The sequence below is a fragment of the Schistocerca piceifrons genome, chromosome 8, assembly GCF_021461385.2.
Source record: "Schistocerca piceifrons isolate TAMUIC-IGC-003096 chromosome 8, iqSchPice1.1, whole genome shotgun sequence".
NCBI classification, from domain to species: Eukaryota; Metazoa; Arthropoda; class Insecta; order Orthoptera; family Acrididae; genus Schistocerca; species Schistocerca piceifrons.
In genome coordinates this window covers 377,641,712-377,910,659 of record NC_060145.1, presented here as the reverse complement: position 1 = coordinate 377,910,659, position 268,948 = coordinate 377,641,712, and the positions used below count along the sequence as shown (strand labels likewise).

The window sequence follows — 268,948 nt, the reverse complement described above, 5'->3', positions numbered from 1 at the left end:
GCTGTACTCCAGACGTACATCCTCAGAAATTTCTTCCTCAAATTAAGGTCGGTATTTGATATTAGCAGACTTCTCTTGGCCAGAAATGCCTTTTTTGCCATAGCGAGTCTGCTTTTGATGTCCTCCTTGCTCCGTCCGTCATTGGTTATTTTACTGCCAAGGTAGCAGAATTCCTTAACTTCATTGACTTCGTGACCATCAATCATGATGTTAAGTTTCTCGCTGTTCTCATTTCTGCTACTTCTCATTACCTTCGTCTCTCTCCGGTTTACTCTCAGGCCATACTGTGTACTCATTAGACTGTTCATTCCGTTCAGCAGATCATTTAATTCTTCTTCACTTTCACTCAGGATAGCGATGTCATCAGCGAATCGTATCATTGATATCCTTTCACCTTTTATTTTAATTCCACTCCTGAACCTTTCTTTTATTTCCATCATTGCTTCCTCGATGTACAGATTAAAGAGTAGGGGCGAAAGGCTACAGCCTTGTCTTACACCATTCTTAATACGAGCACTTTGTTCTTGATCGTCCACTCTTATTATTCCCTCTTGGTTGTTGTACATATTGTATATGACCCGTCTCTCCCTATAGCTTACCCCTACTTTTTTCAGAATCTCGAACAACTTGCACCATTTTATATTGTCGAACGCTTTTTCCAGGTCGGCAAATCCTATGAAAGTGTCTTGATTTTTCTTTAGCCTTGCTTCCATTATTAGCCGTAACGTCAGAATTGCCTCTCTCGTCCCTTTACTTTTCCTAAAGCCAAACTGATCGTCACCTAGCGCATTCTCAATTTTCTTTTCCATTCTTCTGTATATTATTCTTGTAAGCAGCTTCGATGCATGAGCTGTTAAGCTGATTGTGCGATAATTCTCGCACTTGTCAGCTCTTGCCCTCTTCGGAATTGTGTGGATGATGCTTTTCCGAAAGTCAGAGGGTATATCGCCAGACTCATATATTCTACACACCAACGTGAATAGTCGTTTTGTTGCCACTTCCCCCAATGATTTTAGAAATTCTGATGGAATGTTATCTATCCCTTCTGCCTTATTTGACCGTAAGTCCTCCAAAGCTCTTTTAAATTCCGATTCTAATACTGGATCCCCTATCTCTTCTAAATCGACTCCTGTTTCTTCTTCTATCACATCAGACAAATCTTCACCCTCATAGAGGCTTTCAATGTATTCCTTCCACCTATCTCCTCTCTCCTCTGCATTTAACAGTGGAATTCCCGTTGCACTCTTAATGTTACCACCGTTGCTTTTAATGTCACCAAAGGTTGTTTTGACTTTCCTGTATGCTGAGTCTGTCCTTCCGACAATCATATCTCTTTCGATGTCTTCACATTTTTCCTGCAGCCATTTTGTCTTAGCTTCCCTGCACTTCCTATTTATTTCATTCCTCAGCGACTTGTATTTCTGTATTCCTGATCTTCCCAGAACATGTTTGTACTTCCTCCTTTCATCAATCAACTGAAGTATTTCTTCTGTTACCCATGGTTTCTTCACAGCTACCTTCTTTGTACCTATGTTTTCCTTCCCAACTTCTGTGATGGCCCTGTTTAGAGACGTCCATTCCTCTTCAACTGTACTGCCTACTGCGCTATTCCTTATTGCTGTATCTATAGCGTTAGAAAACTTCAAACGTATCTCGTCATTCCTTAGTACTTCCGTATCCCACTTCTTTGCGTATTGATTCTTCCTGACTAATGTCTTGAACTTCAGCCTACTCTTTATCACTGCTACATTGTGATCTGATTCTATATCTGCTCCTGGGTACGCCTTACAATCCAGTATCTGATTTCGGAATCTATGTCTGACCATGATGTAATCTAATTGAAATCTTCCCGTATCTCCCGGCCTTTTCCAAGTATACCTCCTCCTCTTGTGATTCTTGAACAGGGTATTCGCTATTACTAGCTGAAACCTGTTACAGAACTCAATTAGTCTTTCTCCTCTTTCATTCCTTGTCCCAAGCCCATATTCTCCTGTAACCTTTTCTTCTACTCCTTCCCCTACAAGGATTCCAGTCGCCCATGACTATTAGAGATTTTCGTCCCCCTTTACATACTGCATTACCCTTTCAATATCCTCATACACTTTCTCTATCTGTTCATCTTCAGCTTGCGATGTCGGCATGTATACCTGAACTTACGTTGTCGGTGTTGGTCTGCTGTTGATTCTGATTAGAACAACCCTGTCACTGAACTATTCACAATAACACACCCTCTGCCCTACCTTCCTATTCATAACGAATCCTACACCTGTTATACCATTTTCTGCTGCTGTTGATATTACCCGATACTCATCCGACCAGAAATCCTTGTCTTCCTTCCACTTCACTTCGCTGACCCCTACTATATCTAGATTGAGCCTTTGCATTTCCCTTTTCAGATTTTCTAGTTTCCCTACCACGTTCAAGCTTCTGACATTCCACGCCTCAACTCGTAGAACGTTATCCTTTCTTTGATTATTCAATCTTTTTCTCATGGTAACTTCCCCCTTGGCAGTCCCCTCCCAGAGATCCGAATGGGGGACTATTCCGGAATCTTTTGCCAATGGAGAGATCATCATGACACTTCTTCAATTACAGGCCACATGTTCTGTGGATACACGTTACGTGTCTTTAATGCAGTGGTTTCTATTGCCTTCTGCATCCTCGTGCTGATTCTTCCGCCTTTAGGGGCAATTTCCCACCCCTAGGACAAGAGAGTGCCCTGAACCTCTATCCGCTCCTCCGCCCTCTTTGACAAGGCCGTTGGCTGAATGAGGCTGACTTCTTATGCCGGAAGTCTTCGGCCGCCAGTGCTGATTATTTATCGAAATTTAGGTGGCGGGGATCGAACCCGGGACCGAAGACGGTTTGATTATGAATCAAAGACGCTACCCCTAGACCACGGGTTAGTCCAAGGTTTCAGTATTACAGAGCCATTTAGATGAGTATGTCTGGAGCAAGAATGTTCCACAAAGAGTTAAGTTTCTGTTTCGGAATGCTGGTGCATTTTCGTTTTTTTATTTTAATTTTTGCAGTTACCTTTGTTTCGTTAATTTTTTTTATGTTTCGTGTTGAAGTGTTGGCACGTTTTCTTTAATAGTTCATAGATAGCCTTGACTTCTTGGACGTCAACCTACTGGGGATACTAATCTGCTATCGGTTAGTAGTGGTGCTTGCCCTATTACCGTAATTTTAATTTCTATACTAGTTTTATCTGACAGTGACTTGCTGTGTGGTGGTCCTTGCACTGTGCTGATGTTGGTAATTGTGTGACGTTGGCGTTATCGACTTCGTTGATAGCAATTGAATACACGTGGAGGTGGAGGTGGAGTGAATAAGGAGATGTACTTTTAGGAATTACTAAAGAAGTTCCGAATTTCGGAGAGAGTGGTTCCTCGTGAGTCAATAGGACAGCTTGAAGTCACTACAATGAGTTAGTTTAGCCGGAGGTGTAAGTAAGGATGGAATGTGACGATTCGGACGCGAGTTGGCAAAGCCAACCAGTCTTACAGTGGTAAAGGTGCCTGTAGTGACAACACTGGTCTGCAGCGTAACCTGCGGTCTAGGTTAGGTTAGAATGCAACTGTTCGGTTTTGAGTCGGCGCAGCCAACGAATCTGTTAGCAGAAAAAGCTGTGCATTGATCGGTGACAGACTGGTAGGTAGCTTAGCCCGACGTCTAGGTTAGGGTGGACTGCAACAGTTGGGTTGTGAGTTGGTGAAGCCAACGAATGTGAGAGCGAAAAAGTTTCCTGTGATGAAATGATAGTTTCCATTTTTATCAGAATCATTTCTTTCCACTTCATATTTTACGTTCTGACGTCCATTATAAGCGGTAGAATGTGTTTTTGCGACAGGGCCTATTCGATTCTTTTTGATTTTAAAAACTATTTCATGCATTACGATATTCGTAATCCGATGTGTTTGTTTTGCGACTTTTTCAATATTTTTTTACTCTCTGTTTCTGTCACTTACGTTGAGGACATCCGCACTGATATGACGTGTCGCATGTTTGTGACATCACTGCGCCAAAGCCAACGACTTGTATCGAAGATTCCTCTTTATCCGGACATTCAAAGCATAGAACGTTATAGAACAAAGACATTTCGAGTTCCTAACAATCTAGTAAACGCCTCCAGATCCAATGGCAGCCTGGGATGCTTGCAGGAACGGGAAATCCCGAAAAGTAACCAGATTTACAACAGCTGTTGTTGAGACCATGTGTGGTATGGGTGACGTGCAAAATTAAGGTAGGTAATCAATCAGATTACCAAAGACACAAGATAGTGGCCGATTTTCTTGGCGTTATGACTTGAACCACTCTTACATGACACCGAAGCAAGTTGCTACGAGGGCGCACTGAAAAGTAATTCATGCGAACTTTTTATGTGAAAATTCTAAACACTTTTTGAATAAAACAAACATCACTAACATTTGCGTCCTTATTTTTCAGGATTTCACATTCGCGGTCCTCTGCCGCTAGAGGGCTCCGACCTGTAGCGTGTAACATGGCGGTGTGTTACTTAACTATGTCAGTGCGTCAGAAACGGCTTACTGTAATCGAGTTTCTAATTCGAAGAGTTCATCCCACATGAAGCACCTTCTCGTTCAGTATGACAGTGATAGACCCCACTCGAGCGCCGCGACATCTGCAACAATTCGACCCTTGGTTTCGCTGTCATCGACCATCCTTCATACGCTCCGGACTTTGCCCCATCCGATTTTCATCGGTTTCCAGAAAGTAAAGAACACCTTCGAGGACTTCGCTTTGGAAGTGACGAAGCGGTGCAAGCAAATGTGAGGCTGTGGTTCTGTCAACAACATCAAACGTTCTACAATGACGGTATCAACAAGCTGGCCTATCGTTGGGAGGAATGTCTTCGTCGCCTGGGTGACTATGTTGAGAAATAAATATGTAGACATGTACAATAAAGATGTAGAATATTAATAAGGTTTGTTTTCTTTTGAAAACTTTAGGAGTTTTCACATAATAATTTCTGTGGCAATTCTTTTCAGCACCTCCTCATAATCAGACGTATCACTGCACTTGAAGATCATCTACTGGTAGTTTTAAGTGGATCCTTTATATTCTGACTGGCGAACAAATCATTCAGTTTGTTGCGTAAAGTGATTTGAAAAATGAATTGATGGCGGTAGTCCAGAACTCTACCTACATAATCATGAAAGGCAATTTGTTATTGACCTTGACAGTTCTGAACCGCAGGAGACATCTAGATGTGAAACGTAGTTGACGTCAGCATATTTAAAAACATACTTCGTGTACAAAATTGCAAACATTTTCCTTGACACATTCAGTCTACCCTTGTAGACATTTATGGGTACTCGTAGATCCCTACTCAGTAGATTGTTCCCGAGTGCAGAGGGTTGAAAGAAGCTTCAGATCCACGTCAGTTAGGTCACTAAGGCTCGATTCACACGGTGGGCAACGTCACGTCAACGTCAACGCGGGTCACGTGACCTCAAAATATTCGTCCAATGCTTTCAAATGGCGACGTTCACACGGTGGGCAACGTCACGTCAACGTCACGTCAACGTCAGTTTGCCTGTCGGCCGGCATACTTCGAAGGAATAGTTTGACGTTGACGGTGGGGATCACGTGGTTGGCGAACTGCTTACGATTGGCTGTTACTTTTCTGTCTGTTCTGCGGCTGCTCGCATGGCACTGTTCTCCACATCGAAAATATCTACTGAGTTTTTAGTTATAAAATGTTTTTATACAAACATGAACGACAAGAAGTTAATCGAACTTGTTCGCCAAAATGTGGAGTTGTATGACATGAACTACAACAAATACAGCGACACTTTGTTTAAAGAAGAAATATGGACGAAAATTGGATTGGTTATCGGTCGCCCAGGTAAATAACTGTATGAATATTGTAGGCCTACTGCAGATTATATTTATTTTGTATATAATGTATTTAGATGTATAACATCGCACCTGCATCTATTTATGTATGTGTGTACTCACGATTAGGAGGTGAAAACGCTTAGCAATGGTCAGAGCCTTCCTGGTTTCCAATTTCACAATTATTCGCGAGTCGTGAAAGTTTATTTCGACCATGTTTATATGTAATACTTATCATTCCCAAGCAAATATACGCCACATAGTCATTTTGGCTAGTAGTTTACTTATGTATAGTATTTGTTTACATACTTTCTGGTACTGGGTGTCACTCTACATTTCGTATGGATACAGCTTATTTAAGTGCAACTGCAGTGAAAAGTTCGATGTTCCACATTCATATACAGTGTGCAGTTGGTTCTCTGCAGTGCCACAGTTTATGCAGGACGAACTGTAGCAGATTTAGATCTACATAACGAGGGGCCATAAATTGTGAATATTTAGCCTATAGATCACTTTGTTGATAGTGTGCAGTATTACAATAAATATGCTGTTCTACAAAATACGTAAAGGTACAGAACAGGAACCCTCAAAGGAATTGGTAAAGCTGAAGCATCAGACTCACCTCAAACAAACCATTAGATTTTCTCGTGGATAAATTACACGGAGCATGTTTGTGTCTGCTATCTTGATGCTGCTGCTTATCAAAGACAGAAAATTAAAAAATTGCTGTCTCGACATTTGTAAATATTTATAAAGTGACGTCTCCTCTTCTTCCAGCTCTCTATACAATGTGTGATATTCGCCTTCACACATTCTCTTCAAAATCATTTTCTTCACCCACGCTCGTTTTGACTGCCTTGCCAATTGCCGCTCTCTTTCCTCATCATCTAAAGCAATTGCAATCGTAGCAAGTTCATCAAGACTAAATATAATGTCCGTCATCCTCTCTCGTGAACACTTCTGCGAGTTTCCACTAAAGCGCCAAAACATGGTTGAAGTTTTGCCGTCGCTTGACGTTCCCTCCAGTGTGAATGCAAGTGGATATTTGACGATGTGTGACGTCACTGCCGTTTACGTGACGTTGCCCACCGTGTGAATCGAGCCTAAGGATATTCCTCACAGATATTACACGAGGGCGCAATTCCAGAGATATTATATGCACTTAAATACGTTTATGGTGGAGCGTGTTTCAAATATACAACGTGCAGCTATGACTCAGATACAGGACAAGTAATATCGTTAGACGCTGTCATTGCACCGAACTACAATACACCAAATACAGCAACGCGTAATACTGTTAATTGTGGTGTCTTTCTGCTCCATAAGAAACGAACATAATTATTTTCTTGTAAAGCTGCTATCGCTGCCAGAGGAGGTAAAGGAGTATTGTATTGTATGTTAACCAGGGACCTAGAAACGACGGAGTGGCTCCATCCCTGCCGCACCCGCAGTGGTCCACAACCACACGACGACTCCCGAGTCCACTTCACCCCTTCGCCGCCCTACACCGAACCCTGGGTTATTGTACGGTTCGGCCCCCGGTGGACCCCCCCCCCCCCCCCCAGAGAACGTCTCAGACCAGACGAGTGTAACCCCTATCTTTGCGTGGTAGAGTAATGGCGGTGTACGCGTACGTGGAGAACTTGTTTGCGCAGCAATCGCCGACATGGTGTAACTGAGGCGGAATAAGGGGAACCAGCCCGCATTCGCCAAGGCAGATGGAAAACCGCCTAAAAACCATCCACAGACTGGCCGGTTCACCATCCGCCGGGCGGATTCGTGCCAGGGACCAGGCGCTCCTTCCCGCCCGGAAAGCCGTGCGCTAGACCGCACGGACAACCAGGCGGGCTAGGTAAGGGAGTACTGCGAGCAGAATCAAACTTGACTTCGAGAGACTGGAGGAGAACATCCCACACTAGACATCATGATGCGAATAATCGCCATTTGTTGCAGTGTAATCTCTTTAGAATCACTACATAGTTTACACACACGGAATTTCTCCACTCCTTTGACCGTCAGTTGCTTTCCTGACAAGCAACAATGGATATAGCGCTCCGAATTCACCGAGGACACTTTGTACGACGAATCCGTTGCAAAAAGCTTCCTGTTTGTCCCATATATTTCTATTACACTATTCTTGAAAGGTAAGCAATAAGCAGATTAGGAAGTTTCTATACTCTTTCGTTCATTCAGTCTTTTACAGACAGCCGACCACTGTGGCCGAGCGGTTCTAGGAGCTTCAGTCCGGAACCGCGCTGCTGCTACGGTCGCAGGTTCGAATCCTGCCTCGGGCATGGATGTTTGTGATGTCCTTAGGTTAGTTAGGTTTAACTAGTTCTAAGTTCTAGGGGACTAATGACCTCAGCAGTTGAGTCCCATAGTGCTCAGAGCCATTTGAACCATTTTGAACCTCGGGCATGAATGTGTGTGATGTCCTTAGGTTAGTTAGGATTAAGAAGTTCTGAGTCTAGGGGACTGATGACCTCAGATGTTAAGTCCCTTAGCGCTTAGAACCATTTGAACCATTTACAGATCATGTTCCATAAATTCCATCGTTAAGGACACAATGTAACTGGCTGTTTCACAAATTGAGTATCTAATCTAGCCAAATTCATATACGCCGGCTTAATCGTGATAACTAGTATGGACAGTGCACAGCATAAACGCTCGCATGACTCACTGAAGTCTGTAGGCGTTGCTTTTAAGATCAATTTTAACAGAAGTATAAACCAAATCATTTAATAGGAGAACAACAATTTAATCAATTAAATTATGAAACAAATAAACAAAAGAAAAGTGCAGCTACTAAATAAAGTCCATTACGATAGTAACATGCCGGCCGGTGTGGCCGAGCGGTTCTAGGCGCTACAGTCTCGCACCGCGCAAGTTCGAATCCTGCCTCGGGCATAGATGTATGTGATGTCCTTAGGTTAGTTAGGTTTCAGTAGTTCTAAGCTCTAGAAGACTGATGACCTCAGATGTTAAGTCTCATAGTGCTCAGAGCCATTTGAACCATTGTGATAGTAACATGCGCGACAGCGGATGATTTAAAAATTCAGCTAAATGTTTATTTCAGTTATGTTGCTGGTGACCTTGCAATGACCAAATTTATAAATCATTTGCATAATATTCAAATCAGTAACATACGTTGTTAAGTATTGCAGGGAGAGCATTTACAGGCAGTAGCATATGTAGAACAAGAGCATAGAGCCGCGCATTAATTTACGTAGAATCAGTAGCAAAATTTAAAAGTTTGTTGACACAACATCGCCATGTTATTTGACCTTCATAATCACTAAGACGTTCGCGATTAATGCGCAACAAGTTCTTCACCCAATCTGAAATCATAAATTGTGGTAAAATTATTACAGATCACAGCTGCCGATAAACGGTTACATAACGATAAAGTTCGCATGGAGGCGAAACTTAGTCACTCAAAGCAACTTGTAAATCCCAACTGAATTCAAAGTCCACAGCTCACTCACAGGAAATTACGCAAAGATCGGAACACTTCCACGTCTTTAACTCACGACCAAAATTTCTAAATCCAGGGATTGCTATTTGAAATCCTGCAGCGCTCTGGGAGATCAAATCTCACCAATCCCACCACCTTCATGAATACTGACGAAAGGACTTCGAGTTCTGCTGTGTTTGCTGCTTTAAAGATTAGGTCGCCTGACCACTGCTCTATTCAAGATGAATATTAAAAAAAAAATGATCTCCATTCATTTATCAACGCTGATTTCAAACAGAGGAAATTTGCACGGTCCGTTTGTTACATTTTAATAAAACAATGGTACATTACTTTAATCATTATCATTAAACACAAATGCCTCGCCACATCTGGCACTTCGACATGTTCCTAGTCAATTCACGAACTTTAAATATAATAAACACCGTATTATATCAACTCAACATAGGATTTGTTAAATCGTGCTGGTATTAAGTAGTGTTTACGTGGTGGAATACGCAATGACGGCAGTATAAGCGTACAAATAAGTAGAGTGTTTACAACTTATAAATTTTTTGCGGTAAAGGAAACGTGTTGTAATTTCTGGCCTCATCAGCCTTACTTTGACGTATTTTAAGTGTTAACTGCAAGATGGGTTCAAATGTTACTTATTAAATAACATATTCACAGATAACGTTTTATAAGCACTGGCTCATCTTATCGCCGACTTTCATAGTCGTGTACGTATTTCCCTTGTAGCAAGTCTGTAAGGTATTTTATGTATTTTTCACTGGATATTACAATTTGCCTCCGTACTGCATGCACCTGAAGCCTTCATTTTTCCGTGTGCTCAGCAAACACGCTGCTCATTTCTCGTACGTCATTCTACCACCTGGGATATTTCCTGGCCAACTGCGTACTCCCTGTCCGTGGCGCCTGCGCTAATTCACTCGATCAGCCAGTCCTCCACGTCGTGTTACTCACTGCTAAATTTTTTTTGCTGCCTGGCTGTCAGCTCATCAAATGTACTCAGCATTACTATAAATTTTGACGAGCGGTCCGCTCATATTGTCACAACCAACCATTTCATACTGCACTTGCCGCGCGGGGTAGCCGCGCGGTCTTAAGCGTCTTGTCACGGTCCGTGCGGCTCACCCCGTCGGAGGTTCGAGCCCTCCCTCGGGCATGGGTGTGTGTTTTGTCGTTAGCGTAAGTTATCTTAAGTTAGATTAAGAAGTGCGTAAGCTTAGGGACCGATGACCTCAGCAGTTTGATCTCATAAGACCAGACCACAAATTTCCATACTACACTTACCTCACTAATTGCAAGATGAAGTAGCATCAGATATCATCCTTTTAAATAATGCCGACATGTTTATATGTGCCAAAATTTGTCTAAAGGATTTGGTGGTAATCATATAGTAAGAATCCTATCAGGAAAACACAAATTCATATAAACATAAACATAATCTAATCTACATATTCTGTGAAGCAAAAGTTTTTTTCTGGGCTAGTTAAATAAAGTTTTAAAGTAGACGAATATACCTATGTCAGATTTCATAAACGTTGCACATTAATTTACGGCACATTAACAATTGCTATATATAGTGCTTCTGAACGTTTTTGTAGTGCATGTGACTGTACCTCACGCAAGCTAGAAATTTTTAGGATCCAGCCCTCATTTACTCCTTCCCCCTTTCGTCTATGTGTATAGCAGGCAGTGCAGTGCAACCTCTCGCCAGCCAAGCTAATTTTCTATTTTCCAATGCATTATATAACATAACATAAATAAGACATACTATTTACACACAGAAATATAACGAAAGCCCTAAAATACTTATAACTACAGCCAAACAAATAATATAAATTTGCTCAACAAAATTTTTAGACTTGTTTTCACTCACTTTTCAGTACATCACTGCAACTCAGTTACACTCCACACGCCACTACGGCTAAATACTGGGTAGAGAAGTCTGGACATTGGACCATGCGCACTCATCTATCACACATGGCCCATAATACAACCAGACGGAAAATACTCCTGCCAGAGCACAAAAAAGGCAAATATGCTTCTCTTTAAAAGACTGACAGAAAACCTGTATAGTTAAGCCTTCATACGTAACAGCACACACTCACTGTAGCTGTCTGTATATGTCTCCTTTCCACGGTCTCCTGTTTCTTCCGTTGATTAACTGTATATCCCACTGCCACTGTCTCCTCTCACATTTACACTGTCTCCGTTTGTTTTTCCTTCCCGCTGCCACTGTCTCCTCTCACATTTACACTGTCTCCGTTTGTTTTTCCTTCCTGCTGCCACTGTCTCCTCTCACATTTACACTGTCTCCGTTTGTTTTTCCTTCCCGCTGCCACTGTCTCGACCATACTTTGGCAGCTCAAAAATTTTAGGGTGTCCAACTTACTTTTCCCCTACACTCATATGTTTAAAATTTCGGTCCAAAATGTGCCCTCTGCTATACCTACGTGTTAAAGTTTGCTGGTTTGCGAGGGTCTAGACGGCGGAAGCCTATATGTGGTCTGCATTCACCTGTATTTTTTAATTTCCACTGTCTTCTCTCTCTTTTACTCCAATTGTTTCTCTCTCCATCTACCTCTCTTTCTTTATTACTGTCACTGTCTCTCGCTGGCCGTCAGTATCTCCTATCTCTTTGATTCTCACTGATATTCACCTGATAACATCTCCCTTTCTCTTCCACTGCCACTTTCTCGCCTACCACAACTGTGCCCTCGCTCTTTCTCTCACACTGGCACTATCTCCTCGCTCTTCCACTGTCATATACTTAAACAGAGGTAAGGAAAAATGGCTATACCCAGACAAAGATTTACTTGAATTTGTGTACTAAACAGAATCTGACACAGATCAGGCACGGCTTGGAGCTCAAATTGTTCAAATGGTTCTAAGCACTATGGGACTTTATGTCTGAGCTCATCAGTGCCCTATAATTAGAACTACTTAAACCTAACTAACCGAAGGACATCACACACATCCATGCCCGAGGCAAGATTCGAACCTGCGACTGTAGCGGCAGTCCAGTTCGGGCTGAAGCGCCTCGAACTGCTCGGCCACAGCGGCCGGCACGGCTTGGAGCAATGTAGTATAAGTGTATATAAGAGACGACATACTGTCCACCTGAATATAATTATTACGATTCATATCTAGTATTATGCCTAGTATTTCATTTTGACTATTTCATGTGTGTTTCCTTATCAGGGTGTAAGTTTTAGTTACGTAAGATTTTCATTGTATGTTTACAAGCCAGAGAAGCTCAGAAAACATTGCCCTCGCCGAGCGCGAGAAATTATTTAATTTGACTGTACATTTTAACACACCGTAGGCGTGCGATTGAAACACAGTACATGGGAGTTGCGAAGTGGATTGAGGACAGAACTACGAAGGCGCAGTAGCTAGCTTTAAGGTTGACAAAAATGACTCTGAGCACTATGGGACTTCACATCTATGGTCATCAGTCCCCTAGAACTTAGAAGAACTACTTAAACCTAACTAACCGAAGGACATCACACAACACCCAGTCATCACGAGGCAGAGAAAATCCCTGACCCCACCGGGAATCGAACCCGGCAACCCGGGCGTGGGATTTAACGTTGACAACTTGCACGCATGTGCACAGCACGGCGTAAGCCGACGGATAGCTGCCAGGTGACGACCGTAGCTTAGCAAGGAAACGCCAAGCAATTTGCATTTAGAGAAAACTTTGTAAGTTGGCTACTAACGAAATAAAACGTTTACGCTACAGAGCTAAGATTAAGAAATTAGAAGAACTAAGCTAAGGAATATACGTAGAGAGCACAAAGTAAACACAGTCTACAGAAAACTAGCTACACACTATGGTACTACGTACAAGCTATTTACATTTAGACAAATTACCACACGAAAAGGGATATCTGCATGAAGTATGAAGTAATATAAACTAAGTCCTGAATATAGTGCGAGAGATAGGATTGTGCCCCGCCTACAACACTTTTCTTTTCATGCGCAAAAGGGAAGTCAAAACGACAGCCGCAGTACGAACATGTGCCCTCCTACAATTCATAAAAAATTTATAAAGAATGTAATGTGTACTGATAGAAATTAAATTTACGAATATTGAAAGTGTGATGTATTAGTAGCAAGCGAGCAATTCTGCACTTAGTTTTAGGTTAGTATTTAAGTGTCTTTCCAGTGAACGATGCAGAGTCATGCCCTGGATAAAACAAACAGAGAGTAAATAGTTAGGTGTTTGGTGCCAAAGCATAAGGGCCACACCGAAAGTAAATAATTAAACGTTTAACAATAAGTATGAGTGTGATGGTGTGAATGTATGTATGAAAAAGCTGCAGCACGCTAGATGTATAAAATGATTGAACTGAGATCTTGTGCTACCAAATAAAAGGGTTCAGACAAAGCATTAAAAGTCAATGCAAGTGAGAAAAGCCCCAAGGAAGAGTTATTAAATACATTTGCAAACGATCACAGGTTGTCTTAACATTGTTTTATACCTGTTCATTGACACAATTTTCGTAGAGACGTATTCATGCACAACAGAATACTGAAGAGTGATATCATGTATCAACAAGAAGTATAAGTCACCGACACTGAGTCGATGATGACAGTACTATAACACAGCACTGAACTGTCAGAATGTATCAGTAGATAGCAAACGCGAAGTATCTTGGTTAACACGAATAGATAGTCATGAAATGATGTACTCAATCATTCTCTCGTGATGATGGAAGGATTGCAGTAGCAGAGTAAAAATGATTGCTTCTTCCTGTCCATAATATTTCCTGGAGATCAGTAGACACATCGTAGTAAACTTCTCATTGGTGTAGCTAAACGTAGTTTTTAGGCTTAGTGCGATTTCATTTTATGAAGCGATCTTTCCTCAGTGTCTGGAACGATCGATACCCGCGTCAGGTACGATGCATGAATACAAAACTGATGCACCTTATGTGATAATACTGTATGCGAATGTTTTGTCAACACTAGAAAATGAGATTGAAATAATGACGATCAGTGTAATGTTAAAGCAAGATGAGACTATGATTACATACCGTTCGGAAATGAACATTCAAAAGGGTAATGCTCGAGAGCGAATTTTGATAAAAATGATAAAGTAAAAACTGGAAAATGGAACGAGACGCCGGCCGCGGTGGCCGTGCGGTTCTGGCGCTGCAGTCCGGAACCGCGGGACTGCTACGGTTGCAGGTTCGAATCCTGCCTCGGGCATGGGTGTGTGTGATGTCCTTAGGTTAGTTAGGTTTAAGTAGTTCTAAGTTCTAGGGGACTTAATGACCTAAGATGTTGAGTCCCTTAATGCTCAGAGCCATTTTTTTGGAACGAGACGTATAATCACAAGAAATGTTCGTAATATTAACTGTCTTGTACACATAATTTCTATACACGGTTTATGTAAATTTTTATACAATTTTATGTAAAGAAATGTAAATGCCATATGAAAATGTATATGCACGCAGTAAGAAATACGAAAACCTGGGTGTCAATATGTTTTAAAATGTAAATTCTTAGGTTACCGTAACAATGACGAAATGTAAAAACTATTCAATAAGACACACTGTACGGCTGAATATGTTTTCCAGAACTGCATATGTGAACTAATAACTGTAAATGAGCTACGAACATTTTGTGAAGGTTTGAAACCCGTAATTCCGTTTGTTTCCGTAAAAAAACATGTGCCAGTGCTTGGTAGTAACGAACATTTATATCCCCTACGGTCTCGGGTATCGACAAGACATTCTACCACAGAGAGGGCAGGGAAACGAATAAAGGCACTGGAGACCTACCTGGCACCATTCAGTTGTCTTCGGCATGCTGATAGCGTGAGCCTGGTTCAGTGACTGAAACATGTGGATTACGACGGGAACAAATGTCTGGGTCATAAACGATGAACCTCCTCGCCACAGCATTGATGGTTCCACTATGCACAAGCCTCAGCACACGGCGTTGGAGCAGTGGGATGAACATTTTTATTGAGTTTGGGTAAATACTTGAAATCGTAGCACAATCATGGACAGCTTAACTACAGCGTTACCAATCTCATGTGAGCACGCACCATACATCACGTGATGTGCGCGTGCTGGACAATGCTGCAGTAGCAGCGGTTGGATTCCAATAACCAAACTACAAATTCTGAATTCAAATGTGCCTGTTGACACAACCCTTAAAATTTTGTAAAGAGAAGAATAGTAATAACTTATAAAGCGTATGTTACACAAACTGAGATATATGTGTTATGTAATGACACATTCCGGGAGTAAACGAGGTACACTTGGCCCCGAATAAAGTTCTCAGTATCCTGACAGACCAAGGGTTTAAAGTACAAAAAAGCTGCCAATAATGTAATGCACCACCACAGTATACTGACGTCCATTGATATAGATCACGCCAGTAAACAGTGCGTGGCGGGAGGGGGGGGGGCAGTTGTGTAGGTTCTTCAAAAGACCTACACATATAAATAAATATTTGTAATGATTCTTAGACGTGCCGTCCACGTGCGGCAAAGATATCGTTGGGAGGTGTGATAATATCTGAGTAAGATGATAGAATATTGAAAGTCATACTATCAATTTTTCTAACCTCAATTGCTTTTCTCACTGATCTCGGTGCCTGTCGGTCCTTTGAGTTGGTGCGACAAAGACGTATGTACTTTCACTCTCCCAATATTGTGTCAATTGAAAGTTATAATACATGGAAATCACAAGTTCCGTTCTCCTACCTAGCTATGTCCTAATCTCCACACCCGATTCGTCGAGAACTTACATTTTCAAATGGACTTTTTCGGAGAAAAATTCAACACGAAGAGAGAATAGCCGACGAAGCCACGTCGTCATTGTTGTACATCGCTGGGGAGACGAGGTAAATATCAAGCTGTACGCCAAAACCCAAAGAAATTAATCTCCAATCAATGGACTGGAACTGCCACCTCGTTTCTTAACCCGCACGCATCCGTACCTGCTCTGTGTGCGTTCATGGACTAAACAATTTCTGGTGCGGCTAAGCGTGCTTTAGCATAACTAAGGCAGCTCTGTACAATTCACATTAGCTCTCTCCCTAACCACTATACACTGTTAGTTTTTCTAACATAGTGGCAGTTCCCTGTCGGAAGGAACATACACCACACATTCCTACAACTGATTCCTCTCGATGGGCAATGAATTCACCACCTTTAGTGTGGATTCGTAACTACACCTCGACCCCCTGTGGGAATATCAATGGAGTGAGCTTGGAGGACATGGACGGGGACTATGGGTAGGAGACGCTAGGTTGGAATGTGGGTCAGCCAGGGCGGGTGCCGAGATAGTACACACAATAGCGGTAAACACGCTGTATGGGTTGCACAGTGGTTAACCATCTCCCTGGTAAACAATCGATCCCAGGTTCGAATCCCCATGGACACATATTTTCGCTTATTGCCATTGATTCCGCATAAAGTCCCGATGCAGTTAACATCAATAGCTCCCTTCCTTTCCTTTCTCCCCCTCCACTTTCAGTTTACATAATACATACGACAACCGCAATTCCACATATTGGAAATGTCCAAAAAAACAGATACCAGGCATTGATATGATAACTTGATGTCTCAAGTTTCTTTTTGAGCTGACGAAAGCGGATTGCCAACATTTTCTTTACATGGCGCCCACATATAAGCTTTGTAATATGTTCGTCACAGGATTTGCTTTCTAAAACAGTGTTGAAGGATTTACAGTCTCCATCTCCCAGAAATTTCATACATCAAACTCTTCACTCAGATTGTGAGCGATGAAAAATAGTCATAGCTGCCGCCTCCATACTATCACTTGACTCCTCCTACTTCTTTGTTCACGAGAGCAATAGGCACTCTTTTTTTCTTCATTATCACCTACTAAGCTGCATCCTTGGCAATATTTAGTGGGAACTTCAAAGTCCAACACTTTATGTATCAACACTTGTTGCAGTGACAAAGCCGGCCGGAGTGGCCGAGCGGTTCTAGGCGCAACAGTCTGGAACCGCGCGACCGCTACGGACGCAGGTTCGAATCCTGCCTCGGGCATGGATGTGTGTGATGTCCTTAGGTTAGTTAGGTTTAAGAAGTTCTAAGTTCTGGGTGACTGATGACCTCAGAAGTTAAGTCCCATAGTGCTCAGAGCCATTTTAACCATTTTTTGCAGTGACAAATGCATTTGTACAAGTGTGACCCTTTTGTGTCGTGACCCATCAAATACCACACTAATACCTATCTGTTACGCCACCATTCTCACTGGCTGCTTCTACAGTTGCAGTTTCCATGGATTCTACGCAGTTGCCAATAATTTCAGTACACCTCCCACATTGTGTGGGTGAGTTTTGTAGATTCTGGAGAGCATGATGTAGTCTCCCACCACTACCACCTTTCCCAATACACCTAAGTCAATAAAATAACCTCACATTGGCTTCATGTAGTTCATTATCTGAGCATCTGACAGAATTTAGAAATCATCTGTCAGCACCACAATTTGTGCACATAATTTTAAGTTTACAGACTTACCTATTTCTGGCAATCACCTCTTTGGAAAGTACTATGTGTCCACTACATAATTTTCATCTACAGTTTCTTTCAACACTGACGTTAAAATACTCAGATCTATAATTGTATTTCCTCTATTGCCTTCATTGGTACGTAATGTCTCTCCTACACAGTGAGACTGCAGTTTATTTTTGTGCATTGGGAGTAGTGTCAACAGTCTTCTCACCACTACAACTATTATTTTGCACTATTTCAATTCTATCCACAACTGGTGTAGTTCTATAGTATCTGTTTCCTTTGTTCTGGTGTCTCTTGAGGATACCTTCTTGTTTAGTCATTTTAAATAAGAGCAATAACACTCAAAAACTTCACTATAAACACAGAAACTTACCAAATATCGAAATATTTGTTTTGTTTTCAAATATTTACAAGCATATGAGCAAAGAATATTTAATAATCAGTGAAACCAATCTGCAGTAAACAAATCCAAAGAGAACTTAAGTCACAGCCTTCTAGAGCATGTAGAGTCTGAGATTTGCATAGAAATTTGAAAGGATGTATTTTTAAAAAGTACATATTTACATGGATTTTTTACAAAAATTGTGCACCAATTTATTCAGGAAAGTCCAAACGTTTATAAATTGGAAAGTCACCGATCACATAATAAAGTTTGAACTAAAACAGAAAAAAGATGAAACTGAGTGTATTCCTCCAATCTTGATCCTTTAAGTGTTTTTCTTATTTTCATAATAGTTTAGTTAAAAATGTCATATTTTCTATATATTTCGTCAGTGAATAATAACAGGAAAATGGTTTCTCAAAACATTTACATGTTTAAGGAAGAATGTGCCAAATTTTAAGACTTCAGAGCTGTATTATATAGCTAACTGGTATTGTTCTAAAAGTAAAATAAATCACTATTTAATGGCTAATATACTGCAACTTTTTCTCTTGTCCAATTATAAATGAAGCTACTGTGTACATGGAGTGTATAATGACTTAATGTGTCAGCATTGGAATTCTTTGGCCTTAGGAAAGTATTATCTGTGCTCACACTCTAACTTATCCCTTTGTGAGATTTTTAAGCTACTGTTGTAATGTGAATTTGTTTTATTATATTTCTCCCAGAATGTGTGCCACCAACTGTCAGTTTCGATGCAGTTGGCCATAATTAAGTTTATCATCCCTTCTCTATGTAAATTTCTTCCAACAATCAGCAAAGAAAAAGTTCAACTAAAAAAAATCATCCTTTAGGTGTTCATAATTAATTGGTTATGGACATATTTTATTATATTTTGAAAGTATACTAAGTGATATAGTGGCAGCACATGAATCTGGTGTTCTGCCCTGTAGGTCATGTTAATTACTAGATATTTGGAGTAGAAAAGTCAAGTTTCTCCTGCAATATTTTCTAGGTAAAATATTTAAAGAAACTATTTAGAGGCAGACATGTGTATATATTTCAGCAATTAAAACAGAACCAGAAATGGTTTGCTGATAAAGTATTTTATGTACGTCCAAACCAGTTTATTTGTGATGTAATGTAATATTATCTAAATAATGCACACTGTATTATACTTTGCAATAGAGATTTACACTTAAAGAAAGTTTCGTGTTTTCTTTACATCAAAACTTTATAATTTTATTGGCAGAAAAACAGTTCAATTAATTCTAAAATAATTGTTTCAAATACAATGTAAGTTCTGCTTAGTGCATGGAAATCAAATCAGAAAACATGATGTTTAAATTAATTTAAATCTGTAGGGCCCTTCTTCTCTTATATAACTTGGTTGAGTGTGGAAGAAATTTTCCTTCAGCATTCAGAGTTTCAGATCAATGGTTACAAAATTACTCTACAAGTAAGTTTTTGTTCTAAAGTTATTGTTACTCTAAATGTAAGTAGCATTCTGAAGTTACTTTTGTTTAATAAATAAGAATTCTTTATAATTGGACAGGACGGGAGAAAGATGATCAGCAGAGATCTAGAAAAGATGAATTAAGTTTATCCATCTAGAAACCTTTAACATAATGCATGTTGCATTACAAGGACACAAGTGGACATTAAATGTGTTCAGCTAACTAACAACACAACAGTGGATATTTCCTAGAAGAGTGGTACTCTCCATTTACATAAGTGGAGATAAGTATCATCTAATTATCATACTCATTCCATTTCCTCCTGTTTTTGAAGAATTGTTGGAAACTACCATTTGACAAAAGATTGTCTGCAGATAATTTGTAAACCACCTCCTTAATTTGGCTGCTATAAAAGCTTTGCTACAGAAAGTACATGTCTTGCAATTAAAAAGTAGTTCTGACAAGGTAACAAAAATCATCCTGTTATGATTTTCTAAGATATGGTATTGTAGATAAAAAAATTATCTGGGAAACCTCAAAGGTAGTGACAGATCTCTTACACTACTACCCATTTGGGCAATCAGATTTAGTTTTTCTGCAATTTCACTAAATAACAGAAGGAAAATGCCGCAATGGTTCCTTTTGAAAGGGCACAGATGATTTCCTTCTCACTTTGTCCCTAATCTGAACTTGTTCTCCATCTCTAATGACCTCACTGGCGATGGGACATTAAAAATTAATCTTCCTTTCTTCCTTCTAGCAGTACCAGGCGTTTAATCTCTAATCATACTAAGCATGTCTAAGAAAATATTGGAACTGGCACACTGGGAACAGCTCAGCACTTGAATTGACAAAGCTTATTCAAAAATAATGAAGAAGCAGCAATTAGACTTCATTATAGTTTGAAGCTTAGACATTTAAGACACTTTAGGTAATCAACATCAGGTATAAGAGAAATTATACGTTCTTTCCTTCCTGCATATGTACTGAATGTACATGAAGAAGCAAAATTCCTGATAGTTTGATGTTCAGTTCCAAAAGAACAGACAACTGATTGTTGCACACCCCATTTTACTGCTGAGACACAGCAGTATCTGTAGTTTGTGTGGACTCTGTTGAACATAGTCCCTAATGGTGCAGATAAAATTTTGAATGTTTATCAATTTGTTTTCTTTTGGATGGCGAAAGTACTTTGATGGCTCACACCTAGTTACATTTACTTTCAGTGCTAAAAGTGAATGTAGGCTAAATAATTACTTCATAATACTGGAGGATTTTTTGATACTACTGTTGCGTATAAAATTCTGTGAGACATAAAAACAGCATCAGTTGGTAACCTTGTACTGGACAATTTTTTAATATTCTCGTGGAAGAGTCACATCTTCTGAGATGTGGTGAGGTGGGCATTGAAGAGTATTGTAACCACTGGAATGGAGTGCTTTTGACTGTTTCTTATGTCAGCCACATTGAGTCATTTCCCTGAATATAAATCATTTTTACTTTGCAGCCATCAAGCCAAGTGTTTATTGAATATTCTACTATATAGTATGCTTCGTAGTACAGATTACCAAGCCCTGTATAGCTTTTTACAGTGGGTTTTGCGTGAGGTCTGCGCCGTATACAGACTAAATGTTGTCAAGGTGTTGTGTCACAATGTTCTCATTAGTTTGAAAGTGGAAAATTAACGTTCATGATGATGACATAAGTGGCTGTCCATATACATCTACAGCTTCATTTACATCCATACTCTGCAAATCACTGAAACGCATTAGAGATGGTACCTCCCACTGTACCTTGTAATGAATAAGACAGAAACCTAACGAAAACGATTCATGGAAACCTGTCCTTCATGATATCTCAGCTATTAGATAACTTTTCACAGATTTATTAGAGTGTTATGCTTGAGATCATGGCTAAACAACTATAATACCCTAATTTCTGTTCTCAGTGCGTTCCAAAACATCTCCAGCTCCTTGGCCTGTCTTCAATTGCTAGAGGGAAAATTCCTTGTCCTGCACTGTAAACAGGCCAAAGCGTCTTCTGCTGCATTTCTGAGGTTGAATACCAATCTAATAATCATTGCTGAAAGATTAACTTGGAAGATGGCGTTTTTTACAACTTTTTGTAGAGCCCATGGAAGGTCCATGGAATCAGAAATTACAGCATGAAACATAATGTCAGCACCTGGAAGACAAGTGACAATTTCAAGTGGATTAAGATATAGATAGGCAAAATTTATCTAGAAATAATTTTTGTCATACAGAGTGGCGTTCTCTATCCTTAGCCACTACTTCTGAAATATTCTGAATCTCTGATTTCTAGAGTTACAGATACATGTCAAAAATGTTGCAAGGTAGGAAGCAATGTTTATCAGAAAAGCTTCCTTTACAGAGCACATGGAGAGACTCAAATGTTGTGTATTTTTAAGTATCTCTGTTATGTTAATGTTGCAACAAACGTGTTTCTCTCTGGCATGGTCTAAAATTCCCTATAGTACATTAATTATGCAATTTTTACATAAATTTCTTTAACAGGTGGACAGATGTTCTTGTACTCAAGTTGCAGTAAGTTATCCTGAGATTGGCATAGTTATTTAAGGTAAGGGATTTAAGCAACTGATGATATTGCATTCCTACATACGTTCTGGTTCTGAATAATGTACAGCCTAGTTCAGTGTAATGTGTCCCAGTTATCATGAGATAGCATTCTAGTTGTAGAAGAATATAAAGCTCATGAGTACATGTAGTCATCTCAGTTTTATATCCTGGTGACCCCAAACATAAACAGAAAAGCAAAAAACTGTGGAACAAATAAATTCAAGGAAATGACACAGAGAGTTATAGTAAATATATTTGGAAATTTCGAGTAACAAACATTTATTGTTCTGCCTGTCAATATTTCTGACATATTCAAACCACAAATTTCACTATATTTTCTAACAAGTACAGGCCATCACTGTTTCACAGTATTTTAGATTAAGAATTTTCTGCAAAAACTCATTTTGGTAATAGAAGTAACGGACTTAGTAATTTCAATATTGTTCTAAATACCTGTCTCTGCAGTTAAAACAGACTATCTCCAAACCAGGTTAGTGCTCATGAAGAAAAATATTCATCATAAAATGCCTGCAGGAAAAGTGGTGTGAGAAACAAATGATCTGGCAGCAGATAGTCAATGGAAAAAATGCAAGCAATACATACTCAATGGTGTACTTATATCATTAGTAACTGGCATGGTTCTGGATTCATCACTAATGGTTACACAATTAATAGATTTTTCTCTGCTATACTCCTCTTTCTTTAACAGTTTTAATACATCCTGCACCATTACTCAGAAGTATGTCACCAATAAACTGGAACTTCATATTAATACCACATTCCCTTATTAATATCTTCAGACAATTTCCACATACAACAAGTATGAAAAGACATTGGTTTATCAATAAAGATATTAGCAGATGTGTCAGTACATGTTCTACATATGTTGTCATAAAGTGATATGCATGATGAGCACATTGGCGAAGCACTTTGGCAAATGAGTAACTCATGAATCTGTAATTACTTATATAACAATGCAGAATCAGGATAACGTGAGTGAATGATTATGAGGTTAGAATAATTACAGCTGCCATAATAAGTGGAATTCCTGGATACACACATGGGAGTATTAGAGCATGTGTCATTAAGGCTGTTGGCATTATTACAGTGCATTGCAGCAGCTTATGCAATTAAATATGGTTTGGAATGCACCACTAACTGTGACACAATGGAATGGTTTTTCTTTGTTGTACTCATCTTTATTCAACAAGTAAAACACATCATATACTGTTATACAAAATTGTGTCACCAACAATAGAGGAGAATACCAAGAAAAATCCCTTGTCTCATGGGTAGTTATGCTCTCAATCCACCCCAGTTATTGTTCATTTGAGTACACTCCACTGATCATTCGCCAGTGTCTATGTAATTCCGTTTTGATTGCGTCAACTGCAGGAATGCTCTGTGTCTGCTGTGATAACGCCAATCACTTTGGCGACTATGCGCACATCTGGGAATTACATTCTTATGGTGGATGAAACCATTCTGATATTAGTCACTGATGTCAGCCTGTTTCTTAATTGCTATGTACCACAGAGTCATGAATCACTAGCTGAAATGTCTCACTGACGTGTTGACCATGCATATTGCTGGTGGTTTACTTGGTTTACACATGGCATCACTGAAAAATCTTCTGTTTGCCTTCTGTTATATAATGGTTTGGAAAAATGTAAAAATGAAATGTAACTGAGGAGAAAATATTCATCTCTGTTAGAAAGTGAACATACAAATAAATTTTTTTTCTTGTTGTTTTTACCCTTCTCTTTCTTGTTCTGCTCGTCCATTTGCTATCAATGTCCCTAAATACTAGTTTTATGACATAACTGCATTGTTGATTAGTACTACTTTTTTTAAGTATGTTGGTTGTTGTTGTTGCTTTGGCTTTCGTCAGAAGACTGGTTTAATGAAGCTCTCCACAATAGTCGATTTTGTGCAAGGCTCTGAAAGCTACATCAATCTCAAACTCTTTAATGTAATCAAGGATTGACCTCTCTCTACAATTTTTACCCCTGACACTTCTATCTATTACCGAATCAATGATTCCTTTAAGTCTTGGACCACATTCTGTCAACATATCCCTTCTTTTTGTTTTTCTTTAAGCCGATACAGTACCTCCTCCTTATCTACTCTATCTGCCCACGTATTTCCAACATTCTACTGAAGTACCACCTTTCCAAAGGTTCTGTTCTCTCTTTGATTGACCTGTTTATCTATTCATGTTTGACTTCCGTACAAGGCATACACGTTAAGGAAAGACTTCAAAACATTTAAATTCATGTTAAAAATTTCTCTTTTTCATAAATAATTTTCATGCTAGTGCAGAGTGTGTTTTGTATCATCTCTGTTTCAGCCCTGGTTACTATTTTTGTTGCCTAAATAACAACTTTCAACTTTATTTAGTGGCTCATTTCCAAATCTAAGTTCTCAGCATCAATGAGTTAATTCGACTGAGTTCCATTACTCCAGTTTTGCTTTTGCTGATGTTCGTCTTGTACTCTCTTTACAAGACACTCTGCATTCCATTCCACTAAACATCCAAGTCATTTGCCTCCTCTAACAGAATCATGTAGTCATTTGCAAATACCATTTTAATTTCTTTTCCTTAAACTTTAATTCCCTTTTCAAATGTCTCCTTGAGCTCCTTTACTACTTGTTTTATGTACATATTGAATAGCATGGGGTACTGGCTGCCATCCTGGCTCACTCGCATGTCCACCACTGCCTCCCTGTTATATTTTTTGACTGTCAGAGCTGCAGTCTGGTTTCTGTACAAGTTGTAGCTCCCTCTCACTCCCTGTACTTTATCCCTGCTGCCTTCTCAATTAGTGTATTTAAATCAATTTTTTCGAAAGTTTTCTTTAAATCTACAAAAGCAATAAATGGAAGTTTACCTCTATCTCCTAAATAAATAATAAGTTCACTATCATCAGACGCATTCTTTCATGTCTTTGGAACTCAAACCATCTTCCGCAAGATTGGTTTCGACTAGTCTTTCTTTTTTCGTGTGAGCATTTTGCAATAATGACAGCACCTGTCAACTTCGGTATCTGAATTATTACATTCTTCTTGTAGTGTACTTTTTTTTGTCTCATATATCTTGACTGTTATATACAATAGTTTTGTCCTGGCTGGCTCTCACAAATATCTAAATAATTCTGATGGAGTGTCGAAGAGCATACATAGGAGCAGAAATAACCACAGATCACTATGTGTTAACAGCAAATTATGTGGCAACAGCAAACATTAAAGTCAAATGGGTGAAAATAAAGTCAGATAAAAGTAATCACAAAAGCACTATAAAATGTACCTGCTCAAAGAAACATTAATCAGGAATTTATATGAGGATAGACTGAATAAATATAATTACGAAATAAAAGTGAGTAAATACTTGCAACAAGAATAGGAGAACATCAAAATTGTAATAAGAAAAGCCTCCCAAAAAGGTGTACTATACAGAAGTTAAATGTCTGCAAAACAACAGAAATTAAAGGTGAAGACATGAGACCTACAACAGAAATGAAGCAACTCTGTGGGAGAGTTGGACAGACTCAATACAAAAGCTGAAAACGATATTCATGGAAGACCAAATGTGATATAAAATATTGAAACCCTTGACTAAGATAATATCAATGTCAAAGTGATAAGTAATGTACAATAGTTACATTACTATAAGAAACTTTGGTCTAAAGATTATGAATCAAATGGAAACTTACAAGAACAAGTTGTAGTACCCAAAAATAATGAAGTGTAGACAGAACTGAAATGTCAGAATTAGAGGAGATTCCACAAAAAATTGAGAAGAGGAAGACACCAGGCAACAACATCATAAACAACGAAATGATCAAGTATGCGTCTCATATTGTGAAATATAGGTTCCTTCTATTCATTACCAGATGCTGGACAAGAAAAAATTCAGAACATCAGGAAATTAGTCATAGCAACAGCTGTACTTACGAAAGGAACTAGGAAAGATTGAGAATTATAGGCATAACATCATTTTCTAAGAGTAATCCAACAAATGTACCAACACTCCAGGCTTATGACTAATTCAAAGATGCAGTTTGTCTTCAGTACTTTTAGATATCTATGTTGATGATATGTTAAGACAATGGATAAAAGAAATAATTTTATACTCAGTACGTTAACCAACGAAATTATCCAATGACAACAATCTTTACTGATGAATAACTCCTTATAGCTGAAATGAGAAACACTGTTCATTTATAAATTAAGTATTACTGAAAAAATTAGAACTTAACAATCTCGACCTATAGACAAAAATTATGGAATTTAAGATCAGTAACCACTCCTAAGCAAAACTGTAATAAATGACCAGAAAACAGGGAGTGAATACATGTAACTTGGTAAATATTGGCAATGACATCTGAACAGTAAAATGTGGAAATGATATGAGCTACAGAAATGACGTTTTTAAGAAGAGCAGCTGTTATGATAAGGAATATATCGATCAGACAAGAACTAGGACTTAAAAGCATGTATTGCGAGATAAGGATTATATGAATAAATGGAGGGTGATCATGTCACAAGAATGGATGAAAACAGAATGTCTTCTAAACACGCCTGTGTTTGGTAATAAGTAAGTGTTATGTTTGCATTGTGTGCACTATTCCACTTAGCACGCATAGTGCAGTTTGAAACCGACCTGTAAGGAAACGTGCTATTTCTCACCTTCAGAAGAACAGCTGCCATCAATGTTCCTAAAATATTCCAATGAGGCAGGAAGGGGATCTCTATCTTAGAATAGACACGAACTATTCCCTGTAATTGTATTTATTGGAATCACTTTTGCACATGTTGGGTCATTACAATACACAAGAGCAATCAGACCTGTTCAGACAAAGGGAACCCAGTATTAAATTTTTCAAATAACATAAAATATAAAAGATCAATAATACCACAAAATTAAGGATAGTTAATTATTTTATCTGAAAGAAAGACTCTCTGGTGGAAGATTAGCCTAAGGTCGAGCTGAACAATGTTACCGGCTCTAACAAATTTTATTCTTTCCCCACAAATGTTAACGAAACGTGGCTATCGAGCACACTAAGGAAATACTTTAATTTCGGGAAATACTACAAGGAGGACAGGTCTTCCTACTTTGAACTTCGTTATCACTGGCGTAATAAATGGCTTGTGACAAGACATTTACATTTAATGGCGTGCTCCGTTCTTTACCTTGTGTTGTACAGCGTCGTCGGCTTGGCTGCTGCCATGTGTTGTCAGATCTGTAAATCTATCAAAATCCTATATTGAGCCTGGCTAAATCTATATCAGAAAACTTGCCCTACGTTTTAGTGTAGAGAAAAACGTCAGCTTCACCCTAGTCTGCTTTTAATGGCTAAGCACACGTGCAAGGCTGGCGCGCCATGTGTTACTCTGCTGTCGCTGTTCTTCCAATAATTTAACTATATTGACACTTTTCGTTTTCCGCTCAGGAGATTTACGAAAAGAATTCAGCCAGCTCTTGACTGAATTCTGAAGCGGGATGAACAAAGTATTCACACCAATATATCTCCTTTCCCTGTTGTCAAGTCAGAGAGGGATGCCCTCCGACCACACTCGACAACATCTGAAGGGAAAGTGCCTGTTGCCCTGGGCAGTTGCGCATCTCTTCAGCCTAGCTTCGCTTCTCTCTACAGTGGGTTTGGACACTGGGTGGAACAGCCAATGGCAATCTTTCTTTCATTTCTAGTAACCATGGACGCCCAAACAGCAAATGGCTTAGTAAGTATAGTGTCGTATAATTGGCTGGCTTTCAAGTGAACAGCCAGGTCTGTTACCCTCCTTATTAACACTCCCACCATCCACAAGAATGGTAAGTTATGTCCTCACGCGCCGCTCACGTGATATACTGTTCTTCCCCCAGTTCTCTGCTGTGCCCGTCACCTGCACTTGACCTTGACTAGGCTGCAGCTCTGCAGGCCGTTGTGTCACAGCATGACTAACTAAAATTGGCTTCCCTTCCAGTGATGCTTCCACCACGTTTCTACCTAACTTAAACATGCAAATTTATGTAAGGAAGTTATTATCCTCACTCTCGATGCCACGTGTATTAAATCTCAAAACAAATAAAGTGTACACACAGAAACCCGTCCAATGTCGCAAAACCAGTGTCTTGCAACACTATGAACGACACGTAAAACTGAGGCACCAACATGTAAGGTGTCCAAAATCCCGACACCTACCAGTCTAAAATAATAATGAATTATCGGCCAATAGACCAAAAGAGAAAACGTCAGTAAGGTAGTAAGACATGGTCGGAGAGATGAAACAGAAACTAAAAACAGACAATAGAGGCACTGAAAAAGAGGACTTAACAGGAAATTGCTTAACACTTCATGAAAGAACAAGAAGAAGATGGCTCAAATGGCTCTAAGGACTATGGGACCTAACATCTGACGTCATCAGTCCCCTAGACTTAAACGTAACTAACGTAAGGACATCACGCACATCCATGCCCGAGGCAGGATTCGGACCTGCCACCGTAGCGGCAGCGCGGTTCCGAACTGAAGCGTCTAGAACCGCTCGGTCACAACGGCCGCCCAAGAAGAAGATCAAAATTAATTTCCAGTCACCGAAATTTATATAACCGGCTTTATGTGGTGGAATTCCCAGATGTAATCAGCAGTGAAGAAACAGACTGTTTGGTACATCTGTGAGTTTCAACCAACAGTTACAAGTGACTCAACACTTAGAAAAGCAAGAGCGTCTAGCAACAAAGAGTTCATGAGCTCCTCACGACGTATAAAACGTTGATTTAACTTACGGAGAAGCAGCATGGAGATGTCTTCGACCCGCCGATATTTTCAAGGTAAGAGATGTAACGAGAAGGCGCTGAACAAGGAAAAATAGCACCCACACCCACACTGTAAACACTACTGTCTCCGCACAACCAAAGCTTATTTTCACAAAACGCATCTCTGACTTTAGAGCACTTTGAATTATCTTGGCAACAGCACATGTGACTCTTCTGTGGTCATATTGGCGTTCTTTCATGAGGGAAGTACAATTTATCATTCGAACGATCAATTACCTATATTTTCTGGATAACGAGCTTTCAGCGATATTAGAAGAGGTTTCTTTGTCTACAAGGGTGGTTATGTTCTTCCACTACGATGGAGTCCATGAGCATTCCAGTCGTCAGGTGACAGATTACCTATACCTTTCATTCACGAGAAGATGAATCGGCAGAAATGGTCACACTTCGTGATAACCAAGTTTCCTGGACTATACCCACTTCACATTTTTGTCTGTGGGGACGATTGAAAAGGGAAGTGTACAATGAAATGTGAAACACAAGAGACGAACTGATCATGTGGATTATGAGTGTTGCTGCGCTAATGAAAGATCGCCATGACGAGCTCAGATGAGAATTCGGAAGTGCGTTAAAGTCGGAGGTGGAATTTACGATATTCAGCCTTGAACTTAATGATTTGCCTTTCCGTAACATCTTGTGTATTTGTTTCAGTTACATTCTAACAGGTATACCTCTGTAATCAATTAACACTAGACCTCCTAAAATATGTACCATTTCTCCTGAAACGCTCTTGTGGCCTCCAAGGTTATCATCAGGTCAATCGTAACTTACAGATGCAAAACATAAGACATTAATGAGGGCGTATGCACGTTTGAACACTAGGTCAGAATATACGAACTTAGGATCCTGCACAAGGTTTACGAGCCAGTTCATAAAAATAATAATAATAATGGTATATGGAGGCTTGAACCGCTCTGACACTGTAAGATTTATAAAAAGCAGCAGGATAGGCTGCGGTGGACGTATTCTTAGCTGGATGCTGGAAGAAAGACCAAAAAGGTTTTTGGACAGATACCGAATGGAAAACGAGCCACGAAATCAATGAATGGAAAATATGGAGAAGAGTATAAGAAGTTTTAGATGTAAGAGGATGTAAAAGAACAGCACCGGAGAGGCCAGAAAGCAGGACGCTTATTGAAGAGGCTGAAACCCGTACAGGTTTTCATTGCCAAGAGATGAAGAAGGAGGAGGAGTACTTTTAGAAGAATGTGTGATATTTCTTACCATTGTAATCACTCGTAAAATTTGTGATAAGACATAAGAGAGAATACGGCGCAAATAGCGACATAACTGATGGTCATTTTTCCTTCGCTGAATACTCGAATGGAATTAAACAAAACATTGCAAATACGCACACTACATACGCTCTGCCGTGCATTGTGCAATAGCTTGCGATGTAGACAAAAATACTAGCTTTACAGTTTGCTCTATAAATATATAAAATTTATTACCAATGACGACATGTCAGGTCGCACAAGACAGCTAGGAATGTGAGAGTGGGACTTTGTACAATGGGGTGCCAGCTGTCGTTGCACGAACTTTACATTTTGCCCAATAAATATGTAAAATTTGTTACCGATGATGACACGTCACGACGCGACAGTAAATAAGTTAGGGGAGTGGGCCTTTTTACAGACAGTGCCCTAACGTTCGCGTTTGGTGTCAAGGAGCGAGGGCCCGCACATCGCGTCCATGTGCAACAAAACGAAGGACTGATGTGGCGACAGGCCATGCGCGCCCTCGCGAAGGCTCTGCTCCCTCTGCTGCAACAGCCTGCGGGCCGCCGCTATGCGCTTCTCTTGGTTGACGTACGCTGTACGTAGCTTCTCCAGGTCCGCCTTCGCCATCCTTAGTCGCCGGCGCACCTCCTGTAAACAAGTACAGCCGTGCCACAGTATCGTGCATCTGGAGTAGTAAGGGGCTTTTGTACAGTCTGTGTGAGTACTGCAGGCGCGTGGCTGTAGTGTGCCACAAAGAGGGTGAATAAACTTTGTGCAGAATGAAGGCAGCTGCCAAGGATGACACGTACCAAGTAGCCTAATACACAGCCTCATGCCCAGCATGTAGACTATCTCATTAGAAGTATCTGGATGATGTAATCCGGAATTGGCCATTAGATGTCACAAGACGCCGACTCGCAACTATAGAAGGATAGTGGGCGGTTGGGGGTCAGTAGAGAAACATATGCAGGACCTTGAGGATCAAGTGATCAAGAAAAGCTTCGAAAGCGACTTCACAATACAAATCAGAACAGAAAAAACGGGAAGCGAATCCTGAGGTTGCAAAAGCATGGGACTACAGAAGAGAAAGCCCACATTGTCTGGTTCTTGTTCATAACCCCTAATGAATATAAAAATAGAACGGCTTAGCCCCTATAAGAACTGACAGCCTACTGCGTAGGTGGAAAAAAGGATGAAGATTTGAAGTCAGACGTATTGTGTCTCAAGGAACCGTATACTAAGGGGGAAATAGCTCCAGTGAGCCAATAGCCGCCCTAACCATCACCCGAGACCGACGTCATACGAGCCGGCCGAAGTGGCCGTGCGGTTAAAGGCGCTGCAGTCTGGAACCGCAAGACCGCTACGGTCGCAGGTTCGAATCCTGCCTCGGGCATGGATGTTTGTGATGTCCTTAGGTTAGTTAGGTTTAATTAGTTCTAAGTTCTAGGGGACTAATGACCTCAGAAGTTGAGTCCCATAGTGCTCAGAGCCATTTGACCCCATTTTTGACGTCATACGGCAGAAATGGTAGCATTCAACAAGGCCATTACACTGACGTTATCACACAAAATCTGTGAGGATATGTTAACCAGAAAGGAGAGTTACATCCTGTGTTCCATGTTTTTACAAATTAATGATGAGATCGAGAATACCTACTAAGGCTAAAAGATATTAATCACCTTGGATGATGTAAGCCTCTTGTTCAGGCCTTCGATGGAGACGAGACGACAGTGGAAAGTGAGTAGAAGAAACCAGCATGAAACTCAACCTACAGGTATTGAATACATCTCACCGTCCACGACACGGCGAAGGGAGAGTCGGGGAAACTTCAGACACAAACGTCAGCAGCGGCGCTCCGTGTGAAAGGCTGGAATGACGTCGAGTGATCACAACATATGTTGTATCACCACCGGAAGGGAAACCCAAGACACCACAGGAATCGTGTGCCTGTGAGCAAACTACTTGGAGTAACTAAGAACGGTGGGTGGTGGTGTAGACTTTGAAGTGCAAGAATTGACAGAGCCTATTACATAGAGTAGTGAAAGCACCGATGTCTGTTGTGAAAGATTCTAAATGAGGAGTACCTTGCATGTAGACTGAGGTAGAGTAGAAATTAAGATGTGAAACAAGGAGCCAGCAGGTGGGGGTCAGTAGAGAACAGCATAACCCGCGTAGAAAGAATACGATGGCTGCATGAAAAACTTTTTAAGAAACATGCAAACCAAAAATTGAGCTATGGAGATCATTCGTGGAAACTAACTTAGTCTGGCGTGAGGTCGGTCGCTTGACGGCGCGGCCCTGCCCGTTGCCGGCGCGCCGTAAGGCACGGAGGCTCGCACTAGGGCGTATCGCTTCTAGTCGGGCGTGCCGTGGCAGTCCTCACAAGGAGAAGTGACGCGTCTCTCATAGCCTCTCCTTCCCAAGTGGCTCTTTCCACCTTCCCGTGGTGCCAGACGTTAAGCTCGGCATTTCTGCCTTGCGACAAAAGGGAGAGCTGCAACCGAACCCGATGCGAAAGCGAAGGGTGCGTGGCACAGGGGGAGCTGTGTCGAGGGACCGAACATCGGTCCCTTCTGTTCGCAGGGCACAGGCCAGCAGGTGCTCTGCATGCCGGCGACTTCGTTTGTCGGCGTGGGATCGCAGCGCGAGTCGGCAAGGGTGCTTCGCCGCGCCCCTGGGTAACCGGGGCGTGTCCTGCCAAGCCCAGGAGGTGGTGACATCGCCTGGGCCAGGTTAGATGGGTCCAGACCGCCAAACGACTGTGGGACCGGCCCACCACCTGAGTAGGAGTGGGTCCTTGGCCGAGAGGTGGAAACTCGGGCAAGCAGACGGCGAAGGGCGAGAGGTGCATCCGCCTCTCCGGAGCGCGGGGTGCAGTTGCCGAGGAGCGTCGCGTGAAATCGTCGATGACGGAGTCACCGAGGGGGACCAGTGCACTGGCGACAGTGCGTTGAACCCAGGAGCTCAGGAGTGCCCTTGACCTAGGTGTGAGGTCGGTGGGTGAGCTGTAGAAGCCCCCCCCCCCCCTCCGGGGCAAGAGACCGGCTCCCACCTTTTTATCACTCGTTACAATCATGGCGACAAATGAAATGAGTGATTCGAGTGTGCCTCAACGGGCTTGCGCTGCACCTGATCCCTCTCCCCAGGACGAGCTGGGACAGGCAGAAAATGAGACAGTAATGCAAAGACATTCGAGAATCACGTTGCTCATGGAGCATGGGAAAATAAGTCAGGACCACATTCTGAGGCTGTGTACCAGGGAGTCGGCATGCACCAAGTGTGGTGAGACTGGTCATCTGGTCATAATCGTAAAGATTGTAAGGCAGCAGCAATTTGCATACCCTGTAGAAATCGAGGTAAAAAATCTTGCGAAGCCACAGGACGATACTGCCCGACATACCGAATGCTCGAACAGAGATTAATCTCTAGAATCGACTATGGTTGAGCCCGACATACCGAACAAGATGCCAAAGCGAAAGTCTCCGAGCGAAAGGAGGAGGGACGCTATGAGGGCAAATAAATTCAAGAAATTTTTGAGGTCGCTTTCGGGCGCCGCTAAAATGGAAACAATGGACAAAGCTATACAAACTGAGTTCCACATGATGGACATAGGTATACAAACTGACCTTCCCCTCATAGCTGCAGTTCCCTCCCCTGAAAGCCGGGGAACAAAGCCGACAATACACCAACAACGGTAAGGGCATCCTGTGGCTGTGGCAGTTTCTAAAGATGAGTAAATAAATAAACAACAACCGATCCAGGAAAATATAGTGACAAGTTTAAGTAAAAAATCCACCACACAAGGCACTCCAATTGTTAGATTATCACCTGTCGACCCGGTAAGGGTGTACCCCAACTTAGAGTACACCATGCAACCATCAAGACTAGAGCAGCCGACAACAGCCGACAACTGCCTTACGACATGCGGTCCGTGTAGGACATGAAGAGGGTAGGAAGGCAGCCTTCTCGGTTATGGAGGCTGTTGACAGAATTCAGCTAAAATCAGTGAATCTCCCCACTGACTTCGGAGCCTTGCGAGACCTGCTAAAGAAAGTATTCGAAAGACGAGGAGAGAAATTCGATCTTGACGACATTTACCAACAATCAGTACTGGCACACGGACAAATTGCGTTCGACTGGAGCAAGACTTGGCCGAATGACCGAATACGCACGTACTTTCCTTAATGACAAAAATAAATATTGGACAACTTAATACAACAGCCGACTTGTGATGCAGGAGCTCCGAAGGGAGGTGGAAGAGAGGAGACTAGATGTACTCTGTCTACAGGGGCCATACTCCCAAGCTGGGAAAATTGCATTTGCTACCGCTACCTGGCAAATAGTCAGCAGAGGGGATGACCCGAGAGCGGCAATCATAATCACAATCAAACTTTTGAGGGTCACTACACTCCCACAGTTCACAACTAGTCATTGTAACGTCATGGAGCAGCAATCCCCAGTGGGAATTATCACTCTCACAAAAATGTATTTTCAATACGGAGATAATATTGAACAGCATCTAGACCATCAAACGAGAGTAACCACGGCGTTACAGGGAAGAAAGGTAGTGATAACAGCTGACATCAACGCTAAATCCCTCCTGTGGTACACTGGCACAAGAGATGCAAATGGTGAAAAAGTAGAAGAGTTTATTATGGCATCGCAACTTGTGGTGGCCAACAGGCCTGGCAACCCTCCTACCTACGCTGCAGGAGGTGGACAATGAACAAATACTGATGTTACTCTCGTAACACCAAACATACCAAACATCATTCAGCACTGGAGGGTTATAGGAAACGCCACCACAAGCGGCCACAATTTAATAACTTCACTTTGGGCGAAAGAGAGTGCCGCTGGGCCATGGTGTGGGAGGTACAATTAAATTACAAAAGAACTGACTGGGAACGCCTACCGAGGGAGCGCGACATTCCTCCATTACCGGAAGTTGACATACATCAGGACATAGACGTGGACGAGAGAGTGGGGGAACTGCTGAGTGCAGTAACCAGATCGGTGAGGGCTGCTGTACCAACTAGGAGGAAGGTCATGGCGGCCTCTCCGTCACCATGGTCGGCCGAACTAGGAGAACTGTGTCAATCTGTCAGAAGGCTGAGGAGGCACTACCAGCGCAGTGCCGTCTGGCAGCAACGACAAAGGTGGCAGTTGCAATATAGAGAGGAAAAGCAGAGGTTCCAAAAGGAACTGCGAGAGGTGAGGACGCGAAGTTGGGAAAGGTATGTGCTAAACCAGCTAGTCTTGGACCCATGGGAGCTCCCCTATAAGCTGATAAGAGAGAAAATCCGCTCTCCTACCGAGTTATCGAGAGTCAGGCACGGGGACAGGATGACGGAGTCTTGGCGGAAGACTGCAGAGGTCCTCCTCCGGTCCCTGCTGCCAGACGACAGTGCGGATGGGGAGACTGAAGGTTAACGGCAACTGCGAAATGAAGATCAAGATATATACAACAATGAGACGGCTGTCTACCCATTCTCTGAAGAGAAGGCGGCAGCCCATATAAGATCATTAGAAAGAGGGAAAACACCTGGGCCAGACGGCATTGTGGCGGAGGTGGTGCAGTTCCTGGCCCCCCAGCTGACTACGCCACTTACTCATCTCTTCAATGAGTGCCTAAGGCAAAGGAAGTTTCCGAGGAAATGGAAAACAGCAAATGTAGTCATAATAAAGAAAGGACCTGATAAGGACCCTGCAGAAATAAAATCATATAGACCGATTTGCTTGTTATATCTGTTTGTAAAGATACTAGAAAAATTGCTGGCTGACAGATTGGCAGCACACCGGGTGTTGTGCAGGATGAGCAGCAGGCAGTTTGGCTTCAGGCCGGGGCAGTCCATCTGATGCAATCGCCCTGGTGGCCGAGGTCTGTGGCTCGACTCCACACAAGTACGTGGTTGGCATCATGGTGGATATCAGTGGCGCCTTCGACAACCTGTGGTGGCCTTTGCTCTTCTCCTGCTCGCGGGAGAAAGAGTGTCCAGGGCCGCTATACGGTTGCCTGAGGAGCTATTGTGAGGGTCGGGAGGTCTGGCTATCATCCTCTAGCGAGAAATTTGGAAAAGCAATCACTAAAGTATGCCCCCAAGGATCCGTTTTAGGACCCCTCTTCTGGGACATCCACATGGAGTCACTACTAGACAGTTTATAACAAAGCGAAGTAGTGCTAGAGATGATAGCCAATGCAGATGACTTCCTCCTGTCGGTCAGCGGCTGCAGCTGGGTAGAACCGAAAATTGAGAGAGCCATAGAGAAACTCCAACAATGGTGCCACATGACTAAAATGACAATCTCATCCAGAAAATCCACATACCTGCTGTTAAAAGGGCATCTAATTAGAAATCCCACTGTCAGAATTAACGGCTCACCAGTTCTCTGGTGATGTGAGACACGCTACCTAGGAGTCATTATTGATGAGAGGTGGAACTTCGGGAAACACATTGACACTGTAACCCAGAAAGTTCTGCAGATATTAAACAATCTCATCTCGATAGGACACAAAAGATTCCATCTCCCCCCCCCCCCCACACCTTATTAAACTTTACCATAACAGCATCCTAACCTCAATAGTGGATTACGGCTCGGGAGTCTGGGCGCACAGGCACACGAGGGTTGTGTCCACCATGACAGTGAGAAGGGTCCAGAGAAGTATGATATTGAGATCTGTGGGGGCCTACAGAACATCTCCAGGTGGGGGGGGGGGGGGGCTATTAGTCATAATGGGGCTTTGCCCTCTGGACATCAAAATAAGGGAACAGGCGGCTGGTACTGGGCGAAAAAGGGGAATTATGAGAAAATTGTAGACATCATGGGTGTAAGGGTGGAGGACAAAATGGAAATAAGGAAAAGAGGAGAGGAACTTTGGCAGGGGTCTTGGGAGGTAGAAGAAACTGGACGTAGAACTTTCCAGTTCATACCAGAAGTGAGGGAGCGCTTGGACATGAAATACTTTGAGCCAATACGAGGACTGATCCATTTTCTCACTGGCCATAGACCCTACCCGACATGTCGATTTGGGAAGAGGGCTACAGCCGCGTGTGACTGTGGCGTGTCAGAGGGTACTCCGGACCATGTGGTTTACGAGTGCCCCCTCTTCAATGATGGTGCGACTACATTTCGAGACAGACTTCCAAACCACGACACATATCAACTGCTTAGTCGTGAGGACACTTTCCATCTGCTAAATACATTGGCCAAAGAGGTATCATGGAAAGTTTTAACAGAATACTTGAGGGACGTGAACTGAATAACTGAGACAACCAACACTGATTGCGTCCAGAGCCCTATTGCCATACCGCCTGTACGTGAACTGGCCTACTTTCCATCATAGTTGGAATCCGCCACGTGCAGGATTAGGGGAAGTGGGGGTCAGTGCTACCGATAAGGACATGCACCGGATATGACGTAGGATAAGTTAGTTTGTAGGACTTATTATAGGAAAATTATGTTAGGGAACTGCAGCGAATCAACATCGTGGCCTGCCCAGTGCCAGGGGTACGCTCTTCGGGTTTAGCTCGATGAGCAAGGCTATCAAAGTAGGTTTATATCTCACTGGCACACATGTGACGCTGCAGGCTATAGGAACTAGTTATAAGAAATGGATATAAGTCCTAGGTACTAGACAGTAAATGCCCATTGTATGTAATACTAACTGCAGTTCACTTGCAAACTGTAATTAGCTGCAACATAATTACCAGTTATTATTATGACCCACTAATCAGATAAGGGAGGAGGAGGAGATTAGTGTTTAACGTCCCGTTGACAACGAGGTCATTAGAGACGGAGCGCAAGCTCGGATGAGGGAAGGATGGGGAAGGAAGTCGGCCGTGCCCTTTCAAAGGAACCATCCCGGCATTTGCCTGAAGCGATTTAGGGAAATCACGGAAAACCTAAATCAGGATGGCCGGAGACAGGATTGAACCGTCGTCCTCCCGAATGCGAGTCCAGTGTGCTAACAACTGCGCCACCTCGCTCGGTCACTAATCAGATAAGGAAGTGGGTTAATATTGTATAATTATTATGGTTTGTAATAAAGATTTGAAAAAAATAAACTAACTTAGGAACTTTTTAACAATTTACACAAGAAAACAAATTTCACAGCTGAATACAGAAAAACAATAACATTAACCTAGATTTGTGCACAGAAAATTGCAAGAGCCATAATTTCAAAATCTACAGTTAAAAGCTTACAGCACCACAATTCCCGCCTCATTGCGTCACCCGATACACATAAAAAAGCTGCATATAAAACGATGTTACACAAGGCAAACAAAATACGATGGAACAAAGAGGGCATGCAGTTCACAATGTAGTGCCAGGTAGCGGGTTCATCGACGCACTTTCAGGCTGTTTTTCTACCGTTCCACTCATGAACAGCGCCTTGGTGAATTAAAAAGTTAAATTATTCTGTAAGAACTGTGATTTCTCTTATTTCACTACAATGATCCTTTCTCCCTAGGTAGGTTGGCGACAAAATACGTTCGCACTCTGAGGTGAAAGTTGGTGATTGAAATTTTGTGACAATATCTCGCTGTAACGAATCACTTCTTCGTCTTAACCCACATATCAGATTCGTGACACTCTCTCTCCTATTTCGCGAAAATGTAAAGCGAACTGCACATCTTTCGACTATTTCTACGTTCCGTGTTGTCCTATCTGATGTGGATCCCACACTGCGCAGCAATACTCCAGAAGAGGACAGACAAGCATAGCGAAGGCATTCCCTTTAGGAAACACGTTGAATTTTCTAAGTGTTCTGCCAAAAAATCTCAGTCTTTGTTTCACTTTTCCCACAACATTATCTAAGCGATCGTTCAAATATAAGTGATTTGTAATTGTAATTCCTAAGTATTTAGATGAATAGACACCAATAAACGAACAATCGTGGCTAATGACTTTCCCATCTCAATGGTAGGCAAAAATGCAAAAACAAATAGCCAAAAAAAGAAAAATTCTTGGCTCTTTAGAGGGAACAAATAATGTAATCGGATGTATGGCCAACACACCTTATGTAGGTAACATCTGACGGGAAAGAGAAAGCCCACTTAGTTCACATAAAGTAAAAGTACGAGCGAAGTTCAATAAGTTATGCAACATTTTTTTGTCGGGCATTTTCGATTGAAACAATGCGGAATTTGTTGTGGGACATCGTGGAATGTAGTTTCTCGAAGTTCTGGTAGGTGGCGACCCTACATGTAGCCTTCAAAATGGCATCGGTAAGGGAAGTGCGTTCCAAACTGAGAGCTGCCACTGCTTTTCTTTCCGTGGAAAGCTAGAGCATCGCAGATATCCATAGGTCCTTGCAGTATGTCTATCTCCTAGGAGCGAACAAAAGCACGGTGAGTCGTTGTACGAGGCATCTGTCACCACCGTAAGATGGTCGCGCAAACTTGTCCGAGCTCCCGCCGGCCTGCCGGCTGTACAAATCTGCCATTCCTGCAATGTTGGAAGGCGCAGATACTCCCATTTGCTTTGATAGACGGATCACAGTCAGAAACCTTGTGGCTCTATTGAACGTCTCTGTTGGTAGTGTTGCCATACTCTTTCACCAGTTGGAGTATTCAAATGTTTGTCCACTGGGTTCTTCGCCGCCTAACACAAGACCATAAAAAGCAACGAAAGGCCATCTGCGTGGAATTTCTTCCGGGTCACGAGGATGATCGTGACAATTTTTGACGAACATGGCTACAGGCGATGAAACATGGATTCATCTCCACGAGCGGGAAATAAAACTGGAATCCATGGAGGAGGAGGGGATCCAGTGTTTGACTTCCCGTCGACAAAGAGGTCTTTAGAGGCAGAACACAAGCTCAGATTAGGGAAGGATGGAGAAGAAAATACGCCCTGTCCTTTCAAAGGACCCAACCTGGCATTTACCTGAAGCGATTTAGGGAAAACAGGAAAAACTAAAATCAGGTTGATCGGACGCGGGTTTGAACTGACGTCCCTTCTTCTAATGCGAGTCCAGCATGATAACCACTGCAGCACCTGGCTCGGTTGCAATCCAATTGTGTGGCATCACGCCACCTGTCCTCCGAAGATGAAGTTTAAAACCCGACTCTCACCGGTAAAGTCATGGCGACAGTCTTCTGGGACTGTGAAGGGGTTATTCTGTTTGATGTTCCCCCTCATGGTGCAACGGTCAACTCTGAAGGGTATTGTGCTACCCTAAGGGAACTGAACAAACGACTTCAGCGTGTTCGTCGCCACAAAAATGTAAACGAAATACACCCTCACCGTGAGAATACAAGACCCCACATAAGTCTGCGCAACCGAGAGGAGCTCACAAAACACCATTGGACTGTTCTTGCTCATCCACCGAACAGACCAGGTCTCGCACCTCCGGTTAGCATCTGTTTGGCCCAATGAAGGATGCACTCCACGGGAAGCAGTACGTAGATGATGGGGAGGTTCTTGATGCAGCAACACTTTGGGTCGGACGTCGACCAGTACAGCGGCACCATGCGGACATACAGGCCCTCCCAGTAAGGTGGGGTAAGGCTGTCGCACTGAACGGAGATTATGTTCAAAAATAGGGTTTTGTATCCCAAAGAGTGCAGAATAATCTGGTGTACTGGAGTCCTGAATAAGACCAAACAACTTTCAGAAAAAACTATGTTCCTTTACTTATTGAAAACCTCTTGTAGCTTTCTCCACAAACAACAAACAACAACAGGAATTAGTGCACACCTTAAACAATAAAAGAGCTAAATTTTCATAGTCAGGAACATACAAAATTGCACGTAAAATTTGCTGAAGCTAGTACATAGGACAGACTGAATACACGAACTGTTACACACATAACCTATTGATAAAATCAGCGGTAGCAACATAATCAAAAAGGGGGGACAGTCGTTCAAAAACACGGAAGAACACTTTAAGAAACTCTCCCCACTTCCAGGATCGCATACAATGGATTTAATGGAGGAACTGGAGATTTTTGTACCTCACAAAAAATAGGGGAAAAAATTCTCACTGACAGAATACCAATCGGCTGTCTTTTCTTTACCCCGGCGTTGAAAGCATCCGAAAATTGACGGAGAACGCTTGTGAGACTCGTTGGCATTGTTCTTCGGTCCAGCCACATCCTACTCGCATTTTCTTCTCTGCTTTGTCTGTAGTGGTAGCGGTGCATGACTTCCAGTCGATGGCATTAACCCTTTCGAATTATTTTGTTCCGGAAAAAAATCATGGCTTTGCTACCCAGCTCTTCGAATTAAATTATGATTCTTCAGATGTATAAAATATTGCGTGGTGCCTCCCAAGGGCGGATACAATGCGTCCCCAAATGAGGACATTGTGTTCAAGTGGGTGTAGTGTAAGTCTAAAAGTGAGAGTACTTTGATTTTATTTCACCAAAATACATAAATTACACAAAGCTTACTAAATGAATATGTACATAAACGATGGTTTTACACTTGTGAAGAATGATAATCAAAGAAACAATTGTCTTCTATCGACACATAAGTGTGACATTTTACACAATAAAATTTGGTTTTGCCTTTGCAACCCGGTTTCTTCCACCTGTGAAACGATTTTTTGTCACTGATCACTGGAAGATGCCCAACATTGTCCAAACGAACATCAGCTTCTGGACGAACTTCCACATTGGCTCGTTTTGAAGTACTTGGAGTCGTCATTGGACTCACACTAGTGGGACGCCCCCTTTTCCTGACAGCTGGCTTATCTATTTTTCTCAGTACTTTGGTCACACTTGCCCTAAAGCGAAGCAAATCAAGGGTCTTATGTTTAGTAACCCGTAATTCTGACGCGTTTTTCTTGTACTCAACCCATGCTTTTACACATGCAACATCAATTGCAAGAGCAAACATGCGAAGGACACATTTTAGCGATCTGATGATGTGCTACAAATTGCGATCAGAAAATCAATCTTGTCGACCCCTCCCATATGTGTTTGTAAAGTTGAATAACTTCTACCGTTCGATTTCAACACGTTTCTTTACACTTTTATCCCATCGTTTACACACATCTTTGCTTCCAATTCCCACAAAATTCGACGCCATTACCACTGGCTTATTGTCATACGATTTTGTTACTATAAATTATCCATCTTCACCTATCAGTTCCTCAGCAGAGCCTCTACCACTTTCTTTCATCTCTTTGTCACTCGAAAATGGTTGGTTCTTGAAGCGATTTTGGCGCACTGTACATATTGCGTACACATTCTTATTTCTCAAGTGCTGCAGGAGACCAAATTTGAGAAACAATTATCGAAATAAGAAGCACATTTGTTTGACTGAGTGTTTCTGCTAATTTCACCACTACTGATTCACTAAGACCAAAACTATTTGACATTGCTGGATCAAGTTCTGTCGTCGAGCATTGATATATCATAAAATCAAACATCTGACCGCTTGTTACACAGAGTGCTAATATTTTTATTCCCCATGTTTTCGATTTGACCTTCACATACTGTTTTACATTCAATGATCCCTTGAAAGGCACCATTTCCTCATCGACACTCAGATGTTCTTCTATTGGTAAACTCAGCAACCGTTCTCTTATGGAATTTTATATTGGTCTGACTTTCCAAAATCGATCATTTTTATCAGGATCACTTCGTATGTCAACACATTGGAAGTTCTCTCTCAATTTTAGGAAACGGTTAGATGACATAGTATCTGCTATTTGGGAAATAACGTAGTGCGGTTTCCAGTAACGTCTAATCCTGGGGTATTTGAGATTTCCCATCAGAATGTGAATTCCTATAAGTGAAAGTATTTCTTTATCTGTCGAAGGAAAAAAATAACCTATGTTTCTGTGAACTGCATAAATATTTGTGCATTCCACACATTTCTACGCAAGAAAATCAGTGAAATATTGTTTTTAAAAATTGTTACGGGCTCTCAAGGTTATCCACCGGCTCAGTGTAACTTTTGTACTATTCGATAAAAGGTAGATATATAAGTGAGTCCTCTTTTCCTCTACCGTATATTTTTTGTCCCTATTATGATGCCACTCTAGATCAACAACGTCCATCACATCAGTTCCAAGCACAGTATGTGTTTCAGCTTCGTCCTGTTCAATGCTGTTACAAAAAGGAAAACTCATAAAAAACGTACATCTGAGTAGTCGAGATGAAAAAGCCGCTAAATTCATTTTATGTCGATTTTGAGGTGAGCAGACGGCCGCATAGATTTTTTTCAGCGTCAACAGGATGTAATATGTTTCAGGTTGCGAAAGAGATTCTAAACCGTCCAAAATGGCTGTCAAAAATAATGTTCGGTTTCAAAAGTAGCTAACTGCATGTTGTCTTCGGGTGCAAAGCCCGCCAAATGCCCAGTAGACGTGTCTATCGCCCTGCCATGTCCGAATGCAAAGCACGTGAACAGACCTCAGACTTACCAATCTGGACATTCAAAGCTACCTTTCAGTCTGTTACAATTAGAATGGACATTTTTCTTATTCAGCTTTAGGTTGACTGCGCTGTAACAAATTCGTACGCAACAATATCATTCTCGCTCCCAATGAGTTGTCGTTTGGATGGGACAAATGTTTCGAGATTATCTCAGTGTTTCTTATCATGCAGTTAGCGGGCTTTGCGTCTAGGCTACTCAGCTTCAGTATACCGTATGATACAAAATGTCTAACATTACCTCCATCATTACCCTCTTGTTCAAGATTATCGCCAGGATCATCGGCTAGATCGTCAGTGTCAGATGAATTAAGGAGCTCTATAACTTCTTCTTCTGTAACTGGGCTTTGTCTGTCTTGGACTTGGGGCATTGTGAAATCACCGTAAGATGACTAAAAAGACAGCGAAATAATGTCCTAAATTTCTATGCTATAACAACCTTTCAATCACAATGTCCTCATTTGGAGAGATGTATGAAGTTATAAATATGTCACCTACCTTTCGTTCTGAAAAACACCTTTAGTTTTCGCCTTCAAGAATGCACCTTTCAACGAACATATAACTTTTTTAGCTAAATTGAGAAAATGTTAACTTCCTGATGAGCTAAACTGAGAAAATATTAACTTCCTGATGGGAGGTACAAAGATTATTGGAAATCATCCATGTGACTGTGAACATTCAGTTTTGTTTTGTGGTACCACAGATTAACACGAGATGTTGACACTGTTCTCAAATAAACTCTCCCCTTATGACAATATGAAGACAACTATCACAAATGCTAAAATTTAACGAATTTTCATATACTAAGCATTTATTTAGTACGTCCTTATATGAGGACGTTACGACCGAGAGGGTTAAGCTGCTTCTCTAGCACGTTCCTTTAGTGATGTTTTGTGTCTGCTTGTGAACCAAAGTTCTCCTAGAATACTTACAATGCTTATAATCATAGCTAGCATGAATATTTCGTTCGTAAGCTGACCAGCATTTTTCAGTCGCCAAAAGGTTCCAAGTTTAACGACAAACAACCGCCACAGCAATCTTTAGGTTTCGTCAATGTGGAGCTATTGTCTTCCAGTCTGTAACTGCTTCTGAAGGCTGCAAGAGGTCCCCGCTGCTAAAATGACATCTTCTATGGGCTGTGTTCTGTCACTGATAGTTATCTTGCAATACATTTTCCTGTCGGCTGCACGTATTTCCAATTTGCGAGCATCAGCAAAGTCGCTTCCGTATCCTTTAGCTGACGACGATAAACAACCAACATTACGGAAAAGGAACTTCCTGAGTCGATTAACGTCCAGACACGTTGACCATCGGTGATGACATCAATGAGACCCCGGGACATCACAACGACAGTCATCATCAAAGACTTCACCGCCACCGATGGTCGCCTCGGTAAGTTTTCCTGAATTCGGCGGCTACAAGAACGGCTCGTACTCTGCACGGCGAAAAGGAACGGCTACGGCGTGTTTGGGAGGGAACTCGTTTTGTGTACCGCGTTGGGCTTTGTCCCACTGTTCCGCTATAATCGTCCGCACTTGACTGGCGTGAACGGAAACACCATTATGCAAAGAGGTAGGACTTTCAGCAGGTTAACAATCATAGGATTTATTTCCTATTCTCACCAGAGATAGTCGTACTTAATAACAACAGAACATTTCTGATAAAAATAAAACAGTGCAGAGTGGGTTATTGGTCAATGGAACCAAGTGTGACACTGTCAGGATAGAGTTTCACCTTCCAGCTACAATTACTTGTACCATGAGACTGTAGATGAATTAATCATTTCAGAAAAAGAACAAATTTTCGTAGCTGAAACGTTACAGCATGTTTGGCGATATCGACAAAAACGTAGATGGAATATCAGTAATATCAATGATCAACCACCAGTGTTACTGGGATACTACCACTCATTTGTGCAGGTTCCTTTTGTCTAAGATGGAAAATCACTCATGCAAAAGAAGGAACCATTCTTGAGACTCCTACGGAGTGGATACACACTACCAAGTAAGAGATTACGGAGACCATAATACATCGAGAAGTAAACTAGGAAGATAATTTTAATCTATAGTAATATTTCGGTTGTGATTAAAGGAGCCGAAGGTTCAGTGTAAATTTAAATACATAAGACAGTAAACCACAAACAAGGAAAGAGCAAAATTCGGGACGAATTTTGTTAAAGTGGAGGAGACTGTTAGACAGCAAGATAGTAAGGGAACGGAAGAGAAAGTTTTTCTAAGTCCCTACAACTTGGCGCTGCTCAAGCACATGGAATTACCATTAGCCAGCCACTAGGTATAAATATTTCTATGCCGTTAGACGGTCTCCAAGAGTGCAACATCAACACTTTTGTGTGTGAGTGTAAACGACCTCAGCGGAAAAGTGTAAGACAAGTCCAGACCAATCTGCTTTCATTATTCTCGTAACATTCTGTAAGAAGCAATATGTAGGACACAATGACACCTATCAGGGGTTTGATAGGGCAGGTACAATACTGAAACAATTTGACTAAGCTAATACAGCGAAACTGGAGATCGCTGACGAATCGTAAAAAGTGGGGCCAATCCGTTCATTATAAATTACGTCATACAGCAAAGTTTCTCCTCAGCAGCACAAATACTCCAGACCGATAGCCTTAAGTCAGTCGATCAGTAGGGTCGATGGCATTCGTGTTGTTCACACTCCATTCTCTGATTATTACAATATAACATTTTTTGTGAGACTGTGGCAGAATTGGTCATACTCTTGCTGCCTGCTGTGATGACCATCGAACCTTAGCCATCGATAACTATTAACCAGCATCGAGTACTGAAGCCGCCACTGATGGGTAGTCCATGAGTCTGCTAACACCAACAACTGCCCCTGCTCTGAAATCAGCATCTTTTGGGTTAGACAACCTTCTGAACTGGTGCGCGAAGATCAGCATTCAGCACAATATAACAGCCTCTGACATCACGTTCCACCTGAGGGGAGAACGTGGGCAGTGACCTGAGGTGGACAGAGTACTCTCAGGACAGCGTATGAGCCAAAGACACACTTGCCGCAGTCACGGCCTGATCCGTAGCAGACTAGCTGACAGGAAGTGCTTACTGAACCAATGGGCGGGCAACTGCCAGACTCTGAGCCACAGGCCTATGTTTGGGACTGATGCAGTGATCTTTGGCCGCCCTGAGTCTGGCTGTGCATTCAGCAGATTCAACTCTGGCTTACAAAGCCACCATTCAACGCGGAAGACATGGCGACAAGATTTATTCTGAAGAATAAAATAAGCAATATTTAATCTTGTTTTATTACCACACAGGTTCGTCAGCCTACATCCTGATAAAACTGTAGAGCTTTCCAGCCTGGGAGTGGGCGACCCATACGGAATTGTCAAACAAAATGGCAGTTGTCGAGCTGCTTACTCTCTCGAGAGCTTCATGCGTTAGAAGGCAAATTATTTGCAACTTAATGTCCACCCACATCGGTAGTTTAATCTAATGACACTCAGACCTGTTGGCCAACAACGCTAATTCGTATTGTATTGAGCACCCCTTTGTAGCACATGTGTAAATAGTTCTTTCTTAATGTAGGTTCATCTGGAACTGTGTTGTGTGCTTGTCCAAAAACTGTCAGAGGTGTGGTTTCTTCAGCTTCTCCAATGGGATGTTGCAAGACATCATCCTCTCAAACAAGTCCTTAAAAAGTGATCGGACATTTGAAGATGGACCAGTCTACTCAAATAGCAGCGTTTGTGTGCTGTCATTTTCAGCACTTCTCTCCACACAGTGCTGTATTTGGCGGTATGACAGTGTCGTTGCACAGTAGAATGCTAACTTTAACTTCATATAGTTTACAAAAAGTAATATTTTCCTATCATTCCTGAAGAGCTCCTCTTGAAAAACCACGAACGAAACCTTGCAACTTCACATTGTTGAAGCACTTCACTCTCGGCTTGTTGAACCAGACTGAGTTTGTGTTCAAAATGAATATTGTGAACAGTTATGCGATATTTATTACATTCGAAGCCACCTTTGTCGGCTTCATGAGTATTTTGTCGAGCTGCACCACAATCTCTTACTTCAGTGAACCGACTAATGTGTTACTCTCCGTGTGTACTACAGTTATGATAAATAAAGCTTTGCACAAATAGTTGCAGTTTTTGTAACATCACCTGAAACAGTTTTTATTGTTGTGTCCTTAAAGATGTGACAAATATATGCATTTTGGCAAAAGTTGGTCGAAATATGAGTTATTATGGCAAATTCTGACGAAATATGACCCATTACTAACACAGTATAAATATGACTTTATATGAAGGTTTTGTGAACGAAATGCCACTTGTCATCTAACAATTGCTCTGTTTCACCCCCAGTCCAACAGAGATGTAGAATGCTTCGTACGCACTTTCTAGCGACATTTGCAGCTACCCGCTGGTGCCACCAGGGCATCCCAGTAAGAACAGATGGATGATGCACCCTCGCTCCCGCCTTCCCCGGTCGCCGACCCAATGGACCTGGACCCGCCATCCCCATGGCCGTTACTGTCGCCTTCATTGCCCCAGGACATGCCCTCAGGCCTGGACATGTGCCCTGGCAACAGTTTTCTGGAGGATGGTTCTAGTGCCTCGCAAGCCAAATGGCGGGGTATGGTCGAGAGTATGCCATCTTCCACAGTCATGGTTTCTGCCTCATCTCAATGTCCAGCGTCCTGCCTCTCTCCCCACTGTCCTTCACATCTTCCTTACACGACAATGGTGTGGCATTTCAGAGGGAAGGAAGTGCTGGCATAAGCTGTCGCCAGCACACCGGTCGGCCAAGATGTAGCAAGAAGATCGATAGTAGGCGCTGGATCAAGCACACCTTTCAGGAGAGAGGCCAAAGACAGACTCGCAAGCAACACGCCGCCAACGCCCTCCCAACCACAAGTATTAAGATCGCCGCCGCTGATTGGAGTGCCTGTCTCAGTCCCAGTCAGTTAGTCTTAGTGACTAGCTCAGTCTCAGATATTAGCTCAGTCACTATCCTAGTTGCCATCTTTCAATTCACATCACTGGCTACAAAAGTGAATAGCGACTGGAATAGTGTTTAAACCAGGGCTTTTACTTCACCAGCAGTAAGACTAACGTGGACTATTATTTGAAGAGCTTGTACTACAACACATGGACTCTCTTAAAGACACGTAGCCTCCTGTTCATGTGATAAATCACACTGTACCTGTAGCAGTCCTACCGGAGGATTGGGGTATGCCTGCAGAGCATTACATCCCATCGTGTGTGGGAACAAGAGTGAAGAGTGGACGAGGTGAAGTTACAGTATTGGGATGTTTTTCGTGTTTAGTATATGGCATCCGTATTGTGATTGGGAAAACGAATTTTACAGCATTATTTACTGTGTGCAGTAGAGGAACAATTCGGAGACTATGACAGTTTGTATAAACGTGACAATGCACCCAAGTGTAAAGCAGCATCTGTGAGGCAATGAATTGTGTACAATCACATACCTGAAGTGAACTGACCAGCCCACAGTCCCGTCCTGAACCAAATGGAATACGTCTGGGATGAGTTAGAAAGTAGACTTTGCTCCAGACCCCTGCGCGTGCTTCCATTCATCCATAGGCATTCAAGCATCTGTCTGAAAGTGTCCCTAGCAGAGTTCAAGCCGTCATGAAGGCGAATCATAGACGTACTACAAAGTTTCAGTGTATCTTTGGTTAGGCAGTGTAGTTCTCTACGATCTGGGCGTGATCAATACTCGTACCACCATATTTTGCCCTCCAGTGAACAGAGCCTTTCAGATGGACAGAACAATGTGTCATGACACGGCATGTCACATACTCCACCAAAGCACTACATTCGTCGATGAGACAGCAACGCCTACGATATTAAATATAGTAACTAAGCTAACTGTAATGGAAATACTCGTAAACTGACGTAATTGGCACTAATTGTTAACGCCGATTCAAACACAACGGTGAAAGCTGCAATTTTCCACACCCTTACGCTAAATGCTAACAACTATCAAAACACAAATGTGGTGGCAGGTCTCAACCGTGTAGAAGGCCAGCAGCTTGTGAGTTCCATGACTCACCTCGTGGTCATGGAGTAGCTCCGGGTACGCCAGGAGTTCCATCTGCTGCGTGAGTTTGCTGTTCTCCTTGTACAAATCGTCACGCCGCTTCTTCGTGTTCAGCACTTCCTGTCGAGCCTGTGGGCAAAGACATAGTTCCATAATTACTATTTCTAACTTTTCCGTTAATGTCCAAAAGTCAGGAAATATTTAACCTGCCGATTCTACCTGTCTGCTTTCATCGATTATGTTCTCAAATTGGTGGACATAAATCACCATGCGAAATTCAGGATGCTTAAAATACACGCCATAAAAGTAACTGTAATTCTTCTGATAACATCACACTCATTGACATCGCCAACTCAAAACTATACTACCAATTTCTAAAATTAACTTATCTTTGGTTCATGTTATGGTTCAAATTCAAATGGTTCAAATGGCTCTGAGCACTATGGGACTTAACTCCTGAGGTCATCAGTCCCCTAGAATTAAGAAATACGTAAACCTACCATCAGTCCCCTAGAATTAAGAAATACGTAAACCTAACTAACCTAAGGATATCACACACATCCATGCCCGAGGCAGGTTTCGAACCGGCGACCGTAGCGGTCGCGCGGTTCAAGACAGTAGCGCCTAGAACCGCTCGGCCACCTCGGCCGGCCCATGTTATGATCCAGTACATAATCAGAACTGACATTTCGCCTTCACATTCGTTGGCTTCACCAAGTCACTATTGAAGTACACCCTTTTAACACAAGGATTAGTCTGGCATACCCAATACGCAACACACATTCCGGAAAATGAGACAGAAGCTAAATAAATGTGGTCAGTCATCTGATCTCTCGTCTCCCCCCCCCCCCCCCTTGCGCACGTATGTCGACATACACCACAACTACTTTACGTCGAGCGTCAAAGCCAAGTAGGTGCTACACACTTGTAAATAAAGGGACCTTCATTACGGACATGCGTGTAAGTCACTAGGAGATTGTTTAGTGTGCACGTCGTGTGGACTCAGTTCTTGGGTATAGAGGTCCTTAATAACTAATGAGCAGATTAGACGTATTTCTAGTCTAGGCTAGTTCTAGGGAAGCAAAATGCTCAGAAGTCTCGTTTGGGGGACATTATACATGACCAGATTCCTAGAATATACAGGATACTCAAAAAGAAACATTTGGTTCACAAGTCTTAAGTATTCTACATGAATGGAAATTCAAACATGGGACGAATTGTAACTTAATAAAATGTAACTATAGGATTCCAGACACCTTTTCAAGTCTCGAACATCTGCAAAGTGCATGGGAAATTGGACTGAGTAGGGAGGAAAGCTAGACTAGTCTGAGCAGTTGTGCAATACCGCTGTGCGAGGCTGGCGTAGTGATCAGTGCATCTGCCAAGTGAGCAGGAAACAAGTGCTCGAATCCCAGGCTTGATACAAATTTACATTCATCGCTTAAGTGCGCATATATACCACATAGATGTTTGCTGCTGTAGCTCAAGCACTCGAATTGGACTTTTTAGTGTTTTGGACACTTTCAATACGAGCTTTCCTGACCTGTGTTTTCAATCATTACGAGCGTATTTACTAGTCATGTGAGAGAATATTTTTCATTATGTTCAGTTTAATACTGTTCTGCACTTGTGTTTCGGCGAATATTCTGACTGACTCACTTTGCAACACAGTACAGCTCCACAAACTACTCACAGTGAAATGTGAGTCAATGTCCTAACTAAAAGCTTTCTTCTCTACAGCAATTTATGTTGTATGAAGACAGGTCTGGCGATCTCACCATCAAGCAGATTGTTCACAGATAGAAGTGCCATGTATGGACGAACACTGTCCAGCTGAAAAATGGCTCCAACGTACAGTAACATGAGAGGTAATACATGAGGACGCAGGATGTCGGTGGTGTACCAATCTACAATCACAGTGCCCTCAGCCACTAGAGACCTGACCTCAAGTGACACCTATGTCTCCCCACACGGTGACACCAACTGTTACAGCCCTGTGCCTCGCCGGGTCGCCACCGTACTCCCCGACAATGGTCATCTGAGTTGGTGCCGAATGGAGATTCGTCGCTGAATACAATGCAACGTCATCCATCAGCAGTCCATGATTCCGGATTATGGTGACTCTTCATACGCAGCTGTCTGTGTTGTGGAGTTAATGGCAGCCTATGCATGGGACGGTAACTGTCTTGTCTCCTACCAATGGTGTTCAATGACACAAGATGTTCCAGCGGATCCATTACTTGTTCTGGAACGATAGCCTCAGATGTGAAGGGCCTATGACTGGACTGGTGAACAACAAGGTGCGATCCGCCCTTATGGAGGTCAGGAGTGGTCGACCAGAATGTTGACGGGGAGTTTGGCGACATTCGCATTCAGTCCAACACAGGGGCCAATGTCACATCCAAATGGCCCGCAAATCTGAATGTTGCGCAATTCTGACAGTCGACCAAATGGACACCAAAAATGAAGCACCTTTGAAACTCCGTCAACTAACGATAACACTAACTCACTTGGGTATGTGGCATCTCTGTGTCCTTGACAGTGATATAGAAGCATCTGACGCCATTCAAGCACCTTATACACTAAAGCGCAAAAAAAAAAAAAAAAAACTGGTATAGGCGTGCGTATTCAAATACAGAGAAACGTAGACAAGGCAGAATACGGCAGTTGGAGTGATACGGGATACTTGATACATCTAGATAAGAGTCTGACAGGTGACATGTACCTAAGCATCCTATTTGATCATCTGCATCCATTCATGTCCATTGTGCATTCCAACGGACTTGTGAAATTCCAGCAGGACAATGCGACACACCATACGTCCAGAATTGCTACAGAGTGGCTGCAGGAACACTCTTCTGAGTTTAAACACTTCCGATGGCCACCGAACTGCACAGACACGAACATTATTAAGCATATCTAGGATGTGTTGCAACATGCTGTTCAAAAGAGACCTCCACCCCCTAGTACTCTTACGATTCATGGACAGCCCTTCGGGATTCATAGTGTCAGCTCCCTCCAGCACTACTTCACAAATTATTCGAGTCCAATCCATGTCATGTTGTGGCACTTCCGCATGCTCGCGGGGGCCCTACACGATATTAGGCAGGAGGTGTGCCAGTTTCTTTCGCTCTTCAGTGTATATCCTACCAGGACTCGCAACAAAAGTAATGCACTTTGTTGACCATCCTGTCACAGAGAACTGCACCACTAATTATTTGCGTAACAGATGATTGTGTGCGCGTGTATGAAGATACCCTGATATCTGGCCACGTTCTCTGCGTCCTTCACATTTTCGGTAGGCAGCGTATTTTCTAGCCGCTTTAGAGCTTCACAAATACTAGCACATGAAAAGCAGTGGCCTGGAGTTCATTTGTGCCTGTACATAACAGAAAACCGCAAGTTCGAAAAGTAAGATGGCTGAAGGTGACCGGAGAGTGGGGAAAGATAAGTATGCCACGCACCTAGTGCAAGAAACTAGGCTCTCGTAATCTAATGCAATACCACAAGCTATGACGATTAAAATGTATAGTTACTCAGATTAAAGAAAACGAAATATTTGAGGCTAAAAAATAATTTAGAGATTTCAATAATTACAGAATGTTCAAATTGACATAGCAATTTCATGTGAGATGTGATGACGGCACAGAGATGATAAATAGATAATGTGAGGTTTGCACAGCCGGCCGGTGTGGCCAAGCGGCTCTAGGCGCTACAGTCTGGAACCGCGCGACCGCTACGGTCGGAGGTTCGAATCCTGCCTAGGACATGGATGTGTGTGCTGTTCTTAGGTTAGTTAGGTTTAAGTAGTTCTAAGTTCTACGGGACTGATGACCTCAGATATTAAGTCCCATAGTACTCAAAGCCATTTGAACCATTCTGAACACTTTCTTTTCGTGTGACCGCGAGGCCTAAATTTTCTTATACCCAGTCTCAATGTGTTTCTAAATGCCTCTCTGTAATTATAATCAGTGTAAGATTTCACGGAACTTTCATTTTGTTAACATGTGTTCACTATTTGTGTGATTTAATTTTCGCCCACGTGCATGCTTATCTTGTGGTTGGAAACCCGCTGTTTTTATGTTCCTCTCAATATAACTTAATTTGAAATTGTGGTTAATGATTATCCACAAACACTTTATAATGCCATAATACTCGGACTACGTTTTCCTACAGCAAAGATTCCTTTTTCATATTATATTCATCTGCTGGTATGTACATTTGCACACACCGGTTACATCAACGTTCTTCCTTTCAGCATAATACGCAAGTTTGTCACTGCAAGAGATTGCTAGATGCTAAACACGAGTTGATTCACTTCAGAGCTATGATTTCAGGGCTTTGTGATGTTTTGTTAATAATTATAAGTTATGGGCCTCTATCAGTAGAGGACATAACGTTGCTTCCCAGTAAACAAGGAACGTGTAAAAATACGAAATTTTCCTTAGGTGACCCTAACATGATTTGATTTTCTCTGCATGTTCTAATTAGTAGTGAGATTAAGTTAGTGAGACCAGTGAAACAGTTTAGGTAAATGCTCTGAGCCCGTTCTCCATACATTTCAATGTGTGCCTTCTGTGCATTGTTATTTATTTTTGTGTCTTATGTTTATAAGCATTTGTTGGATGATTTAATGAGTCAGGTGCAATTAAAATTTTGTCTTTTGGAAAAGGAACTAATATCCAGAAATTCACATATTGTAACCATATAAGTATTAAATTTGTTACTTATTTTCTTAAAATAGTTTGTCTTATGCTTTTGTCTCTGAGGAAGGATCTGTGAATGATCATGCTTTCCAGTTAGCAGATTGATCTTCCTGTAATAATTCACCATTCCATGTGTCTGGAAAATATTCACTGAACTCTCTATAGTACAGTTAATGCACATTTCTTTTAATAAGTTTTTAGAAATTGCAGAACTTTTTTTTCTTTGTACTTTGTCTTGCAATGTTTTTTCCCAAGTAAGCATAACAACCTCAGGATATTTCTTCTGCATTTCGTGTTAGTATGTAAGCTTCATTTACTAAAAATTAGGCTGCAATTTACTATGCTAATAAACGTGATATTGTGTGTTTTTTCGAGTGATTAGGTGGTAACCAGCTGAAGTATCATCTTGTACTAAGTCCTATTACTTTGGTTATTTTCAGTTCAATATTTGTATTCGCTCTTATGTTGAACTCTTTGTTGAAGTCTTTAAAGTTGCTATTTGTTTATAGGAATGGATGTCTTCGTGTAACTTTTTCACTGAATTATTTTGTAAGATTTATTGAAGAATTTGTGCCGTGTAAAATTTTGAGTGAATGTATGGAAATATGATTCGCCGGCCGAAATGGCCGTGCGGTTAAAGGCGCTGCAGTCTGGAACCGCAAGACCGCTACGGTCGCAGGTTCGAATCCTGCCTCGGGCATGGATGTTTGTGATGTCCTTAGGTTAGTTAGGTTTAACTAGTTCTAAGTTCTAGGGGACTAATGACCTCAGCAGTTGAGTCCCATAGTGCTCAGAGCCATTTGAACCATTTTTTTTAAATATGATTCAGTAGTTGGAAATTTACTGTCAAGCGCCCCTTTTTTTATTTCTTTAACTTATGCATGAGAGACTGTAGGACACTCTCGCTTCTGATTCGGTGTAGGGAATACGATCTACGGTGATTTGACTTTATACATTGTGATGAAATGGTGGGCAGCAGTTTATGCTCTTGTTTGCGTGCTCTAGGGAAAGAAATATGGTAATCTTTACCGGCGTTCAAAGGAACAGGACGCCGACTTAAACGACTGCAGTAAAAGCACGGCATTGGTGGGGCGACAAAGCGCGTTTTTTCTGGAGAACGATGAGGAGACATTCCCCGACGGCCATGTGCCATGGTCGCATTGTGCAGAAACACATTAAGCTTGGCGCCAGACTGGGAGCAGACGTCCAGGTATACGGCCTAGCGCCGAAAAGCCACCGACAGCGCATTGTATGCCTTGTTAGGGAGCAAGCCGCCAAAAGAAATGTAAACGTTCTGCAAATGTCCGTGGGACAGGAAAACTGGCGCCCAGACGTCCAGACTCTGTTTCAAAACATTTTTTGTCAATGCACGAAGCTGTTTTCAAGTTTATGGCCATTCTTTGCAAACTTTGAAATGGATGCAACAGGGGAGATAAAAAGCTGTTTATGGTGGGCTGTGCTTCCACCCTGTACTGTGGTGGCAAAAGACACGGCAAACATGTGGGAAAGAAGTCTCTGATTCGTCAAATCGGTTTGCAGTGCAAAGACCATTCTCCGAGATTAGAATGCCGGGCTCCTGCTCGTGATTGGCTTATGTGAAAGTGGGGGAAGTCAAAAAGAGAAATGTGCATTTGGAACAGAGCTGAAGAGGAAACGGGGAGAAAGGAAGAAAGATCAATCTTGTACAAGTCTCTTGTACTGGCGCTTCACTAGTAAAGAACTGCAGGTCTCTATCTAAATGGTGAGACTTGTCCCCTTTGCTAGTGAGCGACATAGAGCCTGTACCAGCTACCTTCTGAACTGTCAGAGGTACTGCTTATATCATCACAGACACAACGAGTGACACGTGCATTTACTTATTTGTCTTGAGTCGGCCATCTAAACATTTGACGTATTCCGACAAGCACAGTCGTGGCACGGAGCCAAATTGGTTTGGCAGACCAGAAAACGGGTCCATATGCACACTGGAATCCATCAGGGTTTCAGAGGCTCTTAGGGAAGTACCTGTGTTCTGAATTAACTGAACGCGAGACCGCGTACTTGCATTTTTCAGGAACGCGCATTTAATAACTGATTGCCACCGTCCATGACTTCAGTCGCGGAACGGATCGTGGTATCCCGCCTTGACCAGTAGGATGGTAAAGTATTCGCTGCTGCGACGTAGGGCTATAATATCTATTTGTCAGCACCCTGTTCTTTCGAACCATATTTTTCGTTTTTTTTGTTTTTTTTATGGTATAATATAGATGCTTTGTGGTGGCGTAGTTTAATGTCATAACCTGGATTCATGTGTGTGAAGTGAGATAGAGCGTGTAGTGCCCTGGTTAGTGTCGTGTGTCGATCCCCAGCAGATCACTCTGTCCACCATAGATCCCATTTTAGTAAGGCTTTTGTTAAATAAATATTTTTTTTGTGTGATGTTTCTTTAATAATTTTGTTGTCTTGTCATGTTTAACATCAATAAATCGATTGTGAATTAGACTACAACTTCCCCCTGAGTTCTGATTAACAGTTCCTTCGCATTTTTATGGCAGTCTAGATCTGAAACATTAGGAGTAGCTTTTTCACTTGGTGTCCACTGCGTGAAACTTTTACTACATTTACAATAATCATCTTTCATGCTTATTATCCAGTGAAGTTACATTGTGGTGTTCTCTGACCAAAATGGTAATAAATCCATGGAAAGGTTTGTACTCTCTTGTGTGGCTGTGTAATCTGTGTCTGAACCGTTATTAAAATAAGAATGCAATGCATGGAAATGGTGCAAAGGCTTAAGCTGAGAATCAATCGTGTTCGAGACAAACTCGCGATTAAAACCGAAAATATGCCCATGCAAATTAGACTAGAAATACGTGGGGCTTTCGAGCCTGATGTAAGTAAAATAAAGGGCAGGCTTGAAAATATAGAGGCAGAATAATTTAGGCAAAGCCCAGGAGCCATGGATGGAAACAGAAGTTGAGACATAAATAGATATTAGCGAAAATATTGTACTGGCAGTTGCTAACGTCATTCACTTTAAATACCAAGGAGATAAATGTGATTCCCTCGGATGTGAATTAGAATATCGAGGCCTGTTCTGAAAGTCCAGTACTGAATAACAAAGAAAAGTTCAGCAAGTTCGAAGACCTAGCAGCAACATTAACTCTGGAAGTAATCCTGACGCCACGCTAGAGACTGTGACTGGAAGTAGTTCAGTCGTCGCAACGGATTAAAAAAGGCCAACAAACTGTTAATCGCCAACATAAACGAGCTGTCAACGAACTATATGAATACCTTTGCCGTGTGGAGAGTAAATTAGATCACTGAACAGCGCTAACGATCTTTGTGGTTCCATTAGTAGCAACCAATAACGAGCAGCTTGGTTTGGAGTGAAGATGAGCGTACTTGCGGGCATGATCTTCTTGCAGGTCGTGCGTTAACTCGACATGGAGGACAGAGGAAGATTTGTATTCACATGAAGTTAATTGTTTCGATTAGAAGAAATCTTTTTTTCCTTTCGGAAATTTAATGTAGTTCAAAAAGCCGGAAACGATATGCATCTTTTAGCTTAGATTGAACAGTTCAATAATTCACTACCACCAAAATGGCCGTTTTGCCACAAACTTGGGGGAATATGAAGGTATCTTGAAAGGCATCCAGAATGTATCCTCTATCTCGTAAATTTCATACATACAGAGATTTTTGTTACACTTTCCTGTCTGCTTGTTGGTTACAAGTGTCGCAAGGGACAAAAGGCCATGTGAAATACATCAATATATTCTGAAGCACTAAGCGATCTAATCTTCCGGAATCTGCACATTATTTTGAGCACATGGTTCGAAAGAAACAATTTCTGTGTAATGCTTACAGCCCTGCAGAGCTCATTTGGAAACGTGTAACTCAATTATTAGTTGAACTGACACAGATTATATTCAAAGGAATTAGAGACGTTGGCTGTGAGTGGACATTGATTTAAATCAACGGAGAAAGTTGAAAATTTGTGTCAAACTGGGATTTGAACTCGGGACTCCTGCTTACTAGGCAGATGCTGTGGCCACTAAGCCACCTGGGCACAGTAGCTTCCCACCAGACCAAAATTCTCAACTTATCCACATACTCCTAATGTAGTGCCCCTTGACCATTAGCCTCATCACATGTTGCATTTCACCAATTCCCGTAAGAGTTCCAGCCTGGTGTGCATCCTCACTGAAGGTGTCATCTACCACCTTCGACTTAATTATATACAGCGTGTGGTGTCTGTTCATTCGAACCCATCTGGACACCGTGGTCATCGCAACTGTACGGACCTAGTAAGTAGGAGACCCAGGTTCGACTCCCGGTCAGGCACAAATTTTCAACTTTCCCCATTCATTTAAATCAATGCCCACTCGCAGCCGATGTCTGTAATTCTTTCTTAATTCATAGTGGCTGCTGGATCAAAATGGTGTCTGTTCTTTCGGACATTACGTCAGTGGGCTGCTGCAAGGATGACACTGAAGCATTGAAAGGTCCGTTTCTAGATCTCAAATTTGACAATAGTAACCACGCGCCAAAGAATAACAATATTGAGAATAACAAAGAATTCCAACCTAAACCCTACAGGCCACGTCGCTGGCAGTCCAGGAGCTAATTTAACAACCAGGTCCAATTCAGAAACAAGAAACGAGAAGGGGGCCCTTCGGATCTGAGGAGACTCCACCGTAACAATAACTACCACAGTGGTTACAGGAATAGATTCGGGCCAAGCTGCTGAAAATGGTTCAAATGGTTCTGAGCACTATGCGACTTAACTTCTGAGGTCATCAGTCGCCTAGAACTTAGAACTAATTAAACCTAACTAACCTAAGGACATCACACACATCCATGCCCGAGGCAGGATTCGAACCTGCGACCGTAGCGGTCACGCGGTTCCAGACTGAAGCGCCTTTAACCGCACGGGCACACCGACCGGCCAAGCTGCTGAAATCAGGATAGTTTTGTCTCTCAGAGTCGTGGTCAGGTTGTTGACCCACAAAATAATCAGATAGTACGCAGTTCCCGGCAAAATGACATATAACAACTAACTGCCTTCTCTGCGCGATATCAATGGAGATACTATCGAAGATAGTGCTGGCAAAGCAGAGTTACTTAACACAGCCTTCCGAAATACCTTCACAAAGCCTCGTGATGCCAATTGAGGAGCTACTCGAACGAATAGTGGCAGCTCCGGTCAAAGAAAACCATCATAACGACCGGGAGAGCGGTGTGCTGACCACACGCCCCTCCTATCCGCTTCTTCAGCCGAGGATGACACAGCGGCCGGATGGTCCCGATGGGCCACTTGTGGCCTGAAGACGGAGTGCTATTGTGTTTAAACATTATGATTTAGATCGAAGAAAACTGTCTATTGACACACAGTCAGCATAGGGTTAGAAAACATCGTTCCTGTGAAACAAAACTGGCTCTTTATCACATGCAGTGTTGAGTCCTATTGACAAGGGATTTCAGATCGATTCCGTATTTCTGGATTTCCAGAAGGCTTGTGACACTGTACCACACAAGTGGTTTGTAGTGAAATTCCGTGCTCATGGAATATCGTCTTAGTTATGTGACTGGATTTGTGATTTCCTGTCAGAGAGGCCACAATTCGTAGTAATTGACGGAAAAAAATGGCTCTGAGCACTATGGGACTTAACATCTGTGGTCATCAGTCCCCTAGAACTTAGAACTACTTAAACCTAACCAACCTAAGGACATCACACACATCCATGCCCGAGGCAGGATTCGAACCTGCGACCGTAGCAGTCGCGCGGTTCCGGACTGCGCGCCTAGAACCGCTAGACCACCGCGGCCGGCAATTGACGGAAAGTCATCGAGTAAAACAGAAGTGATTTCTTGTGTTCCCCAAGGTAGTGTTATAGGCCCTTTGTTGTTCCTTATCTATATAAACGATTTGGGAGACAATCTGAGCAGCCGTCTAGGATGTTAGCAGATGACGCTGTCGTTTATCGACTAATGAGGTCATTAGAAGATCAAAACAAACGGCAAAACGGTTTAGGAAAGATTTGTGGTGCACAAATTTGCAATTGACCCTAAATACGAAAAGTGTGAGGTCATCCACATGAGTGCTGAAAAGAATTCGTTAAACTTCCTGTTTGGACTCTGCTACTCACTCCAACTGCCATCTAGTGGCAGCTTCAGACTGGCCAGGTCAGACTGTCCATTATAGTCTGCTCCCTGTCGGAAGAATTTGCAACCTATGTGCGGAAGTGGACCTCCCAGGTCCTTTGTGTGCGCAGGTAGGATTAGCCGTTGTAACGGCCGAGCAGGTAGCTGCGAGACCCCGTAGCGGACGGGCGTGTATGTCTTCCAGCTAAGCCAGGAGCCGCAGTTGGCGCGCTGCCTGTGCAAGTTGTAACGGTTAATGTAATAAACAATTATAACAGACAACTTGTTCCGTCTAGTTATTGTGAGTGGAAACAAGGGGAGGACAGTAAGTTCTCTCGCACTATACATTCACACTTCAATGTGCCACACGGGAAGAAGAGCCCGCGCGCACACTTCCGTTACACGATAAATCAGTGTAATCTAAAGGCCGTAAATTTTACTATATACCTAGGAATTACAATTACGAACAACTTAAATTGGAAGGAACACATAGAAAATGTTGTGGGTAAGGCTAACTAAAGACTGTGTTTTATTGGCAGGACACTTAAATAGTGCAACAGTTCTACTAAGGAGACTGCCTACACTACGCTTGTCCGTCCTCTTTTAGAATACTGCTGCGCAGTGGGGGTCCTTACCAGATAGGACTGACGGAGTACATCGAAAAGGTTAAAAGAAGGGCAGCACGTTTCGTATTATCGCAGTATGTGGGAGAGAGTGTCACAGAAATGATACAGGATTTGGGCTGGAAATCGTTAAAAGAAGGGCGCTTTTCGTTGGGACGGAATCTTCTCACGAAATTCCAATCACCAACTTTCTCCTCAGAATGCGAAAACATTTTGTTGATACCGACCTACATAGGGAGGAACGATCACCACGATAAAACAAGGGAAATCAGAACTCGTACTGAAAGATACAGGTGCGCGTTCTTTCCGCGCGCCATACGAAATTGGAATAATAGAGACGTGTGAAGGTGGTTAGATGAACCCTCTGCCAGGCACTTGAATGTGATTTGCACAGTATCCATGTAGATTTAGATGTAGAAAATTAAGCATTTGATAGGATGCAAGAGAATGCAACTAGTATTATTAATATGGTACAACTAGAGGCTGTAACGGATTTACTATTTGACAAGAATGTGGTCTTTCAAAATACTGTGGCTCAGTCTGTTGTTACTATTTCGATTGATCAAGTCAATCTGTCCAATGATCTAGATTCTGGGAGCCGTTGCTCTATCGTCAATAAACAGCATCTGATTAGTGTGAGAAGATAGCAATGTGGCTAGTCTTTCCCTAAAGGCGACAAAAGTTATGGAATAGATTCTGGATACAAGACCGCTACGGTCGCAGGTTCGAATCCTGCCTCGGGCATGGATGTTTGTGATGTCCTTAGGTTAGTTAGGTTTAACTAGTTCTAAGTTCTAGGGGACTAATGACCTCCGCAGTTGAGTCCCATAGTGCTCAGAGCCATTTGAACCATTTGATTCTGGATAAAAGTGTGGAAATTCTAAGGCAAACATGGGGGCACAAATTAGCAGCGCAATTTTTGACAGTGCCATTCCTTATGACAGATGTAGTCCTAAGGGGTAAGTTTTCGCATGAGCACCACACAGTGTTGAATTTTCGTGATGCAATGGCAGAATAATCTTTCGTCAGTCAGGTTGAAGCTTGAGGATCATATATTGAAATGGAAGATTGAAATAAGTTGCCTAAAATTTCTCTCTCCATCCAGGCTCCGAACCAACCTGGTGCTTTTCTAAACCAGTTGGATGGTTGTTTGGGGAAGGAGACCAGACAGCGTGGTCATCAGTCTCATCCGATTAGGGAAGGAAGTCGGCCGTGCCCTTTCAGAGGAACCATCCCGGCATTTGCCTGGAATGATTTAGGGAAATCACGGAAAACCCAAATCAGGATGGCCGGACGCGGGATTGAACTTTCTAAACCAGTATGAGAATCTTTGAAATGTTATACTGTGAGTACAACTGATCTGCCGACGCACCGAAAACATGCCAGGGACGAACTGATGATTAGGTCAACATAGCGCCCAGTCCCTGAGCGGAGAAGATCTCCGACCCAGCCGGGAATCAAACGCGGGCCCTTAGGATCGACATTCCGTCGCGATGACCACTCAGCTACCTGGGGCGGATGGCGTAATGGTTCGGACGATATTTACGTCCCTGCCGCACTTGTGCGCGAGAGGTGTTTACGTTAAGAGTGTAGCGGTGTGCCGCGGTAATACATAGAACGAATCATGGCCCTGTCGTTCCGCAAAATCAACACTGAAAATTAGTATTGTTAACGAATATGCTCGACCGAAGGCTTAAGAGACAGAAAATTATCTACAAGACGAGGTAAAAATCGAACCTGACGTTCTAGTTGGAAAACACTTATCTTTAGTCAGCAGCGTCTTCTATGTCAAGCTCATGAAGCGGCATGTGACGAACTACTACTCCTAAACCGCCAAGGACTTCGTTTCTGTCATTTAGATGGGAATGTTGGAGCGGTTACAGTTGAACGAGCCGGCATGGGACTAAGAACGATCTGCGTATTTGAGCTTCCATTCGAAGTGTCAGAAGAATTGCTGACAGACGCGCTGCGTTGTTACAGAATGGTCCTATCCCATGTGGTTGAAAAATGGACGAGTTTCAAAACGTATCCCGTCTTCAATGGCGTCAGACAACTTTGGATAGAGCTCCGAAAACGTATTCCGTCATACTTGTACATCGCTGGTTGTAGGGCGAGTGTAATCTATGACGGACAACCAAGGACGTGCTCTGAGTGCGGGAAGGAAGAACACATACGTTCTGAGTGTACTAACACCTGCACTTGCACATAAGGACTAACAATTGCACTGTTAGCAACGCGATGTTTTTTCGAACTTTGTTTTAATATCTATCAATACTTTTTTAAAGGGTGCCAGAGGTGGCCCCACTTTGATTTTGTTATTATTTAACGCTGCATGGTAGGATGGCAGTGAGGTTCCTTCCAGGAAAGTTATAATTTATAACGACGTACTATGGTTTTGGGAATAATAAAGGTTTGTATTTGTCCTATCATCCTTAAATAAAAAAAGTTGGTAGAGCAGTTGCCCATGAAAAGCAAAGGTCCTGAGTTCGAATCTCCATGTGGCACACAGTTTTAATCTCCCAGTAACTTTCAGTTATCTCAGTACTGGACCAAGGAATAACTGAATCAGCAAAGAGTTCTTATAAATTCCATTGATAGTAGTTCCAAAGAGCAATGATTCAATAAGGACAGTACTTGATTCAAGACAGATCACGGTTATTATTATGCCAATGATGGATAAACTTCAGAGCTTAGATGACTTATTACTAACGTTTCATGGTGTGAAAGTGTGCCGGCCGGGGTGGTCGAGCGGTTCTAGACGCTACCGTCTGGAACCGAGCGACCGCTATGGTCGCAGGTTCGAATCCTGCCTTGGGCATGGATGTGTGTGATGTACTTAGGTTAGTTAGTTTTAAGTAGTTCTAAGTTCTAGGGGAATGATGACCTCAGAAGTTAAGTCCCATAGTGCTCAGAGCCATTTGAACCATTTTCTTTTTTTGTGAAATTGTATTCTTCGGTGGATTTAGGAGAGAGCTGAGAGAGCTACTGGTAAATGTAGCTCCACTCCATCTGTTGACTGTATACACTTCCCTTTGCGTTACCAGTGATACCAGTTTTGCACTCTCACTTGCACGAAATGTTTCCTCCGCCACCTATTAAGACTATTCTACCTAACAATTTGAAGAAACTAGTCTCACTCTTTGCTCATGATTTATTAATTGCTGAACAGTCATGGTCTACTCACAGTCGATCGTGTGCACTCTGTTGCAGTAGTTTCCTAATTCTGGCTTTATTGGAAACTTAGAAAAATCAGAGTTTGGGAAATCAACTATCAAATTTCTTGGATATAGTATTTCTGCTGAAGGTGTCCAGAAAAGCCAAAATCCACAGAAGAGTTCGTTATTCCTACACGCAAAAGCCAAGTGAGGACATTCTTGAGCCTTACTAATTTCTACTAGCAATTTGTCAATCCTACTGTCATGTCTGCTCCTAGGCTATGTGAGCTGACAGGAGACAATGTAGTATGGAATTGGGATAACAAGACACAAGCCAAATATCAAAGTGTTAAGTATACTCTTGCTGCTGCTCCACTGTTATCAAATCTCAATTGCTCTAATGCTTTCTGTATGTATACTGTCAGTTGAAAAACTGCTTTGGGTAGCTATCTACGCCAATAAGTAGAAGAAAATATTGTAGTATGTCAGAAAATGATGGTGTTTGCCAGTAGAGTGTTGTCAAAGGGTGAACGCACTATTCTGTCAAAGAGCCGTAGATTCTTGCAATAGTTCGTTCCTTCATGGAGCGAGTGCTCATCAGAGACAAGGGTGTCGTCAGGATTGCCCCAGGGAAGTGGGCTAGTGACCTCTGTCAGGTCACTGGTCACCCCCATGCTGCATATCTATGGTTTGCATTTGGTACAGCTCCCACTCTGTAGTCTTGGCCGAAAGCCATTTCCTAAGTGCAATCTGAAGGACCTCTGTTTCGACTCTTCCCATGGTGTCCAGTCCTCTCCTGTAAACGCAGGGCCGGCCGATGTGGCCGAATGCTTCTAGGCGCTTCAGTCCGGAACCGCACTGCAGTTACGGTCGCAGGCTCGAATCCTGCCTCGGGCATGGACGTGTGTGATGTCCTTAGGTTAGTTAGGTTTAAGTAGTTCTAAGTCTAGGGGACTGATGACCTCAGATGTTAAGTCCCATAGTGTTTAGAGCTATATGAACCTTTTTTTGCAAACGCAGGTCATGCGTTTTGGCGTCATACAATAGTCCATCCTGACTGAGAACTCTGCTTGTCTACCCAGCACTTAGTGGTTGTTGCACCGTCCCGATTTAAGAGAATCTTCTTTGATAATTGGCTGACCCATATTCGTAAACTAAAGACTAGCCGCCTGGGGAAACGTAACGCTCGCTGCTTCCTTAACCGCATTTATTGAGGGGTGGATAACGCAACTGTTCTTCCCTGTTTGTCAAATCGTTTATGTGTATAGAGAATAACAGCGATCCTATCAATGGCCCACCGCTGGCAGCCGTTCTCTTGGTCATGTGGACAGATGAGTGAATTACGAAATCCAAACTGGGTACCCAGTGGTAGGAAGGCTCTGAAGCCCCAGTCATGGAGTGTACGTAAAATGTGATGAACAGAAACAGTGTTGTATGTCTTATCGAGGTCGAGAAAGACGGTAATGAGTTCCTGGCGGTTAGAAAAAGCCTGCCTGATTGCCGTTTTCGGCGTACACAGCAGCGGATGCTCATTCTTAACGGCCAGGCAGCCTGGTCACACCTGAAATTTTGTGACATAACTTTATTCTGTGCATTTTTTCAGTATTATATCAAGTAGTTTGAGTATGACATGATTTCGTAAGTGACAGAGACCAGAGGTAATTAGGTCTAGTTTCCAATGATCCATTGCAAGAACCCATGACGTTACTACGAGCTGTTAGTAGTGGGTCGACAGGGTCCAGTCGCCGTCACTCCTCTCTCATTCCCCCTCAGCGCTTCCATGCACGCGAACCTCTTTTCTTTTCCCCAGCCACCTCGAGGGCCAGCGCCAGGTGGCTCCAAATACTGCGGTCATAGTGGCGTGACCAAGGTGCTCCCTTTCTCCACCTCACCCCTCGCCACAGCATAGCTTGAGGTTATCTCGGATGGACCTGGTGAATGGGCCAGTTCACGCAACCTCTCTTTCCCTGCTCCCGGGTTCGATTCTCGGCGGGGTCAGGGATTTTCTCTGCCTCGTGATGGCTGGGTGTTGTGTGCTGTCCTTAGGTTAGTTAGGTTTAAGTAGTTCTAAGTTCTAGGGGACTGATGACCGTAGCTGTTAAGTCCCATAGTGCTCAGAGCCATTTTTTTATCTCTTTCCCTGCAACCCAGCTAACCCTGCCGTCACTGTCACATTACCACTCTCCCATCTGTCCGCTTGTCTACACAATGTTTGGGGCTAACTGACTTGGGCTTCTAGCCAGAATTTTCAGTCTTATAACTTAAACCACTCTCTTGTAGCCGTTGTAACGCGCCTTTCTGCATTCCCCCCCCCCCCCCCCCCCTCTTGCACCATACTACCCCTGCTATTGCAAGCGAGTCAATCTCTCAGTAGTGTGTGGTATCCTGGAACTATGTGGTTGAAACTCCGGTATTCTTGCAGTGATTTTAAATTAATAGACTGTTTGCTAAAAACTTCCATTAATTTACTAATTATGGAAGAGAAGCCTAGAAATCAAGTGGATGGATACATATAAACCAAAAGATTTCTAAATGTCTCAACTCAATGAAGAGAACAACAGAACTTTCAGTAATACATGGTTCTGCATATGTGTTTAACCATGAGCGAAGAGAAACTTTGAGTTGGCTGTAAGGATCTAAAGCATTTAAGTGGTCGAATTAATACACTTCACGAAAGTGGACTACATTTAGAAAATGCTTGTAAATACAAAATGTTTGGTACCATTAACGCTGCTGTTCAGATTGATTCAGTGCATGAAATGTCAATTCACGAACGTTATGCATTAGTTATCAAGAATAGACATATATTAAACAGAATAGTGGAGTGCTGCAAATTTTATGGAACTAATGAGTCAGCACTAAGGACTATCAATAACAAACAGGACTCAGCTAATAGTGGCAGTTTCTTAGAAGGCTGGAAGATTAGGGTTTAACAGTCTATCGACATTAAGGTCATTAGACGTAGAGCACAAGCTCACATTGTTTCAAGGATGGGGAAGAAAATCGGCCTTACCCTTTCGAAGGAACAATCCTGGCATTTGTTGAAGCGATTTAGGGAAAGCATAGGAAACCTAAATCTGAATAGCCAGTGGTGAATTTGAACCATAGTCTTCTCAAATGCGAGTTCAGTGTGGTAACCACTGCACCATATAGCTCAGTGCAATTACTTGGATTTCTTATCTCTTCTAGAAAAACTTGACAGTGTGACACACGACCACTTAAACAGCTCTAGTATTTCCATCTGTAAATATACGTCACACGTCATGCAAAATTAACTTTTAGGCTGTATGTATCAAGTTTACATCGAAGAACTGATAAATGACATTAATGCTGCTATTTTTGTTTCTGTGCTGGTATATGAAACAAGAGATATTACATACAAATGTCAGTCTGACATTATTCTGCGATATATTGCAGAATAGAAACCCATTGAAAGATTCCTTTCCCCTGACATAAATGACAAAAATGAAGGTTGCATAACAACGGTTCTGAACAATTCCGTCTTGCAGTTCATTGAAATTTTGAGCTCCATCGATGAAAATGAACATGAGCTATAACTATTATCCATATGGTTGGATGTGAATCATCCCTCATGTAAGCCACACTGACAAGGATACAAAAATCACCGAGAAATTAGAACCGAGCACAATAAGAGGGCTACCATTCATCTAGGCATTTTGCAGAGAATGTTGACCCTAAGAGGTCTGTAGCTGCCGGTGGATGTTGGGCAATGATTTATATTACCCCTGAGAAGGAAAGACACCTTCAAGCCAAATACAGGTTGAAAACCCTGAATAGAGCTTTGAGTAACATTCAGATGTTGGATCGTCTGATTATTATTTGAGTCGGGGCCTAGGGCCCTAGTGTGAGATGTGGCAACAACGTGAAACAGTTGGCAGTCAGTGAGAGGTCCATTACATGATTCGAGAAGGTGACGGCTGAAGGAGAGGAAGATGTCAACTTCTTACTTTTTGGTAGGCAGCCGGATAAGAAATGACGCCGACGCTGTCGCAAAGTGCGTTGGAATCGATGAGTCATTACAAAGACTAACCCAAAGGAAGAGATGCATACACTTGTTGATTTTTCGGGGCCCAGAAAACTACAGAGCTTGGTCTACACCTGTGACAAAGAGGCATGTGTTTGCAGCAAGGAGACATAGCACTCCCAGGTTTCCTTCTCACTGTGCTTCATTAGATGGTGAGCCTTATAGTAAAGTCATTTAAAAGTGAGGAGAGTGATGTGTGAACAATTTTGTTAGAGTCTCTTCAATGGTCTTTGATGGTCCTTAATGACTGCTGCATTCTCTTTTGTCCATTATGACACCAGCTGATGGCGAAAGAGGTGATTGGAAAGGGATATGGTGATAATAATTAGGATAATCATATTGGAGACATATTCTACAACCTTGCTGATACAGTCTGATGAAGAGGGTGCAAAGCTGACAGGAAATGAATACAGTTTCTAGTTGGCTCTTCAAAGTGGCTAACATGATAATTGGCCCATCAGGTGGTACCAAGGAAGCGACAGGATCACCAGAAAATGGTCTTAGTCACAAAGCTAGCTATCATCTACTTCTACGTCTACATGGTTACTCTGCAATTCACACTTAAGTGCCTGGCAGAGGGTTCATCGAACCATTATCATACTGCTTCTCTACCATTCCACTCTCGAATGGCGCGTGGGAAAAAGGAACACCTAAGTCTTTCCGTTCGGACTCTGATTTCTCTTATTTTATTATGATTATCATTTCTCTCTATGTAGGTGAGTGTCAATAAAATATTTTCGCATTCGAAAGAGAAAGTTGGCGATTGAAATTTCGTAAATAGATCTCGCCGCAAAGAAAACCGCCTTTGTTTCAGTGACTGCCACCCCAACTCGCGTATCATATCAGTGACACTCTCGCCCCTGTTGCGCGATAACACGAAACGGGCTTCCCTTCTTTGCACTTTTTCGATGTCCTCCGTCAATCCTACCTGGTAAGGATCCCACACTGGGCAGCAATATTCCAGCAGAGGACGGACAAGTGTAATGTAGGCTGTCTCTTTAGTGGGTTTGTCGCATCTTCTAAGTGTTCTGCCAACAAAGCACAGACACTGTAGGAGGCCCATGAGACTGGGTGAAGAGATTGTAAGGCCGATAGCTGAAAGATGTTATGTACAACAATAAAGTTTATATAGTGCCATCATAGACGGAAAACAGGTCAAGATCAGAAAGAAACTGGTCACTCAGAGGACTCCTATCGGAAGAAGTCAAACTCCCCCACAGAGACTCGCGTGCATTGAAATCATCAAGCGAGAGAAAAGTGGGGGAAAGTTGTAGGATTAAGATGTTCATCTCAAATTAAACAAGTGGTCTGTCTGCAGATAAATAAACGTTACAAATGGTAATCCGTGGGGCCATTTGCACTCTCACCACTACTGCTTCCAATGAGATGCAGTCGCTGATGATATCTGTGTGAACGAATGTGTAGATAACTTCAGGTGCCTGCTTGGCACCTGTATCACTCTGACAGAATACATGGCAACCTTGGAGCTTTGGTGGATGGCCATCAGTGAAGCATGTCTCTTGGAGAGCAATACAGAGAACAGAAGAGGAGGAAATGAGTCGTTGTAGTTCTGGCACATGACAGAAATATCTATTACAGTTCCACTGGATCACCTTGTAGAGACTGTCCTGGTTAGCTGTGAACAGAATAAGACAATTGGTCATGTTCTAGGATCACTTCTAGTCACCAGTAGGGTTACCTCACAAATCAAAATTGATTCAGAATCTGATGGTGTGCAGGTATCAGGCACCTCTGGGGCTCCAGAGTACCCTTCTCCCAAAATTTCTTTTCTTCTCTTTGACTTTTGGCAGTCGATATTCTTGGGAAGGCTTGTGCTTTGTTGCTGTAGGAACAAACGAAGAGTGGGCAGCCCTCAGATCCACAGGCTGTGATACCTTCAGCCACTGGTTGGTATAACGTTTCTTATCAATAGGTTTCAGCAAAGAGAGCCGTAAGAGGGAGCTCTCTCGGTGGAAAATGGTAGATGGAGCTGCTTCTCCATGTGGGTGTGGGATTTTGTTTCCAAAAATGGTGCTTCAGAGGAGGGAAAGGGCTGTGGTATATTTAGTTTATCCAAGGCAGAACGGGTAACAGCTGTGAATTTTGCATAATTTGTCACCATGTAAACTGGATGCATGTTTTCATATTTTTTTCCTTGCTTCAGTATATGACAGGTGGTCAACTAATTTATATTCTTGCAGTTTCTTTTCTTTTTTTTTTAGCACTGAGCAATCTGGTGAAAGTGGGGGATGGCGATGCATACAATCTACATACAAAGGTGGTTTTTTCCAAGGATGACCTTCATGAAGGAATGTCCTTGTTTCTGCATTTTAGGTCTGTTGCGCAGTAGGATGACATGATGTACCTGTAAAAGCATGAGCACCAGAAATAGCTCATGAACAGTAGGATGAAAGGTTTTGCATTGCATCTCTATGTCACAGCATTAACATTCTCTGGGACAGAGGGAGGAGGGCTGAGCAGATATTTCCTTTAATAATTAAGATAAAAACATCTGTACCTATTTGGATATCTTTTGGACATTTTTGTATTTGATAGACAAAATGTGTACCTTGCTGTTCTAGATTAGCTCATAGCTTTTAGTCTGCTGGAGTGTAAGGTCTCTATGAAAGGTAAATCCTTGTACCACAATCAAAGTTTTATGTGGAGTAATAACCACAAGTAACTAATGAGTCCACTTCAATTTTGTCTTCTATTTCTTCCATGATAAATAATGGTTTCTTCACTGTAAAATTAAATTCATCTGTTCTAGTACACACCAAGTATAGATTTAAGTGTTTCATTACCATTCTTATGGTTTGTTTCTCTTGCCAAGGGGCAGATGGTGTAGGGTTGGTTGGTTAGTTTGGAGATTAAAGGGACTAAACTGCAAGGCAATCGGTCCCACCAGCGTAGGGAAATCAGCTGCATTATGTGCCTACATTGAAATGTCAATACCTGTCTCTTTAGACAGCTGGATCATTAAGGCCATTATGACAGTGTAATCTCATGCATTTCATGTGCGAAACATCCTCTCTGATGCCACACACTCCAATCCATGGCAATCTCCACAGGCACCACCCAGCTGCAGCAACTGTCATTCGGCACGACAGCCATTGCCAGGAGTAGTGATGCTCCAACAGAATGGGCATCTACTTCTTGGCAGTGCAGGAAGTTAGTAGCTCAAGTACCAGAAGTATGATTCCTGTGTTGAGGCTTTTTTGGAAGGGTACCTGACGATCCCACCATGTCAGAGTATCTACAACATGGGCTTTGAAGCATGTAAACAAGCCTTAATTGTTATTGTGTACAGCAGATCTTTACTTCTGTAGACAGGTGGCACGATGGAAGCCGTTCATCCCGAGTCAGATCATACTGTGGATCAAAAGATGTAAATGGATGTTAAACCCCAAAGGGGATGAAAAATTCAACCAAAAAGCTGATGTAAAGAAATGGACGAAGAGGAAAACAAACCACAACATATGAGAGTATTAGCCAGATCAATATCATGTCACCATGGGAAGGAGAGCAAAAGAAGTAAGGATAGTCAGAGATGAGGGATTATAGCACAAGAAAGGAGGTAGGTGCTGCAACAGCATGGGAACCTCTGCTTGACATGCACCTCATGACAAGAGAGTCATGATCTCCTTCACAGGAACATTGAAGCTAACCAACTCATGCTGCAGTCCCTCTTGTTGTATTAATTTATTCATGTCTTCTCAATTATTATTTTATTGTTTACTTTGTTTGCATGATACACTGTGTAGGTTGTGTGATGGTTAGATATTTTCCTTGCAAGTCTTCTGTCACAAGAGACCACAAATTTCTGAAAGTAATATAACTGTCAATAGTTTAAAAACCTCAACATAGAAAGAGCATACACAGTGTGTAGATATGAATGTAAACAAATAAAAATATTTTATGAAAGCTGTTTCAACAATTCAAAAGGCAATTCTGCTGGAAAATAGTTTCAGATATCATTTGGGACTTAGAAAGAAAACAAGTCACAAAGAAGGAACTAAAAATGAGCCTTGTACTGCTTTCTAAATATTGTTTCAAGTGGTTTTTTTAGTTTCTTGTTTCCAGGTAAGTAAGTGATGATCTTTTATAATTTTTGGACGATAGTTTCCCAATCTTTCAGTTTACATCAGTGTGGAAGATTTACCCCACACATTTGTCAAGAATATTTATTGCAAATTTAGCTTTGATTACAAATAAACTATGCTATTTTGTTAATTCCTTAATGATGTTAATGATTTTTTTATAATTTTTGGACGATATTTTTCAAAACTTTTCAGTTTTACTAGTGTGGAACACTTACTGTACACCTTTGTCATGAACATGCATTGTGACTTTGACTTTGATTATAAATAAATTTTGCCGGCCGCGGTGGCCGTGCGGTTCTGGCGCAGCAGTCCGGAACTGCGGGACTGCTAGAGTCACAGGTTCGAATCCTGCCTCGGGCATGGATGTGTGTGATGTCCTTAGGTTAGTTAGGTTTAAGTAGTTCTATGTTCTAGGGGACTTATGACCTAAGATGTTGAGTCCCATAGTGCTCAGAGCCATTTGAACCATTTGAAATAAATTTTGCTACTAATGTTATTACAGAAATAAGGGTGGCATGGCATAAGCCCACGTTCACAGCAATCAGTGACCATAATACATGTAACTTTGGGGGCAACATTCTAAAGAAAATTGACAATTTGTGATAAGAGTGTCTCACTATATGTATAATACCAAGGGCACTGCAGTACTCACTTGCCATTTGCAGTTGATTGAAACGAGAGAGCCACTCACGTAAAATGGACTTGAGTATGTACTCCAGTCATGTGAACGATGAGCAGTATCATTGATTGGTTGGGTGTATGCTCCCCTGGTAAACTGTTTTGGCATGGAGAGATGGGCATAAATGTAGCACCACCTGCTCTGCTACTGATAAGGTATAAGTAAACTCCATGAAGTGCTGGGCACAGATGTAAATGTTCAAATGTGTGTGAAATCTTATGGGACTTAACTGCTAAGATCATCAGTCCCTAAGCTTACACACTACTTAATCTAAATTATCCTAAAGACAAACACACACACCCATGCCTGAGGGAGGACTCGAACCTCTACCGAGACCAGTCGCACAGTCCATGACTGCAGCACCTTAGACCGCTCGGCTAATCCCCTATGGCGGCACAGCTGTAGATCAAGTTGCTGTACTACCGGTGTGGTACACGGAAGATCTTGGCTGACACTTAAACTGGTATAGTGCCAGCTGCTATGCTACTGATGTGTGTGTACGCACCTTCTGCAGGAATATGGAGGCGCGCAAAACGCCGCGGCGCGTGTCGGCAACGTTTTGGTGAGCACCCTGGAGTGACTCACGCAGGTGCGCCGCCTGCTGCAGGTCCCGCTCGGCGTCGTTGCGCAGTGCAGCCAGCTGTTCCGTGCGCTCCTGCACGTGTTCCGCCAGCTTCACGCCATCGGCAGACAGCTGTTCGTAAGCCGCTACTGTGCGATTCCTCCCAAACACCTCCAGTTCGGCCACCTGCTTTCTGGCACTTTCCAACTCTTGTGTGGCACGCGTATGCAATATCCGCTCCTTGCGCAGTCGCAGCAGCTGTGGCCATACGCGGTTCAGCATCTGCTCTGCTTCCTACGACAAAATGAGTTGGGAAAGTTCACAGCCTGCTAGTAACAGTGAGTGAGTGTTAATTACACTTAACTCATTCACTTACTTTTTTACTCTGTTGGTCATAATATTGAAACACCAGAAGATTAAAAACAACGAAATTTTACTTATTGTGCATATACAGTATACTAATTTCGAGGTGCAATAGAACTGCTACTTATTGGCAGCCACAATGACTCCAACATGGCTGAGCATCGAGTCAAACTGATCTCGGCTGACAGATACGTGTATATTACACTCCTGGAAATGGAAAAAAGAACACATTGACACCGGTGTGTCAGACCCACCATACTTGCTCCGGACACTGCGAGAGGGCTGTACAAGCAATGATCACACGCACGGCACAGCGGACACACCAGGAACCGCGGTGTTGGCCGTCAAATGGCGCTAGCTGCGCAGCATTTGTGCACCGCCGCCGTCAGTGTCAGCCAGTTTGCCGTGGCATACGGAGCTCCATTGCAGTCTTTAACACTGGTAGCATGCCGCGACAGCGTGGACGTGAACCGTATGTGCAGTTGACGGACTTTGAGCGAGGGCGTATAGTGGGCATGCGGGAGGCCGGGTGGACGCACCGCCGAATTGCTCAACACGTGGGGCGTGAGGTCTCCACAGTACATCGATGTTGTCGCCAGTGGTCGGCGGAAGGTGCACGTGCCCGTCGACCTGGGACCGGACCGCAGCGACGCACGGATGCACGCCAAGACCGTAGGATCCTACGCAGTGCCGTAGGGGACCGCACCGCCACTTCCCAGCAAATTAGGGACACTGTTGCTCCTGGGGTATCGGCGAGGACCATTCGAAACCGTCTCCATGAAGCTGGGCTACGGTCCCGCACACCGTTAGGCCGTCTTCCGCTCACGCCCCAACATCGTGCAGCCCGCCTCCAGTGGTGTCGCGACAGGCGTGAATGGAGGGACGAATGGAGACGTGTCGTCTTCAGCGATGAGAGTCGCTTCTGCCTTGGTGCCAATGATGGTCGTATGCGTGTTTGGCGCCGTGCAGGTGAGCGCCACAATCAGGACTGCATACGACCGAGGCACACAGGGCCAACACCCGGCATCATGGTGTGGGGAGCGATCTCCTACACTGGCCGTACACCACTGGTGATCGTCGAGGGGACACTGAATAGTGCACGGTACATCCAAACCGTCATCGAACCCACCGTTCTACCATTCCTAGACCGGCAAGGGAACTTGCTGTTCCAACAGGACAATGCACGTCCGCATGTATCCCGTGCCACCCAACGTGCTCTAGAAGGTGTAAGTCAACTACCCTGGCCAGCAAGATCTCCGGATCTGTCCCCCATTGAGCATGTTTGGGACTGGATGAAGCGTCGTCTCACGCGGTCTGCACGTCCAGCACGAACGCTGGTCCAACTGAGGCGCCAGGTGGAAATGGCATGGCAAGCCGTTCCACAGGACTACATCCAGCATCTCTACGATCGTCTCCATGGGAGAATAGCAGCCTGCATTGCTGCGAAAGGTGGATATACACTGTACTAGTGCCGACATTGTGCATGCTCTGTTGCCTGTGTCTATGTGCCTGTGGTTCCGTCAGTGTGATCATGTGATGTATCTGACCCCAGGAATGTGTCAATAAAGTTTCCCCTTCCTGGGACAATGAATTCACGGTGTTCTTATTTCAATTTCCAGGAGTGTATTACATGCTGCTTTATGTTGGAGTATGTGTGTGTTTGCAGTTTACAGGCACTCGACAGCTCATTTATCAGCACCCAAGCGAAGATTAGTGGCAACAAATGTGGTTAAAATGGCTAAAAGTGTCAGAGGAAGAGGCGTAACCCTATAGAATTACACTCACTCACTCCCAACATCTCTAGCGGTCACACCCGCAATTACATTATCTCATATCCCTTACAGTAACATAAAATCACTAAAATGTTCTGAAACTGTAAATAAAACGCAAGTAATACAAGAGAAGAGCTAAGATAACTACCAAGGGAGATGTGACTGGCTCATCACTTACATGAAACGTGGGTGAGCCAGCGACCCTGAATAACACACCCAAAATTTCTGCCCAAAAGTTTAGGCAAAAAGTAGGACAATTCACAAACATTGAAAATCATACCACTTACGTTTAATTGTCAAGTAACTAGTGCCTAAATCTGTCTGCAAACATCTGTTGCCCTATGGTCTGAAAATAAAACAGTCTAATAAAACGTGGCACACTATGATTTGTATGCTACAAGTACCATATAGTGGTGGGTCCTCTAGCTGGGGCAAGACACCATGCGACATAGCACTGTGTTGTATATGAAGACGAATAATAAGGACTACATCCTCCCATTGTGGATGGAAGATTGTACGCCCTGGCCACGTGGATTTTACCAGATGCAGCTTAATGACATCTACACCACATCAATCGTAGTTGCTATCCATGGCTGCTGTGCCTCTTTTTCGGTAACCCATGAACAGATAATTTCTGAAGGTGAGTAATCTTGAGAACGTGTTGCCCAGTGCAACAGGCGAATATCCTCTCTGTCAAGATGCGTCAGTACAACACTGACAGCAGTCCTGGGTTATGTTGTTGTAAGATAACGTCGTGGATACCTTGAAGATATGGCACAAGTACTCGCTTCAAAACATCACAAATATTTGCTACATCCACATAAGTATTATGCAAGTCAGCACACGATGCACGGCGTGTACCTTGTAGTACTACTAATGTTTGCCTTTCTTGTTCCAATCGCAACTGTAGCAAGCGAAAAGTGACTGTCTATATTGTAAGTAGGCTGTTTAGGTTTTCTTACTGGTAACGCCAAGTAGCGCTCTGTATGAAAATCACTGGCTGTGCTGTGTGCAGTCTGTGGCTAGTTTGCATTGTTGTCTGCCATTGTAGTGTTGGACATCTGGATGTGAACAGCGCATAGCGTTGCGCAGTTGGAGGTGAGCCGCCAGCAATGGTGGATGTGGGGAAGTGAGATGGCGGATTTTTGAGAGTGATCTGGACGTGTGTCCATCAGAAACAGTAATTTTGTAAGAAGGGATGTCATGAACTGCTATATATATTATGACTTTTGAACACTATTAAGGTAAATACATTGTTTGTTCTCTATCAAAATCTTTCATTTGCTAACTATGTCTATCAGTAGTTAGTGCCTTCAGTAGTTTGAATCTTTTATTTAGCTAGCAGTATTGGCACTCGCTGTATTGCAGTAGTTTGAGTAATGAAGATTTTTGTGAGGTTAGTGATTTGTGAAACGTATATGTTAATTTAGTCAGGGCCATTCTCTTGTAGGGATTATTGAAAGTCAGATTGCGTTGCGCTAAAAAATATTGTGTCGGTTCAAGCACAGTCATGTATAATTCTTCTAAGGGGACGTTTCATATGGCGACCATGCCAGGATTTGAACCTGGAATCTTCTGATTTTTTCTTGTAGTTTGTATAATTGGTGTAGCTTTTGTTTATTGCTAGCGCGAATTGTAGACAGAATCTCCTTTGTAGATGCAGTCTTTCATTGTTGTACAGTAAAACAGTTGTGGCATGCATGTAGATTTGCACCAAGTATTTCGCAGCTGCACTTGCAATTAACTAGATATTATTTTCAATGCTATGTTAATGTGTTCTCATATTTTTGCTCTTCAAATTGTGCTTTTCTGTGTTATCGTGTGAAATATTGTGACAATAATGGCGTGTGAAAAACGTAACACTAGGCTCCAAAGTAAACTGAGAAATAATAGTGACAATGAGCGTAGCTTATCAGCACCACTGTGTAATGAATTAACAGCCATTTGAAGTAGTAATTTGGTAATTGTGCATAGGGAAACGGAGCGGGCAGCAAATAATGGCGTAGACAGTGAAACAATTAGTGAACAGGGAAGCATTATCGATCGATCGGTCGGCAACAGCTCACCTCAGGAATCCGAAATGACAGGACACTATCTCGCAAATACTGTAGATTCAGGTTTTGGGTCCTCACCGTTTTCCCAAATAAGTCAAGACACATTTTCTGCTTGTCAAAATGTGAATGTTGCCGGTGCAAATTCGCTGCCAAAAAGCACTGAGGCACATGTTTCAGACACCAGTGCACTGTTGTTACAATTAATACAACAAATGGGACAAATGCTTCAAAAGTTAGACACAATCGAACAAAATCTTCAAAAGTTAGACACAATGCAACAAAATCTTCAAAAGTTAGACACGATGGAACAAAATCAGAGACAAACACAGCAACAGCTTCGAAAGTTAGACTCATTGGAACAAACACGAGAAGGTTTAGCTCCTGAGTTGCTTAAAATCGAACCGAAATGTCAAAAAGTCTGTAATGACGCAAAAACACAAATTTGTGAGCATTTTCAACCTATTTTTTCGTGGCATGAAAATGCATTACAGAATCATGAAGCAGCCATAAAAGAACTGCAAACTATTGTTCATCAAAATCATGAGACCTTGCAAGCTAAAATTGACTCAGTTGCATCTACCGATTCGGTTACGCAACTTTCAAAAACTCAGGAAAACTTAAAGGACACAGTAGATACTCAGAAAATTGGTTCAGAAAGACACATGGAGGAAATTAGTTCATTATTAGAGAAAGTAGTTGAACTTTCGGATCAGCTAAATAATTTATCTACAAAGGTAGATGATAATCTGAATGACACAAAACTGGTAGTCTTTAATGACACAGAAGAGTGCGAACAAATTAGGAAATTCAAATAAAATCAGAATCAAATTAATACGCAACACCAAAGAGAAATCCGGGAAGAACAAGATCAGCTGACACAGGTAATACAAGAATTACGTATTTCAGAGGACACTCGCGCTCCAATACGTGAAGAGGGACATAGAAATATGGAGCAGCCACAAAATAATAACACGGGGTACTTCGGAAATTATGAAAAAAATTGGCAAGGTACACCGAATTTTGACCGCCGAAACGAAGTAACAATGACCGATATGCAACTCGCCGACATGATGATTTTGACTATAAGCTGTTTATTACTACACGTATATTCAAAACATTTAAGAATTCCAGCAACGACATTCATCCACAAGCGTGGCTTCATCAATTCTATCATTGTTTTCTGCCCAACTGGTCATTAGAGCACAGATTAGAATTTATGTGTGGCTATTTAGAGAATGAACCAGCTGTAAGAATGCGATCCGTCATTCACGATTGCCACAGCGAAGGAGAATTTTATCATGCCTTCCTCTCAGCATATTGTTCTCAAGCTACACAAGACCGAGTAAAACATAGCATCATAATGATGAAACATTTCGAACAATCTGAATTCTCCAGTCTTGTGAAATATTTTGAAGACATGTTGCACAAGAATTAGTACCTGTCAAACCCATACAGCCCCTCAGAACTCATCCGCAATTGCTTAATCAAATTACTTGAACATTTACGACATATTATTTTGGCAGGACGTTGCAAAGACGACATTGAAACTTTTCATGGACTCTTACGAATATTAGAAACTGACACTGACAATCGCGGAACGCGAAAACAGGAACACAACATTTACAGGTCACACCCATCGCAATTCCGCGATGAAAGAAATAATAACTGGACATGACAAGGCTATTCTCACAACACAAATCGTGACCAAAACAGACACTACCCGTATGAGAACTGTTGGCAGAGTAGTAATAATTACAGGGAAAGATCACCTCTCCATGGTAGTGACTATCACAGAGACAATCAGAGAAACAGACAATATGGGAACCAAAATAATTATTATCAAGGGAGACAGAATAACTTTAGACGCAATGGTCCAGCGCGCAGTTACGATTCAGGGAGAAATTCTCCACCACGTGACCGACAAGAAAGAAACTATGGAATCTACCGACATGACAACAGACTATATAATCGTAACGACAGACCTGAATTGCATCAGAACTGGCGAGATTCAAACAGGGCAGGGCCCTCTTGACAAGGTGAATTTGTAGAAGTTAGGTCTCCAAATCCCAACAACGACGCGCGCCATCAAAGAGACAATAGGCAATGACTCATACCACTGGCAGCCACAAAACGTACTAATGAAACTGACAACGCAGCTGCCGTAGCTAGTAATTACGTAACAATGGAAGACATTAGGGACATCTTACTCCAGAAACACGACGTAAAACATAACAACATTGCATATCCTGTGAGTCACATTACAGTAAATGACGTAAAATTTACGGCAGTACTTGACTCTGGCAGTCCCATTTCAGTAATTAGTGAAACAGCCTTTAGAAAATGCAACAAATCGAACGATTGCTCCACACTTCCTTTACGTAAGATTAAATTACAAGGTGCAATCTTTGGAAAAAGTGTAGATGTACGCCAACAAAACAACTTAGAATTCTTTTGTCAAAGCCGCAGCTTCTCTATGAACTTTCTTATTGTTCCGTTATTGTCGACGGAAATTATATTGGGAGTAGACTTTTTTAGTGAATACAAAGCAATCTTAAACTTTCATGATGCTGAAATAAGTTTAGAGAAAGAAGGTAAGTCAATAGCTTTGAAATTTGAAGATTGGCTCTCAAACCATGACTAAGAAATTAATCGGCTTTACCTCCTGTTAGACAACAGTTCGGAATTTTCAACGGAACTTGACACTAACAATCACTCTGCAAGTACTGACAGGGATGATATCGACAGCGCATTTGATACTAATGAGTTAATTCAGAATAAAATTCAAACAATTGAGAATTGTAATGACACTGATAGGCAAGACCTTTTTGAGATTTTACAAGCACATTCCACAGTTTTTACTCACAAAACAGGAACAATCAAGGGATTTCAATACCAATTTCGTGTTTGTGAGTATACTAAATTTTGTGTTAGACCATACATAAATCCGGCACATTATAGGGACCGTGTTAGAACAGAAATACACTCTATGCTTGACGACGGCATTATTGAGCCGGCAGTAAGCTCATACAACAATCCATTACATGTTGTTGAGAAGAAAAATGGATCGATCAGGCTTGTCTTAGATTCGAGACATATCAATACTATCATAATTCCTGAAACAGACAGGCTGCAAACGTTGGAAGAACTTCTTCAAAATTTTAATGGTGTAAAAGTGTTGTCTTCTATTGATCTCAGATCCATCTTTTATCAGATAGAACTTTATCCAGAATGTAGAAAATACACAGCTTTCCTTTGTTTCGGCGTTTGTTATCAGTTTTGGAAACTTCCTTTTGGTTTGAACATTTCTTCGGCAGCATTCTTCGCGGGCTAAATTCCATATTCCCTGAGTTCTTAAAACGTCACATCACCTTATATGTGGACGATATTCTGATAGCAGAAGCCTCATGGGAACAACATAATCGCATCCTTAACAGCGTGTTCATATTTTTGCAGAATCTGGAATTACAGTTAACTTGGAAAAGTCTGAATTCGGTAGGACAAAGGTGAAGTTTTTGGGACATATTATTTCTTCTGAAGTCATTCAGCCGGATCCTGAAAAGTTAGAAGCAAACAGAGCCATTCCAGTTCCATCTACAAAAAAACGAGTCCGCAGTTTTCTAGGTCTCGTAAATTTTTACCGTCGTTTTCTGAATATGCAAATTCTAGTTACACCAAAACCTTGTTCTCTCACTGGAAAAAATACTATTTGGAACTGGGACGAACAAGCACAGTTGGAATTCAATTCTTTGAAAGAATCGCTACTTAACGCGCCAATACTAGTTCTTCCAGATCTGTCACAAGATTTCTGCCTTAGCACGGATTCTTCTAAAGTCGGTCTTGGTGCCCATTTATTTCAAGTAGCCAAAGAAAATGACACTACTGTTCATAAAACCATTGCTTTTGATAGCCGAGTGCTAATAAAATCTGAAAAAAATTATTCCGTTACTGAATTAGAAGCCTTAGCTATGGTTTGGGCATTTAACAAATTCCGTTTCTTTCTTTCTGGTAAGCACGTAAAAGTATACAGTAATCATCGTGCATTACAATTTCTTATGTCTTCAAAATTAAATCATGCCAGGTTAAAACGTTGGGCATTGTTTCTGCAAGAATTACACTTCACAATAGTCTACATTCCCGGCAAGGAGAACATTGTTGCGGACGCACGGTCACGCGCACCGGCTGGGCTTGGGAAAAGTAACACAGAAGGCAACCTCGAGAAAAATTTCAGTATTCTTTACATTCAGAAAGTCGCCTTTGAAAACTTCATCTTTAAAGGACATTGCTCATGAAAAAGATAAAGATCCGATTTGGAAAGAAATCAAAAGTAAATGGCATGAAAAGACACACACTCAGATTCGGCATACTCTTCAAACGCTGCACTGTTGATGACAAGCTATGGCTACTTTGCATTCCAGATGATTTTGTTAATAAGCTCATTTGGTACATTCATTTCAGCTACGCACATTATGGTCCACGAAAATGTTATAATATTCTTCGAACGACTTGTTATTTTAACAATATGGAAAAGACAATTCGAAGAGTCTTGTCTATTTGTAAACTTTGTCAAAAGGCGAAACCATCTACTATCTCACGTCGTGCTCCGTTGTTTCCTATCATTCCTTCTAAATTAAAAGAATTTGCTGCTGTTGATCTCTTGGGACCCCTTGTCAGAACATCGAATGGGTTTTCGTACGTTCTGGTCGCTGTTGAACTTACTTCAAAATTTGTTTCTTTCACTCCGTTACGTAAAGCCACTGGACAGTCTGTTTCCAAAGCCTTTGTTAAAAATTTCTTGCGTGAAGTTGGACACGTTAGTAAAGTCATTTCAGATAACAGACCGCAATTCCGATCTGCTGTTTGGTCATGCATGCTTTGGAACCATAAAATCAAACCTGTTTTTATTTCATTGTACTCACCACATTGTAACCCGTCTGAACGGATTATGAAAGAAATCAATAAGCTTTGCAGACTTTATTGTCACAGAAAGCATCAGCATTGGGACAGATATTTACACTTATTTCAAAACGTGCTGAATGAAATGCCTCATGACTCGACTGCTTCACCGCCTACTCTTGTACTGAAGAATGAAGAACCACCTAACAGAATCAGAGAGCTTGTACCTTTCCCGAATACACGTAAACTTCGACACAAAGACATAATTGATTTGGCTATTAATAATATAAAATCTGCAGCAGACAAAAGGAGAAAACTACACGGTAAAGCAAATGCAAAGAAATTATATATTGGACAGAAAGTTCTCATTAAAGCTCATTCATTGTCACATAAGAAGAAACACTTGGGTCACAAATTCTTTCTAGTTTGCAATGGACCTTACAGAATCCGACGTATACCACATGATAATTGCGTTGAAGTTGAAACTCTGCGTACTAGGAAGCGTAAAGGTTTACACCCCATTTCACATGTAAAACCGTTTATTGAAAGATAATCTGCTTTTTAACTTTGTCTTTGCCATAAAACTTTTCACTTCACATTTCTAGTATGCTTTGTCAGACTTAAGAAACTGTTAACATGCAACAATGTTTGAAGTTAAATATCCAGTCTAGAACCTAGGGAACATTTTTAAACAAAAATTACGAATGCATTGTTATAGTGAACAGATGACACAGTGTTGTTATTTGTACATTCTTGCTTGTTAGTTGCTCGATTACGTAACGACTATCAGGCTTACATACATAGAACATATACTGCTAATGAGATTTTAATGCAACATTTTGGTACTTGAAAAGATACTCTTTATTTGAAGTACATTCGGTGAGATTAAAGATGACTTAGCATTTGGTTTCTTTGATAGCTACACGATTATATCACGACGTTACTAATATGTGACACAATTTACATTGTTGCTTTTGCGGTGTATCTGTTTTATATCTGCACAGTTTTTCTGTATTATTCTGGAAAGTAAAACACATTTTAGTAGTAACTTTTGTGGTATAGCTACAATGAGACAGCCTTTTTCATAGCACAACAATACGTTACACTATAGTACTTTCTTGATCACGGTAAGGTACGTAATAACTACGATATCTATACACAAAGCATTTCACTTTCGTTTATGATGAGGTAAGTACATCGACTTCAGCAGAACTTTGCTTACAGAGGACGATAACTACGACACTTCCACAGAATTATCTTACAGCAAGACGCACATTTAGCGCTACAGGACACGCATTTGAGTGATTAATTTTGTACTTATTTTTCAAGATTTTTGAATTACAAAGAAAGTTTTCCATGATACATTTCATTCCATTGCTGTAATCTGTAACACCTGAGGGTATAATTACATTAATCCTCAGGGGTACACGCCTACACTGTGTACTACGTTTTGGCAAGCACAAGGAGTCCTAGCTAATATGGCATTTGCTTATACAACTTTACACATCGGTACCATATTTCTCTAACACAGAATTACACAGCTATCTGATTATTTAACAGAGAAACAAAATTTTTTTTACTATGTCAGTGACACATGTTTACGCAATTACACAGTTGGATAATTTCACACTTATGAAATTGTATTTTGTTTGTACTTTGTGAACAGTTTATATTTTTCGGAACCATTGTGATACTATGAGAGCTTTGAATGATGTATTTGGTATGGGATAATGATTTTCCACTACTGAAATGAGCAGAGAATTTTTTTTAGGGTTTGAAATTATTCCAGAACGCTATGGAGGTTTTATGATGCTACTATTACGATGACAATGTGTATAATGCTGTTGAGGTATGTTTATGATCAATAAGCTGATGCTATATGAGGAATTTGATTATGCTATGTATTTATTATGATGAAATATTGAAGAAGTGTCGACGAATATGTATATGTGTAATAAGATAAGGAATAATGTGTAGTAGTTAGGGGCTCTGACTTGTGAAAAAGGATGTTGGAAACCAAGAATCGTACTTTAAAAGTTATGAAATGTGTGTAAATGCGTGAATGCATCACAATGCCGGTGACAATTTTTTTGACACTGTTATATTTATAGGATTTTGTTTCTATATATTTGTAACGCAAATATTTCGACCTGTGAAATTTTATTTGTATCAAACTGTCACTGTAGCGGAAACTGATGTCGTAAATATTTCGGTAAGGAAGGTAGGTCACCTTGACGTAATGCACTGTAAGCACCCAGCTGTGCGAGAGTCGCCTGGAAAAAAGCCATTAGTGTGTGCCTTTCAGAGGCACAGGTGGAGAAAAAAGAGGCCATTAACCTCGCTATTAACATTCCTTTGCAGAAAGCATCGCAAATATGACACGCTCAAACTTGAAAACATGATTACACTGTAGAGTTCTTAATTTATGACATTTACTGAAATGAAATGATGAGAAACACTTCACATCTACTGTCTTGCTACTTGAAAGATTGTTTACTGCATAATGAAATGTCATATGGCTAGTGAATGATGTTTCACGCCTTGCTTTGCCTATTTTGTATAATGATGTTTCACGCCTTGCTTTGCCTATTTTGTATAATATCTAGTTTCTAGCTGCACTGCAGCATTGGTTAAAATAAAATTTTATAGATGTACTAATATAAATATTTTCTGTCTACAGACCCAGTAAATAATAATTTTGTGATATACTTCCAAAAAAATGAGGGAGCACAAAAAGACATTTCCCTTCACAGGAACTGCATACATAATTTTCTTTTCAAGTACTTGGTAATTTATTTCATAGAATAAGTTTTAGTGGTGCACCACTTTAATTACAGAGACACTAAGATGTGACATAGGTATTAGACATGGCCATCTTTACTGTAATATTTTATCTGGTTGAGCTTTGTCATGTTTAGGTATAAGTTAAAGCATTTGCTGCTGCTGTTTGCCAGGCATAGTGCTACTGAATTTCACTTTGTATTCCTCTGTTAAGCCAGTTTTACTACTGATTTATTTTTCTTGTTGCTGCACGTTGGCTCATATTAGTTGTAATGTTGCATTTGCTCTGTTAATTTACATTTACTGCTGCTTGCTTTGCCAATTTGCATTTTTTTGTCATTGCTGTTTGCGTTAATTGTTTTGTGCTGCTGCATTGCCTCGTCCCTTAGTTTAGCATGTGAGCTCAGTAGATTTAAGTTAGCTTCAGAGGGGGTAGACTATATAAGAGAATGAGTTGCGATGAATTGGAAGAAATGCATTGAGAAGTTATACGAAAAAAGTACAGAAAGCAGGTATAGAGAGGACTTTTTGGAAATAATGAAGAATGAAGGGAGAGCTCTGAGAAGTAAAGAAAGTTTTGTTTGCAAATGGCTGCAGTACCAAATGTTACACTGAAAACAAACCCTGTACTTTCCTTGTGTAAACCCACTATGTGTTTGTGTACTCTTGTGTATTTGTCTTTTTCCTGTCATTATGTGTTTAGCTGATATGAGTTATGTTGTGGAATTTTTCTAATAATATGTTATCTACTTTGTAAAGATGCTTAGACATTATTTATCTGTTCTGTTTTGTTGCTCATATTTGAAGTTAATGTTTCAAAAGTTATTCTGATCTTTATCTATGTACTTATGTCATTATTCTTGTAACACTGATGTGCATGTTTATTTCTATTCTTTTGTAAAGCCTGTTTTACTGCAAATGTTATCTGTATTGTTATGATCTTTAATGTTGTATTTTGTACCTTTGTTATTGTATTCTTATGTTATAAAATTGTAATTGACACCAGTTCATCAAATTAAGTAACTTGTAAGTTACATTTCACTGCACACGTTTCTGTTGGTCACAATATATGCACAGTATGTGAGAAGTTGGGACTGTTAGTGCTTGCACGTGTGTTGATAATTCAGCAAGGGACTGGATAACAGCATTGCTGGTTCTAAAGACAATTCCAAAAACTTTGTGAGTGCACAAGTGGTGGTTCATGGACTTGCTATATTATCTACAAGACTCTTCAATGGTGATCGTGCACCCACACAGTCACAACGGATGGCTGCTAGGCGTCTCTACAAGGGCTACAGTGGGTCTGCATCTTTGATGGCCCTCCAATACCATTATTTCTACAAGGACTGCAGTGGGTCTGCACCTCTGGTGGCCCAGCAATACCGTAATTTCTAACAGGACTACAGTGGTCTGCTCTGTGATGATCTACCTACCAATATTCTTCAAAACTTCGACTGACTCTGCTGTGGGCTTGCTCTGTTGTGGCCCATTACCTGCCTGCATGTCAAGAGTCAGCACTGTCTTTCCGTTAGAAGGACAACACTACTTCTTCAAGACTGCATGGAAATCCACTACTTCTGTGTGCATTTTCTTTTACTGCTCAGATTTTGAGAAAAACACTGCTATTTTACTGTGATGAACGATCAGGACTGTCTTTATGGACTGTGAGAAAATTTTAGCTTTTGACCAACATTGTATCAATAAGTGTGTGCATTTGATATCTTTGTCATTGTTATTATGAAATTTTTTTTTTCAAATCTGTACTGGCCACTGCCCAAAACAATTTGTAAACATTTTTGTGGGGACCATGGGGGCTACGTTTAGGTTTTCTTATTCGTAACGCCACGTAGCGCTCTGTACGAAAATCACTGGCTGTGCTGTGTGCAGTTTGTGGCTAGTTTGCATTGTTGTCTGCCATTGTAGTGTTGGGCAGCTGGATGTGAACAGCGCGTAGCGTTGCGCAGTTGGAGATGAGCCGCCAGCAGTGGTGGATGTGGGGAAGTGAGATGGTGGATTTTTGAGAGCGGGTGATCTGGACATGTGTCTACATCTACATCTACATCTACATTGACACTCCGCAAGCCAGTAGTGTTGGGCAGCTGGATGTGAACAGCGCGTAGCGTTGCGCAGTTGGAGATGAGCCGCCAGCAGTGGTGGATGTGGGGAAGTGAGATGGTGGATTTTTGAGAGCGGGTGATCTGGACATGTGTCTACATCTACATCTACATCTACATTGACACTCCGCAAGCCACCCAACGGTGTGTGGCGGAGGGCACTTTACGTGCCACTGTCATTACCTCCCTTTCCTGTTCCAGTCGCGTATGGTTCGCAGGAAGAACGACTGTCTGAAAGCCTCCGTGCGCGCTCTAATCTCTCTAATTTTACATTCGTGATCTCCTCGGGAGGTATAAGTAGGGGGAAGCAATATATTCGATACCTCATCCAGAAACGCACCCTCTCGAAACCTGGCGAGCAAGCTACACCGCGATGCAGAGCGCCTCTCTTGCAGAGTCTGCCACTTGAGTTTATTAAACATCTCCGTAACGCTATCACGGTTACCAAATTACCCTGTGACGAAACGCGCCGCTCTTCTTTGGATCTTCTCTATCTCCTCCGTCAGACCAATCTGGTACGGATCCCACACTGATGAGCAATACTCAAGTATAGGTCGAACGAGTGTTTTGTAAGCCACCTCCTTTGTTGATGGACTACATTTTCTAAGCACTCTCCCAATGAATCTCAACCTGGTACCCGCCTTACCAACAATTAATTTTATATGATCATTCCACTTCAAATCGTTCCGCACGCATACTCCCAGATATTTTACAGAAGTAACTGCTACCAGTGTTTGTTCCGCTATCATATAATCATACAATAAAGGATCCTTCTTTCTATGTATTCGCAATACATTACATTTGTCTATGTTAAGGGTCAGTTGCCACTCCCTGCACCAAGTGCCTATCCGCTGCAGATCTTCCTACATTTCGCTACAATTTTCTAATGCTGTAGCTTCTCTGTATACTACAGCATCATCCGCGAAAAGCCGCATGAAACTTCTGACACTATCTACTAGGTGTCCATCAGAAACAGTACATTTGTAAGAAGGGATGTCATGAACTGCTATATATATTATTAAGGTAAATACATTATTTGTTGTCTATCAAAATATTTCATTTGCTAACTATGTCTATCAGTAGTTAGTGCCTTCAGTAGTTTGAATCTTTTATTTAGCTAGCAGTATTGGCGCTCGCTGTATTGCAGTAGTTTGAGTTACGAAGATTTTTGTGAGGTAAGTGATTTGTGAAACGTATAGGTTAATTTAGTCAGGGCCATTCTCTTGTAGGAATTATTGAAAGTCAGATTGCGTTGCGCTAAAAAATATAGTGTGTCAGTTTAAGCACAGTCATGTATAATTGTTCTAAGGGGACATTTCAATATACCTCCTATCTTGTCTTCAGGAACCTTGCGCAAAAAGTACGTTGGTGGCAACAGAACTGCTCTTCAGCCAGCCGCAACTGCCAGTTCTCTAAATTCTCTCAATAATGTTTCAAAAAAAGGTCGTTGTCTTCACTCCATGTATTCTCATTTGAGTTCAGGAAGCATCTCTGTGATTTTCGTGTGTTGTTGGAAGACATTGGTAACAAATCTAGCAGCATGCCTCTCCATTGCTTCGATGTCTTTCTTTAATGCGGCTTAGTGGTGATCCCAAACACTCGAGAAGTATTCAAGAATGGGTAGCAAAAGTATTTTCCCTTATAGACGAGCCAAAAGTTCTTAGAATTCTCAAAATGACTCAAAGTCGACCATTCAGCTATGTTACAGTGGTACCCTGTGCTATCATGGCAGATACTGAGCCCGAATGCCGATGACAATGAAATCTGGAAATGTCCATTCTCGTGGACCCTCCACTCATGGATATGTCCATTACACTGCTGCACTAGGAACTGGGAGACAGCTGGAAAGAACATGTGGTGCCATTTCTGTGACCAGTGTTGCTGTCAGGTGAAAATTGGGCACACACCACTGTCAATGTTACATTCTGAGTGTAGAGCAAGTATTGGAAGAAAATGAGAACAAATTTAGAAAAGGTATTAAAGATAAGGGAGAAAACTAAAAATTTTAAATTTTTCTTATGACGTAATTATGTCGAGGATAAAAAAATCGCATGGATAATCTCTTAAAAACAGGTCATTCTGAGAGAATTAGATTAGAAAATGAGACGCTGAAAGTAGCAGGAGGCTTTTACAATTTAGGGAGCAACTGATGCTGGCAGAAGAAAAAAAATATGAAATGTACTTTGGCAATAGCAATAAAAGTGTCTCCTAAGGAGAGAAATTTTTTAACATAAAATATCAATTTAAGTTCTTGGAAATCTTCGTTGAAGGCATCTATATGGAGAGTAACATTGCATGGAAGTGAAACGTGGATGATAAACGTTCAAAAGGTTTTGAAGTGTATTGCTTGAGAAGAATAATAACGATTAAATGGCTAGTTTAAGGAAGTAATGGAGAGATACTGAATCAAATTCGGAAAAACAAGTAAAAAGACTACCCACGCTACGTATGTCTGTCCTCTTCTAAAGTACTTACCAGATAGAAGGAAGACTTCAAAAAAGTTCAAAGTAGGTCAGCTCGTTTTGTATAATCCCGTAAAACGGGAGAGAGTATCACGGAAGACGTTTTTCGTTGCAGTGACATCTTGTCACGAAATTTCAGTCGCCAATTTCGCCTCCTGAAGGGAAGATACTTTGTTAATTCGAGCCTATATAAGAAAGGATATTTTGTTAATTCGCGCCTATATAAGGAAGGATACAACTGACAGCCTTGGCAGAGCCAGTCCTGACAAAACTCTACCATCTGGTGAGCAAGATGTATCAGATAGGCGAAATTCCCTTAGACTTCAAGAAGAATATAATAATTCCAATCCCAAAGAAAGCAGGTGTTGACAGATGTGAAAATTACCGAACTATCAGTTTAATAAGTCACAGCTGCAAAATACTAACGCGAATTCTTTACAGACGAATGGAAAAACTGGTAGAAGCCGACCTCGGGGAAGATCAGTTTGGATTCAGTAGAAACGTTGGACCACGTGAGGCAGTACTGACCCTACGACTTATCTTAGAAGAAAGATGTAGACTCAGAGAAAGCTTTTGACAATGTTGACTGGAACACTGCCTTTCAAATACTGAAGGAGGCAAGGGTAAAATAAAGGGAGCGAAAGGCTATTTACAATTTGTACAGAAACCAGATGGCAGTTATAAGAGTCGAGGGGCACGAAAGGGAAGCAGTGGTTGGGAAGGGAGTGAGACAGGGCTGTAGCCTCTCCCCGATGCTATTCAATCTGTATATTGAGCAAGCAGTAAAGGAAACAAAAGAAAAGGTCGGAGTAGGCATTAAAATCCATGGAGAAGAAATAAAAACTTTGAGGTTCGCCGATGACATTGTAATTCTGTCAGAGACAGCAAAGGACTTGGAAGAGCAGTTGAATGGAATGGACACTGTCTTGAAAGGAGGGTAGAAGATGAACATCAACAAAAGCAAAACGAGGATAATGGAATGTAGTCGAATTAAGTCGGGTGATGCTGAGGGAATTAGAGTAGGAAATGAGACACTTAAAGTAGTAAAGGAGTTTTGCTATTTGGGGAGCAAAGTAACTGATGATGGTAGAAGTAGAGAGGATATAAAATGTAGACTGGCAATGGCTAGGAAAGCGTTTCTGAAGAAGAGAAATTTGTTAACATCGAGTATAGATTTAAGTGTCAGGAAGCCGTTTCTAAAAGTATTTGTTTGGAGTGTAGCCATGTATGGAAGTGAAAGATGGACGAAAAATAGTTTAGAGAAAAAGAGAATAGAAGTTTTCGAAATGTGGTGATACAGAAGAATGCTGAAGATTAGATGGGTAGATCACATAACTAATGACGAGGTATTGAATAGAATTGAGGAAAAGAGAAATTTGTGGCACAACTTGACTAGAAGAAGGGATCGGTTGGTAGGAAATGTTCTGAGACCTCAAGGGATCACCAATTTAGTACTGGAGGGTAGCGTGGAGGGTAAAAATCGTAGAGGGAGACCAAGGGATGAATACACTAAGCAGATCCAGAAGGATGTAGGTTGCAGTAAGTACTGGGAGATGAAGAAGCTTGCACAGGATAGAGTAGCATGGAAAGCTGCACCAAACCAGTCTCAGGAATGAAGACCACAACAACAACATAAGGAAGGATGACTGTAGTGATAAAATGAGAGAAATGAGAGCTCACACGAAAGATTTAGGTATTACTTTTAGCCACGTGCTATTCGAGAGTGGAACGATCGATAAACACATGACAGGTATTCGCAGTTGCGAATACGGACAATCATCAGATATATATGACAGAATGACGACAATGAAAAATTATGATGGACCAGGACTCGAACCGGGATTTCCTGCTTATCGCTAGCGGTTGCCTTATCATTTGGCTACCCCAGCACGCCTCACGGCCAGATCTAAGCATCAATATGTCGGCAATCGTGTGTCTACAACCTGCTGTCGTACATCTCTTATGTAATTCACATACAGCACAGATATTTTAATTGAAAGTCACTTGTTCGCTGTCGGGGGATAAACACGATACTGCAGGGCATGAGTCATTCAGAAGTATAATGCAGCGTTCCTTCAGACATACATGAATGTCCGAAGTAACAAATACTGCACCGACAACAGCCCTTATGAAATACATTAAATGTCTTTGCAGCTGCGAGTATGGACAACCATCGGCTGTATAACGCAATGACAACAATGAAAATTTTTGCCGAACAGGGCCTCGAAACGGGATTTTTCGATTATCGCTAGCAGTCGTCTGACCATTTTTTTAGATGCTACCCATTTTTGAACGCTAACCACATTTTTTAAGTTTCTGCATCGTTTTACAACCATTGTACAAAAACAAAATAGTTTAAACAATCAATATACATTCTGTATACTTCTTCTAAATGAAGAATACAAAATTATATTTTAATTGCAACCTATAAAAATAATGTAATAGTAAACCCCTTAAAATAAATGTCAGTCTCATATGAAAAACGTAGAATTGAGAAAATAACCAATAGATCACATTAACTTGTAGAGACAGCAACGTAGCCTTTTTTCTTTTTTTTTTTTTTTTACACAAATTGATAAAGGCCTCTCCGGCTACATAACCAGAATAATAAAAGTCGTCCCGTTACGACTTAAGGCTGCTCCATGCTATAACCCGCTTCGGATTTTTCGATGGTTGTCGTCTCTTCGCTGTGTTGTTTCCGTTGTTTGTTCAGTCTCAATAAAAAGCGAAAACTGGAAAGAGGTTCGTAGGTTACCTTCTCATGTCATGGATAATCCAGCTGCGAGGCGGGTTATGGAATGCGCTCCAAAGAATATTAGAAAAATATTGTCTGTATTTAGGGTTCTTGAAGATCGCGTAACGTCGTTCGTTGAGATAATACCAAAAATCGAGTACTGTCTTTTCGTCATTACCGAATAGGTAGTGAATAGCGTGGCCGCTAGTCCACGTCACAGAGTTCGTTATTGCTCTTGGGAAATACACCCCATCTGGGAAAAGAAGTGAGCGTGTAGTTATCAAGAATATTAGAAAAATATTGTCTGTATTTAGGGTTCTTGAAGATCGCATGTCGTTCGTTGAGATAATACCAAAAATCGAGTACTGTCTTTTCGTCATTACCGAATAGGTAGTGAATAGCGTGGCCGCTAATCCACGTCACAGAGTTCGTTATTGCTCTTGGGAAATACACCCCATCTGGGAAAAGAAGTGAGCGTGTAGTTATCCAGTTGGGAGTCGTGCGTGTGAGAAAAGCCAATATCTGACACACCAAATACCAAACGTCCTTTGCCGACCCGCATTCGAAATGATGTTCATCCGAATCAATCACTTGGCATGTGGCACACAAGAGTGAGCCGGCGAGGTGGTTGTGATGTAGTCGGGACTGGCACAACTGTACCAATTCGTTCCTGCGCATGACAGACACATTCTAACTTTTGTGGTGCTAGCTCACCATAGTGCCTACTATCAACTTTTGATTTTAATGAACTGAAATCACCGATACCAATGAATTTAGTATAGCTATACCCATGTTGTTCTCGACAGCGCTGAAAGATCTTCACAGCTGAAGCACTTACTATTCCTCCACTGAATCCTTCATATTTTTCTGACAGTTGTGTTCTTGCAGTAGTTTCTTTTCACTGTTGATACTCACTTTGGAGCATGAATTGTAATGTTTTGGCAACGTTCAGTATCAAGCATCTACCCAGTATCAATACTTATTGCAGCTGTACAAGAATTTTTATATTGATGGCCGCTTTTCTGCCATGATCCGCCCAATGCAACAGAAGTGTCGTAACTACCGTCATTTTCTTCAACTGCTACCACTGTTGCAAATTTCATTGATTCTTCAGAAGTTACTTTTACTGTTCCCCCCAAAGCATCAGTATATTTCGAAAACCTAGAAGGGGAGCATGACAGATTCATAACAGCACACAAACTTTTTCCAGCCCTGGGGCCTTTACGTATACATCTCAGCCCACATAAATAACTGACGTTCGTCTAAAAAAATGTTATTGTTTCTTCATTTTTCTGATGTTCAGAATTCTTCCATACTCTTACAGCTCGAACAAGAGATTCCAAATCAAGAACTAAACAGTTTCTCTTCAAGACATTCTCAGAAATTCCTATCTCTTCAAGCACACAAATTACAGCATACAGTTTGCTCAAACATTGCACTTAGTACACTTAAACCTAATATTAAGATGATATCACTGGCACTGGTTTCACTGTACATTTCATTACTGTTCTAAGGCTTCTTCCTGGAAGCATTTGATGGGGAAGTACTCTGAGTGTTGCTTGCCCTAACCTCATTTCCTGGATGAAAACGTCAACAAGACATGTTCTGTACAATCTATTTCCCTTCTTTCTTTTCTTCTTAATATTCACTTTGGTGGAGTCAAAAAGAGAAACACAACTCAATGAGCAGCAAGTCCAAATGTACACAACGATAGGTGTAAAGCGCCTAACGAAAGTGTGGATGATACTATGCATTATACCACAAACTGGAAGTGATATCAAAGCAACGAATGAAGCCAGCCTACACAGTAGGATGTTTACTACAAATCAACATACATAACCGCCTTCTACAGCAAACAGCTCCTGAAATATCTTGTAACTGAACATGTGCTCATTGAACCTGTAGAAATTACTTGTACAATAAATTAATTCAAAATAAATTAAAAATATTTAGTTATCCAAAGTCAAAGAAACACATATCAAATGAAAGAGAAAAATTCAAACACAGTTTGATATTTTTAAAAAAAAATCCATATTTTATACCCACAACACTTTTTGTGCTCCCATTAGTATGACAGGACCATGAATAACATAGTTAAAGTGGTAATGCTCACTCTTCTCATTAAGTTTGTTAAAGAATGACACCACTTATATTAAATTGCATGTTTAAAATAGTGAATGACTATTAATAGTCATAGAGTGTGCTGCAATTTTTTGTGTTCAGTCTGTTAATATACATTAGAAAGTCTGCTGATTACAATTTCACTTTAACGTACATTCACTGAGTTCATATCAACTGTTCTAAGCAGTCTTTAACATAGTAAAGAAAATATGTATCTAATATCTTGTATAACACATTTTAGCTTATATCAATGAGGCTCAAAAAAATAAAATTCAATGTAAAAAAATTCTAATTTGTGGGAAACAAACATCGAACTTCATAGAAAAGTTCCAATGATTTTAATACTGCTAACGCTTTATTCTGCAGTTTCATGTTAGACATTATCTTCTAAAATTATAAACGCAATTATTTTGGCTATCTAAAAGTTTTCTATCACTTTTCTGACATTGGTTGTTTTCGTACTGAAAGAGTTTCAGTGACGTTTATCATATTTGTTGTCTTGATGAGATTTATTAAGTATGAAATATGCCTATTTTTGCCGTTTTAGACATCACAACAAAATTAGATACTTCGGTAATTGCACGTTCTGAATGTTCTACATTTCACTCTATATGCCATACTTTAATATGAAGAGAGACAATGTTAGATAATACTGTATTTTACATTATATGAAGTCATTCTCCATATAAAATTATCACTATATTTATTAGTCCATATTAGAGGACGATGAAATAACTCTTACACTCAAATAAAAAGTTTTTCCTCACTCTGTAACTTTATGCATAATCATTTTTATGTAATAAGTACTCTACCCAGTCTAATGGATGGCCTCATAACAGGTTATGATAAAATACTCTACTCGATGGATGTATAAAGTGCATTAACAACTGTTGGCATTTGACCTTTTCTGCAGACAATCATATACATGTTCTAAAAATGGGTTGCAAGTCTTGATTCACCATATGTTTACCTCTTCGTGTTAGATGTCATATCCTGAACACCTTGTGGACTGAAGGAAAGTTTGTAGTACACATTTCCTGTCACTCACAGATGCATCACAATTGTTTTATCTTTAATGAACGAAATGACTCTCCCAAATTGTTTTGTTGTCTATGAATATAACATCGACAAAGATCACTAAAATTAAGAAAATCGTTCTGCTAAAGTTCGACTACATTTATCAGTGGTTTTATAGGAACTAATCTGATCGAATTAGCCAATTCCCTAGATGTATAAAATTTTGCAGATGTATTCCACTTTTTTCAGCTTCATGTATGGAGTCAGTTGACATGTAGTAATGACCAAGTTGAAGGACTTTATGTGTGTAATAACCTAATGCCTACTATTGTACTTTTTTCCCTCATGAAATATATTCATGGGAATGAGTGAAGCTAATATTCCCATTTCATCAACATATTGACTTTGGCTGGTCTAGATGTGAAAAACATGGAAGATCCTTCACCAATGTGTACACTGATTACTGTTGCAAGAAGAGCTCATATGTTTATGATACAACATTAGTTTTCCAGAAGACATGTTCTGTAGTTCCAGTTAAAGTTAGACTTTGATTATTTGTTTTCTTATTTATTTAGTCATCTGTTGTTCCAGTTCCAGTTAGAGTTGGCTATTTATTTATTTATCATGTAGCAATGACAGCAAATATTAAGAAATTAATATACTTAGCAATTACACATTTAAGGATTTAGATACAAAGGCAATAGATTAGAATTTTGAAATTTATAATTTAATAACTATATCAATGAGAACATTTAAAATACAAAATTAAGGTTGTTAATTAATAAAGATGCAATTAATGACAGTTCATTACCTAGTGAATGAAGCCAATTGATAGCAGAGGGAGCAGCATTAATAAAGCCACTGAATGGTCCTGGATATTTTCTCACAGGGCAGTCTCTGAGAATATGTTGTACGGTTTGTTCTTGTGGCCCACAGTCGCAGGCTGAAAATTTCGGAGTTCACACATGTGCACTTGTGCAGCTGTACACCTGGTGTGACCAGTGCTTATCCTGTTCCGTCTTGTCCACCCAGTTCTGTTCAAATCACACCCTGGTAGACTGGCAGATGGAGCTTTAAAACCTTGATGTTTTATTGTTGCATCAATCCATCTCTAGCATCACTCTTCTTTATTGTCAAGCTATTTCTTGTTTCTTCCGTTACACCACAGTAGAGAGCGTGATCTTTAGCAGTGTGGAGGAGGGTAATTTAAGACTGTATGAAATGGAACATCTTTGGTATAGTTGGAGTGAAGCAGCTTCCTCTATTCTTCATTGGTTGCTTCTTGGCGTTGCATTTCAGGTGGTGCAATGTTACCAACGGTGTGCAGATAAGGTATGTGTGTGGATTTTAGTGCATACTTAATAATTCTCATTGATTGATTCAAACGGATGTCTATTTTCATTGTATGAGCTCTGACTTGCCATACCAAGGCACAGTAATCAGCTATTGGGTATACTAGTGTCAAAGTTGCAGCGCCTGGAGTGGATGCATGAGCACATTTGGATGTGCCAAATTGTCTCATTATGATGTTATTTCGGCTGTTTAGCTTTGAGCTACTTTTTTCCAAGTGTATGTTATATATCAAAGACAGATACAGTGAGGCATGAAGGTATTTAGAATGGAAATTATGTCTAATCCTCTGTTGACAAAAGTTTACATTGTGCTATAGGTTTTCAATTCTGTTGTTTAGGTTGAATGTGCAGACTTCTGTCTTGGGTGCATTTGCCTGGAGTCTCCATGCTTTTTAATATGTGTTGAGATTTTCTCAACTCCCTATACAATATATTTTCTACTTCATGATGTGTGCTGGTTTGTATTGCTATGGCTAGGTCATCGGGGTAGCAAAACGTTTTCCAACACGTGTTTAGTATGTCACTGGTATACAGGTTGAAGAATAAGAGTGCTAGAACTGATCCTTGAGGAAGCCCATTTTTACAGTAAATGGCTTACTCTGGTTTTGTTCAAAGTCAACCTTGAAGTAACGATTGGTTAACGTGTTTCCCATAAGTGTCATCAGTTTCTTACTTGAGACATGCCTTTTGGGGTTCAGCAGTAGGTAACATAGCCATATCGTTAGACTTTAGTTCTATTAGACATAACACTATTAAACCTACACAGCTGATTGCCCAATGTACCTAAAATTACATGAAAAATTTAGACTGAAGGTTATTGCGTTAAGCCACAGATAGAATATTTATTTACTTATTTACTTATTTAACCTGATCAGATTAGGGCCATCAGGCCCTCTCTCACGTCGGACCAGTGTTCCACACATGCAGCATTTCACACATCAGAGTTACATCATGACCATAGTTTAAATGAGAAAATTAGCTTACTCTAGTGACAATATGAATAAAGAGTAGTGACTAAGACCTAATAAAGTAAATGCGGAAGTATTTTTACAACATGTGCTATACATACAGATTACGATAAAAGCAATAATAATAACAGTAAAAAAATCAAATAATAATGACAAACATGAGAAGGATTGGCAATAGTAATGAAGGTTTGTGCAGATGTACATAATATCTTGGTGTGTAAAGTAGATGTTTACTAGTATAGTGAGTTTTGGGTAAGGGAGATTTAAGGAGGGGGAAAGAGGGAAGTAATGAGGTGAAGTGCATTCATGTACAGAGGAAGGCATTACTGTTGCTTAAGTAGATACGTCATTAACTGTTTTTTGAAGCCGGACATGTTTTTAAGTTCTCTCACATAACGAGGGAGGTTAATCCAGAGTCGGGTTTCCGCTACTGTAAAGGACTTGGAGAAGGTGACTAAGCGCTGCAGTGGAATGAAGAGGATTTTATTATAATGGGAACGTGTGTTTCTGTCATGTTGTTCTGACATGAACGTTAGGTATGAGGAGAGATACGAGGGACGGTGTACATTTATAAGGCAGTAGATGAGACAGAGTCTATGGAAATCTCTGCGTTTGTCTGCACGCAGCCAGGACAATTTTGCATATGCTGGTGAAATGTGATCAAAAAGTCGAACGTCACAGATATATCGGACGCAGGCATTCATGACCAGTTCTAGATGTCGGGAATTTTCCTGAGAGAGGCCTTGTAGGATAATATCGCTGTAGTCAATGATTGGGAGTATAAGCGTTTGTACGAATATCTTTTTCAGATCGAAAGGGAAGAGTTTTTTATATTTTTGTAGGACATGAAGGGAAGCTGATGCTTTTTTGCACACTGCAGTTACGCGCTCTGTCCAATTTAGATTTTCATCTATTATTACTCCCAAACTCTTTGCCTAGGGAGAGAAGTTAATATTTGTTCCATTTAGGATAAGAGGTGGTACGGATTCCCGATGTTTTGGGCTAATGAGGTTAGAGTGACCAACAACTACTGCTTAGGTTTTAGACGGATTTAGTTTTAGACCTATGTCCTGTGCCCATTTTGACAGTGCATCGAGGTCAGTATTGAAATTTTCAATAGCTTTCTTGCAATTGCTTGGTTTCGCACTTAGATACAACTGAAGGTCATCAGCATACATATGGTATTTGCAATAGGTCAGAACCGATGACACATCATTGACATACAGAGAGAAGAGTATAGGACCTAATACTGAGCCTTGGAGAACGCCTGACACTACCTGCCGCCATTGTGATTTTATATTCCCAGACAGGACGCATTGCTGACGAGACGTCATGTATGAGCGAAACCACTGCACTGCACTTGGTGAGAAATTTAGACCGCTAAGTTTGGCCAGTAAGATGTCGAAGTCGACAGTATCAAATGCTTTGCTGAAATCTAACAAGCAAATGATAGTCGCTTCTTGTCTGTCCATGGCAAGTTTCAGGTCATCTGTCACCTTTATCAGAGCGGATGTTGTGCTTCGATGTTTACGGAAACCTGATTGGTATTCGTTTAGTAGGTTGTTAGTAGTTAGGTATTGGTGAGCTGGTCATGAACTATATATTCTAAGGCCTTTGATAGTGCAGGAAGAAGGCAGATGGGGCGGTAGTCAGAGGGTGCTGTGGCGATGTCCTTTTTAGGCAGTGGCTTGATTTGTCCTGAATATGAAACAATTCTTCCACAGTAGTGGGTTATTGATCCTATAGTGTTTCATAAGTAGTTTCTAGATGAGAAGTGTCCTCATCAACTGCTTCTCATCATGTTCCACAAATAAATAGTTTTGAAAAGCAGCCAACAAGAAACAATTTATGATGATGGCTGCATCTTACAACTACTGTTTTGTGTACTAACATTTGTTAACAATCCCAGCTACAGAACAGCATGATTGGTTTGAGAAATCTTTAGCAGTGTGTTGACTTACAGGTTGGATTGCTATTGTTTCAATACTTTCAATCAATATTGACCTATGGCATAAACATTCTGGGCAAGGCAACTAAGGCCAAAATTATCAATTCTATAGCGCTGCACAGTAACAGTACTGTATACAGTTGTTAACCGAATATCTTCCAGTAGCCTTTTGGAGACTACAGAATCTTATATTTGCGTAGCAATACATATAGTCCCTAATAATATACACTACTGGTCATTAAAATTGCAACACCAAGAAGAAATGCAGATGATAAACGGGTATTCATTGGACAAATATATTATACTAGAACTGACATGTGATTACATTTTCATGCAATTTAGGTGCATATATCCTGAGAAATCAGTACCCAGGACAACCACCTCTGGCCATAGTAACGGCCTTGATACGCTTCGGCATTGAGTCAAACAGAGCTTGGATGGCGTATACAGATACAGCTGCCCATGCAGCTTCAACACGATACCACAGTTCATCAAGAGTAGTGACTGGCGTATTGTGATGAGCCAATTGCCCGGCCACCATTGACCAGACGTTTTCAATTGGTGACAGATCTGGAGAATGTGCTGGTCACGACAGCAGTCGAACATTTTCTGTTTCTAGAAAGGTCCGTACAGGACCTGCAACGTTCGGTCGTGCATTATCCGGCTGAAATGTAGGGTTTCGCAGGGATCGAATGAAGGGTAAAGCCACGGGTTCTAACACATCTGAAATATAGCGTACACTGTTCAACGTGCCGTCAATGGGAGCAAGAGGTGGCCGAGACGTGTAACCAGTGGCACCCCATACCATCACGCCGGGTGATACGATAGTATGGCGATGACGGATACACGCTTCCAATGTGCGTTCACCGCGATGTCGCCAAACATGGATGCGACCATCATGATGCTGTAAACAGAACCTCGATTCATCCGAAAAAATGACGTTTTGCCATTCGTGCATCCAGGTTCGTTGTTGAGTACACCATCGCAGGCGCTGCTGTCTGTGACGCAGCGTCAAGGATAACCGCAGCCATAGTCTCCGAACTGATAGTCCATGCTGCTGCAAACGTCGTCGAACGGTTCGTGCAGATGGTTGTTGTCTTGCAAACGTCCCCATCTGCTGGCTCAGGGATCGAGACGTGGCTGCACGAATCGTTGCAGCCATGCGGATAAGATGCCTGTCATCTCGACTGCTAGTGATACGAGGCCGTTGGAATCCAGCACGGCGTTCCGTATTACCCTCCTGAACCCACCGATTCCATTTTCTGATAACAGTCACTGGATCTCGATACGATAAACCACAATCGCGGTCGGCTACAATCCAACCTTTATCAAAGTCGGAAACGTGATGGTACGCATTTCTCTTCCTTACACTGAGACATCACAACAACGTTTCACCAGGCAACGCCGGTCAACTGCTGTTTGTGTATGAGAAATCGGTTGGAAACTTTCCTCATGTCAGCACGTTGTAGGTGTCGCCACCGGCGCCAACCTTGTGTGAATGCTCTGGGAAGCTACTCATCTGCATATCACAGCATCTTCTTCCTGTCGGTTAAATTTCGCGGCTGTAGCACGTCATCTTCGTGGTGTAGCAATTTTAATGGCTAGTAGTGTATGTTGCTAATAAGAAGAGTGAATTTTTGGATGAATTGTGCAAATCTTAACCACAGTTTTTGGAGCGGAAATAAATTATATACATCTTGTCTAGGGTTTGGTACGCAGTTTTTTTAATCTGGTGAAAAAGTCTATAAGAGATTGCTGATAGACATCAGACAGAAAACTGGAAGTCCTCAGACAAAGTATAACATTACCTTATTTGCCACTCCTTTTATACCTTATCAGAACATCGTGAACCAGTGATTTACATTCCATTCAACTTTAATGGTCACATTGAAAAGGTTTCAAATTTTGCCAGCACATTGTCAGCTGAAAGCGTTCCGTGTAAAGTTTCGACTTTTTTATGTTTTAGATGTAAGCAGTAGTCTATGAGCAGCTACCATAATTGTCAGTGTGACTATCACCAATCATAATTTGTTGTTAGTGTTCTTTACAAAGTAGATTGTAGTGATTGCGTCTGTAATTTCACGAATAACTTATTCCTTTAACAAATCTGGAGGTTCTGTTTCATAACAAGTCTTAAACACTGAATGAATGAATGACTTCAGACGTTAATCACAGTGTTTGCCTCTTCAGGTTGGTAATATCGTTGCGAGAGTCAACAACTTTTTTATTGTGTGGTGTGGTAGACCTACCTGCCGACGCACAAGCGGTGCCCGCAGCTTGGACATGGCCTTTTCCTGCAGCACCTGCAGCTGTGCCTCCTTCTCTGAGACCAGTCGGCGCGCAGTGCTCAGGCGCAGCCGCAGCTCCTCCTCCACTTCGCTACAGTGAAGCTCAGCCTCCAGCTGACACCGCACCTGTGCCCACAGCTTAGTCAGTCTACAGTTGACATAAAAAGCCGTAGATAGCGTATTTTTAAGTTTTCAGTCGAGCTGACGATTCCATCTAGACCTCGGGCAGAGGTAGTAGCCAGTCGTCTGGCGTGTTGTAATTGTACCGGCTCCAGTCAGGTTCTGTCTCTAATGTGGCTGGATTCTAAGGAATGCTCACCAATGAAAATAATGCGTGGCTCTCTGACGTCCCCAAATTATTTCAGCAGTTTAAAATCCTTGAACTTCATGCAGTCTGCCTTGCGTTCCGTATACCATGTCCACACCTATCGGCATCCTGCACCAGCTGGTTAAGTTCCGACTCCTCCTCCAACACCTCCAATATCTTCATCATTCCCATCTCTCATACAACACCAATCCCCAACACACCACTGTATCCCTTAGCCTTAAGAATCCAAATGGCTGTAAGCAATATGGGACTTGACATCTGAGGTCAACAGTCCCCTAGACTTAGAACTACTTAAAGCTAACTAGCCTAAGGACATCACACACATCCATGCCCGAGGCAGGATTCGAACCTGTGACCGTAGCAGCAGCGCGGTTCTGGACTGAAGCGCCTAGAAGCGCTCGGCCACAGCGGCCGGCCCTTAAGAATCTAAGCACCCCATATCCGTTCCCATACTAACTTCCACCACAACCTCTCCTTCTCCACCCCAGTTCATGAAGTCATTGTTAACATCTACCCAACATAGCAGTCAGAACCTGACTGGTGTCACCGCCAGACACCACACTTGCTAGGTGGTAGCCTTTAAATCGGCCGCGGTCCGTTAGTATACGTCGGACCCGCGTGTCGCCACTATCAGTGATTGCAGACCGAGCGCCGCCACATGGCATGTCTAGAGAGACTTCCTAGCACTCGCCCAGTTGTACAACCGACTTTGCTAGCGATGGTTCACTGACAAAATACGCTCTCATTTGCCGAGACGATAGTTAGCATAGCCTTCAGCTACGTCATTTGCTACGACCTAGCAAGGCGCTATTAACAGTTACTATTGATGCTGTAAAACATGTACCGTCAACACCGATGTTCACTATTTGTGGATTAAAGATAAGTATTCCACAGCTACGTCCTTTTTTGCTAGTCTCATTTCCTTGACCTGTTCCAGACCTCACGCCAGCCTGCGTGAGCTAAAACGCGTGCCTTTCGGCTTCCTCTCATAGTGGGTTGGCTCTCTTGCCAATCCACAACATATTCTACTCCAAATGACGACTGACGACTCTGCCCTAATCTTTCCCTCAATAACAGCAACTCCACCCACCTTCTATCACCTACATCCCGTCTCATAACCCTGTACAAAACTTACCATTCTTTCGCAAATCACTTCATCTCCAGAGCCATCCGCATCGAAATCACTCACATAGGTAATGTTACTATTCGCTAAGCGACTATCAGCCTTACAGGTTTTGAAGATATTTGTGCATTTTATTTAAATCAAATACTAAATTTTGGTAATAATATCGCTGTCATTCTCCCCCTTTCTTTCGAAACCCCTGCAGAGGACAAAGCAAAAACAAAATTTAATGAACAAATGCACTTAAAACCACAGCTACATACGGATAACGGTTAGGTCAATCACTGATATCCTGTGCACTAAATGGAATCGCCAACTTGTGCAGAAAGCTGTAAACCTATCATCAGTCAATCACGCTGAGAAAATTTTAGAAATTATTTTTCAGGAATGATATTACAATATGACGTCAGATCTTAACACAACAGATGCTGAAATCACCACAGAGTGTAAGACGTCATTGTTGGAAATTTTATCACATTGAAGAATGAAGGATAACTACAGCTGCCAGGACATTCCACTGCGAAACTCTACTATGAGGTGACAGAAGTCATAGGATAACGAATACATACATTCAGATGGTGGTAGTTTTGCCTACACAAGGTATAAAAAGGCAATGCATTGGCACTCAGGTGATTCCAGTGAAAAGATTTCCGACGTGTTTATCACCGCACGACGTGAATTAATGGAATTTGAACGCGGAGCAGCAGTAGGAGCTAGGCACATGGGACAGTCCATTTCAGAAATCGTTAGGAAATCCAGTAACACCGAGATCCACAGTATCAATACCAAATTTCAGGCAGTGCTGACAGACAAACAAAACTGCGTGAAGTAAGCGCAGAAATTAAACTGAGGCGTACGACGGACATATCCGTTAAGTCAATGCGGCGAAATGGGCTATGGCAGCAGACAAGCGACGCAAGTGTCTTCACTAACAGCACGTCATCGTCTGCAGTGCATCTCCTGGGCTCTCGACCACATGGGTTGGAGCCTAGACGACTGGGAAACCATGGTCTAGTGAGATGAGTCTCTTTTTCAGTTGGTAAGAGCTAATGGTAGGATTCGAGTGTGGGGCAGACAGTATGAAACCATGGGCCCAAGTTATCAATAACGCACTGTGCAAGCCTGTGGTGGCCCCATAATGGTGTGGGCTGTGTTTACATAGAGTTGACTGGATCCCTTTGCCCAACTGAACCGATCATTGATTGGAAATGGTTATGTTCCGCTACGTGGAGACCTTTTGCAGCCAATAATGGACTTCATGTTCCCAAACAACGATGGACGGATTTTTCGTGAATGACAATACGGCATGTCATATGGCCACAATTGTTCACGATTGGTTTGAAGAACGTTCTGGACAGTTCGAGCGAATAACTTGGTACCCCTGACATTAATCCCATTGAACATTTATGCGACATAATCGACAGGCCACTGCAGATGACTCCCAACGACTTGTTGAGTCCATGCCGCATAGACTTGGTGCACTATGCCGGTCAAAAGGAGTTCCGACAAACCATTAGGAGGTATCCTACGACTTTTTGTCACCTCAGTATAGGAGCTGGACAGTCTCTACTCTGTATTATGATACTACTCATATTCCTCTATCCGACTCGTTCCCGAAAATACTACGTACCCGCACACTGCCTTTTGTTAATTTGACAATTGTATTTACTTTATGGTACTCATAAACAGCAATACAATTAAAAAATAATCATACCAATAGGAAAATTAAGGCTATATCAAAAATAGCCCCCCCATGAACCATGGACCTTGCCGTTGGTGGGGAGGCTTGCGTGCCTCAGCGGTACAGATGGCCGTACCGTAGGTGCAACCACAACGGAGGGGTATCTGTTGAGAGGCCAGACAAACATGTGGTTCCTGAAGAGGGGCAGCGGCCTTTTCAGTAGTTGCAGGGGTAACAGTCTGGATGATTGACTGATCTGGCCTTGTAACATTAACCAAAACGACCTTGCTGTGCTGGTACTGCGAACGGCTGAAAGCAAGGGGAAACTACAGCCGTAATTTTTCCCGAGGCCATGCAGCTTTACTGTATGATTAAATGATGATGGCGTCCTCTTGGGTAAAATATTCCGGAGGTAAAATAGTCCCCCATTCGGATCTCCGGGCGGGCACTACTCAAGAGGACGTCGTTATCAGGAGAAAGAAAACTGGCGTTCTACGGATCGGAGCGTGGAATGTCAGATCCCTTAATCGGGCAGGTAGGTTAGAAAATTTAAAAAGGGAAATGGATAGGTTAAAGTTAGATATAGTGGGAATTAGTGAAGTTCGGTGGCAGGAGGAACAAGACTTTTGGTCAGGTGATTACAGGGTTATAAATACAAAATCAAATAGGGGTAATGCAGGAATAGGTTTAATAATGAATAAAAAAATAGGAGTGCGGGTTAGCTACTACAAACAGCATAGTGAACACATTATTGTGGCCAAGATAGACACAAAGCCCATGCCTACTACAGTAGTACAAGTTTATATGCCAACTAGCTCTGCAGATGATGAAGAAATAGATGAAATGTATGACGAGATAAAAGAAATTAGTCAGGTAGTGAAGGGAGACGAAAATTTAATAGTCATGGGTGACTGGAATTCGTCAGTAGGAAAAGGGAAAGAAGGAAACATAGTAGGTGAATATGGATTGGGGGGAAGAAATGAAAGAGGAAACCACCTTGTAGAATTTTGCACAGAGCATAACTTAATCATACCTAACACTTGGTTCAAGAATCATAAAAGAAGGTTGTATATCTGGAAGAATCCTGGAGATACTAAAAGGTATCAGATAGATTATATAATGGTAAGACAGAGATTTAGGAACCAGGTTTTAAATTGCAAGACATTTCCAGGGGCAGATGTGGATTCTGACCACAATCTATTGGTTATGAACTGCAGATTGAAACTGAAGAAACTGCAAAAAGGTGAGAATCTAAGGAGATGGGACCTGGATAAACTGGAAGAACCAGAGGTTGTAGAGAGTTTCAGGGAGAGCATAAGGGAACAATTGACAGGAATGGGGGAAAGAAATACAGTAGAAGAATGGGTAGCTCTGAGAGATGAAGTAGTGAAGGCAGCAGACTATCAAGTAGGTAAAAAGGCGAGGGCTAATAGAAATCCTTGGGTAACAGAAGAAATATTGAATTTAATTGATGAAAGGAGAAAATATAAAAATGCAGTAAATGAAGCAGGCAAAAAGGAATACAAACGTCTCAAAAATGAGATCGACAGGAAGTGCAAAATGGCTAAGCAGGGATGGCTAGAGGACAGATGTAAGGATGTAGAGGCTTGTCTCACTAGGGGTAAGATAGATACTGCCTACAGGAAAATTAAAGAGACCTTTGGAGAGAAGAGAACCACTTGTATGAATATCAAGAGCTCAGATGGCAACCCAGTTCTAAGCAAAGAAGGGAAGGCAGAAAGGTGGAAGGAGTATATAGAGGGTTTATACAAGGGCGATGTACTTGAGGACAATATTATGGAAATGGAAGAGGATGTAGATGAAGACGAAATGGGAGATAAGATACTGCGTGAAGAGTTTGACAGAGCACTCAAAGACCTGAGTCGAAACAAGGCCCCGGGAGTAGACAACATTCCATTAGAACAACTGACGGCCTTGGGAGAGCCAGTCCTGACGAAACTCTACCATCTGGTGAGCAAGATGTATGAGACAGGCGAAATACCCTCAGACTTCAAGAAGAATATAATAATTCCAATCCCAAAGAAAGTAGGTGTTGACAGATGTGAAAATTACCGAACTATCAGTTTAATAAGTCACAACTGCAAAATACTAACGCGAATTCTTTACAGACGAATGGAAAAACTGGTAGATGTCGACCTCGGGGAAGATCAGTTTGGATTCCGTAGAAATGTTGGAACAAGTGAGGCAATACTAACCTTACGACTTATCTTAGAAGAAAGATTAAGAAAAGGCAAACCTACGTTTCTAGCATTTGTAGACTTAGAGAAAGCTTTTGACAATGTTGACTGGAATACTCTCTTTCAAATTCTGAAGGTGGCAGGTATAAAATACAGGGAGCGAAACGCTATTTACAATTTGTACAGAAATCAGATGGCAGTTATAAGAGGCGAGGGGCATGAAAGGGAAGCAGTGGTTGGGAAAGGAGTGAGACAAGGTTGTAGCCTCTCCCCGATGTTATTCAATCTGTATATTGAGCAAGCAGTAAAGGAAACAAAAGAAAAATTCGGAGTAGGTATTAAAATTCATGGAGAAGAAGTAAAAACTTTGAGGTTCGCCGATGACATTGTAATTCTGTCAGAGACAGCAAAGGACTTGGAAGAGCAGTTGAACGGAATGGACAGTATCTTGAAAGGAGGATATAAGATGAACATCAACAAAAGCAAAACGAGGATAATGGAATGTAGTCAAATTAAATCGGGTGATGCTGAGGGAATTAGATTAGCAAATGAGACACTTAAAGTAGTAAAGGAGTTTTGCTATTTAGGGAGTAAAATAACTGATGATGGTCGAAGTAGAGCGGAAATAAAATGTAGACTGGCAATAGCAAGGAAATCGTTTCTGAAGAAGAGAAATTTGTTAACATCGAATATAGATTTAAGTGTCAGGAAGTCGTTTCTGAAAGTATTTGTATGGAGTGTAGCCATGTATGGAAGTGAAACATGGACGATAACTAGTTTGGACAAGAAGAGAATAGAAGCTTTCGAAATGTGGTGCTACAGAAGAATGCTGAAGATAAGGTGGGTAGATCACGTAACTAATGAGGAGGTATTGATTAGGATTGGGGAGAAGAGAAGTTTGTGGCACAGCTTGACTAGAAGAAGGGATCGGTTGGTAGGACATGTTTTGAGGCATCAAGGGATCACAAATTTAGCATTGGAGGGCAGCATGGAGGGTAAAAATCGTAGAGGGAGACCAAGAGATGGATACACTAAGCAGATTCAGAAGGATGTAGGTTACAGTAGGTACTGGGAGATGAAGAGGCTTGCACAGAATAGAGTAGCATGGAGAGCTGCATCAAACCAGTCTCAGGACTGAAGACCACAACAACGACAACAACAACAACATCAAAAATAGACTCGAAAGTACATGCTGCAGACAAACTAACAGAATTATGCCGTTGGCTAGTTTATCGTGTCGTACGTTGGGCCTTGCTATTGTTCCACAGCCCATCACACGCCTTACGTGCACACCACTTCTGATTGCTCTACTATGTTGGCCCATTGACGGTATTGTCAATGGCAGCGTCAGATCGACAAGTATATTGAATTTCTACACAGTTAACCATACCTGAGTTCCAGTTGATGTACCAATAGCTAGCTGAACGAAGGCAGCGGACAGTTTAATATCCAGTCTATAATGGCGTCATTTGAGATACAACATTAGTTCAGAGTGTACTAGGATAAGGGAAGGGAATCGTAGCATGTTGGCATAAATGCTATGACACATGACTTAAGCCATATTCCACAAAAAAAAAAAAATTAAATCGTGCGCGCGCGCGTATTCTTACTACTTCTGTTTGCGTGAGCTACTTACTGGGTATGCTGTATTTTATGAGGATTGTTCAGTACCTAAAACTAAAGCCGAAAATTGTAGTCTCGTACATACATATGAAAAGTCTTTTAGGTGCTTTGATGTTCCTTCAGCACATGTGTCCAGTTTCGAACAATTCCGACAGAGGGCAGAACTGTAGTGAATCATCAAAATGGCGTGTATGCAAGGCACTCTTCGTAACTGAATTCTTGGTTGTGGAAAAAAACCCTGGCGAACATTCATAAGCGTATGTGCAGACTATATGGTAATGATGCCGTTGACAGGAGTAACGTTGGATGATGGTAAACAGATTCAAAACATCAGGAAATGCTCCATGATCCGTCACATACGAGACGTTTTGTCAGAGCCACTGCACGCGACATGGTGAATCCATCTGTCGGTTTCTACTAACAGGAATTACATGCTCTTACACAACACTGGCGTAAGGCCTTAGAACACGCTGGAAGTTATGTAAATAAGTACAACATGTAAATGAAATGTTGGCTGATATTGATACCAAATTCTAACCCTAAAATAAAGGTTCTTAAAAAAACTATAGGCATTGTTTATTGAACGAGCCTTGTAATTTTCATCTAATGCACAGAATATAGATGCAACTCCTTTTCTTCTACTTATCTAACCTAATCTACTTATTTACAAATGGCTAGTCTCAGTTAAACACTTTGCCCAAGCTTCTGCTACTTTCCTAACTGAAACGCTTTTACACCAAATTATATTCCGAGTGAAACACAGAGAAGGCTAATCTTATGAAAAACGGATGCACTACTTTCATAGAGAAGAGTGGAAAGCACACTGTGAAATACACAGTCCCATTTATTACACACTTCTGGAAAAAAATAGTATATCTGGAGAGACGACGTCGATTTCGGCCCGATAATGGCACATGCCACTTACGGACGGCGGTTATCACTGGAACAAACGGTTTTCGGTTTAGTTCAACGCCCATTTAACCTGGCTGTTACAACTTCTCAAAATAATCGCTTTCTGAAATAGCCGATTTTCGGTTAGTTTATTTCTATTATTTCCTGTAATAAACGTAAAAATCGAACAAAGACCGAAACTTTTTGGTTCTCTCAATTTCATGATACATAGAATCAAAATATTAAATTAAATAGTTAATTGGAAGGAACTATAGTCCGTCCACTATTCGCTGTTATTCTCGAAAAGTGATAAGTGGTTGAATACTACAGAAAATCACCAGTATTCTCATATTGATTCTAATTTTTGAAACTACTCTAAAATCATGTAGTAATCGGGAAACATACCACTCTTTGGGCATCATAAATTGTCAATACTAAAGTGTGAAAACTGAGGTTGTAGAACTCTTGCTTTTCGTGTTACTTTGCGCTATTTCACGGCTACAAGCAGATAAGGTGATATTATGTAGACACAGGCAACAGGTCAGGTACTTTTTATTTTTATTGTGTGCTATGAACGCAATTTTGTCAAGATTTTAATTTACTACTGTTACCAAAATTTCCTTTCTCTTTTGTCATTTCATAGAAATGGCAGACAAATCTTTAATCTCTTAAATCAAATGAAGAATTGTACTTCATTGCTGCGTTACTTCATACAAATATTTCCAGACTGGGGTTGATGCCATTCTGCAATACAACACATATCCAGCGCCGACAATCAGAAATTATCATACAAACCTCTTGGGGCAAGTCCTGCAGAGTGCACATACAGGTGTACTTTAATCCACGATAAACGGCACATGTACATTATTGTCTCAGCAATGCTGTACCAATTCTTATGCCATGTGTTTATTGCTCGTTTCTGTCGGCATTGTTGTTAAAAAGGCACTGATCAATTTTCCTATTTCCTATAATAACACAATATTTCAAACCAATGTAAATTTTAGGAATAAAAATTTCTCCTTTTTAAAAATAGCTTTATTTAAAAACAAAAAGAAATTTAGCACTGCTGCTGTGTCTAATACACACACCAAAAAATGTTTTGCATTACCTCAGAAATGAGAGTTCCGGAACCCATACAGAAAATTGGAATAGACATCAACATAAACATCATTTCCACTCTTTTTATTGCTCATCAAAACCACACATTGCATGTTGTAACACCATACAGCGAGACCTTCAGAGGTGGTGGTCCAGACTGCTGTTGACACCGGTACGTCTAATGCCCAGTAGCACATCCTCTTGCATAGATGCGTGCCTGTATTCGACGCAACATACTATCCACAAGATCATCAAGGCACTGTTGGTCCAGATTGTCCAACTCCTCAACTGCGATTTGACGTAGATCCCTCAGAGTCGTTGGTGGGTCACGTCGTCCATGAAGGGCCCTTTTCAATCTATCCGAGGCATTATCAATAGGGTTCATGTCTGGAGAACATGCTGGCCATTCTAGTCGAGCGATGTCGTTATCCTCCAGGAAGTCATTCACAAGACGTTCACGATGGGGGCGCGATTTGTCGTCTATGAAGACGAATACCTCGCCAATATGCTGGCGATATGGTTGCACTATCGGTCGGAGGATGGCATTCACGTATCGTACAGTCTTTACGGCGCCTTCCATGACCACCATCAGTGTATGTCGGCCCCACATAATGCCGCCCCGAAAACAGCAGGGAACCTCCACCTTGTTGCACTCGCTGGACAGTGTGTCTAAGGCGTTCAACCTGACCGGGTTGCCTCCAAACACGTCTGCGACGATTGTCTGGCTGAAGGATTATGCGACACTCATCGGTGAAGAGAACGTGATGCCAATCCTGAGCAGTCCATTCGGCATGTTGTTGGGCTCATCTGTACCGCGCTGCATGGTGTCGTGGTTGCAAAGATTGACCTCGCCATCGACGTCGGGAGTGAAGTTGCGCATCATGGAGCCTATTGCGCACAGTTTGATTCTTAACAAGACGTCCTATGGCTGCACGAAAAGCATTATTCAACATGGTGGCGTTGTTGCCAGGGTTCCTCCGAGCCATAATCCGTAGTTAGCGGCCATCCATTGCAGTAGTATCCCTTGGGCGGCCTGAGCGAGGTATGTCATCGACAGTTCCTGTCACTCTGTATCTCTTCCATGTCCGAACAACATAGCTTTGGTTCACTCCGAGATGCCTGGGCACTTCCGTTGTTGAGAGTTCTTCCTGGCACAAAGTAACAATGCGGAAGCGATTGAACCGCGGTATTGACGGTCTATTCATGGGTGAACTAAAGACAACACGAGCCGTGTACGTCCTTCCTGGTGGACTGACTGGAACTGATCGGCCGATGAAAGCAGATTCTACCTGCAAGCAAGTGATGGTCATCTGCACTTATGACGTAGACTTGGTGAGCACTGTATTGTAGAGTGCATTCGTCAGACACACTGAACCGACCTCAGACCTAAGCTGCGCCATGCTTCTACACAGAAAAGTGCATTTTATCTAAATCTTCGTTACTTTGCACTAGTTCTAGAACAGCAGCACTTATTGTGGCAAATTGCTATCTACAGAACTCCAGGCCAACTTTCCTGTACCTCGTCATACATTAGCATGAGATCCAATACTCAGCATACATGTTTTCATTCACTTGGCGACACCTTCATGATTGGTGTACCTTGCAACATTGCTTCAGTTGCAGCTGCTGTCCCTAGCGGAAATAAAGTTCTGTGAGTTCAGTCGTATCCACAAAAGATCTATTTTAACACGATATTTATCAAGGAACTCTAGTCCGATAACCTTTACCAACATGTGGCAACACTTCCATGTACTCACGAAAACTCTTAGCTCCAGTACTGAAGTCGAGCAGTGTTGTCCCCAGTGATTACACGGCATTTGCACCGTCCCACGTAACCTGTACCGTCAAGACCTAAATCTCTTCCTGCCTATGAGGTTCAGACTAACGACTCACATGTGTGCATCTTTGCATACTAAAAGCTTGCTCTGTAGTACGCCTGACAAACAGCATTCTGTCTCTTCATATGCATGTGTTGTATTTCGCTCTACACAGAATGATTTCCGACAAGCGATGCCTTCCCCTTTGCGTTTGACGGACGCTTTTTATGGTGCTGTTTCCTTTGCTGCTGATTTATGTACTCTCATGCCTTATGACTGACTCGACCACACTCGGAACTCTCTGGTTGGTTACAGTACTTTTGCAGATGATCCTTACATCCACATCTGCAACGTCCTTCCGTAGCAATATCGATTGCTTCCAACTTTGTGGCGACGCTAAGATCGGCGGTCAGGTTGTGGTATCGATAGCAACGATGCCACGGCGTAGGTGCAAGTTCATAAGTTTGCACTACGAGACACCGACTATAGCGCCCTCTAGCCGGCGCTGTGGAGCTCTACGAGCGTCGCTCCGGATTCAGCCCAATTTGATTCCGAGGAGACGACCTAGCAACATTGTTTCCGTTTCACAGTGGGAGAATCACTACTTGTACGCAAAGTTAAATAAAGGTGATTTTAGTTCACAGTGCAATGCCGAGAGTTTCACATCACCTGCTCATACTCGCTTCCTTCATTCGGCCAACCTTTCAGTTTTCAGAAGCAGACCCACGTGCCACCTTCCAGTGGGATACAAAACAGGACACTTGGATTCCCCACCTGACTCGGTATGACCTGTTGGCGGGGATGGCCTAGAGGGAGACACTGAGAGCCCTATTATCAGCTTCACGCAAGGTAGCTGCATCAGCTTCAGCACTTTGTTTCAGTCAATACGTTTATGCACTAACCAACCATATTCCATTTAAGGAGGATTCAGTTGACTCAATGTATTTCCGCGTAAAACTATTTTGTTTTTCTCTTATAAATCCAGCGATATTCTGTTTGTAATAGCGCTGGCGCAAGCCATCAGTTAGTTCCTGGATTATTTCTGCATTACTAAATGCTTTGTGAAACATTACCGTTCACATTTTTAGGTTCGCCCACTAACGATAGGTTACTCATACGTAAGCATGGTTCATCCATCCAATTGCACATTTAATGAACGCAGTTACGTCCTCCATTTTCTTCCTGGAAACAGGTGTTATCTAGATCACTACTGATGGGTTGAGGGGAGGAGAGGGTACACTCAACACTGCCTTAACTTTAACTGATCTCGACTGCAACTGCTGTACCAAAACTTGAAAAGTTTTAATCTGCCTACCTCTGTTTTCATTTTCTTGCTCTTTCGTTTGTACTCACTCTGTTAAAGAAGTTAACAGTTTCACTCGTCGTAGAAACACATGGTTCTAACATTCTGCATATTCTGCAACTTCCGCTTCAGTAACGGAGATACAGGAATAAAAGACACTTGTCTTACACACAACATTGAAATCAATTAATTTCTACGCTGGACCATGGCCTAACATTATTGAGAACAGTCCTGTGCCAAATGACCAGACTGTCTACAAATGTCACACATAACTGGTACTGTCTTAGTGCATGGCGACTGTGATGTCCTTAGGTTAGTTAGGTTTAAGTAGTTCTAAGTTCTAGGGGACTGATGACCATAGCTATTAAGTCCCATAGTGCTCAGAGCCATTTGAACCATTTTTTGCATGGCGACTCATGCCTTGATAAATTACAAAATTTGAGCCTCACTGGCTTTAAACACACTTCCCAGGTATTTCCCCTAAGCAATGACAAGTATGAAGACTTACATTTATTCGATTTAAGTGTTACAGTTGAATCGACTTCTCCAAGGCCATGACAAGGGCAGTTGAAGCACCAAGCAGCTTTGTAATGTACTGAGTTGAGCACCACAGCAGATTCTCTAGACTGTTTCTGTCACATCTGCTAACTTAATAGGATGGCTCCACGCAAGGCAGTGCGTGACAGCGTAGTTCACACACTGGCGTCGACCACGATAAATCGTCGACTGTTTTGTAGTACGTATTCTCATAGACATCGAGACGGTGTGCCATGGTAAACTCCAGCAACTCTGCATGGGATGTAGAAGATAGTGCAGAGTTGCAGCATGGCCTCTTCACCAGCGGCAGGCCATGGACGCCGATGTCGGCGGCAGCAGCCTTTAGTACACCTCCATGGTACACCAAGGTTGATGGTGTGCCAAACACCATCAGTTAAGCCCTCAGAATGCTAGAGGTAGTAGTCCTCAAGACTTCGACATCAGCAGACGAGATATTTATAGCTCACAGTGACCATGTTCAGCAGACCAAGCGTGCAGCAATCTACAAAGCATAAGTTCTCTGGCTAATGGTAGGCAGCATGTCACAGGGTTTGCAACACAGCTGGCTCACTGCAGTTGAATAGCATATGGGCTTGGAAGCCTCAGTATTGACTGCTGTCCATTTGAGGCAATGGCATTATGTCTTGTTAAAGATGATTGCATGTGTCCACACTTTGTGGCTCATCAGCATTCTTCAAAGGACCTCAGTGTCACAACAGTGGCTTTTAATGCTTCGGATTGGTGCTTTTTCTCCATGTCAGTGGCCTCATAGATGTTCTTGTGGAAACATTTACCCATTCTTGTGGCATAGTGCTTTGCTGTATGAATGACACTATGATCCCTCCTTAGCGAAATCATATTGCTGAATTAACAACTCAGACTTCTCGCTCAGGCATAGCGGAGCAATCAGTTCTGGGGTAAGTCAAATTATTTGTAGTATCAGCTCCACGCCTGTTTGTCATTCTGATTGCTACATGGCACGCTGACGTCCGTTGACTTGAATTAGCTCTGGGCGGAGAAAACTATAAGAAAATTTTGATTTACTGATGATGCGCTTCTACAAGGCAACAGTAACCTCAGCAGCTTGTGTCCTAAGGATGGCCACTACATCTTATTACCACTATTAAGGACAATACTTATGGCCAAGAGTTCTGGATTTTCTCCGTCCCCATACATTCATTATTTCTTTAGACAAAGTTGACTGGAATACACTCTATGAAATTCTAAAAGTAGCAGGCGTAAAATACAGTAACCAGACACAATTGACAATCAAAGTCTATTTTACTGATATGGCTTACACCTGCCAATTCTTACCTCTCCGGCCTCCAAGAGTTCCTTCTCGAGAGATTCAGCCATCGCAGCTGTGTCTGCTACAGCCGGAGCTGATGTACGTGACATTGTCTGCACAAGACACGTTCACGTAATGCACTAATATGCAAAAAGTTAGCATAATCAAGAAATAAAAGCAATTTTTACTTTTGAGCATGTAGGGGATTACAGAACCTGGTTGAAGAGGAACAGGTGGCAAAAATGTGTAAGCAGTGTTTAAGAGCCTACAGCGAGGCTCAGCTACTGTGGGAACCCATCTGTACTTGGTGAGATATATCACGGTTAAGACCACGAGTAACAAAGAAATATTGAGACTTTACAGTATTTATCGGTAGTGTGACTGAGTGTAAATTTATCTGATTATCATAATTTTTATCTTACTTACTTACTCAAACTGATATGATTTGGATCTTTAGGCATTTTCTTACATCTGACAAGGCTTTTATGTGTACAGTATTTTTTAATAATATAGACAAAGTAATAATGATAATTGGAATTTGATAAATAGTAACAAAATGGTAGTAATAAATCTAAAACTGTTTTGAGACAAGATTGAAATGAACGAATAACAGTACTGATTAAGAACTAATAGCGTTAATACCAACACTTTTAGTGCTACTACTACCGTTACTGCTGCTAATAGTAATAATAATAGTAAACAGTAGCATATGCAAAATATATTCATTGGTGTAGAAAAGCGATGTAGCGAGTTCTGAGGAAGAGAAATTTAGATACACTGCACCAGACAGGAGCTGTGGGAAATGACGAAGGTCTCGTTGGAAAGAAGGTTATTTAGCTATAATGGCGTACGGGGTGTGTGCAGGGCAAAAGCAGAGGTTGTCGTTGGCTTAGTAGATCTGTCATTAACTGTCTTTCGAACCAGTAGATGTAATTCAGGTCACTGACGGTGTCGGAGATAGTTCCAAATCCGGCTTGCCGCTACTGTAAAGAACTGAGTGATGAAGTGGGACAGAAAAAAACTTATTCCGATAAGAACTTGCGTGATGCATTTGAGCGTAAACACAAGCAAGATGTGAGGGTTGTACTCGTTGATAAGATGACAGAGGAGACGGAGAGTTTGGAAATATTTGCACTCTGCATGAGATGGTGAAATATATCAAAAAGTCTAACATGACAAATATCCCATAAATAGGCGTTCATCACCATTTCCATCTGCCGTGAGCTCTCCTGAGGATGACCTTTAAGGATAACACAGCTGTAATCAACAAACAGAAGTTCAAATATTTGTACAACAGCGTTTTTGAGGTCAAAATGGAAGAGACTTTTATATTTTTGTAGGGAATGATGAGTTGCTGATGCCTTCTTGCTGCGTACTCACCCCTATCCATTATTATTCTAATACTTTTTTTCTGGGAGAGATAAAGTTATATTGGCCCCTTTTAGAATTAAAGATGTTACGGCTTCTCAATGTTTCAGGCTATCGAGCCTGGAATTTCCAACTAGAACCGCTTAGGTTTTGGGTGGATTGACCTTTAATACACCCTATGCACACTTTGATAAAACATACAGGTCGGGCCGGCTATTCTTGAGTACTGTTGTGAAGACGATTTGCATTTGGGTACAACTGGAAGTCGCCAATGTAGAACGTCATATGTATCAAATCTGAGAAAAATACCTTCAGTAGTTTTTCTGTTATTTAATTTAGATCGAAACATTCAATATTCATAAAATTTTGAAGTAGGAAATCAAAAGTGGCTGTAACATGTAAGTACGAGGGCCACTCCAAAAGAAATGCACACTATTTCTGTAAAAATACAGTTTTCATTCTGCATGTGTGAAAGTTTTACAGGGTGTAGATACATCCATCCTGCTTGTTTTCAAACTTATTTCAACCTGTTCCCGTGAGTGGCGCCGTCACAGCATGTCTTCAAGGTAGCTGCTACACTCGGCGTACGTCAGAAGCAACGTGTTGTCATAGAATACCTGTGCTGGAAAACGAGACATTGGAAAACATCGACAAGAGGTTGAAAAAGGTGTATGGAGATGCTGCTGTCGATCGCAGTACAGTTAGTCGGTGGGCTAGCAGGTTACGTGATGAAAGTGGGCACGGCAATATTGAGGATTGTCCTCGCAGCGGCAGGCCTCGTACTGCACACACTCCAGACAATGTGCAGCGAGTTAACGAATTGGTGACTGCTGACAGACGCAACACAGTGAATGAATTATCACGCTACGTTGGATAGGGGAAGGAAGTGTTTGCAGAATACTGAAAGTGTTGGCGTTAAAAAGGTTTGTGCCAGGTGGGTTCCCAGGATGTTGACAGTGGCTCACAAAGGAACAAGAAAACCGGTATGCAGCGAACTTTTGGATCAGTACGAGAATGGTGGAGATGAATTTCTTGAAAGAATTGTGACAGGTGATGAAACATGGCTCCATCATTTTTCACCAGAGACGAAGAGGCAATCAATGGAGTGGCATCATGCAAATTCACCCAAGAAAAAATAATTCAAAACCACACCTTCTGCTGGAAAAGTTATGGCGACGGTGGTTTTCGATTCCGAAGGACTCTTGCTTGTGGACATCATGCCAAAAGGAACCACCATAAATTCTGATGCATATGTGACAACACTGAAAAAACTTCAAGCTCGACTGACTCGTGTTCGACCACATCGGCAAAAGCAGGATGTTTTGCTGTTGCACAACAATGCACGACCACATGGCAGTCAAAAAACCATGGACGCGATCACAAAACTCGGATGGACAACACTGAATCACCCGCCTTACAGTCCTGACCTGGCTCCATGTGACTATCATCTCTTTGGGAAACTGAAAGACTCTCTTCGTGGAACAAGGTTAGAAGATGATGACTCCCTTGTGCATGCTGCCAAATAGTGGCTCCAACAGGTTGGTCCAGAATTTTACCGTGTGGGTATACAGGCGCTGGTTCCAAGACGGCGTAAGGCAGTTGAGAGGGATGGAAATTGGGTGGAGAAATGAAAATATTGTTTCCAAAGGATGTATCTACACACTGTAAAACTTTCAAACATGTGGAATAAAAGATGGATTTTAAAAAAATAGTGTGCATTTCTTTTGGAATGACCCTCGTACATGCACTGCCAATGACTAAAACTACTGGGTTTTTACTAAATTTGATGAACATCGCTGTGGATCTGAGTAACTCTACAGATATAAAGGGTGAGTCCCGTAGCACTCCTTTTATTTTATGAAAAGTTGAAGATATGAGGGCCTGCCTCTAAAGCTTAGTGGTCCATTTGAAGTACCGATCTTAGATTGCTGGTACCGCCAAGGACATTTTCTTGGTAGGAGGACTGGTATGAGGCGCAGTCACTCTCGTGATGCCAACTGAAGGGCTACTTGACTGAGAAATAGTGGCTCCAAGGCGCAGAAAGTCAGCAAAACGGCCGGGAGACCGGTGTGCTGTCAACAGACCATTCCATACAGCTTCGAATGACGCCGTTAGCACAGGATGACGCAGTGGTCAGTGAGCATTCCTTCGTCCTTCAGGGCCTGGTCGAGGAGCTCATTTTTTAGGATATAGAAGCGTGGTGTTTGGGAAATGATATAAATCAGAGGGGAACATAATTTTGTGTTTGTTTAATCTTACTAAGTCTTGTATCAAGAGAAATATTTAAACAAATACTACGTCTTAAATTGAACGATACAATTTTTCTACAGGGCTTTGAACGCTGATTAAAAGTCTAACTTAGTCATAGAACGGTTGTTAATTTTGATGTTGAAACCTAACTTTTCGCACACGTATCCGACAAACTTGTTCAAATTGGGAGTTAAAGCGTCTAGAGTTGGCTGTTGTGGTGTAAACATCGCCAATGGGGATGTTACAGCACAGAATAGTAAGAGCTATAAATTAGAAAAAAATTATTAAAATCATTCACATTGCCACAAGCACAAGCAAACTGGAGTCATGCAAGACACAGAGGCAGACGCATAAAGTTAGCCAGTACGTCTGTCGAGTGAGGATATGCATTCAGCGGAAAGGACACTGCAACAGAAAACCAAAGGAAGCGAGACACGCATGTTTGTTAGCTCATAAGAATATTGCTAAAAACTCTATCTCTTTCATAAGAGGGCGTAGTGAGGAACCGACACAGCCGTTAACTGCCTGTTAAGTTAATATATCAGAATAAGAAGGACACATGCCGTCATAGCCTCACGCTACCTCCCTTTAAGTACCTCTGCTCTCCAGCTGGCATTCATAAGCCGGCCGGGGTGGCCGAGCGGCTCTAGGCGCTACAGCCTGGAACCTCGCGACCGCTACGGTCGCAGGTTCGAATCCTGCCTCGGGCATGGATATGTGTGATGTCCTTAGGTTAGTTAGGTTTAAGTAGTTCTAAGTTCTGGGGGACTGATGACCTTTGAAGTTAAGTCCCATAGTGCTCAGAGCCATTTTTTTGACCTCAGAAGTTGTCCCATAGTGCTCAGAGCCATTTGAACCATTCGTAGTAAAAGCACGCGATTCCATGCTTATGATACCGTAGCAAATCTTTGTCCTAGATGCTCCAGCACTGTCTCTTAACTAGCCGAAGATGTACTCAAGACGATGGCATTCACCTAATGAACTTCATGCTGCTTGCCGGCCACCACCTACTGATGAAAAAACTGTCTTTCCACAACACCACATCGCAGAGTGCTGCCAGCACAGAACTTCAGTGTGGAAGCCAGAAACAGGGTCTCTTGGGGTCCATGTTCCTGTTCAACATTCAGGCGCCTCTCGGTGTTGAAACCAACCAGGGGTACATAGGAGATCAATCGGCCATCGACTACTGACACCAAGTACATCTATTGATGGAGAAACTGTCTTCCCACAACGCCACAATGCAGAGTGCTGCCAGCATAGAACTTCACTGTGGAAGCCAGAAACAGGGTCTCTTGAGGCCCATGTTCCTGTTCAACATTCAGGCTCTTCTGGGTGTTGAAACCCAGCAGGGATCAATCGACCATCGACTCCTGACATCAAGTACATCAAGGATGGGTCATCAAGGGCCATCATAGAACTTTGAGTAAGACCGAGGACACTCCAGCAGCTAGCGCAAAATTAATACGTGCTGGGAAACAGCTATGCCTGCTCTCTGGCAGTCAGCCATGGCGTCAGTGTCGCTGATATATTCTCCCAGGCGTCCAGCTGCTGAGCTGGCTGGACAAACTAGAATCCAACACGCAGCTGTAGCTTATCTACAGCCGTAGCTGTTGAGGAAGAACGATGACCTGCAAACATTGTGAATAAATGACTGAACTCGAATAACACTTTACTAGCGTCGAAGATCCTACACAGGATCCCAACAACTATCCTGACTTCACGTAGAGGTGTCTCCTCTCGGCACTCTGCAGGGCTCTCAACCGAAGCTCCATCGTTATATATAACATTATTGAATGGTTATGCTCATACATACATATCAAGACACCCCATATCAAGACAGCTGTAGGAGAAAAAGAAATTTATAAGGTGTATACTGGACTGAGACAAGAAGGCGCCGTTTCACCTATTTTATTTAACCTCGTCTTAGAAAAATGGTTCAAATGGTTCTAAGCACTGTGGGACTTAACATATGAGGTCATCAGTGCCCAAGACTTAGAACTACTTAAACCTAACTAACCTAAGGACATCACACACATCGATGCCCCAGGCAGGATTCGAACCTGCGACCGTAGCAGCAGCGCGGTTCCGGACTGAAACGTCTAGTACCGCTCGGCCACAGTGGCCGGCACCTCGTCTTAGAGAAGATCGACAGCAAATTTCGTAAAGCTAATTCACAAGGGATCCAAATGCAGGAGATGAACATTATTAGATTTGCCTAAGCAGTTGATGTAGCATTAATAACCAGTCTCAAAACAGAATTAATCAAGATGATGCAAAATTATTACAAAATTGTTGAGAAAGCAGGATTACACATTAATGAAGAAAAGACGGAGTATCTGGTCCTAAGTAATAACAACCAAAGCTATGCACCTTTAGCTGCAGATGGATTCACTTTCAAAACAGTTGACCGCTTAAGGGACTTATGGAGTCTGTTTAGTAACAATAATCGAATGGGTATGGAAGTAGATGCCCGACTAGCAACAGTGAACAAAACACTCTTTAGTGTTATCAGAAACTTACAGAAAAGATCATTTAGCACTAACTTAAAAATCCGCTTCTGTCAGTCGGCCATTACACCAGTAACATTACACGGATGTGAAGCACTACCATTTAGAAAGAAAGATGAAGAGAAACTGTTGATATTTGAAAGAAAAATACTAAGAAAATTTTTTGGTGTGGTATAAGAAGAAGAAAACATGGAATAGAGGATAAGGAAAAATGAAGAAGAAAGAGAGTTGTACAAACACTGTAACATCGTAGATGTACTAAAGAAGAGAAGGTTGAACTGGGCAGGCCATAAAGCAAGAATGAAAGCAAACAGACTACCTAAATTAGCATTCGGAAGGACAATAGAGGGAACGAGACGAAGAGGAAGACCCAGAAGTAGGTGGAGATATGGCATCCGGAAGGTCACAACTTGGATGAACACTGAATGACCAATCAGTGGACTCAATGGAAGAGGCTTGTAGAGCAGGCGTATAGTCGATAAGGCCCTTGCCACTTGTAAATATAAATATACATGAATACATGGTTGTACTACTAATATAATACTTACGTCCTCACGGCCCTTCTTTATGTGACACAGGTATGTTGTAGCTACGGTTGATGTAAACGGAACTGCACGCTAACTTGGGCGTAGGCAAACTTTTTTAAATCTGTGTATGTATTTATGTTTTAGGTGAAGAGCTTTTGTGCAACAAAGTAAAGAACAGAAAGTCTTGGAACATGTCTTTCACTTCTAGTTCATTTCCCAACTACTTCTGTGACAAATTTCAACGCTGGCTTTAAGCAGCGTTATAACACTGCACTCGTCTCTTCAAGATAACTGGAATATCGTTTGAAAAGAACAGTGCCTGACAAAAAGAATGAAACACCCACAAGGGGAAGAGGAACCGATATGAAACTTCATGGGTTGGAAGGTTATGTAATATTATCTACACAGCACCATGCAAAAACTTCTCACTACGACGTAGCACTCCCTCTGGCCTGGATTAATGCACTGATGCAGTTGGGAAGAGTGTCAAAAAGCTGTTGTATCATCTCCCGAGGCAAGATGGCCCACAACTATTGTAACTATCCTTCATATTCCGGAAACTGGCACTGAGATGGAATTGACGCCCTAGCTGGTCCCACACGTGGTACATGGACGACGGATCTGGCCATTTTACCTAAACATCACGTAAGTAGTTCATAGAGACACATGCTGTGTCTGAATGAGTATAGTCCTGTTGGAAAATGGCATCACGATATTGTAAGATGAGAGGGACACAAGATGCTCGTGATATACAACTGTGCCGTCAGAGTTCCCTCAGTCACTGCCAGTCACGGCCTGAAGTCATGCTCTATGGCTCCCCAGACTATGACCCCAGGAGTAACACCACTGTGCGTCTCCAAAACACTGGAAGAATGGGATCTTTCCCCATGTTGCCGCCAAAGTCGCCGACGATGGTAATCTGGGTAGTGCAGACCCACGGTTCATCGCTGAACACAGTGTGATGCTATACATCAGCAGTCTATGTTTCCCGGTGACAGCCCCCACCAAAGGTAGCCGTTTTTGTCGTAGTGTCAACTTCAGCCTACACTTAGAACGGTATTTTCCTAGTCCGGCTTCTTCTAGCATGTGACCAGTTGGGCGGGATGATACAGAACGTCTCAGACAGTCCATTACATGTTCTCTGCTAGCAGGTGCAGTTGCAATGATGTTACAGTGTGCTTGGTACATAATAGGACGATCCATCCACAAACGTTGAGGTATTTTATAGTGGTGGGTCAACAGAAACTTTGCATCTCATGAACAATCTTTCACCCAGATGTATGTATGCCCGCTCTGCCTCGTTGATACATTACGGTCGCAGTTTTTGTAGTTTATCGCTTTCGTTATCCTACCATGTAGTGTCACAGAGCCGAGTTTTTGGACTTCTTCACCTTATTGTTGTGCGTGGGTGCTGAATGAGAGCTTTAATCTGACCAAGGTACAAGATGACGTAAACAATTTAGCGTCAACTCTTTCGTATTCGACACCCAATATTATCCTTTTACAGTTTCGATTACAATAACAGTAGAACAGATCTATCTATCTTCGTAGCTCAATGACAAATTACAACATTCACAGGGTCTCTCAAACTTTTTGCGTCAAACTGAAATATGTGATAATGGGCCAACAACAGATTATATTGAGACAGGAAACCAATGGTCGGAAATGCATATTCATTGTGCTATGGACATGCGTAGCAAACATAGCATAACAACAGCGTAGCTCATAATAACCGTTCAGAGTAACAACTGCCAGTCTCAATGCATGCATGTCAACGGCGCATGAAGTTCTACCGCACTCTTTCAAAGATCCCTGGTGTTTGTCGTACCAAGAAACAGGCAACTTGGACCCTAGCAAGCAGTTCTTCATCATTTTCTACGGAAGTTTCGTACACCAATTTGCTTTCATTCTTGCTTTATGACCTGTCCAGTTCAACCGTCTCTTCTTTAATACATCTACGATGTTACAGTGTTTGTACAACTCTCTTTCTTCTTCATTTTTCCTTATCCTCTATTCCATGTTTTCTTCTTCATATACTACACCAAAAATTTTTCTTAGTATTTTTCTTTCAAATATCAACAGTTTCTCTTCATCTTTCTTTCTAAATGGTAATGCTTCACATCCGTGTAATGTTACTGGTGTAATGGCCGACTGACAGAAGCGGATTTTTAAGTTAGTACTAAGTGATCTTTCTGTATGTTTCTGATAAAACTAAAGAGTGTTTTGTTCATTGTTGCAGTCGGGCATCTACTTCCATACCCATTCGATTATTGTTACTAAACAGACTCCATAAGTCCTTTAAGCGGTCAACTGTTTTGAAAGTGAATCCATCTGCAGCTAAAGGTGCATAGCTTTGGTTGTTATTACTTAGGACCAGATATTCCGTCTTTTCTTCATTAATGTGTAATCCTGCTTTCTCAACAATTTTGTAATAATTTTGCATCATCTTGATTAATTCTGTTTTGAGACTGGTTATTAATGCTACATCAACTGCTTAGGCAAATCTAATAATGTTCATCTCCTGCATTTGGATCCCTTGTGGATTAGCTTTACGAAATTTGCTGTCGATCTTCTCTAAGACGAGGTGCCGGCCACTGTGGCCGAGCGGTACTAGGCGCTTCAGTCCGGAACCGCGCTGCTGCTACGGTCGCAGGTTCGAATCCTGCCTGGGGCATCGATGTGTGTGATGTCCTTAGGTTAGTTAGGTTTAAGTAGTTCTAAGTCTTGGGCACTGGTGACCTCATATGTTAAGTCCCACAGTGCTTAGAACCATTTGAACCATTTTTCTAAGACGAGGTTAAATAAAATAGGTGAAACGGCGCCTTCTTGTCTCAGTCCAGTGTACTCCTTATAATTTTCTTTTTCTCCTAGAGCTGTCTTGATATGGGGTGTCTTGATATGTATGTATGAGCATAACCATTCAATATTGCTATATATAACGATGGAGCTTCGGTTGAGAGCCCTGCAGAGTGCCGAGAGGAGACACCTCTACGTGAAGTCAGGATAGTTGTTGGGAACCTGTGTAGGAACATCTCCTTCCAGTCCAACGATGGAAGTTCTGGTGCTCGTAACATTAACATCGAATCGTGTAGAAGCCATTCCGTTTCGCGGACAAAAAGGGGTACAGTCTCTAGGAACTGTGGCAACGCATCTCGCAGGAAAACCAGGTAACGTGGACCAGTCAAATGGGGAGGCAGCAAATGAGGTCCTATTAGGTGATCTTGGTTAATTCTGTTCCAGTGTACGGCAGACACCCGACATCTTTGCGAGAGTGCGCCAGAACTGCACGTGCTGCTGCAGTACGTCCACTGAGACTGGCAGTCGTCGGCTTGAACAATCACTATGAGCCAGGTTCTTACGTGTTATACACTGTGTATATCCGTGCACAATAAATGTCCATTTCCGACCATTGGCTCCCTGTCTCAATATAATTGGTTGTGAGCCCACTACCACTAGTTCCAATTTGAGCCAAAAGGTTGAAAAATCCTGCACATGGCTTGCTTTGACATCTGCTATCAAGTCAATGAGTGACATTTTTGAGTAACCAACTTTCAACTCTTTTTAATCGGTTACATTCTAACACGTCCTCCCTTGCTCCTTGGCCTCCAAGGCACAATCAAGCCGCGACCCCCAAAGAACAATCGTTCACCTGCACATTCATAAAACGAGAACGCGCACAGCGGGATATCCCACATTTAACAGCTACGTAAGACGACGTTCTCAAATTGGAAGAACATATTTCGTCAGCCTAAGAGGACAAAAGTGTAACATGTTATCCCATAGGACCACATATTACCCTACAGTGTACAGATGACGTCCACCGGAACCCTAACGAGGACTATGCCTGCTGTCACGTTCCCCTGCAGTTCAGCATCGGGTTACGCACGTACGAATGCCCCACAAATCTGGATACTGCACGATTCGACCAGTCGGCCAAATGAGGCCCCTTTCAAATTCTGATAATGCTGATAACGCTGCCACACACCAGTATGCGGCTTCTCTGTGTCCTCCACAGCGATCACACAACATCTCACGCAGTTCTCGTTCCTTAATATAACCCACGAGTCCTAGAAACTGCATTAAATACAAACATGAGTAATGATCTCTGATGGCCGTTCTACCTGGCACACACATCTATAACTCTAATAATTTACATACCCGCCGTTGGCGTGTACATGCTTCAATTTTAATGTCAGGAAAAGTGTTTCGTTTTATTTTCAAAAACCATTCTTGCTTCAACATCTCAGTCACTACAAGAAGTAACAGGACTAAACATGCAACAAAATTACGTGCCCTCCTACATGGTATAATTTCCCGAAGCAATGGGCGTTTTACGCCCTACGCGACTCTACTTGTTGTATATGCTTGTTGGAAAACTTATTATAAAATTACAGATATTTAACAAACAGTACCGTAGCGGCAGGAAATTTTCATGTAAGTAGAGTGCATCAGTAAAGTTCTGTACGTGACCCGTTTGAAAAATTTAAGTTTATGTGATTTTATGGTGGGAAACTTAGGATTTGTACAGTGCACTGAAGTGACAAATGTCGTGGGATAGCGATATGCACTTATACATATAGCGATTGTGTCACATACGCAGGTATACAAGGCCAGTGCATTGGCAGAGCTGTCATATGTACTCAGGTGAGTCTTGTGAAAAGGCTTACGACGTGATTATGGACTCACAACAGGAATTAACAGACTTTGAATGCAGAATGATAGGTGGAGCTAGAGGCATGTAACATTCCATTACGGAATATTCTGGGATTCACAGCATCAAGAATGTGCCAAAAATACCAAATTTCAGGCATTATCCCTCACCACGGACAACGAAGTTGCTAATGGCCTTCACTTAACGACCAAGAGCAGCGTCGACTGCGTAGAGTTGTCAGTGATAACAGACAAGCAACACTGCGTGAAATAACTGCAGAGAAGAATGTGGGATGTACGACGAACGAATAGGTTAATACAGTGTGGCGAAATCTGGCGATAACAGGCTATGGCAGCAGGCGGCAACTTGAGTGTCTTGACCAACAGCACAACATCACCAGCAGCACCTCGCCTGGGCACGTGACCTTGTCGATTGGACACTAGACAACTATAAAACCATGGCCTCGTCAGATGAGTCCCAATTTCAGTTGGCAAGAGCAGATGGCAGGGTTCGAATGTGACGCAGATCCCACAAAGCCATGCATACAAGTTCTCAAAAATTTATGGTGCAAGCTCATAGTGGCTCCATAATGGTTTGGCCTTTGTTTACACGGAATGGATTGGGTCTTCTGGTCCAACTGAACCGATCACTGACTAAAAGTGGTTATGTTCGGCTAGCTGGAGACCGTTTTCAGCCATTCATGAACTCCATGTTCCCAAACAACGATGGAATTTTTATGGATAACCATGCGCCATATCACAGGCTCACAATTGTTCGTGATTGGTTTGAAGAACATTGGGAACAATTCGAGAGAATGATTTGGCCACCCAGATCGTCCAACAAGAATTCCATCGAACATTTATGAGACATAATCGAGAGGTCAGTTCGTGCACAAAATCCTGCACAGGCAACACTTTCGCAATTATGAACGGCCATGGAGACAGCATGGTTCAGTATTTCTGGACGGGACTCCCAAAGAATTGTTGAGTCGATGCCATACCAAGTTGTTGCACTACGCCAGATAAAAGGATGTCCGTCAAGATAATAGGAGGTACCTCTTAACTTTTGTCAGTGGGGATATATGTGCTTATTACGAAAGTTGTAACATGATTAATGACTGTTACTAAAGAAACTACGGCGGTACAAGCTTTTTCATACACACAGACAATATCAGAGAACTGTTGTTCATGACCTATTTTTTAAAAAATATAGTCTTCTATTTTTTATAGTTGGGGACTTACGATAGGGCAGTACATAGATACCGCTAAGCGTTACTAGAATCAACTCAATGTCCATTGGTGAAATAAGAACACCTGTATAAGGAGCTGACAAATGATGTAGGAAACCTACAAAACTGGACCTTGCACTGGCTCGTTTAACCACCCTATACAGATATCAACACAGCCGTGAAGTGTTCCCTTAGACGTACATCCACAGTGGGATGCGGCTGAGTTCTTCAGAGAAAGTTTTTGAGTGGAATACGATGAGAAGTTTTTCCCGCATGAAGTGTGTTATACCACATGTGGTAGAAAGCGCGCCCAACCTCAGGTGACTGACTTCTCGTTAGCCAGTGCTTCATCTTGGAGAATGCGTAGAGAAGCAGTTTTAGTACAGGAATGTGTGGCTGAATTGTTAGACATTTCATACCTGTACTTTGCGATTGTTTGAAATTTACAGATCAGTAGAGAGTCTATGTTGCAGCCTTGACTTTAAACATAATGAGCTCAAGTGCCCGTGAATTGGTTTCGGTTTACTATCAAAATTACAGTACTTCATGACATGAGGGTTCCTTTTGTGCTTGTTCAACAACGCGTTTTCCCTGTCAGTTGAAGTATAACCTACCCGCTCAAATAGCATAAGCGAACAACTAAAGATATAAAGAAAGATCAGTTTGACTAGATATAAACAATCGTCGCTTAAGAATGCTAATTAAAAGATAAATCATTGTCTGAGCATGAAAGTGACCTTGCAAGGAACGAAATATTTTCAGGCTTTTAACGCTACTTAAAAACTAAATTATTGTCTCTGAATGAAAATGTTCTAGTACGAAATGAAATATTTTCATACTCTTAATACGAGGGTCGCTCCGAAAGATGCACATAATTTTATTTTAAATCCATCTTTTATTCCTCATGTTTGAAAGTTTTATAGTGTGTAGATACATCCTTTAGGAACAATATTTTTATTTCTCCACATAATTTCCATCCCTCTCAACTGCCTTACGCCGTCTTGGAACCAGCGCCTGTATACCCGCACGGTAAAATTCTGGACCAACCTATTGGAGTCACTGTTTGGCAGCGTGAACAAGGGAGTCATCATCTTCAAACCTTGTTCCACGAAGAGAGTCTTTCAGTTTCCCAAAGAGATGATAGTCACATGGAGCCAGGTCAGGACTATAAGGCGGGTGTTTCAGTGTTATCCATCTGAGTTTTGTGATCGCTTCCATGGTTTTTTTACTGGCATGTGGCCGTGCATTGTCGTGCAACAGCAAAACATCCTGCTTTTGCCGATGTAGTCGAACACGACTCAGTCGAGGTTGAAGTTTCTTCCGCGTCGTCACATATGCATCAGAATTTATGGTGGTTCCACTTGGCATGATGTCCACAAGCAAGAGTCCTTCGGAATCGAAAACCACCGTCGCCATATCTTTTCCAGAAGAAGGTGTGGTTTTGAATTATTTTTTCTTGGGTGAATTTGCATGATGCCACTCCATTGATTGCCTCTTCGTCTCTGGTGAAAAATGATGGAGCCATGTTTCATCATCTGTCACAATTCTTTCAAGAAATTCATCTCCACCATTCTCGTACTGATCCAAAAGTTCGCTGCATACCGTTTTTCTTGTTTCTTTGTGAGCCACTGTCAACATCCTGGGAACCCACCTGGCACAAACCTTTCTAACGCCAACACTTTCAGTATTCTGCAAACACTTCCCTCCCCTATCCAACGTAGCGTGATAATTCATTCAATGTGATGCGTCTGTCAGCAGTCACCAATTCGTTAACTCTCTGCACATTGCCTGGAGTGTGAGCAGTACGAGGCCTACTGCTGCGAGGACAATCCTCAGTATTGCCATGCCCGCTTTCATCACGTTACCTGCTAGCCCACCGACTAAATGTACTGCGATCGACAGCAGCATCTCCATACACCTTTTTCAACCTCTTGTGGATGTTTCCCACTGTCTCGTTGCTTCTGACGAACGTCAGGTGTAGCAGCCATCTTGAAGACATGCTGTGACGGCGCCACTCACGGGAACATGTTGAACTAAGTTTGAAAACAAGCAGGAAGGATGTATCTACACACTGTAAAACTTTTACACATGCAGAATGAAAACTGTATTTTTACAAAAATAGTGTGCATTTCTTTTGGAGTGACCCTCGTACAAAGTCCAATACTAATATTGTAACTTCGTTTACAGTTATAGGTATTTGTGACGCTACTGAACTGTATTGTCTGTGCTTTCGATCTGTTTATGTATGTTGGACCGTATTTCAAACACAAATCATGTTTGTATTGACATAGTGCAGTTACTAACTATTGAGAGGTACGTACTAACATATATATACCTGACCAATAATATTTTACATGGGAACCTATATTCTATGAAGAGTTCTGCAAACTTAAAAATTTGTTGATCCGACACTTTTCATTCCAATTTCATGGGATAATAAAGGGGCAGGCGGCGTCACAAGCACAATTGCTAACAATGATTATCAGACTAATGAAGGTGGTGTAGATGAAACTGTTGCGCAGTCGAATGCAGTGTCTAGCAGGGAAGAGACGGTCTATCATAAGTATTGGTTGTGGATCTGTGGTTTGATTGAGTGGAGTGTCAAGCAGTGAGGGATCAGACTACCATAGGTACTGGACATGGATCTGCAACGTAGTATAATGTACACTACTGGCCATTAAAATTGCTACACCAAGAAGAAATGCAGATGATAAACGGGTATTCATTGGACAAATATATTATACTAGATCTGACATGTGATTATATTTTCACGCAATTTGGGTTCATAGATCCTGAGAAATCAGTACCCAGAACAACCACCTCTGGCCGTAATAACGGCCTTGATACGCCTGGGCATTGAGTCAAACAGAGCTTGGATGGCGTGTGCCTGTACAGCTGCCCATGCAACTTCAACACGATACCACAGTTCATCAAGAGTAGTGACTGGCGTATTGTGACGAGCCAGTTGATCGGAAACCATTGACCAGACGTTTTCAATTGGAGAATGTGCTAGCCAGGGCACCAGTTGAACACTTTCTGTATCCAGAAAGGCCCGTACAGGACCTACAACATACGGTCGTGGATTGTGGTGCTGAAATGTAGGGTTTCGCAGGGATCGAATGAAGGGTAGAGCTATGGGTCGTAACACATCTGAAATGTAATGTCCACTGTTCAAAGGGCCGTCAATGCAAGAGGAGACCGAGACGTAAAACCACTGGCACCCCATACCATCACGCCGGGTGATACGCCAGTATGGCGATGACGAATACACGCTTCCAATGTGTGTTCACCGCGATGTCGCCAAATATGGATGCGACCATCATGACGCTGTAAATAGAACCTGGATTCATCCGAAAAAATTACGTTTTGCCATTAGTGCACCCAGGTTCGTCGTTGAGTACACTACCGCAGGCGCTCCTGTCTGTGATGCAGCGTCAAGGATAACCGCAGCCATGGTCTCCGAGCTGATAGTCCATGCTGCTGCAAACGTCGTCGAACTGTTCGTGCAGATGGTTGTTGTCTTGCAAACGTCCCCATCTGTTGACTCGGGGATCGAAACGTGGCTGCACGATCCGTTACAGCCATGTGGATAAGATGCCTGTCATCTCGACTGCTGGTGATACGAGGCCGTTGGGATCCAGCCCGTCGTTCCGTACTACCCTCCTGAACCCTCCGATTCCATGTTTTTCTAACAGTCATCGGATCTCGACCAACGCGAGCAGCAATGTCACGATACGATAAACCGCAATCGCGAAGGGCTGCAATCCGACCTTTATCAAAGTCGGAAACGTGATGGTACGCGTTTCTGCTCATTAAACGAGGCATCACAACAACGTTTCACCAGGCAACGCCGGTCAACTGCTGCTTGTGTATGAGAAATCGGTTGGAAACATGTCAACACGTTGTAAGTGTCGCCACCGGCGCCAACGTTGTGTGAATGCTCTGAAAAGCTAATCATTTACATATCACAGCATTTTCTCCCTGCCGGTTAAATTTCGCGTCTGTAGCACGCCATCTTCGTGGTGTAGCAATTTTAATGGCCAGTAGTGAAGCATGTAGCAGTAATGGTCTAGGCTTCAAAAGGTTCTGGATGTGAACCTGCTGTGCACAGGTGTGTAATGGCTAATAATGAGTGGTCGGACTTTGAACAGCAATGGATGTTAACGTGCTATGCAGGGGACTTTGATAGCTAACAGGGAGAGGTCTAGTTCTCAAGAGGCCAGGAATGTGAACGTGCTGTGATGTTCAGTGTAGTAGCTGGGAGCGAGCAGTCAGACTTACGAAGGCGTGAATGTGGTATATGAAGAGAATGAAACAGGTACCAGTGAGGTTCAGATGTAACAGAGTTAGTGGTTGTCATCCTGCCATGCAGTGGAGTGTAGTGCCTAGCAGTGAGGTGTCAGGCATACGGTGGTAGCGTACATGGTCCTGCCATGCAGTGGTATGTGGAGATTAACAGCGAGAGAGTAGTGTTCCAGTGGTAATAGATGTGAACTAGTTGTGTAGGGGAGTCTAGTAGCTACCAGTGAGTTGTCACGTTTTTAGAGGCACTGCCTGTCTGCCTGCTGTGCAGAAGAATGTAGTGAGAGAAGGCGAGGAGCTGGACTTACGGAGACCGAGGATGCGTGGGTTTTGGCCTTCGGGCGGCGCTGCATGCACCGCAGCACCTTGGAATGCAGCAGCATGTTCATGATGCGCAGCCGCTGACCCTCGTCATACAACGCGTCGAATTCCTCCAGCAGCAGCTGCCGCCTCGCCCACGCCTCCTGCACACTCTTTGACTCCGCCTCTTCCTCTTCCAGCACCTTTTCCTCCAAACTCCCCTCAGGAGACACGATCTCTTCCTGATAACACAGTACATCACTCTTAAATTACAACTGAATCATAAAGAGGGTGTCTTTAAGCTTAAGCGAAAATTACATATATGGATGAGGATCATAAACCGAATATTTTCGGATGTTCTTTTTTTTTAGCTTCAGCCCAAAGACTGCTTTGATGCGGCTCTCCATACTACTCTAACATGTGCAATCCTGTTCATCTCTGAATGATTACTGCAACATCCACTTTAACCTGCTTACAGTACTCTTCTCTTGGTATCTCTTTGCAATTTTTATCTCCCCCCCACCCACCACCCCCTACATACCCTTCCCATACTATACTACTGGCTATTACTACACCACGAAGATGATGTGCTACAGACGCGAAATTTAACCGACAAGAAGAATATGCTTTGATATGCAAATGATTAGCTTTTCAGAGCGCTGGTGGCGACACCTACAACGTGCTGACATGAGGAAAGTTTCTAACCGATTTCTCATACACAAACAGCAGTGGAACGGCGTTGCCTGGTGAAACGTTGTTGTGATGCCTCGTGTAAGGATGTGAAATGCGTACCATCACGTTTCCGACTTTGATAAAGGTCGGATTGTAGCCTATCGCGATTGCGGTTTATCGTATCGCGACATTGCTGCTCGCGTTGGTCGAGATCAAATGACTGTTAGCAGAACATGGAATCGGTGGGTTCAGGAGGGTAATACGGAACGCCGTGCTGGATCCCAACGGCCTCCTATCACTAGCAGTAGAGATGACAGGCATCTTATCCGCATGACTGTAACGGGCCGTGCAGCCACGTCTCTATCCCTGAGTCAACAGGTGGGGACGTTTTCAAGACAACAACCATCTGCACGAACAGTTCGACGACGTTTGCAGCAGCATGGACTATCAGCTCGGAGACCATGGCTGCAGTTACCCTTGACGCTGCACCACAGACAGGAACGCCTGCGATGGTGTACTCAACGACGAACCTGGGTGCACGAATGGCAAAATGTCATTTTTTCGGATGAATCCAGGTTCTGTTTACATCATCATGATGTTCGCATCTGTGTTTGGCGACATCGCGGTGAACGCACATTGGAAGCGTGTATTCGTCATCGCCATACTGGCGTATCACCCGGCGTCATGGTATGGGGTGCCATTGGTTACACGTCTCTGTCACCTCTTTTTCGCATTGACGGCACTTTGAACAGTGGACGTTACAGTTCAGATGCGCTACGACCCGTGGCTTTACCCTTCATTCGATCCCTGCGAAACCCTACATTTCAGCAGGGTAATGCACGACCGCATGTTGCGGATCCTGTACGGGACTTTCTGGATACGGAAAATGTTCGACTGCTGCCCTGGCCAGTACATTCTGTAGATCTCTCACCAATTGTAAACGTCTGGTCAATGGTGGCCGAGCAACTGGCTGGTCACAATACGCCAGTCACTACTCTTCATGAACTGTGGTATCGTGTTGAAACTGAATGGGCAGCTGCACCTGTACACGCCATCCAAGCTCAGTTTGACTCAATGCCCAGGCGTATCAAGGCCTTATTACGGCCAGAGGTGATTGTTCTGGGTACTGATTTTTCAGCACCTAAATTGCGTGAAAATATAATCACATGTCAGTTCTAATATAGTTGTCCAATGAATACCCGTTTATCATCTGCATTTCTTCTTAGTGTAGCAATTTTAATGGCCAGTAGTTTAATTTGACGATTCCTTCGTTTCCCAAAAGGTGTCATATAAAACGATCTACTCTTGTATCAAGTTGTTACCATTTTTATTCAATTTGTTATCGTTTTGACGTAATTTGTTACTGTTTTGATGCAATTTGTTACAATTTTTGGCGAATTTGTTACAGTTTTGGAGCAGTTTCTCACAATGCAGTGAACCTGGTTACAGTTTCTGGGGGCAGTTTGTTACAATTTTGCTTTACATATAAATCTATGAGGTTAAATGTCATGTAGTCTCCGCTGTGTCGTACATGAATTGTTCCATTTCCTCATCATATTCGTGATTAATGTAAATCACTTAAAGTCTAAACTCATTCAAAATATTTCAGAGTAGCCTTCATAAAATCACACTCCCCGCAAACTTGGATAAATCTATATACAACAATTGTCAGAAATATTTCAGTTTTACTACAGTTGACCTTGTTTCAATGTCCTACAAACTTGCAGATTTGAAGAATATCCCGCAAGCGTACATGTGCAATTGTTCCGTCACATCTGCTGACATTTTATATTGTGATCAATAGAACAGCTCGTGCACAAGCAACATTTTAACTGTCTGTGGTATATGATTAAAATTGTTTTGCAGTGCTTCAAGAGGCACTATAGTTGATGTAGTTAAGAATTCGTGTGATCTGAATGCATGTGGAGTGTTATTGGACATTAGCTCTTCACCCGCAATTCAAGGGAATTGTATAAACATATACACCTCTGAAAACCTGAAAAGACTCATCATTTGGAATTTAGTGAAAATCATAACAGAAAACCCTTGAATTGTGTGAACATATGATGTCACATCCTCTAAAAACTTGGAAAGACTCGTCATTGGGAGTTCAGTGTAAGTCATAACAGCAGACACTTGATATCGGCACCATTCAGAACCTTGGTCGGCAAAAGACTTACTGCACAAACAGTCTCATTGAAGGAATCACAGCTGCATTCGTTGGAAATTATTTAGAAATCCCATGTAAACATCGTACAGTACTACTGGAGTTATAGGTATTTCTACTGCAGACCAAAGCAGCTAAGACTGGTGTTTGTTAGAAGTGTCATGTGGAACTCTTAGTTTCCTAGTTGTGGTCCTCTGTCGTATCTGATATACTTGCAAGTATCTTGTGTATAAACCAAGTCGTTCAGTTTTATACCTGTAGCTACACTAAATTAATGACATGAACTGGTGAGAGTCTGTCAGTGCTACATGCATATTCCTCTTCCAACTTGCTTGGCAGTTATTTTGTGTGTGTGTGTGTGTGTGTGTGTGTGAGAGAGAGAGAGAGAGAGAGAGAGAGCGAAAGGTTATCAATTGCTTTCCTCTTGTTTGCAAAGATAGTGTAATATCAGGAGCATACAGTTAGGTTTGTACCACAAACGCCGATGCCTTGCATTTTTCTATTTCCATCAAACAATTTTCTTTCACAACATTTGTCAGACAGATTTGTACTGATGACAGTCATTGTCTAGTAAGCATAAACAATGGCAAACTGTGAAATGCTAGCGTCTTGCCACAAGCACTGGTTAAAATCAAAAGATGGTTTGAAATATGCATACACTGCGTACAGTTTCATACATGAGATGCAGCGCTTATGGGTAGGAGACTTTAAAGTTGTTTCCGTCAAGTTACAGACTGTGATCTTAGAAATACTAAATGACAGAAATTATGAACAGCACATCTCCATCCCAATGTTTCCACTGTCCTAAGAAAGGCAATACCACAGATCTGCTCTCATGACGTCTTTCTGTAAAGTATCTAAGCTCATCTTAGTTATGATGACATTGAGATCCATGACTCACACACATCTATCTAATGTTCAACCTCGAAATCAGTAACATTACAATTCCACTGGAGATGTTAGGACATCCTATGTACAATGTAAAACACACTTTATCTGAGGAATTGCTTATAAAATACTAACCCAGCTTGAATACTAGATCGCTTTCTGTTTATAGGAACATTGACTCAGGTCTAACCTACCACTGACATCAATGAATTAGTGAAATTATCGTATTAACCCAAGATCCTCTGATATGTGATTCACTTGAACACTGATGGTTCTTTTCAGTTGCAGCACTGAGATTTCACCCATCACCACCAAAATAAGTGGAACTCTACACAGAAAAAAACATTAATAGGTTTAAGTATGTCAGGTGCTGGAAAAAGATTTCCTACATTGTAATATTATTAGTGTCGTATTTCTGATGATTATGAGACAGGAAACAGCTCCCACAAACCTTATAGAGGTGTAACATTGGTGCATTTCTGTTACCACATCCCTCACAACAGAAAATGTGAATTATTGTGCTACCTGTGACAACTGTGTGTTCTGTAATCTTTCACATTAATGTTTTACGAAAAGAGTGTTGACATTCCCAGGCACGCTGTAGCCCCCTTCCTATCAATGTGTGGTCATAATGGATTTGTTAGTTCATGCATCACAATATCACACTGCTCAGTTCTAAAATTAACATGAATATCGCCATAAGAAACTGTCTGTGTAAGAGCCTGTTGGATTGCACTGCATGTCTAAACAACTCAACGAAGATATCTCACTATTACTGTGCTGGGTGAATGCTGGAGGAGACAGGGATGAGAAGCATTGGCTGCAGTCGCTGCAGCTGAGGAAATCCAGCTCACAGCAAAAAACGATACTGTACAGTTCTAAAATACTAAATCATTTAACTGGCTATGCCCATATGGAATAATACGAGACTGACAATAGTTGAGGGTGTGGCATCAGTCTTTCCAAACCCATATAGTGCAGGTAAAAGCTGGACTACTTCACAGGGCCATCTTGGAGTTGTAGGCAGCAGGAGTGTTTAGTGTTCAATTCTGAGTACAGCTCTGCTGTGGTAGTACATTGGGTTCATACTAGAATCTGCTTGAGCACACTAATGGGTCACTGTACATGGATGTTGCTATCCTGCTGACATCTCTCGACACACAGTGTGGTATAGTGGCTGTTTTCCATCAGACCCAGCCATCGAGAGGTACCCAATGCGCACTGTCACCTCAAAAGTGACTGTGGCATTGGGGGCAGTAGAGGCATATGTGGATTCCCAAAGGATAATTCCAGTGTGGTATTTGTTTAACTAATAAAGATGTAAGTGCATACCTCTCCCAGCCGCTGGCCGAAGTGGCCGAGCGGTTCTAGGCGCTATAGTCGCAGGTTCGAATCCTGCCTCGGGCATGGATGTGTGTGATGTCCTTAGGTTTAACTAGTTCTAAGTTCTAGGGGACTGATGACCTCAGAAGTTAAGTCCCATAGTGCTCAGAGCCATTTGAACCTCTTCCAGTCCTGTGATACCTCTTACAATAGTGACCATTCATGAGATATACAATTTTAAGAAAAGTCAGCTCTTTCATTCCAAACTCACAGTGACCATTATGTAAACTCTGATGTCAGAGGAGTAAGGGGTAATTTTTTAAACATAGCACAAGTAAACTTCAACTTAAGGCTAGTTAACTGTAACATAATAATAAAACCAATGACTGTTCAATTTTCCTGCAACTTAAACTTAGGATGGTCCAATATACACAGGCTGCCAATTTAAATCGCCATCCTGAATTCTGATGTCATAAAGGCTTGCCCAGCAAGCCAAGTTCACCATCTTGAATATCCATTTTGGACTGTGATGTCATATAGCTTGACCCAATATCCTAGGTCAGCCATACATAGCCATCTTGGATTCTGACACCATAAAACTTTTCCTGAATTTTACACTGAAAAAATAATGAACGATTTTGGATTTCCCACCAGTTTATACTCCACTTCTTCTGCGATGTCAAAGGGGTGGGGGAGAATCCCTTTAGTGTAATTGGGTCAATTTACCACCATTTTTGAGTATCCTGGCATTTTTTGAATTTACTGCAATTTTATCCATAGAGCTACTGCTTTATGTCAGAGAGGTGGAGTAAATTTGGCTCTGTAGCATACTGGCAACGATGATATCAGAAGGGGAGGTAGAACCTGGCAACAATAGAAGATGGTCCAGAACTGTTGCAGCCACACTACTCTCACTGTCTGTTGAAACAGAAGGTAGGTCATCTTCTGAACTAACCTTTATTCTCGTGTATGCACTGCTTGTTGGACAGTTCTCTCACCTGAGCAAAAAGCCGTGTGTCGTCTGACTGTGCCTCACAGATAGTCTAGTGTTATATGAAGATGGTATCTGTTCTTTCGGACATGTCTGAAGGAACAGATACCATTGGTGACCATGCAGCTCTCTTAGAATGAAATGATAATTAAATCAAGGCACTAAGCTGTCGAGAGGCGTTGATATACATCAACGGGGACAGTTGAAAATGTGTGCCCGACCGGGACTCGAACCCGGTATCTCCTGCTTACATGGCAGACACTGTATCCATCTGCGCCACCGAGGACACAGATGATAGTGCGACTGCAGGGATTTATCCATTGCACGTTCCCCGTGACACCCACATTCGCAACTTAATGTCCACACACTACATTCGTAGTGCCCCTGCCCACTACACTCATTACTCGTCGCAGACAATCTTACTGAGTCCCGTAAGAGTTCGGACAATGCGTGTGCATCCAGCACAGAGGAAGGAGGTCAATGGCCGGTTAGCCTTAACTACAAATGTAGTGTGTGGACATTAAGTTGGGAATGTGGGTCACACAGGCAGCGTGCAGGGGAAAAATCCCTGCAGTCGCACTATCCTCTGTGCCCTCGGTGGCCCAGATGGATAGTGTGTCTGCCATGTAAGCAGGAGATCCCGGGTTCGAGTCCCGGTCGGGGCACACATTTTCAACTGCCCGCGTTGATGTATATCAACGCCTGTCGACAGCTTAGGGTTTTGATTTAGTTATTATTTCAGGCTAGTGTTAAGCTGACCTACACTTAATGACACAAAGGATGTACGGAGTGGATGAATTAAACAACCGCAGATTATTATCTGTCAGTTCCAGGCAATTTTCTTCCCAGTGATAAATGACCCTACACTGAGAATACAACATGCAGGAAGACAGAAAATTAAACTATGGTGGTTCTTTGGCTATCATTTCCACTAATTAATTTGCCTAAATTCCCATGTGCCCTGGTACTATGTAGAATGATCCTTCTTTACATTTACATGTTCTACATTTGTCCTTCATCACGAGCAGACGTCACGCTAGGCAGAACTTGAGGAGCAGCGTGAGCGGTCGTTTGACGCCGCTGAGGTAGGAGAACAAAAGAAGGAAGAAGAGGATCGTTGACCTGTAAGTACAATGCACTGAGAATGTCTACAGATGTATGATGATGCACTTGAGATATGACTGACAGAATTTCTGATGTTGAGCGGTGATTGGTGGAAAAAATTGTATGAGGGTAAATGACGTTTTAGGTTCTCAGTACAATGTTTTGTCTAATGTGATGTACGCCAGGGTCTTACAAGGGAAATTCGTGAATGTGTCATTACTGAATTCAATGGGACAGCTGATTACAAAAACACAATGGGGGATCACCAAAGTCACTGTCACCAAAGCAGAATTGGGAATGCGTAATGTGTGTGTTTAACAACTTCCCTTTCAAGGCCGGAAATGAGGACATACGTACGATTTTAGCAGCTTACAGAATAATGTGCGAAATCACCAACAAGAAATGGCAAAAGAAAAATATTTCAATGTGGTTAATGGGTGCGAGTCGTGCTGATGTTATAATTAGTTGCACACATACCCAATATGCGAGTGGTGAACAAGTCAATTTGGCTCAAAATCGGTTAGAAAGCTACTCCAATATCACAGACCTCAAGTCAAGTAAATGATGGTCACTCTCGTTTTAAGCAGGGACATAGGATAAACACAAAGTTATTCGAGACGTACAGGCATGTGGACGTAAGTCCACTTATGCCTTCAAGTACAGACAAAGATTCATCGGGTTTATCAATTTGTGCTACCTATTACTTACATAAAGTTCAAAATCGTACAACAGCTGACGGCCAATATACATCTCGCAATTATACTGAAACTCCCGCGACAACCAATGATTGAAAAATACTCAAATAAGAATTCGGACAAAACATTTGTGCCACATGATCAGCATCTGTTTTTGCAACAATAACGTCATCCGGAAATGTATTTAAAAAAAACACTGAGTGGATCAGAGGAAACACATGTTTTATTCAGAAACAAGTGTTTTTCACTACTGATTAACATTTGTGCCACATGACCAGCATCTGTTTTTGCAACAATATCGTCATCTGGAAATGTATTTAAAAAAAAACACTAAGTGGATCAGAGGAAACACATGTTTTATTCAGAAACAAGTGTTTTTCACTGCTGATTAACTTCTGCTGTTTTATTTATAAACAAAATTTTATATTAATAATTATGTATTTTTATTGCACTTCTGAAATCGAAATAAATTAATTACTTTCCCAAAATAATATCATTAAGTTGACATCCTTCGTATTGGACTCAAGTTCGCAGCCTCTTCTCATAGCTTTGCACGGCCTTCTCTACCTTTTCGTTCGACACAGATTCAATTTCTTGAGGAATGATAATTTTGAGGTTATCTATTGAGTGGGGCTTTTTCACACATACAATTGATTTCTTCAGACTGACCCACAGAAAGAAGTCAGAAACCGATACATTGGGACAGCATCCAGGTCAAGAAACATCGCCGAAACACGAAATGACATTTCCAGTAAACAGTTCTCGAAACGATTCCATGGATACTCTCGCCGTGTTAGCTGTGTCACTATCCTATTAGAACCACATTTATGTCACGTTCATGTGACTTTCCAATTGACGACGCAAAGAACTCTTTACCTTTTACACGAAGCGCACTAACGCCATATCGAGTAACTAAAGTTTCTCGTCTTCAAAAAAGTAAAGACCAACGACCCCTATCTTGGAGACACTGCACATCACTGTTACTTTCGAGCTGTGGAGAGGTTTCTGGTATTGTTCACATTGGTTCTGATGCCCTGTGACGACAGTTGTATACATTAACGTGCCCATCAAAATGGAAATGGGTTTTGTCTCTCATCATTATTAGAGTGTCTGCGTCTCCTGTAAAAGTGCTGTCCATTATACCGTAAATTTTTTGGGGTGGAACTAAATTCCTTTGATTTATCTTATGGATGATTCTTATTTTCCATGGCTGAAATTTGAGATCGTTATGTAACATGCTTGAGGGGAATGGAAGTGTTACAGCCTGTCGCCAAGAAGACTGTTTCGGATTTGCAAGAACCACCCCTCTCACTCAGTTTATGTTTTCCGGCGTTACAGCTGAATGGGGAAGACCAGGTCTTTCCATTTTTTTTTCTTTTTTCCATCACAGATACAGTACTTCCAAATGCCTCAAACTAACAGTACGCTGTTTCAATCTCGGACTGCACATCAACGTTCGACATTAAAATTTCCACGTGAAAGCCGTTGAACCGTGAATCTCTATCTATAAATAATTACATCTGTAAAAAAACTGCTCGACAACGAACACGTGATGCTCTACGTTTCAACGCTTCGTACTGACTGAATCTGCGTTGTCGAGGCCGTCCCCCATACGTCGCCCAAGGTCAGTACCCCCATACTCCACTGAATACTAGCAGCTTAAAGAACATACGTTTCCTTCGTTCAATCTTACATAATGCCTCTCATACAATAGATGTCACAAGTATTTTGCAACCAGACATCAAATTATTTCCTCTCCAAAGCATGAGGCTTACACTCCCATAGTGCTCAGATCAAATTATTTCCTCTCCAAAGCATGAGGCTTATACTCCCATAGTGCTCAGAGCCATGAGGCTTATATGTACTTGGATAGCGGGGCACCAAACCCATCACATCACCAAACGTGAGAATTCAGATGCACGGGATTTCTTCAAATACTTACGAGACTAATACAGGGTGTCCGAAAAGACTATCCCTGATTTCATAAATTGGTAACCCAGGCTAGAAGTAAGATACAAATATGAAACTTGTGTCGAATTGTTAACACGGGGATGTATTTGTTTTTTGAGTCTGTTTAATTGTCTTCTATCTTCCGGGTTGCGTGTTTTGAGCCATCGGCGTCTAGCTGCGTTTTTGAGGTACTCGAGATCTTGTATAAGTGGTGGCAGAGTGTGAACGTTTGTTTCAGGAAATATGTTTGTTGTAGATGCTTTCTTATAGGCTGTTTTAATTTTGTCTGTTAGAGAGCCGATGGCTTCTTCTATTTTTTGAGTAGTTGTTAGGTCTAGTGTGGGACGAATGTTATTATTTAGCCATCTCTGGAATTGGTCCCAATTTATTGTGGTTCTGTGTCGTGGGTGAGGCGGTTCTATTGCGTTACCGATGTGGCCGATTACAGGTAGATGGTCGGAGGTGAGATCTTGAAAGGTTCGGAGATGCAGGTCGGGATCGAGGTTCTTGGTTATGCAGATATCTAGGACGTCCGGTTGGTGGCGGTGATTGAATGGTATGTGGGTAATATCTTCAGGAGCGGAAATTGCAGCATTCAGTCGTCCTTGTAGGTTATATAGTGTGTTTCCGCGTGCATTGTTACGTCGGGCATTCCACGTGGTGTTTCTTGCATTTAAGTCGCTGGCCAGTAAGATTTTGTTGTTGTTATCAAATATTTGTAGCAAGTCGTTTTCTTCGAATATTGCTCTGGGGCTGAGGTATGCAGCCACCAGGGTTATTTTTCCTTGTACTGGTTCTATTTTTACTATTGTGGCTTCTAATGATGTCATTTGTGGCGTAATTTCAGGATTGTGTCGTATATGTGAGCGAATGAAGATGGCCGTTCCGCATCCCTGCCGGTTGGTTCGGTCTGTTCGGTGGCATACCATATTCCTGAGTTTAAAAGATTATGTTGGACGTAAATGTGTTTCAGTAACAAATAGTATGTCGATCTTGTTTTCTTCTACGAATTCATTTAATAGGTCTTTTTTGTTGTGTAATCCTGAGGCGTTAAAGACAAAAAATCGTAGGTTTTGTTTCCTGGTAGGTCTAATTTCCATTGTCGGTACCAAAGAATTTCATTACTCCACCGACAATTGCCATTATTTTTGATAGCATGTCTGGTGCAGTCATAAATTGCTGAAATGTGGTGGTGATGATTGATATGATGTTCGTCCACTGTGTGTTTTGCCAGAAGTTTTTAATACGGTTCAGGAAGTCGAGGAAGGAAGCAGGTCCAGTTGTTTGGTTTGAGGTTGAATTTGGTGCCTGTTGTGTCTGGGTACTTGAGGGTGATTCCTGATTTGTCTGGAGATTTACCCATGTTTTGCGTCCTCTGCGGCTGGCTTCAGCTGGAGTTGGCATTGGTGTGTTCTGTATGGCTGGTTGAATTGTTGCTACTGCTGGAGTGGTGGTTCTTGGTCGTTGGGCTTGGTAAATGCGTATTGCTTTCTGGAATTCTTCGCAGTCGCGAAAGGACGCGGGGTGGCCATCTTGTTTGCAGTTTACACAGTGTGATGTAGCATTTACTGGTAGGCTGCATTCTCTTGCTCTATGGGCGCCACCGCAGCGGACGCAGCGAGTCGGCATAGAACAATAGTTTGCGGTGTGAAAGAAACCCTGACACTTTTTACATTGTGGTGGACCGTCTTTATTTTGATAAGATTCAATTGTCTCCTTTGTGTCAAGGATGTAGCGGACGTGGTAAATGGCGTCGTTTTCTGGTTTTTTGTCAAGTGTTACGCAGAAGACATCCATGGGTCTTAATGGTTTTGTATTATTGTCTCTTTTCTTGTATTGGTGAACGTTTCTTGGCTTGAAGTTGAGGTATCGTAAGTCTTTGTCTACTTCTGCTTCTGTGACTGTTTCTGGTAAACCTTTTATCACTACTTTTAGGTGTCTTTCACTTTGTGGTTGATGAGTAAAATTGCAAATGTTGTGGTGATGAAAGACGTCGAGTGCTGTCCGTTGGTCTTTCATTGAGTCAAAGTGATATTTGATAGTGTCTCCTTTATAGATAGCCTGTATTGGTCCTTCCATGTGCTTTTTAAATGCTGCGTTGAGCGTTAGGTAGTGGCCTTTGTATTGGATAGTAATGGGCGGGATCCTTGGTTTCTTTGGGATGGCTTGAGGTGCGTTTGATGATGATGGAGTTGGTTGGGTTGCAGTTGCTGGATTTCTGGTACTATTGCTTCGTTGTGTTGGAGGTGAGAGAGGTTCAAATCGGTTTTCTGTTTGAATGGTGAATTGTTTGTGCGGTGCTGTGTCGTCTTCAGTGTTCTTCCGTTTTGCTGTTTTCCGTGGGGGAGGAGTTTGGAAATCCCCTTCCCCATAGTCTTGTTCCATCTCTTCTTGCTCAGATGACTCATTTCTGTGAAATGTTGTCATCGTCGTATGTTTGATTTGTGTCTTCATTGGTCGAGTTTTGCTCTGTGTCCTGTCGTGGTGCGCCGTGATTAGTTGGTTGGTTTTGGCGGGAAGTCGCCATGTTGTTGTCTTGTGCCTGTTGTAGCTTCTGGATTTGTTGTCTGAGTGCATGTTCGACATCTGTTTCCTGTGTGTTGGTGGTGTTTGGCTCAGCTCAGCCCTATTGCTAGTTCTTTGCCTGGAAGGCCGCGGACGTACAGCTCGCGGGGGGCCGGCCTGCTCTCGGTCGGGCCCCTGCGTCTGAGGCTCTGGGTCTTCATCGTTCTCTTCGCTATCCATCCTATCCCAGCTATTCTGGGGAGGCTCTCCTATTTCGCTCTGTCAACCTATCGACACGACAATTCTGCAATATGTTCACAACGGTGCGACGTAAAAACGCCGCCCCTTTGTGACCGTCACACAGCTTGCGCTGCTCGGCGCCCGATCACGCTCTCCTGACATAACCCCATTAGACTTCTTTTTATGGGGTTATGTCAAGGACGAGGTCTATCGAACACGTGTACCAGATCTTCAAACCCTGCGGCAACGGATAACCACAGTCGTTGAATCGATCCCTCCAGTGATGTTGGCTAATGTGTGGACGGAAATTGAATATCGCCTAGATGTGCTACGTGCTACCAAGGGTGCTCATGTGGAAGTTTATTGATCTGTCAAAAATACTTTGATAGTTTGTAAATAATTAGACACCAGTTTCATATTTGTATCTTACTTCTAGCCTGAGTTATCAATTTATGTAATCAGAGAAAGACTTTTCGAACACCCTGTATTGGTGACTTCACAAGCTTCAATAAATTACAAATTTCGTCATTTTTTCAGTACTATTTAAATGTAGTATTGTAAAGGTAGACACTAATGATGCATAAGTGTTACACACAAGCCGTTTTAGAGGCAGGGATGGCGGATATCGCTGAAACAATCGGTTTTCGGATATATAGTTTTTTTACGCCAGTTTAACCTGGTTGTTAAAACTGCTCGAAGTAACTAGTTTCTGTAATTACCGATTTTCAGTATTCTGTTCCCATTATTTCCTGTAATAAACGGAGAAATCGAACAAAGAAAAATAGTAAGTGGTTGAAGACTAGAAAGAATTTACCAGTACCCTCGTATTGATTATAATTACTTGAAACTCGGTTCCAAAATCATGCTGTAACCAGGGATCATATCAGTATTTGGCCATTATGAATAGTCAGTGCTAAAGGGTGAAAACTTAGGTTGAAGGAATCTATTGTTGCTGTTAATTTGTCCGTTTTCAAGGGTTACAAGCAGATAAAGGCATATTATGTGGACAAAGGCATCAGATCACCTTCTTTTTATTGTTCATTATGAATGAATAGTTAAGTTTTAAGTTTATTATTGTTATCATAATTTCCTTCCTCTTTCATTGTTTCACAGAAATGGTAGACAAATATTGATTCTTTTACAGCAAATGATGCGCGGTAATTCACTGTTACGTCACTTCGTTGAAATATCCCCAGACTAGGATTGGTGCCATTCTGCAGCACAACGATGTCCGGCCACGACAGCGAGAAACTACCATATAGACCAGGTGGGGGCAACTACAGAAAATATTTCAAAATAACTCAAATTTTTAGTATAATAATTACTTCTCTTTTAATAAAAGTTAATTTAAAAATGAAAAATTTTAGCACCGTTGCTATGGCCAATTAACATTTCGTTTTTTTACCCGGATATTTAGTAAACAATAAAAAAAACCATGCTATAACCGAGACCAAACAAATACCGAAAAACCGGTTACTCAGGACCAAAATACCAGTAACAGTTTTAACCGGTGGATTTTCCTCATACCTAATTAAGAGGTCGACACAACTTCAGATAAAGGACTACGAGGTTCAAGACTAAGCAAGGTCTAATTACAATAAAGGTTAATATCACACATCATATACCTTATAAGTAAGCATCGCCTTTAAATAGCACGAGCCGAAAAATTTAAACAAAATAGCTTACTTACAAAACAAGTTCTAGCTGAAACCTACATCTGGTTAAGAAAGAATTGATTTTATTTCAAGGTCTTTATTTTAACGTTCTTCTTTTCTTTATTATTTCGAACAGTGGCTAGCCTTATTTTGACCAAAATGCATAGAAAGTGTCTGAATAGTACAGTGTCAGCAGGTGGATGTAAAGGTCGATCCCTGGTCAGTCCCAGAACTTTTATCCACCTCTGGCAACATATGTCAAGATGAAAAAAGGCGAGTGCATTCTGATTCGGTGCCCATTATGACCTCTACGTCTCCCTATAACTGACAGGGTAATCCCGCTTAAAGGTCAAAAGAAGGCAACCGCATACCAAATCCTACAGGATCGTGTCTCGTAATGCACTGAGGTATGCAAACGAACTTTGGAGTCAATGACAGCTTTATTGTATATACCCCACAAGCCACTGTAGAGATGTCGGTCCTGGACATGCTGGACATACGAGGGTAATCCCAAAAGTAAGGTCTCCTATTTTTCTTTAAGAACATAGACCTGTTTATTTCTACAATGGTTTACATCAGTTTGCAGCTTGAACATTTAGCTATTTTTCGACATAATCTTCATTTTGATCGATAAATTTTTGTAGACGCTGTGGCAGTTTTTGTAGGTCCATGTCATACCAGCTCGCCGCCATGCTGTTCAGAAAGTTATGAACTTCTTTTTTCACCTCATCGTCGGAGCTGAATCGCTTTCCGGGCAAATGTTCTTTTAACTTAGTGAACAGGTGATAGTCACTAGGCGCCAAGTCAGGGCTATAGGGTAGGTGGTGATTACGTTCCACTGAAACTGTTGCAGGAGAGCAACAGTTAGCCGAGCGATGTGTGGACGAGCGTTGTCGTGGAGGTTGTTTACGCCCTTGCTCAACATTCCTCTTCTCCAGTTCTGAATTGCCCGTTTGGGTTTTTTTAGAGTCTCACAGTACCTGTCAGCGGTAATTGTGGTCCCAGTGGGCACGAAGTCGACCAACAATACCCCTTTCCGATCCCAAAAAACGGTTGTCATGACTTTACCGGCAACCTGTGTTTATTTCAATTTCCGCGGATTTGGCGAAGAAGGATGCCGCCACTGGCGTAATTGTTGCTTGTTCTCAGGTGTAAAGTGGTATGCCCAGGTTTCGCCACCCGTGACAATTGAGTCCAGAAAGTTGTCCTGTTCGGCTGCAAGGCGATGAAGAAATGCGCGGAAAGCATCAACTCGTTGCCGCATGTGGTCCTTAGTCAGCATGCGTGGCACCCATCTTGTGCAACCTTCCGGTAATTCAATGTTTCTGTTAAAATTTTGTGAGCGGTGCTTCGGGAAACCTCAGGAACCAACGTGCAGAGATCATCCAGGGACAAAGCGCCTCAGCGTGGCGTGCGCATGTTTACACACAACGCGTGAAGCACTCTTCATAACAGTGGGCCAACTGCCACACTAACAGAGTTATGTACTTATAAAAAAACAGGAGACCTTACTTTTGGGATTACCCTCGTATTTGTCTGCTGGATACACACATTATATAGATTTAACGGCATACACCATTCCTAGCAGGCTGGATATTCGCAACAGAGCATATATATGCATATACAGGGTGATCAAAAAGTCAGTATAAATTTGAAAACTGAGTAAATCACGGAATAATGTAGATAGAGATGTACAAATTGACACACACGCTTGGAATGATATGGGGTTTTATTAGAACCAAAATAATACAAACGTTCAAAAAATGTCCGACAGATGGCGCTTCATCTGAACAGAATAGCAGTAATTAGCATAACAACGCAAAGATGATGTTCTTTACAGGAAATGCTCAATATGTCCACCATCATTCCTCAACAATAGCTGTAGTCAAGGAATAATGTTGTGAACAGCACTATAAAGCATGTCCGGAGTTATGCTGAGGCATTGGCGTCGGATGTCTTTCAGCATCCTTAGAGATGTCGGTCGATCACGATACACTTGCGACTTCAGGTAACCCCAAAGCCAATAATCGCTGGTCTGGGGACCTGGGAGGCCAAGCATGACGAAAGTGGCGGCTGAGCACACGATCAGCACCAAACGACGCGCGCAAGAGATCTTTCACGTGTCTAGCAATATGGGGTGGTTCTAATAAAACCCCATGTCATTCCAAGCACGTGTGTCAATTTTTTTTACCTCTCTATCTACATTATTCCGTGGTTTATTTAGTCTTCAAATTTATACTGACTTTTTGATCAGCCAGCACATTTGTGTCGGTGGATAATTACAACACGAACCCATTTCTCAGTCCCAACCGTTCGTGTACCGCTAACCTCAGTTTCTTCCTCTTCTAACTCCTCCACTTGTCGAGGTGCCAAAAGATCTTCTGTGGAATCCACCTCCTTCATTTCAAATTTGATTTTCCCTGCCAACAAAGACCAAAAGTTTTAGTTCGTTATTGTACGTCGTCCACAATGTGCAAAAGAACAAGAAACGAAAATCACAGTATCAAAAAAAAAAAAAAATGTATAAAATTCTGCAGTTATTGGCTTGATCGAAATTGATTATTACTGAAAAGCAATGTGTAAAGGAAAACTGTCTAAAACTTTTTGCGAATACGTACTAAAAGGGCTTAAATTGGAGATTACACATTACAGATTATCTTACACGCTTAATATCAGAAACATTTGCTCTCTGAGTAATTGACTCTAATACTTTCCACTCATTGTTTATTAATCCCATTCCGTATGTTACGACAAGCTTTGGAAATTCTACTTTTACAACAGCTTTTTTCACTGCAAAGGAACTAACTATGATGCTCTGGGGACTATACAGGCTGTCCCAAAGTCTAGGGTAAAATTTATAGAGACAGTATAGCATCCTACACAGTGGAATTTTGAGACAAGGAGCCAATGACCAAAACGGTATACTTGAGACGGTATGAAGTTTTGGACTTGTAACGGTTTCTTCAAGAGTGGCGATCAATTTAGATGCGGTACAAGTATCTTAAGTCCTTCCAACAAAATCCAGTCGTATAACAACACAACATGCACCTAAAATTGTGTGTGCTTTCAGTTTCGCCTCGTAATCTTCCCGTCGTAAATTTAATCGATGCAGCACATTCATGCGTCTCACAAGCAGTGCTGTAATCGAACTCACTAGCTTATAGTCATTGGAAATTAGGAAGAGTCTTTTGAAAATATTTGTCTTCCTACTAGTTTACATAGACGTGCAACGTGTACGGTAAAAGATACATGCAATAAGAAGCTTTTGGACTGTGGCGCTTCACAAGAACGCTAAACTTACGGTATGTTGATGATTTTTGCTTTTTGTTCGTCTAATTACAATTGCTATTTTAAATTTTGTTTTTGAGATTTCCAGCACTAGAAACTGAACACTTGTTTTGACGCTATGTTGTACCAAAACGTAGCATCAAAACAAGTGTTAAAAAAAAGCACAAAAAATGGAACAGAAACACAACATATAGAATAACATTCACGGAACCCGCCACTGAAGATTCCTTGCAACGGATAAAGGCGAAACGCGTGTGGCACGAAAGCTGTTTCATTAAGTTGTAATTAGACGGTCCAAAAGTAAAAGTTATCAACATACGTTAATATTACACGCACCTGAGGACGACAGTACTTCAAAAGTTGAAGACGACGCTATACTTAAGTTTGCTAGATAGAGTGACTTGGTGCCTGGATCGAATTTTTCCCGAAGGGTGCTTGTCTCACAAAAAAAGAAACAACTGCCACAGTGATGTTGGGACGGTGCCTTGAAAAACAAGAGACAACAGTCTGTGATGTATCTACGGTGGGACCATTATATGTAACAATAACTTGCAGAAACGCTTTTTAGTATTTGGCGTAGTAGGATGTAATTCCCGCAAGTTGTGGTCCACTGCTCGTGGTCTAGTGGCTGGTTAGTGTTGCTGCCTCTACAGCGTGAAGTCCTGGAACCGATTTCCGTCCTAGTCAGGATTTTCTTCACTCGGGAGCTGGGTGTTTCTGTTGTCCTAATTATTTCATCTAATCTTCACCGTTGAGAAATTCGCTGAAATTGCGTCGAATAGAAAGACTTGCACCAGGCAGCCATCCCAGAGGTGTCGCCTGGCCAATAATGTTATTTCCAGAAAGTCGAACAAATGCACAGAGAAGATTTTCACAACCGGCGTCATCGTTTTTGGAACATGTTGTCCTGAAAATAATTTCCAAGCTTTAGTTTGCCAAAGTTCTTGACAAAGAATTATTCACAGAGTAGACACTGAGGAAATGGTGTTGGAACGCTTGGGAGAAGATGTATCAAAAACACCCATCAACTTAATTGTGAAGTTCACACATCGAAGAATACAGTGTGGAGAGTGCTGTTGTACCAGCACGTACACCACTACCATAAACAACGTGTGTAAGCAACAGGACCAGATAACTACAGACCAGAGAACACTGCTATCAATGGATTACATTGCAATACATGCACTGACACTGGTACTTGTCACTTGGACTTGTTGCTCATAGCTCAAGGTGTTTTCTACACAGTGTAACTTGCTTATATCAATAAAGATTAAATCTCCGACTATGAATTCCTTATCTCACAGCAATCAGTTTAGGATTGTCTACTGTAGTAACTATTTTGTGACATCCAATATACGTAGTACATTTGAGGGCGGCGGCTAAAAGTGAATCTTGAATTTGTTAGCCGTGTTTCTCGCGCGAGCATGGCAACTAATTTTGTGGTCAGCCAGAAAGCGAAGGGAGACATACTGACCTTAGTTTCCAGTCTGCACTGCCACATTCTGGTCCAGCTCACTGAAAGAAAAGTTACTATTCTCTCATTTCTATGCGGTATCATGACTATGATTTTAAATAAAAGTACACTACTGGTCATTAAAATTGCTACACCAAGAAGAAATGCAGATGATAAACGGGTATTCATTGGACAAATATAATAGAATTGATATGTGATTACATTTTCACGCAATTTTGGAAATCAGTACCCAGAACAACCACCTCTGGCCGTAATAACGGCCTTGATACGCCTGGGCATTGAGTCAAAGAGAGCTTGGATGGCGTGTACATGCAGCTTCAACACGATACCACAGTTCATTAAGAGTAGTGACTGGCGTATTGTGACTAGCCAGTTGCTCGGCCACTGTTGACCAAACGTTTTCAATTGGTGAGAGATCTGGAGAATGTGCTGGCCAGGACAGCAGTCGAACATTTCCTGTATCCAGAAAGGCCCGTACAGGACCTGCAACATGCGGTCGTGCATTATCCTGCTGCAACGTAGGATTTCGCAGGGATAGAATGAAGAGTAGAGCCACGGGTCTTAACACATCTGAAATGTAGCGTCCATTGTTCAAAATGCCGTCATGCGAACAAGAGGGGACCGAGACGTGTAACCAATGGCACCCCATACCACCACGCCGTGTGATACGCCAGTATGGCGATGACGAATACACGCTTCCAATGTGCGTTCACCGCGATGTCGCCAAACACAGATGCGAACATCATGATGATGTAAACAGAACCTGGATTCATCCGAAAAAATGACATTTTGCCATTCGTGCACCCAGGTTCGTCGTTGAGTACACCATCGCAGGCGTTCCTGTCTGTGGTGCAGCGTCAAGGGTAACTGCAGCCATGGTCTCCGAGCTGATAGTCCATGCTGCTGCAAACGTCGTCGAACTGTTCGTGCAGATGGTTGTTGTCTTGAAAACGTCCCCACCTGTTGACTCAGGGATAGAGACGTGGCTGCACGGCCCGTTACAGTCATGCGGATAAGATGCCTGTCATCTCTACTGCTAGTGATAGGAGGCCGTTGGGATCCAGCACGGCGTTCCGTATTACCCTCCTGAACCCACCGATTCCATATTCTGCTAACAGTCATTGGATCTCGACCAACGCGAGCAGCAATGTCGCGATACGATAAACCGCAATCGCGATAGGCTACAATCAGACCTTTATCAAAGTCGGAAACGTGATGGTACGCATTTCTGCTCCTTAAACGAGGCATCACAACAACGTTTCACCAGACAATGTCGATCAACTGCTGTTTGTGTATGAGAAATCGGTTGTAAACTTTCCTTATGTCAGCACGTTGTAGGTGTCGCCACCGGCGCCAACCTTGTGTGAATGCTCTGAAAAGCTGATCATTTGTATATCACAGCATCTTCTTCCTGTCGGTTCAATTTCTCGTCTGTAGCACGTCATCTTCGTGGTGTAACAATTTTAATGGCCAGTAGTGTATAAAGTTCCAATCAAAATTGTATTGCGTAAAGTTTCTAACATACAATACTTGTAAATTCACTATTGGCAATTGAAAGCAAATCTTTCTATTCTAACAGCACATTTAGCAGTTCAGTGGCGACCTCTAAGGTACGCTCCTACCAGATTGTCTTTCTCCCCGACTAAAATTACTGAAATGAAAGTTTTCAGTAAATGTCAAAATTAAAACTCGCCATGAACGTGGAAATAAAGTCACCACTTGCCATGTCGAATTGTAATTCACACGGACGGCACATTATCAGTTAATTTGGCGAATTCTAAGCGATCCAGGACGCTGTACAATCCTCGCGAGTTCACTATCCGTTTTTACAGCAAAATACGCACTTTGTCACAGCACGGCACTGATGTCATCCGAGGCAGAGCGCGTCCCGACGTTTCACAGACGTGGATCTTACCGTAGCTGAGTGGAAGTGCCCTTATTACTGCTTGCTTGCTTTGTGTCATCTCGAAGCTGCAACTTCGTTAGGTTGAAGGGTTAGCAGGTCTAGCTGCTTTTCCTTCTTCTCCCTCTGGTTGATTTCCAGTTCATCGCGTCTTGGTTTATTTCTTCTGGTTTGACACTTTTCCTTTTCCTCCCTCTTGCTGCCTGAGCAGCGTTGCTACTGAAAGTTTGTCCACCTCGTTGTCTCTCGCCAGTGAATCTGGTTGCCCAGATTCCTGATGAGAGGATTCGTAGATCTTCTCGTGTCGGCATAGAAAAGTCTCGCCGACTGCTTGAAGCAGTCCTTCAGCATCGGCATGCCCGTTAGCCGATGTAGTTCGGCCGTGCTGAAGCATTCACCCACACCACGGCCGCGTATTCCAGCACGGGTCTAATAAGTGCCAGATGTAGCGTCTTTCCACTGTGTGGAGACAGTGTGGTCGTGGAATTGAGGAAGCGGTAGAGAAGGCGCATTCTGCCAAGCGCCTTCCCCCGTATTTCGGTGATGTGCATCTTCCACGTAAGGAGCCGATCCAGTGTTACACCCAGGTAGCGGCCGGTGTTCGACCATGGAAGAGAGCCTCCTATGGCTCTTACCGTGGCTGAGTGGAAGTGAACCTTTCTACTGCATCTCAGTCTTCATTTACGAGGGTCACTCCAAAAGAAATGCACACTGGTTTTGTAAAAATACAGTTTTGATTCTGCATGTGTGAAAGTTTCACAGTGTGTAGATAAATCCTTCCCGCTTCTTTTCAAACTTAGTTCAACCTGTTCCCCTGAGTGGCGCCGTCTCAGCATGTCTTCAAGATGGCTGCTACACTTGCCGTTCGTCAGAAGCAACGTGCTATCGTAGAATTCCAGGATTTTGACAATGGCTCACAAAGAAACAGGAAAAACGGTATGCAGAGAACTTTTGGAACAGTATGAGAATGGTGGAGATGAACTTCTTGGAAGAATTGTGACAGGTGATGAAACATGGCTCCATCATTTTTCAACAGAGACGAAAAGGCAATCAATGGAGCGGCATATGCAAATTCACCCAAGAAAAAAAAAAAAAAAAATCAAAACCACACCTTCTGCTGGAAAAGTTGCGGCTACGGTGTTTTTCGATTCCGAAGGACTCTTGCTTGTGGACATCATGCCAAGTGGAACCACCATAAATTCTGATGCATATGTGACGACACTGAAGAAACTTTAGGCTCGACTGAGTCGTGTTCGACTACGTCGGCAAAAGCAGGATGTTTTGCTGCTGCACGACAATGCACGGCCACATGACAGTCAAAAAACCATGGAAGCGATCACAAAACTCGGATGGACAACACTGAAACACCCGCCTTACAGTCCTGACCTGGCTCCATGTGACTATCATCTCTTTGGGAAACTGAACGACTCTCTTCGTGGAACAAGGTTTGAAAATGATGGCTCCCTTGTTCACGCTGCCAAACAGTGGCTTCAACGGGTTGGTCCAGAATTGTACCGTGCGGGTATACAGGCGCTGATTTCAAGATGACGTAAGGCAGGAATAGTATGAGAATGGTGGAGATGAATTTCTTGGAAGAATTGTGACAGGTGATGAAACATGGCTCCATCATTTTTCAACAGAGACGAAAAGGCAATCAATAGAGCGGCATCATGCAAATTCACCCAAGAAAAAAAAAATTCAAAACCACACCTTCTGCTGGAAAAGTTGCGGCTACGGTGTTTTTCGATTCCAAAGGACTCTTGCTTGTGAACATCATGCCAAGTGGAACCACCATAAATTCTGATGCATATGTGACGACACCGAAGAAACTTTAGGCTCGACTGAGTCGTGTTCGACTACATCGGCAAAAGCAGGATGTTTTGCTGCTGCACGACAATGCATGGCCACATGCCAGTCAAAAAACCATGGAAGCGATCACAAAACTCGGATGGACAACACTGAAAAACCCGCCTTGTAGTCCTGACCTGGCTCCATGTGACTATCATCTCTTTGGGAAACTGAAAGACTCTCTTCGTGGAACAAGGTTTGAAGATGATGGCTCCCTTGTTCATGCTGCCAAACGGTGGCATCAACAGGTTGGTCCAGAATTGTACCGTGCGGGCATACAGGCGCTGATTCCAAGATGGCGTAAGGCAGTTGAGAGGGATGGAAATTATGGGGAGAAATGAAAATATTGTTCCTATAGAATGTATCTACACACTGTAAAACTTTCAAACATGTAGAATAAACGATTGATTTAAAAAAAAAAGAAAACAGTGTGCATTTCTTTTGGAGGTACCCTCATATATACGCGTCAGAGCGGACGGCTGAGGGACCATGTGTTGCCTACGGCTATCTGCATACTGCAGCAGCCTCCGGACGACCGCTTTCTCGGGCACATAACCTTTAATAATATAGTTAGAAATTACTCCAGAAACCTCTTAACTTTTGTTTGTATTCAGTTGTTTGAAATCACCGAAAAAGTTTCAGCTTGCTAGAATGGAAACTTTGTATTTTAGAATTTTTGTAGTGGAACTAACGGTAGATCGTTACCTCTGAACCATACCTTTACTAACACTATACCAGCTGTTACTGATACTAGTACTCTCAAATTTGGTATAGCTTTATCGTTTGGTATGTTTTATCATTCACTTTAACCAAAATTGCCTCTCATTAGTATTACAAAAAAAAATGGCTCTGAGCGCTATGGGACTTAACTGCTGATCATCAGTCTCCTAGAACTTAGAACTACTTAAACCTAACTAACCTAAGGACATCACACACGTCCATGCCCAAGGCAGGATTCGAACCTGCGACCGTAGCGGACGCGCGGTTCCAGACTGTAGCGCCTAGAACCGCTCGGCCACCCCGGTCGGCATTAGTATTACAGGTACTTAATGTACAACAATTGGGTACATTTTAGTTACATAATTTGTTTTCATTTAATTACTCAAAAACTACAAGAGATAGCTTAACGTGGTCTTTCATTTATTATTTTTGGGGGGAACTGAAGCATAAAACAAATTTTCCTGTTTCTAAATCCATTATTTAGCTCTTCTGATTTTTCCTAAAAACGTGGAGTTCAAATGGTTCAAATGGCTCTGAGCACTATGGGACTCAACTGCTGAGGTCGTTAGTCCCCTAGAACTTAGAACTAGTTAAACCTAACTTTCCTAAGGACATCACACACATCCATGCCCGAGGCAGGATTCGAACCTGCGACCGTGGCGGTCTTGCGGTTCCAGACTGCAGCGCCTTTAACCGCAAGGCCACTTCGGCCGGCAAACGTGGAGTCCGGCGTTAATTTTTGTTATATGGTTTTGGGAACCAGCACCACTTATTTATGAGCTCTAACTGCACCTTCTGACCAAATTCTGGCTTTCTAGCTTCATTATTTAGCGCCAGTTATTTTGCTCTTAAAACGGCATTTGTACGTAAACTGTCAAGTCTAGAACATAAAGACTTGGTATTTGGAACATTATAACACTAAACTATATTTTAACAAAGTTTTAAACGTAAATTTTGATTTTAAATTTCATACTTGGCGCGCTACGTGCAGGCGCGTTAAGGTGACGTGGCGCTACTAGCAGTGAACTGGGATAAGTCCTGGCACACTCGCTCGCATCTGTATCTCACACACCATACAGCGCTTGGCTTGCTTCACATTCTTCAGCTTCCTGTGGACAGTTGTTTAAAATATCTTTCCTTCCTTGTGAAGTCTGTCGTTATGAATCTCACAGAATTTGGAAACAACACAGTGTTAATACATGTAAAATTATGAATTAAAGTACCTCCACTATTTGCTACTTATGAAGACTGGTATAGAAAGAGCAAATTAAGTAGTGTTGTGGCTACACAAGAAGTTGGTAGTCATAACAGAAAAGTGAGGAATGATGATGTGTGTTTGAAGTTATCTGAACCTGTAGATAGTGTGATAATGAATACCACTGTTGGATATTATACCAAAATGTTACTATTAATTCATACCAAACTCTCACGATAGCAGAAAGCGTTTTCGACTTCAGTTCTGGTTAAGGGGGCACTATGACCGCTGGATATATCAAGTTATAAACTTTCTTCACAGGACGCCAGTAGAACAGAAACGAGGCAACACAAAAAGAAATCAATAACGTTTATTGGTAACGATAATACACAATTGTTCTTAACTTCGGTAACAGTTTGATACGTTTCATTTGAAGTGTATACCTACTTCAAAGATATCTAAATAACTTTGCTGCCTCTTGGCAGTTCATAATTTAGTCATGATGACTGTAAGTATTATGCAGACACTTCTAGTTAACTGTTCATATTGCTCCGTAAATAACGAATGTTAGGTTAGAACTGTGATCTTCTGAACGAAACTGCCAGAACTATGTGAAACTCGCCTAACTGTGAAAGTGCTTCAATCCGAGGGAATCGCAGGAACTGACTGTCAGCGGAACGTCGCCTTTTGTGCCTGTTGCGGGAGGATATCCATCCGCTCAGTAATCCACCGTTGACGAGGCTCTCTCTGGTGGCCTGCAACACAAATTCAAACGTGCTGATAGACGTGGGGCAGAAGGAGAAAATAGGTCTAACTGGTGAAACCGCCTGGAAGCTGCTGTTTACAGTTAGGATGGCGTCTGGTTAGAGATGTCCTTGTGTGGTGATGGTCTGTCGTGATATTGGTATTCCTCATGGGTTACGCACACAGCAACAACAATAAGCAGTTCATTATGTTTATAATAAGCCAAACCGCTGCTACATTCAAAGATTTTTTATTACGCTGTTATTTTCTGTTATAAGTTACAAATAGACATAGCTACATGCGGTAAAAACTCAGTATATTCTCAGATAGCTTGATAATGGCCTTGGAGCAGAAATAAGCTTATGGCATTAGAATGTAATATCGTAATTGTAAGTTTTATGGTATAGCACACAATGTGCTTACAAGATGTCTATAATGCTGCAGGCCCAGAAGAATTCAAAATAGGCAGTTCAGCTGAAGCGTAATGGACATCTCTAAAAAGGATAATCACATAAGTTTTACAGACCAATATGGGTATAAGGTATGAAGCTGCTAAGAAACCTTGAATGACAGAAGAAATACCGTAAGTAATCCATGAAATAACGAAATATGAATACAAAAATATTTAGAAAAATATAACAAGAGCAGGGAAGCCTAATAAAACGGCTGCAGGAAAATAATGAATAAATCAAGAAGGTAATCTACAGGATACATTCAGCGTACAAACAACAAAAAATAGCTTATTGTGAAATTAAAAGCGAAGGCGTCAACATTAAGAGTGCAAAAGGAAAACAACCGTTAAACGCAGAGGAGACAGTAGATAGGTGGAAACAGTACACTGATAGTCTCTACGAGGATGTAGGAATTGTCTGCTGACGTATGGAGCTTTAAAAAAGGTAATAAAGTCGTATGACATGAATGGCTGGTAGTCCCGGAACAGCAGGTTCAGCCGCCGAAATGGAAAGGTTTTCCACATGCTTTGCGCACGCAGGCACCTTCCCTTCGCGAAGTATGAGACCTGTATGAGTAAGCGTAGATACTGTAATGGGTGTGTGTATACTGTAGTGTCATGTTCGTATTATAGACGATGAGAGAAGGGAGAGGTGAAACCCAGCGCCGGCACATAGTCTACTCCTGCCGAGGAGCATCGAAGGGACCGCCAAGCTTTAACTCGCCATCTAACGGATGGATCACCATCACCATCAACAGTGTCACGTGCCGTCACTTAATGAGACACTGCGGAGAGGTTTTGTATTTATACCAGAAACCTGGCGCAAAGTCTGGTGATCATCAGAAATTTCACGCCACCACCTCTCCCCCCTCCCCCCCTTTTCCGTCCATCAAAATACCAGCAGTGAAAATGTTCACCACCAGGATTCGAATCGGCTTACCTCCAGATAGATGATTAGGAAAGCACATGGGATCAGGTGTAGGAGTCAGGCCGGCCATATGTTGCCAAGGTTGTTTCGATTACGCTGCAGAAGTTCCGCTGGGAAGCCCTTACACATCCTCCACACAGTCCCGATGTCTATATACGTACATCACATCTACCAACTTCAGTTCCATTGGGATAATTCCTCAGTAATTTGTCTTAGAGTGTATTTCTAAAGCTGGCGAACTAAATCTCTGTCCGGCATTCTTGAACTGAAAAGTGAATCTCACCACAAATTATGTTAATCAACAACTTAAAAGTGCACTCTAGTCGCATTGGAAAGCTGTGGATGCTGTAGAACTGATACCAATCGTTCATGGGACCCTCCACCAATGACATATACTAAGGTGACAAAAGTCATGGGATATCTCCTAACATCGCGTCGGATCTCCTTTTCCCCAGTGTAGTGCAGCCACTCGACGTGGCACAGGCTCCACAAGTAGTTGGAGGTCCCCTGCAGAAATATTGACCCTTGCAACTTCAGTAATCTCCCACAACTGCGAAGGTGTTGCTAGTGTACGATTTTGTGCACGAACTGACCTCTCGATTATGTCCCATAAATGTTTGATGGGATTCACCTCGGGCGATCCGGGCGGCCAGATCATTCAGTGGAATTGTTCAGAATGTTCTTTAAACCAATCTTGAGCAATTTTGGCTGTGACATGGCGCATTGTCATCCACATAAATTGCATCGTTGTTTGGGAACATGAGGTCAATGAATGGTCTCCATGTAGCCGAACATAACCATTTCCAGTCAATGATCGGTTCAGTCACACCAGAGGACCTAGTCCATTCCACGTAAACAAACACACACCAACACACACCACTAAGGAACCACCAGCAGTTTCCACAGTGACTTGATGACGATTTGGATCCATGGCTTCGTGTGGTCTGTGACACATTAGAACCCTGCCATCAGCCCTTACCAACTGAAGTCGGGACTTTTCTGATCGGGTAACTGTTTTCCAGTCGTCTAGAATCCAATTGACGTGGTCTTGACCCCCGAGAGGCGTTGCAGGCGATGTTATGCTGCTAGAAAGGCACTCATATCGATCATCCGCTGCCATAGCCCATCAATTTCGCCGAACTGTCCGAACGGATGCGTGCGTCGTACGTCCCACACTGATTTCTGCTGTTATTTCACGCAGTGTTGCTTGTCTGTTAGCACTGACAACTCCATGCAAACGTCGCTGTTCTCGGTCGTTAAGTGAAGGCCATTATACGTGGTGAGAGATAATGCCTGAAATTTGGTGTTCCCGGCACACTCTTTGCACTTTGGATCTCAGAATACTAGATCCCCTAGCAATTTCCGAAATGGAATGTCCCATGCGTCTAGCTCCAACTATCATTCTGCGTTAAAAGCCTGTTAATTCCCATCATGCGCCCAAAATCACGCTGGAGACCTTTTCACATGGACCACCTGATTAGAAATGGCAGTTCCACCAGTGCACTGCCCTTTTATATCTTGTGTACGTGATACAGCCGCCATCTGTAAGTATGGATTTCGCTGTCCTGTGACTTTTGTTACCTCAGTGTAAGTCGTGACAGTGAAATGGTGTGTACATACTACATGATTTATATAATCATCACACTAGTATGGGTCCAGGATCACATTGTGAAAGATGTTGTCCAATTTATTGGTGTATCAAAGTGAATTATCCAACGAGTCTACAAGTAATTGTGTACCACTAGCAGATAGGAAACACGACAAAAGAACAGTGGTCATTTAGTTTCAAGTCCACCAGGAATTGCTGCTGCTTTAAGGCTGACGTTAAAATAAACGGTTTTTGTGCTTTTATAATTCAATATTGTCAGACTGCTACTTGAAGCAATGCAATATGTGACTTCTATTTATTGCTGAACCGAATATTAACTGCCAATTTTGCGACACCCTGTGGTGTGAGTAATTGAAGGCATTGGTACAGTAACCTGGTAAGCCACATTTCCACAATTTCGAATAAAACATAAAATACTGTGCATAAACTGGAAACAAATCTTAATCGGTCTTGACTTTTCTCAAAATTTATATACAGTGGTCGGAAACAGTCTGAGGAGCTTGTAAGAGTGTTGCAGGGTAGCTGTGCTGAGAAATAATTGTTAAGAAAAAATTCGGTACGTTGCGCCGCTTCCGAGTTAATTGGCATTGAAGTTAGCCGATCAGGACGTTGCGCGCGTAAATTCAATCGGTCCGCCAGATATAATTAGTCAGCCGTTCTCATGGCGTAGATGATAGTGAGCTAGACTGCTCAGCTTTTGGCTGGCGTTCGATCCTTATTACCGACCCATGCCCAAATTTTTTAATCACACCCTTGTTAGGTTTTAGGAAACCAAACTAAGTACACGTTTGGCGACACAGCCTTCAGAGGGCCGCTTGAACTGGCGCGCTCAACGGCGTAATTGGCTAACTTCAGTGCTAATTAACTCGGAAACTGCGCAACGTATCGAATTTTGTTCGTAACAAGTAATTCTCGGCACAACATTTCCCGCAACATCCTTGCAAGCTTTTCGGCCTGTTTTTGACCATCCTGTATATGCCATCAGTACACTGTAGTGGCTTATTACTGAAGCAAACAAAGATTTATTGAGACATTTATTAAATTTAAAAAGGAGATGGACCTGTCACCTTCTTGCACTAAACAACTTTGTTTTATGAATATAAGCTTCCAGCCTAGACCTTCACATCAGCACAAGCAGTGGTAAGGCGCTTTCCTTGGTGCGGCGTAAAACAAACACAAGAGATACTACGTCACAAGGCGCGAGTTACAGTTTTCTGAGAAAATAAATTTATAGAGAGAAGAGAGTGCGTCAGAAACAGAATCAAGAGCACAACCCAACGTTCCAATTACGATCACCTGAGGAGAGAACAGCTAGACCAAGTGGGGTGGTGCATTGTGGGACGGGGACGGAGCCGCCATCTCTGTCTGTGCAGAATCCATCACACAAACGCCATTTTACTTGAAACTTCCTGGCACATTAAAACTGTGTGCCGGACCGAGACTCGAACTCGGGACTTTTTCCTTTCGCGGGCAAGTGCTCTACCACTTGAGCTACCCAAGAACGACTCACGCTCCGTCCTCACAGCTTTACTTCTGCTAGTAACTCGCCTCCTACCTTCCAAACTTTACAGAAGCTCACCTGCGAACCTTGCACAATTAGGACTCCTGAAAGAAAGGATATTACGGAGATATGGCTTAGCCACAGCCTGGGGGATGTTTCCAGAATGAGATTTTCACTCTGTAGCAGAGTGTGCGCTGATACGAAACTTACTGGCAGATTAAAACTGTGTGCTGGACCGAGACTCCAGAATGGAAACATCCCCTAGGCTGTGGGTAAGCCATGTGCCCGCAATATCCTTTCTCTCAGGAGTGCTAGTACTGCAAGGTTCGCAGGAGAGCTTCTGCTTCTGGAAGATAGGAGACGAGGTACTGGCAGAAGTAAAGCTGTGAGGACGTGACGTGGGTCGTGCCTGGGTAGCTCTGTTGGCAGACCTCTTGCCTGCGAAAGGCAAAGGTCCCGAGTTCGAGTCTCGGTCCGGCACACAGTTTTAATCTGCCAGGAAGTTTCATATCAGCGCACACTCCGCTGCAAAGTGAAAATCTCATTCTGGGTCATTTTACTTGCATACCATTCTACGCATCGCTTAGAAATAAACTTGAATTCTGGAACAGCAGGCTTCAGCTCACCATCCGATAAACTTGATTCAGGTTACCTGAGCTCTCATAAATCATTTCACGCCTTCAGGAATGCGCCAACAGATTCCTTCCTTCATACTCGTCCAGATGGAACTAGCGTTAAGCGTCTAATGCTCTCAGCGTCGTTCAGATGCTAAACTTCTTTCGTGTCTTTGGATGCACCCTGAATGTGGTTGAAGACGTGGAGCCCTGGAGACTCACCTTCTCTCTCTGGCAGTTTGCCCTCAGCTGCCAAGTTCAGAAGAGAATCCAGGACCTTCTCCATGGCGACGATATTTTCTTCATGCTCCTCGGCGGAAATTTCCTTTGGTTCCGCTTCTCCTTCGTCCTCAGTTTCCTCCCTGAAACAATGGTTATTAAGCAGCTTTACAGTGGCATGCTACGAAGGACTACTTGCAGAACTCAAACTAGCAACTACAAAGATGTCCAAAAACTAAGCAGAACCTGAAAAAAGGAGAAGAGAAGACTTGCTGCGAATGACTCTAAGTCCTTCCCTTCAAACGGCAACTGTGCTATCGATATAATGAAGTAGAAGTACTCCCTGCTTCGAATAAGCACATGGTTCGTAGATAACGGAAAGCAGTGCATGAGATCCATTATGTCTGACAAAGAGTTGTGTTCAAAATTCCCATGTACATTGCGTCTCACGTCTATGCCACTCCGAAGGTAATGCTGCACACATTCGAAGATCATATGTAAAGTTATTAGAGGTATTTAAATTCCGTCTGTGCAACTTCTTAAGACGAAATCCTTGCGAGCGGTCTCAGGCGCTGCAATCATGGACTGTGCGGCTGGTCCCGGCGGAGGTTCGAGTCCTCCCTCGGGTATGGGTGTGTGTGTTTGTCCTTAGGATAATTTAGGTTAAGTAGTGTATAAGCTTAGGGCTGATGACCTTAGCAGTTAAGTCCCATAAGATTTCACACACATTTGAACATTTTTGAAAAACTCGAAAGCTGCACATGTAGGGCCATATGTAAAATACGACTAAGGCACAAGAAGTAAACTGCGGACCTCAATATATACCACACAAATACTCAAAACAGCAACCACAGGCCGAACGGGTGCGAACCTTACTAACATACCACTAACAAGTGAACATTCCCAAGTGTAAATAAACGATCTTATGTAACTTCGTGGATGCATGTAGAGAGGACAACATAATGCAATACGTATTTTTTTTGGTGCCCAGTTTTACTTTCCAGGATCAAAACATATCCCAAAATGTAATTTCGCATGTTAGGCTGAAAGGGCATGTCTTTGAAACGATGATATATTAAAAATGTTTTTCATATAAAAGTTGGTATGTAATGAACGTTTTTGAAAACTATCTGGTCTAATTTTATAATAATTTGATACTCTGCAAAATCGCCATCACCACTACCTAATTTTGGAAAATGAAAACTTGTTAAAACACAAATTAAAGAAGCTTCCAAGTCATATACAATTATGTGTAATAAAGCTGGTTTCTGAAATTCCATTTTTGGAAAATAAGCTGTCCACAATGTGCTGTCAGAGTATCTACAACATACGCAATTAAAATACCTAAACGTTCACTGATATTCTAATTATTTATTTTACTTATATTTTTTGTTTTAAATTGTTATTTTATGTTTTACATTCATGTTTTTTCGAATGTTTTTTAGTTTACCGTTTCACGTACATGGAGCTCGTTAAACGATAATACATCCCCATAAAAGTCAAACGGTATGAGGAATCGTATTAGCGTCTGGTATCGGGGCGCAACTTATAGAAACCATGGCGACAGCGGCGGTCATCTTTAAATATGCCATTTTGCATTTGGGTTACGTGTTTCAAATGGAAGGGAATCGGGTGGCACATCATTTTGAACTGTCTCTTTCTCAGGAATACATATGAGAAATATGTTTTAGAATATCTTTATTTGCTTAGGAGTTACGATGTGTGAAAGTTTAAAATTTCAAGGAGGTTATCAATTCAGTTTAGGGTTGCAGGTGAAGTGAAATGTCGCGTGGCTAGGGCCCCCCGTCGGATAGACCTGTCGCCTGGTGCAAGTCTTTCGAGTTGACGCCACATCGGCGACTTGCGTGTCGAAGTGTTGCAAGGTAATACAATGGCACTTACACAGCAGGAACGTATTGAACTTGTGTTAATGAGTGATGAAAGAAGTACCAGAGTGACTGCTGCCTGGTATCCTGAGAGAAATGACATTTCGCATATGACAATATCCAAGTTCCTGGACAAATCTCGTACAAAAGGTTTAACGAGGAGACTTCGACAGCAATTATAGCAATATTCCTGAACGTCCACACGCGCCGGTTATCAGCAGTATAAGGTTCAGCGTTCAATCCTGCGTGTGTTGCATACACATTAACGACACCTGAACAAGTCATAGTTGCAACACCATCTCTCAGAGAATGACCCTCATCGGCCGGTATGCAGTTTGCAGAATGATCTATGGATCAGTGTAAAAGGAATCCAAACTTCCTATGACAGGTGTTGTTCAGCGACGAAGCTAATTTTTATGTGCAAGGAGAAGTAAACCAACAGAATCATCTTCACTGGTCAGATGCAAGTCCCTCGTCAGTGGATTCTTCTGAAGGTGCTGGTGGTGAAAAATTGATCGTTTGGTGTGGGATTTGGGACGGAATAATCCTGGGTCCGGTGTTTACTGATGGAATCTTGAATGGGGTGATGTATCTTAACACTATGCCGTCCGGCGACACCACAGTGGTGTCGTCTGCATAGTATCTCTCAGTGGCTAGCGACACCAGAGTGGTGTCGTGAGCATAGTACCGCACAGTGACCGGCGACAGCACGTTAGTATCTTTTGCATTCTGTTGGTGTTTTGTTACACACGTCAACAAGTGTTCTGATTTTATAAGTACTTGTGCTCTTTCATCATGGCGGACGAAAGAGACAATAGGATTATTTACGATGAATGCGCGGACGTCTTGTCTGACGTTCCGGACGACTTGGCCGATTGGGAAGAAGACATTGGATATCAAAAAAATGAAAGCGAAGCAAAATTGTAGGAAGATAGTGAAATACGTCCAAGAAGAATTCGGCGAACACTACGGTTGCCAACTGATTCGGCCGAATCAGACGAAGGAGACAGTGCACAGTGGTCAGACTGTAATTTGCAGAGGACCAATAATAAATTTGAAGGATCCCCGGGTCCAAACATATTTCCCAAAGATACACAGAGCGTCGAGGATATCGTACAATTATATATTGGGAACGATCTATTTGAATATATTAGCAACGAAACCAAAAAGCATTACGGGACCCGAAATTGGAAAATGGTTTGGGCTTGCTATCCTTATGGGAACTGTAAGAAAAGCAAGGATCAATGATTATTGATCAACGAATCCGTTGATAGACACGCCGATATTTCGCAAAACGATGTCCCGCAACTGATTGAGACAAATATTATCATTTTTACAATTTTCCGACAGCAACAATAAACTGGATAATGCCTCCAAAAAGTTTAAATAAACGTTTAATCTAAGTCAAAACATCTCAACTGATGAAGGAATGATACTGTGGCGTGGATGGTTAAATTTTAAAGTTTACAATCCGTCGAAAATTACGAAATACAGGATATTCATTCGGATGCTGTGTGATTCGAGTACGGGATACATTTTCTCATTCAAGATATATTCCGGCGCTGGACAGCCTTTAGCAAAAATAGTGATGGAACTATTGACACCTTCTGATGCAAAGTGGCATCACCTCGGCATGGATAATTATTATAACAGTGTAGAACTTGCAGAGAAGTTACTTGAAAAGAAAATTCGAGTTTGTGGAACGATAGGGCAAAATAGAGGATTTCCGGAAAATTAAAGCGAGCAAAAGTCAATGCGTTTGAAGCTTGTCATCAACGGAAAGGTGACAAGCGGCCGGCGACAAGCCAAGTAATCCGACTTAGCGCTGCCGGCGCCAAGCGAATAAATTTGTACGACACGTGCGGACGGCTAAGTGTTCATATGCTCCGTGATTATGTGCTTCCAACGCTACTGAATCCGCAGGATGATTTCCCAACCTTCTTCCAACAAGGCGGTGCACCTTCCAAGTTTGTTGCTGAAGACATTTTCTGGATAAACAGTTTGGAGATCAGTGGATAGGTAGGAAGGGTCCTATCCAATAACCAATAGGGTCGCCTCTTGCCCTTCATCTGTAAGGACATTTGAAATCAATTGTGTATGAGGTGAAACAACATCTTTGCTGGCATATTGAGGAGGCGTGTGCCTCTGTTGACCGACATGCAGCAGGACTGGCAAAAAAGACTCCGATTGTGTCCAGCACAATGGAGGTCATGTATGCTGTAATGCCGACTCTGACAAGTGTCCTACATTTTAACAGGTTATAATTCAGCCAGAAATAACGATAACATAAAATAGATTTCACATATGTATTCTTGAGAAAGAGGCAGGTCAAAATGAAGTGCCATATGAGCCCCTTTCCATTTTAAACACGTACCGGTAACCCAAATCCAAGATGGCGTATTTCAAGATGGCCGCCGCTGTCGTCATAGTTCCCATAAACTGCGCCCCCACCTACAGACACCCCATACCAGACGCCATTATAATTCCTCACACCGTTCAACTTTTATAGTGACGTAACCAGACTTTTGCCTCACCCTGTAATAAGTAACTGATTATTGTGGTACATAATCATTACCATAATGCCAACATGTAAAGAAATGCTTAAAACATAACGTTTCTTTACACCACACACATAAAATGAATGGAGTTTCTTCACATAATACACACGAGAGAGAACACAATATAAAACAACATTCAGCAGGATTTCGAATTGTCGCGGGTGATCCTCTAAATATCCTGATTTGTACCAGGCATATTTCAGTACATAGGTAAGCCATGGCGAAGAGAATCGATTATGTACTAGTGACTGCAGCTTCATCTTCATTACATTGCTTCTCAAATGGGGACTGACATCGTAATCATTCAGCAGAACTATATCTGAAAATTTTCTCACAAAGATCGTCCAACATCGAAAGCCATAGATATCCAATGACTGTATCTGTCCTATCGAGCTTTTTTGGGATCACCAGATGGACAAGATTATTGTCCTCAGGTACGATGGTCTAAACGGTTCTTTCACAATGACCGCCTGAAGAATCTGACAATAATATAGATTTTTCTCTCTAACTAGGAAATAAAACCACTGTGAAACATCTGCTAACTCGGTCAGACGTTGTTTAGCAGATTTCGGTGATGTCATAAAGAAACCTGGGGCTTCAAAAAGAGATTCTCGAATGCTCTACCCAAACTTACTGTTACTTTCCTTTAAACCTACGAAAAGGCGGTAAAAACGTTTAGGCATTATACCTGAGGACAAGGAATTTGTTCGGCTGATGATCCCAAAGTGCTCGCCGTCACAGGTAAAATCAAGAGAAGTATATGGCTTTTGACATCGGTCTAACTTTGTGAGATTTTCAGATGTACTTCTGTTGAATGATTATGATGTCAATCTACACTTGAGAAGCAATATATTCAAGCTGCAATTACTAGTACAAAAAGATTCTCTTCGCCAAGGTTTCCCAGTTTACTGGAATATGCCTGACACAAATCAGCATATTTAGACGATCACTTGTGACAGTTTGAAATCCTGACGAAGTTTGGTTCAAATGGCTCTGAGCACTATGGGACTTAACATCTGTGGTCATCAGTCCCCTAGAACTTAGAACTACTTAAACCTAACTAACCTAAGGACATCACACACATCCTTGCCCGAGGCAGGATTCGAACCTGCGACCGTAGCAGTCGCGCGGTTCCGGACTGAGCGCCTAGAACCGCTAGACCACCGTGGCCGGCATGACGAAGTTTGTTTTATATTGTGTTCTGCGTCGTATATATTACGAAATGTATTTTATATGCATGGTGTAAAAATCGTTATGTTTTAAGCATTTCTTTACAGATTATCATTTCTGTACTGATTTTGTATCATAATGAGGTTCTTACTTTTCAATTACCAAAATACAGGGTGTTTCAAAAATGAGCGGTATATTTGAAACGGCAATAAAAACTAAACGAACAGCGATAGAAGTACACCGTTTGTTGCAATATGCTTGGGACAACAGTACATTTTCAGGCAGACAAACTTTCGAAATTACAGTAGTTACAATTTTCAACAACAGATGGCGCTGCGGTCTGGGAAACCCTATAGTACGATATTTTCCACATACCCACCATGCGTAGCAATAATATGGCGTAGTCTCTGAATGAAATTACCCGAAACCTTTGACAACGTGTCTGGCGGAATGGCTTCACATGCAGATGAGATGTACTGCTTCAGCTGTTCAATTGTTTCTGGATTCTGGCGGTACACCTGGTCTTTCAGTGTCCTCACAGAAAGAAGTCACAGGGGTTCATGTCTGGCGAATAGGGAGGCCAATCCACGCCGCCTCCTGTATGTTTCGGATAGCCCAAAGCAATCACACGATCATCGAAATATTCATTCAGGAAATTAGACGTCGGCCGTGCGATGTGGCCGGGCACCATCTTGCATAAACCACGAGGTGTTCGCAGTGTCGTCTAAGGCAGTTTGTACCGCCACAAATTCACGAAGAATGTCCAGATAGCGTGATGCAGTAATCGTTTCGGATCTGAAAAATGGGCCAATGATTCCTTTGGAAGAAATGGCGGCCCAGACCAGTACTTTTTGAGGATGCAGGGACGATGGGACTGCAACATGGGGCTTTTCGGTTCCCCATATGCGCCAGTTCTGTTTATTGACGAAGCCGTCCAGGTAAAAATAAGCTTCGTCAGTAAACCAAATGCTGCCAATTTGCATATCGCCGTCATCAATCCTGTGCACTATATCGTTAGCGAATGTCTCTCGTGCAGCAATGGTAGCGGCGCTGAGGGGTTGCCGCGTTTGAATTTTGTATGGATAGAGGTGTAAACTCTGGCGCATGAGACGATACGTGGACGTTGGCGTCATTTGGACCGCAGCTGCAACACGGCGAACGGAAACCTGAGGCCACTGTTGGATCACCTGCTGCACTAGCTGCACGTTGCCCTCTGTGGTTGCCGTATGCGGTCGCCCTACCTTTTCAGCACGTTCATCCGTCACATTCCCAGTCCGTTGAAATTTTTCAAACAGATCCTTTATTGTATCGCTTTTCGGTCCTTTGGTTACATTAAACCTCCGTTGAAAACTTCGTCTTGTTGCAACAACACTGTGTTCCCAAGCATATTGCAACAAACGGTGTATTTCTATCGCTGCTCGTTTAGTTTTTATTGCCGTTTCAAATATACCGGTCATTTTTGAAACACCCTGTACAATTGGTGAGGCTTAAGCTAAAAAATAAAAAAAACATGAATGTAAAATAACAATTTAAGACACAAAACAAATATAAGTAAAATAAGTAACTAGAGTAATAAAGAATGTTTGCTTATTTTATTTTAATTAGGTGCATCAATAAAACTCCAACATCAAATTGTGTATAGCTTATTTTCCAAGAATAGTATTCCATAAACCAGCTTTATTACACATGTATGAATGTGGCTTGGAATCTTTTTTAATTTATGTTCTAACAAATGTTTTCGTTTTCAAAAATTAATTAGTGTTAGTGTGTATTTTGCAAAATTTCCAATTGTTAAAACGTTCACTGCACAGTTTTCAAGAATGCTAACTACATATCAATTTTTATGCGAAGAACATTTTTATATACCGTCATTTCGAAGATATTCCCTCCAAACCTAAAACGCCAAATTAGCATTTAAAAGTGTTTTACCTCTTAAAACTGAAATCGGACACAAACAAAAAAGCATGTATTGCATAACTTTTCCCTCTCTACACTAGCGCAAAGTTTCATCAGCAGCGTTTATTTACACTTGACAATATTCTCTTGCAAGTGATAATAAATAACACCTCTCAGTACAAGGTTTAAAACACAGTGATGAGCCGCCAGCAAAAGAACACCGTATAAAAGATCTCTTTTCAGGATCTGAACATATTCTCACCACAGAAGAAAGGAACGACCATACTGTAATGTAAAAACAGAACTAACAAGAGTATAAAAGAAGAAATTTAAAACGTAGCAACACAGATTAAAACAGAAAACAATAATGCAATGGTAACTGTGATGAATGAATCAAAACTAGAATTCTCGTTGCCACTGCAGACCCAAAGGTGTGCAGTTGTAAGCTGGCACTGTACGTTACTTTATTTTCAAAGTAGGCCTACTGTTGGAAATAAAGAGAGAGTCGGAGGTCACTATCGACTGGTAGACAACGGGATGTTGATTCAGTCGCATAATTGACAAGGTCTTTTTTGTTCTCTATGCACAATGGCTCCTTCCCATGTGTGGCGTGATAGATGGTTCTCAGGCAAGGAGCCTACCTATGTAGCGTGACAAGTGACATGATGCATGCCGTGGCAGAAATGTGTCAATGGCATGTACCTGAACGACAACAGAAGTAATGCAGTATCATCCAGGCCCGCAGGTGACACTGAATGACACAGACAGAAATCATAGAGTGGGGTGTAGGACGCCAAGACCTTCAAAACCTAGACCGAAAATGGGGAAGTTTGCGTCATAGAGGAAAAGATCTGAAACCATAGCGAAGAAGAAACTCGTGAAGTCAGATCTGGCAATATGCGAGGATCTCAGTTCCGAAAGATTAAGGATATTTAACACTGTGATCTCGAGAGCGGGGCTACAAAACATGTGGACAAATGACGGCAGGATAGTGCTGCAGACCGAAAATGGAAAAAGATCAGTCTGCAGTGCAGATGAATTCGAATGCCCATGCCGTAGGAAATAAAGACATTTACACTCTTGCTGCCTCTAGTGTGTGTTTATTTTTGTATCTTTATTTTGTAAAGAAAAATTTATTTTTGTAATGCTTTCCTTAAAATTGTTTCATATTAATATCAATTGTTTGTTCAGGTACGTTTTTCGTACTAATTATAAATTTTTGGTCAGTTCTCATACTTCCAGTTAATGATCTCAAAGGGCACTAATTCAGATAAATAATTTACCGTCTTACTTCCAGTTTTATTTAGCAATTTATTATCGCATTACTGTTGTTACTTATCACTGGAACCATTCGTAATACACTCTGTTTTTATTCCATTTACCTTGCTTTCAGTTCTTTTGCGCACAGATTATTCCAACTCTCGTTAGCGAATGATTCCTCCTCCTGTCTCCAGTCGGCTGTTCAGTGACTGGCTGGCCTTGGCCACAATTCCTTCCCTCTCCCTGAAGAAACCTGCCAATCTGCACGTCCGGGAACCCCACTCTCCTACCATCTATACCTCCCCAGAGCGCTCCTCGGGAATGCATATCCCCCCACTCTTACTGGCTCAGCGCCTGTACTGTCCACGAGTGGCACCCTTGCAAGTTTCACGCCCGAACTAAGCTACATATTGTACACACAAATGTCCAGTATCTGCCATCTCGTCTTTACGAGTTCCGACATATATTTCAAGACATAGAAATCCGTGTAATACTTCTACCAGAGACCTGGCTCAAACCAAGTAATCCCACAAGTTAGGTAAATCTAAATGGCTACATCTTTCTAAGACACGACAGATGCAGTCGATGGAGGTATGGAGTAGTGGCGCACATACGCTCTGATTTATCGTCTATTGTGCTATACACATCTAACAATAATGAAGATAACCTAGTGGAATATGTGTCCATGAAGATCAAACCCCGTAACGGAAAGTGACTGATATGTGTCCTCTGCAAACCTCCGTAAGTAGGAGGGTTTGCCTGCTTCGAAACTGCTCTTTCAAGTCTCGGATCGTCATATGAGCATATAATTTTGCTGGTAACACTAATATAAATTTTCTACACAATAGATCATTCGGTGTGAAATTTAAGCGGTTACTTTCTTCTTCGAATGAGTCGCTACATCAGCTTGCTCCTATCAGTCATACACACAGTAGTCACACTCTCGCAGATATTTCTGCAACGAAATCCCCAAACAGATCAGCTTTCAGTTCTCAGTTATCTGCATCCATGACATAATCTTCGTGGCATAATCGCTAGAATGTCCCAGAAATGAACCCACATGACTACATACTCAGACTTCAAACGCATTAATTTATCTGAACTTGCAATCCAGGCACAAGAATTAGCTTGGGGACGTCATCTGCTCCTTTCTCGAACATAAAGAAAAATTTCGTGAGTTTTCTCAACTATATGACAGATATACCCCTTAAGTAAGAGGCAAACCTGCACCTTCGGTAACTGAAGAACTAAAAACAACTGATGAATCTCAAAGACGCTGCACATCGAGCCTACAAATAGCGCCCCACGCCTGAAAATCATAAGCGGAACAGACTCAATCAAGCTGTGTGAAATCCAACACTCAGGCGTGACCATAAATTAGCTGACAACAGAAAACTGTTCTACGGGAAAACCCTATTGGTGTTCGTAGAATCAAAGTAAAAGCTGCAGTTGATCTCATTGTCCCAGCCCATGAACTGAACCGGTACTTTACATTACCGACAACGACAATTGAACGACAAACGGAACCGAGATACAATGATTACTTCGTGGGGATAAACGACTGTAGCTTCGAAAAAAATCTGTCTAAAGCAACACTGTCAAAGAAAGGCATTGCGTCTGGAGACCAGCATCTACTGACCACGATGGCATTACAGTCCAAGTGATGAAGCTTGTTATTGACTATCTACTGCCCTCTATAACAGATGTCTTCAAGCACTCTTGAACCACAAGTGTTTTTCTGAGGCCTGGAAACAGGGACTAGCTAAGCCATTACCTAAAAAGGACGCTGTTGCAGCACCCTCTGATTACCGATCTACTTGAATTCTTTCTACACAGTCCAAGCCCTTAAAATATATAATCTGCCACCAGCTAAGAAACTACCTAAATACGAACAACCTACTAGACGAATACTAATCAGGCTTACGTAAACATCACTGCTCATTTCCTTAATAAAGGTAACAGATTACCTACGGCTTGCCCAGGTTCCACAAGAGACAAATATCATGTACTTCTTAGAATTCAGCAATGCCATTGACACCCTCGACTATAAAATTTTACTTGCCAAATTTAGCAGCCTAAATTTCTCGCCAAGTGCAGTGCAATGGTTTCGCCCATACCTGACATCTCCCCAGCATAGCGTCATGTCCGGCACCATGAAGTCACAACGGAGGCAGGTAGTATTAGGCGCGCCCAAGAGTTGGGTGTTAGGTCCTGTACTCTTTTCGTTGTATGTAAATGATGCGTCATCAGTTTTGTCCTACTACAAATATCACACATATTCTGATCTCCAGTAGCAGGATGTTGGGTTAAAGCTAAACGCCTCAGTGGTACTGGTTAGTCATTCTAGGCTCATTAGCCAGACATATCAGGAATCACTACCATCTTTAAGCCTAAAAGGTACAAATATCAAGTTCTCTCCTTCATCAAAGAGTCTAGGAGTAATTATAGATGAAAATCTGAATTGGATTGAGCACGTACCTGCAATGCGCAAGAAGGCATCAGCATCTCTTCATGTCCCACAAAATTATAAAAAGCTCTTCGCTTTCGACCTGAAAAGGAAACTGCTACAAACACTTACAGTTCCAATTATTGATTACGGCGGGGTCATCCTGCAAGACTTTCCTCTGGAAAGCTCACGGTGCCTGGCACTGTTAAGAATGCCTATGGTCAATATATCTGTAATGTTCGATACTTTTACCACATTTCACCTTCATATGCTCACCTATCTTGGCTGCGCGCAGACAAGCACAGAGATTTCCATACCCTCTGTTTTTTCTACTGTCTTATGAATGAACACTGTCCCTCATATAACTCCTCGACCTTAACGCTCTTGCCTGAACCATACGGCAGACACACGTGTTGCCATCAGAGTAAAAACCTTTCTGCCCCACTCTATCTTTTAGCCATCTTCTCTAAGTCATTCTCAGTAGCAGGAACCCTACAGCAGAACAACTGCCTGCTTTATATTGGAGAACTAAATAAAATTTCCTGCATCAAAAGACAGGTAGTGGCATATCTAGCAAAGCAACAATAAGGATTACCACTGTCCCTGTATGCACTCGTTACCCTTGTACATCCTTCTTCCCAACCTGATCTTCCTCATTTCCCACTATTCTTAGCCAATGAAGTCTCCTTAAATTTCCTTTTCCCAGAATTCCCTAATCAGAAAACATTTCTTTTGTACATCTATACATTCTTCTTATATCTGCCATTATATTGTTCTTAATGTCACTGTTATTGTCATTATTTATTACTATTATTACCGTTATCATTGTTAGCGGGAGCAGCTGCAGTAGTACAAGTAATGCCAGTATTAACTTTGTCAGTTCATGGTGATTACGGTTTACTCACATTGCCACTTCAGACACACCAATCATTTTTAATACTAGTTATCATATTAAAATTGTTATTTCTGACGTAACTACAGTGTAATACATCCTGTATGTGTGAAATCGTGGTCCGACGTAAGACAGGGCCCGATAGCCCTAATCCAACCATATTATACAAATAAATAAACAAAAGTGTCTTCTTTGGATGATGAAAGTGTTCTGGTCTTAGTCAATTAACATTTTATAAAAATGAGCTAAAACTATACCCATCTCTGTACTTAGTTTCTAAGTAGAACTGTTACTTTCATGTGAACAAATTGAAAACCACTCTTTTGGGATTCTCGTGTTTTCTCAAGTAGACAATTTTTCTCTTCTATTATGAAGAAACAAATCGATAAAACAATTTTATTCTTTCGCCACTTATAATCTCACATCTTAACTTTATAATGAACAGGCTCTCTTGTCCTTTTTTTTACGAGGGTTGAATGAAAAGTAATGCCTCCACCTTCGTTAACTGGGTTTGGATAGGAATATTTTAATAAATCAGACGCAGAAATAATCCTTAGAATGTGATCTTTAATTACCAATATTCACTTTTCCACATAATCACTAGCCAATTGGATACATTTCTGCCAACGATTAACAGGTTTTCTGAAGCCGTCACGGAGGAAATCGACGCTCTGTTTCCGCAACCACAGTCTCACAGTTCTCTCAACGTCTTCATCAGAAGCATCATGATGTCCCCGCAATTCGTCTTTCATTATCGGGAACAGATGGAAGTCAGACGGTGCTAAATTTGGACTGTACGGGGATGCTGTACGGTGGTGAGATTCAGTCTGTGAAGTTCTGCTGCGGTGGCACGTGAAGCGTGTGGTTTGGCTTTGTCATGCTGAATTTCCACTTTCTTTTCGGACCTTTGTTAGCCGTTCTCTCTGAGTGATACGAGGATCGTCCTGAACCAGTCTATCAATATTTTGCTTGTGAAACTCGGTGGTTGCTGTCACAGGACGTCCAACTCTGTTTGTCCCGCAGGTCAGATGTTCACGCCCCATCATCTTTAAACTTACTCGCCCAACGACGCACAGTACACACATCAACACAATCACCATAAGCTGCTTTCAGTCTCTGATGAATCTCCTTTGGGGTAACACCTTCTGCTGTCAAGAATTCAATGACTGCACGTTGCGAAAATCGCATTGACCGACCGTCTGCGCAGGGCTCCATACTTGAACTGTAACAACACAACCGTTCAATGCTGAGGCTTCCCGCCAACTAGAGCTGTAGAGAAGAGGCTACGGAACAAGCCAGTACCTGCCGCATAGCAATGATGCCAACTGTTGAAGGGTTGCGAAGGTGGAGGCATTACTTTTCAGTCAACCCTCGTACTTATTTGGTACTTCGAAATTAAGTAGGTTCCTGCAGATACATCGAAAAGTTTATGTAGAAAAATATAGTCACTGGTCAGCTTACGTTAAGTGCATTTAAGTCATACATTATTGTGTACAAAATGTACGTAACACATCGAAACTATTTTAATACTGGAAAGAGAGGAATACAGGTTGCCAGTCTTGAGTAAATAGGTGGCACATTTTGGCAGTTGATTATGACAGGCTACAACTTGTCACCCTCAGCACTATGACTCTGTGCTATGTGGAGTGGTAGCTTGTGTTACACCCCTTCATAAGTGGTTTATGAAGTCAGTTACGGTCACACTCTAAAAAGTTAAGATAACAGAGAATATACAATCTCAAATCCAGTGGCAAACTTAGTTTTATGTACTATGAATCAATTTTTCTTGTCTGCACTTACACTTTCATTTACGAAATGTTCAGTAACAGTTATCGTTCACATATTGTCGAACAAATGATATGCTTTCCAGTGACCGGTGAACAGGAAATTGGATTTTGCTATTCATATAACTAAAACATACTGTGTTCTGGATTATTATGCACACGAGAGAGATGTTCTTCAAGTTGAACGTACTTTTACTGTGGCTAGAGTCTGCCACAAACTTAGATAAAAGAAGAAGAAATGTGTCAGCTATGTCGAAGGTGTTACATAAAGCAGAATATGAGTTGCCAGTCATAAATTTATCAGTTTGACCTGAAACTGTATCAACTGTCCCAAAAGATTTATCAGCATGCCACAAAAATGTATCAACTTGTCCCAAAAATGTATCAACTTGCCGTAAAAAATGTATCAGATTGCTCTGAAATGTATCAGCTTACCCCAAAAATTAAATACAAATTGTATTACATCCTTGTGGTGCCAATCGAAATTCACTACAGGACATATACGATTTCAAGCAATAAGTAGCTTTTGCAATCTACATTGCGTGATGTATAGCCTCTGGAGCACAAAAGTGTGCTTCCACAAGAGAGACCTAACTTAATTCTGAAAATTCAGTAGAACTCTCTCTGAACCGCTGTTCTTTCGAAGTATGTGTAGTAAAATCGAGGTATAAAGACTCATCAAGTTGCTCTATGTGTTCCTTGACCGAAATTCTGATTATAATTTGCTCCCTTACCAAGCATTTTGAAGCTTTCTTAATTTTCATGGGGTCGTACCTTTGTTTCTACAGTTCATATTTTCATTAAAAAGGCTTCTGGGTTTAATTTCATATACTTAAGTCTGTAAGATATGTACAAGAGAACATTTTCCACAACGTTTTCAGTCTAAACATGCACCTTTAATAGTGTCTGCAATTAATGATGCTGCTTCAAAAACTAATGCATCAACACATGTCTCAAAACTCCACTCATCGAGACTTTTGTAGCTAACTTTTGCTATTTATTTTCCATAATAAGTTCAACATCAAAAATATGCGTAAAATTACGAGTATTGAATGAATATTAAGAGACGAGTTTTTGACGAGGGAATAAATTGTTTACTTTGGTAATTCTCACTGATGAGGTCACTTTAAGCTGTGGATCAAAAGTTGTGTGCATGTTTGTTTTCCAACGAATCATGTGCGTCATATTACGCCATGCTATGAGAGTCAGATGCAGTGAGGTCAGGAGGACAAAGACTTCGCGGAACAACCAAAATGTTCAGTCAGTGAGTTCGGTTTTGTGACACTTGACAAGCATTGTAGAACAATTTAGATGTGGATAATAATTAATTTATGATCCGTTGTGTACTCTCTGAAGTACTTTGAAACAGTACGCGTTACATCCGTTATAAAATTTTTCAGAGAAATACTTTTGATTATAGCAAAAAAAAATATCATTTGGATGCTTTTAATCGCCCTGTATAGTACTTTCAGAAGAGAAAACGCAGCATTGTAGAGCGATTCACTAGAACTCTTAAGGGTAAACATCTTTAAACATTTCACTGCACGAAGTTCTTTCGAATGGATTGGCATAATGCAAGATTGTCAGAAAGCATGGGTACTGTATAAAACTCATATACACTCCTGGAAATTGAAATAAGAACACCGTGAATTCATTGTCCCAGGAAGGGGAAACTTTATTGATACATTCCTGGGGTCAGATACATCACATGATCACACTGACAGATCCACAGGCACATAGACACAGGCAACAGAGCATGCACAATGTCGGCACTAGTACAGTGTATATCCACCTTACGCAGCAATGCAGGCTGCTATTCTCCCATGGAGACGATCGTAGAGATGCTGGATGTAGTCCTGTGGAACGGCTTGCCATGCCATTTCCACCTGGCGCCTCAGTTGGACCAGCGTTCGTGCAGGACGTGCAGACCGCGTGAGACGACGCTTCATCCAGTCCCAAACATGCTCAATGGGGGACAGATCCGGAGATCTTGCTGGCCAGGGTAGTTGACTTACACCTTCTAGAGCACGTTGGGTGGCACGGGATACATGCGGACGTGCATTGTCCTGTTGGAACAGCGAGTTCCTTTGCCGGTCTAGGAATGGTAGAACGATGGGTTCGATGACGGTTTGGATGTACCGTGCACTATTCAGTGTCCCCTCGACGATCACCAGTGGTGTACGGCCAGTGTAGGAGATCGCTCCCCACACCATGATGCCGGGTGTTGGCCCTGTGTGCCTCGGTCGTATGCAGTCCTGATTGTGGCGCTCACCTGCACGGCGCCAAACACGCATACGACCATCATTGGCACCAAGGCAGAAGCGACTCTCATCGCTGAAGACGACACGTCTCCATTCGTCCCTCCATTCACGCCTGTCGCGACACCACTGGAGGCGGGCTGCACGATGTTGGGGCGTGAGCGGAAGACGGCCTAACGGTGTGCGGGACCGTAGCCCAGCTTCATGGAGACGGTTGCGAATGGTCCTCGCCGATACCCCAGGAGCAACAGTGTCCCTAATTTGCTGGGAAGTGGCGGTGCGGTCCCCTACGGCACTGCGTAGGATCCTACGGTCTTGGCGTGCATCCGTGCGTCGCTGCGGTCCGGTCCCAGGTCGACGGGCACGTGCACCTTCCGCCGACCACTGGCGACAACATCGATGTACTGTGGAGACCTCACGCCCCACGTGTTGAGCAATTCGGCGGTACGTCCACCCGGCCTCCCGCATGCCCACTATACGCCCTCGCTCAAAGTCCGTCAACTGCACATACGGTTCACGTCCTCACTGTCGCGGCATGCTACCAGTGTTAAAGACTGCGATGGAGCTCCGTATGCCACGGCAAACTGGCTGACACTGACGGCGGCGGTGCACAAATGCTGCGCAGCTAGCGCCATTCGACGGCCAACACCGCGGTTCCTGGTGTGTCCGCTGTGCCGTGCGTGTGATCATTGCTTGTACAGCCCTCTCGCAGTGTCCGGAGCAAGTATGGTGGGTCTGACACACCGGTGTCAATGTGTTCTTTTTTCCATTTCCAGGAGTGTAGTTGGTGTAATGGTCGTAACTTTAATATAATCAGCATGTAAGCTGAAAAAGTGAACGATAATTTGATGTGCACGCCATACAGAAGCAAAGGTAGTAGGAATCACATTTAGGTAGTTATCACGTCAAGCAGCTCATGTAAAATCAGTATTCATCTTTTTTTATATGTTGAAAGCCTCAATTGTGGAGCGATTCAACAGAACTCTTTACGGAAGACGTTTTTAAACATTTCACTACACAGAGTTCTTTTGAATGGATTGACAGGATACAAGATCTGCTAAGTCATAAAGTAAGAATATGATCTTCATAATACTGAGGACAAGGGTTGCTTCTTGGTTCCTGTGTTCCGACTGAAAACATGTGTTACAAAGGCATTAAACACAGGTTCTACTGAAGGTGCGTATGTTATCTATAAATGTTTTGGAAAAAGATCTCCCGTAATTACCTCGCAAGACTCTGTAGCCAACTTCTGCCTGTATTTTTCCATAGTAAGTTCAACGTACAAAATATGCATAAAATTACGAGTAATGCATAAGTTGTCAGATACAGGTCTTTGACCTGGGTAAAACATTGTTTATTTCGGTAGCTCGCGTTGACAAGTGCACTTTAAGCTCTACGTTAGATTGGCAGTAATGTCCATGTGTGTTTTCTAGTGCAGCATGTGAGCCATGTTACTTCAAGTCAAGAGTCCAATGCAATGGTTGTCAGCAAAACAAGATTTGTCAGAACGAGCAACACGCCCAGTGAGCAAATTCAATGTTTTTTATGTCTGCCAACCTTCTTGGTAAATAAACGCCGTGTGACTAGGGCCTCCCGTCGGGTAGACCGTTCGCCTGGTGCAAGTCTTTCGAGTTGACGCCACTTCGGCGAGTTGCATGTCGTTGGGGATGAAATGAGGATGATAAGGACAACACAACACCCAGTCCCTGAGCGGAGAAAACCTACGACCCAGCAGGGAATCGAGCCCGGGCTGTTAGGTATGACATTCAGCCGCGCTGACCACTCAGATACCAGGGGCGGACACCTTCCTGGTGACACAGAACAATTTGGATGAGAGAGATAATTAGTTTGACGCTACGTTGCGTCTTACGCCATTTTTGGCAACGAAATCTAACTTTGCCCGTACACAATTACTGCTTTTCATGATATTTGGGTAAATACTTTTGAAGATGGTGTAAAATTTCAGAGCATTAAGGATACTTTTGGGCTCCTGGTAAAGTAAATTGAAACACTTTAAGTTGCATCCTTTGCACAGTTTTCTGGATAAATACTTTCAATTATGGTGCAAAAATTTTAGAGCATTCCGATACTTTTGTGCACAAGTGTACCCGTAAAGTGGTCTGTATGGGGGTTGGAGCAAGACCTGGATATGGAGTAGGAGATCCCGGGTTCGAATCCCTGTCGGGGCACACATTTTCAACATGTCCCCAATGATGTATATCACCGCCTGTTTGCTGCTAGGGTGTCGAGTTAATTATCATTTCATTCTAGAGAAGCTGCACGGTCATCAATGGTATCTGTTCTTTCGAGAACAAATACTACTTTCATATATAGTTAAAATATGGCTACCCGGCCATTGGCCTTCTTGTGCGAAAGCACACGCTATGATCCAACTTGTACGGGACTTGGTAGATTAATCTTCCACGAGTAATGAGAGTGTGATGGGAAAACATCTATTAGGCGCACTACGAATGTAGTGGTGTGGACATGTTGGGAATGTGGGTCTCACGGGGAGCGTGCAAGGGATAAGTCCCTGTAGGTGCGCTATCCTCCGTGTCCTCGGTAGTTCAGATGAGTGAGCGTTTGCCATATAAGCAGGAGATCCTGGGTTGGAGTCCCGGTCGTAGCACACATTTTCAACATGTCCCCAGTGTTGTATATCAACACCTGTTTGCAGCTAGGGTGTCGAGTTAATTACCATTTCACTGACTTATAAGTAGCCATAAAAAGTTGCAGTTCTGATCCTATTAGAAACCTGCGTAATACGGGCTTTTAAATCATTTTCTTGAAAGAAAAACACCTGACAACATTGTAATTTTTCCTTTTCCGGAGAGGTATGGGTGCCGCGGTCCTCCTTGCCATGATAATGGCTCAGAAAACACAATTCAGAGAGTTTGGATACTTTAGAGCACCCTGTAAAGTACTTTGAATTACAGCAAGTTACTCCCATCACTTAATATTTAGGATAAGTGCTTTCAAAAATGGTGCAAAAGGAAGTCTGAGCGTTCAGATACTTTTGAGTAGCCTGTAAAGTACTTTCTAAAACTGCAACATATAGATTTAACGTAATTTCTGGATACATACTTTTGAATATGGCGCCTATTCAAGCAAAAAAGTATGTTTTGTGTGTGTGTGTGTGTGTGTGTGTGTGTGTGTGTGTGTGTGTACTTACGAAATTTTAGTGATACGGAATCAGATACTTTTACACACAGTGTCCAATTCAGGTGCAGAAGTAGTGAAAATATGTAGTATAACTGGGCACTTCTGAATACTATACAAAAAGAAGAAAATTTGTATGTTTGTGTGCACACGCAATTTTTGATAAAAGACGCTGTGGGAAACACTATGGATACTTTTGAACACGGTGGCTTTGGCAGAAAATATATACTGCACTGTGAGCGTTTTTAAAAATTTTCTTGTCAGTGCCATCTTGCAGGGGGATTGTTTGAAAATATCGCCCCCGCCCCCAATCTGCCATCTTCATTTTTTTCTAATTTACCACTATCTACCATCTTCAATTTTTTTTACATTTCCAACCATCTGCCACCTTGTCTTTTGAAATTCCTGGCCATCGTTGATAAAGGGTCGCGGCTTGTGACGGGATGATGATCGCTTTAGTAAGGGGGGTTGCCTTGTGACATCACAAACGTAAACAAATTAAAACAGTTTGACAACATGTGCAGCCTATAGCCTTCCTACTTTACGCTTTCAGCGTTTTCTTAAGCGCCATAATGGCATACGGAAAGAGAAAGTATTTATAGTAGGGGTGGCTGTGATTCCGGCTCTCAAGCCGTTCCCGGGCACCAGAGCAGAGCCAAAGCGCTCTGCCTCGCTTCAAATTCCCCCCAACCGCCACACAACGCTGTCTGAGCTCGAGGAGGGGAAGGAGAGGGAAGAGGGGAAAACTGCGAACGTGTTGCATTTAAATATGGCAGTGCAGCTGCACTGCGTACGACTCGGTTTTACATTTAACACTTCTCAACAAGATAGGTCACAAACATAACAAATATTCAGTATTATTTAATTGTTTTTGGCGCACTAAAGACATAATACAATTCTTATCTTGTAGAAACTGACGGCATTCGGACAGACTCAGAAAATTTCACAGAGTTTTGCACTCAAGTTGCCATTTAATTGTGATCTAGTCTCGTTGTCGAAAAAGGATCTTTGACACAAATATGTCGATCGAAATATTGTAGCATTTTTTCAACCACATTATGAAGACTTCGAAACTCTACCCAAGCAAAGTAATGTAGACGTCCTGGACAGTTTTAATGTATAAGGATTTGTCATTGAAATGGGAATCACCCGGTTGGTCAGTTAGTTACATCTGCACATTCACAGGGCGCTTTCAACTGAAACGGCAAATGCTCTCGCAAACAGCTTCGAAGCAGGTGTGCGATTGACAATGTCGTCAAAACTTTGACGAAACTATCCTTGTAATTCTTTCAAGGCCACAATGAATTCCTGAAACTCTGTGTTTTCTTTAATGGCAGTGAGGTTAGGGAACTGCACTGTATTTATCAGAAAGTGTTCCTTCTACACTGTGATTTTCTTGTTAAATGCATCATCATCAAATCAGAAAGACTTTGTCTCTCACCTTGCAGTGTCTTACCTTGGGCAGTCTGCAGTCAAGTCCACTTAAAATGCAGATTCAAAAATGGTTCAAATGGCTCTGACCACTATGGGACTTAACTTCTGAGGTCATCAGTCATCTAGAACTTAGAACTACTTAAACCTAACTAACCTAAGAAAAATCACACACATCCATGCCCGGGGCAGGATTCGAACCTGCGTCCGTAGCGGTCGAACGGTTCCAGACTGCAGCGCCTACAACCGCTCGCCCATTCCGGCCGGCAAATGCAGATTCTGCCCTCCATTTCTGACGTTCTAATTTTCGTTCCTGCACTCCTTTTTCCTTAATAAACTCGATAGTAGCGAGTGTTAAAATGAAAAATCGTTCTAGGCATGCCCCTTGACTTAATCTTCGTACTTCGCAGTAACATATGGAGTTTCCATAGTCTTCCTTCGTTGCACGAACAAACAGCGAAGGTTAAACAGTGCTGAGAACACGATTCTGCAGAACTCAGAGAGTTGCGCCGACCGAAAAATACTGCACCGCAATGCTAAATGAAATGTAGCACTGTTCCGCTACTTCCGAGAAGGGCCGAGCAAAGCCGAATAACCGGCTTACACATCCTACACCCCATGGCCGACGCTGAATTTTATACACTTTGACTGAAACAGTATTGTGGAGTCTGCGGTACTACCTGTCCAGATTGACATGTGACGTAATGCACTACGCGACTATGCGCCAGACTAGTAATCAACATACCTACTGCAGCCTCATATCTTTGGCAATGTTTTTCATTATATATGAAAAAGCAGTTACCGTTACTCGATTTTTGTACATCAGAAGAAAATAACACGAGTTACAACTATGATAGTGTATCGTAAAATGAGTTTGAGGCTGCAGTAGAGACCACGATACACACTTTGAAATAAAAAAAAACTATCTGTCGTAAAATAGTAGAAGCTTATATCTTACAATAAACCTCATCTATACTATCTTATCTGAAGTATCCGGACACCCCCAAAAACATACGTTTTTCATATTAGGTGCATTGGCTGCCACCTACTGCCAGGTACTACATATCAGCGACCTCAGTAGTCATTAGACATCGTGAGAGAGCAGAATGGGGCCCTCCGCGGAACTCACGGACTTCGAACGTCGTCAGGTAATTGGGTGTCACTTGTGGCATACGTCTGTACACGAGATTTCCATACTCCTAAACATCCCTAGGTCAATTGTTTCCGATATGATAATGAAGTGGAAACGCGAAGGGACACATACAGCACAAAATCGTACAGGCCGACCTCGTCTGTTGACTGACAGAGACCGCCGACAGTTGAAGACGATCGTAATGTGTAATAGGCATACATCTATCCGCACCATCACACAGGAATTCCAAACTGCATCAGGACCCACTGCAAGTACTATGACACTTAGGCGGGAGGTGAGAAAGCTTGATTTCATGGTCGAGCGGCTGCTCACAAGCCTCACATCAGGCCGGTAAATGCCAAACGACGCCTCGCTTGGTGTTAGGAGAGTAAACATTGGACGATTGAACAGTGGAAAAACGTTGTGTGGAGTGACGACTCACGGTACACAATGTGGCGATCCGAGGGCAGGGTGAGAGCCCGGTGAACGTCATCTGCCAGCGTGTGCAGCGCCGAAAGTAAAATTCGGAGGTGGTATTGTTATGGTGTGTTTTTCATGGAGGGAGCTTGCACCCCTTGTTGTTTTGCGTAGCACTATCACAGCACAGGCCTACAATGATGTTTTAAGCACCTTCCTGCTTCCCACTGTTGAAGAGCAATTCGGGGATGGCAATTGCCTCTTTCAATACGATCGAGCACCTGTTCATAATACACGGCCTGTGGCGGGGTGGTTACACGACATTAACATCCCTGTAATGGACTGGCCTGCACAGAGTCCTGACCTGAATCCTATAGAACACCTTTGGGACGTTTTGGAACGCCGACTTTGTGCCAAGTCTCACCGACCGACATCGATACCTCTGCTCAGTGCAGCACTCTGTGAAGAATGGGCTGCCATTCCCCGAGAAACCTTCCAGCACCTGACTGAACGTACGCCTGCGAGAGTGGAAGCCGTCATCAAGACTAAGGGTGGGACAGCACCATATTCCGGCATTACCGATGGAAGGCGCCACGAACTTCAGCCAGGTGTCCGGATACTTTTGATCACATAGTGTATGTGAACAGTTGTGCAGATAAGCGCCAAATAGAATTGTTGGTTTACTGTCTGGTTTTCAGGGACAAATTCAGAATGTACGATCCCTTTGATGTCAAAAACACAGATCAACATCGTTTTCACATTCGATTTCACTTGTCGAACTTTTTTGGTCGAGGTGAGCCAGGTGATTTGCATTGTGATGACTGTTGTTTACTTTCTGGATCGTACCCATAGCACCATGACTCATCACCTGTAATGATTTTGTTGAAAAAATGTGGATCATCTTTGAACGCGTCCTTCATTTCGAGACAGGCTTGAACGCAATGATCCCTTTGATCTCCAGTAAGAAGCTTCGGCACGAATTTTGCTGCCATTCGTCGCATCCCCAAATCGATGGTCAAGATGTGCTGAATTGAGCTCCAGGTCAACCTGGACAAGTTCTATAGTTGGTCGATTGTCCTGCGTCGATCTTCACTCATGAAATCACGGATCTTGTTGATGTGGTCTTCGCTTCGAGCAGTTGAAGGTCGACCGGAACGGGGCTGATCTTCAACCACCATTTCTCCCTTTTTTAAACCGAGAAAACCATTCGTACACTTGCGTTTTACTAAGAGCATGGTCTTTGTAGGCTGTCTGAATCATCGCAACAGTTTCTGCTGCGTTCTTGCCGAGCAAGAAACAAAGCTTGACTGCCGCAAGTTGTTCGTAAGAACTAGCCATTTCCTCGTGTCATGTCTGCACTGTACGCACACTCAAAGAACTGCCAAAGAAACCATACTTCTCACTGTTGGGTGACGCCGCGTGGCAGAATGGCTCAGCAGAGCTCCTACTACAACCCTCTGGCGGCGCAACCTGCTACTACATGTACACGATGTGCAGCATTACGATTCCGGTTACGTTTGGGTCCCCCCTCATACATCTCAATCGGACAATACGCTACACAGTTAATAAATATACACTATCTGATCGAAAGTACAAGCGGACTGTGCCTGTCCGTCAGTACATGAGATCTACCCGGTCTTGGTTCAGCTGTGGTTGTTCCTTCGCATTTTCGCTTCACAGTAACATCACCAACAGTCGACTTCGGAAGAATTAGAAGGACTGAAATGTCCATGATGCATTTGTTACTCAGGTGGCATGTTCGTTGATGTTCGAAGTCACGGAGCACTAGGGACTGACCCACTCTGCTGTTACAGCTTCTCTAATGACAACACAACACTCTCGTAACATTTAGTGGTCAGGACGTCCGGACATTTTCATCAGATAGTACAGGTTTAACAAAACCGAAGCATCACTGACGAATATTACTTCAGTGAACTTCAATGGACTTTTGATGAAAAATATTTTAAATCATCATCATCATTTAAGACTGATTATGCCTTTCAGCGTTCAGTCTGGAGTATAGTCCCCCTTATAAAATTCCTCCATGATCCCCTATTCAGTGCTAACATTGGCGCTTCTTCTGATGTTAAGCCTATTACTTCAAAATTATTCTTAACCGAATCCAGGTACCTTCTCCTTGGTCTACCCCGACTCCTCCTACCCTTCTCCCATGCGTGTAACATGACACCACCATCTAAGCCTGTTCGCCCTGACTGCTACATCTATAGAGTTCATTCCCAGTTTTTCTTTGATTTCCTCATTGTGTGGACACCCTCCTGCCATTGTTCCCATCTATTAGTACCTGCAATCATCCTAGCTACTTTCATATCCGTAACCTCAACCTTATTGATAAGGTAACCTGAATCCACCCAGCTTTCGCTCCCGTACAACAAAGTTGGTCGAAAGATTGAACGCTGCACAGATAACTTAGTCTTGGTACTGACTTCCTTCTTGCAGAAGAGAGTAGATCGTAGTTGAGCGCTCACTGCATTAGCTTTGCTACACCTCGCTTCCAGTTCTTTCACTATGCTGCCTCCCTGTGAGAATATGCATCCTAAGTACCTGAAACCGTCCACCGGTTCTAACTTTGTTCCTCCTATTTGGCACTCAATCCGTTTATATCTCTTTCCCACTAGCATTACTTTCGTTTTGGAGGTGCTAATCTCCATACCATAGTCCTTACATTTCTGATCTAGCTCTGAAATATTACTTTGCAACCTTTCAATCTTATCTGCCATCACAACTAAGCCATCCGCATATGCGAGACTGCTTATTTTGTGTTCACATATCTCGATCTCACCCAGCCAGTCTATTGTTCTCAACATATGATCCATAAATAATATGAACTGATGTGGATAGATTAGACAGTGTCTAGCAAGAAAATTAGGATTGTGTCAGTATATTCGCATTGTGAAGAGACAAATCAAGATGGATAGTTTTTATGACGCACTCAGTGATGTAGTTGTTAGAGTAAAGGACAAGGACAGTGTTCTGCTCATGGGTGATTTTAATCGTTATAGGTACGGAAAGCTGGCTGAAGCCAGAGATAAATTCTGCCGAAATTTTTACAAAGGCATAGACGGTGTTTAGAAAAGATAGATTGCATGCTACCGGAGGTGGCGTGTTTGTCGCTGTTAGTAGTAGTTTATCCTGAAGTGAAGTAGAAGTGGATAGTTCCTGTGAATTATTATAGGTGGAGGTTACACTCAACAACCGAGCTAGGTTAATAATTGGCTCCTTTTACCGACCTCCCGACTCAGCAGCATTAGTGGCAGAAAAACTGAGAGAAAATCTGGAATACATTTCACATAAATTTCCTCAGCATGTTATAGTCTTAGGTGGAGATTTCAATTTACCAGATGTAGAATGGGACACTCAGATGTTTAGGACGGGTGGTATGGACAGAGCATCGAGTGACATTATAGTGAGTGCACTATCCGAAAATTACCTCGAGTAATTAAACAGAGAACCGACTCGTGGAGATAACATCTTGGACGTACTGATAACAAACAGACCCGAACTTTTCGACTCTGTAAGCGCAGAACAGGGAATCAGTGATCATAAGGCCGCTGCAGCATCCTTGAATATGGAAGTAAATAGGAATATAAAAAAAAGGGAGGAAGGTTTATCTGTTTAGCAAGAGTAATAAAAGGCAGATTTCAGACTACCTAACAGATCAAAACGAAAATTTCTGTTGCGACACTGGCAATGTTGAGTGTTTATGGAAAAAGTTCAAGGCAATCGTAAAATGCGTTTTAGACAGGTAAGTGCCGAGTAAAACTGTGAGGGACGGGAAAAACCCACCGTGGTTCAACAACAAAGTTAGGAAATTACTACGAAAGCAAACAGAGCTTCACTGCAAGTTATACGCAGCCAAAACCTCTCAGACAAACAGAAGCTAAACGATGTCAAAGTTAGCGTAAAGAGGGCTATGCGTGAAGCGTTCAGTGAATTCGAAAGTAAAATTCTATGTACCGACTTGACAGAAAGCCCTAGGAAGTTCTGGTCTTACGTTAAATCAGTAAGTGGCTCGAAACAACATATCCAGACACTCCGGGATGATGATGGCATTGAAACAGAGGATGAAACGCATAAAGCTGAAATACTAAACACGTTTTTCCAAAGCTGTTTCACAGAGGAAGACGGCATTGCAGTTCCTTCTCTAAATCCTGGCACAAACGAAAAAATGGCTGACATCCAAATAAGGGTCCAAGGAATACAAAAGCAACTGAAATCACTCAACAAAGGAAAGTCCACTGGACCTGACGGGATACCAATTAGATTCTACACAGAGTACGCGAAAGAACTTGCCCCCCTTCTAACAGCCGTGCAGCGCAAGTCTCTAGAGGAACGGAAGGTTCCAAATGATTGTAAATGAGCGCAGGTAGTCCCAGTCTTCAAGAAGGGTCGTCGAGCAGATGCGCAAAACTATAGACCTATATCTCTGACATCGATCTTTTGTAGAATTTTAGAACATGTTTTTTGCTCGTCTATCATGTCGTTTCTGGAAACCCAGAATCTACTCTGTAGGAATCAACATGGATTCCGGAAACATCGATCGTGTGAGACCCAACTCGCTTTATTTGTTCATGAGACCCAGAAAATATCAGATACAGGCTCCCAGGTAGATGCCATTTTCCTTGACTTCCGGAATGCGTTCGATACAGTTCCGCACTGTCGCCTGATAAAAAAAGAGCCTACGGAATATCAGATCTGCTGTGTGGCTGGATTGAAGAGTTTTTAGCAAACAGAACACAGCATGTTGTTCTCAATGGAGAGACGTCTACAGACGTTACAGTAGCCTCTGGCGTGCCACAGGGGAGTGTTATGGGACCATTGCTTTTCACAATATATATAAATGACCTAGTAGATACTGTCGGAAGTTCCATGCGGCTTTTCGCGGATGATGCTGTAGTATACAGAGAAGTTGAAGCATTAGAAAATTACAGCGAAATGCAGGAAGATCTGCAGCGGATAGGCAATTGGTGCAGGGAGTGGCAACTGACCCTTAACATAGACAAATTTAATGTATTGTGAACACATAGGAAGAAGGATCCTCTATTGTATGATTATATGATAGCGGAATGATTTGAAGTGGAATGATCATATAAAATTAATTGTTGGTAAGGCGGGTGCCAGGTTAAGATTCATTGGGAGAGTCCTTAGAAAATGTAGTCCATCAACAAAAGAGGTGGCTTACAAAACACTCGTTCGACCTATGCTTGAGTATTGCTCATCAGTGTGGGATCCGTACCAGGTCGGGTTGACAGAGAAGATAGAGAAGATCCAAAGAAGAGCGGCGCGTTTCGTCACAGGGTTATTTGGTAAGCGTGATAGCGTTACGGAGATATTTAGCAAACTCAAGTGGCAGACTCTGCAAGAGAGGCGCTCTGCATCGCGGTGTAGCTTGCTGTCCAGGTTTCGAGAGGGTGCGTTTCTGGATGAGGTATCGAATATATTGCTTCCCCCTACTTATATCTCCCGAGGAGATCACGAATGTAAAATTAGAGAGATTCGAGCGCGCACGGAGGCTTTCCGGCAGTCGTTCTTCCCGCGAACCATACGCGACTGGAACGAAAGGGAGATAATGACAGTGGTACGTAAAGTGCCCTCCGCCACACACCATTGGGTGGCTTGCGGAGTATAAATGTACATGTAGATTGGAAATCGAACAGAAGGGTATGAAAAGGTTATGGGTAAATTTGGAGAGGATATGGAGGCCAACAGGCACGGAAAAAAATTCTTGGATTTCTGTGCCAGTATGGGCTTAGTAATCACAAACTCTTTTTTTAAACATAAGAACATTCACCGGTATACTTGGGAAGGCAGGGGAACCAGATCTGTCATTGACTATATAATAACAGATCAGGAATTCAGGAAGGCTGTTGAGGGACACACGTGTATTCGGGGGATTCTTTGATGACGCTGATCCCTATTTAATCTGCAGTGAAATTGGTATTGTGACGCCAAAAGTGCAGGAGATCAGGTCCATATGTAGGAGGATAAGAGTGGAGAAACTTCAGGATAAGGAAATCAGGCACAAGTACATAACAGTGTTTTCAGAAAGGTACCAGTTAGTTGAATGTAGTCAATTACAGTCATTGGAAAAGGAATGGACAAGGTACAGGGACACAGTACTAGAAGTGGCTAAAGAATGTCTTGGAACAGTAGTGTGTAAAGGTAGGATATTTTAAAAGACAAATTAAATATATCATGTAGTTATTGTAGATAATAAATTACGAATCCTGCAGACGTTCTAAAAATACCCAAAATAAAACATAATCAATATCTTATTGTTTACGGCAGCTATTTTGTATTAACTGAGGCGCTGAGAAGCATAAGGGCCCAAAGCGCTAACACAAAGCCTTGAGGTAAATAGATGTTTGTGAAAACCGATTTTGTAGTCAAACCAAACGCATCATAGGACTGAATTGTTTTTAACCTAGTCTCAACATCCTGTATTTCCTACGAAGAAAATAGTGTAACCGCTGTATATTACGAAATATTAGTCATAAGGATTATATTTATTGTTGATCTTAATTCCAAAATTTTCATACATAAGCTATTACCAACAGTGTCTTTCGTAAAATCTGTAATTAATGTGAAAACAGAACGTAAAGGACAATTACTAAATGCATCACATACACAATTATGACCTATTCCAAACTTCATGCTCTTTGTCAATGTCATATTCATTATTTATATTCAAAATGGCTCTGAGCACTATGGGACTTAACTGCTGAGGTCATCAGTCCCTTCTCTGCCTCGTGACGACTGGGTGTTGTGTGATGTCCTTAGGTTAGTTAGGTTTAAGTAGTTCTAAGTTCTAGGGGACTGATGACCATAGATGTTAAGTCCCATAGTACTCAGAGCCATTTTTTTATCAGTCCCCTAGAACTTAGAAATACTTAAACCTAACTAACTTAAGAACATCACACACATCCATGACCGAGGCAGGATTCCAACCTGCGACTGTAGCGGTCGCGCGGTTCCAGACTGTAGCACCTAGAACCGCTTGACCATTCCAGCCGGCTCATTATTTATATTCTGCGACTTGAGTAACACTTGTAACTGCCGATATACCTCCGATTACGAAGTACTAGCATTACGTTCATGGTGTAGACACTAAATTACTTTGGCAACCCCAGGTAACAGTTGAGCAGCGCAGACCAAAATGGGAGGTTCAAAATTATTATGCTTTGTGCCTTGGGCCCATTCTTTTTTTTTTTTTTTTTTTTTTGGTCGTCAGTCTACTGACTGGTTTGATGCGGCCCGCCACGAATTCCTTTCCTGTGCTAACCTCATCATCTCAGAGTAGCACTTGCAACCTACGTATTCCAATCTCTGTCTTCCTCCACAGTTTTTGCCCTCTACAACTCCCTCTAGTACCATGGAAGTCATTCCCTCATGTCTTAGCAGATGTCCTATCATCCTGTCCCTTCTTCTTATCAGTGTTTTCCACATATTCCTTTCCTCTCCGATTCTGCGTAGAACCTCCTCATTCCTTACAGCACCACATCTCAAATGCTTCGATTCTCTTCTGTTCCGGTTTTCCCACAGTCCATGTTTCACTACCATACAATGCTGTACTCCAGATGTACATCCTCAGAAATTTCTTCCTCAAATTAAGGCCGGTATTTGATATTAGTAGACTTCTCTTGGCCAGAAATGCCATTTTTGCCATAGCGAGTCTGCTTTTGATGTCCTCCTTGCTCCGCCCGTCATTGGTTATTTTACTGCCTAGGTAGCAGAATTCCTTAACTTCATTGACTTCGTGACCATCAATCCTGATGTTAAGTTTCTCGCTGTTCTCATTTTTCTACTACTTCTCAATACCTTCGTCTTTCTCCGATTTACTCTCAAACCATACTGTGTACTCATTAGACTGTTCATTCCGTTCAGCAGATCATTTAATTCTTCTTCACTTTCACTCAGAATAGCAATGTCATCAGCGAATCGTATAATTGATATCCTTTCACCTTGTATTTTAATTCCACTCCTGAACCTTTCTTTTATTTCCATCATTGCTTCCTCGATGTACAGATTGAAGAGTAGGGGCGAAAGGCTACGGCCTTGTCTTACACCCTTCTTAATACGAGCACTTCGTTCTTGATCGTCCACTCTTATTATTCCCTCTTGGTTGTTGTACATATTGTATATGACCCGTCTCTCCCTATAGCTTACCCCTACTTTTTTCAGAATCTCGAACAGCTTGCACCATTTTATACTGTCGAACGCTTTTTCCAGGTCGACAAATCCTATGAAAGTGTCTTGATTTTTCTTTAGCCTTGCTTCCATTATTAGCCGTAACGTCAGAATTGCCTCTCTCGTCCCTTTACTTTTCCTAAAGCCAAACTGATCGTCACCTAGCGCATTCTCAATTTTCTTTTCCATTCTTCTGTATGTTATTCTTGTAAGCAGCTTCGATGCATGAGCTGTTAAGCTGATTGTGCGATAATTCTCGCACTTGTCAGCTCTTGCCGTCTTCGGAATTGTGTGGGTGATGCTTTTCCGAAATTCAGATTGTATGTCGCCAGACTCATATATTCTACACACCAACGTGAATAGTCGTTTTGTTGCCACTTCCCCAATGATTTTAGAAGTTCTGATGGAATGTTATTTATCCCTTCTGCCTTATTTGACCGTAAGTCCTCCAAAGCTCTTTTAAATTCCGATTCTAATACTGGATCCCCTATCTCTTCTAAATCGACTCCTGTTTCTTCTTCTATCACATCAGACAAATCTTCACCCTCATAGAGGCTTTCAATGTATTCTTTCCACCTATCTGCTCTTTCCTCTGCATTTAACAGTGGGATTCCCGTTGCACTCTTAATGTTACCACCGTTGCTTTTAATGTCACCAAAGGTTGCATTGACTTTCCTGTATACTGAGTCTGTCCTTCCGACAATCATATCTTTTTCGATGTCTTCACATTTTTCCTGCAGCCACTTCGTCTTAGCTTCCCTGCACGTCCTATTTATTTCATTCCTCAGCGACTTGTATTTCTGTATTCCTGATTTTCCCGGAACATGTTTGTACTTCCTCCTTTCATCAATCAACTGAAGTATTTCTTCTGTTACCCATGGTTTCTTCGCAGCTACCTTCTTTGTACCTATGTTTTCCTTCCCAACTTCTGTGATGGCCCTTTTTAGAGATGTCCATTCCTCTTCAAGTGTACTGCCTACTGCGCTATTCCTTATTGCTGTATCTACAGCGTTAGAGAACTTCAAACGTATCTCGTCATTCCTTAGTACTTCCGTATCCCACTTCTTTGCTTATTGATTCTTCCTGACTAATGTCTTGAACTTCAACCTACTCTTCATCACTACTATATTGTGATCTGAGTCTACATCTGCTCCTGGGTACGCCTTACAATCCAGTATCTGATTTCGGAATCTCTGTCTGACCATGATGTAATCTAATTGAAATCTTCCCGTATCTCCCGGCCTTTTCCAAGTATACCTCCTCCTCTTGTGATTCTTGAACAGGGTATTCGCTATTACTAGCTGAAACTTGTTACAGAACTCAATTAGTCTTTCTCCTCTTTCATTCCTTGTCCCAAGCCCATATTCTCCTGTAACCTTTTCTTCTACTCCTTCCCCTACAACTGCATTCCAGTCGCCCATGACTATTAGATTTTCGTCCCCCTTTACATACTGCATTACCCTTTCAATATCCTTATACACTTTCTCTGTCTGTTCATCTTCAGCTTGCGACGTCGGCATGTATACCTGAACTATCGTTGTCGGTGTTGGTCTGCTGTCGATTCTGATTAGAGCAACCCGGTCACTGAACTGTTCACAGTAACACACCCTCTGCCCTACCTTCCTATTCATAACGAATCCTACACCTGTTATACCATTTTCTGCTGCTGTTGATATTACCCGATACTCATCTGACCAGAAATCGTTGTCTTCCTTCCACTTCACTTCACTGACCCCTACTATATCTAGATTGAGCCTTTGCATTTCCCTTTTCAGATTTTCTAGTTTCCCTACTACGTTCAAGCTTCTGACATTCGTTGATTATTCAATCTTTTTCTCATGGGGGACTATTCCGGAATCTTTTGCCAATGGAGAGAGCATCATGACACTTCTTCAATTACAGGCCACATGTCCTGTGGATACACGTTACGTGTCTTTAATGCAGTGGTTTCCATTGCCTTCTGCATCCTCATGTCGTTGATCATTGCTGATTCTTCCGCCTTTAGGGGCAATTTCCCACCCCTAGGAGGCCGGCCGAAGTGGCCGTGCGGTTAAAGGCGCTGCAGTCTGGAACCGCAAGACCGCTACGGTCGCAGGTTCGAATCCTACCTCGGGCATGGATGTTTGTGATGTCCTTAGGTTAGTTAGGTTTAACTAGTTCTAAGTTCTAGGGGACTAATGACCTCAGCAGTTGAGTCCCATAGTGCTCAGAGCCATTAACCATTAACCCACCCCTAGGACAAGAGAGTGCCCTGAACCTCTATCGGCTCCTCCGCCCTCTTTGACAAGGCCGTTGGCAGAATGAGACTGACTTCTTATGCCGGAAGTCTTCGGCCGCCAATGCTGATTATTTATCAAAATTTAGGCAGTGGCGGGGATCGAACCCGGGACCGAAGACGTTTAGATTATGAATCAAAGACGCTACCCCTTTTTTTTAATCTCATTTTGCTCGCTTTTTGTTCGTTGGATCTGCTCGGGGCGGACGTCGTAAGACATCCGATTAAGTTCGTTGTTGATCGATTAACTCAGTTTTTTTTATTACAGAGGGCAGCTAACCTTCTGACCGAACACGCTGAGCAACCGAGCCGGCTACCCCTAGACCACAGGTCCATATGGAAATGAATAGCCGAGAAATCGGTGAATCAGCTTTTCGTGAATTTTCGTATAAACAATGTGGACCTACAGATATGGATAAAATTGATTCACCATAATATCAACAATTGCCAAGAGCATGCTTACGCGCTACACCCTCAAAGTCGTTGACGCTGTGCTTTAGATCCTTGCACAGTGCAACTAACTGTCCAGCGAGATTTAATACATCCAATATATTAGACGTTTACCGCTGTGGTTAGCAAGTAATTTACGACTTTAGATGCTTTAGTATATGTGAGAGTTTCATTCGTGCTAAAATAACAAGGCACCTAAATTTCGATAAAAGAATCGTTCAAATGGTCAGTGTAACATGTAACTAACTATCTAACTACCTACCTTAAGTCAGACTTACTTCCAGTTTTCTTACAAACCCAAATTCTTGAGCAAAGCAGTCGGTGAGCACTGTCAGAAATACGTTTACGTACATGAGGATTCAGCTTGCACGAACAGAGTATAGCTGTCCAAAGGCACAACTTTTAAATGTTCCCATATTATTATTTTAATCAGGCACAGAAAGCTTAATATTGACTTCCTTTTTATGCAAACAGCTGACCGTGACACCTGAGAGATGGTAGCAGCAAAGCTATTGGCTAGAGGGCAAGTAAATTACATTTCCCCTCCACCTTCCTTTTGTTTGCTTCCTCCACCTCGCTCCAGTCCTTACTTGTCACAAATCTGAAGCCTTCTATCAAATTAATTGCGTTTTTGTTCTCGCCGGCCTTGGAGATCCTACAATACCGGAGCGAAGTAACAACAAGAACTTCATTGTTGAACGTACGCGAGCTGTGAAAACACAGCTGCAACAACGTCCATGTTACCGATAGACATCTGCTCGGTAGTAACATATTATGATGCTATCGAGACGAAATGACACTGCGCGGTCATCAGCGCCAGTACGAAGTCCCAGTTTTTACACAGTCAAATTTTTACGCAGTCCCATCTTGCCACTGTCACGAATGATGATGATGATGATGATGATGATGATATTGATGATGAAATGAAGAGGACAGAGAAATGATGAGGGTAGAGGAAATCTCCAACCCGGCCGCTAGTCGAACCTGGGACCCAGTGAACCAGAGGCAGCAACGCTAGCCACAAGACCACGATCTGCGGACGATCTGTGATGGAGACCTTTCTGTTTCTCCGACGAAATACTTTTTAGTTTCAATGAAATGTCTTCTGAGTTTTAATAGTGAAAAATGCAAGTACCAGCTCTGAATGTCAACTGAGCACACTTTCTCTTTGTACAAGGCGAGCGCAATTACTACGAGCGAGTTTAGACCCTGGAATTTGTGTTTGAAAATTTACTTGCTACAATGATACTATAATTTTTCAGTTAGTTTATGTGTACTATTTAAAAAAACGCACCAACGTATGTTATTTTGTGTGATAAAGTAAAATACTTCAGGCTTTATTTAGTGAAATAAAAGCAACAAGCAGTATTTAAAAGACACTTATATAATTGTAAAAATAAATGTTATATAACTTATATTAAAAACTTCATATGATTTGCGCCTTAAATATCAATTTAAGCATACGGGTACCAGAGACCCCACCTCGTAGTATGCGTTACAGAAAAGTCACCTCATGAGTTAAGGGTTAAAATCCTAGCTGATCTGCGGAGTACAGATTAATAAAATAACTCAGGTGTGTGGCTGGCTGATCATTTATCACAACTTATTAAAACTTTCTCCCTAATACTGTAAGGAACAAGTCAGACGTCTCATAGAATCTTAAAAAGTCATACCACATTCGTCTCATTGTCTGCTAAAATAGAGGACGAATCAGTTGTTAAACCACGGATGGCCATCCTTTTAGCTTACCTGGGCCGAACTGTATGAAGACGAGTATTTTTGAGCCATCCATGATATACTTAGCACTACTAACAATAAATGCTGAGAAGAGAAAAAAAAGCAATTTGATAGACCAATGAGAGAATAGCATCGTGTGCCTGGAGATTCAGATTGAAAATATTCAATTTATCATAACTTCACACTTTTTCCTTTTAGTCGTGCGATAGATGCTAAAATCTTGGGCTGCCCCGATTAATGCTTTGGGCCAAACGCAGGCCTCTGGTTGGACGCTCCCATGTTAAACTTATCTCTGCTCTCTTATCCACTTTTTCCAAACAAGTTATTTCGCTACTTACCTCACCCTAACCTTTTCTGGCAGGTATCATCTATATGGAATGACATGGTGACTCACCCCAAACCACCCTCCGCTGTTGATGATGGCTCAATAATTTGCGGTGGTGATTCCTCTGCCTGCGATGCTGGTTTCTCCTCTCCTTCCTCTGCACCTTCAGCTTGCTCGGCAGGCGCTTCATCCTCAAGCGGAGTTGCTACATCCTCGAGCCCAGACGCTTCTTCCTGACGCGCAGGTGCTACATCCTCAGGCCCAGGCGCTTCTTCCTCAAGCACAGGCGCTTCGTCTTCAAGATTGGGGTTTTCATCTTGAATGGCATCTAGTGGTGTCTCTTTGACGACCTCCTCAAACTCTGTGGAACACAGAAGCACTTGATTCACGACGAGTACTTAGATGTAAATAGGATACCACAACATCATGGAAATCTATTTTTACTCTTATCCTCAAGTATTGCCGTAGTCTTCGATACATTTATTTATTGGTACGAGACCGTACTGAAAAGTACCACCTCCGACTTTTCGTGTAAAAACTCTTACAGCTTTTTAAATAAAGCAAATCTACATCTACATATTTGCAGCCCTCTTGCACTAGGAGAGCTCCGAATTTTAGCGCTTAACATGGTGATATATAACGTAACTACACTACTGGCCACTAAAATTGCTACACCACGAAGATGACGTGCTACAGACGCGAAATTTAACCGACAGGAAGAAGAAGCTGTGATATGCAAATGATTAGCTTTTCAGAGCATTCACACAAGGTTGGCGCCGGTGGCGACACCTACAACGTGCTGACATGAGGAAAGTTTCCAACCGATTTCTCATACACAAACAGCAGTTGACCGACGTTGTCTGGTGAAACGTTGTTGTGATGCCTCGTGTAAGGAGGAGAAATGCGTACCACCGCGTTTCCAACTTTCATAATGGTCTGATTGTAGCCTATCGCGATTGCGGTTTACCGCATCGCGACGTTGCTACTCGCGTTGGTCGAGATCCAATGACTGTTAGCAGAATATGGAATCGGTGGGTTCCGGAGGGTAATACGGAACGCCGTGTTGGATCCCAACGGCCTCCTATCACTAGCAGTCGAGATGACAGGCATCTTATCCGCATGACTGTAACGGACCGTGCAGCCACGTCTCTATCCCTGAGTCAACAGGTGGGGACGTTTTCAAGACAACAACCATCTGCACGAACAGTTCGACGACGTTTGCAGCAGCATGGACTATCAGCTCGGACACCATGGCTGCAGTTACCCTTGACGCTGCACCACAGACAGGAACGCCTGCGATGGTGTACTCAACGACGAACCTGGGTGCACGCATGGCAAAATGTCATTTTTTCGGATGAATCCAGGTTCTGTTTACATCATCATGATGTTCGCATCTGCGTTTGGCGACATCGCGGTGAACGCACAATGGAAGCGTGTATTCGTCATCGCCATACTGGCGTATCACCCGGCGTGGTGGTATGGGGTGCCATTGGTTACACGTCTCGATCACCTCTTGTTCGCATTGATGGCACTTTGAACAATGGACGTTACATTTCAGATGTGTTAAGACCCGTGGCTCTACCCTTCATTCGATCCCTGCGAAATCCTACGTTGCAGCAGGATAATGCACGACCGCATTGTTGCAGGTCCTGTACGGGCCTTTCTGGATACAGAAAATGTTCGACTGCTGTCCTGGCCAGCACATTCTCCAGATCTCTCACCAATTGAAAACGTCTGGTGAATGGTGGCCGAGCAACTGGCTCGTCACAATACGCCAGTCACTCCTCTTGATGAAATGTGGTATAGTGTTGAAGCTGCAGGGGGAGCTGTACCTGTACACGCCATCCAAGCTCAGTTTGACTCAATGCCCATGCGTATCAAGGCTGTTATTACGGCCAGAGGTGATCGTTCTGGGTACTGATTTATCATCTGCATTTCTTCTTGATGTGGCAATTTTAATGGCCAATAGTGTATAACGTAAATATGTCTGTGCGTGACAAACCGTGTGCTGTAATAGTGTTTCGAATTTGAAAAGTTTGTCCGCACATGGAGCACCATCTCCTTCAGCACGACAATACCAGACCACACACGATCGCTGCGATATCTGCAACAATCCTACGCCTTGGGTTCATCCTTACAGATCATCCTCGACACACTTCCGATTTCGCCCCACCCGGTTTTCATCTGTTTGCAGAAATGAAAAAGCACCTTCGAGGATTTCACTTTGACATTGATGAAGCTTTGCAAGCGCAGGTGGTGTTGTTGGTCCGTCAACAAAATCAATCATTTTACACTGACTGTATCAACTAAATGGTCTCTCATTGGGAGAAAGTGTGTTCGTCTCCAGGGTGACTGTGTTGAGAAATAAATATGCAGACATGAAGAATAAAATTGTACAATATTAGTAATACTTTTTTTTTAGAAAGCTTTGAGTCTTTTAACACAAAAATATCGGAGGGATTACTTTTCAACACGCAGTCGTTTAACAGCTTTCTCGTCGGTTCTCTAGCATCACGGAGTAGGAAGTAGGTGATCTTATCAGTTTCAGGCCCGACATGAGTTACATACACCGGGTGATCAAAAAGTCAGTATAAATTTGAAAACTTAATAAACCACGGAATAATGTAGATAGAGAGGTAAAAATTGACACATATGCTTGGAATGACATGGGATTTTATTAGAACAAAAAAAAAAAAAAACAAAGTTCACAAAATGTCCGACGCATGGTGCTGGACAGCAAAACGTCAGTGACTGCCACCGTGACGGGTGAGAGGTACGCCAATATGTTACAGAATCGCATCATCCCCAGCCTGGCTGATAAACACCTGCTGGAACTTACGATGTTTATGCAGGGTGGCGCTCCACCCCATATTGCTAGACGCGTGAAAGATCTCTTGCGCGCCTCGTTTGGTGATGATCGTGTCCTCAGCCGCCACTTTCGTCATGCTTGGCCTCCCAGGTCCCCAGACCTCAGTCCGTGCGATTATTGGAAAATTATTCCTCAACTAAAGCTATTGTTGAGGAATAATAGTGAACATATTGAGCATTTTCTGTAAAGAACATCACCTTTGCTTTGTCTTACTTTGTTATGCTAATTATTACTATTCTAATCAGATGAAGCGCCATCTGTCGGCCATTTTTTGAACTTTTGTATTTTTTTGTTTTTGTTTTAATAAAACTCCATGTCATTCCAAGCATGTATGTCAATTTGTACCTCTCTATCTACATTATTCCGTGATTTATTCAGTTTTCAAATTTATACTGACTTTTTGATCACCCAGTATATACTCAGCGTAACAGGGTGAGACATTCCGAATATTTTATGTATTTATTTACTTAACTGGCAAGACTAAGGCCATTAGGCCCTTTTTATATGTAACCAGTGTTCGAAGTATTATGTATTACATTCTTCGTGAGTAGCGCGTTGTAAGATTTATCTAACACACAGCATTATAAAACGTCTAACAGTTACTAAAGTACAGAAAGAAAGAAAAGGTTCACACAGCTTACAGTCCTTCACGAATACAGCAATAGAAACAACTTACTTGAAGACAGATTTAAGGTACGAGAGTCAGCAACAATGGTCGTCGAGGAGGGGGGGGGGGGAGGGGGAGGGGGGAGGGGAGGGGGGAGGGGGGAGGGTGAGGGGAAAGAGGAACACAGTTGAAGAGAAGAAATGTCAAACGATCGAGGTGCCATTTTGCCAAAAAATGCGATATGCGAGCGAGGTGTTGCAGTGGTTAGCACACTCGACTCGCATTCGATAGGGCGACGGTTCAAATACGAGTCCGACCATCCATATTTAGGTTTTCCGTGATTTTCCTAAATCGCTCCAGGCAAATGCTGGGATAGGTCCTTTGAAAGGGCACGGCCTATTTCCTTACCCCTTACCCATCCAATCCGAGCTTGTACTCCGTCTCTAATAACATCGATGTCGACGCGACGTTGAAGCCAGTCTTCCTTCCTTCCTCTTCCTTCGTTTATCTGTTGCATATCCCAGACTTGTTAAAAGTGCCAAATCGTGGAGAAAACGTTTAAAATATACATTACTAGATGGCGCATGGTCTTTATGCGAAGCAGTGCTTCCGTCCAATTTCCAAGTGCCATACATTAAGGTGTCCTTCATTTAGTTGATGTACAGTTTGTGTTGCATACCGAATCAATGTAATCCTGTCTCTGTATAACATATGATCCCAAGAATGGAGTTTTGTGAGAAACAGAAGTCGGTATTGTAAGATTTCCTTCAACTTAATTTTGTTAATCTCCCAGAGAAAAATTTAAAAGACGTGATGGTTTTTGTTGACTCCAGTTACTACTGTATTTCTGTACTGGCGTTATCACGAATAAAACGCAGTATCTCACTTTTAATGGCACTTGACAAAAAAAACTTCCTTTTTCTCACTTAGAACCAACCAGTTCCCTGTTATGGCACCCAGAACATTCTACAGATTACTTGCTTTCTGATCTGTCTCAGTTTTTGCATTGATGGGGAGCAGCCTAATTCTGTGGAATCAAAAGACCGTCACAGGTTTTTGGATAGAAATATCTTATGTACCCAAGTCGAAACATTTAGTTTTTATTCGGCTGACAAATCCGAGATTTGGACTTCTCTCTTAAGTGAACGGAGATGGGGGGAAAGAGGGTGATGCGACTAACAGAGAAATGAAAAGAACGAGGAGCATAAATAGGAGAAGATGGAACAAGTTGCTTTATTGCTCTGGAAACATCCCCCAGGCTGTGGCTTTATTGCTCTGGAAACATCCCCCAGGCTGTGGCTAAGCCATGTCTCCGCAATATCCTTTCTTTCAGGAGTGCTAGTTCTGCAAGGTTCGCAGGAGAGCTTCTGTAAAGTTTGGAAGGTAGGAGACGAGGTACTGGCAGAAGTAAAGCTGTGAGTAGTGAGCGTGAGTCGTGCTTCGGTAGCTCAGTCGGTAGAGCACTTACCCGCGAAAGGCAAAGGTCCCGAGTTCGAGTCTCGGTCGGGCACACAGTTTTAATCTGCCAGGAAGTTTCAAGTTGCTTTATTGTTTGATGAAAGGAAAACTAGCCGTATTGGTTAATGTTTGGGGAAACTTTTTAAGTGTGACAGAACGCTTTGAACTAACAAGGAGACCGCGCCTTCATCATCGGTTTCGTCATAGTTTGTGACACAAGCAGTTCTTGAACAAAACAAGTGACAGAAGTGGGAGTTCCAGATGACCAAGCGTTTAGAAAAATTATTGTGTTTCGAGCGGGGCAGGCGATGTGTGAGCCATTTATGCGAGCGTAGTTTACCAGGAGCAGCTGGTGCAGCGGAAAAGAGTACAGAACGGTAATCCGAAGGTTGTGGGGTCGCTTTTCTGAGTGGAATGTTTTTTTTGTTTTCAGTGGCTCTGAGCACTATGGGACTTAACTGCTGAGGTCATCAGTCCCCTAGAACTTAGAACCACTTAAACCTAACTAACCTAAGGACATCACACACATCCATGCCCGAGGCAGGATTCGAACCTGCGACCGTAGCGGTCGCGCGGCTCCGGACTGTAGCGCTTAGAACCGCTCGGCCACCTCGGCCGGCTTTTATTTTCAGTTTTTGCGTTACTTACCCTGTAAATAAATTGAAATATAATGTATTTTCAAGATGGAGGGGGTCGTTATGCAGTATTAAAGTAATGCCCACCAACTGCACTCCGCTAGTCTAAGCCATGCGATCTCTATTTTTATCGCCAAGTAAAGAATTTGAACATAAAACTTCAGAACTAATCTTAACTCATCGAGAGACAGAAAAATAAATGAGAAGATTGCATCAAAATACCGGGTGATCAAAAAGTCAGTATAAATTTGAAAACTGAATAAATCACGGAATAATGTAGATAGAGAGGTACAAATCGACACACATGCTTGGAATGACATGGGGTTTTATTAGAACCAAAAAAATACAAAAGTTCAAAAAATGTGCGACAGATGGCGCTTCATCTGATCAGAATAGCAATAATTAGCATAACATAGTAAGACAAAGCAAAGATGATGTTCCTCACAGGAAGTGCTCAATATGTCCACCATCATTCCTCAACAATAGCTGTAGTCGAGGAATAGTGTTGTGAACAGCACTGTAAAGTATGTCAGGAGTTATGGTGAGGCATTGGCGTCGGACGTTGTCTTTCAGCATCCCTAGAGATGTCGGTCGATCACGATACACTTGCGACTTCAGGTAACCCAAAAGCCAATAATCGCACGGACTGAGGTCTGGGGACCTGGGAGGCCAAGCATGACGAAAGTGGCGGCTGAGCACACGATCATCACCAAACGACGCGCGCAAGTGACCTTTCACGCGTCTAGCAATATGGGGTGGAGCGCCATCCTGCATAAACATCGTACGTTCCAGCAGGTGTTTATCAGCCAGGCTGGGGATGATGCGATTCTGTAGGATATCGGCGTACCTATCACCCGTCACGGTAGCAGTTACAAAACCAGAATCACGCATTTCCTCGAAGAAAAAAGGCCCGATAACGGTAGTTGCGGTTTTTTTTGTTCTAATAAAATCCCATGTCATTCCAAGCATGTGTGTCAATTTTTACCTATCTATCTACATTATTCCGTGGTTTATTAAGTTTTCAAATTTATACGGACTTTTTGATCACAAGGTTCATACCATTGTACATCACCAGCTATCCTCGACAATATTTGGCGAAATGGCGCGTTACACTTGCTTTGCTGCCAAACTGTGAGATGAGAGAGAACACTTTATGGAAGTACACCAAATTTGTTTTTCTACAGAAAGATTAAAACAACTATGTAATTACAAAAAGAAAGTTTATAACGTGTGAAAGATGGCGAGAATATTACACCTTTCCCTGTTTTTACGATGAATATCATCCCAGCATGCGTAAATCATCGACTGTATCTAATTTTACACACGAAGTCCTCGTGTATTCCTTACAGTCCTATCCTATAAATTTATTTGCAATCCCAAATTTTTCCTTTACCTCTTTTCTTCACGCCTTCTATGAAAATATTAATAAATCCAATGTACTGAGCATTGTTTCTACTTATCTTTGCAGTGTGGCGTGAAAGCTGATAATAATAATAATAACAATAAAAGATTCCGCTTCGGAACGAACCTCATGATGTAAGACGTGTATATTTCTATTGTCTATTGTCAAACCACAATTTATGAAAGATGTTTATATTTTATTAATAGGATTAAGTAGGAATAATTAATATTTGCCATGTTGGAAATAATTGTGGTAGCAGGGAATGTCAGCACCAAAGTATTGTTGATATAATTTTAAAAAGGGCGGGAGAAACCGCGTACGGATACATTTTAAGAAAAGAGCGGGAAAGACCGCGCATTGATACATTTTGTAATGGTAGCAGGGATTGTCTCCACCAGAAAGCATTGTTGGCAGGAGAGACCGCACTCTATCGTTCGTAGGATGTCAGTAGTAAGCGAGAAGTGAAGCGAGTCGGTAGCAGGTCTGAAGCGAGATGTTGAAAGGAGCGGTGTGCCTGCCAGACACTAGCTATGATTTACAAGAGATTATAAACGGATATACAGAGACATCAGCTAACTATTATAATAAGAGGAACTAATATTATTGAATTAATTTTTTGAGAAACTCAAGACTACTGAAGGTATGTTTGCGCATTGCTAGTTGTAAGATTATTGTAAATAAGTCCCATCTGAACGTTTGTAAAATCATTTCATTCAGAATATAATTAACTTTTGCCAGCAATATTGCATTTCTAATTATAATCCATCCCAAAAACCATCAACGTAAAACTTTGCAAAATTTTATTGTTGTCAAGAAAAAGTTTATATATGAATTACGTAATTTCAGTCAAATTAATTATAGAATAACGTCAGCTTTGATATTAAAGAATAACGTCAGCTTTGGTAATAAATACAGCCACTTATTATGAAAGCCCACCAGCAGCTAATAGAGTATAGTAAAACAGAGTAAATATATTCATGTCGCAGTTCGATGTAGCATTCAGATGGCGATCCAGTAACAGAAAAAAAGGTAAGGAACAGTTTTGGGTTATTGCAGATAACGACTGAGGGCCACGACGACGACACATTCTATGTTTCGTCGAAATAATCAGATAATCACTTTTAATAAGCAGCAATTAAATTTGTAAGCGAAGATAGAGAAAGAGAATAAATTTCAAAGGGAAGATTTCATTTGTTATTATTAAGCAAGAGATAGAAATCCCAAGAAAAGGTTACATAGTTTGTTGTAAAATGAAAGGTTATCAATAACACAAGAGGTATAGAGGAGACGGGAAGGTTTCAATGACCGTCGGCTTACCGTTCTATCCTCCTTCCGCTGCCTGGAAACAACGCTAACGTAAATGACTGATGCCTCGACTATTTCGTGACAAAATGCTACTTTTTTTCCAAACGTTTAGACCTTTGAAGCTCCCGCTGTCGTTACTTTCATTTCTGGAGAAGCCCTGTGTATAACATAAATTGCGACGCAATAGGTGATCACGTGAAGGCACAGCCCCTTGTAAACGCATTGATGTATGCACGCAATTTTTAACATTCGTAGCTGCTGAATAACGAAGGTAACTTTGTTATTTTATTGGAAGTATATTTCTTTCTGTGGCACTGTAAGGAGCCTTTGAAGCGGATTTCAAAGACGTAACACGTACGGGGCATGCCGAAACAGTAAGAAGATACGAACACCATGACCAACTGTCCCACCGTCAGGACAAAAGGTCCGACCCACAAACTACTGCCCTGATGTACCAAATGTAAGCAAAAATCTAACTCTGCTACGGCTGAAGCCCATCAGTCTTTTCTCTGCTGTTGCAATGATCAGATAACTCTCTCGCGAAGCTATTGATCCCTTCACAATGTGTTCCACAATCAGGGCCGTTCTGAGAAGATTTTCCCACGTAAGCGACTTATCTACAGGGTGGCGCACGATAAGTCAACTGATTTGTTTCATGAATAACACATTTGTTGTTGACGATATTTATAATTTATTGATGTAAAAGTAAAGAATACAGCTTGGAAATGCAGCCTAACGAATCACATGTTCAATATGACGGCCGTTTTTGTTTACAACTTCAAGTCGGGCAAGTGCATTTATTACGACTCTCCGACGCAAATTTCTGGAATGGCGCGGCGTAACTCCATAATGATGGCCCTAAGCTGCACTGCATTTTCGGGTTTTCTGTGGCATACCTTCTCTTTAAGGAACCGCCAAAGGAAGAAGTCACATATGTTGATGTACGGGCTGTGGGGCGGCCACATTTCTCCTCCAGCTAACGTTCTGGAAATTTGTTTGACAATCCCTTAAGGCCAAGTCTTTCGTGTAGGGGGCGTGCTCCATCCTGCGTGAACCATTGTGTCTGCAATGGAGGGCACGAGGCCATGAGTTGAGGAAAGAACTGGTTCGCAGCATGTGTAAATAGAGTTCACCGATTACTGTAGCATCGAAGATGATGATGTTTTGGTTTGTGGGGCGCTCAACTGCGCTGTTACCAGCGCCTGTACAAATTCCCAACCTTTGCTCAGGCCCAAATCGCCCTTTTCATGAATGATGATGAAATGATGAGAACAACACAAACAACCACTCATCTCGAGCCAGGTGAAAATCCCTGACCCCGCCGGGAATCGAACCCGGGACCCCGTGCTCGGGAAGCGTGAACGCGACCGCGAGACCACGAGCTACGGACAGCCTCGAAGAAGAACGGACCGTTCATTCCATGGCTTAACATAGCGAGCCACACGCACACTTTCTCCTGTAGGTGTCTTTCATGTGATTTATTCGAGGAGGTTCACGTGCCCAGAATCTAAAGTTCTTTTTTCTTCGCGGCACCGTTCAGGTATAAATAAGCTTCGTCAGAAAACTGTGTGTTGTGTAGCACTACCTCTTGGTCTTGCTCGATTGCCCACCTTGCAGTCTCCGCTCCTTATCTCTCGCAGTAAGCTTATGCGCCACAGTCATCGTGTGTGTATACAAGCGAAGGTCGGGCTGAATAACTGTTTGTACAGATCGGCGTGAAATTCCCAACTCGGCACTGGCTCTTCTTGTTGATTTGCTCGGGCTACGAGTCAAAGACACTTCAACTGCTTCAATGTTTTACGGCGAAGGCACGATACGTGGCTGTAGCCGCCGCTGACACTCCAAAGCAGATCCAGTACCTTCAAATTTTTGTTGTAATTCGCATATTGTCTGTGAGATGGAAGCCCGCCGTGTGCCGAAATGAGCACTGAACCCTCTCTGTATCAGTGTAATGCTGTTCGTCGCCGCGAACAGTAACACAATTTTCGTCTTTCGTGCAGCACTCAACCGTCACTTGTCTGCCATCGCGGCAAACTGAAATGGCAGACTCACAACGGAAGCGATGAACTCGCAATGACATCTGGCGCAATTTCTATGAACTGCACGAAGTTGAGCGCACAATTTGAAAGCTATTGCACCAATAGTATACTCTTAGGATCAAAATTCAATCGGGTGATTTATGGTGCGCCACCCTGTATTAGCGACATCCCCCTCCACGCTCACTCTTTTTTTTCTCCGTACATTTTCACCCGTTGTGGTATGCACTGTATACAAACCTCGCACTAGGGCGCCCCTCTCAACTTGGTGCCCCAAATGGCCGCTACTAATTGTGATCTGTCGTATTCAGAAATCGAACAGCTGTAACGCCCCTCTCAGCTTGGCGTCCCAAGCGGTGGCTTGTGTCGCTTAGGACTTAAAGCAGCCCTAACAATAGTCGAAAAAGTGGGTATGGTTGTCGTTTATGGTTGGGTCAAATGGCTCTGAGCACTATGGGACTTAACTTCTCAGTTCATTAGTGTACCCTAGAACGTAGAACTACTTAAACCCAACTAACCTAAGGACATCACACACATCCATGCCCGAGGCAGGATTCGAACCTGCGACCGTAACGGTCGCGCGGTTCCAGACTGTAGCGCCTAGAACCACTCGGTCACCCCGGCCGGCTTCTCGTTTATGGCGAAAGTTGTTGACGTCTTAGAGCCGTACTTCACATGTATGCTGTGGCTGGTCCCGGTGGAGGTTCGAGTCCTCCCTCGGGCATGGGTGTGTGTGTTTGTCCTTAGGATAATTTAGGTTAAGTAGTGTATAAGCTTAGGGACTGATGACCTTAGCAGCTAAGTCCCATCAGATTTCACACACATTTGAACATTTTTTCACATGTATGCTGAAAAGTATCCTCATAGTGCCAAGCAGTCACGATCTGTCTTTGCAAATATTATAAAAAAGATTTCAAGGAACTGGAAGTGTCGATCGGTTGGCTCATTCGTGGGAGGGGACCAAACAGCGAGGTCATCGGTCCTATCGGATTAGGAAACGATGGGTTAGGAAGTCGGCAGTGCCCTTTCACAGGAACCATTCCGTCATTCATCTGAAGCAATTTAGGGGAATCACGTAATGAAAGTGTGAAGAATAAAATAAGCCAACCAAAAGTAGCAAAAGTCGAGAGAGATGTTACTAACATTTTAACAGGAGTAATAGGCGAGGCAGCATGACCGTGTAAGTAGTGTCAACCAAAAAAGTGTACTGCAAGTATTACATTCCCGCGCCTTTCATCCTTTCCACTTTTACCTATATCAACACCCTCATGGCTATGACTTTTAAGATCGGCTATAATTCTCGGAATTGTGTCTACCAGAACTGCTAAGTCCAACAGTTTTTCTAGGTAATATTTTGTTTACGGATGGACAGATCATTCTCAGTCATTTGCACTACTGATCACATGAAAATGCAATCTGAAGAAAGTCTATAAACTACGACGTTGGTCATACAGTATGTGGTGTGGGATTTCCAAAATGGGTCTCATTGTTCCCTGTTTTATTGATTGCACTTTATATAGTCACAAGTACCTACAGTTTCATACAAATATGCTTCCACAGTTATTGGAAGACATCCTACTAGACGTAAGGCGGTCTATGCGATAGTAGCTTGTATGACAGATGTCCGCCCATTCCGCGCAGATAACGACAGACTGTAACAGAGCATTTGGATGTGACAGGATTGGTCGTTGGGGAACCACACTATACTCTCACCAGACGTAAGACTTCTTGACTTGTACCTACAGGAAGAACTGAAACAAGAGATCGACAAGAAAACAGCGAAGATCCTTGAAGGCATGAAATGCCATATAACATGGGCCTGTGCTGCAAAATGTGCAGACCAAATTGTCTGTTGAGAATCGTTTTATAGCACGTACCGATCAAACAATATGAGCACTATATAAAGTCATAACAATAAAAATACGGACCGTACCAAAGGCACATGTTTACTTTCATCTAGTTAAATAGCGCAGACTTTTTAGGCATCTCTACTCCTCACTATGGAACAAAGCTACAAATATTATCAGATGAAGTTGCACACATATTATGACCTTTAAGTCCTCTGTGAAAGCTCTTTCCAAAGCAACAGAAAAAACTTTATATTTCCATTAAAATGATGGACAAGAGCGAGTAGGTTGCGCGCCGTGGGAGTTCCATACAAACTTAATTATGTTTACTGATTAGAAAAAAAAGTATTGACGTTCAATGGGCTGGTACACGTCTTTCTACTGGACGTCACTTCGGCGACCTGCGTGTCTCTAACCTATCAAAGTTGTCCAATCGGAGAAAAGGGACCTACAATTTAACGTGGAGACTCTTCCCCTTGTTGAGAGGTGGAAAGTAAGATTTAGAAGTAAAGATTCGATCCCGGGATCTCTCGACAGGTTCCGATGTGTGATATTTGTTTTGTAAATAAAAGCCGACTTTTCTTGCTGCACTGTATTTTGTTTCTCCCAGACGAGGTTCGCCATTTTTACTCCAAGGCTTTTTGTGTGGGATATAGAATGATATAGTTTTATTTTGATTTGTGTTATTTGTAGATTATAAAACAGCTCACGATTCGTTTCAATGTAAAAAGTGATTACTTACAGTACTTCGCGTTTTTGGTTGGTGTATGCGTTTCCTCCATCTGGCCACATGCTGAAGATCGCACTACCTCTTCATTTACGAAACATTATCACGTTTCCATGTTTCGAACTTGTTTTCAATTTTCATATTGTTTGCTTTGTTGTTGTGGAGCATTATTAGTCTTCTGTCACTAGTTATACATATTTGATCGAAAACTTTGATCAAAAGCTGTAACTACTGCGAGTTCACTATATGTCTCAACCTATTTGATTTGTTTATATTTGTTAACCTAACGAAGTACATGCTGAACACTAACGTCCATTAATTTCTGTTATGTTTATCTCTCTCTCTCTCTCTCTCTCTCTCTCTCTCTCTATATATATATATATATATATATATATATATATATATATATATATACACATATATATATATGGGGTGTTACAAAAAGGTGTGTGTATGTGTGCATGGTGAAACAGTGTGTATACGTATGGATTAGTATTTTGTGTGTTTTAGGGGGAGGGGAGGGGGGGCTTTTGATGGTTATTCAATGCAAGTTGTAGAATGTTGAATATGAATGTAATGGCTGCCTGAGAGTGGTTGAAAGTTCTGGTGTCCAGCTGCCTTTAGTTTTGGTTTAAATTTTTTGTGAAGGACTTTATGAACAAGTGAGTGGAAAAGGGTTGGATGGTATTATCATTATTACTATGAGTGTTACTCTATCATTTTATCTATTAGTGTAAACAGTGAGCTGTCTGACATGTGTACTTATTCATTCAGTGGGGTTTTCCTTGCTGGTTTGGTTTTCTGTATGTGGTAATTTTCTTGCAAGATTAGGATGTGTTTTTTTATTGTTGATTCTAATTATTTTCATGTTTTCTTCTCTAGAAGTCGGTTTGAGATTGTGTTCTCTTAAGTGTTCTGCAAATGTGGTTTGTCCTATATTTCCAAACTCTCATTTATGTTACATGTATGCACCACCACAAGTGTTATACTGCAACTGATATATACCTGCTTTTGATATATATCTCTGTTCTTTGTCAGTTTTGGGGTGTATTTTTGGATCGAATTGTCCGTTGTGTATCTATGTTTATGTCCTGTCTTTTAAAAATGAAGGTGATTTTATGTGTGAGTTAGTATTTGCATATCATTGTGTACCATCTTGTGCCTTCTCTTCTATTTTCCTGATTATCCTGTGTAGTTCTTATGGTACTGAGAGTACATGATTGTGTTTGTTTTTGTTGTGTTATTGTTGTCGTGTTGTGTCTTCTGCTTTTATTTTACTTTTAATTTTGTTGTTTAGCTTTGTGGCTATTTTACTATTGTAACCTTTGTTTTTGGCTATCTGCATTATTATGTCAAATCCGGTTTGGTAGTTTTCTTTGTTGAGTGGTGCTGTGTTGAGTCTATGGACCATTTGTCGAAGAGCTGCAAGATTTTGTGAGTATGGGAGGTTCGAGGATTGGGGAATGATAATGTCAGTTGCTGTGGGTTTACAGTAAATTTCAAACATATGTTTATTGTTTAGTTTTTTAATTGTTATATACAAAAAGTTAATTTGGTTTGTCTGTTCCCTTTCAGTTGTGAATTTTATATTTTTATGTATCTTAATGATGTCAGCATGAAATTTTTGAGTTTTTGGTTGTGGTTCGTCTATTAAGCAGAGAATATCATCCATATACCTGAACCAATATAGTATGTTATATCCTTTTGCTACTATTTTGTACAAATGATCTGTTCAGTGTGGCTTACAAAAGTATTCTCTAAGGTTCCTGAAGCTGGGGACCCAATTGCTAATCTAGCTTCTTGTGAAAAAATTCATCATTATATTGGAACTAATTTTGTTCTGTTATGAGCTTTATTAATGTATTTCGTTAATCTGTTCATCAGGGTGCTGACTATGTGCTTTAAGGTTTTTATCTATGATTTCTGCTGTTTCTGGTACTGGTATGTTGGAATACATGCTTTCCGTATCAAATGAGAGGACTGTTGCCATGTCTGTGATTTTTAAATCTTTTATTTAGTGTGTTAGCTGTCTAGTGTTTTTAATGGTTCTGTCCTCCTCTAAATTAACATTTTCAGACAATATCTGTAACACGAATCGTGCAAGCTTGTACGTGGGGGTTTTCTGAAATCCATTATTGGCCTCACAGGAAGATTCAGTTTATCCTTGGATGGCTTCCGAGGACAGCTGCAGTGGGATCATGTGTGTCAGCTTTCTTTCATCCGTGTTATCGAGTATGATGTCTATATTTTTCAGAGTGTTTTTTTCTGGAATCTGATTGTTACGTTTGATTTTCATTTTGTAATGTTATTTTATGAGATGAATTCTTGTGCGTTTTTCAATGTGTTTTTTTTTTGTCTATAAGTACTACTGCGTTTCCCTTCTTTGCTTTTGAAATGATGATATTTTCATTTTGAAGTTTTGCCTTAGCTATCTGAGCGATACAGATTCTGTGTAAAGGCAAAACGTGTTTGAGAGAAACAAAATACAGGGCAGCAAGAAATGGCGGTTTTTATTTACAAAACAAATATTTCGTGCTTACTACGGAAGCTGTCCACGCAAACAAAATTGTCCGATGAGTGAGTTTGCAAATATCAAAATATGTGACATATATAGCCGTATCTTTTGATTGTATTGACCTAGAAACTTTTAATTATTTACACTGCCAACGGGCCGTATACTTAATACTCTGTTCATCATAAGAATGAATCTGATGTAAACATTACGCCGTGTACTCTTCCGCGTTTGCCTGAATCTCAATAGATTTCCTTTCACGTGGAGCGGAAGCCAGACTCTGACCAATACAGTCTAGTGCCATCTTAAGGATATATTTTATGCTTTGTTACGCGCACATAGATTGAGCCATAATGCGGGACAGCAACTTTACAGGCGCATTAAACTTGGACAGCACTGGCCAGCCAGGTGGTCCAACAAGCCTACAACGATGTGAGCAGGTGCAGTTCAAATGTAAATACGAGGCGAGTAAAGAAACAATATGACTTCGAACGTCGCTTAATTTTGGAAGAGAATGAAATAATATTCGGCAATATCTAGCGCTTCTTAGATGACCACACGGAAAACATAAAATGCTCTCGTTATCACCTGACGCAGGATTCTGATTAGAAACAAGATTGATGAAAATTTCTAACTTAAACACAGGGTAATTGTTCTGAGCGAGCTACGCAGGAATTTCATCGTACTGTTGAATACTGAAGCCAGTGAAGGTATTAATTAATCAGTCGTGTGGTACTGTCTTAGCTCCTTCCCTACCCGGATGCCAGAAATACATTTCACTTCTGGAACTCATCTGCTACGTTGATAACGAGTCGATCAACAACCGAATCCACGGAGCCAACCAGGCGCCGCCATTTTCTCCTCCTGATTTATGACGTGCCGTTGTATAACCCGCCAGCGTTCGGCAGTGATATGTGAAAAAGCTGCGTGCGTTAGTTACAGTACGTCCGGCAGCTTAACAATCTTGATATTTGTCGGACCAAATCCCTTAACTTGGTTCCTCATCAGTTCTGTAGGGTTCATATTCCAATGCTACAGTAGCAAATGTAAAAATGCAGCATTTGGAAGGTGTGCTCGATGCTGTGAAAACCATTGCTCATCATGTTTCTACGACACTTATCTATAGCTGTGGTATAAAACAGTGGACATAGTGCAAATAAAGAGTATCTGGTTTTTCATTTTTGCCTTAAAAATTAAATCATGTTTTCTTCTCTACTACACTGCCGGTTCCGCTATTCGTCCTGTTTGTACTCTGTCTCAGCTGTATCTAATACAGTCCCTCAGAAAACTTTAATGTCGATTATCTCTGTAAATTTACGAAAAAATTTAAGGTCCAAGAATGATTGCCTCTTGAAGTCGCCAGGTCGAAACGATGCATATCGAACGTGCGATCCTAAATCGATCACGCGACTCTGGTGGCGGGCGTTATGAGTACGTTTACAGTGGTCACTAAAGCAACGCCAAAAGAAGAGCGTTACAAAAATACTTGTAATTACAAAGGAGACGACTTACCTTACTCGTTGTCGGTGTTGTCGTCATGTGAAAGGCCATGTGATATGTACGCTACGGGAACAATTCCCTCTTTGTCATTAATCCTCGGAAGTGTGTAACTTAGAGCAACTAAGGCAACGATGGAAAACAGATAAAAATGACGATCGCAAATAATTGATCATAACGCCCGCCAACAGAATCGATTTAGGATCGTACTTTCGATATGTATCGTTTGGACGCCGCGACTTAAAGAGGCAATCATTCTTGGAAATTAACAAATTTAAGAACAACCTATTTCTCGGCACTTTTTTTCCGTTTTCAGTAAAGAACAGGAAGCAGCGTCAGCCGTTTTCATATTGCGTATTAACAATCAGAGCAAAACAGTGCAGACGCTGTGACTGAACACGATTTTTGAAATAATAACTACGCAGCTAAAGCGCGGTTAAGGAAAACGTTGATGGCTGTTAATACTTTTGAATATCTTAAAGTTTCATTTAACGTAACTTAGTAATAATGTATCAAATACGTCAGTAGGACCTACTTCCAAGAGCGTAACAAATTGAGTGTACGTGTGCTACTGCTTCTACCAATCATCGCGTTTGTGTTTGTTTAAAAAATTCAAATGGTTCAAATGGCTTTGAGCACTATGGGACTTAATATCTGTGGTCATCAGTCCCCTAGATCTTAGAACTACTTAAACCTAATTAACCTAAGGACATCACACACATCCATGCCCGAGGAAGGATTCGAACCTGCGACCGTAGCGGTCACGCGGTTTCAGACTGAAGCTCCTAGAATCGCACGGCCACATCGGCCGGCTGTGCTTGTTTACATCAGGTTTATTCTTATGATGAACGGAGTATAGTACTTAATAAAATTTCATCTCGATACCTCTATCCGTACCAGTGAAAAAGGGGTCTTAACAATCAGACAGACAACGAAGAGATCCTATAAGGGTCCTGTTTTTACAGATTGCGGTACGGAACTCTAAGAACAAAGTCAGTAATCATTCGGCTGCTACAAGCGTTAAAAAGTACTTGCTATGTCAGAAAATTAGCCACATTATCCGCTGTAGCTCTGTGAGAATCGCAGCTTGACATATTTATTCATCCTAGGGCGAATGGCGAATAGTCGACTTAGCTTTATTGGGAAAATTTAGGAACGTGGGGTCTAGTGAAGCAGGGGATACAACCCGTCGGCGTTGACCAATGACGTCAGAATTGCCCAGAGAGCATTTATTACACAGATGAAAGAGCTGAGAAGAATGTTCAGAAACAAAAGAATACGAGAGACGAAAAATATAGTTGACATATATAACGGACAGTAGTATCTTCACGTTAAAGATATCGCGTTTTTATTTCGTATTATTTCCCTGGAAAATGAAAGGGAAAAATGGATGGAAAAGTTTGGCGTACGTCGATTTCTTCGTTTTCACTAGCATTAGTATACTGTTATTCAGTTGAGCTATGTATCCCCCGCTTCACTAAACCCTCTAAATGAAGCACGGGATACAAATTTTGCATGTGTTGTTTATTTCGCCTCCGCTGTCACTAGCAGTCTGTTCTTACGTAGATATTAGTAGTACCGATGGCAGAACGAGCTACGTACGTAATATTTGTATCCCACACTTCCGCTGACCTCGATATTTGTACACTGCTAACGAAAACGTGGAAATGGACGTACGTTACATTTGCAACCGGTACCTCAGTTGAACTACGCGAAGAGGCAATAAGACGACACATATACAATTTGTATCCCGTACTTCACTATGGGGAACAGCTTTTTTTTTTTTTTTCGCCTTAGATGCTAATGTTATCCCATTCTGTACTTGAGCTATATAGCTATACACAACATTTGTATCCTGCTCTCCAGTTGACATATATTGGCAAATCTCTTTAATGTTCGAATACGTAGTGTCAGTGTAAAGGTCAACTGAAGGACGGGATACAACACAGAACTGTTTTATTGTCTATGGCTCGAAGTGAAGACATAACTATTTATGAGTAATGTATGACGTCATTGGTCAAAGTCGATGGGTTGGTTCAATTGGCTCTGAGCACTATGGGACCCAACTGCTGTGGTTATCAGTCCCCTAGAACTTACAACTACTTAAACCTAACTAACCTAAAGACATCACACACATCCATGCTCGAGGCAGGATTCGAACCTGCGACCGTAGCAGTCGCACGGTTCCGGACTGCGCGCCTAGAACCGCGAGACCACCGCGGCCGGCCCGACGGGTTGTATCCCCTGCATCACTAGACCCGGAATGTGTGTTTCATCTGTAAAGGAGAGCGCATACAAGACAGCACACTAGTTTGTTCCGTTGTTGAGTACTGCTCGAGTGTTCGGGATCATCATCAGTTGGGATCAGAGAAAGATGTCGATGCAATTCAGGTACGGGCTGCTAGATTTGTTACCGGTAGGTCAGAACAACACCCAAGTATTGCTGATATGCTTCGGAGACTCGAATGGGAACCACTGGAGGGAAGCTGACGTTCTTCTTGACGAATACTATTGGGAAAATTTAGAGAGCCGCCATTTGAGGCTGGCTGCAGAACTATTCTACTGTCGCCATCGTTCGTTTCGCGTAAGGACCATGAAGATAATATCAGAGAGATTTAGGATCGTACAGAGACATTCAGACAGTCGTTTTTCCCTCGCTCTATTTGCGAGTAGAATGGGAAGGAAAAAGGAAAGGGCTAGTAGTCGTACAAGTTACCCCCCCCCCTCCCCGCCCCCGTCACGCATCATATACCGGGTGATCAAAAAGTCAGTATAAATTTGAAAACTGAATAAATCACGGAATAATGTAGATAGAGAGGTACAAATCGACACACATGCTTGGAATGACATGGGGTTTTATTAGAACCAAAAAAATACAAAAGTTCAAAAAATGTGCGATAGATGGCGCTTCATCTGATCAGAATAGCAATAATTAGCTTAACATAGTAAGACAAAGCAAAGATGATGTTCCTTACAGGAAGTGCTCAATATGTCCACCATCATTCCTCAACAATAGCTGTAGTCGAGGAATAATGTTGTGAACAGCACTGTAAAGCGTGTCCGGAGTTGTGGTGAGGCATTGGCGTCGGACGTTGTCTTTCAGCATCCCTAAAGATGTCGGTCGATCACGATACACTTGCGACTTCAGGTAACCCCAAAGCCAATAATCGCACGGACTGAGGTCTGGGGACCTGGGAGGCCAAGCATGACGAAAGTGGAGGCTGAGCACACGATCATCACCAAACGATGCCGGCAAGAGATCTTTCACGCATCTAGCAATGCTTTTTTTTTGTTCTAATAAAACCCCGTGTCATTCCAAGCATGTGTGTCAATTTTTACCTCTCTATCTACATTATTCCGTGGTTTATTAAGTTTTCAAATTTATACTGACTTTTTGATCACCCGGTATATGGTGGCTTGCGGAGTGTCTATGTAGATGTAGTTGTAGACCTGCCTTAGCTGCTCCACTGTGTATACTTCATGGCTGACCTGGCAGTAAAGTCTTCTACGTAGCATTTTTGGCAAAATCCATTACAAAACTTTTGAATCTATTTTAACTAAAGAAGCTGAAGTAGTCCTGTAAAATAAGTATACGAAAATAAAAATTCTTGTACGCAATTTAATGAAAATGACGTTGTGATCTGTGAAATATTTGTCTCGATAATCCACGCACTACAGGAAATATTCGCAGTTTGCACCTGAGAACAGATATAGCTGTCTTCAATTAAAGCCGATCAAACGAAGTTTCTATAGCGCTCTTGCTGAGTTCTACATCTGTTCAGAGGATAATGGGAAAATATTTACGTGTTTTAGTTGGTCCTGTAACTTGTTAATAGTAAGGTAAGTTTCAAAATTATTTTGTGAAATGGGCCAGTCTGCTGAACTGATTGGAGGATGTTATTAGCTCACTATACGGGACTCTTAGCTAGCATATTCCGTTATTCTGTGCATATAGAAATCGCAGTTAACGACGGAAAGCATGATTCTCGAGTGAAGAATCACGTGTTCTCATGAGACGTAGCTTACCGACATGTGCTCCTTCAGGTGCTTCTTCTGCCATTCCGGTCAGTATTTTTCACAAATTTTGAAATATAATGACGCAAAAATATGTGCGTAAGAAACTCCGTTTCGCGAAGAGCAAAAAATATAACATAAAAAATAATACGTCTGCACTAGCTCCCTAACACCGGAAAGCCTAGTTTCAATAACAATGACGTTGTTTTGTTTTCTGTCAGTCACGTGACAACTTCTTAAACAGTATTCTTTGGTGTCAAACTATTGTTCATTCTTTTCCATGCTTCACTGCCATTCTCGAAATGCATTTTTCGCTTTAATAATCTACTCAGTATTTGAATTCGTTACACAGTTTCGGTTCTTTTCCGTTATCATCCATTCAGACAAAATAAAATTCACCTCGCATGTGTGATGTCTCTGTTGCATTCCGTCTATTGCTGAAATCTTACAATATGTCACATATCAAGCGTATATATCGGATTATTAGCAAAAGAGACAAATACAATGGCACCTCATACTTCATAGCGATTTCATGCACGTATACTAGTTGAGTTGTGTTGTAATATACGAGGGTTGGAACTTAAATAGTGACAACTATTTCTTTACAACCGATACAAAAGTGTTACATGTTTGCCCTGTTACTGTCCTTCAAAGTAGTCACCAGCGTTGTGTAGAACCCATTGCCACCGATATGGAAGGCATAGTATACCGTTAGCAGAGCCTGTGCTGTTGATGGTGTGAATGGAGCGGTCTACTGTCTGTCGAGTCTCTGGAACAGTTCTGAAGCGAATGCCACGAAGTGGTTCCTTCATCTTTGGAATCAAATCAATGTCACAAGGTCTTAAATCCGGGGAGTATGGTGGATGGTACAGTACTTCTCAGTCCCATCGACCGAACAGAGCAGCCACAGCTTGCGCTGTATGCGCCCGTGTATTGTCGTGCAAAATGATGGATGGGTTCCGCAGAAAGTGTCGTCCTTTCTTTCTCCAAAAACGAGCAGTAATACTCTGCATTGACGGTCTGCCGTGGAGGAACGTGTTGCGTTAGGTTAACACCATCACAGTCATACAAGAGAATCACCATAACTTTCACCATACTGGGCTCTGACGCACTTTCAACTTTCGCGGCGGCCCATAATGACGCCATTCGCTGGATTGGCGTTCCAGTTTTGGCTCATACGATGTGGCCCATGACTCATCCAGTGTTACGATACGGCGTAAGAAAGCCTCTCCTTCGCGCTCATAGCGCTTCAAGTGCGTCTGAGCAACGTCGTAAGGCATCCAATTCTGCATTTCCGTCAAGTCATGCGGAACAAATCGTGATGCAATTTTTCGCATGCCCAGGCATTCCTTCAGGATGCGAAGCACAGTCGTATGCGCTAATCCCGTTTCGTGGGCCAGCTCACGAATCGTATGGCGTCGATCACTGTCCACTAACGCGGCAACAGCATGCACTTCTTCTTCAGAGGCGCTAGGACGACCTGCCCGATGCATGTCAGCCACAGTTTGCCGACCTTCGTTGAAGGCTTTTACTCAACGTGCCATAGTTTTGTACGGCAATGCCGATTCCCCGCACGCCTCTTGAAGACTTTGATGACACTGTCGTGCTGTACGACCTCTGGTACATTCAATCTTGATCCAACTCGAGTGTTTTGTGCTGTTTCGAAAACATAGTGACACTGTTAAGTGACTTGTGTTTCCCTAGATTGTGCGCACGCCGGTGACGAGGGACGGGCGAGTCCATATGCTCGGAGGTAAGATAGGTATGTTAACAACGTGTGGTATCAGCGACAATCTACCCATTGCATAGTGTCTCCACAGCTTTGTTGCCATTATTTAAATTCCAACCTACGTACTTGATACTTTCGTTCTTATGTCTTTCATTAATGGCGTTGTTCTTGTGGTTTTCAGTCTATACACGTGATTTTTGCAATATGTCTTAAATCTGCTTTCGTGTTATAACAGGGCTGGCTGACAAGAAGATTATTAAAGATGCAATTCGAAAGCATTCGAAAAGGTGTGGAAGGAAATCTGCCGTGTTCTTATTAACAGGATCCACCTCTGAATTTACGGAAATCTCTAAAACCTAAATCTGGATTACCCGTCCAATGCAAGTCCAGTGGCTACACATCTACATGACCAGACTGCCCGATTTGGCAGACACAGTTCCAATTTTCTGAACCCGGTTCTCTTGGTCTCATCAGGTTCTGCAGCGACGCCTGAATGTTCTGGTTTTTAGACGTGAAATCAAATTCTGGGTCTTGTGAGGTTTCATCATATAACTTCTTATATTTCTAGCATTGTAATAGTAACTAAATTTCAATATAGTATCCCTAATTAACATGCCGTGTTACGTTTTTGTTGCTTTTTAGATAATCAGCCCTCATCTCTTCATGCAGCAGTTTGTTGTAGTTGTAGAGACTAGAGAAGCACGTCATGATTTAAGAACGAATATGACAGAAAAAAGAAAAACCGGATTAATGCTACACGTTATAACAAGAGTTTTAAGCAAATTTGAATGTAAGGGGGATATAAACGTTAATAAGTTCACTGAACCCATGTATGAATACTATGATGGTAGTGCACAGTACATTGTGCAGTGGATAGATCATTTTAATGCCTTTTCAGACTACAAACAAACACTTTGGAACTTATGTAGCCACATGGGATTAGTTACAAAAATGCTACGAGTCTTTTACAAATGTGTTACCACACTGCAAAATTAGTGGTAGTGACACGTTCCAATAGTGTGTTAATAAGCATCAGTTTGTCACGCAACAACAAACAGAGACATGGAGCAAAGAAAAAAGTGTCACTGACATGTGTTGGGTATAAATGTTACAGAACTTAACATCCAGACATAACATCTTCCGAAAAAATTTCTCAGATTGTGAAACTTACTTAAGATTTCCCACTACAAATTCAACAGTTGGGCGTGTCTTTTCTTCGATAAATAAGAGATGGATGTCTGAGAAAACTCAAAAGAAAGTAGAGACTTTGAAAGCAATATTGATGATGAAAGTTAATGTGAAACAGAGTTGTTCGGAATTCCATGATTTATTAATCTTAAAGGGAAGGAAACATCTGCTCAATCAAACTCATTTATCACAGAAGTATAGGACATGAACAGCTGAACGTTATAAGCTGTGCGTAGTTACCTATGCAAGTGTTGTGTCCTGTTTACTAACTTTGCCTGCGTTTTAAATGGTCCAAATGGCTCTGAGCACTATGCGGCTTAACTTCTGAGGTCATCAGTCGCCTAGAACTTAGAACTAATTAAACCTAACTAACCTAAGGACATCACACACATCCATGCCCGAGGCAGGATTCGAACCTGCGACCGTAGCGGTCGTTCGGCTCCAGACTGTAGCGCCCAGAACCGCACGGCCACTCCGGCCTGCCTGCGTTTTAAATTGGTGCCAGTTCGATTCACGAAATATGGTCACCCTATCTGTATTCCAGATGTGGAGAGTACTTAGTGTTTCACTGCAACTGCCCCGTTCCATTTTGTAGTCACGAATGTAGGCGTGAAAAAAGACTGCTGGTAAATCTTCGTGTGAACTCTAATCTCTCATATTTAACATTCATAGTCTTTTCGGGAGATATATCTGGGAGGAATACATAAGAACTTCTATGTATCTACGGTCCCTGAATTTTAACACTAAACCACACCACCGTAATCCTGGCCTACTGTAACATATACAGTAAACGCACTGCGGCTAATTTTTGCTATACACTGCGTCTGCGGCGCTCCTAGCGGAGAGTAAACTACATTTTTTGCACATGATATTGGATGACTGAGTGCAGCATCGTGTGTATTGTTTCGTAACATACTTTTCACGAGAGTCAGCGTTTGCAGTGCAATGAAAATTAGCAATAACTAAAAAATTACACTCCGTTTGTCTTTCTTTGACTTCCTAAGGATGCTGTAAAGTTTGAAAGGGTACATTACAGGGCAGTTTATTTACAGTTCTCTTGTGACATTCAAGAATGTCGTTTTCCCGTAAAACAAAAAGGGCTAGTAAACAGCAGATGAGCTGACTTCCTGCAGAAAGACATCGTGTATTTACCCAACAATGCGAACTTTAATTCGCTACACTTCCAACCAAATAACTGTATGCGGAACGTAGGAAACGTGTTTGGAGTGCTGTACTTACATTATTTAACGCACCAAATAGGCCACCTAACTTTAGCTGAAGTGAAAACCACACAGACGTGATAATAAAACTTCAAAAGCAATAAAATTGCTTCCCAACTCAGGAGAAATCAGTTCTGCAATTGTTGCTGCCTCTGAGCCACAAACGACAAGAATCTTCAACATAGCCGTCTTTTGAAGAAAAGGTAATTAAATTTACAAAAATATTGGTATATTAGAAAGTAGAGTAACAGTATAGAAAGTGAGTATCATTAAACTCTACAAATATTGTTACCTATTAAGGAAAGTGACTACCATAATAAGAACAGAGAACAGCAGAAAAGTATATTTCTCAGTGATAAAATACTGTGTTTATATATTGTTTTCAACGGAGTAAACAGCAGTTACACATGCGTTAGAAAATATTTCTTCACGAATAAGTTGTAGTTTATGACACTGAACCATTGAGATTCGGCTTTTCGTACGTTTATTTCACGTACATTCATGCCTCTTGCTCGGAAAGCAAAAAGGTATAACTATTTTGTAATTAAGTAGAAATATAATTACAAATAAATGTTAATCTTACGGCTAGCTTTATCGTAGCTAAGGTCGCTAGCGTCGTTCCGACTTGTGTTTATATCGTCTACCGGTGGAACTGGGCAAGAATCTCTGTGGAGCTTTTTCGCTTACCTAATGAATCTGTGACTAAAAGCGCTGCTCTTCTTTGGAGCTTCTCAATCAGTCCTTCCTGGTAAGGGTCTCAGATTGAGAAGCAATATTCAAGTATCTCTCGAACAAGTACTTTGTGAGCTTTCTTTCGCGGTGGGACTACACTTGGAAAGGATTCATCCCATGAATTTCAGTCTGACATCTGCCTATCCTACTATCAGATTTATGTACTAAACATCGAGATGCTGTATTCTATTTTTCAGTATACCTTCCACGTAATCACATTCTGGTTTGATATTCCAGACCCTCGTACTCTGTTTATTCGGCGACAGAGCAGAACTGTTTCGAAGAACTACCACTCCATCTCCTCGCTTGAACGTATCCGCACAGTTTATATACTTTCGGAAACAGACACGGAATTTTACGAAACTACAATTGAGTAGGCGTTAAGTCGATCCTCAACAGCTGAGTGGGCTGTGCTCTGCAGACTCATCCAATAATGTACCGCGATTCTGTAATCGTCTCTCCGGCAACGCCTCAGTGTTGTCAAAGCTCTGTAGACAGCTGCTGTTTTCGCATACAGCCGTTAACCTTCGTAACTGAAACTGGCAAAACTGCTGCGAGCTGTCAAGGAGCTTCTTACACCGTCTCGAGCTCTACTACAGGTTTGATAACTTGTCGCAATCACAGCCACCTGTTTAGCCTGTCAGAACTTAGTGAATTCATGTTGATAATCTCACCTGAATGAATAGTTTGATTTTTTAATCACAGTGAGATTTGCTTATGTGAATCTAAAAAGGATCTAGGTTTTCCTGGTTGTACCTATATTGTTCTTCCCTTCTATATTTGTTTGTCTAGATACATCTGTTGCGACTTACGTCTGATGCAAGCTCTACCGACTGTCCTACTTCTTTGGAAGGAACTGGTGTTGCCTTTCCACAACACGAAACAGGGGTATTCAAACTGAAGAATGTTATAGGGCAAAAATATTTTGAGACTCCTCAGAATCGATTAATCGTCTCCGTATTCATTGGCAGCTTCACATGGTTACATGCACGAGAGATTCCAAGGAAGCAACAAAAATAAGGTATGTAATTAAACAGATCACCAAATGTTGCCCATAATATACCACATAAAGGCTGATTTTTTTAGGAGCTATACTTGCGCCGCTTATACTATCCAGGAGCAGTTGCTAATAAGATGCATCACTGCAGCTACAGATAACCACTGTTCGTTTTCTGTGGACTCTTCAAGGTCTGACTGGAGGACAAATCATCATGAAGTTAGAGGAGTTTTTATAGTTTGTAGCTTTTTATTCTCTATTGGATGGTGCATGATAGAAAGAATGTTTGGGTGACAAGTGAATGGACTCTGAGGTACACAGATGTGCTTCGAACTGCAGTATCTGTACGTAGTTTGGAGACATACTGCAATGCAATAGAAAATCTTCGTCCTCTCAGTTCCCGTTCTGTCTTCTTATACTGCATCCTCGTGTTGCAGGAGAAAGCTGCGTTTGGCGCTGGACTTACACATTGTACACGATTCCCAGAGCTACGATAACGTGTTCCCATTTCCACCAAGTGGTCAAAACACGGTCCTGTCACATTAACTCAGCTTACCCCGTTTCTACACGGGTTGCGGAAGGTGCCAGATGTAGTACTCTCTGACTTCTGCCCAGTTCCGACTTAGGTTGGAACGATCACATGCACAAAGCTGCAGGAACAGTTACGGGATGCATAGAGACTGTTTAAAACCACGTTGGAGTTATACTGTAGCAGATAGGTTCGAAAAAATTTGACTCGGTTCGAGATATGAGAGTGCCACGAACATGATTCACCAGTGCCTGTAATCATTAAAAAACATCTCCACAGAATCCAACGCAGGTATATGTATCAATGGAAAGACTTGATTCCAAATTACAGACAGCATTTCAACCATAAAATGTTCAGTATAGATCTGATAAGCTAGTGTACATTTCCTACGACCTCACCCTAGCGTTGCAATTTTTAAAAGTGATTCGCCACATAGCACATCGTCTATTGTGTGTGATTCTTCTCACTCGATCATCGCCTATAGCCCAGTGGATTTATCGCAGAGCCTCTGACATGGCACCGAGATTGAATGTGTTACAAATACTGGAGAAATATCTAGCAGCGGCATGAGAGAGTTGCAAATATTGGCTTCATACCATGTTCCTTAGCCTAGTCCCTTTCTAAATACGGTGATTTTATGACTAGCTTACACCGCAGGCGACGTGAACCCACACTTTTGGTCTGTTAATACACACCCCAGTCAATGTCGCGGTATTTGTGTGGTAGACCAATTCATTTGGAAGCAATACCATACCTCAATTTATAAAGCCAGTATAGTTTTTAACATGGATCTTTGCGTGCTCCACTAGATTCGAGACCGCTCGTGACAGTAACACTGTCATTGTGATCATGTTCTTAACATCTGGTGGCTTGTAAGACGATTACGTATCTGTTCCTAAGAGACACTTGTACCACTCACAAGAAAAAAACAAAAGAGACATATCCATCCAACGCGGATTTTTGCTCAGTACTGTTTGACGTCACCAGCATTCAGTTATTGGCAAAGTATTATACTTGCTAATAGAGCATGCGTGATAGATTCGCGTCCGCAGCTCGTGGTCGTGCGGTAGCGTTCTCGCTTCCCACGCCCGAGTTCCCGGGTTCGATTCCCGGCGGGGTCAGGGATTTTCTCTGCCTCGTGATGACTGGGTGTTGTGTGATGTCCTTAGGTTAGTTAGGTTTAAGTAGTTCTAAGTTCTAGGGGACTGATGACCATAGATGTTAAGTCCCATAGTGCTCAGAGCCATTTTTGATAGATTCGCTGTGATCAGTGGGCTTATAAAGTATATGTATGTTCTGACATATGCAAATAAAATGACTATATCCTGTCGTAAAGAAGGTCTGGATTTGAAGTGGGGGACTGCAGTAGCCATAGGGGGAGTGAAACGTTTTTTTCTTGTTTTTTTTTACTTTTTTAAAGTGGGAAATTAAGTCCAGTGATAAGAATGGTACAGATATTTCTATGCGGTTCACTCAATTGAAACCTGGTCAGTGCATCTACCTTTGCCTTACACGTAAGGTGGCACCATGTAACTGCAGGTATGGTGGCTCCACCTATTGGCAGAGAGACTGACACATGTGCACTGTTTGATGTTGCATAGCGCCAGTGTGCTTTCACGCCGAAGAGAAGGTGGTCACACAAGTTATCATCCAATACCGAACATGCAGGCGAGTGAGCAGGAACAACGAGGAGAGATTCGATTTTTGACGGAGAAGGGAGTGAAATGTATTGAAGGATAAAGGCTGTGTACAGTGAGTACAGTTTGAGTGATTCAAATGTTATGGAAGGGCGCAAACGATCCGTTGAGGGGCGCGGGTCACTGGAAGACGATGTTCATCCTGGACAGGCTCATCGTGTCATCACAGCTTCTTCAAGGATGGAATCAACAGGTTACTGTCGCAATGGGATAAACGTGCCAACAGTTTTGGCGACTATTTTTGATTACGTGTACTGTGTATAACTAACTACATTTTTGAGTTAATAAAATCGTTACCATTACTTTACACTAGTGACCGGGTTTCATTTGAATGGCCCTTATATTTCTAGAGCCAAAGCCGTCAGGAGGTGGTATTTCTAATACGCCGCTCATTGTCGAATGTCGTGAAATTGTGGCTGCAATCGTAATATTTAATTGTAAATACAGTGATATAATATATGTGGCTGGTTTCCTAGGCGATTCTGTGTGGAGTGTGGCAGTAGCCTGACGTCGGAACAATTGACGTTTCAGGATGACGGTGGGAACCGTGCGGACTGGAGAAGCCGGCCGGTTGGGGTGAAATAATGTAGCTGACCTAACCATGTCGCCCTCTAGACGGCTGAACAGCGAACTACTCAGTATGTGTTGAGCAGCCTTCATGATCGCATGTGTTCTCCGTGGAAATTTGAGCAAATTATATATTGACGTGTGTTTACGCTGAACCATTACTCTTTCCCATGTAAAATGTTCTGTTGACTGCTTCTACACATTTCCTGTCGCTATTTGGTCGAGAGAACGTCAATTGTGATTTGTGTTGCGTGCATCTAGATGGTGAAATACGGGTGGAAGACACGTTTGGTGGTTCTCTAGACATGTGAAACACCTTAATTGACTTTCTAAAGAAGAAGGATGATTTGGAATCTGTTAGGTCACTGACATCGGTGTTCGCCAGTAGAACTATCAATTTCCTCTATTTTTTCGAGTTTTCACGTAAAGATCTTCGCAGAGGAGATAAGTTTCTAGCTACTCGGTGGTTTGGAACACGTTCCACCTCACTGCACCTCACAGAAGTTCCCAGGTTTCCAGAGAAATAATTTCCACTCTTTATCTTCAGAATTATACTGTGCAAGCGATCGGTAGCATACTGCTGTCTGAACTACCGCGTAAATGGTAATAATTTGGCAAACTATGTGAAAATACATGTGTTCTTGTAATCCCAGAGTATGTAGATGACTGTAGAAAGCAAGCACGCAACCAGGTGACGGCCAGAAACAGTGCTGCCTATGTGCCGAAGGGAATCAGCACAGCCTTTGTACAACAGTTCAGAGAGTCAACGCAGTCTGCTGAGCGCACTATGGTCGCATATCAGACAAGCATGTCCGGGGCAGCTGACTCGTGATTGTTGGCCGTGGTGGATGACTGATGGACCTCGCAAGAAACATCTAGTGATGCTAGGACTATACATGCTGCATGTGTTTATGCAGTCTGTCTCGCGGTATGTGTATGATTGTCTGGTGGTCGATAGCTATATGCAGGATGCAGAAGTGATGATTTTATGTTTGTGTGTACTACTACATCGAGATGGTATGTGGGGATACAGCTTTCCTCGACACTAGCAGAGCAATGTAATTGAGGAAGTGCCTTTGGTGATAATTTCCGTATTTCATGATCTGTAGACCACTTTTGCAGGGTTCAACTGTTGGAGCAATATGACAGCTGCATGTTTTTTTTCTGTGCAAAATAGTTTTGCCACTGAAAGTATCCTTACAGACTGAAAGAGTCCTTACAGACTGGTTCGAACAAGGCTGAGTTACGGCGTCTACTGAAAGTTGCATGACATCTGAGAGTAACGTGATGTCTTCTTTGTACGAGTGTACAGAGACATGTCCAAGCAAACCATCATCATCGTCCGCCATTGTGGCTTTAGAGCATCTCCAGAGCAGCAGCTGGAGGACACCGAAAATTCCAACCATTTTTCTCTTCTGTAGGAAAGTGCTTCAAATTCTGTTTGTGTAATTGTTCTGATTTTCCACAGTCTGTGCTTAGACACCAGTGTGCATTTCCAGAAGTGAGGAAAAAATAACGTCTCTGACTCCGACAGCAGCAAATATAAACAAAGCCTACTATCGTTTCAAAAAAGTGATGAACACCACAGCAGCAGCATCAAACAGCGAAAGCTTGAGAAGTTGTGAGCGTCCTGTTTAGAGTTACAGAGATATTTATTTCGACTTCCAAATATCATCGTTTTGGCGTGTAAAAGCTGATATTGCAGTTGTTTTTGGCTTCTGGATCTGTTTCACACAAAAGCGTATGATGTCTCTTAAGGAGATTTCACAAGTGTGCAGCAATCTATTTAGAGCCAGTGTTCAAGAGTGGCCGCATACATCGCGAAACAGACAAACTACTTTGCAGCGATGTTTCTGAAAGTGCGTTTAGAGACATATTCAATTGGATTTAGTAACTCTTGAATCAGTCGTGCTCAAAGACAAGGGCATTTCCCACAAAACCGCGCGAAGCGTCTCAATTAGGGCGTGCAAGTTATGTAAGTGACAATATTCCGCAACATCAGATGTGATAGATCCTGAAGCAGTTCATGTTAAAGGACAAAGTGTATCTGTGCATCAGTGATGCGGAGGAAGAAGGCCACAGGTATTTCCAATGCAACAGAAAGTGCTCAGTGGCTACCACATGACCATGCCATAATCTGGCGCACTCCCTGGCTGTGACATAAGCTGGCATATTGTTTCTCTTCCAGCAGTGTGAGGAGACTCAGGGTGAATGTCTCGCTTCTTGCGCTTTGGAAAACTTACTGGTCTTTAATCGAATGATCTATAGGAAAAGAACATGCTTTTATCAGCACGAGTTGCAATGTGTAACTTAGCCCCATCTTCATTATTTCATAAAGCATATTTGTATTCACCAAGTATCATTGCTATCAACACTGTCCTGTGCTCCTTCTCCAGCACAGACATTTCATCCATTGAACACAGTACACAATTATGTCTGTCCTCACAGTCCAGCAGCTAGTCACAGACTGAGCCCTTTTCCCACCATTTGGATTATGCCAGGGAAGGAGAGAGGGTGAGGGACAATAACTCCTTTTGGTGGTGGTGTTGTGAACTAGGTCAGTTTGACTCCGGACTTCATGTTGAACACACTGCCTGACGCTACTGCCTATGACACATCAAATTACTTAAATAAACAATGCTTGCAAAATAAAGAGTTGTGTCCATCTTAGCCGGCCACGGTGGTCGTGCGGTTCTAGGCGCTCCAGTTCGGAGCCGCGCTGCTGCTACGGTCGCAGGTTCGAATCCTGCCTCGGGCATGGATGTGTGTGATGTCCTTAGGTTAGTTAGTTTTAATTAGTTCTAAGTTCTAGGGGACTGATGACCACAGCAGTTGAGTCCCATAGTGCTCAGAGCCATTTGAACCATTTTGTCCATCTTATCCAGAAGCCCAACAGAGACTGAGTCATTTTCCCACCAATTTCCTGAGGGGAGAGGGGACGGGAGCAATGCACACAAAATAAATATTTACATCCATTCTATCCGGCAGCCCAGTGCAGACCAAGTCCTTTTATTGCCAACTTCCAGACAAGGTAGGTGAGAGGAGGAGAGGGGTACAGAGGTGGTTAGGTTAGTGGAGGTGGCCCAGCCGATCTATTTTCCTACCAGAATTTGAACTTCCTGCCATGATGTCACTGCACCATTGCCACATCTATGGCCGCCATATTGGATCCGCCATCTTGAATAAATTTGGCAACAATGCAATGTGGAGTGGCTCTCTCTTTGTCCCACTACTTAAAGGAATTTAGATTAAGCAACTTTATGCAACTATGTTAGCACCAAAAACAAATACAGAGTGAGTTTTTGATGTTTGTTTCCATGTTTCTTCTTCCTTCGGCTCCAGTGCAAGTGCTCAGTAAAAGTCAACGATGCTGTGCACTCGCTAATTGACTGCACACAAACTGAAAATGTGCATTCATTGCTTGAGCTGAAGAACAGGAACGTAACTGATGGCTTCAATCCAAACACTAACGACAGTTGCCAAAATGTCATAATGCACTCATTGGCTGAGTCGTTAACAGAACAACCCTTTCACAAATGTGCAAAAGGTATGATGAACGTAATACTCAATTTAGTAATGATTTATATGATCACACTATATGTTGTCTATTTGAATGTACTACATGTTAGTAACTACTTTTCCTGTATATAACGCTAGAAACAGCTCTCAAAAATATAATTTATTTTGACTTATTGAAATAATGTTTCTGTCTTTGAAGTTAATCAGACATATAACAAATAGTAACCCGAAATTAACTCTTGTGGGATAGCAATTTTTCCGCTGACCATTTCATTCCATAGATGTGCCTCATTATGTTATGAAACAGCAAGGAATAATGAAGCCACTGGAATATTTAATCAATTCAGTAGTTACTAGCTATTTTACTACATATATTACAATACTTCTTACTAACCTTAACATTTAATCTAGTGACATGACAGCTATTGTAGTTATTCCAGTGCATAAATTTGAGTAAACACTATAGTAACGAGAAAAAAAGAAACATGAAACACACACTGAAGAGTGGAAAATCATGTTTTATTTGCTGATGCACTTCATTTTTTAAATTACAGATAATTCTCTATAACTAACTACGATTCCCTTGCATTTCTTCATGCTGTGTGACAACACCAATTATCAGTCTTTCTTGCTGTAGAGCAGGGATCGCCAAACTACAGCCCATGGGCTGGATGTGGCCCATGAAATCATTTAATACGGCTCACTGACAGTACCTGATATACGCATGGAACACACGACATTGTGATACGATTTAAATATTATGTTTAGATTATTAGGAGATCTTCACACATGCAGAGACCTCTTTGCTCTTATGTGCCTTAAATTTACTGTTTGCAACTTCCAGGCTCTCAGTTTGTACACTTCACTATACATCAGCAAGTACTCTGTGGGAAGGACTTAGTTTTTTTTGTCGAATGAAACCAGTCTCTTCTACTGTGAACTTCATTTGGGGACATGCATTCAGTCACAATCAGTCCATGGCTTTTCTTGAAGAAATTGATTCTGAATTCTGTGACTCAGCTGTGGTATAGTCCCATTTCGTTTTTAAAAACTCCGAATTAAATTAGATGTATTCTCACTGAAAAACAAAAAGCTGATCCACAACTACCAGTTCCTATCTGGCTGTCAAAGTTGTCACATTTGTTTGACATCACATTTCACATGAACTTGAAACTCAGGGAAAGAATAACCCCATATGTGATCTCTGTAGAGTCATTGAAGGATGTCACAGAAAGCTGTCATTGTTTGAAGTGCAACTGGAAGGAGAGAAAATTATTTGTAACTTAAATAAACATTTTTTTGGAGAGTGACATTCTTTTGTTCCAGAATCCATTTGATTCGAACCTTGATTATGTGCCAGTTGGAGTCATTGATTTGCAACCAACTGACTTATTGAAAGAGAAGTACAATGAAGGAAAACCTGTTAATTTTACCTCTGCTTACCTGATGCTGAGTTACCAAAACTGAAGAAATTTTCCACTGGAATGGTGTTGGTGTTTTGAACAGATTATGTCTGTGAATAAACGTTTTCAGTAATGATGTATGTTAAGTCAGCACATGAAACAGGATTGACTGATGAATATTTGAAAGCAATTCTCTTGACTGGATGCAGCAATACCAAAACAAATATTGATGATATCTTGAACACCAATCATCAGTTTCACAAATCTCACAAACGTTATTTTGCTGCTTAGTTTGTGAGATCTGGATATGTGCACACTATGTCTAATGTAACTCGTATGCTAATGACGCCTCCTTTGATAACTTTTTTACTAAATAAATATGTTGGTTTTTATGTCACTCATCCATGATTAACATGGACTGCTGAACTCAGTTTTTTATCTTTGTTTCCAGAGCTTTAATTCTAGGCTTGCCAGTATTGTACAGAATGGTGATAAGGCCTGTGCTCTTCATTTTGTCAGATATCCAGTCCACTGTGACAAACTGTTTGATAACCTCTGCTGTAGAGAAACAGCGACTCACTGTGTTGCATTGGCTTCTAGTTTTTCAGGGCAAATCTAGTATGAATCTTTCTTCTTTTTGGTGAAAAACAACCTTCTTTGCTGGATAAAATTTCTCTTCAGCGAAACTTTTTTTTATTTTGAAGATTGGCACCCGCTCACTTTCATTGCTTGCAGCATCCAGTGTCCCTTTTTAAACAGACAGTGTGCTTCTCGACAGTACTACACTCGTGCATTGTAGCTATATCATTAACCACATGAAATAATGAGCAGCAATTATATCCTTCTGTTGTAACAATGATATGGAGCTCTTGGTGTTCACAGTGCTCTTACCTGGACTAATATTGTATGACACTCATTTGCAGTAGAACTGGCTTCATTGTTTATCTTTCTTTTGAGGGAATTTGAACAAGTTGCTCATGCACCTGAAGTTGATGTACGCTGTAAGTGTTTGTACATGTTCCACTTGGTCCTAGAGGCCAAACACACGAAGAAATACCTTTGTATACATGTACTGTATTCGTCCATGTCAGATGACGTCGACACTAAACGTCATTTTCTTGCATGGAGTACACTTCTCTTATTTTTCATGAGGATGCTACCTTCTGTGTACGTTCTTCCTTTAAAATCATCTCCTTTTTTACAATAGCCCTTGACCTGTGCTTATGACGAATTGCTGTTATTTTGTTTGCAGTTTTCCTTTGGTAAGCACAATGAAAATGTTAAGAATTTCATAATTAATGAACGACATTAGAGTGAATGTTCCCTTACCTAGACATTTAATTGTTTTCCATGAAGATATATGTACCTAAACGTGTGGTGCATCCTCTCTATATGCATGTTTGTATTTATATCAGCATGAAGCCTGGAAGAAAGATCATTATTCTGCTTTATTTGCATAGTTCTCCCAGACGTAGGTGGAAAACTCTGACTTTGCTCTATGATACTTCATGCTGTTGAGAGCTGCAGGAAGCATCACATTAAATGCAGCAACATCTGTCTCTTCCAACAAAAATGTGACAAAGTTGTAAACATATGCTTGTTTTCCTTGGCCTGTGACTTGACTGTTATGATATTCTCCTATGCTTGGTCCACACGCCATGTACAGTGTTGCCTCATTTTTGGAATGTCCATTGTAGAGTTTCAGGCATTACAGAAGGACTATGCTAAGTCAGACACAAAGACTTTATGGTAAATCTTTCCAGTTTCCACATTTATACAGTGTAAAAATATGGGCAACACTTGATGTCGCTCCTGTTGGAAACAAAAAGGCACAAGAAAAGTCTTGGCACATGTTGTCTAACACTAGTAATGTAATGAAATCAAAACCATAGTTCTTAAGTCCGTGCATTCCATCAATAGACATGCAGTGATTTCTACACTTCTTCGATATTTCACTCTGCACAACGTTCATTATTATTTACACAAACCCCGAACTTTTTAATTGTGGATGTGTTTCACTTATTGTGTCTTGTAGTTTATAAAATAGCACACATGGACTATCAATCATGTTCACTTCTCGTACCTATTCCTCAACACTCATTCCATCATTATGGTGTCTGACAGAGGTGAAGCACAGATCATAACATTGTTCAGTGTTCAAACAAATTTCGGGCTTGCAGCGCGCCATTTAATTCATTGTATGATATGCCGACTGAGCACCTGCCAGTCGTCTTCAGATGAGCACTCGAAGACTGACGGAGAACTGACATAAACTTTTTCTGTGGACATTAGTAAAACCGACAAACTGCAGGGACGAATTCCTGACTGGGAATGGAAGAAAAAAAGTTCTTATTAACATGCATCTGGAAATGCATTATTGCCATAGGATCTCACTGACAAATGACAGTTCCTCTGACCACATGCCACATGTTCCTTGTGTGTTGCACAGTTAGTGATTGATGCAGCATACTGTAAGCAGTAGAATGGTCATTCATTTCAGCAACAAGCCGAGATGGTATTTGTGTACCGCCAAGCAAATGGAAATGATTGAGAGGCAGCACAGCTATGTCAAAACAAGTATACCCACAGACATCTACCACATCACTCAAAATTTCAAGCGCTTTCTGGACGTTTGTGTGATCATGGCTTCTTTCAGACAGACTAACATGCAGGGAGGCAGAGGACTGTGGATACACAAGATTTGGAGGACTAGGTTCTATGTGCTATTGAGACATTCCCTAGTACAAACTCCAGGCAAATGACCTGTCAACATGGTGTAAGCCAAAGAACGATTATGTGTATCCTACATGACAACCACTACTATCCGTATCACCGGTAATCCCATGGGGACAACTTAGAACATCTGTTATGATGTGAGTGTGACGCAGCTCTGTAGTGTGTTCCGGGAAGTTTTGTCATCATTGCACACACACCATCCATTTCTGGACACTTTTTTGTAGGACCTTTTCTCTGCCATTTCCAGTCAGGAATCTGTCCCTGCAGTTTATTGGTTTTATTAATGTTCGTTATGTATAGTATGCTGCAAGTATTCTGCATAGGCATCAAAATTCAAGTTAGCAAATGGACCACACTTCCCAATGGCAGGCGTATTTCCACAGATTCTTTAACAATAGAGCTGCAAAAAGATGTTGCTGTGGTCAGAATCGTAGTTCTACCACACTTCACTAAACGTCCAGTAGAAATGCAGTGTTTGGCAATAGCGGGCTTGCTCGATTGCAAAAGGCGAGTGCAAGTTTGATATTCAGTGCAGCGTTCTTCCACAGTGTGTGTGTGTTCTGTCCTATGCAAGCCAAACTACATTGACAAGATATTTCGTAAATTGTTTACTGTATCACACATCCATTATCATCTTATCATCATTAAAGTGAATTTTAATTATGCATTGAAATTGACTTGTTTTGAATAAATCTTAACATTCAACCAGAGACATCAACAAACAGCTTATGCAAAAGAATTTTATGATTGAGCTGGTCAGAGGTCTTCGATCTATCAAGGCACAGACTCGATATCTTGCAACTGGAGTCAAGAGTGTCAAGTGCTACAAGCACAGACTCCACAGCTGTGGATATTGTGCCGCAGCCCACACAAAAGCTATGTCGGAAATCAACCAGAGTCCTCTAGAGATATAATGATAATCTAATGTGAGAATTAAAAATTTTTCAATTAATTTACTGAAGACAGATGCAAGCATTATTGGCCTATAGTTTTAAATGTCAGTTCTAGGTCACTTTTTATGAATAAGGTTCACTATAGTAAACTTAGGAAGGTTGGAATATACCACTGAAAAGGACAAAATGAATAAGGTGAGTCAAAACAAGAGTCAGTTCAAGTTTACATTTTTTCAAAAGATTTGGAGGCAAATTGTCTCAACCTGATGAGGATTTATTCTTATGATTGTCAATGATCTCAATAAAATTTTCAAAAGTAATACTAAATGGCATACAATGACCTCATCTTTTGTAATTAAAGAAACATTTCCCTTATGCGTATTTACACTATCATGACCTCTGCTCTTTTTACCTTTTTACGAAATAGTGATTTATACATTCTACAACTATCTTTACGCAATTCATTTCCAATACTTACAAAAAAGTCATGTATGTTACATATGTCAAATCGCAGAGTAAGCACATATACTCCAAAAAAGATCTTACCTTTTTTACTGTTACTTATTTTACTACTTTTACAAACCGTTGTAACGGTACAGTTTATATCTATATGGTACATGAGGATAAAAAAAAACCTTTCCATTGATTGTTTACCCTTGACCAGAGAAAACAGTGTCCCAATTTTCTGAGGCTAAGCTACGTTTTAGAAGTGCAAATTTTGCATCTAAAAATTTTCTCTTACGTTCAACTGACAATCTTGGGTCATTAAATCATTGAATGCAATTAACTGAGCAAAGTGGTCAGCTACGAAACTATTTAGTACAGTAGCCTCAAAACAATCTATATTTGTAATCACATGATCAATAGAAGAGGAAATATTATGGGTATTTCTAGTTGGCAGATAGCCAATACAGTCAGTCATCCCGACAGATGATGCAACTTCATCCTTGCTCCTGTGGTTTTATTGCTGCCTTGAAGCTTTTAATACCTGGCACTCTTACCTTTAGACCAAAATATAAAATAGCCCTAACGATGACATAGACAATGTCTGAAAACTGTGAGCAGCAGCTTTATACCCATTGTTCTTAAAGAAACAATGAACTTGTCGACTTCTCCATTTCGTGCTTCCGTCTCTGAAAGTCTTTAAAGGGTAAAAAAAATTCACCTCTTTCCACTTGCTCCGTACTTCGTGTGCAAATGGTAAACGTCCTGACAAACAGTTTTCCGTGAGTTCTTCACGATTACAAACGCAGCACCTCAGCGAGATTTTTATTGTAAGGATATACGTGTCTGTACTCTGAACACTCAAACTGCTTAATTACACTCGTGGTGGAAGAAGTCACTTAAGAACAAAGGTACGATTACGACTACGCTACGAAGAGAATGAAGTACCACACAGCGCGCCAAGCGTTAGCTTCCTAATATTACGGCTACCAACGGTAGCATTTAGAGTGGAACTTCCAGTTAACTTCCCGTCTCTAATATCGAGGCATTCGCATATGTTCGCTTCAAGGTGTCTGGCGTCTGCACCCTGCACGACATCCAACGTTTCAGCACACGCAGGAGGTTGCGAGCTTGCGTATATCGGAACATTGCATCGATGTTGAACTATCGATAAATATAACATCGATAATCGTTCGGTTGAACACCAACCGTGTGCAGTGTTTTGAGTGTTTTGTGTTTGGTATTGTAAGGGAAGTGGCAGGAGTTGGATGTGAGTTGTTTACTGTATAAGACGCTCTGGGATAGGTAGTGAGTGTACCGTAGGTAAATAAATATAACCATGGCGGATAGATTAACGCAACTTCAAGATACGATTAATCAGGTTTGTTGTGCTGTAGTCGTAAAATAAATTGAATGTATTGGTTTCGTCTCTAAATTGTTACGATCTCACTTTGTAGCAAGCCGATCACTTCTGTAACAGTATTGGCATCCTACAACAATATTCAACACCCAGTAAATTTTCTGGATTTGATAGAAGCGGGTCCCAGACACCTTCACAACAACAGCAAGAAGGTGAGCACTGCTTCACATTAATTTGGTTTGTTGCAGTTTTAGATTAAATTATTAGAATACCAACGGTTTTATTTGTTCCAGATTATGCGCAGCTTTTTGCTACGTTAATCGCTAGATGTGCTAAAGATATAGATGTCTTGATTGAATCCTTGCCAAATGATGATTCCTCAACGGAATTGCAGGTTTGTTTCCCAGATTGTTACACTGCTACTATACCTGTACATTAATCCACTTGGTTCCTCTTCCCTAACAATCTTGTTAATTTTTGATGGACACGTGGTTTCCTTTAATGAGTACCTTTCTTTCAGTACCATACAGAATAGAGTCCAATAATCCTATCATGTAGGTAGATTGGCTATATGTTAATGCAGCATTAGTCTACACTCGTGAACTAATGCGATGCTCAAAACCTGTAGTGCCACAGAAGATAGAGATGTTCACTTTGGCAACATACACATCATTCTCCTACTTACGATGTTTAAAGTTGTAAATAGGTGTAATTACGAAAGGAAGTGCGATTAAGTGAACAACAAAAGGTACACGATCTCATGAAATGACTCATTTGTACGTGGTGAGGTATTCCATTAGAAAAATCTTACCCTGTTCCTTCCCCATAGTGAGAATAGCTGGATTGTTCAGGAAAATATATATGAATACCAGGACATTGAAGTACATGTCACTTTTGTGAAAGGTATGACTCCCATTCAGTCAACAGTTGGTTGATTTTGACTTAATATTTGTGAAAAAATTCTGCATGGCTCTACTGTCATGAGAGAGCTATATGATATTTGAACTATAGGTTTATTCATGCGGGATGATTGGTTTAATGCACCACATTTTCATGGAAATGTACTGTAAGAACTTAAATAAGCTTCATTGGGGAGTAAAGGCTGTTATGAATTCTGGTGGAAAAGACAGTGGCTTGACATTTTTAAGCCACTACAGTCATAAGTGTAAGATTGCTTTTTCTGAGCTAAACTATTGTCTTTGATGTAAGAAAACTTTCTGGAATTGAATTGGTATGACATCAAAATATTTACCAGGTCTGGTCTGTTATAAAATTATTATTAATGACAGTATCTTGCAGCATTAGTCATTTATAATGATAAAGTGCATTAAATCTGAACTGGATGTAGAGGAGCAAGAGGAATATTCAATATCAGTGGCCTGCTTTGATCAGTTACGTAATATTAATTGCTGCTATGACATATCATTTTGGTATCAGTCTTCAAAGTTTGGTTGTTGGTTGACAAAACCAACAGATACAAAAGCAGCAAACCTGGTTGTGGTGCATAACGAATCTTTGGTTTAGCCTGTTTGAAAAATTTGTGACTAATATTGTTGCATTTGTCATCTGTCTGACATTTGCCAACTGTTTCCTGCAAAGCTGGTCAGAGCCAGTGAGTAGTACAGATTATTCCTCTTCATCCACTGTAGATTTTGGACTATGTTAAAGAAATAGATTTTGGACTATGTTAAAGAAACTTTTATTCCATATTCCCATTTGTTAGTTCTGCAAACTCAGTCGAGTTGTCACTTTCTTACCAAACCTACAAATCAGTCTGTCCCCATAACCAAGATTTCAGGGGGTGTCACTATCACAGGAAAACATTTTCATCATTTGTATTTTGGTTCATACGTTGTATCCACTAGAGTATGTCAAGGGCACAAGGTGGTTAGAAACTGACTACAGTTAGTGCATGGTCCTTGATCATTGGGGAAATTTATTAAAGGAGGAGCGAGATTTTGAGCTTGACATTCTTTATTTAACTGATTCTTCCAATATGAAGATCTGTGCCTGGGTCTAACTCTGACAAGAAGTGCACAAAACTTTTCATATACTGAATGATTGATATTCGCCCTGTGTATTAATGAAGGTTAAATACCTTTGTACCTAAAATGTAAACATAATTCATTAATGCATGCAAAATAAATTGTTTAAATTGATGCCGAAGATTAAAAATGGGAAACCGAAAGTGTCAGACCACAGAGGAAATTTTGATGGGCATTGGGTGCCTGGCAGAAAGTGCCATTGATTTATCCTACGCAAAGTGGAGAAACATATAAATGTTGCCTATACAACTTTTCATACAAAAATTTTTCATTGAACCATGTCGGATCATATTCATATCTTCAACTTCTAATTGTTTACTGGTATAATTACAGATGGACAAAATGTGTTACGAAAGCTACAGTCATGGGTGCTTTGCATGCAGTGTAACAAATATTCATCTAGACTAATGCGGAAAACCTCCCAAACCTGTACTCAAATTGGCCTGAGAACAGAGTTAGGTTTAGGACTGAATCACAATGGTTTTTGTCTCCCTAGTGTGTGCAGCCATACTACATGGGTTGCAGAATTCATAACTATGATGTCTACTTATTTGTGTTGCACTCAGAGAATTCAAGAAGCCAACATGTAGAGGGGACATCATTTTCGACATCAAAATTTCACACTTCTTGTTTCTTTTGCATGAAATTGCTTTTTCTTTTTCAAACTGTTACATTTGTGTCCACATATGAAGCACAGATGAGCACACTTACCAAATAAAAGGGTTTTGTTCTACAGACTGGTTAAATCTATCTTCCATTTAAAACTTGATGTAGTCTTAGAGCCATCGCAGGTTTTGTTTACACACAGAATAAAAGATTTGCTGCTGTTTTTGTGAGACGTTACACATCAAGGAAAGGGGTAGTGTCCTGGAAATAGTAGTCAGATGTCAACCAGATGTATACTACAGCTGTGATTGTTAAACGGCCGTTGGAGGAACGTCCTGTGAATCTGCAGTTACCTTTGTGTGCTAGAGTGGTGACCTAGCATTTCTTGCAGCTTGGTAAGGGCTGTGCAAGGACATGATAGAGAAATTCTGGGCATTATTTCAGTACTGTTCTGTGTTGGTTCACACTGAACGTGATTCGAAGTGCCGAAACTGATACAGCACTATTTCTCCTCTACAGTCTGCCAGAGAAGCAAACAGTTATATTCTGATTCATAAAGTCACTGGTCTTTCCACCCCTCTCCGTAATGATAAATCTGCCATTCGCATGGATTGCAGGCAGTTATTTTTAGATTCATTACCCCACAATTTAGGATAGGAAAGGTTCACCTCCAGCTCATTGTTGTGGATGCCTATGACATGGTGTGTGGACACTTGAGATTCAAGCTCATGCCCCATACTCCTTTAAAACTGGTGCACTGTGGGCACAGTACACAATTGATTCATGATGTGTGACAACTAAGACATCCATGCTCAACAATAGACTGTAGTGAATTTCCTAAGCCTACAAATCAGTATTTTTCTCCTCACCAACAACCTACTATGCAATTTTCATTATTTATTTCACTATAATGTTGCCTTAATCGTCATGGAATCTGTTGCTGCAATATGTAGTACTGTAAACTGTAATTTAGTTTGGATGTAGAAATTCATAGATCTTCACTAATTTCTCAGATCTTTTCTCACTCTTTCAAATTATTTCTTAATTTTGGCATTTCAGAGAAGATTCCCTCATTCGATACAGTGCGGGCAGGGTGAGGAATGAGGAACTAATAAAATATTTGTAAGAATTGGTTAGTGTTTTGAATAAGTGAATCACAGGTGTTTACGTTGAACTGTTTAATCGTTGATACAAAACTCCCAAAAAAACAATAAAACCCATAAAAGTCCAATTTTAGCCACTGGTTTGTTCTTTTCTTGGTTTCTTAAATACCTGGGTTTTTCTCAACCGTGTTTTGTGGAGAATGATTATTGTATATTGTTTGACTACTGGCTGCATCTAGGCATGTTCTGATAAGAGTAAATACAAGTAAGTATTGGATAATTTTGTTTCAATGCCAAGTCCTTTGAGTAAAAAAAAAGTACTTGTATTGAATTGGAACTTAAAATGCAACCATTGCTACTCAAGTGAATCGAGGAAGATGCTTCTTTGTCTACTGTAACAGAGGAATTCAGATTTGGAAAGATCAAAGACAGCTGCAGCTACAAAAACGAAAAGGAAGCACACTAATGTGACGAGTTATATCTTTGTATGTCAATTCATGCATTGTCGTTAAAAAGCAACCCATTTTTAGTATGGGAAGAAAAAGAGTTATTTTTCCATGTTTGTGCAAATATACTGTCATATTATCTTTAGCTGCTTTCATGTTGTCTTGTCTCTGTAGAGCTGTACCATGGGAAACAAGGAGACAACGTTGGTTGGTGGCCAATATTGTCATTCTATAACACAAACTGCATGCAATTAACTGTTCTTTATTTGTAAACAAAGAACTACTTAACGTAAGTTTCCATGGGCTGTAGGACAAGCTCTCTTCTGTATAGTCCGTGTAGCCTCAATACTGTTGAAGTAGAAGTCTGCTATGTTTACCATAAGGTTGATATGTGCTGCCTGTCTCTGTACGAGAGTCTAAGTCCGTGGCTCCATCTTGGTGATACGCTGGAACTCCACAGCGTACAGACTCGAACTAACTGGCTAAACTGGCCCTCTGGCCTGTGGCAGCGATTCTAAATATTGGCAGCTGAGAGGGCGTTGGCGGCGTGTTTCCAGCAAGTATTGTCATTAGCCTCTATCAAAACTCTTGTAATTTCTATGCTGCATGATCTTATTGTCATTGCAACATCTGTGTCTAGTGAGTATTCATTTTCCAAAGCCAGTGCAGCTATGACTCCACATAGAAAAAGGTATTTCTTCTAAATACAGGCTGGTTATAATCATAATTTTTGCTACTTCAGCCATTGTAGATTGAAAACTACTTACTGTGTGGTCACCCAACTTTACAGAAATGATGTTCAGACTGTACATTGCAGGATTTGTGTCATTAGTAGCGTTAATGTCGTGACTTGACATTGGGCTCAAGTATGGGTATGGTGACATGGTTGACACAAAAGCTTTGTTATGCTTTATAGTTGCACACAGTCAATGTGGTTCTGGACAAGATGGGCAGGGATTTGTTCATAAAGCTGTTCTATCAAAACAGCATCAATAGTTCTGCTGCATTATGTGAGGCCAATGCATGAAAGGAATGCGGAGAGGTCCTCTTTCTGCATCAGGGTTTAAGAACGTGATTCGGAGGTTCAAATTATCTGGTAATTTGGGACTTGCTCATGGAAGAGGCTGATGGCCATTTGTGCCACATATTGTTGAAGTCGCTGTTACCATGGCTGAGAGTGCTGGGTGCAATGTGCGATCTTCAAGCAGTGTGTGAAGTGCGTCATGACAGCTGGTCCATATCCCACCTGAGGTATTTCGGACACCAGTAGAGCAATCTCTAGTGTGGTTCCAGGCTGTCGCAGGTGTGCATGCATAACCTGTCGAGTAATTCCTAATGTGTTGACCCATAATTTTAGTTTCTGGTCTCTGTTCTGAAACTTTCGTTGTCATTAGATAGGACTTCAAATTTAATTTTGTACATCTCAGTAGTCCCACTTACCTCCTTCTTATTATAATTCTTATTTTCTTTTTTCTTTTCTAACAGTTATATTTTGCTCAGTATTGTGATCTCAAATTGTTGTGTTGGATACACATGCAAAATCCGCCGGCCGCGGTGGTCTCGCGGTTCTAGGCGCGCAGTCCAGAACCGTGCGACTGCTGTGGTTGCAGGTTCGAATCCTGCCTCGGGCATGGATGTGTGTGATGTCCTTAGGTTAGTTAGGTTTAAGTAGTTCTAAGTTCTAGGGGACTGATGACCACAGCTGTTAAGTCCCATAGTGCTCAGAGCCATTTGAACAATTTTTGCAAAATCCATGTGGCAGCTATTTTTATACATGGTATTGTTATGTATCAGTTCTTCTGAAACAGTATTATGAAAAGGAAAGTTGCTGCTCACCATATAGCAGAGATGCTGTGTTGCAGATAGACACAACAAAAAGTCTGTCAGAATATAAGCTTTCAGCCATCAAGACCTTTGTTGAAAATAGATGACAGACACACACACACAACTGCAGCCTCTGGCAGCTGAAGACACACTTTATTTGAAACTGACATTTGCCTTGATTGATGGCTGCTGACTAATTGTGGCATGGAACTATGAGACCCTCCGAGGTTTGCAATAACATCACATTTATTGGACTGTTACTGTATTTGGTAACTAGTTTTATCAGAAACATAATTTTGTTGTATATGTTGTAGTGTCTTGAACATGCTGGGTGTTTGTGGAGCCTTCGCCTAAAGTTACGTATTGGACTCCCCAAAAATCTTGATTTTGATGACAGACTGATTTGTAGTGCAGCCCGAGGTCTAGGCTAGGTTGGAAGGTGACAGTTTGGTTGTAAGTTAGCAAAGCCAATGTATGTGGAAGCAGAAAATCTGGTTGTGGTAAAAAATTGACTGGCATCGAAGCCAAATGTTTAAGTCAGTTCAGTATTGGAAAATGGAAGGGGGGTTCAACATGTCACTTTTACCCAGATCTTCAGCTTTGCTAAAATTTGTTTCCATTGTGGCTTGTGCATAGGTTTTGCAGATAATCTGATTCACCAACTGCCCATTAATCATAATAAAAATGTTGCATTACATAGGGTTATTTTAAATGATGGATCCATTTTCAGAAATGCGTAGGTATTCAAGTACAAATCCAAAGTGAACAAGCCTTATACCAATGAAAAGAGGAAGTTTCAAAGTTTTTGGGGGTGGGTGGTGATGGTTTCAGAAGCGGGTGTAGAGTTCGCGTGGCAATAGAGCCGTCATTCCGTTTCACTGTCAGTTGTGAGCGAGATGGCGACTGTGGAGTACAAGGTTTTCTGTGTTCTTGAGTTTGCAAAAAGTGAGTTGCAGATTGCGGTGCAGCTAGCATTTCGTACCAAATTCGGTATTCAACCAAAAACTTGCAAAAGCATTAGCCATTGGTTTAAGCAGTTTAAACAGTCTTGGAGTGTTCGCAAAGGGACAAGCACAGGCCGCCCACGTGTGTCGGAGGATAATGTCTACGTCTCACATTTTGTGGTTATGTGCTAGCAAAGATGGAGGATGACACATTTCTACAGCGCGTAATTTTTAGCGATGAAGCAACATTCCATCTTAGTGGAAAAGTCAAGACACAGTGTTTGCATGTGGGGTTTGGAAAATCCACATTCACCATTACAACATGAAAGAGAATCATCGAAGATTGTGTTCTGTGTCGTATCCTATACAGAGGTTTATGGACTCTTTTCCTTTGCAAAAAGAACTGTAACGTGAATCACGTATCTGGACATGTTGGAACAATGGCTGTTCCATCAAGTTGTGGAAGATTCCCAGGACTTCATTTTCCAACAGGATGGAGCTCTGCCCCAGTGGCACTGTGATGTAAGAGGCTTTTGAATGATTCCCTTCCTCAGTGCTGGATATGTCACAGGGGACTTCAGGACCTGGTTCTGCACTTCTGGCTGCCAAGATCTCCTGATTTCTCACCCTGCGACTATTTCTTATGCGGTTATGTGAAGGAAGCTGTTCACATCCCACCTCTATCGACCACTTTGAGCGATCTGCGGAACTGGATCACTGCTGCCATGCACACAGTAACAGCAGATATGCTGTAGTGTGTGTGGGACGAGTTTGTATAACGCTTTGATGTTTCCCATGCAGCCAACAGTGGCCACATTAAACATTTATCACATTTCTAATTATTAATTAATTACAAATTATTACATTTATTAAATTGATATCTAACATTATGAAAGAAAAGAGCTTTGTAACTTCCTCTTTTCATTGGTATAAAGCTTGTTCATTTTGGATTTGTACCTGAATAAATATGAAGGTTTGAAAATGGGCCCATCATGTAGAATAACCTGTACAATAGAACTATCATTATGTATTGTATTTGCTTCCCTGTGGAGCAACATTGCTTAATTCCCCACCCTCCATATTATTTATTTACTGTATATATTGTTTTGTATTCACTGTGGCTTATTAATAATGTGCAAGTATCTTTTCGTTAGCCAGGGTCAGCAGTAGTACATCAGCTGCCTGTACTCTTGTGGAATATTCACATTTACCATTTTCCTTTGTTATACATTAGTGTGCTGATTTCTTTTGCAGTGTAACAGCTTGCGCTTGTTAGAACAGGAGAACAAGGAAGCAGGTGAGCAGCTAGAAGAAGTGGTGCGGCGTGGTGAGGCCCTGCTGCAGCAGATCCAAGATGCACTTGCAGACATTGCACAGAGTCAACTAGACATGCAAAGACTTGCTGCAGCTGATAGTTAACAGTGCTCAGTGGTTTGTGACAACCCCATCTGGACATGAAACTGTAATGATGAAGTTTTTTATGTGAAGACTGTGTCAGTTTGTTGTTTACAATATTTGTAAATGTTATTGCTTATTAAAGTTTTTCAATTTTGAGTTTATCATTTTACTAAACAAAATTTTAAATGTATGTCCTGTAACATAAGCATTGTTCGAATACAGATCACAAGTAACTCGTGTTGTATATTTCCTCCTTTAGTTATGAAACCAAGATTTTAAAACAAAAGAATTTCACCACTTGTCTTGGTTTTGTAAGCAGGTGAAGCTTCTTTCTATACTTCATGAATATGCATATGGCTAGCTCCAGAAACCGTTATATTTGTTTTAAGGGTGCAACACATCTCAGTACGCCCAATAGGTGCAGCATTGTTGTGTAATGATTCCAAATCAGTGAGAGGATTAACCTCCAAATCAGTCGAACACTTAATTACATGTGGTCTGATTTAGACTGTTGTAAGCAGTTTGTGTGTTATAGGCACCACAAAGTAATACTTTCCTTAATACACAGTGTACAAAATTTGTAGAAACAAAGTTTTGCAACGAAAGTTCTTAGTTGACGTTCAGCTTTTGATGCTGTTATGTCATCACAAAGATACAGTTCTTGTGCAATAATGGTCTCAAAAATATAAATAAGCAATGAAAGGAAAAATTGAAGTGCATTTTTCATTCACTTAATTGTTTTGGAGTCAGTCTGATGCAGACCTTACAGGGACCCCGGGACAGTTATGTGAAATAAGTGGCAATGTCTGCACCGTTTCACTGCAGTTGTGTGGCTGAGTTTACTGGAGTGAAGAAGATTTAAATCCGGATGTTTGATGTACAGGTATTTGATTCTCAAGAAGCTTCCTTCGGTGAAGGGGGTCACTCAGATTTACAGGCAGCATCGGGACTGAAAGCACTGACTAACAAGGTTATTGCAGTACTGCTGGCTGTTAGACAGGATTTAAGGAGGGTAGTAAAACCTTTATAAACTATTGTGTTTGAGGACAGATTGTTTTTCATTTCTGTGTACAACAAAGTGAGAATTTTTTTAGAACATTGCCCTTAGGAAAACAGTGATTGGTAAAATTGTATTAATTATTTCAATAAAAGATCACATGTAAGTTTTATATATTTCATTTTGTGACATGTTTTGATCTTTCATAAAACAATCATCAAACCATTTCTTACTCAGTAAAAAACAGTATTACATGTTGTAAGTGGTCTAGGAATGAATATGGTCATGAAAGTATAATAACATAAAAGGAACGGCTGGTATAGTCCTGGTGACAGTAGGAGCTGGTGGCTTGGTGCAGTCGTATCTGGAGAGCATGTTGAACACTGCTGAGGTAGCTCAGTGGCCTATTGTTTTATGGCAAAAGCTGTTTAACTTATAACAACATGTTTACAAACAGTTCTTGCTGCTGTTCACTATTGGCTCTGTGATGTTATGCAGGAGATGATGGGCAGAGCTTTTGCCATAAAACCACAAGCAACTGCACTGAACTCAGCACTGTTACACACATCCAGATTGGTGTGCTCCACACCATTGCCTCCTGCTCTCACCTGATTGTCTTATAAAATAACAGTAACCGTCACCAAATGAAATATCTACAACTTGCCCTGCAATGTAGATTGTTTGATTAAAATAATTTTAACAAACTGAGAGCTTTATTTATATTACATGGTATGAAGAGCTATTCAGAAGTGTAGCAGAAGCATACCAGATGTACTGTGCATGACTTGATAAGTTTGACTCTCAGTGGGGCTGTTATTGAGCCATACAGTTGAAAAGTACTCAGCTGATGTATTAACCTAGGCATTTGCAGTCATCCTGTGTTTGTGTCAACTCCCCAAAAGCCCAGTTAGCATTTGGAATAATCTGTGGCAACTTAACCAGTCATGCAGCTCTATTACTAAGTTGGTGTTGGTAGATGGATAAGATAATTTGGAGTGGTATTAAATTGAAATTGATTATCTCTGAATATTAGATGGGGACAGTAGTTTTGGACATTGGTTGCTTAGATCTGTATTTGTATCAAGGATTGTTCTGTCAATAACTTAAATGCATTACTTTTACTCAAATATCTCATTTTAAATTATTATGGTACAGCAAAGAATCTCACATTTTTAGTATGAGTCAGATACCTCCTACCTCAGTGATCGGTATGGCAGTTGCTTATTCATATACATTATGTTTCTTCGGTGATATTTAGCATTCTACATTAATGTGAAAGACAAAATAAAATTATAGAGACAGATAGGCTGGACATTAATAGTTCAGCAGATACAAATCCCAGTACTTACAATACTAATTTTTAAAACAGGTCACCTAACTGTTTCTTTTTCAGGTAGGAAAGAGTAATTCGTTGGGGAAAATTGGAAAGGAGCAGCAGGTGACGTCAGATAGTAGGCTAATATAGTATCTTGGTCAAGATCCAAAGCAGTTTTTTTACCTTGTGGAAGAAGGATCTTCTACAAAAAGGTAGATGTGTTTCTATTGGCTGCACGGAGTTTTATCTCATCCTTAACCTTTCTGTCCCTTTACGGGTTTAACAATTCATTCTGTCTTTCAGTTTTATGCAGCATATACTTAAAAAATAAATTAATTTATACACAAGCACTAGTTACTTAGAGATAAAATCTTATAATTATTTATGCACTGTGCAGAATATGCTTGTAAATAAAGTAATTTGTAATACCAAAATTGTTACCATATTCATTCAAATTAGTTTCACAGTGATTCGTGCACTGGACTTGGGTGGTTCCTTTTGAAAAGGACATGAGCCTTCCCAGTCTGCATTTATGTTGTATCTCTAATGGCTTTGTTGCCCACGACTGTTAAAACTTTATATCTTTGCCTGTCTTTTCCAAAGAGGTGTTCATTTAATGGTAATACATTGTCAAAACTGGTAATGATGCAATGCCTTATCATATTAATTGCAGCATTCCAGAATAACTAGGTATCTCATTGAGAACTGTGGGCAGCTGAATTAGGATTTTGTAAAAATGAGCTGAAAGATATTAATGTCAGTAAATATTGATTTCTGGATTCAGTTGAAAGGCAGATGCGCTGCTCATAAAAATGTTACTGGAATGTGAATGTAATAGGAACATTGTCATCCAGAAACTAGAAAAGAAAATAATTTTTGTTCCAGTGTTTGATTCATAATGACTCAGCATGCATGCTTTGCTGCCTGTAAGGGATGTCAAATATCTAGGTACAGTATTTCAGGCTGTAAAGTCAAAATGTCTCGCTATCCTTGAATTTGATTAACTTTGTTATATCCACAGATGTGTGTGTTCATTGTTTTGGCAATTGTAAATGAGACAAGCAGTCTTCTTTCAGGGAAGAAAAATTTATATGTCATGGTTACCATCTTCGTATTGTGCAGTAAGGCAAAGAAACCTGGTGAGGATACATTAGATGCTATCTTTCACGGAGCTTTTGTCTCAGCCCTGAAAATACAAACGGAGGGAGTGAACCAATACAGCTACACCAGCTACCTCTTGTAATGCATCCAAACTAAATAATGTTGCAAAAGCTTGGAATGTTATGTAGTATACAAACCTAATACTGATGGCACACAGTCTCACCAAAACTGTAATGGCTTTCACTTGTGCTCAGAAAGATGTGTAGGACTCACTAAAGCGTAGAGGTAAGGACAATAATAAGTCTGATACCAGTAATCATGTGTTTGAAATTGTTTTGAGGAACAAACCAGTCAGCTGCAATGTTGGTCAGTGAATTGTATTATGTTCCTCCCGTGAAATTTATAGTGAGGAGGGTGGGGAATCTTTTAATGCCCCCTTTAGTTCAGTATAGTGTATACAGCTAAGAGCTTCTGTAGATAAACTAAAGCTTCATCTAGTCTGTGCTCGGTTAAACACTAAAGTGTGCAGCAGAAGGTACTTCTTATTTTGCTGTATAGTTTGGTTTCTCCTAGTCAAGGACTACCACCTTAACATTGGTGGGGAAGTTTGTGTGTATCAGTGATCCACTGAGCTATGCTCCCAGTAGGGTCACCCATACCAGACAGGTCAGTTCATGAGATTCCAGACAGAGTAGTCCCCCAAGGGGGCTCCTGTCTTGGAAGTATGTGGGTGGCAACCACATAGGCCCTGACCTAAGTCTGACATTACTTCCACTTACTTGTCAGGCTTCTTCTGTTTTCTTCCCTATCGGCCTCCCTTGGCCAAATCTGTCTTTCGACCCCAATAGTATTAGGTTTCAAGGCCTGAGGGTGCCTTTCATTTCTCTTTTCTATTCTCCAACAATCAAAGGTTGGCAAAGGACCCCGGAGTCTCTGCTCAGGCTGCTACCACTTGATCCAGTCTTTCACACAGCTTTTGTCTCAGCCCTCTGCTCGGGCTGCCGATACCTGTTTGCAGAAACAAAGCTCTGGGAAATATCCACTGATATTTGAGAAATCCATCAGACCTCAAGGATTTCAATGCAGCTTTGCCAACAGACCCTACTCCCACATCCTAGAAGGCATGAGTCGTGAGATCCCTCGGCAATGTATGACACACAGTGGATACAGACTACAAAGCCAATGGGAGAGGATGAAGGCGAATTTATTTCCGGCACCTTTGAATAACCGGAACATATCGGCTAAGGGAGATAACCCCGAAAGAAAATCTGGGTCCTCCTAGAAGGGGGCTGAGCAGATGGCTGGTAACGAACTCTCCGAAAACACAGACCACTCCCAGAACCCAAATGAGCCTTGGAAACAGGACGGTCTCAAAGGTAAATGACAAGGCTAAGAAAAAGGACAAACAAAAATGGATAAATGGGCACATCAAAGTAGCAGCATGGAATGTGAGAGGAATTTCCCAAAAGAAGGTAGAACTAGTAAATATACTAAGTAACACAAATATCAATGCTGTAGCACTCACAGAAACTAAACAGAAATTAAAAGGAAATAGATATGTAGGGGATTACATTATGTTCTATAGTGGTGTTGAAAAACATAAGAGCAAGCAAAGGTGTAACACTACTCCTGCATAATAAATGGGAAAAGACATTCAAGATTGTACATACGTAAGTGAAAGAATATTTAGTTAGGCTGAAACTGTTATAAGGGGTAATGCCACCTTTGTGTATATGCACCTGAAGGGAAAAAAAGATGAGTCTAAAAGCTTCTATGAAGAACTACAGGAGACGGGGTGAATACAGTGCTATTGATCTGATTATTATGATGGGAGATTTCAATGTCAGAATAGGAAAACCCCAGTAACAAACATTATAGGTCCATTTGGAGAACCAGTATGTAATGGAAATGGAAAATTACTAAGAGATTTTGTCACTTACAACAATTTAAAAATCACAAATTCATTTTTTAAGAAAAATGATATACACAAGTATACTTGGGCCAGCAGAGGTCTGAGATCAATAATTGACTAAATCTCAGTAAATGGTAAGCTAGTGGGCCAAGTTATGGATACAAGTGTTTATGCAGAACAAGGTATAGGATCAGATCATTTCTTACAAACCTCCAGAATAGGTCTGTTTACAAAATGGAAGAAAATAATGAAATGAGTAACAAACCTACAAGATCAAAGTGTTTATAAGATATACTTGCTTGAAGAGGACAGTATCAGGCACCTGCACCAAAGGAGATTAAATGAAGAACTAGCAAACTTACAAACTACAGATGATATGGAAGAAGAATGGCAAACTCTGAAGAATAGTGTGTGTAGAGTAGCAGGAGAAGCTCTCAGTAAAAAAAAAAAAAAAAAAAAAAAAAAAATTGCAGAAAAGAAAAGGCCAAAAAATTTGGAATGAGGATATAATGAAAGCTGTCAAAGAAAAACGGGATGCGTATATAAAATACTTAAGCAACCCCACTATTGAGAACAAACAATACTATAAGGAGAGAAGAAATACATTAAATGCGTAGTAATGAAAGTACATCAGGAACACTGGGATAGGTTTATTTCTAATATTGAACATGATATCCACGACAAATTCCATATAAGGTTTTAAAAACTTTAAACACAAGAGAATGAGAGAAGATACAAATAAATAGTATTGAAGAACATTGGGAGAATCATTACAGTGAATTGTGGTACGATCATACAGCACAAGGAATTGAAATTGAACAATTAGACGAGAAAGGATTAGATGAAATAGTCTGACAAATTAACATTTGCACTAACATCACTTAAGAGCAGAAAAGCAACAGGAAAAGATGGCATTAATGCTGAATTATTAAAATGTGGAGGAATGATGCTCCACCAACAACTGCTACATCTCTTCAATGAATGAATGTTGGAACAAGAAGAGTATTCCCAAAGACTGGAAAACAGAGTGATATCAGTTTTTAAAAAGGAGATAAAAGCCTATGCGGTAATTACAGAGGAATAAGTTTAGTGGACTTAAAAACATACCAGAAGCAATACTGCAGGAGGACAAATGGGTTTCAGGAAAGAATGCCCCACAGTAGATGAAATTTTTATTCTACAGCAAATAATAGAAAAACAGAGAGAGTATAATAAAGAAACACACATTGCTTTTATTGACTTTAAAAAAGCTTTTGAGAGTGTCAATAGACAGAAACTATGGGAAATAATGACGAATCGCGGATATCCAAAGCATTTAGTAAATGCAATAAATTTATAGCAAGACACAAATATCACTCTAGATCTCAATGATAAAACAACTAATGAGATACCAACTAACAAAGGGGTACGACAAGGCTGCTGCATCTCTCCAACTTTGTTCAACATCTACATTAATGAAATAATACGAATATAGAAATCAGAATTTCAGAAAGGCATCTACCTAGACAGGAACATTCTTTTAAATAATTTACTGTATGCTGATGATGCAGTGGTCCTAGCAGACAAGGAAGATGACCTTCAGAAAGGAATCTACTTGCTAAAACAAGTACAAAATTTAACATGGAAATTTCAAAAGAAAAAACTAAGACCATGGCCTTCATGGGGAAGAACCAAAATAGTGATAGATTAAAAGATTTTAGAGCAAATAAACCATTTCAGTTACCTTGGATGTGAAATGACATATGGCTACAGCAGAGATATTGAAGTTAAGCTTAATAAATCCAGCCAGGTATGAGAAACAAGTAACAGAAACCTAAAAAAAACAAAACCAGGAAAGACACTCAAAGTAAATTTTACAAAACAGTTGCAGTTCCCACACTGCTCTATGGAAGTGAGGCCTTGGTGTTTACCCAGAAGCAAGAAAGCCGAATTCAGGCACAACAAATGAAATTCCTTAGAGATGTTAGAAGGTTTCACAAGAGAAGACAGGCTAAGAAATCAAGATACTAGAGAAAAACTGCAAATCCTTAGCTCCAATGATAAAATTAGAGATTATAGAAGAAAATGGAGTGAACATCTACAAAGAATGGAGAGTGAGAGGGAGAAGAGACAGAGGAAGACCCCGACAGAGATCGGAACCGTAACAGGCAATTCCTGCCTAATGCCTGAAGAGAAGATGAAGTTTGATTTCTTTCCATTCCATTCATGCTTAGTGGGTCAAGAGAGTAATTGATTTTGTGTGAGTTATTTTCCTAGTGTTGTGTGCATTATCTATAATTCAGACTCGGGGGACAGTAATATGCATAGTTTCTGCCGTGAAAGATGGTTATTGAAGTTTGCAAAGCAGACTCATCTGAGATACATGGTGCCTTCTGTGTGGCTGTTCGTTAAGTTTTAATAGTATTTCCTGTACATTCTCTCACCAGTCAAACAAAGCTGTGGCCATTCACACTGCCCTTCTTTGTGTGAAGTCAATATTCCCTCTTAGTCCACCCCAATATGGGGTCCCATAGACCTCAGCACCTGAACTATAGAAGTGTTGTAAGTGATACCTGTTGTAAATAAACTGAAGTTCTCCAGTATCCAATCTATGACTCATATCAGCCATACCCTTTATGTATAACAGTCCATGTCACTTTTCCAGTTCATGTGTGTACACATTATTACTCAAAGATACTTCTGTGACATAACCAACCAATTGTGACTTATAAATCCTATTGTCAAAGTTTATTACCTTTCTATTTTTTGTGAAGTACGCAACTGTATATCCCTCTACAATAAGAGTATTTGCCAGTTTTTGCACCAGCTGATAAATTATCAAAATATAACTGGATATTATTGCAATTTCTGCATGATAGTCTTCTGATTGTTAAGTGAATATTTTGTGAAAAGACTGCAATTAATATCGTCAACTAAATCATAATACATAAAATGAACAGCAACAGTCTAATTATGTTCTCTTGGGACACAACAGATATTATTTGGTTGACTGTAAAAGACAGTCAATCTTGGACAATGCACTGCACTCTGCCTTTCAGACAATTTTTGATCTAGTGGCAAATATGTTGACTAACACTACGTTCAAAATACTGCAATGGGAAAAAATTGCAACACCAATAAAGGAGTCATGAGACATAAATGAAAGTTGGTAGGCATTATCTACACCTAAAAGGCAATGTCTATTCAAACTTCGCTCCTGTCACTTAAAGAGTGGTGTTAGTAGCACCACTATGAGGATGCAAATCAGGTTTGATTTAAATACATGCTGTATCACTCATGAGCATTAGTTGCTTTTGAGATAGAATATGGTGAATTGATGTTAGTCAGAAATGCCTTTAAGGCAACAAAGATGCCATTATCAGCACCTCACTGACTTTGAACAAGGTTGTGTAATATGGTTACGAGAAGCTGAATGTACCTTCTGCAATATTGCAGAAAGACTTGGCAGGAATGTAGCCCCTGCACATGATTGCTGGCAGTGGTGGTCACAAGAATGTACAATCGTATGAGGACTGGGCTGAAAGGGAAGACCATTATGCTCGGCGTGTGGCTCTGGCTCGTCATACTGAATATGCAGTGGCAATTTGAGCAGCAGTTGGCACCAAGTGACACAACAAACTGTTAGAAAGCAGTTACCTCAAGGACAGCTCTGAGCCAGGCAACCTATAGTGTGTATTCCACTGAGCTCAAACTTCTCCCATCGGCGGCTTCAGTGGTGTCAAGTGAGAGCTCATTGGAGAGCAGGGTGGAGGTCTGTTTTCTGGTGAAAACTGCTGGTGGTGGCCATGTGTCGGTTAGGAGGAGACCAATTGAGGGCCTCAACCAACCTGTTTATGTTATAGACACAGGACGTATACCTGGAGTTGTGGTGTGGGCTGAAATTTCATATGATGCTGGGAGCGCTGCTGTCATTATCCCACACACCCTGACTGAAAATTTGTACATCAGTTTGGTGATTCAACCTTTTGTGCTGCCATTCATTTACAAAATTCCAGGGGTGTTTTCCAATAGGATAACACTTGCCCATGTGCTGCTGTTGTACCCCAACATGCTCTACAGAGTGTCAACATGTTGCTATGGGCCACTTGATTACCATATGTCTCCAGTCGAGTGCATATGGGACGTCATTGGACATCATCTCCAGCATCATCCACAAACAGCCTTAACTGTCCCTGCATTGACCAACCAAGTGCAACAGGCGTGGAAGTCCATCCCACAAACTGACATCCGGCATCTTATAATGCAATGCATTCGTGTTTGCATGCTTGCGTTCAACATTTGACAGTTACAGAGGCTAATAAAGTACCAGCATTTCACATATACAATGGCTTATCTCACACATACATTAACCTGTGATCTTGAAGTATTAATCACTTCAGCATGTTCCCTAGACAAATGTATTCCCAAGATTTCATTACTCAGCATTAATTCTCTCTCATGTCGCATTTTTTTTTTTTTTTTTGTCATGTTGAAGTGATTAATACTTCAAGATCACAGGTTAATGTATGTGTGAGATAAGCCATTGCATATGTGAAATGCTGGTACATTATTAGCCACTGTAACTGTCAGGCTATCAACCAGTACTACTGCTGTTAGGAATTCGTCTACAGGCATTCCGCGATTCAAGTGAAAGAAAGCTCCTTGTTATCAAACGATACTGCAGTTAATTATTGTGACTCTTGTACTCTCTAGCTTTGACGGGCACTGATCTGTGAGAAATAGAAGATATTTACATTTCAGATATCATTACCTTGTATGTCATCCATGTCAATGTTTTTGAAATCTGTGAAACAGCCTTTTATTTGGCAGAATGATCAATGCCTTTTTGCAGTTAGGTAAAAGTTGGTATTGATGAAATGTCTTAAGAGCACTACTACGTGAGAGAATCTCTTGATTTTTAAACTATTGTTACTGAAATGTTAGTGCTGCTGGTGAAATTTGATGCCGCTGTCATACTGTTCTTCCTATAAGAAAATGGCATCAGCTTCTTCATGTTCTTCGTTTTCAGTGCTAAAAAGGAAGATTTGAGTGTTCTGTTTCCAATGAAATTATTAGTGCCAAACTATCTTTAATCAAGCAAGTTCTAAGTGTTTACTTCTATATTTCAAGAACTGCAAATCTTACAATGTGGCAAATTGCAGAAAACTTCCAATTTTTGGAAAAAAAGCACAAATTCCTACTAGAAGAACAGACTACTGCACTGAAAAATTACTCAATCTGTATGCTGTATTCTATAGAAAACATTTAATTAGCGTTTCAGGCACAGAAAATGGAAAAAGAGATAGCATTGTGGAAAACATGGATGATTACTTTGACATAGCTCATTCTGGTAATTTGGGACAGGTGAAAATGAAGAAGATAAGAAATTCCTAACACTACAGTTTACTAGATTACTATATCAGGAAGTGTTCATTGAACATCAAGAAGGCAAGGAAGTGAAATCAGTGACGATAGTGAGAGATCCTCTGTTGTCGTTTAGCAAATAAGACTAAAAATAGCAGCAGTAAAAAACTCGAACACTCCAGTTTTTTACTCCTCATCTCTCTGAAGTGTTTATGGGGTATAAAACCAATCATAGAAATGGAGTTTACTTGCTGCTGCAGAAGCTTTCAGGCATGAAACTGAAAACCTGCTCATAAATCAAAATTCTTTTCAACATCTCAGAAATATCTGGTGTGGCCATGGATATTTTCAAGAAATCTGCAGTAACCTGGTTGAGGATATTTATATAACTGGTAGCAGTGAAGTACCTGGCCCTCCCAGGGGACACCGCCTTATAGTAGGCACCTTCAGTGCTGGGCAGGAGGGTTTGTGTGCTTCGCTGAAGTCGAGAGCTATGCTAGTGGTAGCATAGCTACTGGCAGGGTCACCCAAGCTGGATTGGTCTCAACAGAGGAGCCAGACAAAGTGTGTCCCACAACATAGGGCAGGGAGGGCTCTAGAGGTGTAGTGAAGCCAGCTACCCTAGAGGAGTTAAACCTCATACAAATCCAGGTTGGGGGTTGGGCATGGGGCTAGTAACCCCATACTGTAAAAAAATAACAAAAATTAGACAGAAGCCTCGGAAACTGAATGGAAAGCATGTATCATGACCCTGGCGAAGGAAACGGATAAATGATCTGACAGTAGCATCATGGAATGTGAGGACAATGCTTCAGCCTGGAAAAATGAAAGAAATAGCCAATGAAATTTTAAAATTCAAATATGATATTATAGGGCTACAGGAAATAAGATGGCAAGGGAATGGGCAGATAGATAAACCTGAGTACTCATTGGTATATAGTGAACCAGAAGAAAGAACAGTCCAACTTGGAACAGGGTTTATAATAACTAGGGAAGTTAGGAAAAGCTTTCTAGAATTTGAACCCATAAATGAAAGGATGTGCAGACTCAGACTAAGAGGGAAATTTAGAAATATATCAATAGTTAATGCACATGCACGAACAGAGGAAAAAGAGGGTATAATTAAAGAATAGTTCTACGAAGACTTGGAAAAAGTATACTGCGCAGTACCTAAATATGACCTGATGCTAGTAATAGGAGATATTAATGCAAAAATAGGGAGGAATGAACACCCATATGGAGTTTCTGTAAAATGTTCACTATGTGAAGAAAACAACTAGAATGGAGATTTACTATGCCAATTTGCAGCAAGAAATAATATGATTATTAAAAGTACCTGTTTTCCAGATGAAAGGATCCATCTGGGTACTTGGAAGTCTGCAGCCAATCGAGTAGTCAATCCGATTGATCATATTTTAGTAATTGCTTGCCACTCCATGTCAGTTACGGATGTACGGAGGTGCCGAGGACCAAACTGTGATTCAGACCACTGTGATAAAATCAATCTTGAGAGGGAAACTGTCACTAACAAATGGCAACAGAACAGGAAAGACGATGAAATGTAATACAGACAAACTGAAGCAGAAAGTTGAGCAATGAAGAGACCGCAGTAGGAGTAGGTGATAGGTGGAACACGATTGAAAAAGCCATTAAGGATGCTGCAGAGGAAATAATAGGCATAAGAAGGAATAGAAGAACCCAGGAATGGTTTGATGAAGATTGCAGGCGAGCAGTAGAGGAAAAGAACAGGGCAAGAACAAAAGTACTTAAAAAAATACAGAAATAATGTGGAACAATATAGAGAATTAAGGAGAAGAGCTAACAGACTGTGCAAGAGAAAGAAAAGAGAGTGGAATAATAAGAAATTTCAAGAACTAGAAGAATTAAACGAACAGAGTGAAATAAGAGAGTTCTGTTGTGCTACTGGCAAAATGAAGAATAGATTCCAACCAAAAACAATGGCATGTTCCAGTAAAGATGGGAAAATGATAAGGGAGGAAGAACAGATAGTGGGAGGATGGGCAGAGTATTTCAAAGATACGCCAAGCACCAGCCTAGAAGATGAAGAGACAGCAGTACAGGAGGAAAGAGTGGAGCTGGAAGTAGACAATGAAACCAATAGGGCAAGAAAGCCAGCATTACAAGAGGTCTCCCAGGCTGTGCACAAGTCAAAAAACAATAGAGGCCCTGGAGAAGATAGCATAATTGCTGAATTAATAAAAATTGGTGGTGAGGCTGTAATGAAGGAACTGTACACATTGATATCAGATATATTGGAAACAGAAACTGTGCCAGATAATTGGAAAATTGGAAAAATAATCCCCATGCATAAGAAAGGGGACAGACCAGCATGTGAAAACTATAGAGGTATAACACTCCTAAGCATAGCTTATAAGATCTTCACAAGTATATTAAACGAAAGGATACAAAGCGTGCAGAAGGCATACTAGAGGAATGTCAGCATGGCTTTCGGCCAGACAGAGGAACAACTGATCAAATATTTCTGATAGGACAAATGATGGAAAGTCCTATGAATATGATGTAGATCTACATTTCCTATTCATTGACTTCAAACAAGCCTTTGGCAGCATAAATCAGCAAAAACTATACAGAGTACTGAAAGAAGTTGGTGTATGTGCTAAACTAATAAGGTTAATCAGAATGACATTGACAGAGACCAGAGCAAAAATAAAGGTTCTTAACAGAACAAGTGAAAGCTTTGACTTAAATAAAGGTGTGAAGCAAGGTGATAGCCTCTCCACTTTCCTATTCAATATAGCCCTGCATAGTGTAGTAAATAAAATCAACAAAAGAGGCACCATATTTACGAAAACTAGCCAGATACGTGCATACGCTGATGACATCGCTATAGTAGGAAGAAATACCAATACACTCCTAGAAACATACAAGACAATGGAAACAAAAGCCTTAAAAATTGGCCTCATAGTAAATGAAAACAAAACAAAATATATGGTAATGTCACAATCTGAGGCCCCTAAAAACCTAAACATCAATGGGAAATGCTTCAAAGGTGTGTCCTCTTTTAACTATGTAGGAGCCCTAATAACAAATGATAACAGTATTGGAAAGGCCATAAGGGAATGAATAAAAGCAGGAAACAGAGCTTACTTTGCAAATATGCAGCTTTTCAAAAATAGCCTTGTTACAAGAAAAACAAAACTGCAAATATATAATTCCCTAGTCCACCCAGTTATCACATACGGGTCAGAGGTATGGACGTTGACAGAACACGATAAAAATGCACTAAGAACCATTGAGCAGAAAATACTACACAAAATCTATGGGCCAATAAGGGAGGAAGAAGGCTGTAGAATACGCTACAATGCCGAATTACAAGAGTTAATTCAAGGCAGGGACATAGTAAAATTTGTTAAATCACAGCGAATACGATGGCTAGGACACTTGGAGAGAATGGCAGAGGATAGAATTCCAAAGAAAATGATGAAAAGTGTGATCCATTGAGCTAGATGGAAAGGGAGACCTAGAAGAAGAAGGATCAACGAGGTAATAATGGATATCACCAGTATGAGAGTCCGGGGGTGGAAAAGAGCAGCAAATAACCAAGAACTGTGGAGGAAGATTGTTGAAGAAGCCAAGGCTCACCAAGTGCAGTAATGCTACTGAAGAAGAAATGAAGTACCTGGATAACGTTTGGTCTATTATCTATTATTCTTGAACTTCTGGAAGCCCAGCTTTCTACCCAGAAGCAAGTGCAAGATGATTACTGAAAACTGCTGGAATTAACAATGATCTTTCTTAGTGGTATTGCAAAGAATGGGCTATCGTTTTGCATTTAAGGAGCTGTAACTCATTTTAGATGGATAGCAAAGGCCATATATGCATTCAAGTTACTGTATACATGTTTCAAGATCAGTTTCACTCATCTAATATGGGGAAGAACTTATTAACAAGAATATGTATTTTTCGTGCACTTATGTATGTCCAAGCCTGGTTACTGTTAGCAGAAGCAATTAAGGTACCTTACCATGACTTCTTGTTCATGAATCAATTGATAAATTACCAGGCTATTGATCCAGTAATCAGAAAGGCTGGGGGGGGGGGGGGGCGGGAGAAACTCCAGTCAGCTTTAGTATTAGTTCCAGAAACTGATTTTAGCTTTGTTGGACAACAATGTTCCAACAAAGGTCAACGAAAATACAGCTCAAGGTAGCTTAGAATTGGGAAAAGATGAAGGGGAAGGAGAGTAAAAATCGAGTGAAAAGATACATTACACACAAAATGATCTTTCTTCGTTTATGAATAGAGACCAAATTATTTGCACTACAAAAACCATAAAATATGCATTAAAAATGCATGAAAAGTGTCAAAATATGCGAGATCAAATGATAGAAAAACATGGTTTACTGCATGCATTATATCTCAAAGTCGAACCTGGGCGTATCAATTATGAAGAAGAGTGCAAAATATCGTTACATTTAGAACGCTTATATTATTTTCTGAATACTCTGTGGTAGAGGTTAGGAAAGAGGCCTTTCTTAGGTTATTTTCTAAAAATTTTCAAAATGAAGATGCCTACTCTGCATCAAAAATTGTTCCTTCTTTGCTATACAAGCACATGCAATGAGAGTGAGTAGCAGTGAAATAATCAATATTTACAGGACCAACTTCAAGATATATCACACACAGAGGGCACATTCAAAAACTCTGTAAAATATATATATATATATTTTAAAAAGACATACAATCATGAATTTTTTTGAATAGCAGTAACTTTTAATTAATACTATTGGACCAAAGCTTCATTAAAAATTTATTTTACTTTTTCTGCTCTAATAAACATAAATAACCAAGTACTGTTCCAAATTTTCCATAGTAAGATTGTGTCTTTGACCACTCAAAACATTTTTATAATCAGAAACGGACCATTCTACATCAACTGACATAACTGGGCCATATTTGAATTTGGGTGCTATGTGGGAACTTACTGTTTCTGGTAAAAGTTCATCCGGCCTGTTAATAAAACTATCAATTTGGCCCAAGGGTTCAAAGTCTCGATTATTGCTTAAAATGTTTTCATACTTTTCTTTAAGCTTTCTTGGGCTGGCAATGGAGTTCACTAGAATAATTTTATTCATTAACTGAATATTTTCAAGCTTTTTAATACTTGCATGTATATGGGAAAAAGAGTGCTAATCACAACAATGTCTTTTTTTAATACCCGAATCATTAAAAGCTTCCGTGCACTGGCAAACTGCCAAAGCCTCAGCACTATTGAAGTCGTTTACTACCCCTCGAATGACCTCAAAATGTTTATTGTAAAACAACACAGCTTATATCCACATACCACAATGAGGTACCACTGGTTCAGGAGGTAATGGCACATTTGGTAGTTTTTCTTTGTAGGTCTCGACGCAAGTAGGAGCCTTTAGAAACACTTTCCGATGCAAGTAGGAGCCTTTAGAAACACTTTCTTTGTGGATGAAATCAGTTTTTTTTACATTCACAAATGTGGAACGTACTTCTTCAGCAAGGCGTGTACTCCATGAACAAAGCACATCACATGAATCAAATTGGGATAAAATACTCGGAAGGCTTTTCCCACTTTGATCGTATAGGGAGCAGCATCTGAAATAAACGCAAACACTCTTGAGTCTCTCAAGATTCTGGAAATATTTTTCTAATACCCGCATTCACAAATCTGGCAATCATAGGATGATTTACTTTTTCAAGTTCTTTGCAGGCCACTAAATATGAAGAAGGAGGTTTTTCTTTTAAAGCACCAACAATTAAACTTGCAAAATAACGGCAACAAGTATCTGTGGTTTTGTCAACTGAAATCAAGATAATGGTGTCCTTGAGTTCATTGCGTATTTCTTCCAAAACATTTACATTAATTTTCGGTATGTATATTTTACGCAGTGTTGATTCATCTGGTATATTTTGATGTAAGCAATATTTTTGTGCAGGGAGCCTTTGAGGATAGGGTTTGTAAGTTTGCAAAGAGAGATATCACTTGCAATGAATGCTCCACATAGAGCCATGTTAAACTGACTTTTTTGGTTACATTTGGACAAATCCCTGCTACTACAAGTTGCTGTTGTCAGAAGTTATCATGGTCCTTTCTTACGCATTCCTGAAATATCGTGATTTGTCTTGACATGCTGATCTATTTGAAACTCTTTTTTGCACAAAACGTTTTTCTCGCAAACTTGACAATATAAAACAATTCCATCATATTTAAATGTTCTAGGATGGTCAGCTATCCACAGAATGACATTTCTTTTTTTGGGTGGCACGGCATACTACACATTACACACTACATGTCATAAACATGTTCAACTGTGTACAAGTAAATAGAAAGCTAAACTGAAACAATGGATGTGCGACTAAAAGCTTGCGTAGTTTAATTTAATTGTTGCTGACGCGTACTGTATGACAACGGAGGGGATTAACCAGGGGGCATGGGTGTAGGAGAATTGACTCTTTCTGCCTGTTTCTATTCCTGTTCATGTTCTGCAATGATTTCACTAGGCAGTGCCCTCTCGGTTAGCGATTGCATGCAGTTCTAGGTCGCGGTCAATCTGAGACACATCAAAACTGGATCGAGCTAGAGACCGCCCATCTAAATTTTTAAAATATTGTAAACATAGACTGAAAATATGCATAGGTACTAGTTTTTAGTTAAAATATGCAAATGCACATAATCTGGTCTCTATTTATATATATTGATTTTTTTCTGTTGTTACAAATGTTAGGCAAATTCTTTTTATGAGGTTTTCTATCAGCACCAGTTTTCTCCATGGAGACCCCTCAACATGAAAGTGCTATTTAAGAACTTGATGTGATGGGAATTACGTTGCAAAGAGAGATGTCAAACTTGTTCAGGACAACAATAAAATTCTCATAAAAATTACAAATTGTTGCTGGAGACTATAAAAAATATCCAGCTGTTGCTAAATCTTCTTTCAGGAATATATAAAGTTCAGTATTTAGTTAATCAAATTATCTTTTGATTCTACAGAAATGAATGTTGTAAAATGATTATTGTAAATAAAAGAGTTTCTCAAATTGAAAATGTGTGCATTATTAGAACTAAACTTGATATTTTGTAAACTTTCCACTTGTGTTTTGAATTCTGTAAATGAATGTTTCAGTAATATGAGTCAGAATGATTTTTAACAATTGCTGCATTTTCCTTGTATGTGTCTCTCACATGAGTCTCACAAGAGGCTAGTATACAGTGGAATAAAGAAGAATATGACATGTTTTAATGGAAATAGTTATGGCAGATGCTATGATCCAACTTCATGGGTTTGAAGGTTGCGTAGAATTTGTTGGAGTTCACACAAAATTTTTAACAGACTACATTTTTGTCAGTTGTAATAAAAGTGTGCGAGGAAGGGGGGAGGGGGAAGAGGAGGAGACATAGCAAACTTGTAACTTTCAGAAAATTTCATATAGCTGTGGGCCACCCTGTACTGTGTAGTATAAAATGCTCATACATTATTGCCTTGGAAGATGAACCTGCTGCCAAGATATTAACTGTAGGGCAGTCCAGTTGGTTACAGTATATTTTACTGATACTGCACAGACCCCAAATGAGAAGGCCAACATCTGTACATGACACTAGCCCAAAACATAACTGAAGCATCATTGTTCTGAACCTGTGGGACCGCATAATTGTGATATGTATTGGTACCTGGCTACATCTACACTCTTCAGTAACTATGAGGCAACAGACAAATACAAGCCCATCAATCCAGGTTCCATCTTGCAGGTGTGTCCTTGTCTACCTTCACGAAGCATTCAAGTACTGGTGAAGATTTGTGCTGTTGTTTGTAATGGATGCCTAGAGGCCAAATTGATTGTGTGGAAACAATTGTATATGACATGGCTCAACAGAGCTCTCCTAATGGCCTCCAAGAAGGCCAATTGCAGTTGTTGCGTTCTGCTCAGTGTAGGTAGCAGTCATCAGCTGATGTTGACCATAGGTGACCACTACAAGGCATATCATCAATGTTTAGTGCACTACAATAAAAAGTGATCATATGGCATTGTTGGCTGGGAGGTCCCGTCCTGGTTTGGCCACCTTGTTGCAAGTCTTACTTCATGTGACGCCATATTGAGTAATTTGCAAGTCAATGATGATGAGAGGATGATGATAACACAAAACCCAGTCCACGGGCAGAGAAAATCTCCAACCTGTCTGGGAATCGAACCTGGGTCCGCTGCTTGGGACGCAGGTACATTACCATTCAGCTAAGCAAGCAGACTAGTGTACTGCAATAGTAGGTGGATGTTTGAAAGACATTGCTGTGGTGTCCACCAATTTGGCAGACGACTTCCTGTGCTGACAGTCCTCCTTACTGTTACACAGCAAAGGGTGCACTCTCTAAGCTTGAAATGATTTGTTGAGACATTTTGGCAGATTGAGCAGTGTGCAGAAGCTGCATTGTCCCATTCTTGACTGAAAAGGCAGTGTACTCCACCAAACTGTACTGAGAATGCAGAATTATTTTGATGTCCATTACGCTTATGGCTGTATGCATTGATTTCCTGTGGTCAAAAGAGTGATTAGAATGAAGTTGATGATGAAAAAGCTGTGCAGGTCTTGAGAGGGTGAAAAATGTTCTTTTGGCAATTTATTTTAATTAGGAACAAGGTTGCAGTATGTCACCCATCTTGCACAATTTATATGTAGAAGTGGCTCTCTGGAATTGGAAGAACAGCTGCAGAGGAATGGGAATCACTGTCAATGATGTACAGATATTTTCATTAAGTTTTGCTGACAATCAAGCTATTATAGTGCAAGATGATTATGACCTTGAGTTCATGATATGCCAATTACATCAGGAATACAACAGATGGGGACTACAAATGAGTCTAACAAAAACATAGTATCTGGTGGTGAATAGTGATGCTAAATTTGAAGTACACATCAATGACAAAGCAGTTACGAGACAGGTAGAGAAATTTAAATATCTTATGACACATACTGATAAAAATGGACTGGGCCATACAGAAGTAAAATATAGAATACAGCAAAGCAGAATAGTGCTAGGGTGTATGAGTTCTTTTTGGTGGGATAACAATATGTATTTCCAACAGCAATAAGAAAAGAGTAGGCAAGATAATGGTTGGATCAGTGCTATGCTATGGATCAGAACTATGGATCTTAAATGCAGATATCAAAAGAAGACTAATAGCTGTGGAAATGGGTTATTTGCGTAGGAGTGCCAGAATATCAAAAATTGAAAGGAAAACTAATGATGAAGTAAGAGCTAGAATGAAGGCAAATGATACAGTGATAGAACTGAAAGAAAATTATTAAAATGGTATGGACATATGATGAGAATGCCAGATCATCTGTGGCCAAAGAAGGTTTATGAATGGAAACAATCTGGCAGACCTAAGCATGGAAGACCACGACATTCTTGGACAGACCACATAATTGGAGTAATGGAACATTGACAAGGAAGATGCTCTGGATAAAGAGGCCTGGTGGAGGATAATAGGAATAAAACAAGATGTTGTTATTAATTAATCTTTGTATTGATTAATCCTGTAATAATAATAATAATAATAATAATAAAAAACATGGTTGTTACCTGAGGGTCCCACAGAATTTTGCTGTAGTTCTTATTATGACTGTTACATGACAAATTCATAGTTAGGTTCTGTATGATACAGTGCTTGTATTGGTTAGTGATTTGGAGAGCCATGTTTTCAAACATGTGTCATTTGCCTGTTCACAATGAGAATGTCCCCCCAAAACTACATTACCCAAATACCTGTTAGTTGATTCAGCGAGTCTCTATGTAGTGCCTTTATAGAGCTGTTTTGAAATTTCTTGTTTCTGTAATAATAGTGGCAACAAATTTGTGAAGCAGATAGTCCCATTTGAGAAACTTATGTCATACATCGACAGTCATTTTATCAAGAAACTTTTTATTTTCCATAAGAACTATGCTAACAGTACTTCGTATTTACCGAAAAATATCACTACAAAATTATCAATTAGAATGTTAGTTTTTAACCTATAACTATTCCAACTGTAGGTAATCTAATTAGTCACTTGATAAAAGTCTGCATTTTTCACTCAATAGTGTTAATGCTTGCATCAGTTCCTGGGACACTGATTGCAACTTACATTGGCTTATATATTGTATCAACACTGCTCAGACACACTCATTCTGAGCCCACACACATTGTTCCCTGTCACATTGAATTGGGTTCAGTGGTAGTTTTTAACTTTGGGAATTTACTGCTATTACTCTTGCAAAAACAATAATTGTGTTTATTCCTTATTGGTGTTGGTGTGTCTTCACGAATGTGATTTAGCTATGGACATTTTGTCTTTGTCTCTGGCACCTTA

General features: G+C 41.5%; 2 protein-coding genes across 3 annotated transcripts; one reads left to right on the top strand and one right to left on the bottom strand.

Annotated features, from left to right (window-relative positions):
* Nucleotides 1-30,766: 30,766 nt before the first annotated feature.
* LOC124712358 (coiled-coil domain-containing protein 96-like) lies at nucleotides 30,767-220,589 on the bottom strand. The gene is made up of 10 exons (XM_047242653.1): nucleotides 220,556-220,589; nucleotides 199,704-199,995; nucleotides 164,357-164,496; nucleotides 150,188-150,279; nucleotides 133,678-133,911; nucleotides 116,563-116,649; nucleotides 102,611-102,775; nucleotides 73,726-74,076; nucleotides 49,796-49,912; nucleotides 30,767-30,991 (listed from the first exon to the last, which is right to left on the bottom strand). Exons 1-10 carry the CDS (start codon nucleotides 220,587-220,589, stop codon nucleotides 30,767-30,769), a joined length of 1,737 nt encoding a protein of 578 aa, XP_047098609.1.
* Nucleotides 220,590-239,368: 18,779 nt separating this feature from the next.
* LOC124711564 (mediator of RNA polymerase II transcription subunit 21) lies at nucleotides 239,369-248,079 on the top strand. 2 transcript variants are annotated; one of them, XM_047241706.1, is made up of 4 exons: nucleotides 239,369-239,578; nucleotides 239,655-239,769; nucleotides 239,851-239,951; nucleotides 247,807-248,079. In XM_047241706.1, the coding sequence occupies exons 1-4, from the start codon at nucleotides 239,537-239,539 to the stop codon at nucleotides 247,942-247,944; spliced, it is 396 nt and encodes a 131-aa protein (XP_047097662.1). In that variant the 5' UTR covers nucleotides 239,369-239,536; the 3' UTR covers nucleotides 247,945-248,079. The 2 variants fall into 2 exon arrangements, with proteins under 2 accessions (XP_047097662.1, XP_047097661.1); XM_047241705.1 differs by having other exon boundaries at nucleotides 239,371-239,578; nucleotides 247,780-248,079.
* Nucleotides 248,080-268,948: the final 20,869 nt, after the last annotated feature.

Bases quoted from the DNA above. Each gene is read 5' to 3' on its own strand.
- LOC124711564 (XM_047241705.1), top strand. From the start codon at position 239,537: ATGGCGGATAGATTAACGCAACTTCAAGATACGATTAATCAG. The intron at 239,579-239,654 runs GTTTGTTGTGCT...CTCACTTTGTAG, and splicing joins TTCAAGATACGATTAATCAG to CAAGCCGATCACTTCTGTAA. The intron at 239,952-247,779 runs GTTTGTTTCCCA...TTTCTTTTGCAG, and splicing joins ATTCCTCAACGGAATTGCAG to TGTAACAGCTTGCGCTTGTT.
- LOC124712358 (XM_047242653.1), bottom strand. From the start codon at position 220,589: ATGGCAGAAGAAGCACCTGAAGGAGCACATGTCG. The intron at 199,996-220,555 runs GTAAGCTACGTC...TGTGTTCCACAG, and splicing joins ACCTGAAGGAGCACATGTCG to AGTTTGAGGAGGTCGTCAAA. The intron at 133,912-150,187 runs GTTAGCGGTACA...CTGTGTTATCAG, and splicing joins TAGAAGAGGAAGAAACTGAG to GAAGAGATCGTGTCTCCTGA.